This window comes from Oryctolagus cuniculus, chromosome 5 (genome assembly GCF_051225735.1).
Source record: "Oryctolagus cuniculus isolate XC-2025 breed Fujian yellow rabbit chromosome 5, ASM5122573v1, whole genome shotgun sequence".
Lineage (NCBI taxonomy): Eukaryota > Metazoa > Chordata > Mammalia > Lagomorpha > Leporidae > Oryctolagus > Oryctolagus cuniculus.
In genome coordinates, this window is record NC_142871.1 from 78,552,242 (window position 1) to 78,840,599 (window position 288,358).

General features: G+C 35.6%; 1 protein-coding gene across 6 annotated transcripts; it reads left to right on the forward strand.

Moving 5' to 3' along the window:
- The first annotated feature begins 29,169 nt into the window (after window positions 1-29,169).
- On the forward strand, window positions 29,170-223,719 carry EPHA7 (EPH receptor A7). 6 transcript variants are annotated; one of them, XM_008263222.5, is made up of 17 exons: window positions 29,170-29,527; window positions 33,891-33,955; window positions 37,519-38,188; window positions 91,753-91,908; window positions 92,718-93,053; window positions 188,860-188,984; window positions 191,218-191,401; window positions 195,134-195,242; window positions 196,165-196,220; window positions 200,455-200,580; window positions 201,598-201,783; window positions 202,354-202,415; window positions 204,191-204,400; window positions 205,139-205,288; window positions 215,730-215,923; window positions 216,909-217,064; window positions 220,172-223,719. In XM_008263222.5, the coding sequence occupies exons 1-17, from the start codon at window positions 29,431-29,433 to the stop codon at window positions 220,284-220,286; spliced, it is 2,997 nt and encodes a 998-aa protein (XP_008261444.1). In that variant the 5' UTR covers window positions 29,170-29,430; the 3' UTR covers window positions 220,287-223,719. The 6 variants fall into 6 exon arrangements, with proteins under 6 accessions (XP_008261444.1, XP_002714635.1, XP_008261445.1 ...); XM_002714589.6 differs by having other exon boundaries at window positions 200,467-200,580; XM_008263223.5 differs by having other exon boundaries at window positions 191,218-191,386.
- The last annotated feature ends 64,639 nt before the right edge of the window (window positions 223,720-288,358 follow it).

Genomic DNA, 288,358 nt, shown 5'->3' on the forward strand with positions numbered 1-288,358 from the left:
ATTTCATTTTTCCACCAACCTTTTGAAAGTCCCTATATACAGTCAAAATAATGGAAAATGAGAAAGAAGATACAAATAGTCAAAACATTCAAAAAGTGATCTATGTTGAAATTTTTGAAAATTTTAATTCACATGACAGAGTGCATTTTGAAAATTATGTTTAAGAATATTTTCTATCTAAAGGTTGTAAAGCATTATCAGTGTTGGAAATTATAAATTCACCTTTAAACCTGACTTTAAGAAAATGTTGTTTTCAGGTTGCAAATATCAGAATGAGAAAATGGATTGAAGACAACTATGTCCAAACTTGCCTTTAGAATGTTGCTTGAATATGAGGATAGATGCAAGCTTGAAGGAACTCATCTACAAGACTAGGATCTAGCCTTTTTTTTTTTACTTTACCCTAATATTGATTCTTTCTTATTTTAGAAGAATGAGAGAAATATTAATGAAATAATTATTATGTCCAGGAGTTACAGAAATGATTATCTCACCTGATGCCATCCAATATCTTTGTGGAATGGCATTCAGCTCATTCTCAGCCAAAATGACCTGTCCTGAAGCTGGCTTGTATTGGTCAGGTTACGGCAGAAAATCAGACATCCTGGAAAGAGGTTAGGTAATTAAGGAACTCTCATATAAGGCATTATTTTATAGAGGCTTCAAAACAGTTAAAGGAAAAGGATGAAGAATTGTAAAGTATCCAAGGGTCCATGACAGTGAGAAGGTCCAGCCTCAGGCCTGTTCAAGTACAGAGAGTATTTATAGAACCCAAATAAACATTTAACTGTTGGGAAAAGGAGCAGAACAGGAGCTGTGCACTTAAACAGAGCAATAGTTACAACCAATCTGAGGCTGGATACGAAGAAAGCTAGATGCCAAGAAAGAAAAAACAAATCTCAAACTCATTGTCTAGACTGTTTCTCCTTTTTTTGGATATAATCTTATGTGGCCATAACATTCAGGAAAGGAGAGAATGTGCAGAAATATTGCTAGAACACATTCCCTAGGGAGAAATTCAATCTCCATCAGAGAGTTGCCCAGGCCCTACATTAGAAATGAATTGAACATGGAGCTGGTCCTCTAACCCAACACTAGTGATGTCTCATTTCCTCTCCTACTGCTTGGAAGACTCTCACATAAGACAGGTGTTGCCCTGTGGTCGTTGGCTGGTTGGTTTTACAGCATCCAACCTCTTCTTACTTGAGGGAATTCACTGTTGTTTATTGCCTCCTCCAGGGAAAGTGGGGAAAAGTGTTCCTGCCTTTGACTGTGAAAGCCAGAGGAAAAGACCTTCCTTCTTTCTGCCTTCCAGCCATTATGGCAAAGTCTGTGGATCTAACAGCCTGGGATGAGCTTTATCTCTTCCCAGGGTTCTAAATTTGGGGAATGTGAGCAAAAGTTAATGATAGAATACCAACTTGTTCTATAAAGGGGAAACTATGCTCCTTTGCTTAGCAGCAGTGATGGCAACCTAGCCAGGATAACTCTGCTAAAAACACTTCTAGGAATTCCTGTACTTTGACTACTGGGCAGCACTTAATTCAATCCCATTCCTCTAAATCAACCTTTCAGATTCTCTGCAATTACACAAGCTCTGAAAGTTCTCCCCATAAGTGCTCTTCTTGGGACCTGTTACTTGTACCCAAAACATCTACACATGCAGGTTTCTTATTTGCAGCCTTGAGTTGTAAAGCTCCATGACACCATTTTCTCCCAAAGAGCAGATGACCTGGATCTATCCCTTTAGTCCTAGCCTCCCTACTTAGTCACTTAATGCCCTTCTCAGTGCCTTAACTAGTCCTCCCACAGCCCTCTTTCTCTTCCTTTTTCTCCCTATTTTTTTTTTATTAATTGCATTTTAAAACCTCAATCCTATATCTATGGGAATGCTTGAATTAATTCATTTAGTTGTGAGTAACTGATAGCAGCTTGACAGGATAAACAATAGATATTCAAATGTCAGAAGCCAACTGTTACTTGAGGTAATTGTTAAACAGGAAGGGCATCCTGGTCTAAAAAGTTCTGCAGGTATATGACCAACTACTCATCTTACAAATCTTGATGGAAAAGAAGGCAGGAAAATAACATTTTACACTTGCCCACTGTAAGACAGCAACACTATCCCAGCCACTCTTGGAAAACATTATCTCCTCTTATTCACACGTTAAGAGAGCTTAGGCAACATCCTCAAGTCACACCTATTTAGTGATAAAATTGGAAGCTGAACCGGGAAGTCCCACCCTCAGCTCCTGCCACAGCACCACCTGTGTAAAAATGACAGCAACCTCTTTATAAATCTTGACATTCAAATATGAATGTAAGAAAATTGGTGGCAGCAGTCAGTTCGGTGACAAAGGTACAAGGAGTGATATGGCACCTCAATTTCAAGATGAATTTTTGACAGTACATGAGGCACTTTATTTAGAAGGCATGAATGTGATTGGGTTATGCTTAAAACATCTACAGTACTAGAAAACTATTTCTTAACATTACCATTTTATTCTCTGTGGTATTGATGGAAAGGAAATTGCATAATTTCCTCATGTGTCAAAGGTAGTTTGCTTGTTTACTGCTAATGATAATCAAAATATCTGACATTTAATAATGTTCTTGTAACACTTAAATCAAACTGATTAAACTAGAAACCTAATAAACAGCAACCACAGAGTTTTTAATATGCTTCTGGCTGTTGAAGTACTGCCAATCTGTAAAATATTTGAATTCCAGACTGCAAATGGATGTGTATTCGATTGTAAAATCAAAATAGAGGAAATAAAAACATAGCTTTTGATTGAGTAACCTTTTAACATTGAATTAAAGGAAAATAACTGAAAATCATAAAAATATGCTTCAATTTTCACTGTTAATTTTGGGAAATTAATACTGTTTTGTGAACAAGATGCTTTTCTTTAGTGTAATTGAATTCTCTTTGGTAATCGGTTTCATAGGTGTGACTGAAAGCAGCTGCAAAAGCAAATCAAGTTTGCTCAGAAATAATATTAATGGCATTCTGAAATTCCTTATTCCCAAGAGGAGAGTAAAACTTTAAGCTAAATACTTGAAAGAGTACACATTTTACATGTTTCTTTTATTAGTTATGAGAGTTGCTTATTAATCAATGTTTAACAATGTAATTACAGCTGTTTTAGTCTCACCAGATAACACAGATTAATAAATGACCTGCAACTAGTGAAGTGTGTAGAAAGGGTAATGAATTCTTTCCATCAGCACATTAATTTATTAGTAATAAACAAAGACCACGATGAATTAAGAGAATTGTAGGGTTTCTGAATATTGAAATCAAATTTCCAGATGAAAGCATTTAATCATTCAGTTTTCCTTCATTTATTTCTCTTCATGTCTGATAATGGGTTGGGATTTGCCTTTCTGGGTTGCATTAAATAGTTCATCTAAAGCTCATGTCTTCTACTATTTACAAGTTTACATTGATTTTTCTCTTATTGTTATTTATTAGTCTTACTAACACTAAACATAGTATAACTTTGATTTCAGTTAATTAAATTATTTATGTTTAGAAGAGCTCCTTCTTCCAGCTCAACAAAGAACTACTGGATTAGCTTTGTTTCTACAACGCCTACTTTAACTTTAAAGGATTCTATTTGAAAATTTCCACTAAATCAAAGAAGGAAGATAGAAATGTAAAGTCATTATGGTAATTATCACCAAATTTGACAGTCAAGGAAACTTACTTGTCATATGTACACCCAAAATAATATTTTACAATGCTTAAGACACATTTTATAAACATCTTTTTAAATCTAGCTTTCTTTTGAACTTCCATAAACTACATTTGTACCAGGATGAATTTTTATCTGTCATATATATCACAATAAATGCTCTCTAAGTATAACCAATTTGGGGAAAGAGATAGAAGGGGGAACAACCTAAATTATTATACAGGGAATGCAATATTGTTTTAAGAAAATAATGAGAATTAAAAGATACTGAACATTTTGTTTATGTAGACAAATTTTGCTAAAATCCTAGTATGTTGAAAGGAAATTATATTTTAAGTTATGAATTCCAAAGCAGAAAGGTCCCTTTAACAAATAGGATAAAGAATGAGCTAGAGGTGAGAATAGTCAAGGCTAAGAACTGGAAGCAAAATGAAAATTCACACTAACTTCCTGCCCAGAATAGAAATGAGCAGAGCAGGAAAATTACTCTCTCCTGATGAGATAAGGAAAATTACAAAAATTTTCAAAAATCCTTGAGGAGTGAAAGTATTTCCTGTTTCTACTTACATAGAATTGGAGCTATCCTATATCACAGCCTGAGTCTAGCCTAGTGGAGTAGAAAGTGTATCATTTCACATAAAAGAGACAAGTAAACAAGGGGGAACTACTCCTGAGTGATCAGGCAGTAACTTAGTACTTTTTCTCCATGGTAATCTATAAACAGGATGTTAAAACCTTTAAGTTTGAAGAAAGTAGCCTATAAAGGCTTTTAACTACAACATTATCCTGATTTATTTGAGATAGAAGTATGAGACATATTCATACTGAAAAGGTGCTAACTTAAAAAGTATATATACTCCTATGCTGGTGAAAAGTTTTACAAAGCAAAGATTCTTCAGGTTCCCAGGAAGCCCACTGGTGTGTTGTGTCACATGGACCAGCCATGCTTGCAACTTCACCTTCTGGAATGTCCAAGATATTTGGATTTATGATCTTTATATTTTGCTTCATATGAGTTCTTCAATAATGTATTAAAGACTCATTGAACACCTTATATTTTCATACCTGGAGTAACTAAATTAGCAGTTCGCAAACTAATGGAACAAGAGTGGAGAGTCACAGAACCAAATTCACATTGTTGTGTAACTATCCACATAGATGGGACCTGAACTCTCCACAAAAAGGAACTGTAGCTCTTTGAGAAATTTGAAATTTTGAGATGACTATTGAATCATTAGTATTAGAATAAGACAACCAAATTTCAAATCCACAGGCATTTTCTGCTATGGAATACTTTGCATTGTAGCAGAACTATTCTGGGTAGGTAGAAGAATGAAACCAGGAAAGGTATTTAAAAAGTATTTCAGCAGAGAATTGAAGAGTAATAGTGTCAAGCAGGGTGGCAGGCAAGAGTTCATCGAATTCTCTGAAGCACAGTTACATGCAGTGGGGAATGGTTATGAATAAATTTGAAAATAAGTATAAGAGGTAGAGCATACCCACATGCAAAATATAAGGTGTAAAACATACTTATTATTTATTATTACTTTTTTTTTTTTCACAGGCAGAGTTAGACAGTGAGAGAGAGAGACAGAGAAAAAGGTCTTCCTTTCCCTGGTTCACCCCCCAAATGGCCACCACGGCCGGTGCACTGAGCCAATCTGAAGCCAGGAGCCAGGTGCTTCTCCTGGTCTCCCATGCGGGCACAGAGCCCAAGCACTTGGGCCATCCTCCACTGCACTCCCGGGCCACAGCAGAGAGCTGGACTGGAAGAGGAGCAACCGGGACAGAATCCAGCACCCCAACCAAGACTAGAACCCGGGGTGCCAGGGCCGCAGGCTGAGGATTAGCCAAGTGAGCCACGGCACTGGCCTATTATCACTTATTTATTTAGTGCTCCTCTTTTCTTACTTTCTTTCATCTTTCATCAATAATTCTGATCACCTTCAATTCTAAGAGGCAGATTTTTCATGAAAATTATTCACAAAATATTCACACAAAATATAACTTAACAAGAGATAGGCTTAATTGGAAACAAAACGTATTCCATGAAATCCATTGTAAATGCTTCTGGTCATACGATCTCCACATTGACACAACAATCTGAACTAAGAAACTGATAGTGAGACTCAACTATTCATTGCACTCAAATGTAATTTAATGCTTACGTTTAAGAAGTAAGTTATCAAAGAGTGAAAATGTCCCAGAAGAAGTGATTCAGTGGGTAATATCTGATAGTTTCCTTTAAATTGAAGCATGAGGTAAAGTTGGGTCCCAAGTAGAACAAAGAAACAAGGTTTCTCTCTCTCTCTCTTTCTCTCTCTCTCTCTGTGTGTGTGTGTGTGTGCATGTCTCTTCAGACAGAGAACAATACCATCAAACACTTTCATTGTGCTATTTTTAATATGATGTTCAAATCAAATTAATTGCTGATTTTTTAACAGTTAAGTACAATGATTATCTCCACATTATAGGTAGGAAAATCAAGTGACAGAGACATTAAATGATTTAACCACAATCATGGAGCTAGAAGATGAAGTTGACAATACTATCTGACAATGTGGCACCTGGGTTAGCATCAAGGCTTTTTTGATCTACATTATGAAATTGATCCTTGGTGGTAACCAGCTAGAAGCCAGATTAATTGACCCAGATAGAGTGTGTTATATTACTAAATTAGAGAATTGACAGGAGAAAATAAAGGGAGTATGAGACAAAAGTAACTATTAAAAATATAGGGACAAATAAATGCAGTTAGTCTGCTAGCATATGAAATTCTTCAGTCATTTCTGTAAAGAAGGTAGAGATATTATTACCAGAAAGAAAAGCATAAAATTATCAGGAAAGGAGTAATTCAATAAATGAATAAAAAATTAAAGCATTTATCTCACTAGTCTTAAAAAGCTTCAGAATGAATTTATAATATCATAGGAACACACTGACTTGTGGTGCTGGCTCACAGAAAGTCGGGAGTTATTGATCCATTCTGAGATAGTTAGCAGAAACTTTCAAGAAGTTTGGAGGAAAATATGTCAGAAACATCAAAAGGGATCGTTCAGCAAATACAAAAACATTTGAAAAATCTAGTTTAATTACAAAAAGGATAATTTCTATATTACCATAGGACAAAATGAAACTATTCAAGACATGAACATATTTCAGTTTAATATATCAATGTAATAAAAACCACAGTGAGAGCAATAAGCCAACATTATTTATAAATATTGGTTTTAAAGTGGAAATAAAATACTAACAAATTGTCTGAAACAGAATATTAAAACTGTACCAAAAGATTCAAGTGGATTGAGAGTGAGTAAATGGAAATATATTCTATGCAAATAGTAACATAAGGGAAATTACAGTACTATATTAATAATAGACAAAATAGACTTGAAGTCAAAAATTGTTAGAAACACAATAAATTGATAAAGGGACAATGTATAAAGAAGCCACAACATTTCTAAATAAATTCATAGCTAACAGTGAATACAAAATTTAAGAAGCCAATATTAACAGAATTAAAGGGGAAAACTGTTTTATAGCCATATTTGGAGACTTTGATCATCCACTCTCAACAATGAATATATAGAATGTGTAGATAGAATATGAATAATAAAATAGATGATTTGAACAACACTGTAAACCAGCTAAACACAATAGATATGCATAAAGCACTGCATCAAACAAAAGAATACTTCATCTTCTCAAGTGTAAATGGAAAAATCTTTAGGATAAGCCATGTGTTAGGTAACAAAACAAGTCTCAATAAATTTTAAAGACAGATGCCATCCAAAAGTTTCTTCTCCAGATACAATACAATAAATCTAAAAATAAATAACAAAAGGGAAACTGAGAAATTCACAAATATGTGGAAATTCAACCACACACAATACACTATTAATCAATGAATGGATCAAAACCTGAAGGAAACTAGAAGAAATACATCATGATGAAATAGTAGACCTTCTTAAGAAACCAGAAAAAGAAGAAAAAGCTTGCAAAAAAAAAAAAAGGAATAGAAAAAGTTAGGGATAAGTAAGACAAAAGAACCATAGAGAATCAGGAACACAAAAGTCAGTTCTTTGAAAAGGTCAACACAATTTATTTAGATTATGGAAAAGCACAAATAATACAATTAAAACCTTACAGAAATCAAAAGGATTATAAGAGTACTATGAAAAACTTTATACATGTGGATGAAATGGGAAAATTCCAGAAAATGCAAACTACCAAAATTAACACAAGGAGAAATAGAAAAATGGTACAATATATACCAAGTAGATACTAAAACAATAATCAAAAATCTCCCCACAGAAAATGCCCAAGATTAGATGGCTTTACTGGTGAATTCCATCAAACATTCAAAGAAGAATTAAAACAAGTTCTTCTCAAACTCATCTAAAAATTTAAAGAGGAGGGAAGACTTCTCAACTCAATATATAAAAACAGCATTAGCCTGATACTAAAGAAAAAATAAAGATAGGGATCAATCTTTCATACTACATAGAAAATTAATTTGTAAATGGAAAAAAACACTTAAGTTTTGAAAACTATTAGAAGACATCTTAGGAAAGCAACTCATATGCATGGGAATGAAGATATTATCTTGGTGAGATATTAAGTGAGAAAAATGCAGATTCAGATGTTATGAGTTTTGATAAACTATTTTGTAAACCTAAGGAAGGGACCATATTGGAGCAGGGTCTATACAACTTGTGGATAAATACAAACCCACACTCTTAGGATGTTTATGAAATCACACTTCAAGGGTGGGAGCCAATGCCAAAGATGGTAGGAAATTATCATTTTATCTTTATCAATGTTTGCATTATTTCACTGGTTGTAGTGAGTTCTTTTTCAAAATATTATTTGTAAAACAAAATTACAATAAAAGAAAATAACAGAAGGTAATTCTTTCTAAAAAGAAGTGTGTATATCTGTATTACATGAATGATCATTATAAGTTGTAGAAGCCAAATTTAGTCTTTTTTTTTTTTTTTTTTTTTTTTTTTTGACAGGCAGAGTGGACAGTGAAAGAGAGAGACAAAGAGAAAGGTGTTCCTTTACCGTTGGTTCACTCTCCAATGGCCGCTGTGGCCGGCACACTGCGCTGATCTGAAGCCAGGAGCCAGGTGCTTCTCCTGGTCTCCCATGTGAGTGCAGGGCCCAAGCACTTGGGCCATCCTCCACTGCACTCCCGGGCCACAGCAGAGAGCTGGACTGGAAGAGGGGCAACCGGGACAGAATCCAGTGCCCGGACCAGGACTAGAACCTGGGGTGCTGGCACCACAAGGCGGAGGATTAGCCTATTGAGCCGCGGCGCCGGCTCAAATTTAGTCTTATCACATTTTACTAATTAAGGACATCAATTTTATTAAATCTGTGAATTGGGTATTAAAGCATATTTTTGGATTTTATAACATAGCTCTAAGAGTAAAATGATTAAACAAACAAATGAAAGAAGTATGACTTCAGGAACATAATGGCATAAGATTGCAACTGAACAGAAACCAGTAAAAATTTGAACTGAGGAAAGCATTCATTTGGCCCATGCCAAAAACTGTGAATAGGGCACTCTGACCACCCCAGGCCCCAACATCACTTAGCTCAATCTGTAGTACCAGGTGCTCTGGAGATTTAGTCAGAATTACAGAGATCAACCCAGTGTCCATCCCACAGAAGCTTTGGGAGATTGTAGTGTTCAGCTTTACCACAAACACATTGAAGGGTACATTAGAACAAAAATCTATAACTAGTCCCAAGTACGAGAGAGGGGACGTGGGAGAAGATGAGGCATCCAGGAGGGATTGTTGGGCTGCAACTAGAACCTTGGCCTAGGAATATGAACCCACTTTCCAAATTTGTTGTACATTATCATTAGTCTATAAGGTAGTCTACGGTAATAGGCAATATTTATGATTCACAATAATTTGCTAAAAGACTACCGACTTAGTTTTCTGTTAAATGACAGTTTCTGTAAAATTTAAGACCAATAACTTCAAATTACTATGTTAAGTGAGTATATACATAATTTCAAATTATAAAAATTACTCTGGGAGAGACATATTTATATTAGACTGATAAGGAAGCTGATAGTCACTATTAAGAAAGGACTGACCTAAACCACAAAGAAAGTAAGAATGAGAACTGGCATTTAACTCTAGATTTGCATGTAAACGTCATGATGTATCATTCAGCATTGTAGCCCAAGGTAAGATTATAATATACTTTTTTATAGTGCTTCCTGAGTAGTATTTATTTCTGAGATATATGCTAAAACTAAGCTCAACTTATTACAAAACTCATACAATCAGCGAAAAAATGATCATCGATTTTGTTCCTTTCATACAATTTTGCTAATGGTAAAATTAGGCCTGTGATAGTGAAAAAATGATGCATGAAAGCGTTTTAGGGAAATATTTGAAAACATAAATGAGATATACTAGAAAATTAATTATCAACTTCTGCATGATGGCAGTATAGGGAATAGAACAAGTGTCCAGAAAATAAAATGAAGCACTGTTTGAGATCACATGATGACAAACATATACTTGAAGAAGAGACAAAAAAAGAGTGCTATATAAGGGAATACCTTTATTGAGAAAAATTTCCCAAATACACATCACATACAATAAATCATGTTGGGCGACAAAAGTACTTGTTTCTCCATTTGTCCATATAGTATATATTGAAAATCAGGAATTGATGTAATAATCCCTTTTTTCATAAGTCTCTTTGTCTTTGAAGCACATATTATTTACAGTATTTGCAACTGCTTCTCCTACTCAAGTTACTTCACACAAGGATGTGAAAAATGACTCATAAACTGAGTGGGATGTGCAACATGTAAAGAGAAATGGTTTATTGGTAGCTCTCTGAGTGAAAAGAACAGCATAGTCTGTAATACGTGTATGGACAGTGTTTCTGCACACATGAAAGTACTTTCAAAAGTTAATGGAAAATGTCATTAAAAGATACTGAGATTTACATCATGGCACGGAGCTGTAAATGGTCCCCAAGTGGCAGACATGGGACACTGGAAAGGACGACACACTCAGTAGGGATTTGAAATCTGAAAATAATAGTTGTGTTTTTGTTTTTTTGTTTTTTAAAGACAGAGTTACAGAGAGAGGTCTTCCATCCACTGGTTCACTCCGCAGATGGCTGCAATGGCTGGAGCCGTGCAGATCCGAAGCCAGGAGCCAGGAGCCTCCCCCAGGTCTCCCATGTGGGTACAGGGGCCCAAAGACTTGGGCCATCCTCCACCGCTCTCCCAGGCTACAGCAGAGAGCTGGATTGGAAGAGGAGCCACCGGGACTAGAACCAGCGCCCATATGGGATGCTGGTGCCTCAGGCCAGGGCTTTAACCCGCTGCACCACAGCTCTGGCCCCATAATAGGTGTTTTTAAAATTCAGATAAGTCATATGAGGGGGAAAAAAGCCTATGCATTTAATGCATTTAATGCCATATCCCATGAACTCTTTGAAGTTCCCTCATGTGCGTATGTGTGTTTGCATGTTTGTGGTGCAAAATACATATATAAGATGCATAAGAGTACATGATTTCTACCATAGCACAAGGCTCTGTAATAAGCAAAAATACCTTTCTCCGTCAAGCTTTGACAGGGAATTCTATTGGGAACTTCAAGTTCGTATACTTCCTGTTAAGATGTTTTCCTTGCAAGAAACTTCAGCCTTGTCTTAGCAGATGTAAAAGGAGTTTGTCAGTGGCATTTGATGATCTTACATCTCAAGAAGAACTTATTTAGCAGCTACGAAGGAGGTTTAATTCAATTTAAAATAGCAGTGTTTTCACTTTTGTACCCCCTTTTCTTTAATAGGTTATCTTTTGTCCTCTTTGGCTTTTTAATCTGTTCTACTACATGTTGAAAACAGGTATCAAGGAGCACATGCTTAGCACAGTCTATTGTAAGAATAGCTTATACATTAAAGGGTAAAGCCAAATTTGTATCAGAAAGGCATGAATTCTCCTTAAACAAGTCCCTGATTCCATTGTTATGTTCCTGTGATTGCTTTGTATTAAATAATTGCCCAGTCATTTTCAGAGTCACTTGAGCACTTTAATTTGTTAAAAACATAAAAACACACAATATTTAGGATAAAACATCTGTATCTATTTTATAGACACATATTCATATGCTATACCAGAGATGATATAGTCAACACCCTAGGAGCTTTTTCAGTTGATGTAAGGGGTAAAATAGTTGAAAATAAGGTTTTATTGGCCAGCGCCTTGGCTCACTAGGTTAATCCTCTGTCTGCAGCGCCGGCACCCTGGGTTCTAGTCCCGGTCGGAGTGCCAGATTCTGTCCCGGTTGCTCCTCTTCCAGTCCAGCTCTCTGCTGTGGCCCGGGAGTGCAGTGGAGGATGGCCCAAGTGCTTGGGCCCTGCACTCACATGGGAGACCAGGAGAAGCACCTGGCTCCTGGCTTCGGATCAGCGCGGTGTGCCGGCCACAGCGTGCTGGCCCAGAAGTTTTTATTGATTTAATTGCAGCCCATGTTACCCTGATAATTGTCCCCATTGGCAGAACCCCTATCTCCTTGTGGCCACTTCCCCCAGCTGCATACAAGAATCTTCAGAGAATAGAATATTCAGACAATTTCCTTCCAACAAAGCAAGAGGGAATATGAAGACATAGGCAGAGAGGAAGTCTTGAAGTTACCAATTCCCTGTCTCCAGTAAATCCTAAAGCAGACACGCTTCTTAAATTCTTTAGATGACCAATATATTTTCAACTAGTTTACTGTGTGTTGCTATTATTTAGCAACATGTCCCACGGTTTCACAGTACTTACCATTGTGCTAAATTCTTTATCTTCTGCTCTACGCCTCCTTCAGACTTTAGGACTAAAAGCAAAAAGTTTCTGTCCTCATGATTTCCTGCCTATAAAGTGCCTATGTATATAGTCTCTTTCTTCAGTTCCAAAAATCTTCAAAATCAGGAAATAGTGAGGTTCAATTAATAGCTCTGCAATTTACTGTTTATATAACCTTATGGAAGTCACTTGCATTTTTGTACTTTAGTTTCCACTTTGCAGCAGAGAGCTAGTAATACAAATCAGCTTTGCTGATGTGATTAAAAACCATCTCTGTAAATCCCAAGATTACTTCTCTGATTCAAATTCTTTGTGCTTGATGCCTTGTCAGCAGTTGACAAAGCTGACCACTCTTTTGTGCTTCCTGTTTGCCTCCCTCCTCCCAGGCTCCCGTCCTCCTTGACAAACTGTGAATGTTGAGATCCCCATATGCTTCTTTCTGTATCTATATTTTCTTGCTATGTGACTTAATACAGTTCTAATACTTTCAGTACAGTATCACAAATTTGTGTCTTTGTATGTATGTGATCTCACTGTTGACCTACAGACTCGTATCTCCATTTGCCTAGTTAGCAACTCAACTTAAATGTGTTGTGATATTTCAAAATTAAAAAGTCCAAAACAGATACTGGGTATTCATAGCCTTCCCAAATCTATTTTTACATTTTTTTAAACCTTTCTCAGTAAGTTATAATTTTTTTTTTTGACAGGCAAAGTGGACAGTGAGAGAGAGAGACACAGAGAAAGGTCTTCCTTTGCCGTTGGTTCACCCTCCAATAGCCACCGCGGCCAGCACACCACGCTGATCCGAAGCCAGGAGCCAGGTGCTTCTCCAGGTCTCCCATGGGGTGTAGGGCCCAAGCACTTGGGCCATCCTCCACTGCACTCCCGGGCGACAGCAGAGAGCTGGCTTGGAAAAGGGGCAACCAGGACAGAATCTGGAGCCCCGACCGGGACTAGAACCCGTAGTGCCAGCGCTGCAAGGCGGAGGATTAGCCTAGTGAGCCACGGCACCGGCCTAGTAAATTATAAAATTAACCATTCACTTCTCAAAGAGTTTAGCTCTTTCTTAAAATTTTGTATTTATTTATTTGAGAGGCAGAGACAGAGAGAGAAGAGAGAGAGATGGACAATTCCCATTGCTGATTTGCTTCCTAAAATCCTGCCATAGCCAGAGGATAAAGCCAGCAGTGGTGAACTCAATCCAGGTCTCTCAAGTGGGTGGCAGGAATCCAATTAGTTGAGCTATTGCCCTTGTTTCCCAGGATCTACATTATTCGGAACCTGTATTCTGGAGCTAGTCAGGGATCAAACCTGACACTCTGAAATGTGATTTAGGCATCTTAATCCACATCTTAATCACTAGGCTAAATCCTGTCCCTGAAACTGAGCTTTGATGCTTTTATGTTCACTCAAAATACCCAATCCATCCACACATCCTTTGGCTCTACTATTCCAAATTACAGATGGAATCCACATCCTTCTCCCTGTCTCTACTGCTATTGTCCTGGTCCATATCACCATATTATGTCACTGAGATTCCTCCAAAAACTCTCTAACCCTATTTCCATATGCCTTTTTTCCACAAGTAAGGCACTTTTAAAGACACAAGGAAAATCGAATTAAAAGTAAAATTTAGTTTATTGTGAAAAAAGTAAAATCTATGCATAGTTTTCTCATAGTATGCATTTTCCATGAACTTTTTGAAGACCCTTCATTTGCATGGATTTACTAACCATATTTTAATCCCATCTTCTACAAAATGTCCCAATATGAGCCAAAATCATCATTTAAAAATGTGAATTATATTTCTCCCCTACTTAGAAACCACCAGTCTTCCTAGGGAATTAAAAATGAAATGCAATGGAATAAGGGCCTTCAAGAATCAACATATCTGGCTGCTTGCCAGCTAGTCCCAAAACAGAATCACACTATCTTTTCCAAGTTTAACTACATGGACTTCGTATGTATACTTCAAGCATCATTGACTTTAGTGTCAATTTAGGGACTTAGTGTCAATAGTTCCTTCAACCTGAGGCATTCTTTCCTGAGATTTTAACCCAATTGTCTCATTTCATCTCATCATTCAGTATTAGACAGGAATATTTCATCCTCATCCTAAAAAAGGACTGCCTAGGGGCCGGCACTGTGACATAGCAAATCAAGCCATCACTTGTGACTCCAGCATCCCATATGGGTGCCAAATTGAGACTGAGCTACTCCACTTCCAATTTGGCTCCCTTATAATCAGCTTGGGAAAGCAGCAGAAAATGGCCCAAGTGCTTGAGCCCCTGCACCCACATAGGAGACCAGGAAGAAGCTCTTGGTTCTAGACATCAGCCTGGCCCAGTCCTGGCCATTGTGACATTTTGGGGAGTGAACCGGTGGATGAAAGATCTCTCTCTCTCTGTCTCTCCCTCTCATCTCTGTAATTCTAACTCTGCCTTTCAAAAAGAAAAAAAAAAAAGACTTTGTCTGTACTTTGATTTAAACATCTCTTTAATCAAATCTCTTTTATGACTCACATTTAGATTTGGTAGACTCCAAGCACTTATTATGCTGTGAACCTATATTATTCTTACTTGTTCACATGCTTTGTCGCCTTCATGTAGACTATATGCTCCATGAAGAAAAGTATGATTTACTCATTTCTACTACCCCAGTATCTACAGACTTACTCTAAGAAAAAGGAAGAGGAGAAATGGGGATAGAAGAGGAAAACGGGGAAGACAAAGAAGTGGAAAAGAAAATGAAGACATTTATTTGTGTATTGTAACCTCAATACAGAATATTACAAATTTTATGGAAAAATGGAATTCAAAGAAATTTATTTTGGTGCAGATGTTTTAGAAATCCAAACACAGTTCTTTCATAGCATACATTTTCACTGAACTTTTTCAAGAGCGCTTGTGTGAATAGATTTCAAAATTTTGGCACTAAAGTAAACATCTTTTTAATCCATTTTCATTTACTTTTGGAAGTACTGTTGTACAACATATTGACCTATATTTCCTTATATAATATCAAATACTTGTCATCTCCATGTTGCTATTGGGCACTTGAAATGTAGGTAGTGCCCCCTGTTGAAATGTTAAAATTTTAAATATATGTCTAAGTAAAATTCAGTATTAGAATAAATTTCACCTAATTATATTTTAATATGGCTACTACAAGATGTTAAATTACATATGCATTTTATATTGTACAACTATTGAAAAGTGCTGCTCTAAGAGCAGTTATTGTCAGTTTTGTCTAAATAGCAGAATCAATTTAAAAACTTAGAAAAGAAAAATTAATGTCTATTCCTCCCTCTCAGAATAAATAAATCATGTTGTTGAGAGTAGAGTGCTAGTTCTGATAGCTTAAAAAAACTCCTAAAAAAACTCCAACTATAAGAACCACAGATCTAAGGTCAAGTTCTTAATTTTTTCAGCCTGGATTCCTTGGACATTTGGATTTAGGAAACTCTCCCTGAGAAAAATGCACATTCACACATGATTTGCATATATTTTCAAAATATTTCTAAAAAAACCTCTGTTCTGCTCTAGGGCTTTTATATGATTTATTTTAAGAAACTTGAGTTTAAGAGAGTAATTTTTTATGTTCTTAGATCCAGACCTTTATTATCATACTTCATTTCTAAGTAGGCAAGCTAGGGCTGGGGTGAGCTGCCCATTTTGATCCTGCTAGCAGTGATTTTTTAAAATTTACTAAGCATGTATAATGAGAACTTATCCTGCTTAATTCTGCCTATTTCCCTAATAATTATCTGCTATATTTTAATATTTATAGTTCTCTTTAAAAATGAATATATATCCTCTGATATATTTTCCCTCTTTTGAATTTTATATATTAGCTACTCTAATACTCTTCAAAGATTTGAATTGTTATTACTAATGGCACTGCCAAAAATCTTGCCTCCAGATAAATCCAGTCGGCAGGAAAAGTCCTTGTACAACATTTCTCTAGAAATAACCTTATGGACCTAATTATAAAACACACAGTTGAACTAATTGAAAACCATTACTTTATTCAACAACAAGTACCTAGTGTGTATATAAGCACTATTTTTGGCAACAGAAAGAGAATTCAAAAATCCCCTGCCCTCAAGAATCTTATATGCTGGTTTGCAGAGACAATGAACAAGGAAAAATATAATATTTTGAGTTTCTGGGAAATAACAAAGGGAATAATGAAATCCAAGCAAAAGTGTGAGAGAAAACAGTTGAGTAGACCTTAAGGAGGTGAAAAATGATCAATACATAGAAATGTCTACAAGAATTACTTTCCTGACTGAGGTAATTCCAATGTCCTGAGGTAGAACAATCCAGGCCAACTATGAAAGTTCAAAATCAGGATGGTGGGGAAAAGGTAAGAAAGGGGGAAAGGGAGCAATGAATGACAGTTATAGTTTGGTAAAATGATGTGAGTTGTTGCAGAACTTGACTTTCACCATTGAGAGGAGAGCCATTGGAGATGTGTTTTGATATATATTTTAGTTTATCTAATTCTTTTCTTTTTCGTTTCTTTGAGTGGAAGGGCAGAGCGAGGAAAGAGAGTGTGTGTGTGCTCCTACATAATGGTTCATTCCCCAAATGCCTAAAACAGCTGGCATTAAACCAGGACAAAGCAGGAGCCTGGAACTCAGTGTGAATCTTCCATGTGAGCAGCAGGGAGCCATGGACTTGAACCATCACCTGCTGCCTTCAAGGTTGTGCATTAGCAGGAAGCTAGAATCAGAAGCTTAGCCAGGATTCAAACACAGCCAACTGGTATCCCAGCGGGCATTTTAACAACTCTGCAAAGTGCCTACCCCTGATATAAGTTAAAATGATGATTTCAGAGCCAGCTTTGTGGCATAGTGGGTTAAGCTCCTTTCTGGTACACCAGCATCCATTATCAGAGTGCTAGTTCAAGCCCCAGCCGCTGTGTTTCTGATCCTTCTTCCTGATGGCTCAAGTAGCTTAAGATGCAGCAGATGATGCCTCAAGTGCTCGAATGCCTGCTACTCAAATGGGAGACCCAGATGGAGACCCTGGCTCCTGGCTTACTCCTGGCCCAAACTTGACTATTGTGACCCTTTGGTGAGTGATTTAGATCTTTCTGTCTCTGTGTCCCCCTCTTTCTCTATCACTATGCTTTCAAATAAATAAATAAGTAAACAAACAAATAAATCATAAGAAGAAAATCCTCTCTCGGACTCTCTGGCAACCACAGTCTGGACTGTCACCTTGAATGCAACCTTTTTGGAGATTGTGTGCCAGTAGATTCAACTAAATTGCAATAGATACATGATTCACAGAAATTATGTGCGATTAATGGTTGTGTTAAGTCATTAATGACTTCTGGGCTAATTTTCTATGCAGTTATATAACTAAAAACAAAAGAACTTACACAAATTTTTTTAAGGGGGCTGGTATTATGATGTAGCAGGTAAAGCCTCTGCCTGTGATGCTGGCATCACATCTGGTCCCTATTTGAGTCCCATCTGCTCCATTTCTGATTCAGCTCTCTGCTAATGACCTGAGAAAAGCAGGGGTGGATGATCCAGGTGCTTGGGCCCCTGCCACCAATGTGGGAGACCTGGAAGAAGTTCCTGAGTCCTGGTTTCCACCCGGCCTATGCTGGTTGTTGTAACTATCTGAGGAGAGAATCAGCAGATGGAAGCTCTCTCTCTCTCTTTCTCTCTCTCACTCTCTCTCACTCTCTCGCTCTCCCCCTCTCTGTAACTATGACTTTCAAATAAATAAATAAATAAACCTTTTTAAAAAACTTTTATTTAGTAAATATAATTTTCCAAAGTACAGTATAGGGATTACAATGGCTTTCTTCCCCCCATAACTTCTCTCCTACCCGAAAACCTCCCATCTCCCACTCCCTCTCCCATTCCATTCACATCAAGATTCATTTTCAATTCTCTTTATATACAGAAGATCAATTTAGTATATAGTAAGTAAAGATTCCATCAGTTTGCACCCACACAGAGCATAAAGTGTAAAATACTGTTTGAGTACTAGTTATAGCATTACTTCACATTGGAAAACACATTAAGGACAGAGATCCCACATGAGGAGTAAGTACACAGTGACTCCTGTTGTTAACAATTTGACACTCTTGTTTATGGCGTCAGTAATCAACCTAGGCTCTAGTCATGAGTTTCCAACGCTATGGAAACCTCTTGAGTTTGCTGACTTTGATCTTATTTAGACTAGGTCATAGTCAAGTTCTCTCCTCCCTTCAGAGAAAGGTACCTCCTCCTTTGATGGCTTGTTCTTTCTACTGGGATCTCACTTGCAGAGATCTTTCATTTAGTCGGTTTTTTTTTTTGTTTGTTTGTTTTGTTTTGTTTTGTTTTGTTTTGTTTTGCCAGAGTGTCTTGGCTTTCCATGCCTGAAATTCTCTCATGGGCTTTTCAGCCAGATCCGAATGCCTTAAGAGCTGATTCTGAGGCCAGAGTGCTGTTTAGGACATCTGCCATTCTATGAGTCTGCTGTGTATTCCACTTCCCATGTTTTATCGTTCTCTCCCTTTTTGATTCTATCAGTTAGTATTCGCAGACACTAGTCTTCTTTGTGTGATCCCTTTGACTCTTAGACCTATCAGTGCGATCAATTGTGAACTGAAATTGATCACTTGGACTAGTGAGATGGCATTGGTACATGCAATCTTGATGGGATTGTATTGGAATCCCCTGGCACATTTCTAACTCCACCACTTGGGGCAAGTCTGATTGAGCAAGTCCCAAATTGTACATCTCCTCCCTCTCTTATTCCCACTCTTATATTTAACAGGGATCACTTTTCAGTTAAATTTCATCACCTAAGAATAAATGTGTGTTAATTAAATAGTTCAACCAATAGTATTAACTAGAACAAAAACTACTAAAAGGGATAAAGTATTCAGTTGTGCATCAACAATCAGGACAAGGGCTGATCAAGTCACTGTTTCTCATAGTGTCCCTTTCACTTTAACAGGTTTCCTTTTTTGTGGTTGGTTAGTTGTCACCAATCAGGGAGAACATATGATATTTGTCCCTTTGGAAATGGCTTAATTCACTCAGCATGTTGTTTTCCAGATTCCTCTATTTTGTTGCAAATGACCGGATTTCATTGTTTTTGACTGCTATATAGTATTCTATAGAGTACATATCCCATAATTTCTTTATCCAGTCTACTGTTGATGGGCATTTAGGGTGATTCCAGATCTTAGCTATTGTGAATTGAGCTGCAATAAACATTAAGGTGCAGACCACTTTTTTGTTTGCTAATTTAATTTCCTTTGGGTAAATTCCAAGGAGTGGTATTTTGTATGGTAGGGTTATATTCAGGTTTCTGAGAAATCTCCAGACTGACTTCCATAGTGGCTTAACCAGTTTGCATAAATCTTTAAAATTTTTTTGTAAGCATATGATTTCCCAAATTAAATTTCTTCAGCTTAAAATACCTAGGTAGTTTCTGTTTCCTCAACAAAATGTAACTAACGCACTCCCTGCTGTGCCCTTTAAGTAAAATTTTATACTAAAATTCCCTTTTCCCCAACACTTTTGTCATTGGACCACCTATTTGCAACCCAAGATCAGTCTTAACTGCTAGTCTCTTCCAGGACATTTTCCCCTGGTTGGTGTAGTACCTATTTCACTTGAAATGAAATATCTTAATTACATTTCTGTCACATATAAAGCAATCTATTTCTTAGGGTGGATGTTATGGCACAGTTGGTTAAGCCCCAGATTGGGCTGCCCACATCCTGTATCAGAGTGTCTGCTTTGAATTTCAGCAACTCTGCTTCCAATCACTGGATTTCTGTTAATACATACCCTGGGAGCCAGCAGATGATGACTCAAGTACCTGAGACCCTGTGACTCAAATGGGAGACCAGGATGGAATTCCAGGTTCTTGGTTTTGGCCTGGCCCATCTTCGGCTGCTGTTAAGTGCATTTGAGAAGTGAACCAGTGAATGGAAGATCTCTCTGTGCCTCTCTCTCTCTGTGTCACCCTGCCTTTAAAATAAGTTTAAAAACAGTCAAAACTGAATATGAATCAAACTATATTCATGGTTGTATTTCCTAAATAAAAAAGAGAAGTATTTCTTGAGGACAAAAAAAGAGAAATTTCTTACACATTTTTGCATACTAGTACTTGCCCCAAAACTAGGGAACAGAATGTATTTTTGAAGAGTGAGGAATAAGGGAGAGGAATGAATAACAGTAGGAGGAAACAAAAAATGGAGAAAAAAGAAAAGATGACTAACTTAAACCACTCATTTTTCTACTACAGTATGATAACTACTTCATGTTCTAAATTCTGAGTGCTAACATCAGATAAAATCAGAAAAAGTATAGTGGCGATTATCTAATAGGTAGCAGGCCAAGTCAGCACTGAAGACCAGTATGCAGTGTAGCATGTAGTCTTCATTAGTATGGTGTATCAGCAAGTAACAAGGCCTAAAGCATAGGCCTAAAGTTCTGGATAGGGGATCTCTTCAGATGAGTGGGAGTAGTGGGAGTATTCCTAAAGAACTCATACAAAGCCCAAAGATAGGAATTTGAATTTAGAAAAGCATATAATATATATATTTATGTATTCAAAAATAAGTAATCTCTAAAAAACAAATACTATGTTTTCTCTGATATGTGATAGTTAATACAGAATCCAAAAAAAAAAAAAAAACCCAATGTGTAAGAATGAAACTAATTTCTCATGATTTGATTATTGTTTTTGTCCCTTGTCTACATCCCTGTGGAACAGTGGTTGTTCTACTTTTACTTGTTGAACATTATGGTTAGTGGTTAATTAAGCCTATGAATATAAAATAAATTGAAATTGTTATTGCAAAAACTAAAGAAAAGAAAGGAAGGAATAAAGTAGGGGAGATCGAAGGAGGGAGAGAGAGAGGGAAGTATGGTTATCTTAGAATTATATGTAAGAAATACATGAAATCTGTTCTTTTTATTAATAAAAATTTTAAAGAAGAACAAAACAGCACACAGTTAAGCTGCTTCTTGTGACACCTTCATTCGATATCAGAGTGCCTGTCTCTACATCCTGGTCTGTTCTCCTTCCCAGTTTACTGCTAATGTGAATCCTGGGAGGCAGCAGGTTCAGGTATCTGGATCCCTGCACCCACATAGGACACACAGATGGAGCTTTGGGCCATTGGTTTTGGCCTGGTCCAATCCCAGCTGTTGCAGATATTTGGAAAGTGAACCAGCAAATGGACATTCTCTTTCTACTTTTCAAATAAATAATAAATATTCAAAAATAAAAGAATGAAGCAATAATCCTTTGAGTATGTAACCTGTGCTCCCTGCATGCTGCCTTCATAAAACTAGGCTGAGTTTGAATACAGACAAAGAAGGAGGCCATTTGACTTCTACTGCAAAGGAGAAATATGCAAAATATGTGAATATTGCAGATCTTGGAAATTATACAAGATGTATGTATTTAGGTAGGTGAAGGTTTCTGGATCTGTGCTTGTGATTCAAATCAAACATCTTCAAAACAAGAAATGAGACATGAAAAGAATTTACTTTAAAAATTAAGATAAGTGCCTATGATGATGAGCTCTGATACAAGTATTACTAGAGATTATGCTTCATGCTCACCTATAAAATGTAATAAATGCAGAATTATACATTTTATATAATTGTAAAAAATGTACATAATCAAACTCAAATTTCATTTATACCTTTAAAGATCTTATTACAATATAACATATCTCTATAATGAGCATTCCTATAAAATGTATTCTCTAATTTTCTGATCAAAGATGAGTCTCTTTCTTTAAATCGTAAACTTGGTCAAAAATAAAATGGCTGAATACAGAATGTTTGATTTTTATATTCATATTTTGAGATACTTAGAATTCTTATGTTAATTCTAAGCTTGTTACTTCTTTTCATTTGTTATCTTTCTCTATTTTATAATCCTTGGGAATAATGAGTCATAGCTACCAATTTTGTGAATTAACAACTACCATTTCAGTGAAATGGTGTGCATCATAGGACTTTCCCCAAAGTACCTAATGACATGCATTTTTTATAGTTTATCATTATTCAAACTTAGAAAATAATTGTACTCTCAAAAATTTATTTCAAGTGTATATGCAAATATACTGTACATTGTTAAAGACAGAGAAATGTAATAGTATAGAAAAACTAAACACAAGGTAAGACCAGAAAGAACTCTCAGAAGGAATCTTTATTGGAATGCAGGGAAGTTTTTCCTTTCTCCATATTTGTAAGATAGATAAATTAAATTTTGTCTTTTATAGTTTTCATTAGTTCTTAAATGAGGCAACTTTCTGACAGGTTTTTCATGTCTTCTAAGTTTTACAGTCTTTGCCATTAAAGTCTGCCCATTAAAAGACTCCTGAAAGAGTGACTATCAGTTATTAAAATAGTTAATTAAACTGAGAGTGACCTCAGTCATTTCATCAATATAAAACCAACAAGAGGATGTCCCAGGTTAATTCTGTAGCTTTATCTATAGCAATGCATCCTTGAAACCAAACAATGATAATAAGAGCCTACTATAATATGAGATGGAGTGAATTTTTTTTATGATTTTTTGTCTGATCTGAATGCAGGAAGGGAAAGAGAAACAACCTTAGACAAGCCAGATGAAACAATTCTTATTGGGCATTGAACTATCATGCAGTTTATGGTCAATAATGTGATTATGAAGATATCATTACTGTTGATGTGGCTGAAATCAACACTGAGAAAAAACTGGTTGGTTACCTCTTTCTCTGAGCATATGATCTGCTCCCTGTTTCTAAATTAAAATCTAAGATGCGAAGACCTCCTGATGGGTGTTACAGCTCTTCAGTACTGGATTATGATTTATTCATCTGCATTTGCCCCCAGTGCTCTCTAAATATTTAATAAATATTTGAAAATCCTATTTTTAAATTGAGGTTTTGGTCAGTATTCTCTTTCTGCAATATTATGCTACTCATATTGTGAATGTGTAATCAAGTTCACCCACATCATCGGGAAGAAACACAGTCACTGGTCTGTTTTAAGTTGACTTGTTCATATTCAGAAAAAAAATGTATTAACTCTTGTTTGGGGCATCCTCTTCTCTTGTTGTCTGAGAACCTCTGGGTACATTCAGTCAAAGAGATCTGATTTCATTCAAATGATAATGGTTTCAGTCCACTACTGACTTTGTTTTCATCATTGCTATACGGTATAACTTAAAAATTCAGTTAACATAGCATTGCTACAATGCTATCTTGATTTATGCATTCCTTCCCCAAATGGAGACATCCACAGTTGAGCGACAGTGGAATAGTTCTTCTACTTCATACTCACATAATCAGCACGAATACCTGGGTCTCTGGGTTTCCAAGGGTATTTCAGAATCAGGTACATGTCTTTACAAGCATATTTTAGCTCAGAACTTTATTTGCCTCCTAATGAGCATTTATTTGAGGTGCTTGGACTTACATCCTTCTCAGCCAGTGGTGTCTTAATGTTTCAGAGCTTCCAAACTTTTTAAAATTTAAATGTGATAGAGTTGATGTCCTCCCCTCCCAGGAAGTGGCTTGTCTCTTATACAAATTCGCTCATTTCATCCACAAACAGCTGCATGCCAACTTAGGGGAAATAGGAAATCACTACCTCTGGAAATGCATAGAAGTGTTTCCTTCTTCGCTAGGCAGGAACGCCCACCACCTCAAAACTTCGCGACTAGGGGGCGCTATTCACATATTCTCCCCTCCTAACGTAGACTTTATTCTAGTCTACTATCGCATATAGAAACCTTTATTTTTCAGACTTCTTCCTAGACCTCCTTTAGGTTGGACAATCAACTCTTGGCAGACTTTCAATTTTAGTGTTAACCATGGCAGAAGATTAGAATGATGTGTGATCTCGAAAATGCTCCTCAAGCCAGAGTTCTGGGAGCTACTGAGCAGGCTTAGACTCTGGGTACTCTGAGCCATCGAGTCCCAGTGCTCACTGTTTCCAGGGAGAAAGACTTTGGGATAAGGGGCTAGAGAGTAAAGAACAGAATATCTGAGGTCTATGTGGAGACAGACTTCTTCAGATGTTCAGTTAAGAAGAATGAGGAGAGCGCTTTTTTGTAATGTAATTCACCTTCTAAGGTGCCTTTGAGCTTATTCAGTTAACTTGGCCTCTATAGACTGAAATAGGTCAGAATCTCTCACAGATTTTTATGAAAGCTGGTCTAAGTATAGAGAAAATAAGAAACTTGAAAGTATCAATGGGGCAAATGATATGTATTAATAATATGTATGTTGATATGCATGCACATAAAATTTTATAATTAGATCATACTTATTCGGTGTGTATTTGATTGGCCAGGAAACCCGGGAGGTCCTGGTGCCCCCTGGTGGTCGTTGAATCATTACATATCTCTGACACCTAAAAATACATGGGGTGAAGAGCAGAAAAAAATTGCAAGATGAGAAATTATAAAAGTATGTAGAAGTAGTTTGCATAATTTAAGCTAGTGCTTCCTATCAGTGTTAGTGATTTGTGGAAAAATAAATTGTAAGCAATGGGAAAAAAGAGCCTCCCCAGGCAAAAATCAAAAAAAAATCAAATTGAAAAAATAATTCTTTTAAAGAGTATTGGCTGTGTTAAATGATTTCGAGTATCACTTGCCATATTTTCCCAGCTATATTTAGTTTTTTTAAATATTACTCAAATAAGTTATTTAACACTCTTGAATATTTTAAGTGATAAGAAATTTCCAGCAACACCTTAACAGCATTCAACTGGAGTCCTACAATTTTGATATAAACTATATTTTTGTTTGTTAATTGTTAAGCTGTCTTAAATTAGTGATTGCACTTAAAGAATCATAATCTTCTGAATATTACCTATTTGTCTGATTTCACAAAAAGGATGAGATTTTATGAAGGCACAAATACAGCCTGAACTTACACGATGATTTCTAACCTCTGACTTTTGATACTGTCAGCTAAATCTGAAGCATAGAAGAAAAAGTGAAATTATTACTACATTTTATGAGTTTAGCAAATGTATTTCTTAAATTAGATAGCAAATATTTTATATACACTGCATAAATCATGCTAATGTAAATATGTAAATGATTTTGCTGCACACTGGAAAGATTGTTTATATTTTGACTGAAATCACGAATGAAGAACCCAATTTTCTGCAATATCTATTAACTGAGACATAATGCTTCTTTTCTGTTTATAATCAGTTTCTTCTGCACAGTACCTTTCCTAATTCAGTGTAAATTACCACTTTTTTTCTGTGATGAACTTGCATTTTCACATTTACCAGCTGTGAATGCATTTAGACGGTAAGTACAAAAGTAGTAGGTTCAGAAACAGCCCTTTGATTTCATTGTTGTTGTTGTTAACTATTTAGTTTGACAGCCTAGGATTTGTAACACTGAAGTCTCCATTGTTCTTTTACTCTCTAAAGGCCTGATTGCTACACACAGGCACACACACACATACACACACACACAGCTTCTTTTATTTGAAAATGCATGGAATTTATTTTCTGCAGTCATTATAATTTACTCATAAAGAATGATTTATCTCTTCAAATCAGAAGATCCCTTCCAGAGGTAAGAATTGACGTAAAAATTAGTATTGTAGTAAGTTACAAGGAAAGAAAAACTGTATCTTCATTTGTGATGTATTTCTTGAATTTGTCAAAATATGGACATTTAAGTGTGATTTGTAGTAATTATATAAATAAAATAGCACAATGTGCATAAAAGTTGGGTATGTCTTCTTTGCCTCTGAAGACAGTATTTTTCATTCTTCCATTACTCCTTTAAAATAGGTGTTTCCAAAGAAGAGATATAACTAAGAATATCAACGTTTGAATCTCATTTTCTCAGTTTCATATTTATTTAAAATGTTTTAAATATAATCAGTCTAGTCCATCAGTTAATTGCATTATGAATACATAAATTTGGAAAGGCAATTTTCAGAATTTCTCCGGTGGTTCAAGTGTTGGATGTCTACACCATTTGGTACTGCTCAAGAACATGAGTTCTTCTCTAATATCATTTTACACACAGACACACTTTCCTTTTCTAAAATTTGCTCTAGAAATAATATGATAAATCATAGATATCAAGCTAAAACTGTTTTTAAAATGATGTGAGAAAGTTACTATAATGTATTATTTTTGTATGTGAAAGTTTTGTGTTCTGATTATTTCTAATTTCACTGCCTTTATATGCAAATAGATTTGTATGCTTTATAATCAGTCAAATACACTCTGCTTTAATTCTTTGTATTAAAACATACTGTATCTTGAATAATTTCTTCTTGATTGAGTCATTTATTTTTATTTAAATGCATTCTTTATCAATATACCTAGTTACTACAAAAGAAAGAAGATTGGTAAACCTAAAAATGAGTATCATTGTTCAGCTCTGCAGGGAGAACTGTCAGCAGCCTGGCATACATGCATTTAATGTGAAGCTTCTTGTCTCTAAAAATAAAAATGAGGCTGTACACGCCCCTGTGTATGACCCAGAGAGGGGACACAGTAAGTGCACTCCTTAAACCACCTACACTCATCAGAAGAGGGGAGGATGCTACTACTCTGCTTTCCTAGTTTTAATGGCAAAGTATTTGTATTCACATCACTGAGTATTAGTCACTCAACAGATGAAAGGAATATTTTAAACTTGCCTTGGCTGTCTTGGTGTCACTGTAGGAAAGGCGTATGAGACCCTGGGGAAAGGGTTGAAACCCCAGAGAATTGATTTTAACTTTTGTAAGTGTTTAATATGTGTGAGTTTGTGGTTCAATGACTTTTAAAGTCTATGTGTACATATCTTTGTTTTTAATTCTGATGTTTTAGCTTATCGTTTTTACTCTTAAAGCATCTATTTGTGTACATACTGTTTCATCTTCTCTGTAACAAGTGTGTGCTATCTATCTATCTATAGATATATGTATGAATATATTCTATTTTCAAAGTTAATCTATTAAGGAGTTTACATGTTTTGTGTGTTTCCTTTAAAAGGCACTTAAGATATTTTAGATATAATTTCTAAAATATCCAACAGGCATGACAGTTAGGAACATGCACTATTTAAGAAAGAAACTTCAGAATCAAAGTGATTACACGGGAAAATTGATTTGCATCTGCCACAGAATCATATTAGGCAAATAAAAATTACAGAAGATAATTTACAATAAAATAAAATAATCTGAGGACTGTCATCTCTGAGAGGTCTTTACTATAAATAGCAGAATCTAATCTACGTTTTATTTCCGGCTACATTTGATGGGAAAAGTTTGGAATTTTAGACGGAATCAAACTCTGTGCCCATCAGAAATATTCCCAAATTATGACCGATTGGGAATATTTAAAAAGAAGATCTATGGCACAAGGACAAAAAGAAAAGAACTCATCTTAAACCTGTGATCAAGTTACTCTGTGTGACCTTTGAAATTGATGATTTAGCAATTAAGATTTTAAAGTTCCTTCTCTCATTCTATTACCTACCTCTGGACTGTAAAGTGTCCGAAAGTGCCTAATGGAGAACAGATTTCTCTACGAGTCATCCTTGCTGTTCGGATTGTATGAATTCTACTGGAGATGTTGGTTACATTTTTATTCTTACGTTTCCTTTCAACGATAATTATTGGATAATTACTGAAAATAATTCGAGAGAGAGGCATTGTTTTGTGGATTTAATATGTGGTAGCATTCTTAAGAAATTAAGTGCAGTTTATACAGCGAGGTAGGAAACGATCAAAGTGGGGCAACCCAAGGAAAACCTCAGAAAATGCTAAATTTTTAATAAAAAACTACACAAAGTCCTCGGAAGCTTCTTTGCTAACACCCCATTTCACTCAAGACACTGTGGTGAAACGATAGGGCGGGGGTGAAGGGGCGCGCAAGACAAAAGACTTCCTTTCCCCACTCGGTTTTCCTCTGTTTCTTTTTCCAGGGCTTGTTGCAAACTGCTGGAAACATTGTTTAAACATAATACATTTGGTTACTTTTTTTCTTCCAGGGATTGTGGTGGGTGGTGCCCAAAGCTGACTGCCCCTTGAGGAACAGAGAAAGGGACGTAGAAACTTTTTTTTTGGGGGGGGGGTGTTGGGGGGGGGAGGCGAAACCAAAGTTATGGGATCCGCGGAGGTTGTAACAACAACAACAAAAAAAGTGAAAGACACTTTACTTAAAGGCATAGCGTATTGCAATGTCCAGGCTCCCTGCTTCGTAGCTGAGACGGCTTGCTTCACCTCTGGTTTCTAAAAGACCCCAAGGAGAACAGTTAGAGACAGGAGTCTAAGTTGGGAATGTTATTCTCGGATTTATCTCGCTCCACGAAAGCTGCGGTGGCTAAAAGCAGAGAGTCCACAGCCGCACGCCCCTCCGCTGCCATCCTCGTCTTCCCTTTCGAGCATCCAACGCTCCAGCCCGGAGCTCAGAACCTGGAGGGAATCCTGGACCCGCAACCTGACTCCGCTCGGCACCGATTGGCTGGCGCTTTGAGCCCCGCCCCCACAGCTGAGGCGGCCGTTTCGCCGGGGCCCTCCCCTCAGCCCTGGGACTCGCCTCCTGGCAGGCCGGCTGTACCTGCCACTCACCCAGAGTGGCTGAGGCTCTCAGCCTGGAGCCCCGCCCCCTCCCCCCTAATTGATATTATTGGAGTGTGGAGCAAGCGGCCGGTCTGCAGTCGGAGACTTGCAGGCAGCAAACACGGTGCGAACGAACAGGAGGGGGGGCGGGGGATAAAAAAAGCTAAACGTGGAGCAGCCTGCCGGGGACCGAGAAGGGGATCGATGCAAGGAGCGCAATAAAAAATAAAAAAAAATCATAAAAACACTTCGGAGCAAACAGCATTTAAAACGCTACGACTCAAGATAACTGAAACCTAAAATAAAACCTGCTCATGCACCATGGTTTTTCAAACTCGGTACCCTTCATGGATTATTTTATGCTACATCTGGCTGCTCCGTTTTGCACACACGGGGGAGGCGCAGGCTGCGAAGGAAGGTAAGGCGATGGGAAAGCAAAGTTTGTTCTGACTTATTTATTTAGCTGTCTACCTGCACGAGCTGGTTAGTCCGCGGCGCTGCCGGCCGCGCCTCCGGCGCCGGGCGACCCTCCCCCGCCGGCTCCCCGCCCCCTCACCGCTCTGGCTGCTCCCCGGCAGACCGGGAGGCGACGAGCCGGGGCTGTGCCGAGCCGCCTGCAGCCGCGCGCCCGGAGCCGTCCACGGATGGGAGCGGGATTTCTGGCGCGGGCTGTCTGTCGGAGGGCGTGAGCTGCGACGGAGGGCGGTGGAGTGACCGGCGGGGACGGCCGGCGAGCGCTCTCCCTGGGACCCCGGGCGGGTGGTAGCTCTCTGTGTAGCCCTCTTCTCACTTGCTCCACTCGGGTCTCGCCTCCGCTGGGAGCCGCGGCCGTCCGGAGTTGGGTCGGAGACGGGGGGAGCGCAGCCCCTGGCGTCCCCGCCAGTCCGCGGGCCGGAGGCGGGAGCCCGTAGCCTCCCCAGAGGGGCCAGGACTTCTGCGAGCTCGGAACGCTCGGGTTACTAATGAAGTGCTCACTGCGTCGGAGGCGTCGCGGGCCTGCGGTTGGCGCTCGGCCGCCGGCGCGGAACAATAACGCCGCGGAGGTGAAGCAGGACGGGCGGCGCGCTCGCTGCCTGCGCCCGTCTGCCCGCGGGCGGGGATGTCTCCATTCAGCGCGTGCTGCGCGCGGGGCCCAGCCGGCTGGCCCGGGCCAGGGAGGCGGGGGCGTGCTGGGGCTGTGCACTTTGTGAGGCCGCCCGGGCGATTAGGAGGCTCCAATCATTTGGCCCACCGTCCGGCAGTTCAGGAACACGGGTGGTCAAACCCTGCGAAAGACCTGGACCCCGAGGTTGAGTTCTTGCTGGAGGGAGCAGGTTGTATTTGGCCAGCTAGCTACGCCTGTATTTGCTTATTTTTTTTTTTTCCTGCATCCCTTTGAACCATTGACAGAAGGTAAAATACCTTTCAGTGCCTGTAGTTGGAGCTGGGGAAAAATAAATCCTGTCGATGGAATTGTCTTCTGAGCCATGTCACAATCCCCCCCCCCCCCCAACACACACACACACGCACACACACACACCCTCCATGCTGTATATCTAAGGCTGTTTTTCGGATGCTTTAAAATCAGAATGCGAAGACTTGTTCCTGAAGTGTGTGGGGAAGGGAATCTGTTAGCAGATTTAGGTCACGGCGGTGAAGGGGGCGGGGGGCGTTCACATCGGTTCTCGCTCCATCTACTCGTATTCCCCAAAACTTCGTGATACAGTGCTGCTTTTTCTTGATTCCCTCTGTGCACCCCTCTTCGTTCAGGCAATCCCCCGCTCCCTCCCAACTCAGGGCTATATCCTACTCTTTCTCGCGGCCTGACCTTCTGACCCCAGTTTCCACATCTGCACCCCAAGCTGATGTGGAGCGCATTCGGAGCAAACCGTGCCCCCGAGCTGACGGGTCTGTGTGTGCAGATGGGCGGCCGTCTGCTCGAAACGCACACTCCAACACATCCAAAAACCACATGTCGACTCTCGACATGAATTCAGTCCCGGGCCCTTGTCCTGACTCCTTAGGCAGAGCGGGACCTGAGGAAAAGTTTGCGCGGCGGCGGCGGCGGCGGCGAAGCCCGGCGCGCGAGCCCACGCCTGCCCGGGCCGGAGTTGGAGCTATAAATAACTGCAGCACTAGGGGGAGAGGTTCCTGCAGCCAGAGTGGCTCGCTCGCTCGCTCGCTCTGCTCTTCTGGGTGCAGGCTACGTGAGAGGACTCTGATTCAAGGAGCCTGAATTCTTTAAGCGCAGAAGTGAGATGTTAAAAGGCAGCGGGGGGCGGGGGCCTGGCTCTGGGGCGGGCGGGTGGCGAGTGCCCCCCGGCTTCTCCGTGGCGCCGCTCGCCGCGCGCGGGGGCCACCAGGAGCCGGCGTTCTGGGAGCCAGCAAGCCCTGAGGCGGCCCGCGGCGGCGCAGCACCCAGGGGCGAGAGCGCGGGTGAACCGCCCCGAGCAGGTGCCCGGTCCCCCGGGATGGTTGGGGGTGGCCGCCCCAAGATGAGCGCCTCGTTTCTTGCACTTTCCCCTTGTCCGTTCTCTCAGGGACGTCCGTTCCCTCCACTGAGAGCGCGTGTGTCAGAGCCTGACGCTTGGAGGCGAAGTGCAGCCGCCGCTTTGCCTCCCTGGAAACGCCGCCGCCGCTTGCTGTTCTCTCAGAGGACACGCTTCCCGAAAGCCTCTCCCTAGCTCTCAGCTCCTTCAGAGCGAGGGCGCCACCGGCTCCCTGGAGTGCCCAGGTCTGGCGGAGGCGTAATGGATGCTCGGCGCGGCGGGCGGACGCGCCCGTCAGGCAGCCCCCGCCCCGCCCCGCCGCGCCGCGCCGCCGGCCCCGCCCTGGCCCCGGACGCCGGCCGCTGCCCGCGCGGCCCCGGACGGGCTCGGAGGGCGCGCCTCTTACCGCGCCCTTTTGCCCAGCACGCCCGCCGGGGTCGCGTCGGAGCCCCCAGAGCCCCGGGCGCCGTTGCCCCCTTGCATACACACCCCCGGGTTCGGGTCGGCTGCGTGGCTGCGCCTCGGTGGGCGCCCGGGGAGGATGGGCTCGGCGCGGGAAGGAGACGCGCACCCCGGAGGGTTTACCCAGAGAGCGGACGGCGGGGAGACACGCGCCGCTCACTAGAGAGCTGCTTCTGATTAAACGCTCCCCGACCGGTTTCCGTGGTGTTTTCATTTCAGTTCTGTTAGTTTCTCTAAGTTGTTTGCCATCAACACCCTGCTTCGATCTCTGCCCCCCCCCAACCCCAACTAACGGAACTGCCACAGACAAGAATCCCAAGGAACCAAGAAGGTCACCTGGATTAAAAATCCAGTTATCTGTTGTCAGTACCGAAGAGCAAACAACAAAGCGTGTCAAAGGGAGAGTTCTTGGAAACCCACGGTGTGTCCTTGTGCTTCATTTCTATTGTGGAGGGTAAAAATACACTCTAACAATTACTTTTCCTATAAATCCGCTTGTCCGACGATTTACTGACTTTGCAAGTTGAAATACAAATTGGTGTTTTAAAAGTGATATGCCTGTGTGTGTTTCTTGTTTGGAAGGGAGACGACTGGTTGTGTTCTATCATGTTCTCCTTGAAGGTCTTGAGTGAAAACACTGAAAGAAACCGCCCCAATGTCTCTCTCTTTCCAGCTACAGGGAGTAACCTTGACTAGTGTGAAGGAATTGAGCACATCATCAACTGTTCCTTTGTTTTCTTGGCATAGCAAATGTTCATTGCCTCTCAAGTAGTACACATTTTCCCTTAGTGATTGAGGGTTATTCAGTATTTCAAAGTTCGTATAAAATATAAGTATGAATTTTTTAACATTGTGCTGAAGTTGACCTTGCACTTTTGCATGCTTTTAAAAATACTCATATACTTTCTGGACAAATCGATTCAAAATACTAGAGAGTCAGATAAATATTTTTAAAGTGCAAACTCATATAACTCTGAAATCAGTTTGACCAAAAGAGTGAGTGCTTTGGAAGAATAATTTTCCTGAGGAGCATGATGTGAATTACTTAGGTATGGCATCCTAATGCATCCTCCTGTTGATACTATTGGGAGCATTCATTATACTTCATATAAATATTAAGCTAATGATATGTTTTTGATAGCAAAATGTGGATTACACATTAAGAAGTCAAACCAGAGGTCAGATACACAATTTTGAAAATTAGAAGTTAAAATATTTAGATGTTTTAAAGACCATACTGAAAACTGATGTTTGATTAACAGAGAGATGTGTCTTACAAAACAGGTAATTTATTTTCCTCCTGGTAACATTGCTTAACATAGTTTTTAATATTTCTACAGTTATTTTGGCTTAAGAACCTTGTGTGTGTGTGTAAATTGAAAAAAAATTCTAGTTCTGAAAAAGCAATAAGAAATACTGTTAGCAGAATGTTAGAAAGTAATTTCTAGCTGAAAAACAACAGGAATTACACTTTATTGTGTTCATGTTATTATATATGACAAAGTTTTGAAGGTTCAATGGCTTTTAAAACCACCATCAAGAATTAGTATGGAATCAATATGTCACAAAGCAATTTTACCCTAATTTGTTCTATATCATTTCAAGATATATTTTTATGTTTTAAGCAAAGAATATCAAATATAATATTGGTGTTTTTAACATCATTTTCCCTTTAAAAATGAGTATATTTGTATTGGGTGGTTATTCCATTTCATCATTCTACTAAGTAGCCATCTATATATCTTCATTTCTAAGGAGATAACTTTTATTAGAAGTTAGGACCACTTAAAAATGTTCACAAATGTGCTTAAATTTTACATGTAACCTCTGAAATGAACATTTGTTTTTCAGTTCTACTGCTGGATTCTAAAGCACAACAAACAGAATTGGAATGGATTTCTTCTCCACCCAATGGGGTAAGTACTTATCCTTATTTTAAAAAAAATCAACACTTATTTATTTTTTGAAGTATGAAACAAGACCTTCTCATGTCTCCTCCAGAGAAATTTTCACATTCTTCATATTTAAGCTGTTTAATTCCATATATATTGTTCACAATTTTGCTGTATTTGTAATGACCCAATGAGTTCTCTAAGCAGAGAACTTAGGCAAACATTAAAAAAAAAATCCTAATCGTAGACTTTGGAGTTCTTATTGTGAATGGAATCATAGCTCAGGGTCCGTGCTATAAATGCTCACTAATAATAGAGAACATGCTTTTCACAAACTCACTTAAACCTCTTTAGTTTCTTTATACTTCTGTAACATAATCATCAGGTATGTTGTGTGCAATTCTTTAAAACAGTATGTAGTCTATTTTCCTCTTTTAAAAAGTTTTAGCATCATTCAAAATATATTTGAAAAGGTAGCTAAAAATGTAATATGCTCAGTAATTTGGCATAAAGTTTGCTATAAAATGTAATTTAGATTCTCCAAATTTCTATCATGTCCTATCTGCTGTTATTAATCAGAAGTGATGGCAGAGTATGCACATGTTACAGTAAAAATCTGCTGTAATAAATGAGTGAAAGTTGTCCAATAAAAAAACTATCAAAATATAACTAAACCCTAAAAAATAATGACCAATATATTTCACAGTTCTACAAAGATATATTACTTAAATTTAGTTCAATATCCATGTGAGAGATGGCACATTCCTCATCTCTAATTGAGGAAGAGGGCTCTTAGAAAGAATATGCCCCATTGTTACTTAAGTTTATCTTTGGCGCATTAAGAAATCTGGAGTCAAAAGAGCATGAAGTTTAAGTGAGGCTATAAAAACTGAAACAGATTTTGCAAAGAGAAGAATGTAAGTTGCAAAGGGTTTTGAGTATAATATCATAAAATCAGTATGAATATCATGAACTAAAAGTCAGTTTAAAAGTGCAAAATGTGAACACTGCAAAGCCATTTAAAATATTCAGACATTAAATTAATGTTTGACAGATTACCACAGATATTATACAGTATCAGTACTGGTCACAATAAATTATGAAAAAATGACAAATATTTTACAGATTAGATACAAACCATGCTCTGAGTTGTGGTATGAATGTAACACTTTTCTTGAAGCTTAAGTGGTTTTCATGAGTAAAATAATATACATTATAGAAAGACATTCACAATAAAAAATGAAACACCTTTCTTGCCATTGACAGATGTAGTCCATTTTCTACCATCCATCAATTAAAGCAAATAGAGATAGAGGATGATTTTATCTCTGAGGGAGAAGTAAACTGATATAATTGTAGTATTTCATCCATGTAATCCACAAAATGATAAATTATGATTGTCAGTGTTATCTTGGACTCAAATGAGCATTTTATCAGTCCCAAGAATCTTGAGCTAACAGTTAACATATCTGTAGGAATCAATGGATAATATTAGAAAATGATGATCAGCATACTTTTCCATATGAAACAGATTGGCTTTTATATGATTAAATATCTAACTGGAGAGAAAATATTACTAAAACATAAGCTTCAAGAAAATATTTTTATTAGAATACTTTAAAAATGTGGTGTCTGATTTAAGACATTTTCCCCAGTGGTATTATTTGTGGAAATGATTGCAGTCTCTTAGAGTGAGGTAATGAAATAAGAGTTGTGTTATATGCATTTATGTAGCCTCACTATTTGTTATCTGTACCACAGTTTCCTTGGAAATTTTTCCTCAGAAATAAAATTTTTAAATGAAGTTTAAATTAACTGAGTTTCATAGATAGCAAAATTAATTATATGATGATGGAAAATAACTGTTCTTGAAGCTAGGTGAAGGAAGTTTTGTGATATATTCCTTTATAAAAATTAGTCTTGATTTCTTTAAATTGGCTAATTATTAAAAAGTGCAAATTTATCTTTGGAACTTCTCAATATTTTACAAGATAGCATTACTAGCTTTACTTCTGTCAGTAGTTTCAATCTAATTAGGAGACCAAAATCTACCCATCCAAATGTATGATTTTGGATATATTTGGCTGACTGCCATTTAAACAAATATAAACAGCTAACTGAAACAAAGGAAAACTATGAATGCCATTAATTTGTCATAAACAAAAGTAGTTCTGGCTAAAAGCTGAAGATGAAAATGGGTTCTTTGTTGCATTTGAGGGCTTTTGGTAATATTAGGCTATTTTAATAAGAGTGTAGGAGACCCCACATAACTAATAAAAGAAATATCTGAATTGTATTGTATTCTAGTTTGTCAGTTTTGTTAATTTTCTAAGAATTGTTTTTAAAAGTAAATATTAACATTATACAGAATACTTACATATATACTGTGATCAGGGTTTACAAATAAAAGTCATTTCAGCATGCTTATTTGTTATTTTCCCACTACTTTTCTCAAAACTCTAGTTAAATCTTGCATGCTGTGTGACTATAGACATGAATACTGATATATTTTCATGTTTCTCACTACTTATTGAGGAAATCAATACAAGTGGTTGACAGTTTAACTATTAAATAATCATAAACATAAAGTAGGAAATTTTATACTAAAGATGAGAGAGAATATAAAATGCTATTATTTTAGATTTTAAGACTATTAAGTAAAATGAAGTTATTTACCAATGAGTGGTAGGTAATTTTATAAATTGCTTGATAATCTTTGAAGTGCTGCAAATTCTATTAGGCTTTATGTTTTTCCTTTTTCTGTGAAAAATGTAATATGCATTTGCTTGTAGTATATATTGTGTCAGGGTGTGAATAGGTATATTTAAACATCTGACATTTTGTCCCTCATAAAACTGTTTCTAAACATGATTCTAAATACTGATTTGCCAAGTACATTTAATTTTGATCAAAAGCAATTTATTTATGAATATGGGTCATACTTTTAAAGCCATTTATAATTATTTGCCTTTAGTTACAATATTAAATATGCCATTGGAATAAGTAAGCAGCTCCACAAAATGTTATTGCCTCGTATTTCATTTGGAAAAGATTGTAAAATATTCCAAATTCTAGAAATCCACATGTTGGTGCTTTTAGATTCCAGTACTTTTGGCATTTGTTCCCCATGTTTGTAGGTATTTTCTAAGATTAAGTATAATATGGACACTTAAAATGTCAACTGGCTGTCAAAAATTCTGACTTGCTTCCATATATATATATATATATGCCTTAAGTGATAATTTAGATAATGGCGAGTTTTATTCTAAAAAATTTATAATCGCAAGGGGGAATAGACTTAGGCAAACCTGTGAAAAGAAACACTAATACACTAGCAAAAAGATACCAAACAAAATGAAATATTTATTGTATGTATAAACAGTACAAGCAAGGCAAGTGATTTTTCCACCAGCAAGACAAAGCAGAACTGGGAATATCCGATGTTCTTTGGTATACAGTGTTTGCCAGGGAAGGAATCAACCTCATTCTTAAAGATATGTATTTGTGATGAAAATATTCCTCAATTATTCACAAAAGCAAAATGTTATTTTTTTGCTGATAACTGATGCCTTTTTTTAATTTTACAGTGGGAAGAAATTAGTGGTTTGGATGAGAACTATACCCCAATACGAACATACCAGGTGTGCCAGGTCATGGAGCCCAACCAAAACAACTGGCTGCGGACTAACTGGATTTCAAAAGGCAATGCACAAAGGATTTTTGTAGAATTGAAATTTACCCTGAGGGATTGTAACAGTCTTCCTGGAGTACTGGGAACTTGCAAGGAAACCTTTAATTTGTACTATTACGAAACAGACTACGATACTGGCAGGAATATAAGAGAAAATCTTTATGTAAAAATAGACACCATTGCTGCAGATGAAAGTTTTACCCAAGGTGACCTTGGTGAAAGAAAGATGAAGCTTAACACTGAGGTGAGAGAGATTGGACCTTTGTCCAAAAAGGGATTCTATCTTGCCTTTCAGGACGTGGGGGCTTGCATAGCTTTGGTTTCTGTCAAAGTATACTACAAGAAGTGCTGGTCCATTATTGAGAACTTAGCTATCTTTCCAGATACAGTGACTGGTTCAGAATTTTCCTCCCTAGTCGAGGTTCGAGGGACATGTGTCAGCAGTGCAGAAGAGGAGGCAGAAAACTCCCCCAGGATGCACTGCAGTGCAGAAGGAGAATGGTTAGTGCCCATTGGAAAATGTATCTGCAAAGCGGGCTACCAACAAAAAGGGGACACTTGTGAACGTAAGTATTATGCACTATTAAACTTATACTTTGCCTTTTTTATGTTTTAATGTTTGACATTTTAAGTAAGAATAATGATTTTCATTCATGAATCTCTTCTTATGACAGTATTCCAATTCAGGAGATCGTAAAGTTGCTAGCAAACTTAATGATCTCCTATAGTGATATCTGCTTTAAAAGTATACAATAAGTATTAATGATAATAGTATTTGTTACTAAAATTTTACTTGTCCTATGCTTGATGTAGAAGTTGCCAGTTACACATGAGGGTATGGGGTTTAAAAGAGGAGACTGGTAGGTGGACTTTACCCTTAGAAGTCTGAAATGATGTTGATTAGGAATTAATAATGTATGATTCCTCTCATTTTTAAACTCAGATCATCTGGGCCTGTGATTAGCAGAAAACAGGATATTATGGGACTGCTAAAATGAGATCTATTGAGATGCAGTGAATGAATAAATAGATTACAAAGTTTTAGAATTACCTTTTATAAATACTAAAACCATGATGTTAAATTATTAAATTTTAATAAATTCTACAATTACTTTTGTCAAGGGTATAATTTTTGCTGGACTAAATAATAAAGTGAGTGCTATTCTGGTAAGTCATTGTAATAGTGGGCCACTTTTCTTTGTGGAGGTGGAACCAAAGTAAAGTTGTAGTTATTCCTTTATATCAGCTAGATATGTCTATTTGTTTGGGGACAATAATATCATATGGTTTAGATTTTTCTTTGTTTTATAAAACTAGATTTTTCTCTTACATACTCTCATAACAGTACATGGTCAAATAATTGGCCCGTATTTTTTTGTGTTTAAAATGATGTCACACTTTGAGATGCAATGACTTTAAACAGCTCTTGTCTTGACGAGGAACAGTTTTTTCATACTATTTGTTGAACTCTTTACTTAGTACCCAGTTAATCTTACATGTATAAAGTTAATTGAAAAATAGATCTTAGTAAAAAATAAGAATGGGAATAGGAGAGGCAGGGAAGAAGAAGGGTAGAAGCGTAGATGGGCGGGTGGGTAGGGTGGGAAGAATCACTGTGTTCTCGAATTGTATTTATGAAATTCATGAAGTTTGTATACCTTAAATAAAAGGTTTCTGGGTAAAAAATGATGTCACATAGACCTTCAAAATTAATAAGATATTTTCCTGTTTGTGGTATTGTGAAAAATATAATGAAATCATATTACTTATGTTTTATTAATTCAAATTTACAAACCAAAAAGTTCCCATATACCTTTACTCCTTTTTCCCTGTTAACACCTCATATTAGTGTGTCACAATAAATGAACCATGCTCAGCTTAACTTATAACTTAAACAGAGTACTTTTCAAAAATAACTTTTCTGTATTTTTATACTCTTAGACAGGATCATACTTTTAATATTTTCCATTAATGGTTAAGTTGGCATGAACTATAAGTAAGAATAATTATTATAAATCAAATTTTCTTGATAACTTATGTGCAGACACCTTTCTATGTACTTTACATATACTGGCTTACTTAATGAGATAGGTCTCATTATCACTGATACCTAACAGAATAGAAACTTGGGCAATCAGGGATAAATAGCTCACTTGCATATAGTTGACTGGTATATATTTTTGCTTAGATTCAAACATGGGGTATTCAGGGTCTAGTGTCTGAGCTTTGAGTAGCAATGTTGCCCTAGTTTCCATCACCAAGAAAGGAGAATTCTAACAAATATTTCATTTCATTGCTAAATTAATGTCTGTCAGTCAGAGCAGTCTAGTACTCTCAAATATTATATATAAATCAAAGTAATTCCCCATGAAATTCATTCTAGTAGAATGTTTATAAAAAATTAATAAAAAATATTTAGATCTCTGCTGTCCAATGTGGTAGCCAACAGGCACATATGGCTCTTCAGGTTTTGAAAAGTGACTATTCTAAATTGAGATGTGCTATAAATATAAATTACACATTGGATTTCAAAGGCATGGTACAAAAAACAGAGTGTAACATATGTCACTAGTAATTTTTAAATGTTGATTGAATGTTGAACTGGTCGTATTTAAATTTATTAGATTAAATAGAATACAATGTTAAAGTCAATTTAAACTGCTTTTCTTTTAATGAGGCTACTAGAAATTTAAAAATTACATTTGTGGCTCACATTATATTCATATTGGGTACAATTTTAGGTGGAACAACTAAGCAAATATATTTTTTCTATCCCATATAAAGGATTAGATACTTCATGCAGATCGTTGTTAAGATTATAAAATATCTATAGCTCAGCAATTGATTTCATCTGTACCATAACTGACATTGTGTTTCTGTGGAAATCAAATATAGATGTTTTGGGATCAGGTCCCTTAGGCTGGTTTAGCTGCCTCCATTTGCACCCTCTGAAGGAGTCAAATCTGTCTCCCAATGGCTGCTTCCATGTCAAAGTGGCAGTATTTCTAATTGAGTAGAAAATCCTGCAGGTTTTATATATGTGACAGTCAATAACTGAAACAGATTTACCACTACTAGTAAGCAAAATGCTATTTCTTTGGGTAAATATGGAAATATTCCTCGTGAATTTATCATTTCAATTAAAGGCAATGTTCTTATTGACTGGAACTAACAGTTACTTGAAAGTGATAAGCGTCACCAGTTACTCTTTTAAAACAATTTTAAGGACATTATTACATTTTAGCTGTAGAAGCAGCTGGTTTCAAAATTTTGTAGGTTGCGTTGGTGGTATAGTGGTAAGCATAGCTGCCTTCCAAAATTGTGTAGGTCTTGGTTGATGTGAAAGTTAAATCTAAATGTTTTATAGATTCAAAAAAGGGAACAATAAGAAAGCAGAAATATGTAAGAAAGTATGTAATTAAGTTTATCTGAGACAAGCCTAAGAGATAATGTTAAAGGCGTTCTTTCTTGAGATTTAAAGATTTTAAGTAGAGTTATATATTTTGTTTTATTTTGGATAAGTTAACTCAAATGATTTGATTTTTCTCTATACGTGTGTGTGTGCGTGTGCGTGTGCGTGTGCGTGCGTGTGTGTGTGTATACACAAAAATCAAATAGGGGGCCGGCGCCATGGCTCACTTGGTTAATCCTCCACCTGTGGCGCTGGCATCCCATTTGGGAGCCAGATTTTAGTCCCGGTTGCTCCTCTTTTAGTCCAGCTCTCCGCTGTGGCCCGGGAGGGCAGTGGAGGATGGCCCAAGTGTTTGGGCCCCTGCACCCGCATGGGAGACTAAGAAGAAGCACCTGTCTTCTGGCTTTGGATCGGCTTGGTGCTGGCCGTAGCAGCCATTTGAAGGGTGAACCAACGGAAGGAAGACCTTTTTCTCTGTCTCTCTCTCACTGTCTGTAACTCTACCTGTTAAATAAATTAAAAAAAAAAAAAATCCAATAGAAACTATTTGAATCATATACACTTAAATATAGAGCAAAAGATCCTGGTTTCAAATGAGCACAATCATCTCATTCATTGCGATACAATTAAGTTTACTCTTATTTATTTTGATTTCAAAAATTGAAACTATTTTAGAGTACTAAAATATAGTCAACTGTATAATATAGTACAGTACCTGAAAGTAAAACAAAAGTACTCCAATCTCATCTACATTTATTCTGACTTGAAATACATAGAAATAGGTAATAATAGGAAGGGTTGAAAAAAACCATGATGAAAGGAGACAAGATACCTCCTTATGGTTCAGCTAAAGGTGCATGTGCCCATTGCTGTAAGTCAAGTAAATTGTGACATAACTTTCTTAATTTTTAGCCTTGAAGATGTTGACAAAGGAATTAAATATCATATACTTAACTGTGGAACTAGGTTCATTTGCAAAACATTCTCTTCTTGGCATAATTCCAGTACACTGCTACAAGAGTACTTGCCTCTGGAATCAGTCCAGGCCTGCCTCTATGGTACTCCTCCTGTTTCCTGTGAAGTTTGACAACCAATCCTGTCCAATATTGAGGAAAACTAATGTGTTTGAGAAAGGATGCTAGCGAGTGCCTAACCAAATGAGTAGTCAGCTACTAAAGGACAAGTTTACCTGAGCACTTCTGGCAGTGGCAGCTAATTGTGATGTTTGTTAGAGGGTAGTATGAAATACGATAACTGTGAAAACTGTCACAGTTGATGTAAGTGTGGTTTTTTTGTGACTAAAAAAATCACTCAATTTGGAAAAACAAATATATCTTGTCTACTAATATACATAGAACTTCTTTTCAAGTCTTAAGTACAGTGCTTTTATTATTGACAGCTCTTAAATCATTTACAAATATAAACTTTTAGTTAGTACATTTTATTGTCAAAAATCCTTCTTAAAAACTTACCTTATAATTTTTGTCATAACTCATATGTAAAGTAGCCAATGTATGATCTTTGATAAACATGATAAACAGGGCAATAATTTTAAAAATTAAGGTCCGATTGTATTATATTTTACAAATCTAAATCTTTTGGGGAGACAAAACTGTATATTGGAATATGTTTTGTATTATGGTGACCTTTTTGCAATTTTATTCTGTAGTAAAGCAGGATAGTGTTTTTTCAAAGTGTGGAGCTAGGTATTAGAATTGTCATTAGGGAATTTGTGGTTTGTATTGAATAATAGTGTTCATTTGATCATTTAATTCTTTCCCATATTACTAAGCAATGGAAAGCATTATTTTTTCCTTCCTTTCTTTCATCATATGAGGAAACTGAAGCTCAGAAATGTTTAATGTTTGATGAAAATTTCAAATCCTGGTTATCGGTTTTATTTTTTTCTCACTACTCCACACTGCTTCTCTAAAATTCATTTTAGAGTTCAGCCAGGAAATCCTTAGTTATTATGAGAACTAATGAAACTTTATTCTAAATAGGATAAAGATAAACTCAGTTTGCCTAGGATACTTGTTTCACTTATTTAACACTTTCCTTTTGCTTTAAGAGTGTTCTTTCTGATTTCAATGATAAAATACGTGATCATCATAATTGTGAAAATTGAAGAATTTCAATGCGCTTTACACATATCAGAATGTAGAAATGTGATTGACTAGACTTATTTATGTTGCTTAATATAAATTTTATATAAAGATTTTGAAATTTCATTTTTGTTAATTTCACATAAAGGAAAATTCAGTCAGATTTAAAATTTTTATTAAATGGAATTTCTCTTATAGTTTCTTATTATTTTATACTAGCACATTAACTCATTAATCATTTTAATAAAACAATTATATATAAAATAACATTCTTTGAATTATGATATACATTCCATTTTATGACATAAGAATATTTAAAATGTTTCTTGATTAGATTTTTTTGAAAATTATTCTTTGTTTTCACTTACAAGCTATATGAAATTTTGCACCATCAACTTTCAGGGTAACTTTTAGGCCTTAAGATATAAAATATTTATAATTAAATACATGTTGAAATGTAAGAGATGCTACAGGGTTAATAGCTCAGATATTGAAGCCACTGAGTTTTAAAATCCTGACTCCACAACTCACCACATTAATAAAGTAGGACAATCTCCCTAAACCTTAATTTCCTTAAGTATAAAATGGGGCTAATAAAAATAGTACTTCTCTCATAGGGTTCTTATCAAAATTGAATAAAATAATGCATGTAAAAATCTTAAGAATAGTATCTGGGGCATAACAAGTAATCAATGGATGCCTACTATTTTCATATTAATAATACAACAAGGAGTTTGCTAAGGAAAGCAATCTCATGGTAATGAATGAATGAACATTTATCTCATAGGCCACAAATAGTTAAATTTTCTTTCCACCAGTAATCTTACCCCTGGTAATTTACCTACAAAGGCATTTTAATAAAAGAAATTAAATTTTACATAAGCTTTTTTCTCTCCAGCAATGTATGTGAATTGAAATGTTGAAAGTAACCTGAATGTCCAAAGTGAAGGTCTATCCTCTTGATTGAATATTTTTAAAATATAAATGATGCATCGCTTCTCGGCCTTTTGGCTAATATCAAGTGTAATATAAGTGATGCTATATATATATTTCAAGTAGTATCATTAATCATTTTGAATTAAAAATGAAAATATGGTATTAATTTTCAATATTTGGTGTTTATAATTATACAAAATATCCATAGACAAGAATAGATGGGTGCTTCAGTATAATAATTTGTCTTTGTGGTGGTATTGTGCGTGATCTTTTTGTTAGGCTTTTAATATTCCATTTTTATAATATAATTATATTATAAATAACCTGATAGCCCATAGAGAGACACCCTGAATTATATGTTCAGCATACAGATTTTAAATTTGAATTATTAACTTTTTTATGAAATACAAGGCTCTGATAATGCAGGAGTAATAAATGGCAAATATTGTTTGAAGGATATAAAAGAAATGAAATTCAAGGCATTCAATTAAAACAGCTCACTTTTTTATTTTTTAGTTACTAATAGATAGCAAGTCCTATTCTAGGTAGTTATATGTGTTTATTCTTAAAGTGAAGTATCAGTGACTCATTTAGTCTAAGAAGTAGGCACCATTATTATCCAGTTCAAAACAGAAAACAAATACTCTGAAGTTTTAATATGATTCTTCAATAATATATAATAAATGATATGTACGTATATGATACATATATAAATATTTTTTACATTGGGGAACCAGAGCACAAGGAGAATGGATTAAGTACTCACAATCGTATAGAGTGGTAGATGGCCGCTTAATCAAGTGCTAGATTCAGAATCCTTGTCCCTAACAAATACCCTGTGCCATGTCTTTATAAGGGAGCTTCTTATCTACATAAAGTCCTTTTAAAAATAAACTTCGTTTTAGAATATCTTGAAAGGTGATGCAAGTCTGAATATTTTCTTTCATTTATAATAACTTCAAAATACTTTTCTTTGTCTTTCCTAACATCTTCAATATTTCATCTGCTTTGCTATTCTCGTTCCTACTCCAGTGCTTTCTTCAAGTGGAAATCAAAATGCAGTTTGTAAAATATAACATATAGAGTGTCACTTTATTATTCAGAAAGCTTCAAGCTCCTAATTACCTACCAAAATTGCCTATTTACTTTTTGCTGGCATTCAGATCCTTTCCAGTCGTCACAGCGCTTGTCTAACTTTTAGCTATGTATTAGTCCATGTTGAAGCCCCTGCTCCCACTGCCTGGTACAGGTCTCTGTACCTTGTGTATACCCGTAGTATTCACAACATATTTGTATGTTGTCCCATTATTTAACATTTGATCTCACACAGAAAAACAAATTAATCATCAATGCTTTTCGTAATTACTTATTGTACCTTAATCCTACACATCCTTGAAAAATCTTCCCTAACTTATTCAGTTGACTTCTCTTTTCCAGATTCTGTGGTAGTTACTGGTCATGCTGCTGGTTCTTACTGTGACTTGATTTTTTTCTAACATCAGACCTTTACTTCTTGCCACAATGCCAACCAGCTTGTCTTAGATTGTTAAAATTCTGCTTTTTCTTAAAACTTCAAATTTAATGCCATTTGTACTCAGTGATTTCTCCTTTTGAATAATTATACTTTGCCCTTTCCAATGGAGATTATAAGATACCACTTGAATTTATTCACATTTTTTATTTTCCTTTAGAGCTTTTAAGCTTATTAACCATGGAACCTCACAGTTTTCTACCTACCCACTGTACTATCTTGGCACAGTTCCTCACACCACCTTAGTCTTCCAATAAATGTTTAGCAAACTTCTTAAAGATTTACTCATAAACACACACTGCCAAGACAAATATGTTCTTATTTCCAATTCATATCACTATTTAATATCTTGATTTGGATGACTAATCTCTGTGAGTAGTCTTAAACTTCCAATGAGAACCTTTTATTATGTTTCATTTTTCTCATAGCAACAGCAAAGTGATATGCTAATAATTAGCAAACAAGAACAGAATTCTTTTGCAGATTTAAGGAGTTTATTTCCATTAAAATAATTTAGCGGTTTTTATTCATCACATCACTGTCACATTATCATCCTCTGACACTGTCTTCATGAGTCTCTTTCCAGTTCTCAGTCTTCCGCCTCTAATGAAATCAAAGACATTTCACCTTTTTACTATGTTCTGTGCTTTCAGAAAAAGATTCAAGAGACTGACTACATTTTCTCAATTAAGGTACTCTTGAAGTATGCTTATGTTTACCTTATGGGGGAAGAAGTGACTGTGTTTTAGAATCATGGTAGTTTGCTTCCAAATTATATACAGTATTGTAAATATTAGTTTATAATTAGTTTAAAACAAATAAAAAAAACCCAAAATTTGAAAATCAATCACTATTAAGGTAGAAACTGTATTTTATCATGTCAAAATATATTTCTCTAATTTGAGTTCCATTTTTATTTTCTTTATACCCTTTTTGTACTTCTTAAATTATTCACATTTAGACACTCACAGTACTTGTTTTAAGACATTTTTGAATAGTACTGTGCACAGATCTGGAACAAATGTCATCTCTGTATCTAGTCACACAGTTCCTTTCCCTAGTAGAAACTACTAATGTCAGTTTCTTGTGTACTTTCTGGAGATACTTGTTGATAATCTCTTTAAAATATGGAGGAACATCATTGTGATTCTTAAAATTGGACTCATGTTCAAATGTCTTGTTAGAACTTTGTAGGCTTCACTTAAATAATAGCTGCTTTTTTACCACGTTCAGTCATCTTTCTGTGTACCCACAGTGCATTGAACATGCTAATTATTCAATAAATTAAAAAGGACCAAAGGAAGAACTGATGCAAAGGACAAGGAAATATGAAAGTAATGTGTCTGACTTCACAACATTTCCAATTAACCTACTGTTGGCAAATATAGGGTTACTGCTTTATATTTCTAGGGGAAGTTTAAATTGGTATCCGTCTCTGGAAGACAGTGTCATGAAAGCAATGATGCCTTCAAATTTTGTATTTGATTTAATTTTTTTTTATTTTTATTTTTTTTTATTTTTGACAGGCAGAGTGGACAGTGAGAGAGAGAGACAGAGAGAGAAAGGTCTTCCTTTTTGCCGTTGGTTCACCCTCCAATGGCCGCCGCTGCAGCCGGCGCACCACGCTGATCCGATGGCAGGATCCAGGATCCAGGTGCTTTTCCTGGCCTTCCATGGGGTGCAGGGCCCAAGCACCTGGGCCATCCTCCACTGCACTCCCTGGCCATAGCAGAGAGCTGGCCTGGAAGAGGGGCAACCGGGACAGAATCCGGCGCCCCAACCGGGACTAGAACCCGGTGTGCCGGTGCCGCAAGGTGGAGGATTAGCCTATTGAGCCACGGCGCCGGCTCGATTTAATTTTTCTATACAACTCCTAGTCATTTCCTTTAAGACACGTATCAGTAATTTAAGAAACATTTTATTCATGATGGTATTGTGTATAATGTGGTAATTTGTGAAAATGCTATTGGGATAATTTTCACCAGAAAAATTGTACACAATTATATGTTTGGTATTTTTATCTATGAGCATAAAATATGGTACATGAATAAGGGGAAATTTTCAGAAAATTTTTCTCAAGTTTAAATAACTTTAAGTTATCTTGTTCCTTGGAAAATATATAAAATATTTAATTTGTGGCCTGGAGACATTTTTTATCAAGATACGTAAATTTAATATATGAAAAGTAGGTGGTCACATACACATATAATAGAATGTTTTATATTTTACTATGATAGAAAAAAATTCAACTTTGAGTGAAGGTCATGGCAATGATTTACAGAAGTTGTTTGTTTTCTACCTATTATGTTAACTGATTTTAGAAGATTTATTCATTTATTTGAAAGAATTACAGAGAGACAGAGACAGAGACAGACAGAGAGAAAGATCTTCCATCCACTGATTTAATCCCTGATGGCCACAATGACTGTTGCTGGGCTGGACTCAAGTCAAGAGCTAGGAACTTCTTCCAGGTCTCCCATGTGGGTAGTAGAGTCCTAAGCATTTGGGCTTTCTTCTATTGCTTTTCCCAGGCCATTAGCTTAGAGATGAATTGGAAGTGAGCAGACAGGATAAGAAGCGGTGCCCATATGGGATACTGGCATACATTGGTTTTACTTGCAAACCCACAAACAGTGGCTGCATGATGTTAACTTTATAAAAATTATCATCTTGATATGTATGTTATGGTAATAATCCTAAACCAAAATTTAGTTCATTCCCTTAAATTATTCATTGTAGATGATTGTTCTGTCTTGCCTCCAATGTATCAGAAGGTCAGGTTACTTTTAAAGGACGCATGCTGTGTTTCGTATTTTGTTTTATTTTTTCTGTCAATTAACACCTAATTTACCTCCTCACCTATGGTGGGGATAGCCTCAAGGCTTCACTGAAACCATTAACTTTAACTTCCGCTTAACATTAACTTTCTTTTATGGAAAACCCAAATCTGGAGGAAGAAACACCAGGATGCTTGTGTTAATGATATAGTATAATGTCAATTCTATTTAATTATTATATAATTTCACATGGTTTTGCATTTATAATTATTTAAGTTGAATGGCTAAAAATCTATAATTACTGTACTTTTTCAGATCAACATTTGAAAAATACAGTAACAGTGTGTGATGAATTACGGTGAGAATGGATAGGTGTAGAAAGGTAGAATGTATTTAGAAAATGTTTCTGTCACTAGATAGAAAAAAATTTATTCTGAGAAAAATAAATGGAGAAGTATAGAGTTTAAAGGACTGCTCCATTATTATTCTAGTTCCAATGATTTATGTTATATGTTTAATAGTAGGTTAGTATTATTAACTAAGTTACTTCTCAAGAAGACAATGATACCAAAAGACATTAATTTAATGCATGGCATTAATTAATGAAATTAATTTAAACTAAGAGATGGGTTACATAAATAAACCTAATGGATTTTAAAAGTTTCTTTGTATCTTCTAGTGCTAACAAATTGAAATAATTTATACTATATAGTGTTCCTATTCTAGTTGATGTTTCCCTACAAAGTAATTTTGTCCTTGAAAAGAGATGTGAGATCAAATATACTCCTTACTTGATTAAATATAGTACATCCTTAATAACACAATTTTTTAATGGACATTCTTGTACTTCTTGAGGGTATAATCTATTTTAAAATAATTAGAACCATAAATTCTTGGAATGTACTTGAAAGATCATTACATATATGTTAGAGGAGATTTTTGGGCTTTGTTGGAATAATTAAAAGTTATTTAAAGTGCGTTGATGACAGACTCAAAAGTAAATTCACAACTTACTCTTTCTAGTTTCCTTTCTCCTTCAAAATTGCACACACACACAAAGTATATGGATACACAAATACACACATATATGTGTAAGCATTTATGTGTAGGCATACATATACAGGATACATACATGAGTACAGGATACACACACATAGAACACACACCTACCCAGGCAAGAGGAAAAACAATAAAGTCAACATAATTGAAAAAGAAAATAAATAAATTTTATTTTTCTTCTTCACCTATTTTTAGATTGCTAAATTGCTATGCAGTAATTCCTTAACTTAAAATAGTTAGATTTTGTTCTCTCTGATAATCACAACTAAGAATTAGAGACTAAAAACCCTGTAGAATATACTTTCATATTTAAAAAGAAAAGAAAAATAAAAGTTATTTCTTTAAATTGTGCATCACAATAATAAAAAATTTACAAACATACTTTTCTTTATTTTCAAGTACATCTTTAGGTTTCCTCTACTCTGAAGAATCCTTGAAGGCTATTTATGTATACAAAGACAAGAGAAAGTGAATTTCACTTTCTTACAAATTTCTGTAATAGTTTCAATCTAAAGAAGATGACTTGTAGCAGCTAGCACACGTTTTGAATATTGGCACTATCATATGTAAATGTGTTTTAAAATGAGAACAGTGGGTACCTTATGTGATCAGAAAGCCAGGAACATGGGCAGGTGCAGAAGCTCTGTCACTTAACTCTGTGGTTTCCGACTACATCTTCTCTGATAAACCTTCGGACATTAACTCCTCCACCCCTGCAAGAGCGGTCAGGGCTTCTACGAAACCTGTTCCTCAGAACTGAGCTTTAAAATTCTCCCATGTTAAGCTTCTCCATTCAGGCTGTCAGCTGCTACTCAGAAGGCATGCAGCTCTGGGGTTGTGTTGTGGCAGGGTTCTAGTCTGCAAAGCAAATCTGACGGCGTCATTTTAAGTTCGCTATTTAGGCCGTGCTTCTTACTGTGTCTATGTTCATTCTGCATCAAACATTTTATGCAAAAAAGCCCTATGATTTTTAGGGATAACCATAATGATTTAATCATTGTCCCCTTTGTCAATCTTACCAATAAGACAGCATTGCCCCTCCAAACTGAAAAAGCTCTCTCATTGACTTTCAAGATTACCAGGCCATCACTGCAAATGAGCATACTTCAAAAAGTTCTTCAGAAATGACATCAAAAATAAGTTTATTTTGTTGCAAAAAATTTTGAAATTCATGCTTACCTTTTTCAGGAAACATTATTTTCATTAACTTTGAAGACTCTTCATACACATGGGTTTCATTTTATTTGTTTGTTTGTTTGTTTTTTGCTCAAAATACTTATCTTTAAACTCCATCTTACATGAACTTTGTGAGTATATTCATGCTTCTTTCTAATATACCTCAACTTTCATAATGGTGTAGTGGATGTACTTCCTCTGATTTCTTAGTATTTTTCCTCTGCATTTTTTAAGTTGTTTATACTTTGTCAATAGCTTTTAGTTTACCTTTCAGAAAATTCTTTGGCTAAAATCAATTTTAGAGCATACTTTCCCATCAACAAAATGGATTAAAAGAGTGGAAGCATACTTTTCTTCCTAATTCTGTCATTACTTTTTTTTTTAACTTTTATTTAATATGTATAAATTTCCAAAGTACAGTTTATGGATTACAATGGCTTTTCTCCCCCGTAACTTCCCTCCCATTCGCACCCCTCCCATCTCCTGCTCCCTCTCCCATTCCATTCGCATCAAGATTCATTTTCCAATTATCTTTATATACAGAAGATCAATTTAGTATATATTAAGTAAAGATTTCAACAGTTTGCACCCACACAGAAACATAAAGTGAAAAATACTGTTTGAGTACTAGTTATAGCATTAATTCACATTGAACAACACATTAAGGACAGAGATCCTACATGAGGAGTAAGTGCATAGTGACTCCTGTTGTTGACTTAACAAATTGACACTCTTGTTTATGGCGTCAGTAATCTCCCTAGGCTCTTGTCATGAGTTGTCAAGGTTATAGAAGCCTTCTGAGTTCGCCAACTCCGATCTTATTTAGTTTGTCATTACTTTTTGAGATATACGTATATGACTGGCAACATTTTACTCTTTTGCCTCTCCTGCATTACAGCAATTTTGCATATTCTAATTCAATATTATGAATGTTCTTATTGTCATTGTACAGTAATGATATAATGATGACACATCTCTGTTTTGAACTGGAATTCATTGCTTTATGTTTCTGGTAGAATTCTTAATTAATTGTAATAAGAAATTCAGTTTTTATTTTTTCAACTCAATGATAATGTTATTTATAAAAAGCATATTAAATTAAATTTATGGAAGTTTAACAAAGGAAATATGAAATGGAAAATTTCAAAATAAAAATCGCATACCATAATAATTTAAGGCAAAGCCTTCATAATTTGAATTCTGATCTATTTTTATAGAATTAAGAAACTAAACCACACACTGATCAATCTTAAGATTACAATTAGATTATGGTCGCTGTTCATGTTGGAACTGTATAGTTCTGGAATTCCCACTGTTAGCACTGAAAGCAAGTTCAGTCAAGAAGTGTATATGAGTGCATAATCTGTTAAAGTTCTTAATTCTTATTTTTTCAAAAGGTAACAATTCTGTTATGGTTTATTTAAATTTGACAAAGAGCAATGAAGACTAAGGTGGAATAAGAGTGAATAAGAAAGTACAAGGTTAGAATACTGATAGAAAAAAAACTCCTTATGATCTTTAGATTTTAAGGATTTTCTGTCATTATACTCTGTTGCAGAGACAACAAACTCTATGTTAGGTTTGTAAAAGAACATAAAGATTCAGCAGTCTGCAAATACAGCTCATTGTAGCTTATATGATATGAGTTGAGACAATGTTGGCTTGTTGAAAAACAAAACACTGATGTATAGTAGAGTTCACATTAAATACAAATCTTTTATTGTGGCCAATTTTTTCTATTTTTTTACAACTTCCTAGTGTGTCAGATAAAAAATTAAAAGAACAGAAAGTGAAAGACCTTTTGCATATGGATAATCTACACTGAAAATAATATACATTTTACTTATATTATCATAAAGGGCATGGTTATTTATTATTCATTAATGTCAACAGAAAACTGACTTGCCACTTGCCAGTCACACTGAAATCTGATGGAATGTTGACATTGATTGATGGACATACTGATGAGAAAATGCATAGGCAGGCTGCTTAGGTCAGATGAGCATATGAAACCATCCTGGGCCCCAGTTTAAGGACGAAGAATCTTCTTGCTGCTGCTTTTCATTCTTAAAAATGATTTGATGATATCAAGAACTCATTAGATTCTTAGGATTAATTTAGATTTTTTAGCACCATAGTTATCAAATAAGAGTAATTATTTGATTAGAAAAAATACAAATTTTTGTTGCCTTTGGTTTGCGTCTTAGTGAAATAATTTTGATTTCTTATACTGTTTTATAAAAAGAAAATTCACAATAAAATTTGTAATTGTTTTACATATATTTAACTGAAAGAACTGGAATTTTTATTGAGAAAAATACCATTTACTTGAGAGAATAAAAATTGAGTCATTGAAATATAGTGAGTAAGATATTAGGCATTAAAGGGAATTGTGTTCTTGTAGTACTCCTTGAATAACTGTATTTTTAAAAATAAGTCTCTCTATCTCAATAAGTATACTTATTTTGCTTTTTACAAAATATACTTTGCTTTTTATGAACTTATCTTTCATTCAGTTTTTCTAACAAATTTTAAAGTATGTATTTATTTTATTTGAGAGAAAGAGAAATACAGAGACTAAGAGAAATTACTGGAGCAGAGTTTTCAGCCCAAGTCTCTTGTGTGAGTGGGAGTGACTCAAACACATGAACCTTTACTTGCGGCTGCTCTGGGTGCATATTAGCTGAAAGCTGAGACTCTTGAATCCAGGCCAACATGGCTTTCAGGTACCCAAGCTGCTTCTTAACCACTTCACCAAATGCCACTCCTCTTGGAATTATTTTAATGATAAATGCTAATAATATATCTAGAACAAAGCACTTGGCTGCGGAACTTTTAATTGATAGCTATTTTCAACTATAATTTGTTAATTTTTTAAATTGAATGAAATCATTAACACTAAAACTAATATTCAGAATTTTGTAATCCTTTAATATAGGCTTAAGAGTTTTTATTTCAAAATACAGGATAATGATTTATACTTTGCAATCTAACAAAAGTTTTAAGCAAAGTTAGAGTTAGTACTTCTTTATCTTCATTTCTAGTGAAGATATTCTTTACTCCTCACTTTACACAGAAGTTTAGTATCTACTGGGATACTTCCAGGAATTCATGGAAAATGGAGTTAAAAGACAAATTTTAAAAATACATCCATAAGGCCGGCGCCGTGGCTCACTAGGCTAATCCTCCGCCTTGCGGCGCCGGCACACCGGGTTCTAGTCCCGGTCGGGGCGCCGGATTCTGTCCCGGTTGCCCCTCTTCCAGGCCAGCCCTCTGCTGTGGCCAGGGAGTGCAGTGGAGGATGGCCCAGGTGCTTGGGCCCTGCACCCCATGGGAGACCAGGAAAAGCACCTGGCTCCTGGCTCCTGCCATCGGATCAGCGCGGTGCGCCGGCCGCAGCGCGCCGGCCGCGGCGGCCATTGGAGGGTGAACCAACGGCAAAAAGGAAGACCTTTCTCTCTGTCTCTCTCTCTCTCTCACTATCCACTCTGCCTGTCAAAAAAAAAAAAAAAATACATCCATAATTTTTTCTAATATACATTCTGCATGAATATTTTGAAGGTCCCTTGTATATACTTTAATTGGACATCTCTGCAATTCCAAGTGTGCAAATATGTTGAATTATATTTTACATGGAATAAATAATGTTGATAATTATGTATTACCATTTTAGAGCTTCTACTTGATACAGCCATATATATTCAAAAAGTCACCTTTCCTAAAATGTATTACATGTAAACCTGTTTGCAAGAGTGTTTCATTATTTTAGCGAATGAGTTCTTGAACATTGGAATTTGGGATTGTGAAACTTCTTACTAATTATTATATTATCAATACAAAGCCCAAACATATAATAATAGCCTGCAGCCAGTGTCCAATTATTATATTGTTACATCATCTTTGTGAGGTATTAAACATTGTTATGCGTTTTTTATTCATGGAAGACCATATATAACAGGAGCAGCCACTTAGAGAAAGCAAAACTGATTTCAGAAAATTACATAGAATATTTTCATTTACATACATTTTAAAACATGGTTATCAATATCTTTCTATAAAATAACTAGGAAGCATGTTTTTCCCACCTACTGAATAGTTCTGTATTATAGTTATTTATAAATTAGTCAATCATAACAATGGCATGAGATTTTGATTTCCCATTTAGAAGCATCCTATAGGATATCTAAGGGTTAATTTTGACAGATAAATGACATATCAGTTTCATTATGATGACATTGAGAAACTGTGATAAATAGTTTCACATTTTCTGTACTGACATGATGTTTGCTTGTCTGGTTGCATCCTTTCCAATAGAGAACAGAGACACAATTACAAAAAAAGACATCCGTGCCAACGTTTAGCTAGCCAAAAAAGGGCAAGCTCTTGTGTTTAAAAGGTAGAGAATTCAATCGATGAAAATGTCTGGACCTGTTAGCACCAATAAAGCTGAAGGCCACTGGGAAGCTCAGAGAGGGTCTTTTGTTGTTGAGATAGAAAGAAACCCAAACTATGACACTTTGAGGCAAGCAGGGTCAGCAAGGAAGATCATCCATCTTCTTCAGTGGCAGCTTTCTGTCAGATTCTAACCCTGTTCAGTGGAGAAACTAAGCCTTTACTGTTGACACCAACTGATTCTCAGCCAAGTGTAAATGAAGCTAATATTCAGTGACCTTATGCATAGCAAATGAAGCCTTGTGTGTCATTTGAGAAATAATGTTATCTGACACTTCAAAAAGTGAGTGATGGACAGAGAGAGAGAGAGAGAGAGAGAGAGAGAAAGAGAGAGATGAGATGAGAAAAAGAGAGAGAGGGAGGGAGGGAGAGATGGTCAAATGAGTGAAGATATATCGTTTAGGTATTCCATATTTTTAGCTGATTTTCGTAAGAGTCATACTTACCATATTAACACAAATTTATCTTTGTATTACTTTCATTTATATGTCATGACATTTTACATACAGAGCTTGACTGTGCTGCAGAGGCAGCCCTTGTTTTCCTTCCTTCATTTTCTAAATGCAGTGCCTAGTCACAGAAAGAGAGGATTCAGATTCTGCTAATAAGAACTATAAATTTCAAAAATAATTCTGAGTTACTAGTTCACATTCAAAGCATAATGAAGCAGAATATATTTCTTTATGATTGTAAAAAATGGATTGATCTCATTAGAGAGCAACACTGAAAGGCTGTATTTTTAGTGTTGTCTTTAAAACTCCTTTTCTAGTTAGTAGTGTCTTTTGTAATCTAATGATCTTCCTAAATCTATAAATCAAGATTTTTTTCATATTTTGTTAAATGAGGATTATATCTTAAATTGTAGATTGTACATTTCTTTTTCTGAGGGATTTTAACACTATTTATTTTTAATTTTCATCAAATAAGGGTTAAAATATACCCGTGTTCATAAATATCCATTACATCAACAATATTGAGTCACTGCTGCTTTCTGTAAGTAGCATGTTGCCACTGCAAAAAGTGGAAGAATAGTTGTGATAAATATAAAACAGTAATTTTAAAGAATGTGTGGAGTATTAGGATTTTGGGGGAAAATAAGTTAAAGCATAGTTTTGAATTTTCAAAGAATTCCATGGAAAGTGATTATCTGACATGGTGGATTTTGTGAGAATCGCCAGGACAGATCTGCATCTAATTGACATCAATCATGTTTGAACTGAAAATAAACAATTGTAAAATTTTTGAAATCTGTGTATTGATTCTTGTTCACCTCATCAGTCTTGTTTATTTGTACTTATTCAAGGAGTGAACATGTTTTGTTCTACCAAACCTAAAAAGACAACATCTGATCAGTATGGCATTTTCTTCTTAGTTCTTTTTCTGACAAGTAACTGAAATCAGATGAGTTCCTACACAAAGTCTCCTCCTGGCAGTGTTCCTGAGCCTAATCACACAAAGACACTAAACATATGTTTAGTCAATTCTTATTTTTTTCCTCACATTTGTCTGAAACTAAGCACTCTTCCAAGTACAACTATGCTCAAAGACCAAAGAGAAATTATCTGTGTTGATAGTAACTTCACTGAGTTCTGACATCTCTCTCTCTCTCATCTGTTGTTTATACTCTGCAGGGCTTAACAGTGATATATATTTATATGTATGGCGAGTCTTAGAATTGTAGCTTTCTTCATGAAATATATGTGATATCTGCACATAAAAATATAAAATTCAGTGAGTGATGCAGTATTCAGACAAAAATAACAATTTTCAGTGTTAGTGGTGGTGACTGGTGGTCATAGTAGGGAAATAAACTAATTTTCAAATCAATTGAATTGCAATATTCAGTTTGTACGGTCTTTGAGATAAATGCAGTGTACACTATTGCTTAGCAAATACATCCTCTCCAGTGATAATAGAGCCTCCTATCCTGGATATAAGTTTGTATGAATGTTCTACTCAGTGTAGTCTAACTTTCATCAAAAAATCTGTGCAAAAGCTGCCTGGAGTACAAATACATTTTTTTTATTTTTTTGCAAATTTTTTTTACATGACTCTGTCAAGGGTTTTCTTCAGAAATTTTATTGAAAGAATTTCAAGATCAAATGGGAAAAAAAATAAAAATTGGTTAAAAGGCAGTGGATTTTGCTTCATGGAATCAATAGTTAATGGATTTAGCCAGGTGTTTGGATCTAAATTGAAAGGCCAATTGTACTTTATGATCTGTAGAAGTCATATTAGATTAGTAACACTGAGGTTTAAAAACCAAAGTGTCATTTAATGCTGTTGTTAGTAAGTTTCAGCCCCATGGCCCTCAGACCTTAAAGAGTTCAGTCCAGTTCAGTCTTGCTAGCCCACAATAGTTTTGTTTTGTTTTTAATATTTGAAGCTCTGGTTTCATAAAGGCTTCTAGTAACTTTCTGAAATTAACCTTTGTCAATTCATTTGAACCATTTGTGTCCTCTCACAGGATGTCGAGGCTTATTCTTAGAGGCAATGTTTGGTGATTTCTGAGACTTGGAAGATACTAAATATCATTCATGTACTTATTTGACAATCATTGATTGAACTAAGTAGCTCAAAATTATTTAGGTCCTAGGAGAGGTCTCCAAAATGTTCATGCACAATGCTTAAAAAAAAAAAAAAAAACTTCCACACATTATAACAGTTTTGCAGCTGTTTATACAAATCTTATAATTCAGTTTTTTCCAGAAATATTTTGAAGTCTCTTCTTGCATTCACATACAATATTGATCAATAGTTCAGATTTTTAGGAGCCAGACAATACCAGAAATAAGTCAGAAAGTTGTAGTAACTGAGGGCTATGGTTTGAGAACAATTTCCATTAGAAAATTGTTAAAGATGGCTAAACTAATCACACCATTCTAGTAAGGACTGAGTTTTGCTAAAAGCAGGTCTTAGAATTTCAAACACCTTTTCATTCAGTCAAATATAGAATCAAAGCATCCTTATTCAGAATTGATTACTGTTATTGTCATGTATTGTTACCAAATGAAATAATTTGTCCTGACATACCTTAGTTTCATGTTGTATAAATTTACAGAATGCTCTAGTTCACTAATAAAAATGCATGTTAATGTTAAATAATTATTTGCAGTAAAGAATTTTTGTTTCAACTAGTTTTCAAAGAAAATGGCAAAACATCTTAAAGATTTTTAGTTTCTGCTTTGTTTTTAATTTGTGATATCAAAATAAACATTATGCCTGTTAATTTTAAAATAATAAATTGTGCTTTATTATGTAATGGATAGGTTGGAATAGTTATATTGTTAAATAAGAAAGAAATTATTTTGCATTTAGGCAACAAAAATCAGATCTGCTTGGTTTTAGGGGTTTTCTGTATTCTTTTAAGTGATACTAAATGTTATTTTGTAACTGCAATGAAAAATTTATGGGAAAAAGAGTAAATGGATAATGTATGATTTTAAAAGTGTTTTACTTGTTTTTCCTGGGTAAACATAAAGAAAAAACATAGTTTTTACTCTTAGTAGTATAATTAGTCAGAAAATTATCATGTGAATAGTGACATCCCTGAGAGTTATGGACTTTGCTATTTTTTTTCCTTTGTGTCAATCTGAAGGGAAAAATAAACCGGTAGTTGGAATACCTAGTTTGACATTTTCCATCCTTTCCTGTTGAGAAAGTCAGACAAACACACACACAAAAACAACAGAAAAGGTAACCATCCCTTTGAGGGCATGACTGGCTTTACATCTGATTCTTACTGTGCTATGGGGGTCAAAGATTTCCGGAGAAGCTTGACCAATGTTTACTGTCAGGAGAAGTCGGTAACTTTCCCTTTTCATACCTGCAGATATCTGAAGTCACGTACAGATTGGACTTTACTCTGCACTGTTTTGGCAGCATAGCTACGGCATTCTGTGGCAGTTGTAAAAGAATCCTGGGATGGAAGGAATTGAGTGTAAAAATTATTTTATTCTGTACAGCAGATTATTGTATATTATTTTTATAAATTTAAATTATAGTATATAATAATTTAAAAAATTTAGATTATAGCATTTTATATTCCAAGGAATTGAGTCTAACACTTTTGGATGTGCTCCAAAATATAAATATTATAATGAATGCAAACCCCAACTACAGCTCAAACCTAAGAACTTTAGTTTTATGTTTTCTATTTCTTAGACCACAGAGAGTTTAAATTTTATTCTGTTTCTAAGTAGCTGGAAGGTAAGTTAGGCAATAACAGGGTAAAAAAGTGAATTATTCTATTTTGATGTGCTTATCTTTTAGCGACATATATCCAAGTGTATAACCAACTTCTCCGCCCTCTATTTTCCCTTCTCAGCCTTCTGTCATTTTTTATAATCATAAATATAAAATAGGAAGTTCTTAAGTCAATAGATATATATAGATAATTTTCTCAACTGAGTCTTCAGTTAATCCTTTTTCTTATCTATATCTTTTCCTTTGTGAGTTAAAAAAATTTGTTCCTGAGTTTTGCCCTGTTCTGTTCTTACTGCTTCCAAAAGCCCCCCTTTATTCTGTACTCTTCTTTGAAGGCAAAATATTGATTGAAAAGGCCAGGATGCTACAATTATATTCTTCATAATACCATTTAATATGTTTCACCATTTGAATACTGGGAAACATTTTCCTGTTTTCTTTTCCTCTATTGCCATTTTTCTGACTGACTTTCTTAGACAGTGTTAGCATATCAGTAATTTCCCAAGTGAAGACGATTTTGAGTTTCCACTCACACTATGATACCTATGACAACCTTTCTTGGACTCAAGGTAGAGTTATTTCATTCATCTGTATGAATATCTGGAAATCCTGGGCCAGGCAGAAAATTCTGGAAGGATTGCTTGTTAGATGACGCTCATAAAACAGCTACAAGTACTCTTAGCCCGGTTTTAAACATTTGTTGATACTTTAAATTACCAAAATGTGTTGTATTTTACTGAAGGAAAATGATGAAACTGACAGGGATTTATTATATTATGGTGTCGATTCTTTAGTGCTGCTTGGAGAGTAGAAGACTGAATACAACGAAAACACTGGCATTAACAAGAACTTAGAATGAAAAAGACTGTTGGGGAAAGATGTTTGGAATATAAAACCAATTCAATTTAGTTCAACAAACATTCCTTGAGTGTTTTTTGTTTATAGATAACTATGATAAATTTGCGGAGGAGAGATAAACTTCCATGAGTTTATAGATTGCCAAAACACTTAAAATTAATAATGTGAACACTCTAGTAAGGCATTTTAACTCCATTTGAGAAATTAAATTTTACCTTATAAATTTTTTCCTTTTAAAATGTCAAACCAACAGAAAAGTATAAAGAATAGTACAGTGAACACTCTAATGTTTTCAGATTCTCAATTGCCAAAATTCTGCCACTTATTTTCTTGCCCCCACCCTGTGTGTGCATGCGCATGCACATACATGCATACATGATGCATTTATGTGTGTGTGTGTGTATGAATGTTTTGTTCCCAGCTGAACCATTTGAAAGTAAGTTAAAGACATTATAATAGCTAACTATTTTTTAAGATTTATTTATTTGAAAGGCGGAGTTACAGAGAGGCAGAGGCAGAGAGAGTGAGAGAGGTCTTCCATCTGCTGGTTCACTCCACAGATGGCTGCAACGGCCAGGCCAGAGATGTGCTGATCTGAAGCCAGGAGCCAGGAGCTTCTTCAGGGTCTCCCATGTGGGTGCAGGAGCCCAAGCTCTTGGGCCATCTTCTGTTGCTTTGTCAGGCCATAGCAGAGAGCTAGATCGCAAGTTGAGCACCCAGGACTGGAACCAGCTCCCATATGGGATGCCTGCATGGCAGGCCATGGCTTTACTCTCTATGGCACAGCACTGGTCCTGTAGCTAACTGTTTAAGACTCTAGCATACACCTCCCCCCAAAAAAGGTATCCCCCTACATAAACACAATACCATATTTCAAACCCACAAAATTTAACACTGACTAAAAAAATATTTTAAAATGTAGTCCATATGCCAGTGTCTCAAAATCTCCTTTATGTCTTATGTTTTTCACTCTATTATTTAGATAAGTAGCTCATTTTTTTTGTTGCTGTATTTTTCTTCCCTTTTAATCTGAAACTTTCTCTCACATTTTTAAATATTACTGACTTTCCATTTTAAAGAATTAACCCTATTAGAATCTAGCATTTCTAGATTTACCTGGATGTCTTTCTTCATTATTTGATTCAAGTTAAAATTTCCAATTGGGATACATTAAAGATAATGTAGGCTGTTTTGCATTGCGTCACATCGTGCCACTTTGTTTCCTTATTTGTGATGCTAAGTTTGGTAACTTGGTTAAGATTATGTACACCAATTCCAGTATTATAAATTTATCATTTTCAGTGATACTTGGAAAAACTGAAACTTTCCAACTTCTGGTAAATTTTTATCCAATATTTTATCATTAATTGATGACTTAAACTGGCATCACTTATTACATTGACAGGTGCAGAATATTGATCTATTATATTCTTATTTAGTCTACATTTCGTGATTTTTTATTCTATAAGAAAAATGATTTTCCTTTCTTAGCTCTAACTTTTTGTTGCTGTTATTATTAAACTCAAAGATCCTAATAAAAGAATAATTTAAAATGTCAAGTTTGATTTCCACTTGAAGAAAGGTGAAACAGACAATTATATTTTCTTTTATGTTGTCATATTTTTAAGATTGAAACTCTAGCTCATTTATTTCATCTTTTATCCTATTATTACCATGTTGTTTCTCTGAAGAGTAGTTGAATGAAACTTTATTTTATGCAACCTTTATAATCAGTAACCAAGTACTTCATTTTCAGAAGGCTTTTGAAACATCTTTCATGTTGATAACATAAACTTATGAAAGTAAGTCAATAGTAGTTAAAATATTTTTATAGACTAGAAATAGAAGAATCAGTCCATAATCCACCACCTGATTAGCTTTGTAAATGGGCAAACTACTAAATTCTAGACCTTCCTCTCCTATTTTCTTTTTTTTAAATTAAAAACTATTTATTAATTACTTATTTATTTGAAAGGTAGAGTGAAAGGAGTGGAAGTGAGAGGGCAGAGGGGGTGAGGGAGAGAGAGAGTGAGCTTCCATCTTTTGGTTCACTCCCCAAGTGCATGCAATGGCTAGGTCAGGAGCCAAGAACTCTTTCTAGGTATCTCACATGGACCCAACACTTGGGCCATCATCTTTTGTCTTCAAAGGTGCATTAACAGTAAACTGAGTTGGAAATAGAGTATCAGGGACTCCAAATAATACTCTAATATATAATACAGACATCAGAAGCCACGGCTTAACCTGCTGTGGCAAGATACCTGCCAGCTCTCCTAGCTTCAAAGCGGAAAACATTAATAGCATCAATTTCAAGAAGTTGTGTGGGGACCAAATTTCTAAAATTCATAAAACTCTAGCACATAGAAATGGACAATAAATTCATAGAAATGAGATGATGCTTGTAAAACATTTAGTGGACAACCACATAATAAGCAATCAGTAACCTTTAGCTACAGCTATTATTCTAAGAATTGATGTTGTCTTTGTATTTTCGTAATGTGGCTGGAATGATCTAAATACCTTATTGATTTTTACCTTCATAAAATCTGCCCAGTCTAGCCTATTAATTTCTCTTTATTTACTGCCATTATTTTAGTGTAAGTCATTGTTCTGTCTATCTTGGACAGTGACAGTAGCCTCACAATTTATGTTTGTATTTGGACTTGTTCCCTTTCAATATTTTTTTCTACTCACTCATTTTTGAAAACGCAGATTCAATGATGGCTTTCTTTAAAACATATAATTCCCTCACACAATTTTCAAGATCTTCCTTAATGTGTAAAAGAAAAAAAATTTAGATCTACCTCTAACTATCTGTTTTGCCCATCAGCCATTGACAACAAATAATTTTAGATGTCCTAAATCCTTTATTTCCCTTTAACATTGTCTTATATTACAATTTCTTCCTGGGTTTCATCTCTTTGTGGAAATATTTTCTAAGCTCATCATCCTGTAATTTCCCATTTTCTTTCTTACAAGGCCACCGTCATGCTAGCCAGACAGGTTTCCAATATGCATCCGTTTTACTGTAATATGCCCCATTAGATCATAGGTTGCTGCAGAATCATGACACTTCTTTATACCCTTCAGAGTTAGCAGCCTTCCTGCCTTACCTACCAAAAGAGGAATGATTAAACATATAAGTGAAGTTATTTAGTTAACGTCTGTTAGGCAGGAAACAGAGATTACATTTTCTTATCCTAAGTGCAGTTAAGTGCCAAAAGTAATTTGGATGATAATACGAATTCTCTTACAAGACAAGAAAATATACTTTGACTCTTGAAAAGGAAATAACAACTTAAATGTCCAAGAATAGGTGATTGAGACTAATATGAATATGCATATGGTGAGATGTCATTCAGACTCTCAAATCATGTCATTAAATTGTATTTGTTTACACAGGAAAATACTCATAATATTACACTAAGTTAAAAAGCCATATTGTAAATACCATTTTCTTAGGAAAAGACCAGGAAATATATATGCTATTGTACATGTGGAACATAGTAGCTGGTGGACAACTTGCACTACTCTATCTTCTTTATGTATTCTAAATATTGCTATATACATATGTATGTACATATACATATAGATACATACATGTATACACCTGTACATCTATCTTTCTCGTTTGTCTATCTTTAGTTTTTTTTAAAAAAGGATCATGGGAATATAACAGGACAAAATTAATTCACTGTTGCCTTGTTCTTCAATTGTAGTAACATGCGTGGTAGTCGTACTTGCTTTGGTTGTTTAAAAAATAGGATATAATTTTGATTAACAAACATGGCAGTCTTTAATTTCAGGAAGATCTTGTTATATATTAAAAAATATAGAATCTGGGCCAATTTAGTAAATGCACTGCCATACAAAGAGAGGGAAAACAGAAACTTTATATGTGAAGTATAAATAATTTAATTTTTTTGACTGTTGAATGACATGGAAATGGACTAAATACATTGTAATATATAAAATATATAAATATTTCTATATATCTGTATATATGCATAAATAAATTTTATTATTTTATATTACTAGTCGTTGAGTTGTAGCTGGTACTAATAAGCCATTATACATTTGTAACCAATTTCTTTGTGGTAGGGAATATCATTTACAGAATGAACTTCAAATGATAACATGAATTCTAATCATTTCTATATATTAATTCCCCAAAGGCAAATCTGTCTTTTTTGTAAGAAAGAAATTGGCATATAATTGCATCTTAATTCCAAAAAGGAAACCAAATTAATAATATAACTACTACTAAAAGGGAGTGAGTACATTTTTAACTTCTCCATTGACATATCAAATCCTGCAGTATCCTTTATATTGCACATATATCAGTCTATCTAGTACAACTAATTTTTGATGACCTGATATTGCATTCCAAAATCTCTGGGTTTCTTAGGTTGTGGACATTTGGCTTAGGGGTTAAAGTGTTTGAATCTCATATCAAAATAGCTGGGTTCCATTCCAAGCTCTATCTTCTGACTCCAGGTTCTTGCTAATGAAGACCCTGGGAGACACTGTTGATTTCTCAATTGAGTTCCTTCTTTCCACATTAAAGACCTGAATCGCATAACTAGCTCCTAGCACTAGTCCAAGCCAAGCCCTGCCTGTTGCAGGCAATTGCAGAGTGAACCAGAGAATGAGAACTCTCCTTCTCTCTCTCTTGTTGCCCCTCTCATATGAATACTTGAAAATATAAATAGTTTCCCAGTAGCGCCTCGGCTCACTGTGGTGCCGGCACCCCGGGTTCTAGTCCTGGTTTGAGCGCTGGTTCTATCCTGGTTGTTCCTCTTTCAGTCCAGCTCTCTGCTGTGGCCCGGGAAGGCAGTGGAGGATGGCCCAAGTGCTTGGGCCCTGCACCTGCGTGGGAGACCAGGAGGAAGCACCTGGCTCCTGGCTTTGGATCCGCGCAGCGCACTGGCCTTAGTGGCCATTTAGGGGTGAACCAATGAAAGGAAGACCTTTCTCTCTGTCTCCCTTTCTCTCACTGTCTAACTCTGCCTGTAAAAACAAACAAACAAACAAAACAAAACAAAACACAAAAACTACCATGGCATTGTTAAGACAAAAACACTAATATTCCTACTGGACTATAAAAATATTTAGGGAGAAAAATCATCTGTGAATTGTACAGTGGAGTCAAATTTAGAAACTTTTTAAAAAGCATATGAAAACATGGCTTCCAGCCCTGCTTAGTGCTACATTACTTTTGTTACATCAGCTTTCTCTGCTCAAATACTGAGGAGGCAGATATTGTTTCAAGATCTCAGTCTTGTCTTCTGCAGCACCCATAAACTTATGATTAGTAGAAGATTTGAAAAATACTATCCACAGGTTGTGCTTTCCCATCACAGCAAATGTTGCACAGTCTAAGACTTCCATCAGGAAAACTTCTGCTTCGTTTGACAATCTTTTCTCAAATTTATTTCTCCACCCATTAGTTAAAAAACAAACCAAACCCGAAAAGAACAGTCTGTACTGAGCCTGTATTCTGTGTATCCAAAGTAGCCTGTATGTTTTCATCCAAGCATAAATGTTTAACTAACTAGTTTTAAGCTAGGAAATGATAAATTGAATAGGAACTCCAAGTGAGGAAATAAATTCCAACTGAAGAAAAAATAAGGGATTCCAAGAGACAGTATGTACAGATAGGAAATTCTGTGAAGGCACTTCTAGGCAATGGATATTATAAGCAAAGATAGGCGATGAATGAAATTGAAGAGTATATTTGGTGATGAGATGCCTAGAGTTGTGTGAGAGAAATCTGTTTCTTGTAAAAGTACAAGAAAATTTTATTTTTATACTTTTTAATGAAAAAATAATCCATTGTTTAAGATGTTACATTATGGTGATAAAGTGCAAGAGTTCAGGCATAACATTCTTACTCTACCATGATTGTGACCTTGGGCAAGACACCTTCACCTGAGTTACCTTATCTTATATTAGGGTTAAATTAGGAAATCATGATAGAATCTATGCATTGTGAATGATAGTAAACATTGTTATTAATGAATTAATATTATATACACATTGCTGAATAATAGCCCTGGGACAACATGAAGACTTAGTAAATGTTAGTTTAATGAGGTGGTGTGTGAAATGATGTTTGTCTTTCCTTGAAGATTTAAGACAGTGGAATATGAGACTCTCTTGTCAATTTAGGGACCCATGCATTTGAGCTCACTCAACACTAGGCTCTTAAGATACGATAAATGGTTGATTAGATTCAGCGGACAAAGAGGAATGGAATACTTTAAAATATCCACTTTTCCTAAAATCTTGTTATTTTGGGGGTCAGAAAATCCAGCAGCCTCTTCTGCAACAAACAGCAATAGAAAAGGCCTGCGTATTGATGATTCCTCTTGGAAATGACTAGATTATGCTGAGATCTTTTCAAATATGTTTTTGAAAAAGCTAGGAAGTCAGTTTTATTAAATTCTGGTGGGAGAGTTTTTCAGGGAGAAACACATGGTGCAAATAGAATCCAGTCTCTCACCTTATTAACATTTCTGAAGACCAAAAACAAATTCAAGTGAACTAATAAATTCATTGTAAAGAAGGAAAATGGCTGAAATGAGACTACACAGCCGTCCTGAAGAAAGGAGAGAAATGACATAGCAAACTTGTTTACAGAGTGGATACAATGTAATTATTTTTGTTGTCCATATAGCAAGGATTCTATCCTCTTTCAGACATTGTATAATGTGAGACAAAAGCTTTGAGCAATTATATTGGAGAATTTTCCTACCAAAAATTTCCTAAACTTATAAAATTAATAAATGTGGATAGTTAATGTTAGAACAAATGCTTTTCAGTTAATGCTTTAATTGTATTTGGAATAATTTTTGAAAACACATTTGGGGAGATGATCACCTAGGGGCCTTGAAAGAGAAAGCATTGAAAGCAGGGTTAACACGGGAAAGAACTAAGATGTAAGGCTGAGATCAAAGTAGAAATTTTCAGTGTTTGTGATGGGAAATGAAAAAGTTTGATTGCTGATAATGGCTTAGTATGGCTGTGCTTGTTGACAGATGGAGTTACTAACAATTTATTGTCTTCAAAAGACTGAGCAGAGGAATTGTGATGAAACCACCGCAGGTATAACATAATGTAAAGAGTCTTCTGTCATAGAATCCGAGAATGTAATTACCTTTTTTTCAAACTTATTAGTCATTGGCTCTAACAACCATTAATAAAAGGATTCTAAGCTTTGTAATTTGTTATTTAATTTGTTATTTAATTTGTGATTAGTTTGCTAATGTTTATTAATTATCCAGTTGTTAGAATTACTAAGCGTGTGTACTCATAATCAGAATATCAAAAGCAGCAGCTATATGCACTATAAAATAACCCGCAGATCCTAGTTTTTAAGAACATAGTTTGAAAAGAATTTTCTAAAATTGAATTTTTTTCAGAGAAACATATATAACACAATATTACCTTTTAAAGCCATATTGCATTACATTGCAATCACATTCCTCACCATTTCTTGTCAGTTATAAATTTATTAAGTTGAGATATTTCACATATGTATCTAATAACTTAAAATAGTAAATTTTATTGTTTATTTTCCTTTTAAGTTAAAAGTTGTCACATTTGAATTTCCTCAGTTTGTAAGTATGTAGTAAAGGATAGAACATAGAACACCTAAAATAGATGAATTCTGAAATGCCAAATGTATTTCTTTGAAATGAATATAGCTGTAATAACAATAAAAATATTTTAGAAAAGCCTTCTATATAGTTTCCAAAGGGGACTTCACTGCTTTTAATCAGGATCTTTCCTGAAAACATTTAGAAGGCATTTGGATCAAATGGAAATACGGCAGTCACCTTCTACAGAGCTTTTAATAGTTTCAGTGAAAAATTAAGGACCACCTGCCATGTTGAATTTTATGAGTGATGCAGACACTTGCCAATACATTCATGAATAAGTGACAATAAGAGGGATTTTATATAGTAACAGAAACCTTCGAATGTAGTTAATACAGGACAAGGCTCTTCTTTACTGGCTGGAAAATTATCTGCTATATAGAAATGCCTACTGAATGAAACATTTGTTCTCAAATTCCTTTTAATCTGCTGTGAGGTTCTGCCTGTTACCTCACTTAGAATAATGTGCCAATTTTGTAAGGATAAAGAGAATTTTATCCTTTTTTTTTTTGTTCCTCTAGCTTCTTGATGCAGCATTTCCTTGAATTTCACAGTACCTGGCTGTTTTTAGCAGCTCTAATTTCAGACTATCACTTTCCTGGACTAAAGTGTGTAAAAACTGATATTCTCATCTCTTTGATGGAGAATATTCAAGAAATGCAATCCCAGTGAGAATGCTGCTTACTAATGGATATTTCTTTCTTGAGGCATCTTAAAAAATTCTGTTTCTATTTCAATTCTTTAATGCCTCTCATTCTTTATAAAAACGATGAAAATATCTAGTGCACATGGAGGAATGCTTTTGTGGTAACATACTGCTTTTGTATTATGTATTGTAAGTAGTTATTTTTCATACCTCATACCTTTAATAGTTTGAGTTGAACTATTTTCTTTCTCCCTTTCCAAAATATTTGCTTTGTCCTGTGATGGCTTAGAATCAATGTGCAAGAATTAGGAGAGATATAATCGGATTTGATTTGGCATTTACTTTTCACTTAAGATAATTATGTATTGCTCTTGAAGATTAAAAAGGGTTAAATGGAATTAATATTTGATTTTAAAATGTTACTGGAAATGTAAATCTGTTTAAAACCGGGCAGATAACCCAGGTCCTGAGCACTAAACAAGGATGCTTCAGTTAATGTGGCAAAATATTAAAAACAAAAGAAAAGAAGCAAAAAACTAAACTTCACTCTTGAAAATCAGTCTTAAGCAAATTGTTATTGTGAAATACAATAATGCTAACTCTACTACTTATAACATCAGTGGAAAACTGACTAGAAAAATCACACAAAATCTCCACATTGATAATTTTTGAATATGTGTAGATTATTTAGTTATTATAATTCCATGCTGCACTGAATTTAAGAGACCCAGCATTGTAATTTCAAGAGCTCTTTATTTCCCTTTGTTATTATTTCATTGTGCCGAACAAGTTGACACTGTGTTATTAATAGTTCCTCTTTTTTTCTTGAAAGGGTCCAATTTTGGATCATAAACTATACACTCACCTTTCTTATAAACTTTTTGGTTTCTTATCACATTTTATGTTTCCAAACTAACCATTTTTAATTTACATTGGTACATATTTTACCCTTTTAAATATAAAAACATTGTTACCTGCATATGCCAAATTGTTAACATACATATCCAAAATAGTTAAGTTCACATAGAAAAGTAATTATAGTGCCCTAAAATTGGTATTAAACTATTCATGTTTCATGATAGTAAAATGATGAGTTATAATTTTAGAGTGAAATTTAAAACCAAAAATATAAAACATTTATTGAATTATTGTCAAATGCAACTAAATAAAAATTATATTTTGGAGGAAAGGGCAATTCAACATTTTGCTTCTCATTCTACCTTTTAGAATTAATGTGCATTTAGAATGAACTTGTATAAAGGCATATTTCATTTTCCTTTTCATTATATATTTATGTTCTGTTCATACAACCAATAAACTCACGGATGATATAATTTTAGTGTGAATAATGCCAATAATTCCTTTTCCTTTATTATATATATTTATTTATGGCTATAAGCACTTTAGTTATTTTAAGCATATGTTCATGCTTTTATCTCCATTTCTAAATGAAATGACTAATGAATAAGCATGCACATTTAAAAAAAATGACTAGAAAATTACACCTGGCAACAGTCTGGTGCCAGATTATGTAGCATGCTCCAAGCAATGTGGGACTTCGTTAGAGTTCTACAAGCAGAATCCAGAATTCTAGAAGCTGAAGTAAATCACTTCACTAGAAGCAGAGTTGCATTTATAAATGGATAGCTAGATTCTATGTCTATTTTTACTATCTAGCAAGATTTCCAAAATGAGTCAGTAACTTAATCTCTCTGAGCTTCTACTTTTATCATCTGTCTAATGAGGAAAATTTTCTTGTTTTGCCTATCTCATATTTAGTTGTGAGGATCCTATTTGATGGTGTAAATCAAACTATGTTTTCATTTCCAGTATGTAAAATTTAATTTGCTGATGTGTGTGGGATAATTGGAAAGGGTAACTGTAGAGACTGGAAAACATGTAGTCAGACTATCTTGATTTTTACCCTTAAAGAGCTTTTGAATGCCAAGACATTTCTAAACAGACTGATATGTCTTGTCATATTTCTACAAGTCATCCAGTGTTACTCCTAGAGCTTTCCTTTGTAGCTAGAATGACCTTTATTTCTGTAGCTAGAATGATCTTCCAAAATGTGACTCTTATCATAATGCTACATTCATGAAGAAATGAAAACTTATATTTTTTTGTTATTTTCTTTAGAAAAAAGTTTAAATTCATCAGATATGGGTAGAAAGCAGGATACAAAATTGCCCATATATCACTCTTAGCAATAGCAAAAAAAAAAAAAAATGAACTGACTTGAAGTATTAGTTGTAATATCATAGAAATCTGTACATTATTCATTTTATTTTTGGTGAATGTTTTATCTGTAAAAACTGTATACAGGATACTGAAGCTTTCCTTGAACCTTTCATATTTCTTGAGTTTTTAATTAGTCTTGGTTATGGTGTTTATTTTGTTATTATGTAACAGATTACAAATATGGGAACGTGTTTGTCATATTTCTTTTGACTGTATAATAAAGGTAGTCTTTTACTTTTACCAAAATAACACTATAAAGTTTATCTAAACAAAAACAAGAGAAAGGAAAACAGGTTATGAGTATTTTCAAAATTATGCTATTTTAAGCATTCATTATGCATTATTTCTTTTGTTGGAACTATTAAATAAATTTTAAGTTGAAATTTTCAGACATTTAACTACATGATTTATAAAATGAGGCAGTTTGCAGAAATTTTGGAGAATATTCAAGAAATTTTTGTATTTCTTAGAGGATGCATTATTATCTTAATTTTAAAAAATGATATTCACTGACTTGTATTCATTACTTACAGGTTGAGCACTTGAAATAAAATATCTGAAATCCAAAATACTACAAAATCCCAAGCTTTTTTGAGACCAACATGATACGATGTTTCCAGAAGTGGGAAACTCCACTATGACTGGTTTGCAGTCTAAACATAGGTGTGCTAAATATATTGTGTACAATTATATTCAGGCTATGTGTATGAAGTGTATGCAAAACATAAATGAATTTCATATTTAGACTTGAGTTTCATTCCTAAGATCTCTCATTATGTATATGAACATATTCCAAGATCTCAAATCCAAAATACTTCTGCTCCCAAGCATTTCAGATGAGTTATATCTAACCTGTACCATGTGCCAGAAGCTCTTTCAAATTCTTTAAGTTAGACCTCATAGCAATACTATTAGGAAAGCAGTATTATTGTTGTTATATTACACATGAGAAAACCAAGACAGTTTCCTCTTATTGATTTAGTGGTGGGTTTGTGTTTGAAGCTAGGATTTGAATTCCAGGTGGTTAGCCCTATAGTCTGCAGTCTGATGGATTGTATTATCCCATAGACATTTTTCTTATTTTAATATTTACATACATATGTATATATCTAAAAGAATGAAGTCAGGGAGGGAGCGGAGGGAGAGGGAGAGAGAGAGAGAGGAAGAGGGAGAGAGAGGTCTTCCGTTCCGTCTTCTGATTCACTCCCCAGTGGGCGCAATAGCTGAAACTAGTATATGTTGAAGTCAAGAGCCACAGTCTCATTCTTGTCTCTCATGTGGGTGTCAGGAATGCAGATTTTTGAGCCCTCATCAGGTGCTTCCCAAGCACATTAGCAAGGGGCTTGATCAGGATCAAAGTAGCCAGGACTACAATTAGCACTCTGATATGAAATTCAAGTATTCCAAGCAGTAGCTTAAACCTCTCAGCCATGACACCAGCCATATAAATGTTTTCTTAACCATCAATATGTATTCAAAGATACAAGTTCCTTCTATTTTTGACAAAATATGTAAACATCAACATGCTGAAAAGTATCAAAGATTTGCTAGTGAGGCATGGCAATTAGAAGGAAGACTTCAAAGTATTAAACACCTGCGAAATATAAAAGAAATATGCTTGGAACTTTAGTGAGACTTCATATTATTTTGTACTTTTATTATTTTGTACTCACAAAACCTCTTTTGTGACACTACGTATTATTTTGTATTCTCTGTTGGTTAAAAATTTAATATCCTACTATGTTTCTATTAATTTTTCTGACATTTGAAACATTGTTATGGTGATTCTCTCTGAAAATTAATTGGAGGGTTTATAAAACAAAGAGGTATACTTTGAAAGATTTTCTTCCCTCTATGTTAGTCTTATATGTAAAATAGCTTTGTAACACTTTTTTTTACCTTTTGCTAAACATGCAAAATACAAGAATATGAATCCATTTGTAAATGTCATATTTATGTTAACTTGTGATTCTTCATAAGAGGACACTCAAGAAGAAAAGGAAATTGACATATGTAGTGAAGATTTTAGTCATTCTACAGCAATAACTTTGAAAATGTTTGTGAATTCTGAGAGGTAAAATATCACTAATTTTGATACTATCATAAAAGCTTCCTAATTCAGTTATCTTGCATGGTCTTATGTGACCATCCTATTTAGTAAACACATAGAAGATCAGTGAAATATCAGATTCCAGAGAATATGAACATAAACTACTGCAAACTTGAAAATATATCTCATACTATTTCTCCAAATAACAAATTTAAAAATATGATTTAAAAGTGCTTTCCTACATGCATGACTTCCTGCCCTGACAAAGTATTGACTGAAGAAATTTAACCATGGGATTAACTAATTCTAAGAAGTCAGGGCTTCTGTTTTATACTTGACAGAATTCAGATTTTTACTTGACCAAGTTCTTGAATTAACAGCTTAAATGAAGTGTTTGGTTTTAAGAAAATATTGAGAATCATTGTTCCTATAATTTTCTGTTAACAATATTTTTGCTTTCTGATAATGAAGCAATAAAGTAGAATTTTTCTATATTTATAAAATGGAATTTCTATTAGCTTATTATAAAGATATATGAGTACTAACCATATCTCTATATATCTTTTTTTTAACTTTAATTTAATGAATATAAATTTCCAAAGTATGATTTATGGATTACAATGGCTTCCCCCCCATACCGTCCCTCCCACCCACAACCCTCCCCTTTCCCACTCCCTCTCCCCTTCCATTCACATCAAGATTCATTTTCGATTATCTTAATATACAGAAGATCAGCTTAGTATACATTAACTAAGGATTTCAACAGTTTGCTCCCACACAGAAACATAAAGTGAAAAATAATAGATGATTGTTTTAAAATGATGATGAAGCCGGCGCCGTGGCTCAATAGGCTAATCCTCCACCTTGCGGCGCCGGCACACCGGGTTCTAGTCCCGGTTGGGGCACCGGATTCTGTCCCGGTCGCCCCTCTTCCAGGCCAGCTCTCTGCTATGGCCAGGGAGTGCAGTGGAGGATGGCCCAGGTGCTTGGGCCCTGCACCCCATGGGAGACCAGGAAAAGCACCTGGCTCCTGGCTCCTGCCAGGATCAGCGCGGTGCGCCGGCTGCAGCGGCGGCCATTGGAGGGTGAACCAACGGCAAAAGGAAGACCTTTCTCTCTCTGTCTCTCTCTCACTGTCCACTCTGCCTGTCAAAAAAAAAAAAAAAAAAAAAAAAAAAAAAAAAATGATGATGAAATCAGATCAGACCTATTGTCATGTTTAATCCCAGTGAGAGTCAAGTTGGGAGTTGATAATTTCTTTTTTTTTTTTTTTTTTTTACAGAGGACCAGTTTAGTATGCATTAATTAAAGATTTCAACAGTTTGCACCCCCATAGAAACACAAAGTGAAATATATTGTAATTAATACACAGTTATTCTTAAGTGTTGAAAATTAACTGAAATGTGATCCCTGTTAAACATAAGAGTGGGAATAAGAGAGGGAAGAGATGTATAATTTGGGACATGCTCAAGCTGACTTGCCCCAAATGGTAGAGTTAGAAACATACCAGGGGATTCCAATTCAATCCCATCAAGGTGGCATGTACCAATGCCATCTCACTATTCCAAGTGATCAATTTCAGTTCACAATTGATCATAATGAAAGGACTAAGAGTCAAAGGGAGCACATAAACAAGTCTAGTACCTGCTAACACTAACCGATAGAATAAATAAAGGGGAGAGTGATCCAACAAGGGAAGTGAGATACTCAGCAGACTCATAGAATGGCAGATGTCCTAAATAGCACTCTGGCCTCAGAATCAGCCCTAAAGGCATTCGGATCTGGCTGAAAAGCCCATGAGAGTATTTCAGGCATGGAAAGCCAAGACACTCTGGCAAAAGATCTCTGTGAGTGAGATCCCAGTGGAAAGAACAGGTCTTCAAAGAAGGAGGTACCTTTCTCTGAAGGGAGGAGAGAACCTCCACTTTGACTATGACCTTGTCTAAACAAGATAAGAATCAGAGAACTCAGAGGGCTTCCATAGCCTTGGAAACTCATGACTGGAGCATAGGAAGATTACTGATGCCATAAACAGGAGTGTCAATTGGTAAAGTCAACAACAGGAGTCACTGTGCACTTACTCCTCATGTAGGATCTCTGTCCTTAATGTGCTGTGCATTGAGATTTAATGCTATAACGAGTACTCAAACAATATATTTCACTTTGTGTTTCTATATATCTTTTATTGTGTAAATATATATCACAATTAAATATTTTAGTAGAATATATGGATAGCTTAGCTAGACTGCTATTTTAGCAATTGTTTTAAGACATATACACCCTAAATCTTAACTTTATAAGCTGTTATTCAGAAGACACTGGTACATATTTCTGTGCAATATTTAACTTTATTTCAAGGGATAGTGGAAGAAGCAATTTAATTTAAAAATTATGAATTTGTGTTATACATACTAAAGCAATGGCAATATTTGAATTTGATCAACATTTATATTTTCCTTGAAAAATTCAATAATAAATAACACATTGGCAATGAGAGCCACAAGCACAATGTTTTGCAGTTACATATTCTACACATTTCATTAAAACTTGCTATTTAAAAACTTGGACGAACTGCATATCATTTAAGGTTTTAACTTCAATGGAACATTTGTGAAGAGAAGATACAATGAAGGTAAGTAAAGAGCGATGTATCAAAAAAAAAAAAAATGACCTAAATGAAAGATCTCCGCGAGTGAGATCCCAGTGGAAAGTACAGGCCATCAAAGAAGGAGGTACCTTTCTCTGAAGGAAGGAGTGAACTTCCACTTTGACTATGGCCTTGTCTAAATAAGATCAGAGTTGGTGAACTCAAGAGGCTTCCATAGGCTTGGCAACTCATGACAAGAGCCTCAGGTGATTACTGATGTCATTAATAAGAGTGTTAATTGTTAAATCGACAACGGGAGTCACTGTGCACCTACTCCTCATGTAGGACCTCTGTCCTTAATGTGTTGTACTATGCAAATTAACGGTAAAACTACTACTCAAACAGTACCTTATTCTTTGTGTGTCTATGTGGGTGCAAACTGTTGAAATCTTTACTTAGTATATACTAAGTTGATCTTCTGTATATAAAGATAACTGAAAATGAATCTTGATGAAGAATGGGATGGGAGAGGGAGTGGGAGATGGGATGGTTGCAGGTGAGTGGGAGGTAATGGGGGGAAAAGCTGCTATAATTCAAAAGTTGTATTTTGGAAATTTATATTTATTAAATAACAGTTGAAAAAAGAGCAATGTATTAATAGTTATTTCCTCAAAATTATAATTTTGTTAAATATTTTACAGCATTCAATACTATTTGTATGATAAGAGGAGAATTTCAGTCTGGGAAAAATCAAAGAACTTTGAAACCTTTATTGACTCTGTCTAGACATATTCCTTTGACAGCTGTAGCTTGAAAGGATTCACCTTCTAGACTCTTTCTTAAAGGACTACTAATTTAAACTACAAAATAATAATGTTGAAAAATGTCAAAAAGTATAGTCATATTCCTATAAAGTTAGAACACACCTTTTTAATGTTGACATTTGTCAAGGGTTGCCCTTTGTCTTGTTATGCCATAGATACTATCTTCAGGGTGATGAAATGGAATGAAAGTACATTGGAAGTTTTCACTGTGAGATGCTTCATTTCCCATTGGTGTTCATCTACTCACAAAGTGTTTATTTCACAAATACACAATTCTTGATCATCCCTAAAGTACATGCATGCGAGTCAGTCACTCCAAGCTTTTTTAGAATGTTTACTTAGGCACATGTACAACTAGTTTTCATATCAGTCTTTTGTTGAACATTTGCATAAAAAGGGTAATTCAACTTAAAAGTTGAAAAAATATATTCTAAAATATTGTCTGACCCTTTCCACCTGGTATCCATCTGGAGCAGTATGTCTTCACAATCTGTCAACTCCCTTTCTTCTGTATGTTCTTAACCACTTCATTTGGATGCAGTCTTTGAACTTTCTTTTTTCCCTTCTTTCTTTTCTGGGTCCTGGTTAGTATAAGTTGACATTTCCAAATCTTTAGTCAGGGGTTGGAACAATTTGATGCTTATCAATTTAGAGGGATTGATGCATTGTCAGTTCTGTATACATAAGGTTATTTTATAACACCATTAGTGTAGAGATATCAGTCATTAGATTCTAGTTTATCCTTTGCGCTGAGAGATTTTCAACACAGTTTTCATTTGGAAATGTACATATTTGCATTACTATCAATTTCCATGAGAATACAATATTTTAATTTCTCAATTTTTTCAGATGATAATATATGTGCATATGGGTGTTGAGCTAATACTTTGGTGCACTTATCACTACTTTTTCAGAACTAATCCTTAAAGGTAAAGTACTTTATGTTTTTACCCAGTTTCCTTTGTTTCATTTGATAAAAGTGAATAGTATATGTACATATAAATAGGTTTTAACCTTTAGTTTCTTCATAGGTCATATAGATGAAATGAATTCATTGTTCTTAGATATATGAAAATGTACAGGAAAAGCAATATTTAGGGCAGTATGTGTTTATATGTGTTTGTGCTCATAATGAAAGAAAACAAAAGGTATAATAGCCTATTTTATTTAAATTTTTTAAAAGATTTTATTTATATATTTGAGAGGTAGAGTTACAGACAGAGGGAGAGACAGAGAGAAGGGTCTTCCATCCAATAGTTCACTCCCCAAATGACTGCAGTAGCCAGAGCTGGCCCAATCCGAAGCCAGGAACCAGGAGCTTCTTCCTGGTCTCCCACATGAGTGTAGAGGCCCAAGCATTTGGGCCATCTTCTGCTGTCTTCCCAGGCTACAGTAGAGAGCTGGATTGGAAGAGGAGCAGCCAGAACTAGAAATGACGCCCTTATGGGATGCTGGTGCCACAGTGCTGGCCTTTAAATTATTTTTTTTATTTATAATACTTGTTTTACAATTTAAAAGGGTAAGGAATAAAGATAAAATTGTAACGATTTTTTATAACATAAGCATCCATGATATTTTTTCCAATAGAAATGTTAATTATGAGAATTTATTTCAATTATGGCTTGTTCCAAATTAGCAAAAAAAGTAAAATTATTGTATATTTATTACATGGCAATACTAGGTAATTTCATACTGAAATATTCTTTTTTTGCTTTTTAAGTTTTTTATACTTGAAGAATAATGATCTTTTTAAAAAATCCAGAGCAAGAAAAAACTTTATTCTTTAGTTCTTACACTTAGAAAATAATCCTGCACTAATGGTGTTGTTATAATTTCTAATTAACATCTTAGTTGTTTTTCCTTCTCTCTTCTGTGATCAAAGATGTTTCAATCACACTCATAAAATGGTTTCCATCTCATTCATATGCTTATTCATATTACTATGTTAAAGATCCTTTAATCTAAATGTGGTGTGAAGCTGTCCACCTGTATAGTGTAACTGAGAATTCTCTTAAGCAAGAAAGCTCATGAAATATGTCTCCTTACGGATATAGCCAGAGCCACATTGCCTTATACAAAGAATATGCCACATCATTCACATTGACTGAATGCTATGAAAAGTTTACTAAATTGTGCCAGTGAACTAACCATTGGTGTGATGGTAATGCCAAATGCACAGTTCTGCAGGGCAAATGAAGCGTCTGCATTCTTCCGCTCTATAAACATGTGTTAACCTCTTATTTGCTGGATGTTGTGCTTGGTGCCAGGAATCCATGGATACATATACTATTATCTCCACCCCTGAGGAGTTCATAGTGAGCTGGAAGAGACACATGTAAAGAGATGATTATGATAGTGTTAATGCCAGAATTTTGGCTATGTTGTGCAAAATAAAACTGTTCTTCCATGTAGTTATATGAGGTCAGGAAATATGGAGGAAGTAAAACTTTGGAATGTTTCTTGAAGATAAGTTACTCATTTTTTTAAAAAGAGCTAAACTATATGAAACGTCTTCAAAAATGTCAAGGAAAATGCAAATTATGAAAAAACTGGGCATGGATTTCAGGATTTTTAGCACCAGAAAAAGCATTTCTTTTTATTCCATTTTTTGACAAACCTTTTGAAATGTTCTGATATAAGGCGTCACTTTACATATGTAACATACTTATTTGTCTAAAAAGTTTATCTAAAAGTATAATCAAATGATAATCTACTAGTACTTTCATTGACTTTTTTGCAAAATTATATGGATACAAAGTTAGGATGTAGTTGAGCTGTGTAAGACTATTTGTTGATGTGGTGATAAAAATTAGTAAGGAACCATGTTTCTATTATTTGGGAGCAGAAATTATTGGAATCCAGCCACGTAATTCTTACTAATTTTCTACTTGACAACTATGTTTCTGTGTTGTGAGTAGGTGTGTAGGAGAGTTTGAGTGTAAGTTTATGTGTGTATGTGTATATGTGTATTCATGTATCCTTCGTGTGGGGTATTTTTTTTTTTTGTAGCTGGTTGCCTTAATAACAACAACAACAAAGAAGAAATGAGCTCAACAGCATCATTTTTGTAAGGGTTCATCCTGCCTGTTATTTTCTTTTGTGTCTAAAAATTAAGTATTGAAGTGACTCTCCTGATTGTCCTGATGCATCTTTTTAAAATGTCATGCTTCAGGGTAAACTGATTTCTTTATGATCTCCAGAAAATTTTCCACTGACATAACAGAAATGATTATTTATCTCCCCACATGTTCAAACTGCCTTAAACTGCTTTAGGCTTATTTGCTTCACAAGACTTAGTATTGATCCACATTTTATAACAGACTAAATAAGGGAAACTTAGTCTTTACAAATGCTTAGAAAGATTGCTTTAGTTGATTGTTTTGCTTTTATCATTTTTGAAATAATTATAGAAAAATGATGATGAAAAGCCAATGTCTTAGACTGTTTTGAATGAAAGGGCTGTTCTTTAAGAAATTAAAATGAATTTATTTTATTTTTGGCTTGGGATTTTTGCAAGATATTTTTACACAAATATACAGATTATAGCAAATGAGTGTGGGTGGAAAAACAATTATCAATAAGTCACCTAATCCTTTGGATTGAACAGAAAACATTTACTTTATTAAATATAACACATACTTCTTGCTGAGTTGAAGTTTTATGAACTTGAAGTAACCTTCTGCTTTAGAATATTCTATATTGCCAGATCCACCATTAGCCTCCTTGAAAAAGAAGCCAATAACTGCCACAAATAGCTTTCCAGTTTAAATATAATTGGTCAATAATATGTCCCTACACACATTTCCTGCGTGTCTACCTGTGCCGAGTAGTTTTCTCACTTCACATTGATGAAACACTACAGCTTTGGCAGGAAAGGTGACTTTACAGACTATATTCACCATGGAAATGGGGTATAATTAGTTCGTTGTAAACGATACAATTAAGTTACAATGATTATAATTTATGTAAGTTCCTATGAAATACCAAAAATTTAATTAGCTTATACTCATAATGAACTAATTATTCATACCACTTGAAGCTTGTGATCAAAAAGATAATGTAGTATTTAGAGATCATCATTTTCATTTTTTTAGCAGATAGACTTTTTGGATCATTGCCTGCATATTGACAGATATACAGGACACAAGCAATAAGTATTTGAGCAAACAATGAATCCTTTGACTATATTTGTTTAATGATTTATTTGCGTTTCTCTTTTATATACACATCTGGTAATGGGGAAATGACCCAAAGGCTATCAAGGGGAAAAAAAAAAAAACTAGAGTGGTATGAAAACTGCATTTTGAAAGGGCAGGCCTTTGAAGCAGTGGTTAAAAAACCATCAGGGATGCCACACCCACATCAGATACCAGGGTTTGAGTCCTGGCTGTGCTCCTTACTCCAGCATTCCTGCTAATCCAAACCATGGGAGCCAGTAGGTGAAGTCATGAGCAGCTGGGTCCTGGACACTCACATGTGTGACCTAGATTGAGTTCCTGGTTCCAGGCTTCCCAGTTTCTGATTGGCTTATTCCCAGCCCCTGTCGTTGCCAGCCTTTGGGGGAGAGAGGTGGTGAACCAATGCATAAGAGATTTATCTCACTCTCTCCTTTTCAAATAAATAACATTTTAAACTGCATGGAAGTCAACAACTAAAATTACTCAGAGTATTCAACTAGCTGTTGAGTTTATTCTATGGGCAGCACTGCCCTAAATTTGTCACTTGAACTATTTACTCTAATCCACAAACATCCGTGTGGTAGTTTCACTATTATTTTCTCTATTTTAAATATAGGAAAACAAGACAGGGAAATCAAGCAAATACACGAAAGTCAAACAGCAAGTAAATGTCACAGAATAAGCCAAACTTATCATGTATATAAAAGAAAAGCCATACTGTCTATTTTAGGATTGTTGAAGTGAGAATTTATGTGATGAAATTTACAATGTCTGTCACTCAAAATACAAAATTTGTCTTTTGATGAAAGTTGCTTCAAAAATAGTTATGTAAAAACAAAAGTGCTCGTCCAAATGGGAATTTTCACTTATATTTTAGACTTTTGTTTTCTGTATGTTGAGCCTGCATCGTCTGACCTTTCTCAGTATGTTTTCATGAGAATGAATAATAAATCTAAATTTGTGAGACTATTATATTATAATGAGTATCAGAGCATGTTTGAAAATATAGTTGAAAGAGGCATAAATGCTATGATAAATTTTATCTCCTGCCTAAAATCTTCCTCATACAAATTCATTTTTATGAACCTTCTTTATTGAAACTTTTTGTTCATAATGACATGATTTTAAGGAGGCCTTTTATTAGAATAAAATAATTGTTTGTCATAAATACGCCATACTTTTAGGTTACTACCAATAAGTAGGATGTTTAAATTTGCTAAACTAATTTTCCTTTGTTTCACTATTTTTAGTTCATGAGAATTCCATAAAAATATTGCTTAGCTATAGTCTTGAATTAGAATTATGTTATTTTAGTTCTTTTCCCGTGGTGTTGCTAAATCTTGGGATTTAATAGTTAGCTTTTTGTTTTTGTCCATAGGTTGAACTCTCAAAGTAGACCTGTAAGGAAAATAGTGAGATCCAGAACGGCTAGCGTTTATATCTGTTTTAAATCATTCCTTTCACAGGAGTTGGGCTTTTCTTTTTTTTTTTTTTTTGTAATTTACATAATTTAAAAATTCCATTTCTGAATCCTTATCCACAAAATGAATGTGCACATCTCTGGGAACACAGAGTTTGACAATGATGGCACAACAAGGATTGAGATGAATAGCTTAGGTGTAGGGATTCCTGAGCTAGTGGCAAAGACTGTCAGAGATGCCATATAGATGCTGCAGATGAGGACCAGCCTTATAAGAACCTACTGTTCACACTGTAGCTGAAGCACCATTGAGCGACCAAGTAGTTGTGTTGAATGTGTTTGGCTTCAATGAGGGTAGTGGAGATATACATATATATATATATATATATGATTATTTATTATTATTTAAGTTAAAATAATAATAAGTAGTTTAATAGCTAGATAATTGATTACTGTGTTATTGTTACAGCACTCATTTGCAGATAGAAATGTAGAACTAGTGGGTGTGTCTGTAACACTGGTTAATTACAAGGAAATTGAAAAATGAAATCCCTTGTCAAGCGAGAGTGCACCAAATATGCTAGTACTGGTGCAGTGGATTTGAACACAGGTCTTTTGAGTTAAAAATCCAGTTCTGTTTTTTTTTTTTTTTAATTTGTGTTTTATTTGACAAATAGGGTTAGACAGTGAGAGAGAGAGAGACAGAGAGAAAGGTCTTCCTTCCGTTGGTTCACTCCCCAAATGGACACTACAGCCAGAGCTGCTCAGATCCGAAACCAGGAGCCAGGTGCCTCTTCCTGGTTTCCCATGTGGGTGCAGGGCCCAAGCACTTCGGTCATCCTCCACTGCCCTCCTGGGCCACAGCAGAGAGCTGGACTGGAAGCAGAGCAACCGGGGCTAGAACCCAGTGCAAAATCCAATTCTCTTTTTTACATGTTACCTTTTAAACTGATCTTAATATTTGAAAAGTAGAATAAGTAAGAAAACAAAAAAAATCTGAATATTCTAACAACATTGCTTCAGAATCATGCTGTTATTTTGTTTTAGTTCCAGTTGCCAATAACATTCTTAACATATTCTAAACTGATAATTTAATTTGAAGTGCATTTTCATAATATTGATTTGATTTTACATTATAAACCTTAAAAAAAACCTTAAAAACTTATTTCTGAGCTGGTGCTGTGGCTTAGCAGGTAAAGCCGCTGCCTGCAGTGCCGGCATCCCCTATGGGTGTCGGTTCGAGTCCCAGCTGCTCCACTTCCAATCCAGTTCTCTGCTATCTCCTGGGAAAACAGTAGAAGATGGCTCAAGTCCTTGAGCCCCTGCACCCACGGGGGAGACCCAGAAGGAGCTCCTGGCTTCAGATCCACACAAGTCCGGCTGTTGCAGCCAACTAGGGAGTGAACCATCAGATGGAAGGAAGACGTCTCTCTTTCTCTCTCTGCCTTTCCTCTCTCTGTGTAACTCTGACTTTCAAATAAGTAAATATTTTAAACAAAAGTTATTTCATCTGTTTCTTTTCCACTATATATTATTAATAAAATATTTAGTACTCAATCAAATAATACATAATAATTATACATACATATAAGTACTATGCTATGAAATAAATTTGTCTTATTTTACAAATATCCAAATTATTTTCAGACACTTTAGTACCTGCTATCATAAATATTATGTTCTACTTGGAATATTTTTTAAACTCTTACAAGTTAGTTGCAGTGTAATATGAATGGTGCTTCACAATTGTAATATATTCATTACATCATGTTTTTCGTTTTTTTATTATCCCTCCCTGCCCACTGTTCATTCTCAATGTGAAAACTCACAGAATATCAGTGACAGGAGGTCTGGGTTTCAGGCAGACTTCTGTAATTATTCCCACTGAGGCACTGTCAATAGGATGAAAATACAGATTCTGAATCTGTCCATCCTAGATGAGGTCAGCACTTGAAGCAGTGGGAATACTATTTCTACAAGCTTTGTTTTCCCCTTTGCCTTATAGAAGCATAGATATTAATATAACACAAATATTTGAAAGCTCCTATGGAAACAGACTGGCTTTTCTTGAATTAAGTAAAATGTCCATCTGCAATCAATAAAATAAGGACATTCATTAGAGCCCCTAACTATGTATGGATGTATATTCTACAATAATATTAAAGTCCAGAAAGTTTCAATTACAGAACAATCCACTTATAGTTCATAATTAATAAACTCTTTGCAGCTGCATAACTGTGGCCGGAAACATCTGCAAAGCTTCATATTTTACACACAGACACATATAATTCCTTCAGAAAAAGTTCAATTGTGCTTAAAATCACAGGTCTGGAAAGGGAATAAAACCTGAGGAAGCCGAATTTTGTTGTATTCAGTTAACACATGGGGGAAGAGGAGGGAGTATGCGAAGGAAGGCAACCCTTGTCTGGCAATTTCATGTGGGTGAAAAGTAAAAATGGTTAAAGTCTATTCCAATGTTCAGTCATAGCTCACTTTTTTACATACTGCATCAAAAATCTTCCCTTTAATAAGCTTGGTATTAATAACAATTTCTTTAAGTTAAAATGCTACTTCTCAGATAAACTATTATTTGTGAAACTCTTAAATGCACACACCAAATTAACAAATGGGTAAAAACAATATTTGATTTTTAATATTGTTAATAATTTAATTTCTTATAACAAAATGAAACCATGTAAAATAGATGAATACAAGTTGTATGTGTTAGGGAGGAAATTTAATATAGAAAGATAAGGTTTGCTAGTTTTCTTAATCTGACTACTTAAATGTTTAGGTTACATTATTAGTTGATTCTTTTGTAACACACTTATTGAGATAAAATTCACATACTGTACAGCTCACTCGTTAAAGTATACACTCAGTGGGTTTTAATGTAGTCATAGAGTTTACAACCATCACTGCAAATATTGTCATCATCCCCCAAACAATTTCCTCATCCCTTAATACTCACTTGCCATTTCTGCTCACCATCTACTGATCTACTTATGTCCCTATAGTTTTGCCTATTATGGAGTCTTCCAATAGCACACTTTCAAGGTTAATCTATATTATTATACTGTGTGTCAATATTTAATTCCTTTAGATGGGTAAATAATATTGCATTGCATTTACTCATTAATTAGTTGATGGACAATTGATTGTTTCCATGTTTTTGGCTACTATGGATGACCATATTATGAATGTACAAGTTTTTATGTGGATGTTTCCATTTCTCTTTGCCATACACCAGAAAGTGGAATTTTGGAGCTTCTGGTAATGATATTTAACCTCTTGGGAAGGGTCAGATTTTTTTTGTCAAAGTGGCTTGTCCCATTTTACATTTTCACCAGCAGTTTAAGGAAGCTCTAATTCCTCTATATTCTCTTACACCTGTAATTTCTTTTCAATTATTGGTGTCTTACAGGATGTGAGAGATATTTCTTTGTAATTTCATTTTATTCGTGGCTAGTGATGTTGAGCATCTTGTTGTTGTTGCTCTTATTTGTTTAAGAGGCTGAGACAGACTGAAACAGACAGGCAGAGAGCTCCATACATAGATTCACTCCCCAACTGCCCTCAGAGGTCCCTGACTGCATACAAACCTCTCCTGTGGGTGGCAGGAACACAGTCGCACACACCACCACTACTGTCCCCTGAGGTATGAGTAGCTGGAAGCTGGAGTCAGGAGCCAGAGATGGGTATGAAACATAGCTACTCCAATATGGAATGCAGGCTTCTTAATCACTATGCTAAATACTTGCTCCCTTTTGTATATCTTCTATGGAGAAACATTTATTCATATTCTTAGCCTACTTTTGATTGGTTAATAATGATTTTAATTTTCATTCTTCTAAAGCTGTAATTTATTAAATTTCTACATATTATCTCATTTTTTCTCATCAGTCATACAGTGGATATATTTTATTACCAGACATTTTTAAAGCTTTGATAGTCTGAAATGAAAGATGGACCTTCCAAGGTGTTGGTGCTGAGTACCTGGATAATTTTTTAAATATGGAAACATCCAACCTCTATTAATGATTCAATTGTGGTAGAGTCAGGACGTTTGTGTTGTCTCCTCTACTGTACAGCCCTGAAGCTAAAATGTGGATAATCAGTAACTGAATGTCTGGGATGATGTCATATATATTTGGGACAGAGTTGGAACTTAAAATTTTCAAAACAATTAGCCCATAAAGATTTGGAAATTGGGGCCAGTATTGAGGCTCAGCAGATTAAGCCACCAAATGCAAAGCCTGCATCCTAAATTGGAGCGCTGGTTAGACTCTCTGCTGTTCCATTTTTAATCCAACTCCCTGGTAATGTATCTATGAAGGCAGGAGAAAATGGCCCAAGTCCTTGGGCCCCTGCCACCCACATGAGAGACTCCGATGGAGTTCTAGTCTCTTGGCTTCAGCCTGGGGCAAACCTGGCTGTTACAGCCATTTGGGGAATGCACCAGCAGATGGAAGATCTCTTTCTCCCTGTCTCTTCCTCTCTCTTAACTCTGCCTTTCAAAAATAAATAAATACATTTTCTAAAATGCACATTTCAGAAGACTTTTCTCACTGCAAAGAACTATAGAATTTTATGGATTTAATAGAGCAACACGACTGTGGGAATAGGTTCCATAGAAATGTAATCAGATAGGATTACCTTCAAAGTTACCCCTATAGGTCATAAACCTACAGAACTATGGCAAGACTGGGTATCTGTACTCTATTCAGAAGGAAGAGGTATCACATTTAACCTAATTATTTGGCCTAAAGAGGAGTGGAAATTTGTCTGTAGGTCATTTAATAACCTTTAGGATTTGTGTGTGTGTGTGTGTGTGTGTGTGTGTTTATCTGTATGGGAGAATAGAGTTATTTTGCCAGTGCTCTGATTGTTCCATTGACTGAGTTATACAAGTTAGACACAGAGGCCTGATATCTAATTCCTTAAACACTTTACATCCATTGAAGATACTTCTGGAATATGTGATTGCTTAAAGAGTTTAGTAGGAAATCAGAAAACAACATTTTAACAGCAGATCTCTTGTACTTTTAAATTTGGACTCTGAATTTTAGTGCAGTGTTATTATTATTAAGTAGTTAATATATAAAAGGAAACCTCTATTGCATTTTGTGTTTTTTTTGTTAAGGAATCTATCCCACATATTATTTGAATCAAGTTTTGTGTGTTGACAATTTGTTCTTATTTTATTTTTATTTATTTGAAAGACACAGTTACAGAAAGAGGTAGAGGGACAGAGAGAGAGAAACAGAAAGAGAGAGAGAGAGAGAGAGAGAGAGAGAGAGAAAGGTCTTCCATCCGCTGGTTTACTCCCCAAATGGCCGCAACAGCTGGAGCTGAGCGATCCAAAGTCAGGAGCCGGGAGCTTCTTTCAGGTCTCCCATGTAGGTGCAGGGGCCCAAGGACTTGGGCCATCTTCTACTGCTTTCCCAGACCACAGCAGAGAATTGGATCAGAACAAGTGCAGACAGGACTAAAACCAGTGCCCATATGGGATGTCAGCACCTCATGCCTGAGGATTTAACCCATTGTGCCACAGCTCTGGCCCTTATACATAGAGTTTTAAGAGCATAATGAAACTTTCCATCCTGCCATGCCTCTCACACTTAGTCCCATCAAATCTCCTCCCTTTTTATTTAGTGATTTTAATTTCAAAGAACAGTTTGAGCAAAAATTCACTTACCGTATGAAATCTGACAAGATTATTGTTGTTGGCTCTAGAATAATGAATTTATGCTATTTTATTCATTAAGTCCCTAAGGATTGAAAGAACAATCAATAGATTCAATCCTAGGCTTTTGTGGCAATGGTTCAAAATAGTATTATTAAAATAATAGATAAAGACAGGCCGGCGCTGCGGCTCACTTGGCTAATCCTCTGCCTGCGGCGCCAGCCCCTGGGGTTCTAGTCCTGGTCCGGGCGCAGGATTCTGTCCTGGTCGCTTCTCTTCCTGTCCAGCTCTCTGCTGCGGCCAGGGAGTGCAGTGAAGGATGGCCCAAGTGCTTGGGTCCTGCACCCCATGGGAGACCAGGAGAAGCACCTGGCTCTTGGCTTCGGATCAGCGCGGTGTGCTGGCCGCAGCGCGCCGGCCACAGCGGCCATTGGAGGGTGAACCAACGGAATAAAGGAAGACCTTTCTCTCTGTCTCTCTCTCTCTCACTGTCCACTCCTCCTGTAAAAAAAACAAATAGATAAGGAGTGCTCTCATCAATAGAGCTAAACACTTGCAAAACAATATTCATTTAAAAACAAAAACATCAAAATATTGGAAATTAAAATAGTATGTTTATTATTGTAATGAACTTTACCATGGTGCACATTTTATGCCCATTGAAATTTTCTTTGAGTTAAAGTACTATTGAATAAATTGAGATATTAAACAAAGGAGGAAAAGTAAAACTGCTGTTGCACCATTCCTAGAAAGTTTTTCTTGCATACTTCACAGTTATGTACAAAGGGAACTTATCTTTGAAATTTCAGAAGGCATTTACTTCTCAAGACATTTGACTTTCTGGAAAAACGGCTACATTTATAAGAAAAGATAAATTGCCTAGATTTCCATGTGGCTTATTTGGGAATAGTTGAAAGTTCTTATGTCTTATGTGTATGTCAGATTTGGCAATTCACCCCAGTTTATCACAATGAGCATTTCACTCTAGCAATTTCATGTATATCTTATCACAATTTCTAGTTTTAAGAGCATCTGTTAACTTCCTTCCTAAGCTAAAACCTGCCCAACTGCTCATTGTTATCCTAAGAGGTAAAGTTTTTGTCTTCACATGTTCTTGGCTTTACTCTTAACACCATTGCTCCAAAGATCTTCTACTTATTTTTAATAACACTAAATTGATAGTTTCCTTGGAGGTTAAGTGAAAACTGGTTTGTTATAACTTATAATTTGCAATATTAACTGAGCTAAGACAAAATATTACTTCAAAGAAAAAATGTTAAGACTTTTATGACCATATTTTTCCGGTATTGCCACTATCTATTTAATGATAGCTGTACATTTACTCTGTAATTTTGTAGGTTTCATCAGTGCCAAAATTCATGGTGAGATTGAGAATGCCTATTTAATATATCTTCCTAAAGTGTGCTAGGATATTATTTCATAGTTTTCTAAATTAAAGTAATAGCTTTAAATTGGGAAAAGAATATTATAATAGAAGATAATAGACATCCATTGAAAATTAATATTTATAGTTGCTAAAGCCCTTAAGACCCATTAAGCAAGTGCCCAACTTTAGCTCATTCAGCAGTAAAGTCTGTTGGACTAGCATATGGGTGTCAGTGGTCCTGTGTTCTAAATCTGGTTTTGTCCTAGACAAACAGAATAATTTGAAGAATCCAGGTTATGTTGCTTCAAATCTGTTTTCCCATCTGTTAAAATGATAATAAAAGTTAATGTAATTTCAAATCTGGGTGTTGAAGTTTTAGTTTTTTCTATATTAAACATCAAATATTTTCTAAGAGTCATGTAAGCTGAGCAAGAAGATATGCTCTGCCTTAATTGTGAGAAAAATGGGAAAAAGCATTTGTTTAGAAACTTTTGTATGTGACGGGAGAATGGGAATTCTGAGATTTCATTAGTAGGCACTATTTTGCTGCCTAGTAATTGTGGAAGGCTTCCCTAGTAAATGTCAAATTATGTTTTGACTGTGGTCCCTCATCTCCTTGGTGTGTTACCTCCTATCATACACACAAAATGTAATCAAACACTTGTGTCAGCACACACCTTTCCTCTGACTGCCTCTATCTGCTTATCTTTCCTCCTCCCTCCCTCCCTCCCTCCCTCCCTTCTTCCCTTCCTTCCTTCCATTTCATTCTTTCTACTTCTTTGGGCTTCAATTCTTTAATCTGCAGATTGTGTTGTCTCTGTTTCATGGGCTGTTATCTCTGATATTTGAATTTCATTATACATAAGGCAAGATGTATTGAAAGTTTAAAGAAAGGATTTTAATTGTGAGAAATCTAAACTAAATTATTCATGCTACCAGTTAGCCATTTTTTTTTTTTTTTTTTTTGACAGGCAGAGTGGACAGTGAGAGAGAGAGACAGAGAGAGAAAGGTCTTCCTTTGCCGTTGGTTCACCCTCCAATGGCCGCCGCTGCAGCCGGCGCACCGCGCTGATCCGATGGCAGGAGCCAGGATCCAGGTGCTTTTTCCTGGTCTCCCATGGGGTGCAGGGCCCAAGCACCTGGGCCATCCTCCACTGCACTCCCTGGCCATAGCAGAGAGCTGGCCTGGAAGAGGGGTAACCGGGACAGAATCCGGCGCCCCGACCGGGACTAGAACCCGGTGTGCCGGCGCCGCAAGGTGGAGGATTAGCCTATTGAGCCACGGCGCCGGCCAGTTAGCCATTTTTCTATGTGGCAAGATCATATCTTTAGAAATGTTTTAAAGTGTTATATTTTTGTTATTTTTCAATCAATCTTTGTTTTTGCTGTGTACTTTACATTGCTAATAACCATTGCTGAGAACATGTGAGGATGCTTTCTGCTTCTCTGACTATCATGTTTATGACTGTGTTCGTTTTGTATGAACTGAGACGTCAACTCAGGGTGACTTCTGAGACAACATTGGATCCTATATTTACAATGACTGGGTTGTATTTCTGTACAGGTTTCAGTCTGTTTATCACCAGGTATCTAACATTCCTTTAATTGTTTCTTAGTTATATAGAATATCTTACATAAAACAGTCTTAGATTCTTGAAGTCCAAGAAGTGATTTTGTGCTCTGAAATACAGCATAATTATGCATTAAATATTCAACATATGAACAAAATAAAGAATGATTCAATTTTTTTTCTGGAGACCAAGGCATTCTCAGTAGGATAGGTATATTCCCACTTCTCACTCCCCAAGAATGAAGATGTAATTAATTTTCTGAATCATGCTCAATAACAGAATATTAAACAAACCTGCAAATAATAAATTAATGCTAAAATTTGTGTAAAATCTTCACTAGCTTTTCTTTGCAGATATGATTTGTTAATCTCATTAAATTTAAATGTAACTAGTACTTAAATAAATATATACATTTAATAAGCAGGGAGTATACATAGATTTTTCAGTATATTTAATATATAATACTGTTGATTAATTGAAAAAATAATTGGAATAGTTATAAATTAACTTGGTAAAATTTAATTGAAAATAAAGAGATGAAATTTTCTGTGGTATTAGATGGTGCTTGGTTACCTGTTTTACTAGCAAAATCTAAGTGACTTAAAGTTATTTCATTAGAAGGTAAGAGAGATTCTCTTTATATGTCAGTTCATTGCTGAGAGATGTGGCTGTGTTAATGTGACTGAACACTTAACCTCTCTCAACATAGGAGAAACAAGGCAATAACTATTTACAGTGGACAGCTTTCCCCTTGTTTTTGATGGGGCAGTCCTCTCCGTTTTAGAGGATTTCATTATTTTTAGTAACGAAGATGTTCCTTTAGTGGGAGGTGGCCTGCCTTAAAACTTATATTGATTGAAATTATATTTTGAAGTTTCCTGAAAATCTGGGAGCATATGTTTATGTTGTTATTACTAGTCTAATTATTAAAATTATACAAATATTTTTACACATGAATCAAATTAAAACATAAAACTTTAAATTTATATTAGATCAAAAAGATAACTTTGAAGTATGCTGCTGCAAACAAGTTGTGTTGAAATCAAAGCTAAATTGGAATTAAATATCTCAAATAAATATCCTAAGATTTTATCTAAATGAATTATGCTAGTGATTAGTTGGGGACCCTATGCTTTGAAATGATGCTGATTGTGTGTGGAAGTGTGCTATATCATTTTTTAAAGAAATTATTTTGTTTTAAATGTACTCTTTAAGTTGGATTATTGACATACATAAGAGAAATATTTTATTATGAAGGGCTTGTTATAAAATAAATTTAATTTTTTAGTAAATATTACTAATTTTTTTTTTAAAAAAAGGCTGTTTTGTCTCATCTTCCCATTCGTACTTTGTTTTTTCATACCCAGCTTGTGGCCGTGGGTTCTACAAATCTTCCTCACAAGATCTTCAGTGCTCTCGTTGTCCAACTCACAGTTTTTCTGATAAAGAAGGTTCCTCAAGATGTGAATGTGAAGATGGGTATTATAGGGCTCCATCTGACCCGCCTTATGTTGCGTGCACAAGTAAGTTCATACTACCAGAGTAAAGAAGGACTCTTAGATCCTTCTACCCATTTTAGTATTGTGACATCATTAAACTAGATGTATTCAAATATTCTTGTTTATTATTAAATAGATTTATTTTTTCATAAACTGATAAGGTTATGACAACAAAATAAAATAGGTACCTTCAGTTAAAATTTTGTGTATGAATTTTAACATTTTCCAAATGTATTTAACAAATCATAAAATTAAAATTTAATAAAATCTAACATGGATGTGAAATGTGATTAAAATTAATGCTTTCTGAATTACAATTCCATCACTAAATAGAGCAAATATCACATCTTGGTACTTCAATTAATGAATCTTTGAGACTAAATGCAAAGCCAATTCCAGACATTACTGTGAATTGTTCTTGAGTACATTAAGAATGAATAAATGTATTCTCTGTTACATGGTAGAAAGGAGAACTATTTTTAGACAACTGCACAACTGTTTTTTTAGGTGTATTAACCGTTCTTTTTTAATTGCTTGGAAGAAAAATAGCTAAAGACTGTGGCAAAAGTACAAAGACAGTTGTTATCCTGTTTTCATTTTGACATACTACATGGAAAATAAATAAAGTCTTTTGCCAAGTGAATTCAAGGAGGCTTTTATACGGCTTTTCTAGTAAAGGTAATGAAATGTTTATGTGAAAGAAAGCATTTCAGCTAGTTTTCTCTTTGGTAATGGAGCCACTAGCTTAGTGCTCCACACAGATCATTTTATTCATTTGTTTTGTGAAGGTATTTTTCTACTTTTGTTTATTTCTCTATTTTTGGTTTCCAAAGGGCCTCCATCTGCACCACAGAACCTCATTTTTAACATCAACCAAACCACAGTAAGTTTGGAATGGAGTCCTCCTGCAGACAATGGGGGAAGAAACGATGTCACCTATAGAATTTTATGTAAAAGATGCAGTTGGGAACAAGGTGAATGTGTTCCCTGTGGGAGTAACATTGGATACATGCCCCAGCAGACTGGATTAGAGGATAACTATGTCACAGTCATGGACCTGCTAGCCCATGCTAATTATACTTTTGAAGTTGAAGCTGTAAATGGAGTTTCTGACTTAAGCCGATCCCAGAGGCTCTTTGCTGCCGTCAGTATCACCACTGGTCAAGCAGGTACGTTTTGTGTTTGCCTTCACTGAATAAATGATGTGACCGTGCAAGTGAAGTGTCTTGTTTGGACAGTTTGTGTGTTTAGTTATGCTATACAGAGCTTGGTTTTTCCTTCTTGGTGATTATGTACACTTTTAACTTTTCCTTATTAGTTTTCCCATTGCCTAATGGAGTATTATTATATTCACTAACATCTCCAAAGATCTGGCATGAGAAATAAAGGAATAAATTGCAAGCTAGTTAGGACTACTTTAAAATAAACAATTGTGTTGAAAGATATAGACAAAGAAGAGACTAAAAATGTTGACCAAATATGATGTAGTATATTTTTCATATTTTTACCATTTTTGTGTGATGTGCTCATGTTCATAATCTAGCTGATAATTAGGAATAATGAAAAAGTTGACTATACTGCCTCATATAATGTTAATTAATTTTTTTCTGCATAGAATATAATCTTTGTAATATATGTATTACAAGTTAGCATTTAAATTGCATGAAGGAATTTGAAATTCATTAGTAGACCTGTGATTATATTAATGTCCATAAAATTGGAATAAATACTTGGTACACGTCATAAGAAATGGTATAACTATGATAATTTTGAACTTTTAGCTTAGTCTAAAAGCACTTTTCATTTATTTTCTTACTAGCAATTGATATGACTTCCTCTGCTCTTTGTCGTGCTAAGTGTATTTTGGAAAATACAAATTGGGAGAGAGTTTCAGAAATTGTAAACTTTCTAAACCATCAGAAAAATCATATTACTGAAGAAAGTTTCAAAAATTTGGGCTCTTCTCAACCTTCCAAAAATTTTTTTACTGCTCAAGGAAGATGCTATGTTGTAGACGTAGCCAAACGCTGTATTAGCATCATTAGTGAAATTGGACCAACACTATACTACCAAGTTTTGTGAACACTGTAATAGGCTTAGAATAACTTCTATTGCTCTTTGGCTGACTGTCTTAAACCAACCTATATTGCCCCAAATTTCTGGGCACAGCCTAATCTATTTTTCATTTCCATGCAATTTTTACAAATGTTACCTTTTTAAATTATATTTGCATGATGAAAGCTATGCATATGGTCTCATGCTTGCCATTTTGGACAGATTAGTGAGTTCTTATTCTAAAGGTTTCTTTCTGATGTTTATTTAAAAGACTATTTCAAATAAGGCTTTCTATGTAAAATCAGATTTGTAAAGCAAAGCATAGAAATTTAAATCTTTAATAATTACACAAATGAAATAGCTTACTCATTTTATTAGCAATATTTATACTACTAGTATTCTTATTAAATGTAATTATCATTAGACACTTTAACTTGTTGAAATTTGTCATCATAATTATAGAGAATGGGTTTGAAAAATTTACATTTTAGGATTTTTAACATTATTACTGATAGAATTTATATAAACTCTTAGGTCTACTTAGCTAGAATATCTCTTTTTTTATGTTACTGATATCAACAAATGACATTTTTCTGTATTTTTTAGTACAACCTGCAGATGCTAAACTAATACCATAAGTAGAATGACATATTAGCCAGTTTAGGAGTCTATTTTCTTGTTCTTTAAATGTGTATTGCTTAATTTTTAAGGTTATTAGTACATGGGCTAAATAGGTCATAAATTTTTCATAAATTACTGAATTTATCTCACAGTATTTACATAAAACAATACTGAATATTCATTGTCTTCTAAGAAGAAATGCATCTTTTGTTTTCTTTTTTAAGGGAGTGAGTATTGTAAATATGAAAATATTAAATTGTAATGGTTGCACAAGTTTTAAAACTTATGAATTGATTTGTGTACTTATAAATGATTGAGTTTTATGGCATGTAATTTTTAACACAATAAAAAATATAACACATTTATTCCAAGAATAAATATTTTAAAAGCTTAAAAAGCTAGGTTTGGAAGTAGGCATTTAGCTTTGCAGTTAAGATGTTGATTAAGACATCTACGTTCCATATTGGAATATGTAGGTTCGATATCTGGCTAATGCAGACTTGTAAGGTAGCAGTGATGGGTCAGGTTGTGGGATTCCTGCTGTGCATATGGGAGACCACGAGAATTAAATTTTGAGCTTCCAGCTTTGGCCAATCTAGTCCTGACCTTTCAGCCTATTCTCTACTACATATCAAATGCAAAAACCCATTAATTTATGGTTAGCTTTTCTCCTTTCAAAAAGAAAAAAAAATGTTATTTATTGTGTAGACTGCTAAAATTTTATTTTCAACAGAGGAAACTTGAAATGTGTCTGTGATTATTTTTCAATTACATTTTGTATCTGCATTTTCCCCCATAACCAGTCCTTTCTAAAGGTAGGGAGGAATTTGCAGCTTCAAATTACAGTTGTCTGAGTTTATGACCATCCAAAAGAAATCTGCATAATTCTTGAAATTCTCATTGTTCACTAGTCAGACGCCATCACTACCCACTTATTTTATGTTGCAATCACTTGAATAATGACTTTCCACCTGGATATTTGGTTGATGGTCCCACTCATAAACAATCTGTGCATGTCTTAGTATAAAAAAGTGTATTCAAAGAATTTGTATGTTTTTGTGAAAACAGGAGAGTAAGGATGGAAAACAATCAGGCACTGCTGGAAAGGTTGTATGTACACTTCTAGTTGTTTTTCTTTTATGCTTGCAATGTGTAGCTCATGACCCTATACCAGTGTTTGTGTGAGAGGAAGTGCATTGAACACTGTCCCTTGCTCAGAGACGAGTAACAGCATTGAGGGTAGAGAATTTGAGTTTCAGAACATGATCTGTCCTGATGAGGGGCATACTCTTGGGTTGTCATGGAATAAAATGAGGATAAAATAAAAATATTCCTTAATTAGAGAAAACTTAAAAAAAATTCTATTCTCATTAGAAGCCTGTTGCAACACTTAGAAAAATGAATGCTGATTAATTCTTTTTATATAACTCTTTGAGAACGTGTCAAGGCAAAATATACCAAAATCTTTATTTCTTGCAATGTGAAAGGAAATAATGTCTATGCAGAATTGGCAATTACATTACAACATTGGGAGAGGAAGAGATTAGTTTTGTTCAGTCTGTAGAAAATGACTATTGTCTGGTCAGCAATTATCTCAAGACTGAGATTTTTATTTAAGACAGTAATTCTACCTTTGATGTGACTTATTTAGAGAACCATTGTATTTGAATACATATCTATATAATTTCATATGTATTTATTAGGAATATATGACATATCCAAGCTAACTTATTTTTATTAGAAATTATACTCTTGGTGCCGTGGCTCACTAGGCTAATCCTCCGCCTTGCAGCGCTGGCACACCGGGTTCCAGTCCCGGTCGGTAGTCCTGGTCTGGGCGCTGGATTCTGTCCCGGTTGCCCCTCTTCCAGGCCAGCTCTCTGCTGTGGCCAGGGAGTGCAGTGGAGGATGGCCCGAGTACTTGGGCCCTGTACCCCATGGGAGACCAGGATAAGCACCTGGCTCTTGCCATCGGATCAGCGTGGTGTGCTGGCTGCAGCGCGCCAGCAACGGTGGCCATTGGAGGGTGAACCAACTGCAAAAAGGAAGACCTTTCTCTCTGTCTCTCTCTCTCACTGTCCACTCTGACTGTCCAAAAAAAAAAAAAAAAGAAATTATACTCTTGATATCACAGAGATCAGACTTCTGGATATTGGAGATAATTTTAAGTACAATAATACCTATAAATTTCATGAAAAATGAAATTAAAAGATAATTTTGATGCATAAGCAAGTTGAAATCCATTCATAATTCTCATAGTATGCATTTTCATGAAATTTCTGAAAACTCACATGTAAGTGATGGGAAGAATATGTGTTTGGCTTATGTTGTGTTGATTCTTACTCTTCCTAAATTCGAAGATTCTGTTGAACAAATACAGTCTTAACAGTTCATTATCTGTTCTTAAATCCGACTATTTAAATGCTACTTTGTAATTATTAACTTAACCAGCTGTACTAAGTATCTACTGTGTGTCAGGAACACTGGGGGATGCTAAGGATGAGAAGGTAACTGATAGTTCTCTATTCATGAGGAGTACATAGTATATATATATATATGTATATCATATGTATATATATATATTTACCCGTTTAACCATAGGATACTTGACAGTAATGTAATCCAGGCTGTAAAACAGCATTAGCTACAAAACTTTGAAAAAAGAATGATTCGTTTTGTCTGTGGAAAAAAAGTGGAGTTTTACAGGAGAAAAAAATCAATCTATATAGTTTTGCCAGATGGACTCTAGGCCTTCAAAAAGATCACCATTCTTCCTCATTTAAAACTTTGTGATTGCTGCTACTTCTTTCCACAGACCAATTATGATGGCACAAAAATAGTCTGTGGGAGTATGAAAGTTAGAAAAACCAGATCACTGAAAAATTATCTCTTTCTGGAATACCATCATTCACTCTGGGATTATTTATGTAATTAAAAACAGTTTCATCTTTGATAGAAGAGGCAATACAAAACTGTAATATGTGTTCTCTTCCAAAAGGAACTTAGGTGGTATAGCAATCATCTTTCAGATCAGGAATGGTGACATGTTTTTCTGTGTGACTACCATCTAACACAGTTCATTCCACATGCTAGTGTATAAAAGGGTATTGTAGAACTAACGCCAATGGGAAAACTAGTCATACACAGAAAAATTAAATGATTATACAAGAGTCAAAGAATTGTAACCTTAATGGAAAAGACATATGATTTGATATTAAGTAGCATAATTCCATGATTTTGGACAAATCACTTTAACAAATTTGAATTTTCTCCTGAAATTGTATTTGACTCCATGAATTATTAAAATGGAGCTTATAGTTTGACACCAGTTACATATGATAGAATAAAAAAAGCGTGTGTTAAAGTATACTATAGTGCAGAAATAATAACAAAATAATACTTACTATTTAATGGACTCTTACAATGTCCCCAGTACTTTTAAAATGTAAAATTGGAATAAAAAGAGTGTTAAAGTTGAAACAACCCACTTCTTTGGACTCACATAATCTCCCTAGGAGACCATGAACTTTAGAGACATAAGCCTCTAACATGTCATGTTTCATCCATAAATAAATGGACAAAGTAAGAATACAACACAAACTATACCATTGCACAATGTATTATTTGCTACAAATTGTTAGTAGCTGAGTAATATGTGCACTTTTAATTTTTAATAAGATTGATAATTTAGTGCTCTGAAAAGCATTAGGAAGGAATTAAAGTGATACTGAAGCTTCTTGAAAAAGGGTATGGATGGTTTCCCAAGTTTGGCTCCACGAAGCAAAACATTTTGATGCAGATTAGTATGCCTGAGTTTTAATACGGTGTGCACGCTGCATCAACACCCCCAGAAAAGAGAAGGAAACAGTTCTGAGCAGAGGGGAAGTTGAGTTATGATGCATGCTCACTGAACTCTGCAGCCAACTCCATGGGGACTCTCTATCTATAAGGTACTTGCTAGTCGTCCTGAGTTGAGTGTTTTATACTTCTGTGTTGTCCAGACATTGGCTATAGGTTTCCTAAGAAGGAGCAGGGTGTTAGTTTTCAGACAAGTAAATTCCAAAGGTGACAGGGAATTAAGGTGTGTTTCCTGATAGCTCTCTGAGCAGTTGGAGAAATGACTTCTTCAGTCCTTTACCAAAGGGATTGCTGGAAACCTATCAAAATATCCTGTAAAGATAGTTAAATCATGAAGATGGGCAAACTTCAGGGCTTGTTTAGAGAAGAGAGTATAACATGGGTGAATGCAGATTTTAGGGAAAGAAGAGTGGGAACATCAATGTGTGGGAAAATAGACCTTTCTGAAAGACAGTGGGGGGTGGGGAACCAGGATGTTTTTTAAATAGGCAAGTGGCATAATTGACTCTGTTTAACTTGAGATAATAAATATAATAGTTTATCTGAAAACAAACAAACAATCTCTCCTACTAGTCTTAATTCTAGTAGGCAAAATATATGAAGATGACATTTTTTAAAATACAAAGTATCAGAAAAATCTGTCATTATGATGTTGAGATATCTTAATGCATTTCAGATATTTTGTTGAGTCTTTCAAAAAGAAAAATTTTTCCTCATGCCATCAAGTTTGTTGTATATGAACGAATGGTTTATATAACACACATAATTATATCATTAAAATTGAAGCAAATTTGTAAAGTTGGTAAGATTGATTTCATTTTACAACTAAAAATTTAGTTTGTGTAACATTATAAAGGTCACATGGTAGATTACAGTGCAGGCACCCAGTGTATTGCAATCAAGTAAGCACTGACCTCAGAATTATCATGAGTGGTTATGCGATCTTACCATAGACTAATATCTTCAAGAATTTAGCTATATAATCCATTAAATGGGAATTTGCAGATTGATTCGGTGGTCAGTGTTAAGAACTGTTCACTGAGAAAGAGACATTCCCATAAGTGTTATTTCCTGAGTCTATTAGTAACATATAATCTCAGGGGACAGCATTGTTAAGTACGTTATTTGCCTTCTGGGTACATTTTTACTGCCCTTCTTCAAGAAACTTTAAAAGCAGTCCTGTATTTTTAATTTGACTAATTTCCCTATGTTTTTAATTGCCAAGGTCTGAATTCTCAAACTAAAGGTTTGCCTTAGTATTCCGTTTTCTTTGATTTGAAATGTTTTTATAATGCTCCAAATGAAATAGAACCATGGAGCCATAAGACATTATACATAAGCAAAATTATACCAAAGAGACAGCACCAAAAGTCATTTCCTTTATTTGCCAGAAATAGCTTTACTGACATGAATTAATGGAACTCAACTGACTGGTTTTTCTCATAAAATAACATAAGTCATCTCTTTTAAATGATTTTAAAATGCTTACTTTAAATAAAATAAATTAATTCCATTTAAATTTGCATGTTTTATATTTAATAGTAATTTAAAAGACATTTTATTTTAAAGGGGTACAATATTGTGAAAATATATTTCTTGCTCAAAAACATTTACTAATCATATAAGGTAATACTAAATGAGGCAATTTCCACAGAGTAAAACAAAATATAACTGTTTTACCACTAATTAATAAAAGATATAAATGCAAGAATTAAAAATTATTTCATTGAATTAGTGTTAATGTTCAAACATGCACATTGAATCTTACAAGGAAATATAATCAGATGAATTTCTGATTACAGTGAGCTGTTCAAATAAGCACTTCTCTTATGACATCTCTCATTTTGTAAGCCTGAGGTATCTGAAAGAACAGGATTTAGTCATGGCTAACTCATACTACAGGCATAGCAATTAGTAATTCATTTGCCTTGCTTAATAAAGAGAAATTTTACACTGTTATTGAATTTCATTATTTAATAGTTGAGGATTTTTGGGATACCATTAATTTAAAAGTATACATATTAATATATTTACATTTTTCCTTAGTGTTCATCAGTAATTAAAACATACATACATTTAGATACTTTTTTTTAAAGGTTTATTTATTTGAAAGACAGAGTTACAGAGAGAGGTAGAGACAGGGAGAGAGGTCTTCCATCCTCTGGTTCACTCCCCAGATGGCTACAACGGCTGGAGCTGTGCCGACCCGAAGGTCTCCTACGCAGATGCAGGGGCCCAAGGACTCGGGCCATCTTCCACTGCTATCCCAGACCATACCAGAGAGCTGGATCGGAAGAGGAACCGCCGGGACTCGAACTGGCGCCCATAAGGGTTGCTGGCACTTCAGGCCAGGGCTTTAACCTGCTGTGCCATGGTGCCAGCCCCATATTTAGATCCTTTTTAAAGGAATTTTTATCTGTTTAGTTTCATGAGAGGGAGAGAGATGAGATGGAGAGAGAGAGAGAGAGAGAGAGAGAGAGATCCTCTATTACTTGGTTCAATTCCCAAATGCCTGCAACAGGTAGAACTGGACCAGGCCAACTCCATGAACCAGGAACTCATTCCAGCTCTTCCAGATAGGTATCAGTGACCCAAATACTTGAACCATCACCTGCTGCTTTCCATGATGCTGGAAGATGGATTAGAAGTGAATGAGCCAGGACTTGACCCAGACACTCTGGTATGGGGTGCAGACCTCCGAAGCAGCATTTTAACTGCTGTATCCAACTCCTGTCCCCTGATACTATTTAATTGCATGTTAGGCAAATACACCCATGTTTTCATTAGTAATAATAACAAGAGTGAGTGCTTAGTACATACTGATCATTTCACATGTAAAGTAATCTGCTTACCTAATATTTTCACATTTCAAACTTACAATGGAATAATAGGGGAACATAGTATCTTTCAGTATTCTTGTCCTACATAAATATCTCACATACTTATAAAATTCTTTATCTATGAGTCTTAATTGTGAAAATTTTCTTTCCTTTTAGACTTCACATTGTAAGAAAACAGTGGTATGTTTGATCTATGTTCTAGCCCCTTGAATATATTGAGCCCAGAGTAGGTACTTAGAGAGTTTGGTTGAGTGTATACACAAAAGCGTTTGTAAAATGTAAAGTGAAAAGACTTTCTCTGATTATCTAGAATATTATGGAAAATGATATACTATTAGGTAAAATGCAGTGAGTAAATACATAATAATATCAAGGATAGTTATTTTGTGACTTGATTTTAAAATTATCTTTTATTCTTAAATATCTTGGCCAGCGCCATGGCTCACTTGGCTAGTCCTCCACCTGCGGCGCCGGCACCCCGGGTTCTAGTCCGGGTTTGGGCGTGGTTCTGTCCCAGTTGCTCCTCTTCTAGTCCAGCTCTTTTCTGTGGCCCTGGGTGGCAGTGGAGGATGGCCCAAGTGCTTGGGCCTTGCACCCGCATGGGAGACCAGGAGGGGGCACCTGGCTCCTGGCTTCGGATCCACACAGCTCACGGGCCGCATCGCGCTGGCCATGGTGGCCATTTTGGGGGTGAACCAACGGAAAAGGAAGACCTTTCTCTCTGTCTCTCTCTCTCTCACTAACTCTGCCTGTCAAAAAAAAATCTTGAACTTTTTCAGCATAATTTTGTATTTAATTAAATTTTAGAAGAAAATCTTAAAGTCACCTTATTATAAAACATTAAGGATAAAATAAACTTTGATTTTTAGAATGTTTGCAATTCTGTACACATTGAAAACTTGCTGAAAATATAGTTATTTTCTGTTTTCTGTATGACACTGCATAAAATAAAATCACAAACATAGAACAGGTGGAGATCCTTCTATTAGTGTCTAGAACCATTGATACTAGCTTGTTTGTATATAATTTGAAATTTTTTTCACTTTTGAGGCTGTATGGCAGCTTAAGACTGCAATGCAAAACTGTGGTATGCATATTCTCATTGAGAATAAGTACAAGAAAATGCTTCTAAGCAACCTGTGTTCTCACCCCATGTCTTCATCTTGCCATCCAAACTTCCTATTTTCCAATTACAGTAGTCTTTTGCATTGTGAAATCTACTGTTTTGGGGTATTGGGGTTAAGGTGTTAAGTTGATACCTAGGCTGTTCCATGGATGAGCTCCTTGTAGACATTTCAAAGAAACTGAGGATAAGGAATTTGAAGTAATTTCTCAGATCTTAAATGTAGTATCACTATCTTTTTTAAAATTCTCTGATCTCAGAATTGCTGCTTTATGAATAATGATGTTTAAGTGTCTTGAAAGGAAGATATAATTTGTGCAAAAAAATCAGGCATATTGTGACTGAGTCCTCCCAAAATTCCTGTGTTAAAATCTTTAAACCTCTGATCTGACTGTATTTGGAGATAAGGCCTATAAAAATGTAAATAAGGCGAACTTAAGGCATATCGATGGGGCTTTGGTCTGATAGGATTAGTGACCTTGTAAGAAGAGACAACAGAAAGCTGTTCTCTCTCCCCCTCCTCTATCTTCCTATACACAAATTGAGAAAAGGCCACAGTGAGCAGGCAGTCAGCTGCAAGCCAGAAGAGGCCTAGCCAGAAACTAAACCTTGTTGCATCTTGATTTACAAATTTCAGCCTCCAGAATTGTGAGAAATAAATTTTTCTTTAAGCCATCTAGTCTGTTATTATTTTGAAGTTATATTAATTGCCAATTAATATAATTCCTCATCACGAAAGTAATTTATTCTCATCTTGTTATTTCAAGGTTGGTATTTATTTTCCATATGTATGGGACAACTCAGTTGGCATGTACACTTTTGTGTATGGAGCAAGGATTTGGAGTTGTGGAACTTTTATGATTATTTACAATCATTCCTCCTCAAAATACTACTGAATTTGTTTTGTAATGACCAAGAGTAGTGTTTCCTTTTCCTAATCAGGAAAGGTTTCTTACTTCTGCTTTAACAGAGCCAATTCATTATCTAACAAGTTTTAGAAGTTGCAACATTAATGGTTGGAAAACCTTCAATACAAAGTCAGTTAATTTTGTTTCTGAGTTTTCAAACTTGAGCAAGTTTGTCACATTCTTGACAATTTCAATTTAGTAATCTGTACATTATTAAGAAGTGAGTGATGTTTCAGGATTTTCTTGAGAAAAAGTTTTTAAATCTCTGTTATTTGGAGACTTAAACTTTTAAGTTGCTATATTTCAGCCTTTTCTTAAAAAAATAAGATGGCCCATAGAATTATTGTCCTGGTGGTAATTCTTACTAAACAAGTGTGTGACAGAGAGCCTTCATTTTGCTGGTGTCAGTTTATCAGGAAAAATTGCAGTGAATTGACAATGCATCCACTCACATATATTTTCCAAGAAATAACTACGTTAAAGAAATTTGTTCTAGTGAGATATAGGAAATCTGTTTTAGCCAAAATGTGACTAATAATACAACCTGTTCTTTTATTTTATGGGGAACAATACAAAAATAAAGTTAACAGTAGAGTCTTAAATAATATTTTCAATTTTTTTCAAGTAAAACCTTCCTTAGATCAATATACTGTATGTTGACCCAGTCTCTTTCTGGAGTTATTAAATAATTATAAATGAGAAGGATACCAAGTATGTTACATAGCAGGATTACTATGTTAAGATCATAAACCAACACATATATAAAAGGTTTCCAATAAGAATTGAACCAAGAAGTGCTTTTTGGTTTATTCTTTTTAATAGAAACCATTTACCTGAAGTATGATGTTCTTCTACTGTAAAAACAGATTTTGATATGTGAGTCATTAGTTGAATTATAACTGGTTATCCTGCCCATTTGCCTAAGTGATATAAAAGCAATAGTATAGTGGAGACAACTCCAGTTTCAGGAACATTTCATTTAAAAGCAAGAAATCAATAAGCTGCGTTTCAGAGAATGAAAAATTAATGAATGGTATATTTCATCTGTTTTTCATGGCTGTATAAATACATACAATGTGAATTAGTGGCGATGATTATGATGATGATAAAAGTTTGGTTATGTAACTTTGAAGTACATATTTATTGGTTCCCTACTCCTGTTTCATTTCCTACTCTTGGCTACCTCAACCATATGCATCATTTCAGTTGCTGAATCAGCTGAGGGAGATAGCTTTGAGAAAGGCAGGAGATAGTATTTTCATTGATTAGCATTTAGTTGCTGTTCTGTGTGCAGTACCAGCGTAAGAGAGGGTGAATGTGATCATTGTATTCCTTGCTTTGTTGGTGATGAATTGAAGCAAATCTGATTCAGACAAGCAATCTGGTGGAATGATGCAGAGCCATCCAAAAAAACATCTGTACTAATCTACAAATGCAGTAAATTAGAGCTACAAGGAAAGACATTGATCCACGAGGATCATTAACAGTTTTAACCAACTGATCCAAGTAATAGGGTAGAGGAGAGAACACTATCAAGATCTTGCTTTTCAGATCTGTCAATTGCAGTGGCAAAAGCCTGATTGTTAGTTGTTTAAACTATTTTCATGATTTGGATTCTCTTTGTACTATCATAAGCAATGAATAAAGAAAGATCAATTAAGAGGTAAGAACTGGGGGGATTTTTTGTTTCAAATTTCCTGGACTTCATTTACAAAGAGGTCAGTCACAAAGGGAATGATGATTGCTGTAACCTAACAAAATTAATCAGGGACAAGGCAAAATAAATGATGTATATTCTGTGATAAAGCATGTGACAGAGATGCACATACAGGCCTGTAGGTGCTCACTTTGTTTAAGACAAAAGGACTACAAAAGGAGATTGATGTACACCAATTAACATAAATTTAAAGCATGCAGTTCTTAATTATCCATAGCATGTTGACATCAGATAATTAGTATCAAAAATTTTAATAATGTTTATTAACTTCAGCATATACAAAGAAACAGAACATAGTCTGAGTTTAGAATTCATAATGGTAATTATGGACAAAACATGTCTAGTTAAATCATCAATATTGCATTATTCAGTTGTTGCTAACACTCTTACAACATCCTTAATTCTCATTATTTCATGCTATATTTATGTTCAGACATGTATAATGATAACAATATGTATTTTGACTTTATATATTTTATGAGCACATATACATTCCCTACAGATTGACATTAGGAGACAGAACTTAAATGTTATTGATTCAGGAATCTTAAGCCTACAGATGGAGAATTCCTGGGAAAGGAGTTGGAACTGTAATTTAAAATTTTACAGAAAGTATTTGAGAACGCCAACAATTAGAGTAGCAAAAGCACATGAAAAAGCACATGAAAAAGACTAAAAAGTTGTGGCCAGGCCAGTTGGATAAGGACTTATCACAGTAATCAAAGGAAGGGAAATTTTCTGAGCCAGTGTATCATAGAATCAAATGTCACAAGAGGTCAATAGAATGAAGATAGAAGAAAGTCCATTGGATTAGAAATTTGGAGCCATGAGAAAAACAGTTTTGCTAGACCACCTGAGGCAGAAAATATTATAATCACATTTTCCATGGTTGAAAACATAGCCTAACACTATGGAATATGTAGTGTAAGTGCTCAATGTTGGCTGAACTGAATTGTAATAGATTATTTTTATGCTGATTTCATACAACATTTATCAAACTGCTAAAGACTCTAAGACAGAGAATGAGTCTGAATATTGTTCGGAGAAAAGATACTGCCTTTGTTCTTTTCTAATACATTATACTAACCTTGTTTTCTCCTTGTTTTGCTATCTCATCCTATTTTCTCACATCCCTGACATCACCAGGTACCCAAATTTAGCCACATATAAATTTCATTGCTGAGAATCCAATAAGCTCAGAAATAGAGGTCATAAATGGAAAGATGTTAACTCTATAAGGGTAAACTATGCATTTATAATGTATCTCCCTCTACTATATTATCTTTCTTAATAGTAAATACCGTAAAACTAAATGGTTGCACACATCTCATATACCAGGTGTGTTACCAGTTAACTCACCATCTGTGAACCCATATTTCATTTTTGTATATAAATATACATATAGCTATGTGAATAGTTATATAAAATGTTTTATATTACTATTAAATATTTTATATAAATATTCACAAAATATATATTTATATATAGTTATATAGTTAATATCATTTTTTCTATTTTAAGATATTTTCTCTCCCTAGTTTTCCTTCATGTTTTTCTAAGATGATTTAAGTTATGTCCCATGTCATACATTCAACTATAAAAAATGTTTAGTATTTTCAATCTTGCTGCTTATAGTATTAATACTAGTAAATTTTACCTTTTATTTTTAGTCAAATTTCCTTTACATTTAAAAGTTACACAAACAACAGAAAGCTAAGGTGCTATTTAAAGAAATCCTGGATATTCATAGAATTTGTAACTCACTGCTGGTGCACCTGCTGCATTAAATGCTGGTGTTATGTTTGAAAAGATACTACCTGACCTCTTTTCTTCTGCTGCCTGACTACTTTGATGTTTCATTATTTTCTTCAAACCAGGGATGAAATGGATGAATGGATTGTAATTATAGTATCCTGGTGACTCTTTTTTCAGAGCATTTTTCTGGACAAGCTTCAGCTAATCTGACAAATCATGAGCAGTTTACTTTATAGTTTGGTTGGGATTAAGTTACTAACTGGAACCTGCAGGGAACGTAAAGAGCAGTGTCTACTGATAAAAGTCATTGGGTGTTTGTGATGCCTTTTTTTCAATTTTAATCTGTAACCTTTAGGAATGGAGAACTATAAACACATAATTCTCTCACAGGTGTATTTTATACTTTATTTATAGCTCTTCAAACACAAACCCTGTGCATCAAATTTACATATCTAACATCTGCATTGTGTGTTTGCCAATGAATTTTCTTATTACTTCCAGAGTTTTGACCATGTGGAAAGAACTGCTATGCAAAATTAATGTTTATTTAAGATAATTTTAGAAATGTCTCTATTAGTACTAGGTCAAAACATTTATAATTAGCCCTTTAATTTCCCACATGTGATAGTGCAAAATTGGTTTTTATTATATTGATTATCTCTTAATTGAAAGGATTTTCTTGTGGTTCTGGAATAGTTTTTGTTGCTGGAATTTGAATTCCACTTTTGTTTTTTTCAAGTTAAATTGAAAATATACATTTTTTGTGACGTTCACATAATGATTTGAATTTTATAACAGTAAATCAACATTGTGGTTTTCCAAAATACAAAAATATTTCGGTCTTCATGGTAAGGTTATTATTTTTCTGATAGTAATTATATTTTTGGTGAATTCTATATGCCATCTACCAGATGATATGGTTTTCTTCTTCAGCATTTGTTCTTGTATACAAGAAAACTGTTATGCATTTTCTTTATGCAGGTCAGAAAAATAAGATGCATTCATTAGTTAGAGCAGGCAAATGAGTAACATGTTAAACCATATTTTCCAATAACTATCACTTAATTGGACATTTTGTCTCATCTATCTGCTCTTGGGTGTACAATAAACACATGTAAAAGAACTCCACATAGAAATTAGATTTAGTATCCCTCTGGGTAACTGAAATTACCCTGCAGTTGTTATAAAACATTGTTTTTTATTGTTCTTAGACTGTAAATAAATGTATTGACAGTAAAGAATTAACAGCACATCCAGGAAGACTTTATTTAATAATAATGATGTAAAATACTTCTTGTGCCATTTGATTCATCTAATTTATAACTCTGTTTGATTACCCCAGCATGCCTTTCATCTGTAAGAATTGCACCCTGGGGACTAGTCAACTTATTAATTCATCACTTGCCTTCTATTATGGTTGCAATCCCCATTAAAGCATGAGCCTAGAGAGATAGTCTCTTCTGAAAGCTGCCAACCAACTGGTTCCAGTCTAGCTGACTTTTTGTTTGTAACTATGATTCTAATGGTTTTTCTATTGGCTTCTGTTTCTAATAGGTTACATTACAATCTTTTTTTTTTTTTTTTGTCTTATGGTATCATGATGAGGATAGAGCAGCAAGCGTGAGTTCCACACCTGCAATTACAGAGTAAGAGGAAAGACCTGCTTCAGGTTAACCTGTAGGCTTTTAAAAAATGCCTTTTGATTTATCTGTCACCTGATCCATCAGCAATGAATAATTTTCATGGAAGGTGCACTTTAATTACATTCCCATTTGACTTGCATTATCAACCCCTATCTAGGTAATTAATCTCACCAAGTATCCAATTTCGGCCTTTATTGCTGGCAGGCAGACCTCCTGAATTGTGTGTGCTTGAATGGGTCTTGGTTCTTTTTCACCAGGCGGACCCTGAAAGAGATCTGGAGACTAACTTCCAATCCTAGAATTGTGTTTCAGAATTTTTCTCTTAGATAATGTAAATAAGTTATATTTGGCACCACAAGTATCCTGTCATAAATAAACTGGGAGATTATTGACTCATAAAAGTGATCTTAAAATTAGGTCAGCCTTTACTTCTTTCTGTAGCAAAACTGCATGATATTTTGTATGTTGGGGATATAGGATAAATCCTGAAATGTAGTTAATATTCTTTTTTTTGTTGTTGTTGTTGTTTTTTTTTTTTTTTTGTTTGTTTGTTTTTTTGACAGGCAGAGTGGACAGTGAGAGAGAGAGACAGAGAGAAAGGTCTTCCTTTTGCCGTTGGTTCACCCTCCAATGGCCGCCGCGGCCAGCGCGCTGCGGCCGGCGCACCGCGCTGATCCGATGGCAGGAGCCAGGAGCCAGGTGCTTTTCCTGGTCTCCCATGGGGTGCAGAGCCCAAGCACTTGGGCCATCCTCCACTGCACTCCCTGGCCACAGCAGAGGGCTGGCCTGGAAGAGGGGCAACCGGGACAGAATCCGGCGCCCTGACCGGGACTAGAACCCGGTGTGCCGGCGCCGCTAGGCGGAGGATTAGCCTAGTGAGCCGCGGCGCCGGCAAGTTAATATTCTTGTTAGTGTTTTGATATAAGTTTGCCTTATACTAAACATACTAAACTTCAGTATGTTCTAGGTATAGTTAAGGTTTTTAAGAACTGAGGTGAAAAGTTGTTTAGGATGGCTAGATCAAAATTAGAAACAGTTATATTTTTATTCAGTCATATTTTCTGTTTTCTATGCATTATTATGAATTAATAGATACTCCTTTATGTTTTTCCTCTTTGGGTTTTGATAATTTTCACCCATTAATTTCCCCCAGTAGGGCACAAGGTCATTAATGTACCAATTTAGTTTGCATGCTCACTCTCACACACACATAGAGTCCTGAAACATATACTATTTCTTTTATACTCTTGTTTTATAATCTGATGCCAAAATGCATCAGCGTTTTATGATTTTCAAGATTGGAAAATAATATTTTGGTATACACATTTTTTTACTTCTCTACTCAGGACATTTCAAAAACCACTGGGAATTCTTTGAAAATGAAATTAAAATAATAGCATAAATGAATTATCTGTTGGCTTGAAAGTGATCTAAATACTTGACATTATTTTAAGGCACAGATTGTTTGATTTGCATAAGTGAAAGCAGTTCAATTTCTAGTAGACCAAATAGATTATAATCCTCACACAGGATATTTCAGCAAATTTGAAGTTGGGAAAAAGTGCTTTTTTAACTTTTACTATCACCTCTATGTAGATAACTCCAGATAGCTGCCCTTAGCCTTGATGTTTCTCACCAGTTCCTGCCTGTATTTCCACAAGGCTGTCAATTAACATTTCATTATAAATATTCTACCATCAAACCTACTCTACACAGCAAAAATGTAACTATTTGTAAAAAATGTAATTGTGAGTAACATAATTCGATCCTTTTAAATGAAAATACTTGAGGGGCCCGTGCCGTGGTAGGTTAATCCTCTGCCTGCGGCGCAAGCATCCCATGTGGCACTGGTTCTAGTCCCAGCTGCTCCTCTTCTAATCCAGCTCTCTGCTATGGCCTGGCAAACAATAGAAAATGGCCCAAGTCCTTGGTCCCCTGCACCCATGTGGGAGACCAGGAAGGAGCACCTGGCTCCTAGCTTTGGATCGGCGCAGCTCCAGCCATTGTGACCAATTGGGGAGTGAACCAACGGATGGAAGACCTTTCTCTCTGTCTCTCTCCCTCTGTCTGTAACTCTACCTCTCAAATAAAATAAATAAAATCTCAAAAAAAATGAAAATACTTGAATGCGTTTTAATGTGTATGTATGGATTTTAAAATGACTTCTCTTTGTAAAAATCACATAGTATTTCTTTATTAATGTATTAGCTTCTCTTGTCACTTAGAAATGAATCTTCAATTTTTGGCAGTAATTTAAGTGCAAGAATGAAAGTGGGTACGGTGAGAAGAATCACCATCACTATGTTTTTAAGTTGTGTTTATGAAATTTTTACACCTTAAATGTAAGGTTTCTGGGGGAAAAAGAATTAACAGGAACATTTTACTACTCATAATATTCCTAGAATGAAAAGGTGATAAATTAATATCATTTGATTAGATAATTTTATAAGTGCTTACAAGCTACACAATAGGTTAAACCATAATTGAAATTATTAAAGGTTCACTATTGTGAACTCATCATTAAAGTTACATGTGCACATACATTTATACACAAATACAAACAGATCTAAATATGTATATATCATGTTGTGTGAATGTATGGATTCATATTATATATTTTTGAAAATATTACTTTATAAATTAAAATGCTCTTCCTCTAATAATTAGGCACTTAGCAAACAATGAGTTCATGATGGTTCTTAATGATTTACTTATTATTTATTTATCTGAAATACAGAGTAACAGAGAGAGGGAAGGAAGGCGAGAAAGAGAGAGAGAGACAGAGATAGAGATATCTTCTATCTGCTGGTGCACTCCATAGAATGCAGTAATAGCCAGATCTGGATCAGGCTAAAGCCAGGAGCCAGGGGCTCTATCTGGGTCTACCCCATGCTTGGAAGGTATTGTCCAAATAATTAAGCCATCTTCCATTGCTGTCCCAGGTGCATTAGGAAAGAAGGTGGATTGGAAACTGAGTAGCTAGGATTGGAACTAGCGTACCCATTTGGGATGCCAGATTCACAAGCAGCAGCTTAACCCACCGTGCCGCAATGTTGGCCTCAAGTCTATGACTCTTTAACATTTGTCTCCATGTTTTATTTCTTAGGACCTCCAAGTCATGACATTTTATATTTTTAGTAATTTTTACCGTTCTCTTTAACATGATTTTGAATTGGAATATAACATATATAAATCTATTGTGTATAGATAAAAGAATTGAGGCTTAAATAAGACAATTTGTATGCTATCACAGAGTGAATCAATAAAGTCTACCTTAGAATTTTGAGTGATTTGTTAACCAGAATTCTTTCATTTGAGTCATTTTTCTTTTCTTCTATATATTCTTTAGACATGGATTCAGTTTCATGCAAAAATTATGTACTGCTTGGGCTTTTTTATGCCAAAAATATGTATTGTTGACATTGCTAATAGATATACTGAATCAAGTCAATTATATTGCTGAATCAGTGCTCCATCTAGAGAAACACAGAGAGAAAAGATAATCAGAAAAGTTGGACACTGTATTTAGAAACAGAATGACTGGATCCCAGGTTGAACAAGTTGCTTTTTGACCTTGGCAAGTAAAGCAATATGTCTGTCTACACATTGCAATACAAGAGAAACTTACATAGAGTAAAAATGCTTGCATTGTGAGTTGGTAATATGACCTACTGGAATGGATTTGGGCCAGTTACGCCTTAAGTGAAACTGTTTCAAAATTATCTTGGTAAAATTGTCAAAATAATACTCATGATTATCAGTGATTAATGTTGACCTCACTCTCAATTTGTAGCCCTTTTAATAGCCATTATTATAAAATCATAACAAATTATTGAGTGTTCTTTAACCAGATAATAGTGACATTAAAATGAATTTGTATGCAAAACTATCACAATTTACAGAATTCTATGAAGTAATAAATGGGTAGTAGATATAATCAGTTTTTATTTTATTTCATATTTTTAAATTATGCTAAATATTCATGCTATATTTTGTTTCTGCATTTTGAAAAATTACTTTGGGTGAAAAAGTTGGCACTTTGTTACTATATGTGCGTATGTGGGTATATATACATAAAATGTAAATATTTGTAAAGTTTTTATATATATGTAACTTAACATTAATTTAACTAAAATTTTACTATCTCTGTATATGTATACATAAATAATATAATGTACTATGTCTAATATTCTTTAGTTCTCTATCAGAATTCAGGATCTCTCCCACTATTGCAGTCAATTTGTATCTTATTGTGAGGGTTATATAACATAAAGTTGGAAGAAAATGATTTTCTGGAAAGAATGTTTCAATGCTAAAGAGCAATAGCCAGTAGTTTTTAAGAAATATTCTGGAATATTCTCCATTAAATAATACGAGGATACAATTTTGACTTTTCTTTTTTTGCTTTTCATTTTTATTAAGTATTGAGATATAGTTGACAATTTCGAAGAAGTTTTTAGTATTGGGGAACATCTGTATATGGAACTTAAACACACTTATAACCATGCAGGCATATAAGAAACATGATTTGTTGGAATACTGATTTCAGAGAAAGTTGAATTTCAGTTGTTCACTTGTGGCATAGGATTATAGATAGGATATTCCCATTTGTAACTCTATAAATCTAGCTAGATACCTGGAAACTGTTCTCTTCTTTAGTGTATTTGATTGGTTTTTCCTTTTCCATTGACTCCTTCTTCTTTGGCCAGAAAGGAGCCCTTGAATACTCCTAATTATGTACTCTGCTTAGATTATTTCAAATTATTAAATTTTAAAAATCAAAAAGTAGGAAACTAAGGGGTATAAAAACCAAGAACAAAAGAGGAAAGGGAAGGACATGATTTCCACATACATTCTAAGATTGGATGAAATAACAGACAAAATCATGTCCAAACCTTCTCTTGCATAGGGAATGTTTTCTGTCTTTTATGTTTTTACTCCCAAGGGCAGTTGACAGGGATTCTTGGCAATGTGACAAAATTCTTGGCCTTCATGTCCTAGGTGTTTATGCTATTTGATGAATTCTTTCTCTCTCACGTCTTCCCTGCTTCCTTTCTTTCCTCCCTTTTTCCTTCCCTCTCTTTCTCCTTTGATTCCTGTTTGTGTGCTTATAAGCAGCTAAGTACAGAGGGAAAGCATGCTAAAATATGAAACTATTATTCCAATGTCACAAGAGTCATATAAATGGGGAACAAAGAGCAAGCTGTTCCCTGAGAATTCCTTTCTTTGCCTCCAGGAAGCCGTTGCTTTCTCTGTCCTGTGATATTTACTTCTCTGACTGAGGCATATCTAACTGGAGAGCTGCAGGTTTGAGATCAGTGCTGAGAATAACAACAGGCTTCTCTGTGATACTTTTCCGTTTGATATGGAAAGATATTTGAATCTTTTTTTCTATGAGCTCTCTATTAGAGAAATGTCTCAATTATCTACTGAATACATTGATTCAAATATTAATAAGTTTTATTTAAAAAAATAGTTGTTTGAGACTCTGAAAATAAATTGTCTTTTTTTTCAGTTTTTTAAGTAAAATGAAGCTCAGTGCTCAAATTGATTATATATTTCTAAAAAAGTTTTTTCTAAGGGTAGAATTGGTCAGAGAACTGCCCACAATAAAGTAAGTCTCATTTCTAATCTGTGTTCCAAAGAATAAAAAGAGTCTTTTTGTTAAAGCCTTGCTCAACCGGTGTGTAAATACATTCACTTACTAAGGGATCTTGTGATTCTGACCTTTTGGAAATGGTGTGCGGTCACTGGAACCTTGCTTTTGATCACTGGTAATCTTTGACATCATTGAGCAACCTTATCCTTCGGGATCTTTTCCTAGTGTTCTGGGTCAGTCTCCCATGGGAGAAAAGTGTGGCTTGGAATTGTGGATTTGCAAACAAAGCAGCAATACACTCCTCAGTTGTTTAGGGACTTTATGTGAAGAAACTCATTGCAGTGAATGTAACTTCAATGAAATGCAGTAAAACAACGTCATCATTCACTTTTAATTACTCCTTTGTACTTTTCATTTTTGGCTGTTTCATAACCACTCTCAATCCTCACCACATAGATGGCAAACACAAAGAACAGGTTGGCTGACTTAGACATCTTTGTTTTCTCTCTCTCTCTCTCTTTTTTTTTTTTTTTTTTTTTTATGGTGCTTTCTAAAGAGTCCAATTTCTACCACTCTAATCATCCTTCAAATTTAGGGTAAAATTGTGAGATTGGAAGAAGGATGCCATTCAAATTTGGCAAGAAGTGGCTGACTCTTGGCTACTCAGGCAGTAGCTTCTATTGGAGTTGGTGTTGGGAATAAACTGTTCACTTCTGTTCTTATAAGGTGTAAAAGGATTTGAACAGCTGTGTATTTGAGAGCCCTCTAGGCTTTCAAAATGATGTACACACCATAGCCAAGCAATTTGTAGCATATGGCACATGAATAGAATCTGGAGCTTTCATGTATGCCTTGCATTTGCTGGTTTTAGTGATCCTAAACTTGTTGAGGAGAGTGTAAGGAATATTTCTGTGGGCAACCTTAAAAATCAACTGCAATGTGGCACTTAAGTTATGTGAGGGTTGTAAATTATTTTTCTATTGTATTGCAAGGCTTTATAGTAGCTGAAAGGCTTTAAAGTTTTGGTTCTCAATACAATACATGAACTATGTTTTCCGTTAGAGAAGCTCCCTTAAATAAGCTTTTAAATATATGTAAACTATGATTAAACACTATCCAATCTGCACTGGCTACACATGATGGTATCTTTTTTCTTTTCTAGATAGAGCAAGAAAGATACCATATACCTATATCTCTTGTATATTGTGTACACATTCAGATCTCCCACCAACCATCTTTGTAGTTTATCAAGACTTCTAAGGGACTTTTACTATGTAAGATTTGAATAATAGTAAACTCTGCATCATTGTTAAATAGCAAAATTGTTTATAGCTTCATTTAAGTTTTCATCAAACAAAAATAAACAATTAATGATAAGAATTCAGAATGTATAAGTAATTTCCAGGTCTCCATTTCAATTGCTGTGTTTAGAAAGGCATGAAATTACAAAACAAAACAAAACAAAACAAAAAACTGTGGATGACTATTATAAAGCCACCAAATTGCTAGTTAACTTATGGGACCAATTGCTTTTTCCTCTTTTTTTACCTTCTTTTCTTACCATTCTATATCTTTTCTGGTGGTCTCCTTTACAAAACACAGGTGCTGTTTAAAAATATAATTATTTCAGTGCCTTTTCTAAAAGTAATTCCTTATGTTTTTAATGACACCCAGAACTTTAACAAATCCTTTGGAATTATAATGTAAATACCAATGAAATTATAAAATTTTAAGTAGAATTCATGCCCCAGGTTTGATGAGGGTAAAAAGGTTTATATTACAACCCTAGACAGATAATATATCACATATGTTGGTGATTATGCTTTACATTAGATGAAAAGTCTCATTTCATTCTAATACTAAAAACAGAGTGGAGAGAATTTTTATAGTATTTCTTGAATATCCCCATATGTCTTTGGAAACAAAAGAAACAAAACTGGGGTTACGTAAAAGATATGAATGATCTCCCCTGTTGTTAACACTTCAATCACTCCTTAGCAATCAAATGTGCAACAGTTTTGTGCAAAATATATTATTCAAAATACAAGGAGAAGTTAGCAAATTGCCCACGGTAATAAGGCCTAAAAAGTTGCTAGGTGAGACTATACCTAAAGTTCAATAAGCCCATTGCCCATCCTTCCCTAGGTTATTATATCTTCTTGTCCTTGCTCCTATAATCATGCTGCCCTCTTTCCGGGAAAAAAATAAATTCTAATAAACATGTGATGACTACACATACCAGAAAATTTTAAAATACAGTGTATACACCACAGGCTGTACTAGTTTTGGATTAAGTGTAAATAGTGTATTCATGATTATCAGGGAATTAAATTGATTTGTTTGATCTTGATATTATTGAGCTCATTCAAAATACCCTATTATAATGTGTAGAATAGCCACAAGGATACAGATTCTCAAGCAAAGCCGCAGATATAATAACATCTTAATATAATTCTCTGGATAGTTTTGCAAATATTACACATTAAGATTGCTCCATACTGTCTCGGAAGTGTTTCAATTTGTCAGTGTTTATGTAGGCTAGAGACATATCTAATAGTATAAGATTACATAAATAATATATAAAATTAATTTCTTTTGAAATTTTGATGAATCTGAGCTGGCTTTTTATGTTTAAAGTTAACACCTCACACAATTTAATTTTTGTCATATTATATTTGTAGATATCAGTTTATTTGTAAAATTGAAATTCATAGGTGTTCTAAATAATTTTTACTTTATTTACAAATTAAGAGATTTTCTGAAATACATTTTTTTAAATTCAGAATTCAGTATAGTAATAGGATTTGCAAAAAACCAGTGCAGATTCTTTTACAAACTTATTTTTGCCATGTACAAGCATTACAACAAAGCACAAAAATTAAATTTTATTAAAGCTCTGATGTAGTTCCTATGAAGAAATTGCATCAATAAAAACATAAGCCACTTAGCAAAAAAATGGAATTTCAATTCTTATATTAGTTCACATCAGATTAAAGATCAAAAACTTGCAAAGCTTATATTCTGTAGGTAACTATTTATTTTTTATAATGTATTATCTTTATAGCCATAAGCAGAATTAGCAGCAGTATAACTTGCCAGAAAATGTGTATGAGGAGTTATCCTCTCTATTATAGTGCTTATTTTATGAGCATTATTCATTTATTAATTTTCTAAGTTTATTATTTATTATCTTTTGCTTGCTTGATTCACTTCTATTCCTTGGCTCCCACTGGATCCACCAAATCCTGCTTACTACATTTGATTTTAATCAAAAAGTTGAAAAGCGATCAAGTTCCACTGTAAATATAATTTGAATCTATTTGTATGAGAGTATTCTTAAATAAGTAGCCTTATTAAAAGTCTTTTCAAAGTCAAGCATGTGACAATTTCAGATTATTATACCTGTACATTATGTATTTCTTGAGATTAATACATAATTTCTACTGAATTGAACAATGGGAGGTAATGTGACTTAGTGCAGTCTATATTTAGCTTAAGGCAGAGCTACATAATGAAAGCCTGTTCAGTCAATACTGGCTTGTGGATGCTGTGGCACAGATAAAATGACATAGCAGCTTATCCTTGGCAGCTGAAAAATTGAAAAATATGTACCTCTGAAGAAATAATTGATAAACTAAACAAGGCATAATATGATTGAATTGCTGCTTGTTACAGGCAGACAATTACATCTAGAAAGGTGCTGGATGAGAAAGCAACAGTACCTCGATTGTGTATTGCAGCAATTGTTGAAATAGTAATTTTTCCTCAGTTATTCAGGTATCATTAACTTTTCATGATCTGTATTTTTTGCAAAATGTTTAAATGTGTACATGAAATGAATTTAATAAGTGTTCTAGAAGGAATCTCTAAGTACAGTATAAATGAGAAAAGGAAAAAAAAGTGTTTACTTTTGATTTAAGGAAGCATCAGAAATGCATTTTACATTTGTTTTCTGATAAAGATGTAGTCTGCATATTTTGGGAAGGCATGTGTTCAAGAGTCGCAGAATGTGGAAAATGTTTAAGGGTAAAGACAACTGAGAAGAGACCTTTGAATTTAGCTAGGATATCCGCGGAGACCTTGAAAAACATAGCTTTAGTAGAATGGTGCAACTATAGATGTGTAAAATAAAACTAAAAACAATCTGTTGTGCCATCTCTGTTTGCTTCTTTTCCTAAAATACAGTGATATCTTATTTACATTGTTGTGAGTTTCAAATTCTTTGCCAAAGTTTGACCTAAACTCTTACTGCTTTGTTAAATTCTAATAGTGTCAATGCAATATATTTTGCCAAGTACCCATTGCTCTATCAAAATGTTTGATGGTGAACCTGAACAAACAGGCCATCAAAGAAGGAGGTACCTTTCTCTGAAGGGAGGAGAGAACTTCCACTTTGACTATGGCCTTGTCTAAATAAGATTGGAGTTGGTGAACTCAAGAGGCTTCCATAGGCCTTGGCAACTCATGGCAAGAGTCTCGGATGATTACTGACATCATAAATAAGAGTGTCAATTGTTAAATCCACAACAGGAGTCACTTTGCACCTACTCCTCATGTAGGACCTCTGTTCTTAATGTGTTGTATTTTGCGAATTAACAATAAAACTACTACTCAAACAGTACTCTATTCTTTGTGTGTCTGTGTGGGTGCAAACTGTTGAAATCTTTACTTAGTATATACTAAGTTGATCTTCTGTATATAAAGATAATTGAAAATGAATCTTGATGAAGAATGAGATGGGAGAGGGAGTGAAAGATGGAATGGTTACGGGTGAGAGGGAGGTTATGGGAGGAAAAGCCGCTACAATCTAAAAATTGTATTTTGGAAATTTATATTTATTAAATAAAAGTTGAAAAAAAGACAGGGCTTCTAATGAAAATTCACTTAAGAAATGCTGAACATTGTGGGTATGTGTGCATGTTCTCCATATAAATAAGTACGAGGTTCAGTTTCAAAGTAAAGAATCAAAAACCTCACACATTTTGCAATGCCTTCTTAGCTAATACTCAAGTTGACATAGAAGTGAGAGTAATGGTTATGTTGCTCTTGTAGAAAATACTGTGGATTGGGCCGGCGCCACGGCTCACGAGGCTAATTCTCTGCCTGCGGGGCCAGTACCCCAGGTTCTAGTCCTGGTTGGGGCACCGGTTCTGTCCCAGTTGCTCCTCTTCCAGTCCAGCTCTCTGCTGTGGCCTGGGAGTGAAGTGGAGGATGCCCCAAGTGCTTGGGCTTTGTACCCCATGGGAGACCAGGAGGAAGCATCTGCCTGCTGTGGATTGCCTTGGATAAAGGTCCATTTTCATTTTATATTTACTCTTTTGAAAAAAGGTAAAAGCATTGTTCAAAAAATAATTGAAATATTAAGTATAATAATATATAATAAGTATTCGAATTCCCCTTAATTATGCCTTTGCTCATTCCAGTGACTGTGACTTTTTTTTGGACAGGCAGAGTTAGACAGTGAGAGAGAGAGACACACACACAGAGAGAAAGATCTTCCTTCCTTTGGTTTGCCCCCAAAATGGCCTCTACGGCTGGCACATTGTGGTTGGTGCGCTGCACTGATCTGAAACCAGGAGCCAGGTGCTTCCTCCTGGTCTCCCATGCGGGTGCAGGGCCCAAGCACCTGGGCCATCCTCCACTGAACTCCCAGGCCACAGCAGAGAGCTGGACTGAAAGAGGAGCAACCAGGACAGAACCGGTGCCCCAACTGGGACTAGAACCCCGAGTACTGGCACCTCAGGTGGAGGATTAGCCAAGCGAGCCAGGGCGCTGGCCAGACTGTGACATTTTTTATCCATTGCCCCAATAATGTTGGTTTTCTCCTACCTAGAGTGAAAGGATTGATCTGCTTGTACTTTAAATGAGATTTACATTGCAAATAATTTCACACCTTTGCCTAGTAGCTTTTGCTTTCAGCATGTCTGCAATTTCCCTTTTTCATTTTTTTTCAATTTAACTTCAATTTTTGAGTGTGGTGGAAAGAATATGGTCCTTGGGGTAAAAGACCCAGTTTCACTTTCTAGTTCTGCCTCATTCTCATTGTAGGAAGTAAAGCATGCATAGGACAAAATTAATTTATCCATATTAACATCAAACAATTTGAGATGAGAAGCATATCTGAGAAAATTCACAAAGTCACTAAGTTTATCTAAACTAAGTCATATTTTTTAATTGAAGGAAATGTGTCCTTTACAGGATGTACCCCTATTTTCCAAAGTGTACAATGAATATTTATGCTGAGAAAGCATTTGAAAAATAAAGTGTGTTAGCATTGATAGTTCATGCTATAGAACTCACATTCTTTATTAGGTATGAGATAAAATTCTTAGAAGAGCTCTTGGGCTCTTGTGTTGTGGTAGTAAGTCTAATAATTACAACTTTATTTCCATATTTTATTAATATTAATTAAAATCTGACAGATATTAATTGACAAAAAGTTTTTAAACTTTCATGTTTGAAATAAAAACTGAGAAATTTAAAATTTCAGCTATTTCTTCTTTAAAGAAGTGGTGAATTATTATTGGCCTGGGTTTCATTCAGAACTTGTGGGGCACACTCTGCAGTTATTTATACAATTTGTCTTTGTAATACAGATCTGAAAAGCAGAAGGTTTTCATTCACTCTACCTGATACTAAAATGTAAAATTCCTGATGATACAAAAGTGAAAAGTTATCATAATTAAAACAATTCCATAGAGGTAGTTATTCGTGTGTATTATTATGATAAAACTTTCACCATTTATGGTGTCTTCATTGAAAATTTCTATTAAATATGAGAGTGGCTTTTGTATTGCTGTTTTTGCTCATTTATTCTTTGCAGTATGATCTTGATCTGACCATTCTTCACTTTCATTTTTGTGTGTGTGCTTAATGTTTTTAAAGATTTTATTTATTTATTTGAGAGGTAGTAACAGACAGTGAGAGGGAGAGACAGAAAGAAAGGACTTTAATTGCTGGTTCACTTCCCAAATGGCCACAATGGCCAAAGCTGAGTTGATCCGAAAACGGGAGCCAGGACCTTCTTCTGGGTCCATGTCAGTGCAGGGGCCAAGATCTTGGACCACCTTCTACTGCTCTCCCAGGCCATAGCAGAGAGCTGGATCAGAAGAGGAGCAGCCAAGACTAGAACGGCGTCCATGTGGGATGCCACTGCTGCAGGCAGAGGATTGACCTACTGCGCCACAATGCTGGCTTCCACTTTCATTCTCAATATGTGGCTTTTAAAATAGAAAACTGAGAATTTTGACTATTTTGTTTGTTTTATTGTATGGCTAAAGTGTTACATTGCCCATATGGTTTCCTTAAGAAAACGATGTTATCATCCACTCCTCTTTCCCTCATAAATCTTTCTGCGATATTAAAGTTGTCCACTTGGAGCACGTTTATTATGTCAGTCTTACATGGGGATTCTCTAACGATAATATGTTATTACCCAGATTAAATATTGTCCTTCAAGCCTCAAAATTGCTATAATTTAGGAATCAGAGTTCTAGAAGTCTTGGTATCCAAAGATAATAAACTGATTAGATCAGCTTACCTTTATTTTGAGGGGCAAAGATCATTAACATGTGACATACTGCATGCTTCTAAGAAAGTGTGGTTTCTGTCATAGCAAAACATCCTAGATGGCTGATGCATGAGAATTCTCCAGTGAAATGGGTTCTCTTAACACTCTGATTCATTCTTGCGTCATTCATTGTATAAGTATCATACACTGTTGTAGGTGATGGAGACAAAAATGTCAGGATGAAAGTATTGTCCTTCAGAGGACGTGTGTGAGGTAGGGGTGGAATGTCAAAAATAAATGTGGGGCCAGCTCTGTGGCACAGTAGGTTAATCCTCCGCCTGTGGCACCGGCATCCCATATGGGCACTGATTCTAGTCCTGGCTGCTCCTCTTCCAATTCAACTCTCTGCTATGGCCTGGATAAGCAGTGGAGGATGGCCCGGGTCCTTCGGTCCCTGCGCCCATGTGGGAGACCTGGAAGAAGCTCCTGGCAGCTGGCTTTGGATCAGCCCAGCTTCAGCTGATACGGCCATTTGGGGAGTGAACCAGTGGACTGAAGACCTTTCTCTCTGTCTCTCTCACTGTCTGTAACTTTTTATTTTATTTTGTTTTTTGACAGGCAAAGTGGACAGTGAGAGAGAGAGAGACAGAGAGAGAGACAGAGAGAAAGGTCTTCCTTTACCATTGGTTCACCCTCCAATGGCCACTGCAGCCCGCTGCGGCCGGCACACCGCACTGATCCGAAGCTGGAAGCCAGGTGCTTCTCCTGGTCTCCCATGTGGGTGCAGGGCCCAAGGACTTGGGCCATCCTCCACTGCACTCCCTGGCCACAGCAGAGAGTTGGACTGGAAGAGGGGCAACCGTGACAGAATCCAGTGCCCTGACTGGGACTAGAACCCGGTGTGCTGGCGCCGCAAGGTGGAGGATTAACCTATTGTGCCACAGCGCCGGTCTGTAACTCTTCTTGTTAAATGATTTTCTCCAAAGAAATCATGTAGGAAAGATATAAAGGGACAGTTTCAAGGTGTTGGGAAAGTCTTCACTGAGAAGACAACAGGGCAATAAGGGCCTGAATGAAATATGAAAGCAAAGCCAAAAGAAGGTAGAATGCTCAAGGCAGAGAGAACCATCTGTGCAAGAAGTTTGCACAGAAAGTGTGTGCTTAGCATGTTCGGTGGGGAGATGGGCATGGTGAGTGTGGAGGAGGAAATAAGGAGAGTAAAGGAAGGGGGCCCAGGGTGTCAGATTAATTGTATAAGGCCACACAGTTTCTTGTATCCACTGGCTTTAAATAGACCAGGAAAGCCATTAGAGGCTGGAACAGAGGACTACTATGAATCACGCTACTTCCATTTTAACAATGTCACTTACACTGCTGTATAAGTGTAAAAGAGACATTCAGTGGTAGAAGCAGGATGTTTGGTAGGCAACTTCACTAGTCGAGAAGAGGGGTGGAGATGACTTCCACTGGGGTGGTAGCAATGGAATGGTATGGAGTGGTCAATTCTGCATGCATTTTTGAATACAGAATTAACAAGACTAGCTGATGTTTGACAGTGGGTAATGGCTTTAATAAAAGAGACCGAGAGTGTCTTTGAGTACTTTAGTGTGAAAAACTAAGAGAAAATTTCTGGTAACTCAGACACAGAAGTATGTGGGAAAGGAAAGTTTGGAGAAGCTTGGGAATTCAGTTTTGTGCATGTTAAATTTAAGATGCTTACTGTCGGTTGCAGTTGGATACAGAAGTCTAACATTCTTGTGTGAGATCTAGGTTAATGATATAAATCTGGAGTTTTTGGCATAGATGTGGAATTTATAGCGATAAAACTAAATGAGATAAAAAGGAGATCATAAATATAATCAAAAAGTGTGTTGAGATCTGAGTGCTAAGGCACTGAGTGAGGAAGAACAATTGGAAAAAGTCGCAGGGAATAATCAGTCTGTGAGAAGGGGAAAAATTCTGAGTGCTCTAAAAGCAAAGAAAAGATCTCAAGGAGGATGAAGTGGACTTTGGGTATAATCAACTCAGTATGAATCTGCTATTCATCAGAACATCTCTTGTGTCTTAGACTACATGAATCTATAGTCCAATGGTGTGGGTGACATTAAATGGGATTAGTTTTGTGCCCCGTTCTAGACACCATAGGTCAACAGTGATACAGACAACTATATTTTACAGTGATGAACATTCGAGGTGATTTACAATCATAAAATGTGAATTATGACTTGAAGGAATGGGCTTGGCTAACTAGGAGAAAAGGAAGGAAGATGTAACAGTAATCCTCCAAAATAAATCTGCAGGTTTATATGTTACAAAGTTCTTACATCTAGTTACAATTTGCTTTTCTGTTGTTTCTGTCCATTCGTGGGCTTGTTTAATATTAAAATGCCTTTAATAGGTCAAACTCCCTGGTAGCTACTGGAGATGAGGTAGCATGCAGGAAAGACGAGAGTCTTAGCAGAAAATATGCTGGCAAATGTTGATGAAGAAGAAAGAATTAGTGTAGCCTAATCTTAGTGATCCAATGAAAAAATATTTCTTAGTTTTAAAAACTGCTTTCTGTATTTACTTCTACTTGAAAATTTCAGTGAATGATTGGAAATCATCACCCATGAATGATTATTTTACAGTACAATCTAGCCAGCCATTCTTCTAATTGAGTTCTAGTTGTGTTGTACATTAAATATTTAATTCTCATTTAAAGCTATCTTCCTATGTTCTGTATCAATGTCTGAATTCATTTAAAATCACTCTCACATGTTTAAGATGATGCTGAATGGGGCCAGCATCGTGATGCAGATTGTTAAGCCATCATTTGTGGTGCCACGAACCCATATGAGCACTGGTTCAAGCCCTGGCTGCTTTGCTTCTGATCCAGCTCCCTGATAATGTAACTGGAAAGGCAGCAGATGATGGTCCAAGTGCTTGGGCCCCTGCCACCCACATGGGAAACACAGATGAAGTTCCTGGCTCCTGGTTTTGTCCTGGCCCATCCCTGGCTTTTGTAGCCATCTAGGGAGTGAAATAGTAGATGGCAGATCTCTTTTTCTTTTTCTGTCATTCTTCTGTCTCTCCCTCTTTCTCTGTAACTCTGACTTTCAAGTAAGTAAATAAATCTTTAAAAAGGATGACACTGAATGCTGTGCAGTATTATATTTAGATATGGATTATAACTTCACTTATTTGGTTAACAAATAATTACTGAGGACTTACTATATGCCAGGTAATTTTTCAAGGGCTGGAATTCAATGGTGAAATGGATACATCCTCTTATGGATCCTAAAGTGTAGGAGAGAAAAATATCAATCTCTTTTCTTTTTACTTTCACTGTTACCATGACAGGATTCTTGAGTGTTTTTATGAGATTTTCATTACACGAATCTTAGCCCATGAATATAATTATCTGCTGTAGCTAATGTTTGGTAAAAACATTAGGCAGTTTATAAATCTCGAATTATTATACTTGAATCTTTGATAGATCTCACTGATGGCAAAGAGAGGATGTTTTTCATTTTTTTTTTCTACTAAGCGTAGGCATCAGAACTACATCTATCTTGAGCCAGCAAAGAAAACAGATAATTATTTAATCTCATGTGTTTGATGATAACCACTTTTTCTTGGCAAATCATTGAATTAAGCAAGTTTTCTTCATTGGTATTTTCATGATTCAGGGTCCCTTTTTTGAGACAGTTAGACATATTCAGATTCTTCAAAGTGTGCCTGCTAAATAAAAAATATTAACTATTCAAATATAAGTATGTTCCAAACAGTTTTTACTACAATCAAAATTGCTTAAATATACACCTGTTTCCAATATTAAGAAAAGCAGTGGTGCATTTTTTGGGATGATTTAAAGATTCTATTCATTTATCTTATCTCTTCAATATTCTAGATAAATACATATTTTGACAAGGCAAGGGGTAGATGTGGAGGGTGGGAAGCAGTGCAATATTGTTGGATTATATATCCTAACTTTTACAGTTTTAAATAAAATTTTCAATTATAGAAAATTTTAGACAACTCACCCTAGCAGGTGCTTATTTTGAGTAAGTTTTCCATTACAGGCTCACCCCCTGTTGTTGTATAGCTGAATGTGATGGCCTAACTGCTGTGATAAATGGGCACACCATCTTTCTAGAAAATAAGATAGTGAGTTTTTTACTAAAAGAGTTTTGGCTAGGGAGCCAGCATTGTGGCACCCCATCCCATGTGTGTGTTGGTTCAAGTCCTGGCTGCTTCATTTCTGATCCAGCTCCCTACTAATATACCTGGGAAAGCAAAGAAAGATGGCTCAAGTATTTGGGACCCTGCCACCCCCGTGGGATACCCAAATGGAGTTCCAGTCTTCTGGTTTCATCCTGACCAATCTCAGCTGTTACAGTTGTTTGGGGAGTGAACCAGCAGATGAAGGAGCTCTGTCGCTCGCACGTGCGCTCTCTCTCTCTCTCTCTCTCTCTCTGTCTCCTACCCCCTTGATTCTGCTGTTTAAGCAAATAGATAAACCTTTCAAAAGTTTTGGCTTTTAAAAAAGAGTAAGTGAGGTATTGTTGAAAATTTTATGATTAAAAAGTCATTTGTTACTAATTTTTCTAAATTCCGTTGAGCTTCTGCTTTGAATTTAGGTTTCAAATTAAGCTATAGTTTATAACAAGTATTTCACCATGAGGTTATACTATTCCAGGCAACTCCACAATTTTCAGCCAGTAGGATCTTTTTTTTAAATTCATTTTTTTCTTTTATTTATTTGATGGATAGAGTTAGACAGTGAGAGAGAAGGACAGAGAGAAAGGTCTTCCTTCCGTTGGTTCACCCCCCAAATGGCCGCTACATCTGGAGCTACGCCGATCTGAAACCAGGAGCCAGGTGCTTCTTCCTGGTCTCCCACGCAGGTGCAGGCACCCAAGCACTTGGGCCATCCTCCACTGCCTTCCCGGGCCACAGCAGAGAGCTGGACTGGAAGAGGAGCAGCCGGGACTAGAACCGGTGCCCATGTGGGATGCCAGCACTGCAGGTGGAGGATTAACCAAGTGAACCACGGCACCAGTCAGGATATATTTTTTTAATATTTATTTATTTATTTGAAAGACAGAGTTACAGAGAGGCAGTCAGAGAGAGAGAGAGAGAGAGAGAGAGAGAGAGAAATCTTCCATCCACTGGTTCATTCCCCAGATGGCCACAACAGCTGGAGCTGGAGTGACCCAGAGCTGGGAGACAGGAGCTTCTTCCAGGTCTCCAACATGGGTGCAGGGACCCAAGCTCTTGGGCCATCTTCTACTGCTTTCCCAGGCCATAGCAGAGAGCTGGATTAGAAGTGGAGCAGCTGGGACTTGAAATGACACCTATATGGGATGCTGGCACTGCAGATGGTGGCTTTACCCACTACACCATAGTGCTGTAACTGCCAGAGGATCTCAAAAGAAATTTTGGTATATTTCATGGTTATTTGTTTCTATTGTTATTTTGGACATTTTTTGGAGTGTTTGTTTCTGTCTAGGCATAGTGCATATGGAGCCTAATAGGCATTTTTATCATTAGGTAATTATCTGAAAAAAAAAAAAAAAAAAAAACTCTTTCCTCTCTCTCTCTCTCTCTCTCTCTCTCCCTCTCCTTCCATGCACCTTGTGTTTTTCCTACATAACACCTGAGGACTGATATGTTCAATGGAAAATACTTCTTTTTTTCAGGCTTGTTATTAATAAGGAGAGAGTAGAATAGTAAGTGAAAAATCTGTGGGTAAAGGGCTTGCAAATAACCATTTTCCCTCCTACAACATGAACCACTTTTACTTCTTCCTTTGCTTTGAATGAGCATGCGGAAACATTTTCCTGTTTCCTGGCTACGATCTTCATTTGTCACAAATGGTGAAGTTCAAAATGCATTATATTTGCTTGCCCGGGTGATAAGAAGTGAAGGTTTGTTTTTCTCTGCATATACAAGGGGACTTGAAGAATTCATAGGAAATTAATAAAAAGATTAGTTTAGGAGTATTCATTTGGCCTGGCACTTACGATGCTGATTGGGGTGCCTGAGTTCTATGCCTGACTCTGATTCCTAACTGGAGCCACCTGCTAATGTGTGCTCTGAGAGATAGTGATAATTGCTCAAGTGTTTGGGTTCCTGACAGACCTGTATTGAATTCCCAGCTCCTAGCTCAAGCCCCCTAGTCCAGGGCAGTAACACGCATTAAGGAAATAGACCAGTAAATGGGAGCGCTCTCTCCTTCTCTTTCTCATCTCTCTCTCTATTCTTGTTTCTCAGCCTCTCAAATGAATAAATAAAAACTTAAAGAAGAGAGATTATTTTTCTGCAAAAAAAAAAAAAAAAAAAAAAAGAAATCCCTGTGTACCAATGATTTTCAAAAGGTTCATGGAAGTGTATCATAGAAAAACTGCATAGATTTCAAATTTTTTGCACTAAAATAAACTTATTGTTTTTAAAAATTCTATTTATTTTTCTTCTATTTGAAATGCAAAGTGACAGAAAGAGAGAGAGATAGAGAGAGACTCTGAATATCTCTCATCCACTCATTCACTCCTCAAATGCCCACTGCCACAATCAGGGCTGGGCCAGGTCAAAGACAGGAGCATGGAACTCAGCCTAGGTCCCCCACATGCGTGATAGAAGACCAAGCACGTGAGTTATTATCTGCTGCCTCCCAGGATGCATCAGCAAGAAACTGGATCAGAAGCACAGTCGCCAAGGATTAAACCTGTACTCTGACATGGAATGCAGTATCACAAGTAGTAACTTACCCTGTTGACCCACAGTGCCCACCCCTAAGTAAACTTCCTGAACTTTTGAAGTCCCCTTGGATATTGTAGCCAACTTTGATTACTTTTCTGATCATGTTTCTCAGTTCTAAAAGAATGGACACCCATGTATTTGTCCTAAGAGATCTGCACACATATTTTTGAAGTGTGGGCACTGATGTCGCTTAGAGGTACTATATTCAGTGTCGAGAAGATTAGGTTTCTTTCTTCCTGAGTTTCCCTGCCAGTCACTAATGTGTTCTATGAGTTCTGTGATCCCATTTTGCCTCAATGACAATTCTGCTCTATTGTTTTACTTCGGGCTTTTGTCTGCTCTTGGGTTTCCCGAAATCTAATAGTAGTTTGTAGATGATTCTATCCCAACCTACAAAATCTAATAGCCACTGAGGTTTATGGACTATCATATGGCACCACCTTAGATAATTTTGTTTTCAGATAGAAACTTTTTAAAGTTACTTGAAATTTCTTGTTCATTCGGTGTATTTGGGACCAAATTCAAATGATTTTGATATATGTTTCAAAAACTTAACTGTAAGTATATTTCATAATAGCTCATATATTCATATATAGGTCAAGGAAGTGATCCCAGAACAAACTAAATAAAGATTTGAAAAAAATCATTTTCCCCAGCAAATACATCAAACGATATAATAAGGTAAACTTCTGCCTTAGGTGAAAAATCTCAGAAATACTCGTACTCAGAAGAGTCCATCTGCCCCTTTGTGGATAGTTTCAGATAAATTTTGGTAACATAAAATAGACCACCAATATTACGGTGAGGTAGTTTTGTATTCATGATTAAAATACATGTGAAATATATAAGTGGAAGGACTCCTGGAGTTAAGATTTTAATATTTCAGTTGTAGATAACTCTCTTTGAAAACATAGCTTTTTATACAGATTTGGTGTGAAAATGTTTAGTTGAGCAGATGGAGATCCAGCTGGTAGAATATATGTTTGTCAGGGTATCTGGCATTTAGCTACATCCAAAAATGATATCAAACTGAAAGATGCTAAAGAGCAGCACTGTATGGGAGCCAGTATGATCAGTTAGGGGTAGAGTTCTTTCGTTTTTGATTCCCTAACCTTGTAGGAATACATTTTAATCCAGATGGAATTTTTGATTTTAAAAATAAAATCTGAGAAAGTGTAAATAAAATTGTCAAACAGCTGCCTTTCCAAAAAATTTTGATAATAGTAGGCGAGGAAAAACATGCTACTTGTGTGTTGAAATTTGGTACCTAATGAATAGTATTTATCTGTAAGTGTACAATAAACATGCACATTTCCCAGAACTTTATATTCTGTAAATTTAAAAATCATTATTTGGGTTTCTGGAGCTAACCTATAAGAAGTGGTGGATGATAATGACAGGGTAATGGCAGGAAAAAAAGGAAGCATTTTGGAAAGAATGACAAGAGCCCTAAATATATTTTACAACATCTTATCCCATTGGGTGCTAGTATTGAAGCCCTTTCTGAGGTTGATAAGTGGCTACCTTAGTGAGGAATAAAAATAGGCTTACTCTAAATTTTAGAGCATACGCATTTTGTTGGTTAATAAAATCTACTTAATCATTTGTTTCCTAGAGAGATGAATAGTTAGAAGTAAACTTTTAGTTAAATGTTGAAATATATATATTTGGTTAAATGTTGAGGTATATATATATATAGTCAAAAAGTTCTTCAACATGAGCATGCTTCAGATATTTCATGGAAAGATAAATTTAAAAGATCAATTTACTTACGTGCAAAAACTTTTTGGAATCCTTAGTATTTTTATAATACACATTTCCTACGAACTCATTGTGTGCATTTCAACTTTATTTTTAAACCAAAAGAAACTTTTTCCTAATTCTATTGTCTATGTACTTTTTGAAGTCTCTTGTATACTTGAAATTATCTGGATTGAGAGAAATTGGGCAAAAGCTATATCTGTAGTTAATGAAATATTTTCACAATATGACTTTGGTGTCCCCTTTGGATATCGTTTTGGTAAAATCTGAATTCAAAACTGCCTCTTAGGTTCTCTGAAGTTTTTGAACTGCTTTTCTTTTGGAGCCTTAATTAGCTTTAATTCACTTATTCAGAAAACTGGTAGAATACATCGACAGTGAGGGATAAAATGTCCCCTGAATCACTGGAACTGTTAACAAGGTTGAGTAAAATTACCTGTAGGTGACTTATGGAAAGCTTGCCTTACATTATTTGAGTTGAACCCAAAGAGAATTTTTCTGTCCCAATATGTTCCGATGGCTTAATGAGTATCGGTTCTAAAGTTTAAAGTTATAATCAAAATAAGGTCACTGATATGCCTCTCCGTTTTAACCATAGATTCAACCAGAGCTAAGCACTGCTTTAAAATATCCTCTTGCCAAAAATGTAGACTGGATAAGTATGCTTTTTACATGATTTACTGAGTTTAGACTTAAAAATTAATAATGAATTATGCATATGTAAAAATTGAGTTTGTTTGTCAGAAAAAAATCCCTCTAAAAAATATGTGACCTCTCCATGGAGCTTCATATTTTATAAAAATGACCAAAAAATTTCTAGTAAGAGACTATAAAAGATACTTTTATAGCCATGTATATGTTTCTTGGAAATTTATTAATTTTAAAAAGAATGCTAATGTTATAGTTTTTTCAAATATCATCTTAAGCTTAACTTATTTTATATCATATTTCTCCAGAATAAATTATATACAGTGTGTATTGCAGACACGTAATGTAGATGTATGTCTAAATATATTTGTCTATATATATAATGTGCGAGTGTATGCATCTGTGTGGTGTGAAAACCTGTGTACTTAATTTACTGAGCTCTTTATTAGGCTTTTTGCATTCATTATTTCAGTGAATCCTCACAATACCCTACAATGTAGACAATGCTAAAATTCCCCATTTTAGAGATGAAGAAATGAAGATTTAGAGACTGAGTAACCCTAGGTTGTACAGCAATCGAACCCCAAATCATGCTCTTAACTCCAGTGACTTACGACCTCTACGTATAGCCCATTTATTTTAAAAGCCAAACATTAAATTTTAAAAGGTATATAGTTCATACATTTATCTGAATAACCAACTGATTAATTTAACAAATTCTCGAATGACTGGTTAATAGTAGGCCAAGGTAGTGTTGTATGCAGCACAAGGACCCAGAGAGAGAATGATCCCATCAAACCCCTTGCAGTTGCCTCCCAGTTATCACTGAATATCTGTATTTGTTCAATGTGACCAGTTACGTCAATGGCAGGCAGAAACCTAGACTTCTCAGTCAAATTGTCAGATTTTACATATTTTGTCAAATAATTAAACTTAGAAAGCAATGTGTATCAAACAAAACAGATGTATAGAAAGGAAATAAGAAGTACATAAATTTGTGAGTTCAGCCTTAGGCAGGCATCACACTTTGAGACAGAGATATGTATTCAGGAATTTTACTGGGGACTACTCTTGGAATCATTAAAATCAACCATTTTAATTGTTACATATTTCATCGAAAATAGTGTATTACACTTGTTCATTATTTGGTTATTTGATGCTTAATACTTTATGATCCTAAACTTCATGTCAGTTGCTTTGTTACAAATGTAAATTCTGAGACCCATACTCAGGAAGGCTTGATGCTGCATGTAAATGGTGAAAAAATCCAATTATGTACATGCTAATATTAATTCAGGTGATTCTAATGTGTATACCAGAAGCTTATGCAGCAATTTCAAATATACTGATTTAAAACAGATCCAGAAAAATAAAAATCCAAGTGTCTTTTCCGGGGCATGGATGCTATATTGTAAAACTTATGATAAATAAAACTTACCACGATTGTATTCAACAGTTGTCACAGGGAGCAAAAATACATGAATTCTATTCTAAACCATGGTGCATTTTATAAGTAAAATTATACCTTAAATAATCAAAATTATTTTTGAAAATTTCTTACTTGGTAAGCTTCTACAATCGCATATTTCCGCATGTTAATGCTGCCTCAGGACTTGGATAATTGTGTTGGGCCATCTTGTCTCTGAAGCATTAAATGCTAGCAAAGCTGTGTAAGCTTTAAATATGTTTTTACAAATTACATTTTTTTCAATTAAATCCTATACAATATCTTATCAAAAATGTAATAAATTTCTCTATATAAAATGCATCAATTTCTCTCAGCTATAATTTCACATCTGACCTGTGCCTAATAGTATCTTTTTAAAGCCATAAAAGAGAATATTAAATGTTATACTTCTACAGAACTTGGTTTTTCTAGCTGCATTCTTAAATATATTTACTAAATATGAAAGGGAATTGTTTTTCTCCCAAGTCAAGTAAAATTGCACCACAAATCATTTTGTGCTAATGATTATATTCTTTTAAAATAACTGAGCATGTTTGGTCTCTAATCACTTTGCCTATCATTATAATATGATTTTAATTTTTACGAATCCTCTTTCATAATGAGAGAACTAATATACTGAATGTTTTCTCAAATTTACTTATATTTCAAAATGCTTTGTTAAACTTTTGTTAATTCTGCAGAATTTTCCAACATTCCAAAGCATCTGAGTATTAAAATATAACATTTGTTAAAGCACTTCTGAGTAAAATAAAACCAGTCATGAAAATATAATATTAGATATAATTCTACAGTTTCACAAGGAGGTTAATGAATCAGTAATGTGAATCACTGATTTCTCTTCCTTCAAGAGAAACCCATTAATACTAGCACATAGCAAGCAGGAGACTTCACCACTAAGTCACGTGTTTAATTATCTGACACACTTTCTTATTGCAACATTTTATACAATTTCATGCTACATACCTAGTGAATATGTACCAGTAAGAGGGAGCTTCAGCCTTTGAATAATTTTTCAATTTAGTAAAGGCGAAAAAAATTATGAAACAAATTATTTCATGGCTTTATAGGTACTATTTTTCTTTTGAGCTTGTAATGATTAGTATTGGTTACTAAATAAAGATTATTATACCTGATAGTTAATACGTGAATCTTTTTCCATTAATCCTTTTGAATCTACCCTCAAAATATTTATAAAATGCATTCATATACATGTAAACACGGCCCCTTATGGTCAGTTCTCAAACAGTGTCGATATATTCTTTTTAAAGCATAAACCATTTCAGGCCTCTGCTAGAAAGCTGCTGTGACTCCTCATTTCAGAACAAAAGTTGGCCTGGGCTTATTTATGTCATCTGCTTTCTACACCACCTCCTTAACATAGCTGGCCTCTTCTACCACTGCCCCTTCACTCACATGTCCCAACAACACCAGTCTCTTTGCTGGCCCACACTCCAGAAAGGCACCCATCTCTGGGTCTTTGTTCTAGCTATTCCTACTACTTGAAAATTATTTTCACCTGGTTATCTGTTTGGCTAAATTACTCATCTTCATAAAATCATTTTTTAAGCCCTGCATTCTCAATGAGATCTTCCTGACAATATTCTTAATATAGCAACTTGTAACATAACCTTCTTGATCTTTCTATCCTACTCTATTTTTTTAACCTCTGCAGAGTGCTTTCTACTACATTATTCTTAGTTGTTAACTTTATTGAATATCTTTCTTCTTGAGAAGGTATGCTTCATTAGAATATTTTCTTTTTCTTGATTCTATTTCCCAGTACCAAGAAGAGTGATATGAACATGGGGTGCTTAATATGTATTGAAATGAATCGAATGCTAGCTTGTGACATTTGTAAGAACATACATTCTTAAATGAATATTTATAAATAAGTATTTAAATCTGAGTTTAAATGGCAGCAAAGGTTGAAAAGTTGAAACACTAGAAAAAGTAGTTCTGTTTATTAGATAACACTCTGAGCCCTGGCAATAGTTTCCTGACTGAGACTAAGAAAAAAAAAAAAAAAAAAACTTTAAAAGGAAGGGCTAACAAGTGATTCCTGCCTCTATGAAGTTTAATAACTAATATTATGGCATTATTGTCATAAGTTTAATGACATCAGCAACAAATACAAAACCAAAAACAAACAAAATGAGAGTATATGTTTATTTCCATTATTTCTCTTTTTTAAAGATTTATTTATTTATTTGAAAGTCAGAGGTACACAGAGAGAGGAGAGAGAGAGAGAGATAGAGAGACAGAGAGAGAGAGAGGTCTTCCATCCGATGGTTCACTCCCCAATTAGTCACAATGGCTGGAACTGCACTGATCCTACCAGGAGCCAGGAGCTTCTTCCGGGTCTCCCACCAAGGACTTGGGCCATCTTCTACTGTTTCCCAGGCACAGCAGAGAGCTGGATCAGAAGTGGAGCAGCCGGGTTTTGAACTGGCACTCATATGGGATGCCGGCACATCAGACCAGGGTGTTAACCCTCTACACCACAATGCGGGCCTGTCCACTATTTCTTAAAAGCAGTATGTTAAAAATTATATAAGCAGAAAATATAATTGTAAGAATCAGAATGTCCTTTAAATTAAATACATTTACCTTATTAAAAATGCAATAACTTTTAGCCTTATTATCTCTCCACTGGTGAAGACTACATCAAAAAATTGTGCTTGTCTACAAACCTGCTCTTAGTTACCATGAATTAGTGAACTCATTGGCTCCAAAAAGGCTGGTTCCAATTTGCTTCGTTCTGTGCATATCTGTCACTTTCTCACCAAGCAGATGGCAGCATAGTGGCAAGCTATGGAGACATGTAGGCCAATTTATTCTGCCATACACTGAAAACTGTGCTAGAATTTGTGGGCAAAATAAATGCAAGAGAAAGAAACTAACACTTTTTTGAGAGCCATATTATATACTAAGCAGTGTGTTAGTGTTTTCGTATACATTATTTCATTCAATGAATCCTTGAATTAGTGAGGGAAATACAACACATGGGAGCACAGTATGTCTTATAACTACATCTTCCTTTTGAGAAGGGTAATGCCATAATTTGGTTGGTTGTTTGAGTTATGTGCAGTATAATATTTCTATCAGCAAGAAATCATATAACATTATACATACAAAAAATTATTATGAAGAAAGTTTGGAGATGAAAATGCGGACTAGGATTAATGAATTGCTGACTAGGGGGAGGATGAATAGTTTCAACTCATGTGTAACCTCATTAGATAAGCTACCATTGCCTCCATAGCTAATGACTCTCCAACTGATCCTAAACCAGCTGTGATGGCAGCTGGAGCCATGTTCACATATTGTGGGTGCTAGACACAATCAAATATTTCTGTTTTTATAACAGCTAAAAGAATTGAGAACAGGTTAGGTTGATGTAGGGTGGAGGATACAAATTAGCTATGTTTCAATTCTGGTAAAAGGTCTCTTCTCAAGTAGTTAACATTTAAGCATTGTACTATCCATAATTCTGTGACCAAGTTTAAACAGGGATTAAGACAAAATCTTCATATGTCAAAGCATATCAAAATAAAGTTTGTAGTTGAATTGAATGCTTTGCTAATGTTAGAATGAAATGACCTGGGGCCAGCATTGTGGCATAGCAGGTTAAGCGGCTGCCTGTGTTGCCAGCATCTCATATGGCGCCAGTTTGTGTCCCAGCAGCTCCACTTCTGATCTAGCTGACTGCTAATGGCCTGGGAAAGCAGTGGAAGATAGCTAAAATACTTGGACCCTTGCCACCCATGTGGGAGAACCAGATGAAGCTCTTAGCTCCTGGCTTTAGCTTGGCCCAGCCTTGTCTTGCAGCCATTTGGGGAATGAACCACTTGATGGAAGATCTTGCCATCTCTGCATCTGTGTGTGTGTGTGTGTGTGTGTGTTTCCCTCTTGTTCTGTAACTCTGCCTGTCAAGTAAATTAATTAATGTTAAAAAGGGAGGAGGGGTGGTCAGAGCTGTGGCATAGCAGGTAAAGCCACTGGCTGCAGTGCCAACATCCCAAATGGGTGCCGGTTCGAGTCCTGGGTACTCCACTTCCAATCCAGCTCTCTGCCATGGCCTGGGAAAGCAGTAGAAGATGGCCCAAGTGCATGGGACCCTGAACCCACATACAGGAGACTTAGAATAAGCTCCTGGCTCCTGGCATGGATCGGCCCATCTCCAGCCATTTCAGCCATTTGGGGAGTGAACCAGCTGATAGAAGACCTCTCTCTCTGTCTGTAACTCTATCTCTGAAATAAATAAATAAAATCTTTTAAAAAAAAGGCTGAAATGACCTGAAAAAGGTTACTGAGGAACAGCTGTGGCTTTCAATTCACTTATAAAAGTGTCAGAGGGGGCACTCGGCCTACAGGTTCACTCTGGTTAGCATGCCTGCTTCCCATGTTGGGGTACCTCGGTTTGAATCCCGGTCTCAGCTCCTGATTACAGTTTCCTGTCAGTGCAGACCCTGAGAGGCAGCAGGTGATGGTTCAGTGGTTTGATCCCCACCACCCTTTTGGGAGTCCTGGGCTTAGTTCCTGGATCCCTGCTTAAGCCTGCCCAACTGGCATTTGCAGACTTTGCCTGGCTCATGCTGTCTCTCTGCCTCTTATATTAATTCTCTTTTATTAAAGCAAAAGCAAGAAGTACCAAGATGAGCAAAAAATGGATCCCATATAAGTGTGTCCCTGAAATTAGTACATTTACTTTTTGAACAACAGTTTGTTCTAGGCTAGCTTCTATTGCTGGTTTATACTGTGTATTTCTGGGACATGCTTCCACCTGTCCTGTGTGGAGGACGGTGAGTCCATTTTCACATTAGCTTATTTAAAATATAATTAAAGTAGCAAATCTTCTTTAAAGTGCTTATATTAAATTCCAAAGCCATAGCATTTTAGGATTTCTTGAAAAAATCTTCTGTATCTACCCAGGAAAACATTTAGTTTACACTGTAGAGAATAAAGCTCTTGAAAAAGCACCTACTGATAAACTTACCCTCATCCTAGTAGAAAGACACAAAGAATGTCCAGCATGCTACTGTATGTTTGGAAAAGAACAGCCAGGGAGAAATGACCCTTGTAAACACAGCAGGTTGTTTTATAAAATATGCAAAGTGAAATTACCACATTCCATCTTAAGGCTGAGGTTTAGTTTTCCTTTTGTCAAGGCTAATTGTTATTTTCCATCCAGCTTCTAAATGTTTTCAATATTTGTTTAGCTGTATCACTTGCACACTTAGAAGCCATACATACAGGAAATATATCCAGAGACTCTTGAAATGATCAACATTAATTTACCTAATGTAGAAACAATATCAATAGGACATTTCCTGAAAATACATAACCCTTATGAAGCATATTTAGACAGAGCTGGCACTGTGGCTTATGAGTAAAGGTGCCGCCTGCAGTGCCAGCTTCCTATATGGGCGCTGGTTCGAGTCCCAGCTTTCCCACTTCCAATCTAGCTCTCTGCTTTGTCCTGGGAAAGCAGTATAAGACGGCCCAAGTCCTTGGGTCCCTGCACCCACATAGGAGCCCTGGAAAAAGCTCCTGGCTCCTGGCTTCAGTTAGGCTCAGTTTCGGCTGTTGCAGCCATTTGGGGAGTGAACCAATGACTAGAAGACTTGGAAGACTCTCTCTCTCTCTTTCTCTCCCTCTCTGTAACTCTTTCAAATAAGTAAATAAACCTTTAAAAAAAAGAACTTGAGAAATGTAATCAGACGTAGTTAGAGTTTGTGCCTTAGTTTTGCTTAGTCAGTTTTTTGAACTAACATAGTAAGGAATTACTTTGCTTTTTATTTAGAAATGATTAGTTGCATACGAAGTTAGTTAAATGGACATGATATGTAGACATCTATAATTGCTTTAAAAGTGTAAATGTTTGTGCTGAAATTGTGTTACAGAAAATCTACATATTTTATAATTGCAGTATTTAATGAAACGCAAACAATATTAGAAAAATAGCTTTGAAGGTCTCTGAAAATATCTGTGGCTCCACAGGGGGGAAAAACCCTATTTCCAGGTTAATTCTAAAAGAGTAAATCCTAATATTATAAGCTATTTGACATTTCAGTTCAGCAAAATGAAAAACTTATAAGGATTTAATATTCAACATTAACTTATTAGGAAATTGGAAAAGGGACATTTTGCAATTATTCTCAAACATAGATGATAATCTGCTACATATGCATTATTAAATACAAAAGATTTTTTGAAAGTGACTCTTGCTTGCCATAGCAGTTTGAGTTTGAGAGAGAGTAAAGTAGGCTTATTCTAATGATCTGCTGGCTTTACTCTATTATTATCATAACCATGGCAGTGCAGAAACTTCTTATGTTAGCAAAGCTAAACCATTTACTTTCTTTTAAATTGTGTTCTCATTTTTATCTTCATCATTTTCAAACACTGGCTTCACTTTGCCATTTATCTGACTCAGAGGAACTTTAACTTCTCCAACAGGACTAGTGGTACTTAGAGGTACATTTTAGGGCACATATCCACAGAGTCAAGTCATACAGTAAGAATCTTATAATAAAACATAAACAGTGGTTTTCTAAAGACAGGATCAAACATTGAAAGTGAATCTTTAGGCTTTTATTGTAAGTAAAAGAACACATCGTGAGAAGCTTAAATGGCTTCACAGGCATAAAACTGGTAAGACAAAACATGGTACTGGACAGGTAGGAGTTGAACAAGGAAGGATCAGCAGGGAGTTGGAGTGTTGATTTTGGAGTTCAAAGATCTGCAGTTTGAAAAGAATGCAGAACAAGTCAGTCACATCACTTACCTAAAGGGTAAAACTAAAGCTGTACAGATTTCTCAATGGCAAAAAAGAGTTGACCACATTGGTTTTTACAACCAGAACAATCAACTGTGATCAGAACATGTCTTTATTTAAAGGAGTGAGGATTTCTTTATTATTATTATTATTATTATTATTAAGATTGATAACCATTAATTGTTTTATCTTTAAATTTTCCTTAACTTTGCATGATTTAGGCTCTTAAAATACAAAGTCAGACCACACAAATGTTAACTATTCACAGGATTATGTTCTTTATTCTTCAGTCTGATTATATATCTTTGAGACACTTCACACACAGCTTAAAAAATCAATCTAATTTTATTAAGGGAAAGTGCCTAAAGTGATACATATTGTAATCAGACACTTCAGCCCAATGAAAAAAATTAATATTTTGGTTTATTAAATTTTGAAAATATGTGTATCCATTTAATGATTAATACTTAATACTTTTACTTAAGAAAATCCTCTTGTCATCCAATCTTAGTGTTTTTTTTTTTCAAGTTTCTGATAAATGAATATAATAGCAACTCACAAAATTCTAGAGGGAAATTTGCAAGCACTATTCCAGTATTTATTAAATGACTATAATATTTAATAAAAATCCTTACATTAGTTAACATATGCCTAAACATTTTTTTGAGTAAACAATTTTTCTTTTTGGTCCCCAGAAAATATGTTGTATTTTTCAGAGTAATGCCTACTAATATACTTTGCATCTGTTTTTGTTGTTGTTTCAATTTTTGGCCATGACTATAACTCATAGGTGCCAGGTGCACTTTGTTCTCTGTTGGTCGAACAATGCTCACAAGATGAATACTTTATCTATTTATTTGACAGGCACAGTTAGTGAGAGAGAGAGAGAGAGAGAGAGAGAGAGAAAGGTCTTCCTTTTCCATTGGATCACCCCCCAAATGGCTGCCACGGCTGGCCGGTGCACTGCAGAGCCAGGAGCTATGCGATTTCTCCTGATCTCCCATGCAGGTGCAGGACCCAAGCACTTGGGCCATCCTCCACTGCCTTCCCAGGCCACAGCAAAGAGCTGGACTGGAAGAGGAGCAACTGGGACAAAATCCTGCGCCCCAACTGGGACTAGAACCTGGGGTGCTGGCGCCGAAGGTGGAGGATTAGCCAAGTGAGCTGCAGCACAAGCAGAAGATGAATACTTTAATAAGTAAAAGGCAAGTTAGGAGAAATGTGGGGACTGGGCAAATATGATAAAGCGTGGGCCCCTTTGCAATCAGGAACTCTTTATGCTACTTTGTTAAATATTTACCGAGAGCCAAGGCTGTTCATCTATGAAGTAGGAATCACAGTGATTATTTGGATGATTAGTGTGCCAATTAAATAATTATAAACACTATTAGACAACATAATAGGAGCAGTGCTAGTAGATGCACTATGTAGGATTTTCCCCTTTAACACCTTTTAAGAGAAAAAAAAAAGTTTAGCCAAAGAAAATACTCAATGTTTCTTTTCTTATTTAATTTATTCTGGCATATTGTATTTAAAAACTCAGATTACCTGGTGTTTTTTTTCCTTAATGAAAAGGAGCCCTTCTTATGAGATATGCTAGTTTGGCCTCAGGTAAACAAATGTGGACCCAAGAATGTTCTTTCAATATGATGGTTTTTCAAATCACTCTAAATAGCCTGCACCATGCATGTTGAGATGACTATCACTAACTAGATTTTACTTATATGGGAACAAGACAATGGAAGCAAATGGTGAGGAGGTGGTAAAGGAGGTTGATAGGATAGAAAAACAATAGAAAAAAAAGAGTATGAACTTTAGGACATAAGAAGAAGAATGATGAAATGAGTGAAACCACAGGAATGACCACAGCATATAAAAGATAAAGGAAGATGAAGAAGAGAAAGATAATTCCGAAACTAGTCATATTCACTGTTATATTTGCTGCTGTCTTATGTTCAGCTGCAAATTAGCTCTAGGTCCTGCCCTGGTACTATTGCCCCACACTCCTCTTCTTCCCAGAAAAAGATCACCTTCCTTAATGTGTTGTTGTTTCTTAAGCATCACCTCATTACAGGGTAAACAAACATTGGCTTGAGTCGTTATATTGTTGTCATGTCTTTAAGGGATACTTAACCTTAATAAACTGAATTTTTAAAACACTTCTTTACAATAAAAAAACTATATGAAAAGTACTTTGGGTCTAATATAATAATCTTAAAAATTTTATATGTGGGTGCCAATGCTGTGAGGCAGAATGATAAGCCTCCACCTGTGGCGCCAATATCCTGTATGTGCATTGGTTGTGCCTCTTTGAGTCCCCAAAGCTCCACTTCCTATCCAGCTCCCTACTAATGGCTGAGGAAAACAGTGGAAGATGGCCTAAGTGCTTAGATCCCTGCACCCATGTGAGAGACCTAGAAGAAACTACTGGCTCCTCGCTTTGAATAGGACCAATTCTGGCCATTGTGGCCATTTGGGGAGTAAACCTGTGGAGTGACCTCTCTCTCTGTCTCTCTCTCACTCTCTCTCTCTCTCTCTCTCTCTGTAACTCTGCCTCTCAAATAAACAAATACAGCTTAAACATTATATTTGGTAATTTTTTATAAAATACATTTTATTCTGATTAGTTACCTCATAATAAATATTGCTTAAATCTATTATACCAAATAATAATACTTTATGATAATAATACTTTATTATATGAAGTTTTTCTGAAATAATGTTTATTATCTCTGGCTATTTTAGCAATATGTTTGCTACAGAAAATAAAACATAAATAAAGAAGAAAATATGGAATTTAGATATGTAAAATGTAAGAACAAGAAATAAAATAATCAACAACCATTACAACCTTGTCAAATTTTCATCAATAGTATACACTGGATTCAGTATGCTACTTTTCACTGAGTACTACATACTGTTGTTTTCCCATGAAGTGAACGAAATATTGTTTGAAAATGTTACCTACCTCCAATGTATTTTAAATATTGTTAAGATGTGAAGGATATTTAAATTGTTTCAGCTGTCTATCCCTGTTGATAATCCTTCTATTTCTTAAATAAATATATCTTTTACAACATTGGTTAGCTAAATAACATATATTTATAAAAGTTGGACTGTCCATCTAGAAACAGTGCTTATTGTCAAATTGCTTTGTAACAAGCTTCTTTCCATGTATCTAAGCAATTTAATATTGTTTAAAGGAGATAACTTCTTGTAAGTTTTTTCATTTTTTAAACATTTATGAGACTATGAAGTGGACACTGTGTAAAAGAATTGATGCCATTTGTCTGCAGTACTTTTCCTAGAGCTTATTTCATTTTCATTTTCACAGTGAAGCCAAAAACTTATTTTGGGGTGGAGGGTGGTACAACTTTCTCCATTGAAACTATAACCAAACTTTATATGAATTTGATTTGTAATATAGACTATATTCTTTTATTCCAAAAAACATAACCCTCTTATTCTTAATCTTTTTAAATGTAATTTATAGATGCCAAGTAAAGCAATGAAGCTGTCAAAAAATTAAGGACCGTGAACCAAATCTGAAATGACTAAAGTGATTAGAATCTCCCTACTAAAAAACTTTATTCATGCCCTTGACTCCCTTTCTTGGTCTACATTTTTAAAAAGAAAAAATTGAAAACATTGTTTTCTCTTCCCTCTCATTCCCACTCTTATATTTACAGGGATCACTTTTCAGTTAAGTTTCAACACTTAAGAATAACTGTGTATTAATTACAGAATTCAACCAATAGTATTAAGTAGAACAAACAAACAAAAATACTAAGAGGGATAACGTATTAAGTTGTTCATCAATAGTCAGGGCAAGAGCTGACTGAGTCACCATTTCTCATAGTGTTCATTTCACATTAACAGGTTTCCTTTTTGGTGCTCAGTTAGTTGTCACCGATCAGGGCGAACATATGATATTTGTCCATTTGGCACTGGCTTATTTCACTCAGCATAATGTTTTCCAGATTCCTCCATTTTGTTGCAAATGACCGGATTTCATTGTTTTTTTACTGCTGTATAGTATTCTATAGAGTGTACAATTTGGGACATGCTCAAACTGACTTGCCCCAAACAGTAGAGTTAGAAACATACCAGGGGATTCCAATTCAATCCCATCAAGGTTGCATGTACCAATGCCATCTCACTAGTCCAGGTGATCAATTCCTGTTCACAATTGATCATAATGATATGACTAAGAACCAAAGGGATCACATAAACAAGACTAGTGTCTGCAAATACTAACTGATAGAATAAAAAAGGGAGAGAACGATCCAACATGGGAAGCGAGATACACAGCAGACTCATAGAATGGCGGATGTCCTAAACAGCACTCTGGCCTCAGAATCAGCCCTTAAGGCATGCGGACCCTGCTGAAAAGCCCATGAGAGTATTCTAGGCATGGAAAGCCAAGACACTCTGGCAAAAAAAAAAAAAAAAAAAAAAATGACCTATATGAAAGATCTCCGTGAGTGGGATCCCAGTGAAAAGAACAGGTCATCAAAGAAGGAGGTACCTTTCTCTGAAGGGAGGAGAGAACTTCCACTTTGACTACGACCTCGTCTAAATATGATCAGAGTTGGTGAACTCAAAAGGCTTCCATAGCCTTGGCAACTCATGACAAGAGCCTAGGGTGATTACTGATGCCATAAACAAGAGTGTCAATTTGTTAAGTCAACAACAGGAGTCACTGTGCACTTACTCCTCAAGTAGGATCTCTGTCCTTAATGTGCTGTACATTGTGATTTAATGCTATAACTAGTACTCAAACAGTATTTTTCACTTTGTGTTTCTATGTGGGTGCAAACTGTTGAAATCTTTACTTAATATATGCTAAACTGATCTTCTATATATAAAGAGAAACGAAAATGAATCTTGATGTGAATGGAATGGGAGAGGGAGCGGGAAAGGGGAGGATTGTGGGTGGGAGGGAAGTTATGGGGGGGGGAAGCCATTGTAATCAATATTCTGTACTTTGGAAATTTATATTCATTAATTAAAAGGTAAAAAAAGAAAACATTGTTTTCTAATGTTAGTGAAGCTTAAATAGTTATCTTTAGTGTTCATGGACTTTAATATCATATGTTATGTCAATGCTTTTAAATGCTAGTTTCTATATGAATATTGTTCCAGACTTACTTTGATATCAATAATAAAATGTTCTATGAGCAAAATATTTGGATAGCATCATTTGGGTAGGCTAATATTTATTTTCTTATTTAATCATGCACATTTAAAGTACAATAACTTAGGAAATTTAAAATATAGATTTATTTGAATGGCACATAAAAGGGCACTTCAGAAAATTTCTGAAAAATGAAATGAAAATGAAGTTTATTTTACTATTCAAAAAACTTTAAATCATGCAGTTTTTTTAATTTTTTTTTAACTTTTATTTAATGAATATAAATTTCCAAAGTACGACTTATGGATTACAATGGCTTCTCCCCCATACCGTCCTTCCCACCCACAACCCTCCCCTTTCCCACTCCCTCTCCCCTTCCATTCACATCAAGATTCATTTTCGATTATCTTAATATACAGAAGATCAGCTTAGTATACATTAAGTATGGATTTCAACAGTTTGCTCCCACACAGAAACATAAAGTGAAAAATAATAGATGATTTTTTTAAATGATGATGAAATCAGAGCAGACCTATTTTCATGTTTAATCCCAGTGAGAGTCAAGTTGGGAATTGATAATTTCTTTTTTTTTTTTTTACAGAGGATCAGTTTAGTATGCATTAAGTAAGGATTTCAACAGTTTGCACCCCCATAGAAACACAAAGTGAAATATATTGTTTGAGTACTCGTTATAGCATTAAATCTCAATGTACAGCACATTAAGGATAGAGATCCTACATGAGGAATAAGTGCACAGTGACTCCTGTTGTTGACTTTACCAATTGACACTCCTGTCTATGGCATCAGTAATCTCCCTATGCTCCAGTCATGAGTTTCCAAGGCTATGGAAGCCCTCTGAGTTCTCCGACTCTTATCTTGTTTAGACAAGGTCATAGTCAAAGTGGAGGTTCTCACCTCCCTTCAGAGAAAGGTACCTCCTTCTTTGATGACCTGTTCTTTCCACTGGGATCTCACTCGCAGAGATCTTTTGCCAGAGTGTCTTGGCTTTCCATGCCTGAAATACTCTCATGAGCTTTTCAGCAGGGTCTGAATGCCTTTAGGGCTGATTCTTAGGCCAGAGTGCTATTTAGGACATCTGCCATTCTATGAGTCTGCTGAGTATCTCACTTCCCATGTTGGATCACTCTCCCCTTTATTTACTCCATCGGTTAGTGTTAGCAGGTACTAGACTTGTCTATGTGCTCCCTTTGACTCCTAGTCCCTCCACCATGACCAACTGTGAACTGAAATTGATCACCTGGAACAGTGAGATGGCATTGGTACATGCCACCTTGATGGGATTGAATTGGAATCCCCTGGTATGCTTCCAACTCCACCACTTGGGGCAAGTCAGCCTGAGCATCTCCCAAATTATACATCTCTTCCCTCTCCCATTCCCACTCCCATGTTCAACAGGGATCACATTTCTGTTAATTTTCAACACTTAAGAATAACTGTGCATCAATTACAGAACTAAACCAGTCATATTAAGTAGAACAGATAAAAAAAACTACTAAGAGGGATAATGTATTAATTTGTTCATTAACAGTCAGGGCTATGCTGATCAAGCCACCGTTTCCCATAGTGTCCACCTCACTCCAACAGGTTTCCCTCTTGGTGTTCAGTCAGTCATCACCGATCAGGGAGAACATATGGTATTTGTCCCTTTGGGACTGGCTTATTTCACTCAGCATGATGTGTTCCAGACTCCTCCATTTTGTTGCAAATGACTGGATTTCGTTGTTTCTTACTGCGGTATAATATTCTAAAGAGTACATATCCCATAATTTCTTTATCCAGTCTACCGTTGATGGGCATTTAGGTTGGTTCCAGGTCTTAGCTATTGTGAATTGAGCTGCAATAAACATTAGGGTGCAGACCTTTTTTTTGTTTGCCAATTTAAATTCCTTTGGGTAAATTCCAAGGAGTGGGATGGCTTGGTTGAACAGTAGGGTTATCTTCAGGATTCTGAGGAATCTCCAGACTGACTTCCATAGTGGCTTGACCAGTTTGCATTCCCACCAACAGTGGCTTAGTGTCCCTTTTTCCCCACATCCTCGCCAGCATCTGTTGTTGTTAGATTTCTGCATGTGAGCCATTCTAACCGGGGTGAGGTGAAACCTCATTGTGGTTTTGATTTGCATTTCCCTGATTGCTAATGACCTTGAACATTTTTTCATGTGCCTGTTGGCCATTTGGATTTCCTCTTTTGAAAAATGTCTATTGAGGTCCTTGGCCCATCTTTTAAGTGGGTTGTTGGTTTTGTTTTTGTGGAGTTTCTTGATCTCTTTGTAGATTCTGGTTATTAACCCTTTATCTGTTGCATAGTTTGCAAATATTTTTTCCCATTCTGTTGGTTGTCTCTTCACTCTCCTGACTGTTTCTTTTGCAGTACAGAAACTTCTCAATTTGAGGCAATCCCAATAGTTGATTTTGGCTTTGACTGCCTGTGCCTCCTGGGTCTTTTCCAGAAATTCTTTGCCTGTGCCAATATCTTGAAGGGTTTCTCCAATGTTCTCTAGTAACTTGATGGTGTCAGGTCGTAGATTTAGGTCTTTAATCCATGTGGAGTGGATTTTTGTGTAAGGTGTAAGGTAGGGGTCTTGCTTCATGATTCTGCACGTGGAAATCCAATTTTCCCATCACCATTTATTGAATAGACTGTCCTTGCTCCAGGAATTAGTTTTAGATCCTTGATCAAATATAAGTTGGCTGTAGATGTTTGGGTTGATTTCTGGTGTTTCAATTCTGTTCCATTGGTCTATCCATCTAAATCATGCAGTTTTTTCATAAGGTGTGTTCTCCATGAACTTTTTGAAGACCCACTATGTAATAAAGATATTTTGATTAGGGGCACCAGGATTTTTCTGCAATGTTTAAATAAAAGTGGAAATTGTGTTATAAATCATTACTTTAGATTATGTTTTCAATTAAAATCGTCATGATCATGCTGATGAAATCTTTTGCCCAGAAAAAAATTTAGAAATTTGATGAATGCAATAATTTCCTAATATCAACAATTCATGTGGAAAAGTATATATATATATATATATATATAAACTTTTCAAATTTTGTGTTATTTGAGAATAAGCAAAACACACACTCAGAGAGAGAGAGAGAGAGAGAGAGAGAGAGAGAGAGAGAGAAAGCACTCATCTCTGATTCACTCCACAAGTACCTGCAACCTGCAACCCAGGCTGGACTGAAAAACAAAGCCCGGAGCCAGGAACTCAGTCCGCGTATCCCACATGGGGAGCAGGGACCCACCTATCTGAGTTATCACCTGCTGCCTCTCATGGTCTGTATTAGCAGGAAGCTAGAGTAAAGAGTATGAGGTGGGTATCAAACCTGCACAACCGTATTTGGAATATGGACATCTTAACCTCTAAGCCAAATACCCACCTATACAACATTTTAATGTAGCTATCATATCATGATAAATTTCAGAAATTAAGTCCTATATATATAATGTCAATCAAGGAAAAGAGATCAATGAAATTTATTAATAATACTTTTGTATTATTTATGAATAATTACCAAATTGACTTTTATCTACATATAAATACCCACCGATTATGAACTTTGATCTATCAACAAAATTAGTAGTGAATTGACCTGATTATAGCCTGCAAATAATAAAAGTTTTTTTCTTTCTTATGTTGAAATCCATGTCACGGTAATCAGAGCAGGTGTTGAAGCTCCTATGTGCTCTGATCATCAAGTCACAGAAAAAAAGTTCTAATATTCCATTTAAGATGGAAAGGTGATGGTTAGAGCCTGAGCCAGAATCTGAATTATCATGTAGCACATCACTCAACAGAGATTAAACCTCAAAGGATTAAAAATGGTTAGCATTGCATGAGAATCAAATATACTTTGTGCTTGAACAGTGTCAGGTGTCTCTGTTACTGTTAAGTTATTCTGTTCACCCTCATCCCTCCCACTTCATACGTTTTGCCAAGAACCCAGTAATGGAGAGAATAGAGGATCATATCGCTTTACTATGCTAGTGATGACATCTGAACAAAATGAATAACTCCATATTCATAGGAAAGAAGTATTGGTATTAGAATTGAGTAAAAATTGTTTACTGTGTTCATTGTTTGCAAGTAACCATAGAAGATACTTTTGTTATCAGAATGTTCCTGGAGTCATCCAGGCTAAAAGTTGACTAGTGCTTTCTACAAAAGGAAGAGGAGAAGGATGATTCATTCAAATAGTTGTCAGGGGAGAAGTAACACAGTCATTAGGACTGGTCTATATTAATATGCAGCATATGTGCATACATATTTTACCATAATTGTTTCTCCCACTGTTCTCTATCCACTTGATCTGAATACCATGAAATTTAATTTGTATTAATCAGTCTAAGGGGAGTAAAAACACACTTGACTCAAAATTATATACTTTACAGGACAAAATTTAGAAATCTCTTCTAGTTTTTATTGAATAAATTCAGTTCCTTAGAAAATTTCTAATTTGAGAAGGAAAAAAAAAAAAAGGAGTGAGGTTAGATAGACTGCATGATTTTCTATAATTCTTAATGCTAAAATATTGTGGGGGGTATCTTAATCTAGAGCAAGTTTGAAAGTTATTTCATGGCTGGTGCCACGGCTCACCTGGTTAATCCTCCGCCTGCGGCACCGGTACCCTGGGTTCTAGTCCCGGTTGGGGGGCGCCGGATTCTGTCCCGGTTGCTACTCTTCCAGTCCAGCTCTCTGCTGTGGCCCGGGAGTGCAGTGGAGGATGGCCCGAGTGCTTGGGCCCTGCACCCACGTGGGAGACCAGGATGAAGGAAGCACCTGGCTCCTGGCTTCGGATCAGCACAGCGCCGTCCGTAGTGCCCATTTGGAGGGTGAACCAATGGAAAAGGAAGACCTTTCTCTCTGTCTCTCTCTCACTCACTGTCTATCTCTGCCTGTCAAAAAAAAAAAAAAAAGTTATTTCACAAAAATTCCGTATCTGTTTTCAGAGTCAGAGCAACTCAGTTCGTTACTTAAATAGATTTAATGGTTTACTCTCATTCATTTCTGCTAAAAAGTGTATACAACGTCTTCTAAACTAGACATGTCTGTGTTTACCATCGTAGTGATTTTTTTTTGTAACATAGTGAAAAACTTGTTGATTTTCTAGTGGAGAAGATACAGAAAATATAACACTTGGTTGAAGCAGTGTTGCAGTCATTATTTTCTTAAAAAGATATGCAGTTTATGGGAAGATATTTAGCATAAAAGATAAGTTCCTATGTCCCACACTGGCATACCTCTATTGTATTCCCATTACCAACTCCTTACTCCAGCTTCCTGGGGAGGCATGGTGATAGCTCAAGTAATTGGGTTCCTGCCATTCACAAAGGAAACATGGACTGAGTTCTTGCTCTGGATCCCAGTTTATCCCTGTCCAGCCTCAGCCATCAAAGACTTTGGGAAGTGAACCTGTAGATGTGTGTTTGTTTACACTGAGATTTTTGTTAGACATTGAAATTTGTTTCACATAAAAAGACTATATTTAGTTCAGTATAACGTGGGTTGCATGAAATACTACAAATATTTATGCCGTTCTTTTATTATTAAGTCCTCTGGTTTTATAATTTTAAGTCCTTAGTACTGTGCCAGAGACACATTTGTGGAGTTGGCTATTTCAACAGAAATTACTTTAATTATATCCATTTGAATATTTGAGAAATACATTCCTAAAACTTTTTATTATTTTATACAAAGATACTTGACAAAGTATGTAAGAGCATACTTTAAATTTTCACCACCTCGGAAACCAACTTATATCCCTTACTCATTTAATAAGATAAAATGTAAACTTCTCCAGATAATCTTTAGCAAATCAGCAAAATAAAAAGTCATTCATCTGAGATTCCTGGGAAAATTTGTGAAAGGAAAGAAAAATTATAGAGTGCTTCCAAATTCTATAATCTAATTTTATTTTTAATAATTTATTTTAGAGACATGTTTGGAATAATTCAGTTCAAGTAAGTATGGTTCTAATATAAATCATGATTTCCGCACTAGTTTTTCTTATGTGTATAAATGGTATAAGTTCTACTTTTTAGACAAAAGTCGATTCTATCTTTTATTGTAATACTCATTATACAAGTTGAATTTTTTTAAAACAAGAAATTTCTGTGAAATAACTGAATATTGACTAACTAAAATAATAGTTTCTGTCTTAAATGTTGCAATCTCTATGTGAATATTCAGGATATATAATAACTTTTTAAAAAATCTATTTTCTGCTGAAATCTAAGTTTGCCAAGATGGCATTAATGGAAGTATTGACAACAGCAACTCAAAGACTATTCCAGGAATAATAGAATAAATTAATTCTTAGAGCTTTCATCTGCTTAGGACTTTAGTCTATATTATTTTTCACAGTTAACTACAAATGTCTAATGAGTCTAAATTAGCATTAACATTTTTTGAATAATAAGAAAATCCTCTTTTAGAGGTACTCATTATTAGTCACTTGTTTTATGTGTTGTGCTTTTCTGGTTACCAGAGAATTTTTCTTGTCTTACATGGGCACTTCAGATTGAAATTGCTTGTGTAATTTTTAATGTTTGTAGAAGAAATACAAGAGGAATAATTCCTTTGGAGTTATTTGTGGGGCAGGTTTTTGGCACAGCAATTAAGCTACTATCTGAGACGCTGACATTGCATATTAGAGTGTCTGGATTGGAGTCCTGGCTCCACTGTCAATTCCAGTTTCTATTATGTGCACCATGGGAGGCAGTAGATGATGATTCAAATACTTTGGTCCCTGTCACACACAAGGTAGACCCAAGTTGAGTTCCAGACTAAGGATTTTGGTCTGACTCAGCCCTGGCTACTGTTATGGGCATTTGGACAGTGAACTAAAAGATGGTATCTCTCTCTCTCTCTATATATATATGTGTGTGTGTGTGTGTGTGTGTGTGTATCTCCCACCCCCCAACCCCCATATAAAGTGCAATTTTTAACTAATTATAGGGCATCATGATATTATTTGGAAATGTTTATTCATTAAATTCTATGTAACAGAAATGCTTCAGCTTCACATATTGTTCTTTGAAGTTTTACCTGCATAATTCATCCTTTTATCATCATATATTTCATTCAGTTTTTTCCTTATCCTGTTCACCTGCCTAATAAAATACTTCTCCAGTCTTTAAGGTGTAATTCATACTTTGCCTCCATTAACTATTCCAGCTGTGGATTCATTCTACACATATTTTGTACCAAGGAGTAATAGTGAAGTTATAGAAGCACTTGTGGGCAAAAACAGATAAAAATTGCTGCCTTTGTGGAGTTTAAGTTCTAGTGTCAAGGGTGGAGACACAACCAAAATTACTTAAAAACTAAATCATGTTTCAGAAAATAGCAAACAGGAATGGGGTAGGGGGAGGTAGGGTAGTGAGATGTTGATTGACAATTTTGACTAACAATGAGAGGGTGATATTTAATAATATGGAGGAGCAAACAGAGTAAACCATATGCATATCTATAGGAATAATGTCTTAACAGACATTTTCATTAAGCCAAGAGCCTGGAGCTTGCCTATTGAGTTCTGGTCTAGCAAGTAGACCATCACTGCAAAAGCAAGAGGGAGAGTTATAGATAGTGAAGGCATATAACTGACCTATGGACTTTTTTTTTTTTTTTTCTTTAAGTGAGGTAGCTGGGAAGTCGTTAGAGGGTTTGAGTAGAGGAGTGACATAATCTAACTTCGGGTTTGCAAGTATCCTTCTCTAAAAATATGGCATTCATTAAAGCAATCATTTCTATCTTATTTTCTGCACTTCTTACTTTCCTAACCTGATTATGTGCTCCTTTTAGTCAAGGATATAAGATACAATCAATCCTTTTATATCCCCTAAAGCATGTAGAATGAAGTAGGTAGTGTAGTAGAATTCAGTAAAGAATCATTGATTTGGTTTGGGAAGCTGAAGCATAACGGGTAAAATAAGTATTGCTACCAACATTGGCAGCTCTCAAAACCTTTTCTGCACGGATCCATTTGTTTACCTTGTAAATACAAAGAATCTCATTGAAACTGTCAGTTTGTCTTCAGTCTAGAACCAAAAATAAATTACAAACACTCCAGTACCTCTACATACCTTTCAAAACTTATAATTTGAGCAAGTATACAAAATTTTGGACTCATGCGTAGTGGCCTTTCCAGTACACTTGTCATTAGATCCTGTTATTTAATCAGAATTTTCCAATGTTATCTTCATTTGAGTGCAGTGAAGTCTGTCCTAAACAACAGATGCAAAACCATCTTTATCCTGTTCATTTCTCAGACATTTATGTCTTGCTGTATGTGAGAAGCATATTAAGTGGTAGCCAGGTAACAGAAGAAAGGTTTCCACAGATAATGCATGACAATTCAATCAAAGAAAATCAGGGGGGAACAATTCGTGGGAAAGGTGGCTTATAGAAGATAGATGGAGATCCCATGGACATTCACAGAATAAAAAAAGGTGGTCCCTTCCCTTTCTTTGTCGTATTTCAAAAATGTAACTTCACATCTCATTTTTACAGAATTTTAAATCACCTGTCTACCGATTAGATTATAGCATTAAAAATCTTCAGTAAAAGCCTATTTAATTTAATTATTAAATGCAGAGAAGGTGTTGTGCTGATCCAACTGATCATGTTTATGCTTTCATCTTCATTTATTTCCATTTTGTTACTTAAAATGGAATATATGGTAATATATTTTTTACACATTAGGATTTTACCATGTAAGGTGATCTCAATGCCACATTTAAAATTCAAGCCATCACCAGCATTTCCCATCTCTCTACATAGTTTTATTTTTATCTTTACTATTTCTCCATATTAACATATTATATATTTTACTCATCCATCTTATTTCCTGTCCATCTCCCTCTGACAGCTATTTGGGATACAAGCACTTTTGTCTCTGCTGGGAAAACACTGAGGTGGGTAAGTGAAAAGGCAGGGATACAATAAACTATGGTAGGATACGGCTCTGTCCATTAAGATAAAAAAAAGAATTTGATACTGGCTGTATTTTGAAGATTAAGCCAGAAAGATTTGTTGATGAATTCAGTGAGGTGTAGTAGATAAAGAAATGTGCAATATAACTCCAAATTTTCTGATCTGAGCAACTGCAAAGATACAATTTCCGTTCAGAGAGCAGCAACTGTGAGTTAAGCAGTTTTGTGGTAAGCATCAAAATATAACAAAATGGAAGTTACATTTTGCATGTGTTAAGTCTGAGATATTTTGATAGTTCATGGGCTCTGATCCATTCTTCATGTGTTCCTGGTGTCACTTCATCCTCCTTGCTGTGTTCCTGGTGTCACTTCATCCCTACCGAAAATGTTTCCCTCCCAAGCCACTTTGTCAGTTGGTTTATGGCCACACACAGAGCATGATTAGAAATGGTTGGATTTTGGAAGGATAATGAATAAAGGTTGGGTATCTCCCCTTTTTTCTCTGCTTTAGGTGTGGTTTCCGGCAATTACATCTCTGACCTCCAAATCTTACTGTACACTTCCAGTTTCTCCTCATTAATCCCTTCCAAGTTAACTGCCTTACCCTCTTCCCTTCAGTCTAAGAATAGCAAAAACCCCTTCAGTCTAAGAATGGCCTGAGGCTTGTCAGCTCTTCTAAAACCTGTATTAGCAGTTCTGTGAATTAAATTGCTCTTGTTTCAAATACATATTTTTCTGTACGGAATCCAGGTTTATTAACTTTCTAAGTAGAACTATCGGGTAGAGAGTCTATAAGCTACAGAATTCTAAAAGTATGTTCCAATTCAGTTTAAGAATTATGGCAATCAGGGTGCCAGGGGTTATTTTGGGTTGACACGGAGTAATGGAGAGTGAGACCTGGGAACTGTGATTTTGAAAACAGTAATGATGATTTATAGGCTCTGCCATTAAGAGGAGAAAATCATGGGGATATTTGAAAACATGGACACTGCAGAATCAGAAGTCAAGGAACCTGGGAGTCATAGTTTAGTAAGAATTATCTGCCCAAACATTGACATCCATAAATATTATGGCAGGAACAGTATCAACAAAAATATCAATGATTAGGATCCAAAAATCTTCAAGGAGAGAAGTCATGTACTCTATTGTCCGGAGCATCATAGTTGTGGCTTTTTGTGTGGATGAGAAGAGGAGGAATGATTTACAGGCTTTGGAAAAGGAAGGGCAAGGAGCAGAACTGCTCTACTTTCAGGCCTAAGGATAAGAGAATAAACAACCTTGTTTAGGAGGGTTTCTGAAGAAGAAATGTGTGCTAAGAAATAAGCAAGATTCTTTGTGGCGGATTTTAGAACAAAAGAGGATGTGCAACAGGAGGGTGAAGATTTTGCTGATGACAGGGAAAAGACTGAGGCACATAATTATATTGGGGTATATATAGACTTGGGCAAGGGCTCAGAATCTAGATGGTGATAGATGACATAGGGGTAATAGGTACTTGTTGCCACTTTTGTCGCAATGTAAAAGATATTGAGAACTCCTGAAGTTCATTTGATTTCAGGAGTACTGGGATGTTCATCTTATCAAATACATTACCATGGACAAGCCCTGGGTCCTAGCATATACCTTTATTCTAGAAAGGTCTTTTTCAAAATGGATTGTTAGTACAAATAGTTAAAAACTACTTCTAATTATCACCTCTACCAAAAATTAAAATATCATTTCTACCTTCCAATAATAGCAACTCCACCTCATTCTACATCAAGCAAGAGTGATAACCCTAACAATCTATTTTAAATTTATTTTATGAATATTTATAATTAATAACTTTGGAATTGATTTTTACAGACTTTACCCTTTGAATATTCAGTATATATTTCCCAAATTATATATAGTTTTTTCAAATATATTTTAGGCTATGAAGATGTGCTGCTAAATATCTAAATTCTGAGGGTTACTTCATCAATTCAGGAATATATTCATTTTGTGCAACAAAAGAAGCTAAGGGATTTTAAAAAACAAATAAAAGCATTCTTCCTCTGTTTTCTGAAAAATTTATAGTACATTTTTTAATGTTTATGCAATACTTTAAAGGACAATCAAGGAAGTTTTGTATGAATTTGGTTCATAGTTAAAATGGCAGATTATTGCAGTATTCTTAGCAAAATATGACTGAATAGTCAGGATTACATTATTACATTGGTTTATAATGTTTATATCTTGTTATAAAAAGAGTTGTGCCCAAAAATTCATAAAAGTTCAAAAAATGAAGAAAAAAATTAGGTTAAATTCTGCTGTACATATTCCTTAATATATTCTGTGTGTATGTGTCTTGTATTGCTTTCTACTGTGCATATATTTTTTTACAAGTACATAAAAAATAGCAGAAAATTAAATTAAAAGATAAATTTATTTTGTTGTAAAAAATCTTGAAATCTATGCATAGGAGGGATGTCTAAAAAGTTTTGAAAAATTTGTCCTGTGAAAAAAATTATACAGTGCTTTTAAAATTTTTTGCATCAAAAACAAATCTTTTAATTCCATTTTCCAGAAACTTTTTGAAGTACCCTTATATACGTTGACAATTGTTCTTGGTAAAATATTGAATGTGCAGTATTTTCATTCAACAGTCTCACCAGAATTTTCCTTCAAATGCTTCTAATCATTCTGAGAATCTGATCTCACTTGTCACTGGATTCTATACTTAGGATACCAGTGTTTCTCCTGTGAGAACCAGTCTTGTGGTTAAATCACAATATCTAATGTTTATCATACTTTAAGATACATTTTTAGGAATACCTTTATTCAGGTTAGAATTATTCAGATTTTAATGTAGGTTGCCAAATTATCCTCCAGAAAGACTGAACTGCCAAGAACCCTTACCACTCTCAGCATTGTCTGTTGGTTTCCAGTCTTTGCACTGTGATGAGTAAAATAACATCTCATTAAAAATAATTACTAATTACTAGTAAGGCTTAATATTCTTTGTATGTGTATTGGTAGTATATATTTATGTGTGAATATGTATCAATATACTTTTTTAGGCCTTTTGCCTAATTTAAAATTTTGCAATCTTAGTATTCATCAAAAATTAGTGTGAACTCTGTATATTTCAGGTCTTGATCTGTGTCTTTTTTTGCTGAGTTATTTTAATCCTCTTGGAAATTATATGGAGTTTTCATTGTGTTGAAATTTTGGATTATCTATCCAATATTGAGTCTTCCCATTGCATAATATGGTAACACAAATATATACATGTTTGTAGTTTCTTATTTTTTGTCATATATACTACTCTGTCACAGGGAAGTTTAAATTTTTATGACTCTTTAGCGATTTTTGGCTTTGATATATTTTGAAAACCTTATCTGTAGCAAAGCTAGGAAAATAATTATTCATTTATTAATTTATTTATTTCTTGCCTTAAGCTTCATGATAAACTTTTAAGAACATATTTTGTGTGCAGTATCAAGGGGTTTCTGACTATGCTTCCTCTTATCTTTTCAGTCATGTTGATACTATTATTTATTGTAAAATGGAATCTTCTCACAGAATTTTCAAGTGATTTTTTTATGTTCTTAAAGATTTATTTATTTATTTGAAAATCAGAGTTACACAGAGAGAAGAGAGGCAGATAAGAGAGAGAGAGAGAGAGAGAGAGAGAGAGGTCTTCCATCCGATGGTTCACTCCCCAGTTGACCGCAATGGCCGGAGCTGTGCCAATCTGAAGCCAGGAACCAGGAGCCTCCTCCGGGTCTCCTTCACAAGTGCAGGGGCCCAAGCACTTGGGCCATCTTCTACTGCTTTCCCAGGCCACAGCAGAGAGCTGGATCGGAAGTGGAGCAGCTGGGTCCAGTGCCCATATGGGATGCCATCGCTTCAAGCCAGGGCGTTAACCAGCTGCACTACATCGCCGGCTCCTCAAGTGATATTCGTTTTAACAAGTCTACATAGAGATTGAAACCTGTTTCTAGATATTCCAGTCTTGTTAAATTCTTCATTTTTTATTTTGTTTGCTTGTATGATATGGAATTGCTTATCATTGATTTTGATGTTTATATTTTATAATTTGTGCCATTTAGTTACAATTCTTGCTTAATTTTACTCATTTTCCTGAACCACTTACTTTGGGTCTCTCTTTTTTTTCTTAAAAATCTTGTAGCTTAAACTTAATTGTTATTTTCGGAAACTATGGATTGATTTGGATAAAATGGCTATTTGTCCACCAATGAATCTTGCTGTCTCAGGACATCATGTGTTCATCTTTTTTACTATGAATGTCTTGCTGTATTTCAGTTAAGGATGATTATTTTCTATATAAGAGCACTATTGATTTTTATGTTTATTCCAGGATTATTATTCTTAAAGAATGTGTATGTCTGAAGTAAAATAAATTAGCTGATGACTTCCTGAATTGTAAGACTCAGTCTACAATAAGAAAGCATATTTTCAAATGATAAAATTTACAGATAGTGTTTTATTTTAAAGACCATAAAATAGTATATTATGAATAATAGATCCTGCATCCCTTCTCAGCCAAGTCACTCAACTAAGTGTCTTCATAACATGTGAAGTGCTTCATGACATGCTCAGGGACCAGCTCTTTAAACTGCAACAAGAAACCACCTATAAGTAGGAATGTTCTTTGTATATGTTCTTTGTAATTCTAATGCTTGGATTACAAAAATGTTGTTTTATGGTTGCCTGGTTAGGAGCAATTTGCCATAATGGAAAACCCATTGACAGTAATACAAGGAAAACTGAATTCTATTTCACTCTCTTACTTAGTTACCATGTACTTTTGGCAAGTCATTTAACGTTAAGCTATAAAATTCAAAAGATTGGAGAAGATATTTTAATTTACTGACACTGCTCCCACCATATGCCCAATACAATTCTCCCTGCTGGGTATGCAGCAGTGAACAAAAGAAAGTCTCTGGCCTCATGTGAACTAGATTCTAGTCTACAAAGACCCATTCTGATTCTAAAACCCTCTGTGTCTGTTTTAAAACTTATGAGGAAGTCTGGGAGATTGCCAAGCCTTAAGTTATAATCAAGAAAATTATTACAGTCACTGGACCTCAAGCACAGTAAATTCTCTGGTGACTAGTGCCTAAACTGAGAGGTTTAGGTAATAGTATCCTGTAACATGCTAGGCTTTGTGACTTGCACACGTTCATTTAAATTGAGTTCACTGTCCTTCTGTATATGTGCAGGGACTAACATTCTTATTTTGCTGGACCTCACAATTTTCATGAGTAAAATGATTGTAATAATAGCTATACCACTGGTTTATTGGGAGGGAATAAATGTTTTAACACAAAAGTATTTCCAAAAGTTTGTGGAAAACGGAATTAAAAAGAAAATTTTATAAATTGATTCAATGTTTTTATAAATCAATGTGTAGAATATGTTTTCAAAAAGCTCATGGAGGGTATGTATTATGAAAAAACAGTGCCCAGATTTCAAAACTTTTTTGCTTAATCTGCCTCCTGTGATGCTGGCTTCCTACATGGGCTCCAGGTCAAATCCTGGCTGCTCCTCTTCCATTGCATCTCCCTGTTAACACACCTAAAAAAGCAACAGAAGATGGCCTACGTACTGGGTCTTGCCATGCATCTGGCAGACCCAGCTGGAGTTCCAGGCTCCTGACTTTAGCCTGGACCAGCCCTGGCCCTGTGGCCATATGAGGAGTGAGCCAGCAGATGGAGGTTACCTGGGTGTGCATGTGTATCTCCCTCTCTTTCTCCTTTTTTTCCCTTTGTCCTACTTCCACTTCCGTCTCTCCTCTAACTCTGTCACTTTGCATTTCAAATAAGTAAATAAATTAATAAATCCTAAGGGAATATTTTACATTAAAAATTATCCTTTAATTCCATTGTTCCATAAACTTTTTGAAGTGCTCTTATACATGTGAAGATTCTAATATACAGCCTAAGAAAACCTATGCTCAATAAACAATTTTATCTCTGTTAGACATGCCTCTCTTTTTTTAATTCAAATTAGAACTTTTCTTCACCTGTGTATTGTATTAGGCTGAGTTTAATATAAAATTTGCAGTAAATTGAAAACAGGAAACATAAATCCCAGAAGCATTGTCTCTGTTTAACTGGATACTGGCCTACCAATCACCTCCTGGACAGTGAGTCTCTGAAATGCCACATATCTAAAGCTAAAGCATGTTTCATTGAGGGCTAATTTTGTTCACACTCAATATAAGTATAATTCCATCTCTAATCAATGGGGAATTACAATAAAATAGACGTAGCCTAACTTGGATATTGTTGGCAGAGACAGACTGAAGCAGAAACTTCAGTGGCTAAAAAAGCAATTAGCTCAAGCCTTTGCAGTATGTCTTGGTGCAGGCTTGGTGATACAGTATGTAAGGGCTTCAATTACCGAGTTCCTGTTTTTTAGTAAATAGCTGCCCTGTAGGTCACTAAGTGCTATTGCTGACAAGGTTGTATATGAGAAGGCTTTTATTCTAATAACCAGTGGCAACTTGAACTTATAAAGATCCTTCCATTTCTCAAAATCCTTCTTTGGTTCAGAACCGCGGTACAGAATAGCAGTCACCTCTGCAATAGTAGACCTAAACCAGTTATTAACAAAGAACTAAATGAGACATGAAAGAAAAGGAGGTATTGAATAGAGACAGAGAAGCAAAGCTTATTCTTGTGAAATGTTGTTTAGAGTCTTTATGGGTATATTGAACAAGAAGGAATCTGGTTTTACAATATAGTTTATTTTAGATCTGTAAGCAATAACTTGCAAATGTATAAGGTAATTTTCCCCAGAAAGAGAAATAAATTATGTCTTGCTCATGCAGACCCTACTTTGTAGTGGTCAGCTATTTGACTTACAGGTTTAGTGATCTTGGGAAAGATATTTAAATTCTTTTTTTTTATTATTTGGTAGGTAGATAGAGTTATAGACAGTGAGAGAGAGAGAGACCGAGGGAAAGGTCTTCCTTCCATTGGTTCACTCCCCAAATGGCTGCTACAGCTGGCGCTGTGCTGATCCAAAAGCAGGAACCAGGTGCTTCCTCCCGGTCTCCCATGCGAGTGCAGGGACCCAAGCACCTGGGCCATCCTCCACTGCCCCCCGGGCCACAGCAGAGAGCTGGACTGGAAGAGGGGCAACCGGGACTAGAACCCGGTGCCCATATGGGCTGCTGGCACCGCAGGTGGAGGATTAACCAAGTGAGCCACAGCACCGGCCCCTAAATTCTTTTAACTGGTGTCCTATCTATAAAATAATGAGGTTTGTGATTGTAAATTGAAAGCATGTCATGATAAAAGTTAAAAGAAAAATAAGAAAAGAAGGGGGGGTATAGAGGGGGGAGGGAGAGGGGAAGAGTAGCGTGGGAAGTATCATTATAATCTTAAAATGGTATATATGAAATACACAAAATTTTTTCCCTTTATATAAAATAATATTTCTTATAAAAAACTGTTCTGAGTATTACCTTGGACAGGTATTTAGAACACCTTTCTCAGTGTGCAGCAGATGGCAATTGGGAAATGAATGGTGACCAGGGAGATGACATAATTATATTTTAAATAAATTTTCCTTTGTGTCTTTAAGGTATTCAATAGTGTTGTTATAGCGTGCTTATAATGAAATGGTTACTGAAGTGAAGCAATTTAGTATATCGATACATCATCTCACAGCTACCATTCTTGTTACTCTTTTAGTGGTCAGAGCAGGTAAAATCTGCTTCTTTAGCAGATATCCAAAACATAGAACAGTTGTATTAACTACTGTCATCCTATTGTATATTATGTCTCTAGGTTTGTTTATTCTCCATATGTGTTACTTTGTAGGATGTAGTCATTTTCCCCATTTCTTCTCTCCATTTCCTCTGCAATCCACACCCCTGTTAATCTTTGTTTTAACCTCTATCTCTGTATATTTGACATTATTCTCTTAGATTCCACATATAAGTCAGATCATGCAATTTTTATGTGCCTGGCTTATTTCACTTAACAATGTTCTCCAGGTTCTTATGTATTGCGGCAAATGGTAGGATCTCCATTTTTTAAGGTTGAACAATATTCCATTGTACATGTTTGCATGTGCATGTATGTACAATACGGAGATGTAAATTGTTGTTGTACTGAATTGTTTAGGGACTAGTGAGAAGAAAAAAAGTCAGCACATGTACAGAACAGATGCATTTTTTAAAAATATTTTCAGACAAATGTTAAATCTCGGATGCAGAACCAACAGATACAGAGACTAACTGTATAGTATAACCGCTATTTACATAGTGTATACATTGCTTTTGGCATTGCAAGTAATCTAGAGATGTTTTACATTATATAGGAACATAGTGCATCTCATATATAAATACTACATTGCTTGATATAAAGTATTTGTATATCTTAGGTTTTGATATTCATCATAGGCCCTGGATATCAAGGGACAACTGTAGTGTTTGTGTGTGTGCTTGGGTGTGTGTGTGTGTGTGTGTGTGACGTTTGTGACTATGCATTTGTCTGTCTATGGGCACAACTGACTAAGCTTATCAGTTTCCTGACTTGAAAGGAGAAAGCAAAATGACTAGGAATAACTAAAACAGTTAACTTTAATGTTATTGTATTAAGAAAACGTGCTATCTGCAAAACAAAAATCAGTGGCAAAATAGAACAAAAATCTCAAACTTATAAAGAAATATGTATGACCAAAGTAACCCAATCAAGCAATTATAAGATAACAACACTTACTGTACTAAACATGATAAATTCAATAGTATCAGGGTGACAATGAGGCAAAATATAATTTTAATGTTTATGGATCAAGGGCTGGAGCCATGGCACAGTAGGTTAATCCTCTGCCTGTGGTGCCGGCATCCCATATAGGCACCAGTTCTAGTCCAGGCTGCTGCACTTCCAGTCCAGCTCTCTGCTATGGCCTGGGAAAGCAGTAGAAGATGGCCCAAGTCTTTGGGCCCCTGCACCAGCATGGGATACAAGGAAGAAACTCCTGGCTCATGACTTTGGAACGGCACAGCTCTGGCCATTGTGGACATTTGGGGAGTGAACCAACAGAAGGAAGACCTTGCTCTCTGTCTGTCTTTATCTCTCACTGTCTGTAACTCTAACTCTCAAATAAAATAAATAAAATCTTGTAAAAATAGTTATGGATCCAATATAAATGTTATTTCTGTGAACTTTGATTTTAGAACAAATTCCACAAATACAGTCTATGAAGGAAAATATGTTAAGACTGATTATAAATATGAAATTATAGGTTATACAGTGGAAGAAAATGTCTTTTATGTTTGGCAAGAGAAGAGTATCTACTGTATTTCTTAAACAAAAAATTATAAAACTCTAAGACAAAGAAAGATAATCCAATAAGATGTGTGAAATTAAACAACCAGGAATGACTCATATTATTAGAGTTAGGCCACTGTAAATGGGAGGCAAAGAAAGACCTGTTGGCATAATTAAGGAGTCAGCTTATTAAATAAGAGTATAGCAAAGTATCAAATGTTGTCTAGAAGACATGAAAATAGGAAGACAGTTTTAAAGATTTCTGACTGATTTATAAATTTATAAAATGGTGTAGTATATTGTAGCAATAACTATCAAATATAAGATTATCTTGCCAATGAAATTCTGATATACACACACATACAAAGTGTGCACCACACCATTGTGTATAATTTGTTAAAAGTTGAAATTAACCTAAATATCTGTTGGAAAACAATGACTTGGATAATAGTTTTCCTTGTTTTTAAATTATCTGAGATTTTAAGTAATTTCTTAACCAAAATTTGTCCAAGGTTCATGTTATTCAATTCCCCCCCTCCCCCTCTCCTTTTTTTCTTTCTCTCTCTCTCCCTCTGTTCTTCCCTCCTTTCCCCCTTAGTTTCAAAAGGTCATCACACTGTACAATTTGAAGTTTTTTTCGCAAAAAAAGTCAATTCAAACCTTCTAAATCTCGAAGTTTGAATATATGACCATTAAAAAATAAACTGGTCTGACGTTGCACAGCATGTAAAGCTGACACCTGTGATGCTGGCCTCCCATGTGCTGCTTCACTTGCGATCCAGCTCCCTGCTAATCACCTGGGAAAAGCATTTGAAAATGGCCCAAGTGCTTGGGTCCCTGCACCAATAAGGGAGATCTAGATGAATCTTCGGGCTCCTGTCTTCAGCCTGGGCCAGCCGTGGCTGTTGTGACCATGTAGGGAGTGAACTATGTAATGAAAGATTCTCGTTCTCTGTCTCTTTCTCTCTGTCCCATCTCTCTCTCTCTCTCTCTCGCTCTCTCTCTCTCTCTCTCTCTCCCTCCTTCACTCACTTTCTCTGTCTGACTTTCAAATAAATAAATCTTAAAAAAATCAATCTGGATAAATAAACTGTTACATACTTCAGGTGAATTCATTAAGTGATATGCATGCAAAGCAAATATATTGATTAAAGTCTACTCTCTGCAGCCTTCCAACATTTACTACCGATGCTGTATGTGACTATTTACCTATTAACATGTGCATTTAAAAATTTGGATTTAGACTAAGCTTTTGAAATGAACAGTTAACAGATATAAGATAATTTTTGAGCTTATATACTAAATAGTGTAACTATAGTTATTTTCCCATGATAATACATAATATATTCATATATTCTTTGAAACAAAGCAACATTTAGCTATAGATTTATGACATTATAATAGTTTTTACAAATGCGTATATGTTGGAAAACATTCTCCTTAGTAAGAATCAAAGTCCCTATCAGTAAATATATGTTCTTCAGTTTTAGGATATCAGTAGCTTTATATAAGTCAAAATTTTGATATCTGAGAATGGCTATTCTTAGCCAGAATTGTCAGTGGACGTAAATTTACACTACCTGCACACAATATTCCCCAGTACACTGGCCATTTAAGGGGCTAGGTAATCCTTATCAGATGGAAGAAATTTAGTTTATTCCATTCAGAGTTCATAGTTAAAACCAAGGCTTTGTTGCCATCTTCAAATTCAAAATCATAGTATATTAAGACTTTTTCCACAGCTAACATCCTTGAGGTTGACATCTTCTTGTGACTGAGTAGATAGCAGCAAGAAATTCAATTACAGCAAGCCGGCTCTGTCATTGCACCTGTCTGCTTGCACGGGAAATGATTTGTAAATTGGGCTTTATCTTTCCTGTCCCATAAATCTCCTGTCCATAATTGACACTTGTCAGCATAGATGAATAGTGGGAGAGAGAAAACAGAAAGTAAATGAGTAGCCCACCTGGGAAAATGATGTCTTGTTGCCTTTGGGAGTCATTTACAAACAGCAGTACCCACGGGTCAGAGTTTTCTTCCACGAGGAAGTGGGGAACATTTTGCTACTGAAAAATACGATGCCAGAACTGAATCATAACTAAGACAAGACAAAGAAATGATAATTAACATATAACATTTTTCCAGAGAACACAAACATGTCTTCCAAGAAAAATTGAAGCTTTTCTTTCCTTTTTGTGATGCCTGGTTATTGCTGCTGCACATCTGTAAGTATCAGGTTGGTTTCTGACCTGTCAAAATGCATTCATGAAGCAAGCATTTTGGTTGTCTTGGGAGTTGATATTGTCACTTGTTACACAACTCAACATCAGTTCAAAGTTGTTTGATACCCATGTCAACAGATTGGTTTTAAAAGGACATAAGAATAGCAATATTTTCTTTCAAATGTCAAAGAAAGGAACAGGGGATTTCACAAAGATAATCTTGGGAGAAGCACTAACATTCAAAACACGACAGGTAAACTTTCAGATCTGATTTTCCTAATGGGTTTATTTAGCTCTACATTTTTTTCTGAAGCTTATCTCATAATTTTGGAAACATCCACATTGTATAATAAAAAAGGTTTAAGAATGTATTAATAAATTACCTGAGGACTCTAAATTCTTAAATTATCAACAAAATATTTATTGTTTTAAGTAAAAGTAACTACATAAAGATAAATAACAAATAGAATGTTTCATAAATTTAAAAAGTAAGAAAAATAAATTTACTTACATGGGAGGCTTTAAATATTCCTTTCTAAAAATTACTTAACATTTTAATAGTTTAATTCTCAAATATGCATGTTGTCAACATTTTTAAGAATCTTCAAGTAACTAGGGAAAATGAATTTCCAACTTCTTTTTAATTTTATGAGATCCAAAATTATTTTTCATTTGCATGGTTTATAAATATAACTTAAGAGTTATAACTGAAAATAATGTCATTCTGGGTTATTTGACCTACCTATTAAGATGCAACGTTGTTGGGGAGTACTGGTACTGTGGTTCAGTGGCACAGTGGGTTAAAGCTCCAGCCTGCAGCCGGAATCTCATATGGGCACTGGTTCAAGTCCTGGCTGCTTCACCTCCAGTCCAGCTCCCTGATCATGTGCCTGGAAAAGCAGCAGAGGATGGCCCTAGTGTTTGGGCCCCTGCACCCATGTGGGAGACCAGGAAGAAACTCCTGGCTCCTGGCTTCAGCCTGGCCAAACCCTGGTATTTGTGGACTTTTGGGGAGTGAACCTGTGGATGGAAGATCTCTGTCTCTACCTCTCTCTGTAACTTTTCCTTTCAAACAAATAAAAATAAAAATCTTTAAGAAAGATTTCTGGTTGCCTGGAGTCAAGTCTCAGTTCCACTTAAGATTCTCCCTTCTTGCTAATGCTCACCCTGGAAGACAGTAGATGATGTCTCAAGTAGTTGCATCCCTACAGCTCTCATGGGAAACCAGGATTGAGTTCCTGGCTTCCAACTTCATTCAGCCTGACCGAGTTCTGGCTGTTGCAGACATTTGGAAAGTGAACCAATAGAAGAGAGTTCACTCTCTCTCCCTGTCAAATAAATCAAGAGTTAAAAAAAAAAAAAAAAAAAAAAAAAAAAAAAAAAAAAAACAGCTTTCTCAGTCTTTGCTCCCACAGATCAGCATTAGCATAATTATAAAATGTTTATGCTTCCTCCAAAATGAGAACAAAACAGTAGAAATAGAGCATTGGCAGGATGGTAGTTCTCTCGTCAATATTTTCCCATCTCTAATTTCTGCTCCTGTTAACTATGGTGGATGGATAGTTTGCCTATTTATCTAGCATGTACAAAAGTTGTGACTACTCTGTTGTATATCTACTACAAAATGAAAGTTTGAGGATGTTAACTTGCTTCTCTGAAGGTTATTGTTAGTGTGAAATAACTGATTCATTCATCCTTCTGTTAGTATGCTGAACTTGTAAGCACAGCGGGGAATTTCTTGGTTATTGATCTAAAGCAATAGGTATTAATAGCATAATACTGTGGTATTCTACAACCCATATAAGGGTCAGCTTTGTCACATGTCAACTTAACTGAAGAACAAAGACAAAGTTCTTCAGTAAACCTAAAACAGCTACATTTTGGCCCACCTTTATTAAATCAGCAATTTTCCAATCACAGTGTTATCTGTTATTATGTTCTTAACTTGAGTTAACAGCCATTATATAGATTTTAGAATACTAAGGTAAAATAATAAATATTAGAAGCCAGCCCTATGGTATAATTTGTAAAGCCACTGCATGTGACACCAGCATCCCATGTGAGTATGGATTCAAGTCCTAGCTGCTGCACTTCTAATCCATTTCCCTGTTAATGGCCTAGGGAAATCAGAAGATGGTATAACTGTTTGGGCCTCTGAAACTACGTGGGAGGGGCAGGCACTGTGGCATAGTGGGTAAAGCCACCTCCTGCAGTGTTGGCATCCCATGTGGGCATCGGTTCAATTCCCAGCTGCTCCACTTCTGATCTGACTCTCTACTATGGCCTGGGAAAGCAGTAGAAAATGGGCCAAGTCCTTGGGCAGCTGCACTTGTGTGGGATGGCTGTGGACTGGCCTGGCTCCAGACATTGTGGCCATTTGGGGACTGAATAAATGGATAGAACATTTCTTTCTCTCTCTCCCTTTCTCTCTTGCTCTCTCTGCCTCTGCCTCTCTGTGACTCTGCCTTTCAAATAAGCAAATCTTAAAAAAAAGAAAGAAAGAAACTATCTGGGAATGTGGGAGACCTGAATGAAGCTCCTGGCTTCAGCCTTGACCAGCCCTAGCCATTGTGGCCATCTGGGGAGTGAACCAGAGGATGCAAAATATCTCTCTCTCTCCGTTACTCTCTCTCTCTCTCTCCCCTTTACTTGCTTTCTCTGTCTCTCTTCTTTCTGTGTAACCCATAGTAAATAAATAAATCAATTTTAAAGCAATAATAAATATTAGGTATTAGGTATCCTAGAAAATATCATCATAGGGGTCAGCATTGTGGTGCAGCAGGAGCAGCAGGTTAAGCTGATTTTTGTGATGCCGACATCGCATGTTGACTGCGACTCCCTATTGCACTGCTTCCAAATGAAGCTAGTGATCATGAGCCTGGGAAAGCAGCACATGATGAATCAAGTACTTGGGTCCTTGCCACCCATAAAGGATACCTGGATAGAGTTCCTGGCTCTGGGATTTGGCCTTGCCCAGTCTTGGTTCTTGTGAGCATTAGGGAAGTGAACCAGCTGATGGAAGATCTCTGTCTTTTTTGTCTCTACTTCTCTGTCACTCAGCCTTTTGAATGAATAGATAAATCTTTTTTTTAAGAAAAAGAAAATATGGTAGCAGTTACATGTGAAAACTGTTTTTACATCCCTATAAGTAGATATACTGCCCATACAAATGTCAAAGAATGTTTTTATTTATTTCTTGAATGTATGTAAAGTGTCTGCTTTGTGTTTGATGCCATCTGGGGTTGCAAACATAAACCAAATACAGCAAAGTCCCAGTGGAGCTCACACTCTGATAAAGGAGGAGTTGTATAAGAAGCAGGTATTTACCATGTACAGAGTATTTACCAAATACAATGAAGCCAGCGATTTGCCAGCAGACTAGTGTATAAGGATTTTCATATAGAAGTTGGGCAACTCTAACATTGGAGTCTCAAAATGTCATGAACACTAAAGAACACAGGAGACATTTCCCTGTCAAAGGTATTTTGTAATCTTTGCATATATATATGAGTGTGTGAGAAGGAAATAAGTTGTTAATGCTGGAGAAGTAAACGGAGGCCAGCACATACAGATCTGAAAAACTGTGCTGATATCATGACAGAGACCATTAATTGTTATTATGCTGAGGACTTCCTATCTTATATCATTGAATGCTTTTTGGCAACACTTTAATGCTTGGTATTATCTTCATTTGAGAGATGACAAAACTGAGGCCCTATGAAATGAAGCCACATGTCCCTGATTGCACAATTTAGATTTCTCAATATTATAGTTCTTAATTGAGAATGATTAAAGCACTTAAAAGAATCATAATAACCTATCTTACAAAGGTTTGTTTTGGAAAGGGCATGATAGCTCTTATTAATAAATGTTGTCATATTTAACAATACATACAATACAAATCAATTTAAATAATGCTTTTTATTAAAATTATTTTTATTTATTAGCAAAGAAAATTCACTACACTCAGGAAGTGTTATGGCTAAAAAACTATATTCAGAGTTTTCCATGTAATATGTTACATAGTAATAATAATACTTCCTTTAGAATTTAAAATTTTGTGCATCATTTACAAAGTTACTTTCTTTATTAAAAACAAAATAAAGTAAATATGATGTAGTAAGAGAATAAGAATACAATTGGACACCTTCACAGCTCCCTAGAAATACCTTGATTGATGTAATTATACTACTCAGTGTTTCAAAGTATTGCATTTCAGATATTTATGTTAAGTTTGAAAATGCCAGTTTGCATTGGTATAAAATAATGTGAATGAACTTCACATAAATGTTTCTTGACATACTCTTTATGTAAATTCTATCTTACACATTTTTCTTTTACTTTCTTAATATATTTATTGAAAGAATGCTAATTGCTAAGCACTGGGTTGTTATTCAGTTTGCTAGTCTTTTAAATTCTTACAACACCTGGTTATTCCCATTTTGCAAATGAAATGTATGTGTATCAGAGTAGTATAACAACTTGAGCAAGACAGCATCACTGATAAATGACAGCTGGGATTGAACCTATTCTGTGTGACCTCAAAGTTTGTGAAAGGGTATAATATACATTTTCTTTCTGTCAATGGCCTGTGCATATAAGACAACATCCAATTCTTTGTCTTTATTTAATTCCATGTATGAAAAGTAAAATTTAACCTAGACTGGTCCAAACATATTTTTCTTTTATAACTCTGAGATATAATGAAATAGCATTGCATACCCATTATATGGATTGCACATATCGTATGTGTGTGTGTGTGTGTGTTTTCAGCAGCTAATTTTCTTTTGCAACTTATCTGAGGAATAATGAAGTTTTTCCAAATGGGTCAATGGGAAGCAGTTAATAAATAGCCTGTTTATTCAACACTTAATGTCGCTCCCCCATTCACAGAGGAACGACACCAGACCCTGCGCTGTTCTTTTGCCCAGCTCTTCCCGGGTTAACTGCCGGCCCCCTGCCTCCACTGAGGGGCGGCACCCCCTGCCACTTTTCCCGCTTCCGCACACCGCCACCGGCTGGCTCTCTCGGGGGCTGCTCAGATGTTCCTCAGGTGTTCCTGGTGCATGTTGTCTCTCTCCTCCTTTATAGTCCTCTTCCACCAATCCATGCTCTGCTGCCCACACGCCGAGCAGGCTGCTCTCCTCCAATCAGGAGCAGGATCAGCTCCTGCAGCTTATCAGTCAAACTGATGAGGCAGCTGCATAGAGGTTGTTTGCTCCCTCTCAGCGCCATATTGTGGGAGAGCAGATGCATAGAATAAGTCTTAATTCCAGTAACTTAGTCTAGTCTCAGTTGCTCCCCACAACTTAACCTGGTAATCTCCACCAAAAAAAATTCTTTGAGTATTTTTTAGTGGTAGGATATTAATCTGTTTTGTGACTCTCAGCAAATATTTTATTTTAGTGGGGTTAGATATTATTTAATAACAATTTGCTTTTATCTTTAAAAAATAGAAGCAGTAGCACTTTGATGAATTCAGAAGTTATTATTTTTTAAAGTACTGTGTAAGGAAACTTTCATTCAAATGCATTCTTAATAAGTACAAATCCTAGAGAATATGCTTTTCATTTTTTCATTGATTTGTAGCACTTTCTAAACAAAATACGTTATGCAATGGCTTTTGTTTGCCATTTGAGACAGTTTATAACAGAAATGAGCACTTTGTTTATAAGTATGATGGGGTTTTCCAAAGAAGGGTACTATTAGACAAATTTTATCTCTGGACAAAATAGAAAATGTACTCATTTTAAGGAGCAATTGAGCATTTGTTGGTCAGAGAATTGCAAATATTCAATGAACATCTGCAGAATAACATTTGAAACATAAACTTGGAATCTATTTCAATATTTGTGTATAGTTGTTTTTTGGTTGTTATTTTTGTTTTTTTATGATGAAGAAATGAAGAATCAAACTTGTATTAACTATAATGTGGAGTTGCCTTTTAAGGAATCGTTCCTGTGGCTATGTGCCAGGCTGCTAATCTTAAAATGCTAGGAACTGGGCATCCTGGAGAGACTTGCTATGGCATTTAGTGAGATAAGATTGTTATGAGAACATGCAATGGAAGCGAAGCACTCATACCCTGCATGGCTTCACATCTCAGGAAACATATATTACTGCCAAGCCTTGATGGTAGTTCATGGTTAGTTTACTGATCTAAGGGAAGAGAGAAATGAAACTGAGTAATTAACCAAAGGCTAAAACTAAAATCAAGAGGGAATCAGAGAACAGCAGGAAAGAAGGAAGAAATTCTATTTATTCCAGAGGACACTTTTAGGTAATTGAAAGTTAGCAGACATCTGAGCAGAAATTCCTTTAATTCTGGCCCTCAGAATTAGACCTGACAAACTAAGACACACCACTGAGGAAACATTCAATGCTATTTCTCAAGTATTGACTAGTTTTTTAAAAGACAGCTGGAACTTTATCAATCCCACACGTTCATCCTTCATGCCCATTTACAATTTTTTCCTTTCCAATCCCTATACCTAAGCAACCACTCACCTGCATTATCACCCTGTAGTGCCTTTTCTAGACATTTCAAATAAGCAGAATCATATCATGTGACACTAATATATTTACCTTCTTTCACTTACCACAATGTATTTGAGGTACACTTCTGTGGTAACATATAGTGTGTCCATTCATCTTGATAGACAAATTCCGTCCTTCTGTGGGTATTCCGTTTTATATATTCACCAATTGCTGAACCTTTTAATTGTTTCCATTTCTGGGTTATCTGAATAATGTTGCTATGCATATTCACATTGAAGTCTTCATGTGGACCCATATTTTTATTTCTTGTGGGTAGACAACTAAGAATAGAATTTGTGGATCACATGGTAACTTCATATTTAACCTTAAAAATACTTTTTCCAAGTTGCTGCATCATTTCCATCTACAAAGTATAATAATGCCAATTTTTACACATTCTTGTCAACATTTGCTGTTACTTGTCTTTTCTATTATACCCATTCTAGTGCGTGTCAGGTGATAGCTTAAGCAACAAAATCAATTATATAAAAGAAAAAAGTGTTAACAAATAAGCACTTTATCCATTTATATAGCAAATACTAAGTGCCTGAAATTCACGTGGTGGGTGTTCCTTACACTGGATCAATTTGAGGCTTTTTAAAATTTTATTTCTCAAGGATAAGATGATGAAGTTAAACAGTGTTACTGGAAGTTGTTCTCTAAGAAATAATGTATTTAAGTCAGTTAACATATAATCGTGCCATCTAATAAATTGGTTTTCTCACTGGAAATCTCTTTAAATGATACCATTGCCCTTTTCAGGGTTTCCACGACTATCCAGACCTACAGGGGGGAACCTTATACAATAACCCCTAGATGTGGCCAAATAATGAACTTTTTTCCCCATCTAACTTTTAAACAGCTTAGTGGTATCATAAACAGCCCTCTAAGTCCTACTTTAAGAATCATACTTGTTACTCATTATCTGATACCTTCAATTAGAGAATCTGGATGAATTCCATTGGTCCGTTCAGTACCATGTTCAGAGGAGAACATGGTGCAGAGCGGGGAGAATCAAGTTAAACTTAACGCCTTCTCCAAAGCTATTGGGAAGATGAGGTGGCAGAACCTGATAGTTTCTTATTATCAAGTCTTTCTTCCCATGTTTTATAGGGCAACAATATAGCAGCTGAAATTTTAAAACTTCATTTCCTATCCTAGGAAATGAGATGAATGAGATGCATGCAGAAGATTGCCAGAGCTTGCTGGAAAGGTTGAATTAAGTATTTAGCATTCTATATTACCTTTCCTTCTCCATGCCTGCAACATGCATGTGATTGCTGCAGTGACTGGAGGAGCAGCTATTTTGCAACCATGAGGAAAAGGTCATGAGAATTAAGTTTACATCCTTGACTTATTGAAAAAAATGTAGTGGATTAGCCAGTTTTTCGTTACTGTTGTTAAAATACATGGGGGGAGCTAATTTATAAAGAAAAATTTTATTTTGACTTGCAGTTTTTGAGGTTCACAGACCAATATCAGGTAGCCCCAGGGCTTCAGGTGTGCCCAGAGGGTGACAAATTGGCAATCACATGATGAGTCAAGAAGTACAGAGGGAGACAACAAGCATACTCAGCTTTTAGAAGTAATCCTCTTGGGAGAAGGACCTTCTCAGGTCATGCCCCAATGACCTGAAGACCTCGCACTGGGCCCACTTCCTGGAAAATATAATTAGATCAAGTCTCCACCTTTAATCCTTTAATCATGATCATTAATCCATTAACCATAAAATTAAAACGTGCCAGGGGATTCCAAAACAATCCCATCAAGGTGGCATGTACCAATGCCATCTCACTAGTCCAAGTGATCAATTTCAGTTCACAATTGATCACAATGATAGGTCTAAGAGTCAAAGGGATCACACAAAAAAGACTAATGTGTGCTAATACCAACTGATAGAATCAAAAAGGAGAGAACGATCCAACATGGGAAGTGGGATACACAGCAGACTCATAGAATGGCGGATGTCCTAAATAGTACTCTGGCCTCAGAATCAGCCCTTAAGGCATTCGGATCTGGCTGAAGAGCCCAGGAGAGTATTTTAGGCATGGAAAGCCAAGACACTCTGGAAAAAAAAAAAAAAAAAAAAACCTAAATGAAAGATCTCTGCGAGTGAGATCCCAGTGGAAAGAACAGGGCCATCAAAGAAGGAGGTACCTTTCTCTGAAGGGAGGAGAGAACTTCCACTTCCACTATGACCCTGTCGGAATAAGATCGAAGTCGGCGAACTCAAGAGGCTTCCATAGCCTTGGCAACTCATAACTAGAGCCTAGGGAGATTACTGACACCATAAACAAGAGTGTCAAATTGTTAAGTCAACAACAGGAGTCACTGTGTACTTACTTCTCATGTGGGATCTGTCCTTAATGTGTTGTCCAATGTGAAGTAATGCTATAACTAGTACTGAAACAGTATTTTTCACTTTGTGTTTCTGTGTGGGTGCAAACTGATGAAATCTTTACTTAATATATACTAAATTGATCTTCTGTATATAAAGAGAATTGAAAATGAATCTTGATATGAATGGAATGCGAGAGGGAGTGAGAGATGGGAAGGGTGCAAGTGGGAGGGAAATTATGGGGTGGAAAGCCATTGTAATCCATAAACTGTACTTTGGAAATTTATATTTACTAAATAAAAAAGTGAAAAAAATACTTTGGGGAACAAAAACTAGTATATGGGCCTTTGAAAGACACTAAAACTACTATCAGACCCATAACATATAGTAACAACCAATTTGGAATACAGTTTTCTGTTTGCATGTGAAAAAGTAAAAATAACAAAGTGCTATGTATTTGGATTTTTTACTTGCAGTCAAACAACTCTAAGAAGTATAAAATGTTCTGAAAAGGGCCAGATAATAAATGTTTCACCCCCTGCCGGCCATCTTGTTCAGGTTAACAAGTCCTCATCTCTCGTTTTTGTCACTCCCCGTCTTCGTGGAGGAACGACACAGGACCCTGCGTTGTTCTTTCGTCTGCTCGGCCCTTCCCGGGTTTGCTGCTGGTTCTTCCCGGGTTGGCTACCGTCCCTTCCACCTCCGTGGAAGGGCAGTTCCCCCTGCCACCTTCCCCACTTCCGCGGGGGAGCGGCACACCGCCGGCCGGCTCTCTCAGGGGCTGCACAGCTGTTCCCCTTAGATGTTCCCGTTAGATGTTCCTGGTGCATGTTGTCTCTCTCCTCCTTTATAGCCCTCCTCCGCCAATCCCAACTCGGCTGCCCACACGCCGAGTATGCTGCTCTCCTCCAATCAGGAGCAGGATCAGCTCCTGGAGGTCATCACTCAAGTTGGCAAGAGGCAGCTGCGTAGAAGCTGCTTTCTCCTCTCCCAGCGCCATATTGTGGGAGAGCAGATGCATAGAATAAGTCTTAATTCCAGTAACTCAGTCCAGTCCGGGTTGCTCCCCACAGTTTTAGCATGACAGCAGCCTTAAACAACATGTGAACAGAATATTACTGGGTTCAAATGAAGCTTTCTTTACAAAACCAGGTTGCTGGCCAGATTTAGTAGTCCCTGAATCAGAGACTCCTGCACTGACATATAAAATTTGAGACTCTGGATGTTAACTTCCTGGTATTTATGTTTTAGCTGGTTGATAAGGTGGTTGTTTCTTGGTGGGTGGGGACTATTTGGAAATAAAATTAACATTTCCTATGTGTTAAGAGAAAGCAAGGTTTCTAAAGATACCAAGGAAACACTGATTGATTTCTGTCTCTGGCTATGAGAAACCTGGATGTTGGGTAGATTCAGGGCTATCTTAATTCCCATGTTGAAGCAACTGTATTCAATATCAATAACAAGTTATTTAATTCATTGCATTGGTTTTTCTGTTTTGCATAGTTACTACTTTCAAAACAGAATTGATTTCAATACATTTTCTTTGCAAATGTATAATATTTTAACAATATTCTGGGTCAAATACACGTGTGTGTGCTGGCCTGGCAATCTGTTATTTATAATATTGTTTCTGTAGTAAATGAAGTCCAAATGACAATTTAAATTACAAAGAAATTTTTGGAAGCAAACCAATTTTATGTCAGTAACTCTTTCTACATATAACTATTCATTATAAGCCAGATTTTCCCACTGCATGAAAATGACTCCTTGGTATTGATTGACAAATTTAGGAAGCTCTATTAATTTTCTCTTGGTACTAAAATATCATACAGTAAGTTAACACCATATTATAACATTATATCATTCAACTAACTGAGCATCAAAAAGGAAACCTGTTAAAGTGAAATGAACACTAGGAGAAACGATGACTTGATCAGCCCTCACCCTGACTGTTGATGAGCAACTTGATATGTTATCCCTCTTAGTATTTTTTTTGTTTGTTCTACTTAATACTTTTGGTTGAATACTGTAATCAATACACAATTCTTCTTAAGTGCTGAAACTTAACTGAAAAGTGATCACTGTTAAATATAAGAGTGGGAATAAGAGAGGGAAGAGATGTGCAATTCGGGACATGCTCAAGCTGACTTGCCTCAAACGGTAGAATTAGAAACATACCAGGGGATTCGAATTCAATCCCATCGAGGTGGCATGTACCAATGCCATCTCACTAGTCCCAGTGATCAATTTCTGTTCACAATTGATCAGAATGATAGGACTAAGAACCAAAGGGATCGCATAAACAATAGTGTCTGCAAATACTAGCTGATAGAATCAAAAAGGGAGAGAATGACCCAACATGGGAAGTGAGATACACAGCAGACCCATAGAATGGCAAATGTCCTAACAGCACTCTGGCCTCATAATCAGCCCTTAAGGCATGCGGATCTGGCTGAAATGCCCATGAGAGTATTTCAGGCATGGAAAGCCAAGACACTCTGGGGAAAAAAAAAAAAAAAAAAAAAAAAAAAACCTAAATGAAAGATCTCTGCGAGTGAGATCCCAGTGGAAAGAATGGGTCATCAAAGAAGGAGGTACCTTTCTCTGAAGGGAGGAGAGAACTTCCACTTTGACTACAACCTTGTCTAAATATGATCAGAGTCAGTGAACTCAGGGGGCTTCCATAGCCTTGGCAGCTCATGACAAGAGCCTAGGATGATTACTGAGGACATAAACAAGAGTGTCAATTTGTTAAGTCAACAATAGGAGTCACTGTGCACTTACTCCTCATGTAGGATCTTTGTCCTTAGTGTGCTGCACATAGAGATTTAATGCTGTAACTAGTACTCAAACAGTATTTTTCACTTTATGTTTCTGTGTGAGAGCAAACTGTTGAAATCTTTACTGAATGTATGCTAAACTGATCTTCTGTATATAAAGAGAATCAAAAATGAATCTTGATGTGAATGGAAGGGGAGAGGGAGTGGATAAGGGGAGGGTTGCGGGTGGGAGGGACGTTATGGGGGGGAAGCCATTGTAATCAATATTCTGTACTTTGGAAATTTATATTCATTAAATAAAAGTAAAAAAAATAACATTGTATCACACAGTTTTAGGAAATTTAATGCAGCTTTCATTTATCTAGTTTCCCAGATAGTAACTTTTACTTTGTGAGGCAACAACTTTAAAATACTGCTAGAAGCTTCTAAGTTGAGTGAAATGTATCTAGCAGACTGTATTAAAATAAATCCTTATTTTGTAGTAGGTTCTTTCAATAAAGTAATAAATCTTGACAGGGATTGATAACATCTTATTATGTAATATGAATTGCTGAGTTTATGCACTTAGAGATGTGATGTATTTTGAGTATCTGGAACAATTGAGGTGATAACATTTTTTAATTGTCCGTTTTAAGGGAGGTAATATTAGTGAGTCTTGATCTACTTTAGGTTTCTTTCTTTTTCTTCTGTTCTGCCTTATTCCTTTCATGCTCCCTTCTTTCTTTCTTCTCTTTTGCTCCTTCTTCAATAATTAAGTTTCAGAATGGGAAATTAACATCATATTAATTCTGAGGAGCACCAGAATGATGATTTCAGAAAATAAATAAAATGAACAATGGCTGGAAAACAATCCAAACGACAATATTGCTGTATAATATTTAGGAAAGTAGTTTTGCTTGGATACATATGGGTTTCAGGCCTAGAACAAACACAGTCAATAATAATTTATACCAGTTGCGAGCAGGTATTTAGCCTAGTAGTTAAGATACCTGCCTCCCATAGCAGAGTGCCAGAGTTCAATTTCTGGTTCCATCCTCTGAGTCCAGCATCCTGGCATTGCAGACCATGGGATGCAGCAGTGATGGCCAGCTAGCTGGATTCCTGCCAGTCACATGAGAAACCTTGATCGGGTTCCTAACTCCTGGTTTGGCCCAGCTCAGGGACATCTGGTGGCTGAACCAGTGGATGGGATCTCTCTCTCTCTCTCTCCCTCTCTCTCTCTCTCCCCCCTCTCCCATTTCTGAAATTTCAGAAGTTTTAAATAAAATAGAAAGTGTGTGAGATTAATAAAAGCCAAAATAGAATTGGTCACTCTCTTCAGCCATCATCAATAACTTTGGTTTGGAATAAATAAAAGGTATTAAACATTTTGTTATGTTTTATACTATGTCAACTTAAATAAATATGCATCATTCTATAAATGAACCTCCAATCCATATAATGCAGTTGCCACTAATAATTCTAATAATTTGTAGATGCCTGTTGTGCATCTTAAAACAATATTTTAAACATTGCTATATATTTAGAAAAAGTAATCAGTTTACTTAATTACATAATGATGTATGTAAACTCGTGGGTAAATATCACTGTATACATTATTACATAGGAATTCATATTTTTAAAAGATTTATTTATTTTAAAGGCAGAGAAACAGAGGAAGAGAAAGGGAGAGAAAAAGATAGATCTCTCTTCTATCTGTTTATTCCCCAAATTACAATAATTGCCAAGTCTGGGCCAGGCCTATGCCAGGAGCCAAGACCTCCATCTGTGTCTTCCACATAGATGGCTGGGGCCCTAGAACTTGATGCGTGTTCCACCATCTTTTTTGGCTCATTAGCAGGAAGCTGGATCAGAACTAGAGTAGCCAGGACTCAACTTAGCAGTCTTGTTCTCTCAGCATCACAAATGGCAGCTTAAATCCACTATGCCCCAAGGCCCCTTATTCATATGTTTTTATAATTTATTAATAGAATATAAATTAAACCTATCTAAATGAAAGATTACATTTATATTCATTTGGTAAGAAAATTTAGTTACAGTGTGTAAAACACAAAATAACTTAGGCATTCCATGTATAATATAGAAATTCATGTTGTAAAGAAATTAAATAGTGGCAGGCATTTGGTACGTGGCTAAGTCACTACTTGGAATATCTGCATCCCATATTGGAGTGCCAGGGTTAGAGTCCTCCTCTGTTCCAAATTCTGGCTTCTATCTAATACACACACTAGCAGGCAGCAAGCGATGGTCCAGGTCCAAGTACTTGAGTACCTACCACCCACTTAGCAGACTCAATAGGACTACATCCTGGCATAGGCTTGGCCCAACCCGGACAGTTGCAGGCATTTGGGGAATGGATTAGTGGACAACTAGTCTCTCTGTCTGTTCCTGTCTCTCTGCCTCTAAATAAATAAATAAATCAAAGTAAAAATTAAATAAATAGTTATGAAGATTATAATTAAAGATATACATAAGCATTTGGGCTAAATGATCATCTAAAAGCTATTGACTATTGCCACAGTATTTTGTGATTGGAATGCAACACAATTCTCCCTTTATTAAAAATAATATTTCAAGGTTAAAAAATTTGCACAACTAAAAATGCTATTCTGATGGTCTGCCTATAAGGGAATTCATTATTGTGTATGCATGTGTGCATGTGTGTGTGTGTGTGTGTGTTTAAACATATATCCTATTCTACTCAAGTGTTCATTTTAATTATTTAAAAATGATTTGGTTTTGGGCCATAACATCTCCATGCTTCTTGATAAATATTTCTATAAATATTCTACTTTTAAAACAAGGCCAAGGTTATGCAGCTAACTGCATAAATAAGACAACCTTCAGCTATGGATTCATGAAGAATTAGTGAAGAGGCCAGATTACCTGATAAATCAAGTATCAATGTGGTTTAAAGAAAGTCATTAAAGGTATGATGTTTAGCACAGTGGTTTAGGCACTACTTGAGATGTCCCCCTCCCATATGGCAGTGGCTGAGGTTGAGTTATGGCTTTGCATCTGATTCCAGTTTCCTGCTAATTCTGAGCTGGGAAGCCAGTAAGTACGGCTCAAGTAGTTGGGTCCCTGCCACCCATGTGAAAGACTCAGGTTCTGGGCTCCTGAGTTCTGCTTGGCCCAATCTGCATTATTGTAGTCATTTGAAGAGTGACACAGTGGATCACAAATTTCTATATGTCTCTCTCTTTCAGCCTGAGAAATTAAAAAAAGAGTGTAAAAATACTTTTGAAAATTCATTCAAAGTATTAGTTTTCTTTTTTTAAAGATTTATATATTTGAAAGTCAGAGTTACACAGAGAGGAGAAGCAGAGAGAAAGAGGTCTTCCATCTTCTCGTTCACTCCCCAGTTGGCCACAAAGGCCAGAGCTGCGCCAATCCAAAGTGAGGAGCTAGGAGCTTCTTCCGGGTCTCCCACACAGGTGCAGGGGCCCAAGGACTTGGGCTATCTTCTTACTGCCTTCCCAGGCCATAGCAGAGAGCTGGATTGGAAGTGGAGCAGCTGGGACTCAAAACAGCGCCCATATGGGATGCTAGCACTTCCACACCAGGGTGTTACCCACTGTGCCACAGCGACGGCCCCCAAAGTATTAGTTTTCATGAAACTCAAATGAGAAGTTGTTTCATCTGTGTTTTTCTACTAGCTGAAAATAAAACATTTTGAAAAAGATTCGTTCTGTTAACCCTTTTTCCCTATAGTAGTTATTTCATTTTTCTGAAATGATATTGCCTTATAAATGACTTAACATTGATGTTTTAACCTTTCTGTCAAGTTGGTATGTATAAAATAGAGTATGGACTGACACTGCGGCTCAATAGGCTAATCCTCCGCCTGCGGTGCCTGCACACAGGGTTCTAATCCTGGTCAGGGCTTCGGATTCTGTCCCAGTTGCTCCTCTTCTAGTCCAGCTCTCTGCTGTGGCCCAGGAAGGCAGTGGAGGATGGACCAAGTGCTTGGGCCCTGTACCCGCATGGGAGAACAGGAGAAGCACCTGGCTCCTGGCTTCGGATCAGTGCGGTGCTGATCATTTCCTAAAAAGCTTACATACATCAAAATTGTCTGTGATGTATTTAATATCTAACATATCTGGTATTTATTGTGGAGAGTGATATTAATGGTACATCAGCCTCATCTATGTATCATTTGAAAACTGGAGATGTCTGCATATGATCTTATTTGGGACATACTCAATCGGACTTGCCCCAAATGGTGGAGTTAGAAATATCCCAGGGGATTCCAATACAATCCCATCAAGGTAGCATGTACCAATGCCATCTCACTAGTGCAAGTGATCAATTTCAGTTCACAATTGATCACAATGATAGGTCTAAGAGTCAAAGGGATCACACAAAAAAGACTAATGTGTGCTAATACCGACTGATAGAATCAAAAAGGGAGAGAACGATCCAACATGGGAAGTGGGATACACAGCAGACTCATAGAATGGCGGATGTCCTAAATAGTACTCTGGCCTCAGAATCAGCCCTTAAGGCATTCGGATCTGGCTGAAGTGCCCATGAGAGTATTTTAGGCATGGAAAGCCAAGACACTCTAGCAAAAAAAAAAAAAAAAAAAAAAACAAAAAACAAAAAACAAAAAACAAAAAACCAAAACCTAAATGAAAGATCTCTGCGAGTGAGATCCCAGTGGAAAGAACAGGTCCATCAAAGAAAGAGGTACCTTTCTCTGAAGGGAGGAGAGAACTTCCACTTCCACTATGACCCTGTCAGAATAAAATTGAAGTCGGCAAACTCAAGAGGCTTCCATAGCCTTGGCAACTCATGACTAGAGCCTAGGGAGATTACTGACACCATAAACAAGAGTGTCAAATTGTTAAGTCAACAACAGGAGTCACTGTGTACTTACTTCTCATGTGGGATCTGTCCTTAATGTGTTGTCCAATGTGAAGTAATGCTATAACTAGTACTGAAACAGTATTTTACACTTTGTGTTTCTGTGTGGGTGCAAACTGATGAAATCTTTACTTAATATATACTAAATCTATCTTCTGTATATAAAGATAATTGAAAATGAATCTTGATGTGAATGGAATGGGAGAGGGAGCAGGAGACGGGAGGGGTGCGAGTGGGAGGGAAATTATGGGGGGGAAGCCATTGTAATCCATAAATTATACTTTGGAAATTTATATTTACTAAATAAAAAAAAAAGAATCAGAGTATGTTGAATATATCCAAGGCATCAGTAATTTTAATACTGACCAGGTAAATACACAACATAATACATAATATTTTTGAAATAATTACCATGTTCCAGGAATGCTTATAAGAATTAAGCATGAATTTATGCATTTAGTTTCCATAATAATCCTATTTATGAAATGTGCACTTTGATTATCCCTATTATTAATCTGATAAAGCACAGAGAAGTTGATTTCCTTACTCAGGGTCACCATAACAAATAAACAGTGAATTGCAAATGCAAACCCAGAGGAATACTCTTGGATTCAACTCTTTAGCCCACATTCAAGGAGCATCAGAATGGGCAAGGAGATAGACAAGTAGAAAATAATTAAAGACACATGTGTAGTACGGTCAACAGCAACAAAAGAGAATGCTAAATTAGCTGAAGCAGAGGAAACAGGATTCAAGGAGTCAGTATAGAGATAATCGTAAGCCCCGTCTTGACTTGGGTCTGTCTCTATGTAACTGATATGAATTTATCTCTTGTAGATTATAGAAATGTTACCAACATCCTTGATAATGGATTTAAATATATAGTTTCACAAGTCAAACATAGAATTACAAGTGATTTTTTGACAATAGAGAAAATATTTTGAGTTTCGTGCTTTCCTGCCTTCCAAAAATTGCTCACTCGGTTTTTATTTCATCTCTGCTATAATACTTAGTTTTGGATTTAAATTGTGCACATTCACATTATAATTTGTTTTGTGAATTAAAATATCCTGAGAAGTTAAGGATTGAGGCCCTAGCATGTTTGCAGTCCATACCACTCTTTTTTTATTCTATAATCAGTTATGCAAAATTAAATGTTGAAGTCATGAATGAATGCAGTTCTCATAAGAAAGCAAAGAAAAATGTTGTTATTGTTGTCTTACCTTCTGGACATTTTAAGTGTAACAAGGAAGGGTACTCAAGAATAACGTGAGAGTACTTTTAAAATACACGGCTACTCAAAATGCCATAGTATGACAGATAAGTAGCTTGTACCACACAGAAAGTCATCAAAGAGGCTGCAAAGAAAAAGAAATGCTTCTTTCATCAAAAAAGTCTTGCTAAGAAAAAAATGTCAGCTGAGCAATAACAAAAACTGCTTACTGACGTGGTTGATGTACATCTGACATGAGTTTCTCATATTCTCATACATCAACAACTTGCAGCTGCATTTTGAGTAGCCAGAATGTGCTTTGAGTGGCACTGCTCTAGAATACTTTAAATAATAACCATGTTTACTCGCATTTCCTTTTATAACTTTAAATGAGATTTTAAGCGGCTTCATTTTACCTATTCAGTCCATATCGCCTTACCTACCTCTTTTTACCTGAAGGTATTAGACTGTTCTGAAACACAAGCCCTCTTCATAACAATAGTGGGGTAACGGAACTAGAAGATATTTCTTTTGTGCGGGGAAGTTTGTATTTGGGGACATGTTTGGTACAGAGGTTAAGTTGTCACTTGGGACACCTTCGGCCCATATCGGAGTTCCTTGGTTTGAGTTTGGAATCCGCTTCCCATTCCAGCTTGATGCTAATGAGAACCCTGAAGCAGCAGATGACAACTCAAGTATTTGGGTCCCTGACCTCTACAAGAGAGACCGACATTGAATTATTTCCTGGCTTTAGCCTGGCCCAGCCCAGGCTGTTGCTGCATTTGAGCAATGAACCAACCATTACATGGCAGATCACTATCTCTCACTTTCTCTTTATCTCTGTCTCTGCTTTTCAAATGAAAATAAACAAATACATTTTTTAAAGATAAGTTTATTTTGGTATAAAAACTTTTGAAATCTATGTATATGAGAAGCCTTTAAAAAGTCCATGAAAATGCATATTACAAAAAGATTATGCTTATATTTCAAAACACTTTTGGAGTGAAATAAAATTCTTTTTTAATTCCATTATTCATAAACTTTTCGAAGTACCTGCAGAGTCTCTGAAGCATTAATATTAGATACAGTATACTATAAATTTAAATTTTTTGTGCAATGGGAAATGACTATGCTTACTGATATAAGCATAGTCAAATATACATGATATATCTTTATAATGTATTATAATGCAGCTAATAAAAGAGTAATACAGCTCTGTATGTGTAAGCTAATAGAAATTATAAAATACAGAGTAAGTACAGTCAATGTTCTGAACTACGCTATTGTAATAATAACATTAGTGAGGAAATGCTTGTGTTTATATCTATCTAGACTGTCTCTGGGAGGAAACTGGTAAGAGTTGTTGCTTTGGGGAAAGGCACATCTGTGACGTGCAGTCCAGGTTGGGAAGGAGTCTCATTTTTAAGTCATTGCTTTTTTTTTTTTTTTAATTTTGTAGCATATACATGCAGTTGGGATTTTAAAAATGACTAGTCTTTTCTGATATCTGGAGGTTCTACGGGTTGAGTGTAACACTAAGTGTCTTTTAATCATTATATTCCCAAACATAACACCCTGGTGCATCAGAGATTCTCAATAAATATTAAATTAAGGATTAATTGTACAGCTTTCTTCTTTCTGGTGTCTGCTTTTAAGAAGGGCCACAGATAAAATTACTGCATTTTAGTTGAAAAAAGCTGGAAACGAGCACTTAAAAACGTGAATTGATCTCAAAGTCTGACCCTATCTGAGATGATGGTACTTAATTTCTGTAAGTTCAGCTTATCCACCAATGTAATACAAAGAACAGCAATATCTCATAAGGTTGTAGTAGGAAATAAAAGAGCTAATAAATAAACATAGATAATCGGCAGGTACACAGATAGATTTTGAAAACGCAAAGGATCTATAAAAAATCTCCAATGACCTGCATAGAGTAAATTCAAAACAATATTTCTTGCTAGAGCTGAAGTGTAAAAAAGAAATATTCACTGTTAGTTAATATTCAGTAATATAGATGAGTCCATGTCAAGGGTTTTTAGTCTTTCTGAACAGTTTTATCAGTTCATCATTTGATCATTCCCTAGAGAGAAGGACTGGCGTGATTAGCACAGCTAGTTCTGGGAGCTGATGTATGTTGTTGCTTGGGTGTTCTGTGGAAGATCCACTTCCAACATCATTCATGTTGTTGGCAAAATGTTATTCCTTTACATTTATAGGACTGATGTCTCCATTTTTCTGCTTGAGGTTCCATTGTCATCATTACTACCCCTACATTTTCTAGAATTTCAAACATGGCCCCTTCGCAATGGTAGAGATGATAACCTTTTGAGATTCAAATCCCTTTGACTTCTCCTATATCTTCTCTCTGAACCTCACTGGAGAAATTTCTCTGTCTTTTATGGTTCATGTGATTATATTGGATCTACCGGGAAAAATCTAGGAGACTCTATTTAAAGCATAGATCATAACTATATCCTATTTACCATGTAACATGAACATCTTTGGGAGCCATTCTGCTTACAGTGCTTTTTTCAAATTGTCTTCTTTTCCGCTTTGTACTGTGAAATTTTCCCATACATATAGGTTAGCTTAATGTTTTATGGGGGAATGCATGTCATTCTGCAATTTAAATTCATCATTCTAAATTGCATATTTTTGGAAATTAGGATAAAAATTAAATGTAAAGTACTGCAAACAGTTTGTGGGAAATGTGTATTAAAAATATAATATACTTCAAACAGTTGGTGGAAAATGTGTATTAAAAACAGCAACAACAACAACAACAACAACAACAAACACTATGCTGGGGCCGCCACTATGCCATAGGGGTAAAGCCTCCACCTGCAGTGCCGGCATCCCAGATGGGTGCTGGTGTGTGTCCAGGCTGCTTCACTTCCAATCCAGCTCTCTGCTATGGTCTGGAAAGGCTGTAGAAGATGGCCCAAGTGCTTGGGACCCTGCACCCACATAGTAGATTCAGAAGAAGCTCCTGTCTCCCGGCTTCAGATCTGCCCAGCTCTGACCATTTGGGGAGTGAACCAGTGGATGGAAGACCTCCCTCTCTCTCTCTCTCTTTCTCTCCCTCTCTCTCTGTCTCTGTCTCTCTCTCTGCCTCTCTGTAACTATACCTTTCAAATCTTAAAAAGAATCAGCTATGTATGGATTAGAAAAATGTTTTGCACAAAAATAAGCTTCTCTTTTAATTCCATTTTTCTATAATTTTTTAAAGTACCCTTTTATGAGTATTTGATGCTCAAATTCTATGAAATACTCATTGGTTCAAATCTATACATAACTGCAGCATTCTTATCATTGAATATATTCCAGTTTAAAGCCTCCTAATAACAAATGCACTCCACAAATTTAATTTTCTGTCTTTAGACTTTTTATTTCCTATTTAACCAACTTCATCAATTTTGCTTTTATGCTATCAAAATTTACCACTTGGAACAATGGAAATCATTCCTGAATTTTTAAAAATCATCTTTCAATGTCATTTGTGTGGATTCCAAATATGATTAATGATGTGCCTCATGGTTTTTTCTGTTATATATTTTATTTACTTGTTATGTTTTGTGTCCCCACCAAGTCTTAAAAACCTTTAAGAACAAAATCTTCTATAAACTTATATCTTGAAATTGATTTTTATATTTGAATATTTCTAAAAACTTAGGAGGTAAATGAATGTTAATTATGTGTTAGAAACTCTACTTAAAGTTTATGTTGAACGGCTCTTTTAAATGCAATATTTGTTTACTACATTTTCCAATTAGAAACTTTATTTTTGTTGGTTAGTATTTATTAGCTTTATTTCAATTCTAATTACAATATATTTTATTTCATTTTGTTAATTATAAAAATATAATTTAAATACAATAACACCTAATTGGTTCTTAAAAATGCCCATCATTTAGTTGTAACCATTTCTTTTTTCAGAAATGAACTTCAGGCTGTATAATTAATTAAATATTTCAGTGTAAGAACAAACAGATTTTTAGTGAAATTGTTATGACTAATTTAGTAGGCCAAATACATTAATCACAGAAATTATTGTGTTTCAAGAGTAGCAAATCTTATGCCATTTCCATTTTACTTTAATATGTAACTTTATCTGAAAATAATGACCTTATTAGCATTTTATGTAGTTAGAGACATTTTTCAGTTATAGGCTGATACCCTATGAGTTGTAGGTGCTTTCTGCCTAAGATACAGAAACTCAAGGGAAAACATAATCAACTTTTCTATACTGAAACACTGTATTTGAAGAGCATAAGACAAAAGAAGTTTTGGTTTTTTTTCACCCCTGGCATGCAGTTTACTCACTCTTAAGGTCCATGTACTACACCTCAGTTTCTGACCTTCTTAAAACATTTGACTTGTTATAGTAAAGTATTAAAGAAAAACAAATAGATAATAAATCAGAAGTATAGCCAGTTATTTACAGATACAGATCCTTGCGTAAAACATGGAAAACACATTGTAGCATACTGCACTGCTAACGCTGTGATATGAATTTCAAAATATTATCTATTTCAAATTTATTTTTAGGTATCTTTCTTTTCCCCAACTCCCAATTACTATAATTTTGTTGGTAAAATCTCTTTTCAGTATGAAATCATGAACGTAATTTTAGAATGTAACTTACAGAATTCAAGTCTTATTTTATATTCAGATCTTGCTTCAATGTATCATAAACTGAATGTATCAGATTTCTACCCCACATCTCCTCCATATGAAAATTGACTATCTCCTGCCTCCTTCACTATATCCCTGAGGGATAGAAACCCAGCAAAGTGTCTGATGGCTTGACATCTAAGACACTAATCTATGTGTGTTATTTGAGAGAGACCTAGAGAAAATACACATACCACCACGCTAATCTGTTTTCGCCAAACTTATTTTGAAGTGAACACATATGTTGTAAACCCTGGTCAGAGACCAGAAACTCTATTGGATAATTCAGTGTGTTAACCATTGCGGCATTCTTACCTGCCTTGCATTCTGTTTTTCTAATAAAGTTGAAATACATATTTTTCTGAAGGATGTGTAAAGTAAATAGGACTATTGGCGATTATTTGTGAAGTAGAATGTCATCGCGTAATTAGCTGGAGTTTGCATTTCCCATGGCTATGGCCCAAGGCAGCAGCCAATTGAACAGAGTGGTCTGCTGTGAAAGACTAAGCCTGTTCTGGGTGGAGAGATGGAAGTGTGTCACTTTCAAGACAGGTTCTTCACTGCATGTACTCGGGTGTCCAAAGTTGTGACTAAAAATAAGAGGAATTTGCTTCATTGAAAACATATCAGAAATGGATTTAGTCTTTAAATAGTCTGTTGAATGCTTTTCAGCTACATTCCTTTCCAGGGAAAGTTGTCCCACTTAATCTGCCCTAGTTATGCTTTTGTTACTAATCTAGCAGAAAATGGGAGTCATGCATTTTCCCTGTCTTTCCTTCAAAATCACCAAGCCAGAAAGAAGTGAATAATGTGTATTCTGGACATTGGTGCAAGAAAATATTAAGGAGTAGAAGAGACAAAATAAAGCCAAGGGGATAAACATCAGAAGCTTGCTTAAACGGCTCTGGTCCCATATAATTGCTTTTCTGTCAGCAGGATTATTAACAATTTCGGACGTCTGAAAATTAAATTAACAGCCTGAAAATATTTTACAGAATGAGATAGAGCATGATACATGAAACATAATGACCCCACTGAAACTCAGCCAAGCCAGTGCAGCTACTCATTTAGACAGAGAAGACAACTAGTTAATCATCACCAAGCAAATTAGACAGAGCAAATTAGTTTGCTACATTCCACAGTCTTAGCTACCAAAAAGAGGATATCCCACTAATTAGAATGAAAGAACTCTAAGCATATTATTATGTATATAGAATGAAAAGCAAGATTGTAGCTTTAAGTTGTTTCTACCAAAGCTTGAAGCCTATGTTATGTACCTATAACTTACGTGTGCAAAAGGCTATAAATGCATGTATATGTGTTCATCTGCACATTTAAGTTGCAGCAGTTTTAACATTTTCTTGCATCTTGACCTAATGAAGGGTAAAAATTTTTCCCAAGGTCAATTGGAATTCTTTGGAACTATACTCTCTCTCTCTCACACACACACGCACACACACACACACACACATGAAACATATAAAGTTTGATCCCTTAAGTGGAGATTAAAGAGGCCATTTAATATGTTTTTTCCTGTATATTATTAAGTTATTTTTCCTTTTAAAAAGTATATTTCTGGTACATATGAAATAAATATTTGTACTTAGTTTATCACTGGAGATTAATCTGAAATCGTATTTTCTAGCCTTAATTAGCATTCATTTGCTTAATTGTCATTCTCAGCCCCATCATTTCCATTTTTCACTAACTTGAACAATGCTATCTTCTGCTGTTTGCACTTTAATTTAAATTTCTATTAAGGTTTATGAACAGTAATAAGGTCCTGTTTGAATATTCATTAGCTTCTGAATTGTGAGCTATGAAAAGGTGCTTTCTTTTACCTTAATGAAACTGGCACAGCATGGGACTGATCAGTTGTGACATTTGATTTGAGGCATCCAGTGAATTTTCTCATTGTTTATTGACACATCTTGTCCAAACAGCTCCCTCGCAAGTGAGCGGAGTAATGAAGGAGAGAGTGCTGCAGCGGAGTGTTGAGCTTTCCTGGCAGGAACCAGAGCATCCCAATGGAGTCATCACGGAATATGAAATCAAGTATTACGAGAAAGTAAGTGCTGAGAGCAGGTGAAATGTACAATGTATGGTGGATCTTGTGTCATCCTACTATGCTGTAGACTGAAGCTGATCATTATGCCAACTCTTTATAGCTACTTCAAAAAGTCATATTTAATTTGAGCTGTTTTTGATAACCAACTCCCTGAATCTCTTGTTCATTATAGTTATGATTTCTATTTACTAAGTTTCTGTGATATATAAGTGAAAATGTTACATTTGCAATATATTTACTCAATTTTTATATCAAACTAATTAGATGTAGAATGAGTTAAAAACAGGTGGCTGAAAGCCATACGCTGCCTCTTAGTCTCCTTAATATGGCTAAATTTTAGTAAATAGTGACATATCTGAGTGTGTGAGTGTATTCATTTCTGTCTCAGAGAGAGACACTTAAAATTCCCTCACAAATCACTACCAAGGCTACACCTCACAGAAAGACCTGACTCAAGAATTGAACTTGGAAACTATTAGTATTGCTATGGTAAAAGTAATTATAAGTGTTAATAGCACTGACTTGAAGAACATATAGCTATTTTAGCTGTTTAGACAAAATTACAAAATAGAGTCCTAGTCCTAACGTTTTGGAAAGATTGGTTGAGTTGACTTGATGGAATAAATTGAAATGTATATACTGCATTGGTAATAGGTGTATTTTTTTGCTGTTTTAAAACAGTCTAAAATCAGGTTTGTTTAATATTTGCATTAATTTTAAATATTTTTATTATTTAATTTACAGATTCATGAATTCATAGCCAAAGTTTCATTTTATTTGCCTCATTTTTATGAATGGGATACATTTATTGTCCCATCAAGTTATTTAATAGAAAAATCACTGGTTCTGATGCTGTTTTTGTTGTTCTGTATTCCAGTGAACACCAGCAGTTTCAACCTTTCCTGAAATTATATCAAGTTGCAAAAACAATAAAACACATTTTAAAAAATATAAATTAAGTGGAGCTAGTATATTTTCTCATATTATAAACTGGAAATATTTTTTTCTGGAAAAATCCATTCAAATGCCTAATTTTGATTTTGTAAGACAGAAAAAGTGACTATATCACTAAATATATAAATTAGCCAATTATTAGAAAATATTATAGTATTATGTTTTCAGGCATGTGATCTGTATATCATTGTGCCATCTGTTATGACTGCATAATCTTTTTGCAATAAATATATATTACCAATTATCAATTTCATAAATGATTACAGTAGAGATGATCACATTTCTAGTTTTTCTAAATCGATATAATTATATATATATTTACACTTTTGTAATTATTGAGAACTCAAATGAAACAACCAGATTGACATTTCTAGATTTCAATAAATAGTTTCATTTCTGAATAGTTTCATAAAGATGTTTATTATAGGACAAATAAGAAATTGTCCAAAGTGATGTAATTTGAAGTAAAATTTTTATATTTTAATCATAAATCATCAATGAGACTTAAATTCAATTAATCTTTACATTTTTATTCACTTAAGTATTCTGATGGAATTTTCTGAGTGTTTTAATTTTTATATTCATTTATATATGTATATAAAACTATGCTTTATTCTTGGAGGATAAAATATTATGAAAATATAATTTTATTATTTTAATAAACTCTTGTAAACTGTAGTTTTCATATCTGGAAAATAAAGAAATTAAATTGAATTATCTTTAAAATGTTAGCAAACCATAAATCACGTAAAGTTTTTAATTTTTATATTTATAATTTTAGTTAATAAGTTTTCATTCAATGCTATTTTGCATAAATGGTTTCATTCTGTAATAAATGCAGTTTTTATTGAATATTAATGTTATGGTAGTGTGATGGTGGTATTTAATTATTAGCACAAAAAATTAAGAGAACTATGTTATGACATAAAGGCTTCCAGGAAATCAGATTCATAGGTGTATTCCCATGTTAATCATTTTAGCATTTGATTCTATTATGACTAATAGTTCTTATCACTGTGCTGTGTCCCAGTAAAGCGAAAGTTCAAAACAACATTGATATTTTAACCTAATTATTTATATTTGGTATTTATAGTACAAAGTCTTGCATTTCACATTTATATTTTGTATTAGAAACAACTCAGTGTCCTGCATTATAACAATATAATAATGATTAGCCTCTATAAAAACAATGCTGAATATGGGTATGATTGTAAGCATTTGCTGTCATATTATCTGGTTCCTGTCATAGTGAGCTATTCCCTATAAATATCATTTCCAGGATCAAAGGGAAAGGACCTATTCAACAGTAAAAACCAAGTCCACTTCTGCATCCATCAACAATCTGAAACCAGGGACAGTGTATGTTTTCCAGATTCGGGCTTTTACTGCTGCTGGCTATGGGAACTACAGCCCCAGACTTGATGTTGCTACACTAGAGGAAGCTACAGGTAAAATGTTTGAAGGTAATTACCACTTTTGGCTTGAATTCTTACTGTCAATAATTCTGGCATATGTTTTGTTTTTTCAGTGTTGGATATGATAATCCAGATAAATTTGATTTACGAAGATAAATTTATGTGTATCTATATATACATTTTACCAAGGTTATTCAGAAACACAATTTAAAATTTGTGATTTTGTTTACCGATACTGTAGCCACATAGGCAAGTTAGTCTTTTTAACATATACTGGATTTAAATTTAAATAAGGAAGTTAGAAAAGGAAGCAGGACTCATTCAATTGGTGTGTTGAACCCAAGATGTTTTTGTAGACATCAAAATAAACTTACTGTAATTGTGGCCGGCAAAACTCCATTTCCATTAAAACTCCAAATGATGTCAGACTCAGCTGTCCTGTGTGGACAGGAAAATGTAATCTAAGAAATTGCTTATTTTAGCTGTTTGCCTGATTTAGCAACAATTTAAAAAATTAGATTAGTTTTAGCATTAAAGTGTGCTTTAGCAGTTTTCAGTTCAGACTGATCTCAAGATATAACTTTGGGATTTATAATATAAGACAATTCAAATTATTTTCCAAATTCTGACAAATAGTTGCAATTTAAAATAGAAGCATTGATTAGTTATCTCTCATTTGCCTAATTTTTTTCTTATCAGTAAGACACCTATAGGTTTTAAAACTTTCAGGATGAGTTTATGCCTTTTTCTGACATTATAAAGTGAGGATATTGTGCTGAACTATTATTTATTGAGTGCTGAGATATATAGATTATTTTCATTATTTAGGAATGAAGTAGCTGAGACCCAGGGAATAAGTTGAAGTGGTAGATACTGAAGGATTGCATGAAGTGAATATTAAAAATGGATTTTTGTTTTATAAAGAATTCGGTGATTTTTGATATCAGAATATTCTCCTCTACTGGAATGTAAAGTTGGTGAAATGAGGATCGATATCTATGTTTCTTGTTATTGTCTTCCCAGTGTCCACAGTAGTTTCTGGCACATAGACGACCCTCAGTAAATAAGCATTAATGAGTAGATGACACTCATCAACACAGTACAGCTTTTGAGTAGTGATCAGTGATAGAAGCCAGATGCCTGGTTTCAGCTCTCAGCTCTGCCACATCCAGTTATAAAAATGACTTGTGATGAGCTACTTCTCTGTACCCTAATTGTTAAGATAGCAATACTATAGTCACAGGGGGTTCTGAGGATTAAATGAGTTAATATAGACAAAATACCAGATATAATGCCTGACTCAGAATTCTCAAATGAAAGACTTTTATTATGACTAAAACATTTTGAGGACATCCAAACAGTTTTTCTTTACGTAACATCTCGTTATTTACTACACTGGAAATTAAAATTAAAAACTTAAAACACACACACACATTTCATTAACCAGCAAATCTTGATTTTTGGAAACCTCAGCTGTGCTCTTGTGAGCAAATAAGTATAAAAAAGCACAAATAACACTTTTTTATCATATGAAAATTACTTTGGCCTTTCAGATTCCCTGAAAAACTCTCGAGGACACTCAGGGTTTCCCAGACTCCTCTTGGAGAACCACCCTGGTAGCACAAGGTACTGGGCTATGTGCAGATTAACAAAGTTGGTGCTCTCAGTTTCTAGGTTAGTGAAACAGACAGGCACAGAAATTCTGGCCATGTAATTAAGCTCTGGCAGAATACATGACCCAATGTTTGCAGCATATCAGAGGGCAGTGACTCCTGTGCTAGGAAGTAAGGCAAGAGGAAAGATCATGCTGAATCCAAGGAATGACTTGAGCACTATTTGAAAAGAGAAGTTAAATAGACTATTCATCGCACATGCTCAAATCCCCTTCTATGTGGAATTTAAACTATGGGTTTTATAATTTTTAAACCGTAATGTTATAATTGCAACCTTTAAAACTTACTTTTAAACTTTATTACTAGTGAAATAGATGAAAAATATTAAGAACAAATATTAACTATGTAAAAATTAAAAATTGGCACTGATGATAAATAAAACATATAAACAAATATGCACCAATTCTGAGTTCACCTGAGTTCAGTTTTCCTCATTCACCTGAGTTCAGTTTTCTCATTGGAGCTCTATTTCTGAAGGTGAGGGAAAAACTGAGCCTAAGACAAACAGAGAATTAGACCCATGGGATAAATTGATTGAATGGAAAGAACTTCTACAAGTATATTTATAATCTTTTTCATCATCATGGGTAGAGATACTTCATTCTTTTTCCTTTCTTGCTGTACATAAAAAAGCAGATAAACAAAAAGACAACCAAAAGGAGAAAATAAATCAAAATTCTTGAAGTCATCGTTTCTGTGTTATACAATAATAGACTGTAATTCAGAATTGGAATCCTGAAAGCTATTTTCTTTTTCTTTTTATAAACTTAGTTTAGATCCCCTAGGAAGCAAATCAACAGATGATAAATTAGGGCATGTGTGCAATACCTTTGCTCTTAAACCAAAGTTATTTTTACTTATTTTTTTAGCATAGGTGCTATATCTATTGTTAGCATAGATACATATATGAAATTAAGAGATAAGTTGTCAAACGGAGACAGAAAGGCTAGAGAAAGGCAAGTGAAATAAACTTGAGATTGCCTATTGTGGACAGATAACCTCTGCCTGCATGTGATTTACCACTCTTGAGACCCAGTCTCTTGCCACCAACAAGGAGTGGTATTTTCCATTCTGCCTTGACAATTACAGCTGTTAATTGTTTCAGAAGTAAACAAAGTGTATTAGTTTGATACTATGTATTACATGATATTTGCTACCTGGTCATTTATAGAAATGTACATTTTTATTGTTTTATTTGATGATTTTACAAAGTTTAAACTAGTATAAAATATAATAATTTGGCATATTGCCATATTGGAAAAAATGCACTAATTTGGAAAAATTGAAGAGGTAAAGTTCAAATTCCTGTGAAGAATTCTGAATCAGAGGCTGTCTTAAAGGAAATAAAAACAAACTTGTTCCCAAAGAGACTCTCTGGAAAGTTCAGCTGGGCGTGCCTTAATGAGCATAGGAAAATCACCTGGTATACAGCGAGTGTGTACAATTAGGTAATGATAAAATGCTTTTTAGAGTGCTTCTAGAAGGTTTGCTCTTTTATAAATAGACATTTCTCTGTAAGTCTCAAATATGCTTACTGCATACTTTATGAAAACTTATACAAGTAATTTAGTTCGTATCTTTCCTGAAATACAAAAGAATTTAAATTCATGAAATTTCAATATGATTACTTGAAACTTTGTGTTTTATATAAATAATATGAAAACTACAGCATTCAGTGTATTTCAGTACACTTTGAAAAACAATGCACATAGTATGTATTTTGGTTCTCATCTTGCATACCAGAAAATTAGGCAAAGAGGGATCAAATGCTTTGCAAGAAACATATAGGGATTTAAAAGCACTTGCAAATAAAATATTTCTATGTCTTGATAAATAAGTCAGCTTTCCACAACAAAGCAAGAAAATGGCCATTCAATAAGGCTTTTATAGGTTTCTTCTGTAGTTGAAAAAAGTAAAAGAGATGAACATATTGTCCTTAGTACTTCCTTAAAATGCAAAAATAAAATTTATTTAAATTTATATTGTTACAATGTAATACATTTATTTAAAACTAGAAGGGACTTAAAAAGAACAGATATCTCTTATTTAACCTCTTCAGTTCTTGCATGGTTTCAAGTGTTTATAAGCCTTTTTATTCTGTTTGCAGCTACAGCTGTCTCCAGTGAACAGAATCCTGTTATTATAATTGCTGTGGTTGCTGTGGCAGGAACCATCATTCTGGTGTTCATGGTTTTTGGATTCATCATTGGAAGAAGGTAGAACACCAACTTGTTTTAATCTCTAACATAAAACTTATGTATTCTTCATAATTATTTCAATCTATAACTGATTTAGTATATTAGCATTTTAAATAGTAATATTCTTTGATACCAAACTATACAAGCCAATAAATTGCCATTTTCCCAAGATCATAATGCAGCTTGCACTTGATCACTATCATTAGTTTAAGGAGAATGAGTGTTATAATTTCTCTTTAGATATATTTCTATTTTTTTAATGATTTATTTATTTATTTGAAAGGCAAAGTTACAGAGAGGCAGAGTCAAAGAGAGGGAGAAATCTTCTCGCCCCTGGTTCACTCCCCAAATGGCTGCAATAGCCGGAGCCTGACAGATCCAAAGCCAGGAGCCAGGAGCTTCCTCCGGGTCTCCCACATGGGTACAGGGGCCCAAGTACTTGGGCTATCCATTACTGCATTTCCAGGACATAGCAGAGAGCTGCATCAGAAGTGGACCAGCTGTGACTCAAACTGATGGCCATGTGGATGCCGGCACTGCAGGCGGTGGCTTTACCTGCTACACCACAGTGTTCCGATTTCACAATGAATGGAGATCATTGGTGAAATACTTATTGTTTCAGTTATCAAAATAAAAGCTCATGGAAACCACTTAAAATTTCAATTATTTTCAGGAAAAAAAACCAAATACTCATGATAAATCTAAATGCACAAAAATGTTCCTGTTGCACTGTCTCACACAAAGATTTTGCTTTGTGTGCATTTTTTATTCATGTAGGATGCTGTATTGGGCCTAAATTAGCTCGTAACTACAAAAAGGAAGTTTTGTATTTAGTTTATAATTCTAACGAGTATGTTGTTAAATAATTAAGATGCACTGTAGCAAATTTTAAATAGATGAAGAACATTGATTAGAGTATTTCACATTTCTTTTTTTCCAGGCACTGTGGTTACAGCAAAGCTGACCAAGAAGGAGATGAAGAACTTTACTTTCATTGTAAGTGTTTGGTTTTTCTTTATTATTGTATACCCCAACTAATACAGAAATCTGGTTATTAGTATTGGCATGAACAAATAAATACCTAATGCATCATGCTTGAAATTATATGATGAAATCAAAATGTTGCTATAAAGCATTTGAACAAGATATTTAGAATGAAAGTCATAAGATTTGAATCTGAAAAATATGTATATATTCAGAAATGTGACATAACTAGGATAACACACCTTTTACATCACAATTTTCCCTTTTCAAATTCTGCCCAAGTGTTTCTGATATCATAACAATCCATTAAATGTTATGTGTTCCCATGATATGGCAAAGGGGCATCATTTCAAAGTAGCCTGAAAGGCTAAACTAAGAAGCCTCTTTCTCTTCAGCTACTAGAAGTTGTCTGTTACTGATAGATATTTCATGGGATGTCAATATGACAGTCATGGGCTTCAGATACTCTCTGATGTTTTCTCATGCACTGAGATATCCATTAAAAATTTCTCTTAGAAATCTTATTCAGAAAATATGTAGAGTGCCAAAGAAAATAGATGCCCATCTACATTAATCTTCCTGCAATGTGGGCAAGTGAAAATAGGAGTAAATACTATTACTTTATGCAGGCAAAATAAAAAGCTGGTAATCAAATTATTTCAGTTCACGTAATTGATGATGTTCTTACACCTGTTATTATTATTTTTAATAGTTGAAAATATAAAACACTAATTTTACTTAACTTCTTAATAGCTATCACATTCTCTAAATTTTTATGGAGTGATAAATTTCTCATAATTGAGAGAAGAATCATGTCTTTATATTGTATGATTTATCAGATTCTTATGTCAGTAGCAAGAAGTTATTGTCATTTAGCCATCCTAAAGTCTAAGTAGCAATCAATGATGGTTCATCTTTTTAAAGTTCAAATTTCAATGGGTGGTTTAATACACAACTCGTGGGTGGCTTTATTAATACTCCTAAATATCTTTAATATGTTCTCGCTTGAATCAATACTTACTTTGACATTAGTTTTTAAAGGAGAGCCCCAAACTTAGTGTGAAACTCTATAGAATTCCAGCTACTGAAGGTTGGAAAGGCACATGGAATACTAAAATTACTACAAATCAATGTAAAACTTGTTCCCAAAGTGGGTTTTATCATTAAGGGTAACCCTCAAGGTCCTTCAATTCATGAAGCTCTCCCCAGACCCTGCAGGACCCTAGCAGTATTGTGTATATGATTATATATCACTTTTCTTCAAGAGGGTATCCAAAATTGTATGAAATTGTAGTCTCACACAATTTGAATTAAATACATGTGATCCCGCTACCCTGCCTGGAACTATTTGATGGTCTCTCACTATCAAAGCTTCCTTTTTGGGTAATTTGGCAATGATCTTCCTGTGATAAGCTTGGGTGATGAGAGCACCACAGTTTATTCATTAACATATGTACGGAAAAGTGGAGGATACATTTTTTTGTTCCTCTTTCAAGACAAGAAAAAATAATTTTAACACTTTCCCAGACGGGAAGTTGGAAATCAAAACTTGAATGCCTAAATTTATATTTATAGTTTAAATGTATACTGAAAAGTAAAGTAAGAACATAATTCCTGGAATCCTTGATCCTACCCATATGTGAGTAATTTAGTGGCAACATTATTTACTATTACCATCATCAATATGTCACTTTTCTTTCATTTATCAAATGTATCTGAGACATTTCCCAATTATCAAATATGTTTTAGTTTATTTGCTTTTAACTTGAAGGCTAATACAGAAGGTAAATTGAAACATGGCTTAGCTAGAATTTGCTGCACAGCCTCATGCTTAATTGTCATCACTCAGTTTCAGTATTTTGATGCTATCCACTTTTCACATTTCACATCTGATTTGTAGTCATAAAAGATAAAGTCGCATGCCTTACTTGCAAATATAAACAAGATAAGTTTGCTGTATATAAATGGGTTTTCATTGCCATAGCAAAATATCTATTGTGGGTTTAAGATATTTAAGGTTAATGAGAAATGGAAGTGAGATAGTAAAACACACAAAAAAGTTACAGTTGTAAATTGGGATAAGCAACAAAAATTATGAATATTCAGAATATTTATAAATTATCCTTATTTTAAAGTGTTAATTTAAAAATGAATAATGAAAAAGTTAAAGTTCACTTAACATATTCTGTTGTGGGAAATCTTTGATATCACCCTTTTGCAAAGATATCTCTTCTTGTCATTTGATGTGAACCAGCATTTTACTGGATTTTATGACTGTGTATAAATAAGACACTGTCGTCACTAGCTATTTACAAGTCAGTGTCCTTTTATTCCTTTAGTGCTGGGACAATTTTCCTGGGTGCTAAGACACCAGATTGAATTTTTGCAGAAACTTGAAAGCAACCATTTAAGTAGCTTTTAGAGCACTGAATTTAATAAAATGCCCAGTCGTTTGTATCAGGCGCCCTCAACTCTCTGTGGCCCCAAGTGCTACATTTAAAGATGTAAACACAATGGAGGGGTTTAGTGAAGCAATTCCAATTTACATTTTGCTTCCTCCTACCATTTCTTCTAACAATGTCTTGGAATCCAAGCTGGGCAATATTTCATGTTTTTTATGCCAAAATAGCTCTAGCCTGTCAAAATGTTTTATGACAGCTTGAATAAAGAACCATCAGAGACCCGTTTGAGATGCAGAAGGTTACCTCCAATCTAGCTCCCTTATAAAAAAGAAGAAGAAAAAATATTGAAAGAAAGAAAGAGAATAAAAAGGGAGAAGATGGCTCATTATCCATCTGCCTGCCAATCTAGGAGGTTAACCTATTGTTTTCTTCCCTTCTCTCTTTTTCTCTTCCCCCTCCCTCTTCCCTATACTCCTTCTTCTCTCTTTTCTCTTTCTATCCCCTCTCTCTTTTCTTCTTGTGTTGTTTTTTTCATGTTCAGCTTTAGTAACAAATGAGCATCTGTCAGTTTTATAAACTGCAACAATAATTGTTTAAGACAATCACTTTTGGAACTACAGCAGAATAAATCAAGATTTTTAAATCCCATTTTCCTTTATACATTCTGCTTCTTTTTGTTGGTTATGTGTTTATTTTTAAATTATAATTCTAATGTGATGACATAAGCACAGTTAGGCTACAGTGTAATATATAAAGAAATATATTGTTCTCCAAATAGTAAGATTTAATGAAAAGATTGTTCAGTGGCTTTGTTAAAACAATAAAGAATTTTTGAGGATATCCTGTAATCTTTTTCATTGCATTAATATTACCAAATATATGCTTATCTCTCTTATCTTTGTCTTTAACCAAATGATTAAATTTGGTATCCATTATTGTAATTTAATTTTATTTAAAGTTGACATCATTATCTGTTACCTGCATGCTTCTGGGTGCATTTTAAGAAGATTTTAACTTTTTAAGATGATTCTATGTTGTTTAAACTTTGACTACCTTTTGTGAGGCATATTGGCTACCTCCGCATAGCAGTTAAGATCTTCCAAAGCCTTATAATTGAAAGTTCATATAAATCATTCCTCTTTCAAATCGCTGTCATACTTGGTGAACAGATCCCAGGAATATTGTAAATTTTCTAACTTTACTCTGTACTTTGTACATCTGGCTTCTATTGCCTTTCAAGGTGAAGATGAAACTATGTCTTTAGAATATTTCTCTTTGATTCTGTGATAGCAATCCCTCATAATTGTATTAATTTTATGTATATGTCAACAATGGTTGGTCTTTAAAAAAATAAACCAAAAGAATAAGTAAGATGTCTAAATGTTTTTAATATTGCTGTCAGTGTAGTAGCCTACCTGTAAATGAAATGTCTTATTTTCCCACTGTATTAATTTGATTGACTGACTGACTGATACATTTACAAATGTGTTTCCAAGTCCATTACAAACTTCAATATGGCTTGAACTATGCCATGATAGCAGTGAATTTAATTAAGCCAGCAGTCTGATAGGCATGTCAGAAAATTTGGTGGATGTCTTTTGTTGATTTACTGGAAAAGCAATTCAGTTAGTAACCTATGAGCTGGATCCTATGTTACCTATAGAAGCTTGCAGATAATACCTATTCGCCAGCAGACTGAAGTAGTCTGTTAAAACTGCTGTGAATCAGGTGATGTGGAAGCAAGTTCACTGTTCCAAGGAGCACTCTGCATAATGAAATTCCTGGGCTGACTGCACAATAAGTGCTTTGCTTCATCACAGTCATGCTTTCTTACATCATTACAGTTAAATTTCCAGGCACCAAAACCTACATTGACCCTGAAACCTATGAGGACCCAAATAGAGCTGTCCATCAATTCGCCAAGGAGCTAGATGCCTCCTGTATTAAAATTGAGCGTGTGATTGGTGCAGGTAAGGCTGTTGTAGCTTCCTTGTTCGGCTGTTCCATTTAGCCAAGATCGAAAGTCATACATCATAATGACAAGCAAATAATTATACCTCAAGTATAGAACTTTTGCATTTACCTGAACTGTTGGAAGCAATGAGGCTGTACTTGTTTATGAAATCCTACGGGAAAAAGTGAAAAAGAAGCATGGAGCAGAGAATCTGTATATATGTGTTTTTCTGTTGGGATTTTTGAGATATTGTTCTAAACATTTTATGATAGTTCTGGCCTACTATTCAGGAAAATACTTCGTATAGCTTAAAAGTCAAAATTATCCTGAATTTGCTGGGATATTTATTCCCCTTTTGATGTACTATTTTCTTGCCAAACTTTGGCTTTTATCTCTTTTTCTTGGATTTGTAGAGAATTATCTGTTATTTCATTTGAAATCTATGTAGAAAATTAACATGTATGAATTATTTAAATGGAATGTTATTTCCATGTGTACAATGTACTTTCATAATAATTGCACACTTTTAGATTCAAGTCCTTTAAATCTAGCAGACAGAGTGCACATAATTTCTAGACTTTTAAATCTTTAATAAATATTTGATTCTAAAACTTTAAAAGCAGTAGCAACATTTAGAATTTGCTAATGTGCCCTTATGGTTTAGTAAGCAGTATAGGTTATGCAATGTATTTCAAATTTAAATGTTGACTCTGAAAGAGTATTTGTTAATCCAGTTGGAAGATAGTAGCCTGTGTAATAGACAGTTTAGGGAAGCTTAACTTCTACAAAAGAGCTAAAATATATTCTTGGGTGTTCATTTCACTTAACCATTTTTTTCATATTGAATTTCATTCTGTTTCAGAAATAGAATCATTTATCCATAGGAATGTGCTCAAAATAACCTAAAGAATATTTGCAAAGTATTTATGAAAAAAAAATTTATTAGTTTTTTAATACTTAAAAAAATTAACTTACTTTTAAGAAAAGAAGTAGTTGAGAAGTTAACATGTATCTGCTTGTTCCATTAATTCAGGAGAATTTGGAGAAGTCTGCAGTGGGCGTTTGAAACTTCCAGGGAAAAGAGATGTTGCTGTGGCCATAAAAACCCTGAAAGTTGGTTATACAGAAAAACAAAGGAGAGACTTTCTGTGTGAAGCAAGCATCATGGGCCAGTTTGATCACCCAAATGTTGTCCATTTGGAAGGGGTTGTTACAAGAGGTAGATATTGGCTATATCTTTCATTTACCAGAAATTATTATTGTGTATATAATAAGTAAATCAAATTGTGGACATATTGCCTTATCTTAATGAATGTACTTTTTCTTGGTATGTAACTAACTAAAACAATTCTTCTTTTATGCTGCCACCTCAGGGTAAAAATCTTCAGAAATAATGCATGTAGGATTTGGACTGAAAAATGAACCAGATAGACGGAATGACTGACAAATTTTTATATTTAACTTCAAAAATGTTAAAAGTGATACTGCTCACTCTTTATATTTAATATAAGATGTCATTTTCTGTGAGTTTTTTCTCACAAAACACAGCTCAGAAGAACATGTTGACTGTCATGTGAATGGTTTACATTACAAATCATGATGGTGATGCAAGCAGGCTTTGAATGACGCTTTGAACACAGAAGCAGCACTAAAAACATCAGAACACTAATCTCTTCCCCATTCAGCCCTTCAGAACACTGAAATGAGAATGGAAGAGGAAACAACCCTAACATTTAGCTTACAGTTTTGGAAATAACTTTTTGGGTTCTTTTCTTTTTTTTAATTTTAGGGAAACCAGTCATGATTGTAATAGAATTCATGGAAAATGGAGCCCTAGATGCATTTCTCAGGGTAAGTACTAAAATGATTCTCCCTGTCTAAATATACTACACATAATATCAGTACAATTGCATCAACTTTTCTTTTGCAGTGTAAAATGTAAACACTGAAAACTTGAATAAGAGATCAGAAGATTATTTTTGAAAATCAGAATAATAAACAGATTTCAAGACTGTATTACATTAGAATCTATCAGATACTTAAGTGATACAATGTGGCTTAAAAGAAGTTTCCATTAATATTGTTAACTGAAGTACAAAAGATAACGGAAGCCCTGTGATTGGAATGCTTGTTGCAGAACGTCTTATACAATCCTAAGTGAAATATGGAGCTTATATAGAGAAGATTAAAACTGAGAAGGCCATTCAATGTTGGTACTGTGATCCCAACTCTGCTCTTTAGGACTGTTTCTGTTATATTGTTAAATGAACACCATGCCTAAAAAGTACAACTACTGATATTATTTTTTATTAATAGCCTATGATTTTTTTGTAAGTGATCAATCCTACATGTATAAAAAACCTAATCTAACACAGGTTAATATTTTGGAATAAGAGGTCATGCATTTTTTTTTAAAGATTAAGAATGATCTTTTAAGCTAGATTTATGAGCAGTGAGGATTTAAAGAAATTTTTATTGTTGTGATGAAAAGCCATCAGATCTCTGGAATATTATTTAGGAAGCTCACTAATTCGAACCACCATTGGCAGTAAAACATGTTTGTATTCAGGAGGAGTTATCAGTGAGTTAAGAAAATGAGTTAAAAATATGTACTAGCCCATCTCATTGCAAACAGTTCTCTTCCTATTTCTTAGTACATCTATTTTAGAGAATCTTTTTTGCAAGTATTAGTCATACCAAAAGCAAAATAAAGAAAGGAATCAAATGAAAACAGTCACTATAATTATGTTCTACTTCTTAGTTTTCCTTTATTTTGAATCAAATATTTTCCCTTTCCTTTTTTTACTATTTGAAGAAAAAACTTAATGGATGTGTATATATATATATATATATATATATATATATAAAACTCACTTTTATCTAATTTTTTAGCAATAAGTTGAAAATATACTTGCCTGTCAAGGGTATGATTTTGGGGTATTCTTTTCCCTAACTTTGACTTAAAAATTAGTATATACTTTTGAACTTTTATCATTTCAATTCTCAAAAATAACTGTTGTGTCTGTTGATATTTAATGCCAAATTAGGGACAGGAGTTTGGCCTAGCACTTAAGACAGTAGTCAATCTGCCCATGTCATATATCAGAGTGTTTGAGCTCAATACCGGCCTTCAGTTCCTAATTCCAATTTCGTGTAACAGTGATGGGAGACAGCATAATAAGGTGGAACAAAGATAAATTCTGGCCACCCGCATGACAGACCTGGACTGAGTTGTTGGCTCCTGGCTTCAGCCTGACCATGCCATAGACATTGTGGGTATTTGAAGCCTAAACTAGCAAATGGGAGTATTTCTCTCTCTCTCTCTCTCTCTCTCTCTCTCTCTCTCTCTCTCTCAGTCACACACACACACACACACACATTCACACATATGTATATGTTATATAATAAGACATTATAAGTACTAAATTAATGTCTAAATGATTGCTAGAATTCTTATTTTACTTATCAGGTTAAAATGTTATTTGTCCACAAATGTCTGTATTATATAGAAAATAGATTATATGCTGTTTCACAATATTAAAAGACAAATATTCAACCCATCTTCATCTTGACTTTTGTACCTTTAAAAGTACACTCAACTGGACTTTTGTTTTGTCTTCCTGCAGAAACATGATGGTCAATTTACAGTAATTCAGTTAGTAGGAATGCTAAGAGGAATTGCTGCTGGAATGAGATATTTGGCTGATATGGGATATGTTCACAGGGACCTTGCAGCTCGTAATATTCTTGTCAACAGCAATCTTGTTTGTAAAGTGTCAGATTTTGGCCTGTCCCGGGTTATAGAGGATGATCCAGAAGCTGTCTATACAACTACTGTAAGAAAACATCTCTTACTACACTTCATATTCCTAACATTTTCCTCCCAAGGAAACAGGTCTCACTAATGCAAAACTAAACAGGAGAAAAAAATGCAAATGGCTCTTAGCTTTTTGTGGTTGCTGTTTTTTCCCCTTGTTGGAAATATTGTTGTTTTTTCAAGCTATATGCAGTTTTGGAAGGAACTAGTAAGAGTGAGCACATTCCTAGCTTATATTGGGATGTTCAAATAACCAGCAATTCCCTGCTAAGGCACACCCTGGGAGGAAGCCAGTGATGGTTCAAGTTGTTACACATATTTCAAGTTACTACCTTATAATTGTAGCAGGAAAATATAGCCATATTTTAAATATGTTTAAAGAACATTAACTGCACTGGTTCTTCAAAGATTTGAGATATTAGAAAAAGGGAAATATATAAAGTTTCATTTAAATTCCTGCTATTTCATTCAGTAGCTATGACTAATTTGTCATTTTCTTTTCATTAGATTGTAGCCCTAGGACCACAGAGGGCCCATTAAGTTCAGTTGTCTTAAAATGAGAACTTGTAATTATTTGTAAAAAAAAAAAAGTAGATTTGTAACTTAAAATATACTTACGGAGATTTAAGACTGGTAAACCTGGTGCTGATGAATCACTGCCAGATAGACAAATATATCATGGTAGCTTTATGGTGTAGCCATAAATGATTTGTAAGTTATTATACATATTTTAAATGTCAATTTCTTTTTATAACAGGGTGGAAAAATTCCAGTAAGATGGACAGCACCTGAAGCCATCCAATATAGGAAATTCACATCAGCCAGTGATGTATGGAGCTATGGAATAGTCATGTGGGAAGTTATGTCTTATGGAGAACGACCTTATTGGGACATGTCAAATCAAGATGTAGGTGTTACACTACATATTCATTATTATTGGATTATGTAGATAAAGGCTCATTAAGAAGAATTTTTGATAGAGTTAGAAAAATATGGTTACTTAATTAACCACAATTATTACCATAAGTGTCAACAGTAATTACAATAAATTAGTGGTTCTATTAATTTTATTTTGATTTTCATTTTTAAAAAATTACTTTTTTGCCACATAATCAAGCCTATAAAGCATATATTCTCCTTAATAAAAATAGTAATGTGCTTGCCCAATCTTAGTGGTAGAATTACAAAAGTAAAAGATTTATTTGTGGAGAGGAAGGGAATTCCTTTTGTTTTCATTGAAGTTTTCTTTTTTTAATGTTCTAAAAAATCTGTTGAAATTATCTATTGTTGACAGCTTTCATTAAATTTTAATACCACGGGACAGTCTAAACTTCATGATAAACATTGATCAGTAAGTGTTACATGGTGATATTTAGAATAGAATCACAGTGGGTATACCCTAGAGAATTAATAAAAACTATAGGTCATGAGATTGGACCAGGACAAAATATGATGTTACCCTTTGAGAAAAGAAGCTGATGTTAGTTCATATGTGTAACAAGAGACCATCTATAAAACAATGAGACATAAGGTCAAGTGAATATTTCTTTTTATTACATTGAACTTTATAAAATTGCAAATTTCCTAGGTCAAAAACATTCAAATATTGGCAGTTTTAAATAGTTTATTCCCTTAAAAATGTGAGTGAAATTTAGATAATGTAGAACAAGTATAGAACTTAGGAAAGTAGTGGGGTTGAACTTAAAATATGGAGAAGACTTTGGTTCATAACTGATGAAAGAGGTCCCCAAGGGAGCACCTTGGAATGCCAAGAGGAGGTATAATAAGGAGTAGGCAGCTCAACTGAAAGGACTCAGCCTTCTGCAACAGAGATGCAATACAGTGGTGGTGATTAGAAATGAAGATGAGGTCAGGGCGAATGGATGAAAGCCTGTTTTGAAATAGTTTCAGAATGATGAGAATGCAAACTTTTAAGGAGTAGAGTAAAAAATAAGTAGTATTTAAGGAAAAATGAACATTACCATTTAGAAAAAGGATGCGACTAACAATTGGTTGGAAGTAGTTATCTTCTGAAGTATAATAAACAGAAGCTGACTGCAGTTAGAATTCTTTCGAAAAGAGATTAGGAAAATTGTAGTACTAAAATATTCTCTTTGTAATTTTAGAAATGTCTACATCAAGTTCCTCTAGCTCTTAGAACTGGTAAATAGTTATTTTTAGACAACTAAAATGAAACTGTTTAAATGTTGTTGGTAAGGCTATTTTCTGGATGTTTGTCTACATTTATCCTTTTGTTTAAAAGTTCTTGGCCTGAAAGTAGGAAGGTTTTAAATCAAGTAAATCTTTTGATATTTTGGGTTGAGTGGTAAGTGGTAATATGCAACTTTTTTCATTTGTTTTTCTTTTGTTTGTTTGTTTGTTTTTCAAAGATGAAAGTCTAAATGATGAGTCTGTTTGGCAGAGGCAAAGTTGTTAATATTTGACAGGTCTCAGTGTCAAAGATTTCATGGACTGTCAAAATGTGGGCAAACAAATCCTTGGGGCAGAGAAAGAGAAATATTTACATTCCCTAGACACTCCATAGAGTTTCATTTCTTTTGACACCTTCCTTCTGTAGTAGACTCAAATATAAAGGGGGACTGACAAGAATATAAGATGACTTAAATTCAAAGTTCAGTTAACTCCCAAAAATAAATAATATAAATAGTTAAGAGAGAGAAAACATCTCTAATTTTAATTTTTAAAATTCTTTAAATATTATTTCTTGATTTTGTCTTTAAAAATAGACATATAAATGTAGAATTATTATACTAAGAATTGACAAATGTTTTTGTTGATCAGATAAAATTATGTGTATAGTGCTGTTAAATTCTGACCTGGAATATTTAACACTGTCCCTTTTTGTCATTTTGAAGATCTGAAATACTTATTACATTTGGACACAAGTATGTGAAGTTAAAGATTATCCACATAGCTCAATTTGTGTAGTGAAATGAAGAGTAACATTCTTTTCATTGGGTAATATTTATTACATTATAACTATGTTGTTAAACTACTATTTGAATAATTATATGTTTAATTTTCAATAAGCAGTTGGAGAAAAACTATAATTCAAATATTCTGGGATAAAATTTTATAGATGAAAGCTTTTTAAATTTGAGTCAACAGTAGAAATTTATGAAGACTTAGAGATCTGTGAGTCCCTGATATATGTGGCTATTCCTGTGTTTGTATATGAATATATTATATTTTTTAGGTAAGGTTGCTTTTATCAGATTTTTCAGATATATTCAATTTTTTTAAAAAAATTAGCCTAAATGAGTAAATTGAGTGAACCAATTCACTTAATATTTTTTTAAATTTAGTTATGAGAAATTTATTAGGAATTTTTGAAAGCCCTCAGACTCAAATACCTCGGTTTTTGAACTTTTCATAAGATACCTTGAAAACAAGATATAAATTGGTGGTTACATTTCTAAGCAAGTCCACAAAATTCCAGACTGAATGGTGAATAATATGAGGTTTCTGTAATCATAGTAAATAAATAAAAAGTTAGATAGTTGTCACAAGGCTTTAGTTTTATTCTGGGCAAAGTCTAAGAACAAGAAAAACCTGGGAAAAGATAATATATATGTGCGTGACCAGACCCTTATCCAAATAGGTTATCATTTGATTAACACTTGATTGGGCACTTGTTTGTGTTTTCTTATGCACTCTAACTTTCTTGAGTTTTACCTGAAATGATAGTAGTTGAATTTAATTTTTTGCTGGTAAAATCGAGAGGCTAAGCTTTCCAAATAAATATCTAACTTTCATTGTTCTGAAAAATCTAATAAAGCCAACCTTACCTGAAAAATACAATATATTCATATACACACAGAGAAATATCCATGTGTACCAGGAGCTCACAGATCTTTAGCAAATACTTAGCTCTTTCCATTATTTCTCTTTCAATGAAAAATCTTGCTACAAGTAAATGTAGTCAGACATAATAAAAAATGCAAAAATTGAAATTACTCTTTTGTCTTGCATGACAACTATCTTTTAACTGAATTTATAATTTGAAAAGTACAATTAGAGATTTACTCTTAAGTAAGGACATTTTGAAATCTTGGTCATATAGATTTTTTTCTGTTTAAAGTATTCAACAAAAATTGTTTTCTTCTTACTCAAAACAGAACCAATAAATATTGATTTTACTTTTTGTAATAACAAAGATGATAAAAGATTTAAGTTCCCATAAAAAGACAGGACAACAAGATGATTCTTTAAAGTCATTCATGGAAAGTACATTTAAAAACTTTGAAGTGTAATAACTACATTTATCCTCAGCTAAATTGTGGGCTATTTCTCATTTTAGAGGTCATCACTGATTTACAACTACATTTTTTTGTACTGAGATAGAAACAAATTGTGATTTTATTTGATAAAATATTGTCGAAACCATGTAAGTGGAATCAAATGAATTTAATTGTATAAAATGTGAGTAATGCTATTGTGAGGCCAATGAAGTTAAAATGAACTTTGTGCAGAGGATAGACACAAGCATATCCTATTTTAAGTGATTACAGGCCCATTTTCTTTCTCTTTTTTAATAAGTTTTATTTTTTAATTCTATTTCTTTTTTTTAAAAGATTCATTTATTTATTTGAAAGTCAGAGTTACAAAGAGGGAGGAGAGGCAAAGGGAAAGAGAGAGGTCCTCCATCTCTCCATCTGCTGGTCCACTACCCAGATGGCCTCAACGGCCAAAGCTTTGTACAGGCCCTTTTTTTTTTTTTTTTTTTTTTTTTTTTTGACAGGCAGAGTTAGAGAGTGAGAGACAGAGAGAAAGGTCTTCCTTCCATTGGTTCACCCCCCAAATGGCTGCTAAGGCCAGTGTGCTGTGCCGATCTGATCTGAAGCCAGGAACCAGGTACTTTTTCCTGGTCTCCCATGCGGATGCAGGGCCCAAACACTTGGGCCATCCTCTACTGCCTCCCCGGGCCACAGCAGAGAGCTGGACTGGAAGAAGAACAACCTGGACAGAATCTGGCGCCCCAACCGGGACTAGAACCTGGGGTGCCGGTGGCGCAGGGGGAGGATTAGCCTAGTGAGCCACGGCGCCGGCCAACAGGCCCATTTTCATAAGGCCTTCCTGTGTTCCTCTTTTTCTTAACTACATTGGAACAGGGAATATTATGAAAACACCTATCACTAAGTAACTCTTGTCCTCACTGCTAGGTATTTCCTGAAAGCATGTACCAAAAGGCGGTCCCTGTTGCATCCCTGCAGTCTTTTAAATATGTTATGACACCCTACTCTCACCCTGTGCCTTTGAGATCTTGATGTAGAATTGCCTGTGCATGTTTTTCTTTGATATTTATTTATTTATTTATTTATTTTTATTTGTACTAAGACTAGATCTGGGAAGACAATTTCAAGGGTTTCTAATAATTTCCTAGAAAGCTATTTTAAATGAATTCAGTGAGTAATTACATAATCCTCTAAGAAATTGAAATTCAGTGATTTTACCTGTGCACTTTGCTGTTTCCAAGTATTGTAATTGTTTGAAAATAGTGCTTTTTATTTTCCTATCCAAAAGTATAATTCATTCCTAACAGCATGGACTCTGGTAAGATAGTGTGTGTCTGTCACTGAGAGTTGGTTTCTATTCCTGGTGCCAAATCAAAATAAGGAAGACAAGGTTTAGGGGTGCAGGAAAGAGCACATTTAATCTTTCAACAAATGAGAGTCTAGCAGACATTGGAGTCACAAGGACTTCCACTCTGCTGGGTGAGGGGCTACAAGGAAGAGGGTGCTGGTGTGGGGAAATAATGAAACAGCTGTAGGTCTCTGTTCTCTGGTCTCAGGTGCCAAGGTTTGTTTCATAATGGTGGTCCTTGAGGTACATGGTGCTGATATTAGATCTAGCCTGACCCAGTTCCTCCTGCTCTGCAAAAGTGGAGATCAGGACGAAGCAGTTTATGCTTTAGAACATGGGCAAGCAGGGAGCCAGCAGTCCAGCCCTTAAGCATCAGCCTCGAGGCTTTACATCTAAGTAGTAAAAACTGTTCGCTTATGTTATTTTACATTTGCTTGCATGTCAGATCTATCCCCTGTATTGGCAACCATGTGATATTGGCCCTTTCCCTTATGTCTTTTTGCATAGAATTTCATTGTCTCTAGAATCAGTGTAGTAATAATACCTCATAAGGTTTTTGTTAAAGTCAGATGAGATAATTTAAGTATAAATCTGTACCAATCATATAGTAAGTATTCAGTAGATATTTACTGTGATGGTTAGTTTTATCTTTAACAGATATGTTGTGTTTTTTTTTCTTTTTCTGGAAGTCTAAGAAAATTAAAGCTGCATGATTTTGAAGTTTAGTTTGTCCGTAATCAGCTCCTATTGTCCAGTTTATCATCAAAGGATATACCTTGGATGATACCAAACTGCTCTATAAAGACCAAAGAGTTCCCAGCAAGTAATCAGCGCTCCAGTGGGTTTGGGTGTGATTATTAATGGCAGTTTTGGAATTCAAAATTCCATTCTAATTGCGGAATATCTCTTAGTTTATATGTTATATCATTCTGATACTCATTTTACTTATTTATATACTGCTACTGCATTAAAATTTTTTTTAACTTTTATTTAATGAATATAAATTTCCAAAGTACAGCTTATGGATTACAATGGCTTCCCCCCCATAACGTCCCTCCCACCCACAACCCTTCCCTTTCCCACTCCCTCTCCCCTTCCATTCACATCTAGATTCATTTTTGATTCTCTTTATATACAGAAGATCAGTTTAGCATACATTGAGTAAAAATTTCAACAGTTTGCTCCCACACAGAAACATAAAGTGAAAAATACTGTTTGAGCACTAGTTATAGCATTAAATCTCAATGTACAGCACACTAAGGACAAAGATCCTACTGAGGAGTAAGTGCACAGTGACTCCTGTTGTTGACTTAACAAATTGACACTCTTGTTTATGGTGTCAGTAATCATCCTAGGCTCTTGTCATGAGCTGCCAAGGCTATGGAAGCCCCCTGAGTTCACCGACTCTGATCATATTTAGACAAGACCATGGTCAAAGTGGAAGTTCTCTCCTCCCTTCAGAGAAAGGTACCTCCTTTCTTTCCTTTTTTTTTTTTTTTCCCCCAGAGTGTCTTGGCTTTCCATGCCTGAAATATTCTCATGGGCTTTTCAGCCGGATCCGCATGCCTTAAGGGCTGATTCTGAGGCCAGAGTACTATTTAGGACATCCGCCATTCTATGAGTCTGCTGTGTATCCCACTTCCCATGTTGGATCATTCTCGCCCCCTTTTTTTTTATCAGTTAGTATTTGCAGACACTATTCTTGTTTATATGATCCCTTTGGTTCTTAGTCCTATCATTATGATCAATTGTGAACAGAAATTGATCACTGGGACTAGTGAGATGGCATTAGTACATGCCACCTTGATGGGATTGAAGTGGAGTCCCCTGGTATGTTTCTAACTCTACCGTTTGAGGCAAGTCAGCTTGAGCATGTCCCGAATTGCACATCTCTTCCCTCTCTTATTCCCCTCTTATATTTAACAGCGATCACTTTTCAGCTAAGTTTCAGCACTTAAGAAGAATTGTGTATTGATTACAGTATTCAACCAAAAGTATTAAGTAGAACAAACAAAAAAAAATACTAAGAGGGATAACATATTAAGTTGCTCATCAACAGTCAGGGTGAGGGCTGATCAAGTCACTGTTTCTCCTAGTGTTCATTTCACTTTAACAGGTTTCCTTTTTGGTGCTCTGTTAGTTGTCACCTATCAGGGAGAACAAGTGGTATTTGTCCCTTTGGGATTGGCTTATTTCACTCAGCATAATGTTTTCCAAATTCCTAAGAGGGATCACTTTTCAGTTAAAATTTAAACACCTAAGAATAATTGTGTGTTAATTACAGAGTTCAACCAATGGTACTAGAACAAAAAAAAATACTAAAATGGATAAAGTATTACATTGTACATCAACCGTCAGGACAAGAGCTGATCAAGTCACTGTTTCTCATAGTGTCCATTTCACTTCAACAAGTTTCCCCTTTGGTGCTCAGTTAGTTGTCACCGATCAGGGAGAATATATGATATTTGTCCCTTTGGGACTGGCTTAATTCACTCAGCATGATGTTTTCCAAATTCCTCCATCTTGTTGAAAATGACTGGGTTTCGTTGTTTTTGACTGCTGTATAGTATTCTATAGAGTACATGTCCCATAATTTCTTTATCCAGTCTACTGTTGATGGGCATTTGGGTTGGTTCCAAGTTCTTAGCTATTGTGAATTGAGCTGCAATAAACATTAATGTGCAGACAGCTTGTTTGTTTGCCAATTTAATTTCCTTTGGGTAAATTCCAAGGAGTGGGATGGCTGGGTTGAATGGTAGGGTTATATTCAGGTTTCTGAGGAATCTCCAGACTGACTTCCATAGTGGCTACTGCATTAAAATTTTAATGCACCATATAACTAGAATTTTTATCTTGTATTGAGATCAGTATTGCTTCTCAGCTATAAGAGTGAGGATCATCAAACTTCTATAATTCAGTAAGATCACTACAGAGATTCATTAACTCATTCTTAGAGTCATTTAATGATACTATACTTTTTGCATTGGCACAAAAATTTAAGAAATTTAAGAATATATTTTCTTCAGAGCTTGTATCCTAAGTGCTATTATGAAAGTTTAGAGTGCTACTGAAGAGTATTATGTTAGAAGGACCATGATAAAACTCAGATTTACACATTAAATAGCTATATGCAGGGAAAGTAATAGGGAAAGATCACTCTACCTGCATTGTCCCTTTCAGGACACCTGAAATAAGTTAGGGGAAGAAATTAGCAGATGGTGGGAAGTAGGGTTAAACTAACATTATGAGAATTAGAATGGAGTTTTGTCAAATAAGGGAGAAACTGCATATATTGAAGTACAAGCAATCTCAAATACAAAGAAAGCTCTTTCACCAGTGGAAAACTCTTCTTCATTGTCTATTGTGTGGTCATTTTGATTCTATGAAATTTTTAAAAGTTTATTTGTTTCAAATTATTTATTCACAATTTGAATTATTGTTTATTTAACCTTGCTTTCCAAAATTACATTATGGTGTCAGTAATCATCCTAGGCTCTTGTCATGAGCTGCCAAGGCTATGGAAGCCCCCTGAGTTCACCGACTCTGATCATATTTAGACAATTTATCTAAATTGTTTAGCAAATACCACTTTTGAATCCAAGTAGTTATTTTCCTAGAAACCATGTGCACAAAACCACATGAAATTTGTTATATTTAAAACAGATTTTTTGAAATAGACTGTCTTCTATGCATGTATATTTATGATCTTGGTAGGGCTACAATTCATACATATTTGCTTGTGTGACGTACAACTTTTTAAAGGGGATATTTTACAGGAACGTTGACAGTGATAGTCACCATTTGTACTTATGTAGCTATAAATAGGGAAATTCAATCATATGACTTCCATTAGCATTCAGTACCAACACTGATCAAGGCAGAAGGAGCACGCAGAAAGGCCAAAGTTTGAACAGATAGTCAGAGTTCTAGACAAAATTAAGACATTTTCTCTATAATTTTTGAATGTGCTAAAGTATATAAGAAGATTTGTCATGGTGTGAGACTTTGTAAAGACTTCATTTTAAGATAATGATCTCATCAGTTCGCCAAAGACTTTTCCTACTATTTTGCATACATATATTGTGTTGAGAAAGTAGAATCATCAGAAAGTGGTTAGCTTACTGGCTGTGCATATACGGCAAAGAAGGCTGGAATGATTGGACATGCTGATAATTGAAATAGTAAAAGGATGAAGAGAGGATAACAGATTCAAATTAAAATATATAGAATGTGAGATACCTATGGAAAATTAGGTGAAGATATCTAAGAAACTGATGGAAATACAACTTAGTGGTTAGGAGAGAATTCAGGGTAAATGTTTATTACTTAGAAAATTTTAAAGATTTACCTTTTAAACTCATGAATATGCATAAATAAATTTTCTTAGATTAAAGAAAAAAATGGATTCTTATAGTTTTTATTCTTATACAGAATATTTTATGCAAATATTGTTGATGCCAGTTACTTTTTCATTAATCCTACAATCTTTTACTTTTCATTTGGTTATTATTGAATGTCATCTCTAAGTATGTCTCTTTAAAAATATTAAGGTCATCAACATTACTTAAAACTAGCTTTTTGTCTACCTACTTTTGCCCTTATTTTATCCAGAAACTTAAAATTACATCTTTCTAAAAAAATGTTTACAGTTTCTTACATTTCTACTACCATTGTATGGACCACTGTCAAAGGATTTGTTATTTCTCCTTGAATAATATTTTATTTTGCAATTACTCCTTATATATGTTATTTGCCTTCCTGTTATCTTCCCTTTGCTGCTCATATTTGTAACAATTTCTGATTTATAAGATCTATTTTTTATTTTAATATAAATTTAAAAAAAGCAAGTCTGAATAAGTAACTTTCAGACTTTTGGATTTCCATGTACAAACATTTATGGAGACCTGTTTTTCATTTTCATTAACATTCAGAACTTGGTGTAAGCAGGACCTCAGGCTGTTATTAGATATAAATAGGCAGCGGTATGCTGATAAAATTTAAAAACCAGTGCTGTGAGTGAGAAAACCCTAATTAATAACTTTTTCCAATTTCCTGGTGTGACCCTTTCCTTTTCCCCTACCTTTAAGCTAATTTCAATTTGCCAGTTTGAGGTCACTGAACTTGAAATTGGGAAAAGATCCAATCACCTTTCATAAATCAGTTTAAATTGACTGCAGCAGAACATTGTCTCTTATAACACTGGACACTGATCTTTATATTATGTGTAAGATTAGAGTGCTTAGTAATATGTTTTGTCATAGTACATAGGTATATTTTGATAGCGTACTTCAAACCTTTCATTTTAACTCACAAAAAATTGGATTTTTGGTTCATTCTGTGTAATTCAGAATTTCTTTTTTCTAAATACTTACAGAATTTTTAAATTCATGGGCAAATGTATACACTCATAACTATATATAAAATAAAATAAAGTTCCATAACATTTCCCATTTGAGAACCTCTGGGATGACATTAAAAATGTTTCCATCTTCTTCACCCTGGGTGAATTTAATTGCTGTTCCCTATTGTCGAATTAAATAGGAAATGTCATCATGTCCTGCACTTCATGCACCCTTTAATAACATGCTTAGTATTTATGGATGTTTTGGAAAAAGTAAGTTAAGTCTTTTGCAAAGCAGTGTGCCTCCCTCTTATCTGGATAAATCATTTTGCCAACCATGCAATTCGTTTTATTATAATTGAACCTCAGTCAGTAATATTTTTAATGTCCTTTTGGCTATTAGGTTATAAAAGCAATAGAAGAAGGTTATCGCTTACCAGCACCCATGGACTGCCCAGCTGGCCTTCACCAGCTAATGCTGGATTGTTGGCAGAAGGAGCGTGCAGAAAGGCCAAAGTTTGAGCAGATAGTCGGAATTCTAGACAAAATGATTCGAAATCCAAATAGTCTGAAAACACCCCTGGGAACCTGTAGCAGGTAAGGAATACCTACAGGAATAGAGTCTGGAAGAAATCCAAATATTCACGTGCACTGTCTGTTCATCCTCACTACAATGGCTTACTGATCTGTGTTGAAATACAAATCCATATAACAGGTATTATGCTTACATAATTATTTGCTTTTCAAATGGTTTACCTTGATTCTTCTTAACGAAAATATGTTCATTATTATTGTATTGTTTTCTTCAAAATTATGATAGATAGCACCAGATGTATTTCTTAGAAAGATTTCTCAACTGGATTTTCATAAAATGACATTTTACCTTTTTCAGTCTGATAGTATTATTCTTGGGTTTGATACTTGTTGCCTTAAGTTTTTGATGCTGTTATTATTACATATTTATTATCTATTTTATTATTTAGCTTTGATTTATTTAATAAAATGATTATTCTAAGTTGAAATTTAAAAAGCGGTTCAATAGATTATTAAAGAGGTATACCTGTTGAAAAGAGTCCGTTCATTCTTTGCATTTGGCTTACTCCACCGTAATGCATTTTAATAGTAATTTATCTTTAGGTGCCAGGTAAACCTGATGCTTTGGTCTGTATTGGTAGTAAGTTAAGCACTTGTGGAGTTGTATTAATCCCAACTTGCTCACAAGGATTCTATCCGTACAACAGATGCATAGTATTCTCAATAGCATCCTTGTGGCATAATAAGTTAGAACACAGACAAGTGTGTGGAAAATCAAACAAATATGTATTCACAGATTCCAACTACTGCTAATGTGAAAACACTAGGAAGCAACAACCTGATAGTCAACATATCTACATAAAACATAAACTCAAGAGTTTGTATTTACTGGGCAACCAGAATGCTTTAAGTTTTTGTTAACATGTTTACATACTATTGTATATATCAATTCAAATATTTAATTCTATTTTATACCCTTGGCCAAGGTAATTTTTTTTTCTTACAGAGTTCATGAAAATATTTACTTTTCTGTTTTATTCTTATCAAGGCCAATAAGCCCTCTTCTGGATCAAAATACTCCTGACTTCACTACCTTTTGTTCAGTTGGAGAATGGCTACAAGCTATTAAGATGGAAAGATATAAAGATAACTTCACAGCAGCTGGCTACAACTCCCTTGAATCGGTGGCCAGGATGACAATTGAGTAAGCTTAAACTTCTGAGGTTATTTCCCCCCCGCAAAGAAACCTTTTATTTAAGGAATACAGATCTCATGCATTTCATAAGTAGAACTTTAGGAATATAGTGATTCTTCTCACCATACCTGCCCTCCCACCCACTCTCCCACCCCCTCTTCCACTTCCCTCTCCCATTCCCAGTACAATTCTCCACTAAGATCCGCTTCTGATTAACTTTATACACAGAAGACCAACCCTATACTAAGTAAAGAGTTCAATAATTTGCACGGAAAAAAATCCAAAAACCAAAAAACAAAAAAAAGCTGTTCCTCAACAGTTGCAACAAATACTCCTATCCTTGCATCTTGAAGTTAATTTCACTTTTTTTTTTTTTATTTAAAAAGTTAATTAACTTTAGAGGCGCAGGCAAGAATGATACATCTTTTGTGAGCACTTAGACATAGTTACAATACAATTTTTTGAAGACAGAGGTCCTGCATGGGAAGTTAGTGCACAGTGACTCTTACTGTTAATTTAACAATTAGCACTCTTATGTATGATGTTGGTGATCACCCTAGGCCCTTGACATGAGCTGCCTAAACTATGGAAGTCTTTTGAATCCACAAATTCATCAGTATTTAGACAAGGCCATAAGCAACGTGGAAGTTCTTGCCTCCCCTGAGGTTATTTTTAAGAATTCATTATACAATATATGTTATACATTAGGTGTCTTCCTTAAATTAAAGGAGAGACAAATAACAAAATCAGGCAGAAAGTATTTCTTTAATGAATGCTTATTATGTGCTGAGTTTTATGCTAAATAGGATAGGCTGCCTTGCACACACATTTTAAACCCCCCATAACAACAATTTTATTAAGCTAATGATTGTATACCCATTTTACAAACTCTGAGGCTAAGGCTCAAAGAACTTAAATGTCTTCCTAAGCTAACTCAACTAGTGACAATATGGCTCAAAATCGCTATTCTAAACACTACTCAGTGTTGCTTTTCTCTTTCACTAACCATTCTATCATATAACTTCCTGTTTGCTGAAGATACTTCTTTCATTTTAAAGGACAATTACTTGCACCATGTTTTTATTAGGCATTTAAATCTCAAAATTTTATACATAATGCCAAAATCCATTAGGACATCCAATATGTTTACTTAGAAAGGTAAGTACACTTAAGAAACTAAGGAATTAAAGCTTAAGGAAACATAAATCTGTAGCTAAGAGTTTGACTTACTTTTGGAAGGTATGTGATGGACAGCTTCACTTTTTTTAATCTGCCAAGTGATCTAATAAAACAACTTTTAAATTTGCTATGAGATTTAAGTTAAAAGAACTAAATTTTCCTTTCTGGTTCCATCATTGACTTTGTGGTGTCAGTAAATTTCTATTTAATATGTCTGAACCTCATTTTCTTTGGTTACAGCAAAAATCTCATGGGTGATGCAGTCCCTCCTAGCCAGTGTATGTGAAAATGAGAAACAATTGTCAAGGTTCTATTTATGGAATCCTATTTATGTACTGTTATGATAAGGATTTTACATTTTTCAGATGAGAACAAACCAGCTATCAAATATTCTTTTCTGGATTTCATCAGCAAATGGCGTGTGCCTGAACTTGAGAATGTACATGCTGTCTTAATCAGTTTTCTTGTAGTTACCACATGGGCGGAGTTGGCATATTTACACTTGGATCTCCAAAGAAATATATCTTTACCTCGAAAAACTATTTTTCTCAAGCAACTGTTATTAAGTACTGCAGTGCAATAATACTGTATTTTTTAGCCATCTGTAAATATGTAGCTTTTGATTATCAGGAAGAGCAAAAAACATAACCAGATATAGTTAACTTATCTTGAATATCTTCTATTAACATAAGTATTCCACATTTTATTTTATTTAATTTTTAAGATTTAGTTTTATTTATTTGAAAGACAGAGTTACAGAAAGAGGTAGAGACACACAAAGAGAGAGGCCTCTATCCACTGGTTCACTCCCCAAATGGCCGCAACGGCAGGAGCTGGGTAGATCCAAAGTCAGGAGCCAGGAGCTTCTTCTGAATCTACCTCATAGGTGCAGGGGCCCAAAGACTTGGGCCATCTTCTACTGCTTTCCCAGGCCATAGCAGAGAGCTGGATTTGAAGAGGAGCATCAAGAACTAGAACCAGTTCCCATATGTGATGCTGGCACTTCAAACTGGGGCTTTAACCTTCTATGCCACAAAGCTGGCCCCCAATATTCCACATTTTAAAAACAGTTTTTTTTTGTATATGTAGCCAAATGATTAAAATAAACTAGAGTAAATACTGGTGTATAACCAATAATATGGTCAAAATTACTGCATGATAATACACTCATAACATTTTGTGTGATTATTAATTATTTCCAAGTCTTTCCACTAGGTCCCAGAAAAATGTTTCTATTTGTACTATGTCCTGTTTTTCAACTTTAAAAAATGTAAACCCTGGGCCGGCACCGTGGCTCACTTGGTTAATCCTCCACCTGCAGTGCCAGCATCCCCTATGGGCACCGGGTTCTAGTCCCGGTTGCTCCTCTTCCAGTCCAGCTCTCTGCTGTGGCTCGGGAAGGCAGTAGAGGATGGCCCAAGTGCTTGGGCCCTGCACCCACATGGGAGACCAGGAGAAAGCACCTGGCTCCTGGCTTTGGACTGGCACAGCACACTGGCCGTAGCGGCCATTTGGGGGGTGAACCAACGGAAGGAAGACCTTTCTGGCTCTCTCTCTCACTGTCTAACTCTGCCTGTCAAATTAAAAAAAAAAAAAAAAAGTAAACCCCAATTAGTCCCAGGAGTACAGCATTTTGAATAACATTTTCGAAACTTAGACTAAGTATGACTTTTAAGACTTTAACAACTTCTTCTAATCAGCTCAAAAATAACTATTGTGACAAATTGAAAGTCTATGAAGTTAGCTTTTTAGAAAGAAATCAGGTTGATAATGTTACCAGCGTGACCTAATGTAGAACATGATCACGTCTTAGGCTAACAACACAAAGAGCTGTTAGCTTAAGATAAACAGATTACTTGATTGGATACTTGGTGACAATTTGACATATATAAATTCTTGCTAAGTTATCTAATAAAAAATGCATTTGTCTCTTTCAGGGATGTGATGAGTTTAGGGATCACACTCGTTGGCCATCAAAAGAAAATCATGAGCAGCATTCAGACTATGAGGGCACAAATGCTGCATTTACATGGAACTGGCATTCAAGTGTGATAAGCATTTCTCCCCTAGAAGGGAGATTACAGACTGGGAGAGAACAGTGCTGGCCTTCAGTGTATTCATAGAATGCTGCTAGAAGACAGTTGATGTCCTGGGTCCTTCCTACAGTGAAGAGAAGATTGAAGAAGCACCTATAGACTTGAACTCCTAAGTGCCACCAGAATATATAAAAAGGGAATTTAGGATCCACCACTGGTGGCCAGGAAAACAGCAGTGACAATAAACAAAGTACTACCTGAAAAACATCCAAACACCTTGAGCTCTCTAACCTCCTTTTTATCTTATAGACTTTTTAAAATGTACATAAAGAATTTAAGAAAGAATATATTTGTCAAATAAAATCATGATCTTATTGTTAAAATCAATGAAATATTTTCCTTAAATATGTGATTTCAGACTATTCCTTTTTAAAATCATTTGTGTTTATTCTTCATAAGGACTTTGTTTTAGAAAGTTGTTTATAGCTTTGGACCTTTTTAGTGTTAAATCTATGAAATATTATATTACTACACTGGGTACCTTTGAAAGAATCTCAAATTAAAAAACAAACAAACAATAGCATGGTTGAAGATATATCTCTGTCAGAACATGGGTATCCTTTTTGTGCCATTTTATTCTGTTTAATCAGTGCTGTTTTGATATTGTTTGCTAATTGGCAGGTAGTCAAGAAAATGCAAGTTGCCAAGAGCTCTGATATTTTTTAAAAAGAAATTTTTTTGTAAAGATCAGACAACACACTATCTTTTCAATGAAAAAAGCAATAATGATCCATAAATACTATAAGGCACTTTTAACAGATTGTTTATAGAGTGATTTTATTAGACAGAATTTAATAAAAATAAAACTCAAATTTTAGGTTTAAGACTATATATAAAGAGATACAGCACTTCATGTAGAGTGTTGGTGAAGGCAAGTCTCTGAAAGCAAGAACTATCCAGTGTTAACTAAAATTTAATCTGAGCACAGCAAGATTTTTCCGTGTTGTAACATTAGGAAATTTAGCAAAAATAGTTGGCATATATTTTATATCCTTTTCTGTTGAATGCAGTCCAAATATGAAAGGAAATAATTTTTATATTAGAACTCCAACACATGATACAAAGGGCAGTTCACAATTTTCACAACCCCCCCCAAAAGTTTTTGCTGCATAGAATATCACTATTGCAGAATATTACTATTGTAGTTCAAAACTAAACAAAAAATGTCTTTTATTTGTGAACACAGATGCAAGAAACTTGTTAAATGAAAGAACTATTTTTACCCTAGAAGGAAAAGGTGGTCTGACTTTTTTTTTGAGTTTTATTTATTGAACCATATTATTTGATTACTGTGTTAGAATTTCATAAGCAATAATTAAATGTGTCTTTATAGCTATTTCAGGAATGTATACATATTCTGAGTAATGCTTTTAAGAAAATCATGAACTACCCCAGAATCGAACTGTTGTACTTCCAAAGAAAATTGGGCTGTTTATAATGATTTTAATAGAGAAAGATCCCAGGGATCGGTCATAATTGGTCTTGTTTGATCATGTGGACATCCACAAACAAGCAAACAAATAACAGAAACAAAAATCTGTAAATGTTCCTTTGTAAAACTTGTAAATTTTATTTATACTGTCTTGTTTTGTACACACATTTCTCTGTAGTGAGCTCTGAATACATTGAAAATGCACTATATTTTTCTATTTTACTTACAGAGCATCACAAAAGAACAGGTATTTTCAGTGCTACATAATGTGTTTTCCCACATTTAGGACCAAAGATGGCTATAGAAAAACTCAAATGGATTGCTTCCCAAACCCCTCCCCACCCTTTTTTTTCTTTTAAATCACTGTACAGTGTTATTTGATATTTTAATTTATTTTTGATTGACTAAAAATCATTTTAATTTCACTAAAATGTTTTTGTCCCTATGGAAAAAATAATCTGTATAATAATTTTAATTAGCATAATACAGTCACCTAGACACTTCCATTTGTAATCTTTGTAATAGACTGTAAATATATTTTTGGAACTATAACACAATGTGCTTGAGGGTTATTTTTCAGTGTCTGCAGTGTATACAAGTGTTTATACTAAGTACAGCACTTTACAATTCTAATCAGTAGCATTGGCCTTTGTGAGAATGAATGAAAGAGTTTGAGTGAGTGTTCTTAATTCCGTTTGGATTCTAGACTCACTAATAATGAAGTTCTTTTCTTGTTCATAGCTTAAGGTGCTTATTTTTTCTATTAAAATTAAATTAACAAAAAGCCATTCTAGAAATAGAAGACATAGTATGGTACACGCAAACGGTGTCTTTCCTGCTTTTTCTAGCACTAGATTTATAGTTGAGTAGTCTTTCTTGAGTAGAAGGGCAGAATAAAAGTTTTTTTGAGTTTTTTTCAAAAATAACTTTTTCCTTCAGCAATATACCTCATCTGCCTTAAATTTTTTACAGCTCTTTACAGGGAAAGGGGAGAAGGGATGGGAAAGACACACAGCACAATAGGAAGTGTATGATGACATCACTCGTTTGTAGGTTTGCTTTCTCAGTCAACTTTATGATTTTGAAATACATGTATGTGAAACAAATTTAATTAAGAGAAAAGAATTAACATTGTAATGCTGATTGTAATGCTCTTTTCCAGAAAGAGATGAGATGGTATAATGATAAGAATGTACAACTTGCACCTTGAAATCTTTTTTTTTTTTTTTTTTATAAATTAGTGCTCAGGGGAGGAAAAGTAGAAAAAACAGACATTAAAAATAGTACTCCAAAATTATAAAATCGCAAATGGAAATGGCCTCCTTGCTTTAATAGAGCCACCTTTTTTAGAACGCTGTCTTCACACTTGACTTGTGTTTTGCATTCAATACTGAAATAAAAGTAACTTTTGTTACATCGAATCTAACATTTTCTCAGCAAATAATCTGGGCCTTGTTTACTAGAACTGGTGGTTTATGCTTGTCAGAGCACTATTAGTTGAATCATATTGTATACTTATGTAATCTACATTAGCTAGTACTATTTAGGACTATATTTTAATTGCTCCTCTTATCCGTGTTTTTAAGAAAATTAAAACGGTGTAATCACCTCTCTTTTTTATTTAGGTAATGCTGATATTCTCCCTTTTGTTTCCTGAGTAGCCTAGATCTGTGCTACTCACTGATGTGCATGTTCAAATAAATTACTGATGTGTATTTTTTTGCTATATGTGAAGAAATCATGGGGAACTCGGGGCGAGATGTGCATTTTGTTGGTTGAATTTGTCCCTCCTTGCCTAAGAATTACTACAGGGGTCATCCTTTTATAAGGACAAACTGCTTTTGAACAGTGTCTTCAATGTATCAAGCACAAATAACTCTTTCTTCAACACGAATCATAAGTCTCTTTTTACCAGCTTAAAATAATAAACGAATCTATTAGACAATGTAAAGAAAAATCCTGTCTGCAATCATTGGTGAATTCCTTTATGTCCCTTATGCATTCTTTATTTCCTTGCACAGTATCATATGAAAAGATAAGTTTTATTGAAATGCTTCAATTGAACCAATTAGAAATCAAAGCAAAATTAATATTCTTTACTTTTTCCATCCTCTTGCTGTATACTGACATAATCCTACTCGAATTGCTGCAGAAAAATAAGACTATGTGTTCAGAGATCCGGACCATCATACATTTTAGTCAAAATTTTTGTTGTATCATTCCGTCCTGAAACAGCTACCACATTGTACTTACAAGAATGCTGATGTGAAAAAGAAAATATTTTGTCATTGGGCCTGGGAAAAGATCTTAAGCATTTGATATCATAGAGCAACATGGAGAACTTTTGCATTTAGGATGCTAGATTCTGTGTGAACTTAGACTCCAGAGCAAATGAGGAAAGTTTTAAGTCTGGTCTGAATTGTTTAACATTGGCTCAGTGATCATTCCAACCTGCACCTGAAAGGAAGAGAACCAAGTACTCCCTATTCCACACCGCTTATTTTGTTTTAATTTTAAAATTTATTTATTTATTTGAAAGGCAGAGAGAGAGAGAGAGAGAGAGAGAGGAGATTGAAATTATACTACTATTCAGCCTCCAGAAGCAGGACTTAGTCAGGTTGAAGCCAAGAGCCAGGAACTCCCTCCTGGGTCCCACATGGGTATCAAGGACACATGTATTTGAGCCACAATCTGCTGCTCCCCACGTGCATCAGAAGGAAGCTGGATCAGAAAGAAGCAGAATAGCAGGGACATGAACTCGCCTTCCCATCTGGGATGCGAGTGTCCTAAGTCACATCTTAACCCAATGTGCCACAATCCCAGTCCCCAGAATCACCATCTTAATATCTAAAAACGCTTAACAAATAAGTAAACATGTTTCAAGAAAATGAAACCTTCGACAAATGCCTGATGAGGTGTGATCCCTGCCTATCTCGTGCTTGTCTGACCTGAAATTCAAAGAAAATCTTGAAATCCTGGCTTGTTACTGTCTGTTGCTGACATAGATTCTAATGAATAACGTGGTGTCCAAACATGGAAGACATGAAGGAGGACAAGAAAAGTAACATGCAACATCTGTTTAATGTCATACAGTGGTAATTATAGCCTGTAACACTGAGGGAAATACTTGAAATTACCAAATTATTTCTTAACACTCTTGATTTGCAAGTAGTAAAGAATGTATCATCCTATCAGAAGTCATTATGTCTCCAAATTATAAAGCCATTATTAAAGACATACATGTTCCAACATTATATAAAATTGTATTGTAAAATGTCAGTAACATTTGTTTCATGAAGTCTTTATCTCCTACCTTAATGTTGCTAGCTGCAATGAAAATTCAGTAACAGTTCTGAAGAAAGCTGCTGAAAGGGAGAGTCTCAAATGAAAGAGGTGGTCAAACTCCTAAGTGCAAAAATCAGAACTGTAGGTATTAAATGGTAAAACAACAATGCAGGTGACTGGCAATCTTCAAACTGCCATAAAAGGAACCACATCCTCACAGCCTGTGTCACTGTCCCTGAAGTAGCCCTCAACTAACTGCTGTCACTCTTCGACCTAATGCTTCTTAGCATAGCTTGAAGAATATACGCAGGAGAACAAAATGTTTCGGTGGGAATGCTTTGTGAGCCTCATTAGAATTAAGCACTGAAAGGGTATTTTTTTCAAGTTGAGTGATTGAATATAATTAAATCTGTAATTAAATAATGAAAGACTGCTTCTGATTGACCTTGAGGTTAAAATAAATGTAATTAATTGATTCAACTTAATTGGAACTATTGTAAAAAGTTTAGTAAGTGGCAATAAGTAGCACTAGTCTAGTGTTTTATAATTTTAAACAGAAGTAGGGATTCCTAAATTTCATAACTTAGTGGTGCTAACAATTGAGGCATTAGTATTCTAAACCTCCATAAATAGCAAATAGAGCTCCATCAGATATAACTCACAACTTACAGTTCATTATTTGAAATAGCTCAGGTTTCTTTGTTGATTTTTTATGTCTCTATTGAAATTCTGTAACTAGGTATATTCATAGATTATATATAAGTAATGAACGTGCATTGTGTTTTTCAATGTGTGGATAATCATAGATCTAACTCAAAGATGTCCAGAGGGAGAAATGGGCACATTTAAGTAACGCTGATTTTAGTTTCTCAAAGGACAAATACAGTGCCCAAGGCCCAACATTTCACTGCATAGCCCAAATTTTAGTAAAGTGAATGACTAGACAGCCAACTCTAGAAAAACAAATAGATAAAATTAAACTACATAGAAGTAGTGTTTGTATAAATCTTAGGCTTTTAAAATACTTCACAATTCATTGAAATGAGGCAAACAACTCAAGAAGACTTTTTAAATGTGACATGAATTTGAAGACACTTAGAGACTTATGTGCTGATAACATAGCCTCCAGAGCAAATTACAACAGAGAATTCTAAGTTAAACCTGATATGCTTCTGTCAATTTGCCAGAGATACATACAGTTTACATTAAAAAAAAAAAAAAAAGACAGAATCTGAGGCTAAAATGTACTGCTTCCAAATGAAAGAAACTCACACCTTTCTTCAGCTCTGACATTTGCAGGAGGTTTTTCAGGGATCTGCTGGGCTAGAGCTCTGCGGGCCATGCCCTATTGGAATTCCATGTTTTCACTTAGATCCTTTACAGTTGCACACTGAGCTCCACATATATCCACCAGAACCCGATTGAGAAACAACAGGAACTGACCTCTGAACAGACATGCTTAGCTTGACCTGAGAAATGAGCATGGGCTAATGCATGAGTTACTGCTGTTATGTCAATTGCTCCCTCGTAGCACAGGGGTACCTGTTAGGTTAGGTTCAGTGTGGAGTCAAAAGAACAAAGTGCAATTATATCTCTTCTGTAGTCTTGCTGAACAGTGGTCTTTACTTCCTACTTGTTGAATTCTTTATTTAGTGGAGCGTTAAGCCAGTGATTATAAAGTAAATTAAAAGATGTTACCACAAAATTTTAAAAACAGACAGGGAGGAATGAGAAGAGAAGAGAGAGAGATGGGTATATCTTTAGAATTGTATCTATGAACTAACTTGAAATCTGTTTCCTTATTTAAAAATTAATTAAAAATAAAATAAATAATATCCTTTAAAATAACTCTTCTGATCTACTTACAAAACAAACCCAGCAAGTGCCCAGTGATAATATATTTAATAACTTGAAAAGGAACAAGAATTATTGTACATAAAATTGTGTATAAAAGGCAGAGATGAGTTACAGGAAATTTTTAAAAAATATTTAATTATCTAAAGGTAGAGTTACGGAAAGAGAGAGGAGAGACATAAAGAGATCTTGCATCCCCTGGTTCGCTCCCCAAATAGCTGCAACAGCCAGGGCTGAGCCAGATCGAAGCCAGGAGTCAGGAGCCAGGAGAGTCATCCAGGTCTCCCACATGGATGTAGGGGTCCAAGAACTTGGCCCATCATCTGTTGCTTTCACAGGTGCATTAACAGGAAACTGGAGTGGCAATGGAGCAGCTGGGACTAGAAAAGGTGCCCATGTGGGATGCTGGTTCTGCACCGGCCCTGAGTTACAGAAAATCTTAAAGTCAGATAGTAGAAATTCTATTTAAGTGAGGGACACTGCAAAGCTATTGGTATTTTTGATCCAAAAAAGGATATGGTAAAAATGTTAAATAAAAGTCTGCTAATGCTTTCTGAAATTGAAATGAACTGTTTTTATTTATGGATCAGAGCAATAGAATTCATTTCTAGGCGTCCATATTTTTGCTCTTCACTCTCACATTTCCTGTCACTTTTCTTCTTCAAGACACAACTCAAAAGTTATTCCTCGCTTCTTCACTGGTGCCCGGAAGCTGGAATTAATTCTCGTTTCATGCTTTGCTTACACTGCTGGTGCTGCGATTATCCCACCATGTTCTATCAGATTATTTGTGTGCGTCTCTCTCCCACTAGATCAAGTGCTCTTGGAGGGCAGAAGCCAAATGGAATTCTGTGCTTTGTGTCCTTTGGGACTTAGCAGTTTCTGGCACACAGTAGACACTCTATAAATATTTTAGAATCCTTGAAGTGTAAATTAATTCAAATTGTTTTTCTTTTAAGAGGTAGCAAGGATCAGGTGCTCTGAAGGCTGAATGGGGTGCAGTGAGGGTGGTAACAAAGAATACGTTGAGAAAACTAATTTCAGAGCATAGATGAATTGCTTCTGTGAGAGGCTGGAGCAGCAGGAATGCCACAGGACTGAAAAAGGTGCAGAGACTATGGAAGGTGGAAGTAGCTGATTAGCAAACAAGATGAGGGTATGAGGATGTGCCAACAAGTAGTATCTTGCAGATGTTGAAAAGGAATCTAAGACAGCCCTGGTTGTAAGTAGCAGGGCAAGATTACGGAAGCTGAAATAGAAAGAAACTGGACTGGATGAGGGAAACCATCAAGGGTTGCTTACCAGCACCTCACTTAGTGAGGCAAAGATTGGTAAGAATGATTTACTTTTATTTGAATGGAGTGGGTGAAAGAGACAAAGAGAGAGAAAGAGAGAGAGGCAGACAGATAAGAGAGAGACCTTCCATCTTTTGGTTCACTTCCCAAATGTCTGTTGAATCAGACCAATGCCAGCAGCCTGGAACTTCACCCAGGTCTACCATATATGTGCAGAAACCCAACTACTTGCTGCTCCCCAAAGTGCTCAACAGCAGGAAGATGGAATCAGAAGCAGAGCTGAGACTCAAACCTAGTGGGAATCCCAAGCAGTCTTAGCCACTCTGCCAAGTGTTTCCCCAGAAAATGATTTTTAAGGAACAGTAAATGCAGAAGTATGTAAAAATTGATTTTAGCTATTTTAAAATTAAGCATAGAGTAGGAAATATATTTTTCTTCTTCTATAATAAAAATCCCCTTATTCAAAGTTCTCAAACTCAAGATAATACCAGTAATTTTATAGTTAAGTAAAAATATAAGTGGAATTTGTGGGCTAGCTTGTAAGTACGCATACCATTTATAAAACCTTTAAAAGGCAGCATCAGAGGCAGGCATTGTGGCACTGCAGGTTAAGCCACTCCTTGGGACACCGGCATCCTCTGTCAGAGTGCTGATGAGAGTCTGGGTTGCTGCACTTGTGATCCATCACCTTACTACTGCTCCAGGGGAAGCAAATGTTGTTGGCCAAATACTTAAGTCTGTGACCCCCAACAGGAGACCCAAATGGACCTCCTGGGATGAATTTGGGCTGGCTGGGCCCCAAGTGTTGCTGCCATTTAAGGACTGAAACTATGGACAGAAGATCTCTCTCTCTTCATACTATCACTCTGCCTTTCAAACAAATGAGTAGATGAGAAAATAAATCTTTTAAAAACGAAAAGGCAACCTCAACTGGTAGCTGATTATAGAGGATATTAAGCCATATCATGTGGGTTTCTTTCTGTTACTACATCCGTAACATAGAAAAAATAATGCAATTCGATCATATCATTCCACTTACCTGTAAAACAGGTGAAAAGAGTATCAACTTCAAGGGTTGTTAAAATTGTTAATTGATACTCAGAAAGTACTTAATAGCAATACTGAGTGCTCAAATACAGGTTAGCTCTTATTTCTTTGGGAAACAATTTTGCGTTTTTTCTTTCTAACATTCACTTATTAGCACATTTGTGAGTTCTGAACAATTAATTTATTCACAAATGAATTAGAATATAAATTCCTTGTTTCTGTTCCATACTTTATCCTTATCCTTTACTCAGATTTCCTGCTTGAGTTTATTTTTAATCAATACCAAGCACACCTTTCAAATGAGAGCCTAATGAGTCAAACGTCACTCATCTGGCTGTAAGCAATTGTTCACTGTATCCAGCTGATTTAGTATTCTAGTATCTCTTTCATCTACCAGCATTCCCATAGACATTGTCTTATATCAGATTTGCATCATCTCAACTAATGTCTGTCCTATAGTGCTGTTTCTCTCCTTGGAATCCATTTTGCATGTGCCTTCCTAAATAAATTCTCTTCCACCTATCTTGTGATGCTACTCCCCAGTTCAAAAGACTTTAATGGCCCACACTGATCAGAAAGTCATAGTACCAACAACATGCCTATCTGTGATGTTCAACTACTCTCTCCTACCACCCACACTCCACCTGGGCTGAACTACTTGCATCTCCCAAGAAAACATAGTCCTTCAATATTCGTTTGTCATTATGGGTTCTCTGAGAGGAACAGTAAATCATCTCACTCTTCGCACTATCTACTAAGAACAACACAGTGTCCAACACAAAAGTAAAGACTAATGATGACTCTTTTTATTTCTGTGGTGCCTGTTGTTACATTCCCTTTTTCATCTCTGATTTTATTGATTTGGGTCTCCTCTCTCCTTTTTTTTTTTTTAGTTAGTTGGCCAATGGTGTGTCAATTTTGTTGATTTTTTTAAAAAAAAAAAAAAAGCCCTTTGTTTTGCTGATCTTTTGTAAATTTTTTTGGATTCAATTCTGTTGATTTCTTATCTAATTTTAATTATTTCTCTTCTCCTACTAGTATTGGGTTTGGTTTGCTGTAGTTTTTCTAGATCCTTGAGATGCATTGATGGCTCATTTATTTGGTGCCTTTCCAATTTCTTTATGTAGGCACATATTGCTATAAACTTTCCTCTTAACACTGCTTTTGCTGTATCTCACAAGTTTTGATATGTTGTTGTTATCTTCATATAAAGATAGTTAAAAATTAATCTTAATGAGGGGTGGGATGGGAGAGACAGTGGGAGATGGGATGGTTGCAGGTGGGAAGGAGGTTTTTTTTTGGTGGGGGGGAAACTGCTATAATCCAAAAGTTGTACTTTCGAAATTTATATTTCTTAAATAAAAGTTTAAAAAAATCAGGGTTAAAAAACAAAACAAAAGACTAATGATGGCTTCTATTCCTATACCTCAAAATAAGACTATGTAATTATATTCAGCATGATTCATAAACTTTCTACTGGACAAAAAGGCTTAATTTGAGGAAAAATGCAACTCTTCTTTAATTTACAATTATTTCCACAATGTAATTTTTTGCACATTTAAAAAAAAAGATTTGTTTATTTTTGTTTGAAAGGCAGAGCTTCAGAGAGAGAGAGAAAGAGAGAGAGACAGTGAGTTCTTCCATCTGCTGATTCACTCGCCAAATGGCCACAATGGTGGGAGCTGGTCCCATCCAAATTCAGGAGCCTCTTCTGGGTTTCCCACATGAATGCAAGCCCAAGCACTTGGGCCATCTTCCACTGCTTTCCCAGGTGCATTAGCAGGGAGCTGTATCATAAACTGGAGCAGCTGGAACTTGAACCAGTGCCCATTTGGATGCTAGAACTGCAGGCAGTGGCTTTACCCACTAGGCACAGCGCTTCCCCCATCCTTTTTTTGAACTTTCTCTACATCTACTTCAGTGACTTGATACGCCTCTGGAAACCATAAGACAAAACAAATTGTTTTATTAATAAACATTGTTTTTGTTTTTGATTTGTAATAGAAAATTTTATATGTGGATTAATATGCTATTTTGTATTTTCTTTCATTCAATTTCTTTCAATTCCCCTTACCCAATTATACAATAGTCTACATTGTTACTTTATCTGTTGATTGTGTTGCCTCAATGATAAGGAGTCAAATTTTTGACCAAATTATATGTCTGTTCTGAAGCAAGTTATCTAGTACATTTCTAATAGGTGTGTACTAACTGATAATCATATGCTCCTCCTACTCAGGAACTTTCTGATAGCAGTGGGTCCTAACTTATTGCCTAAAGACTAGATTCTGGAAGCACTCTCCTGAAGGCTTTCTCTTTTCAAAGACACACAGGATGCCCACAGGCTGTCACTTTTCACTCATCCCTCATCTTTGTGAAGCTAAGAGATAGGCATGTCCCTCTTAAACCTCAAGGCCACAGTATCACAATGACTAACACATCTCTTAGAAAAACAAACCAAGTGATATCAGCCCTCAGGGTCACATCTTCATGTCTAGTAGGGCAAGTATATCTAAATAATGCTCAGTATTCTACTTATAAACTTTTTGATTGGGAAGCAGATATGCAATTATAACTCGATTGTTCCAAAATATCATTCTGACTATTATTGTCATAACATCTATATATTTTTCTCCTCTTTTCCAACTCTCCAAGTTAAATGTTTTATGTATTTTCCTGGCCTTGAAGCTACTTCTCTCTTTAGCAAAAGGTCTTTATGGCCGTAAGACAGGGCAATATCACATTCAGCATTTACTCTCTTTTCTTTCATTTAGAATTCTTTAAACACACACTGCCTGCTCTATCATTTATTTATTTGTGCATGTTGATTTAAATAGGCTAATTATATGCTATGGCAATTCTCAGTCTCTCCCCATACTCTGCTCCCAAAACAGTAAACTCTGCTATCTACCTCAGCCACGTGTTTTGGAAAAGGGACAGTTTTGCATATACTGCCTTTTTATACTCAGTGTGTTCGTGATAAGAATCAAAACCTACTACTAGAGGCATGAATTTAATGGCACGCTTTTATCTTTGTTCAGGAATAAATATATCACCATATTTCTTACTTTTTGATGTTTTACATAAAGAGTCATCTTTCATGATAGAAGTACAAGTTTCTCTACATGAGCTAGAGTTTGGAGGAACTGCCAGGAACCTTCAGTTCCATATATTCACCCAGCACTGCTTATAGGATGAATAAACAGTGTTTTTTGTGTGGCAGGCACATAATAATTTTGATGCAACAGTTATGTAACTCTTTTGTCTGCTAAATCAATACATTTCAAGGCTAATACTTACGATTTTCCACTTACTTGGTAGCACCTCAATTTTGACTATTAATTTATTATTACCAAAAAAATTTGATACCAAAAAGAAGATTCACATTTAGAAAAGAAAAAGAACAAACAAGATGGAGGGAAAAGTGAGACAGTCTCATTAGTAGAAAGAAATATAACTTCTGGTTCTGCTGCTCACTGATTCCTTGACATCTCATAGAGAAATTTATCTAGTTTCCTCATCCATTAGAATGGAGTCATCTATTGGACATTTTTTTCTCCAGCAGCTTTATGTATATGAAATTATAGAGACAAATGAGTTTCAAATAATATAAAACAAATTTAAAATAACATGATGATTTTATCTCTTTGAAAAGAAGATGTTATCTTCAAGTTAATTTTTTTCTCATTCTTCCTTTTATCCTGATTAATTCCAATATATCTGTGCAGGAAAATTGGCATTTTGTTACTTATTTTTGATTTTGGTATATATATATGTGTGTGTGTGTGTGTGTATATATATATATATATATATGTAGTTTCTAACTTCATGGTGGCTTTTCAAGCTTGATGATTTAAATGTTACAACTACTCCAAGGCCATAGCTCCAAGAATTCCCTCTGTATCTCCTGCTTTGCTTTTGCTTCAGTGGCTTCCAGTCAAGCACAAACTCAAGTTCAACATTTTTCTTTTTAGCTTCTAAAGCTTCCAGTGATCTTGTAGCATGTAACCTGCAAGGTCTCTTAATCCCATAAACTCTAAATCATGTCCCCTACTCTCCAAACAGCATATCATTTATCTGTTCTTACAGCCCACCTGGCGTTTCTTGGCCATCATGAATTCTGTGTTTTGGCCCCTAGGTTACAGGACGCAGGTATTACTCAGCACTTGTGTAAGCTGTCTGAACTTAACAACTGTAACTTCTGCATGAATAAATGATGTCTGCTTGTTCAGTAGTGCTCCAGGGTACAGTAAATTTTGATTTCTCTGTTTTAATCTTGTTTATATGCATATCTAATTATGCTTGTTTGGTTTAACGCTGTGCACAGAGTGTTAGGTAATGATATTATCGATGGTTTGCTCATCTTGGAAATGTCAGCCACAAGACTAGAGCAAAACATCTAGAGTTGAAACAACATAAGCAAGGGTGGGTCAGTATTGCTTTTTGGCTCTGTGTAAGTTTAGAAGTATATAACTTGGATGTGAACGTTCACATCATACTCAACCATGAGCAGGCCTTTTCTGAGCCATCTCACCACATCTCAGAACATGTGAAAATCATGTACATGACTGGCGTTTTGAGACCTGTTTCTTTGGTTACACTTGCATCTTCAAATGGCTCACTCCATTTAAAGTAAACTAGAATTGCTTATTACTTTTTGATTTTCATATATTTCAGACAGTTTGAAGTTTGTATATATATATGTAAATAGCAAGGCTTTAAAACTAACCAGTTCAAAACTACTTTGAATGAATAAATAAATACATAAATGATATTGAGCTTAAAGAAATACATTTCAAAGAGTATTGAAATAAACCCTTCAACTTACTTCATAGTCTTCCTGACTTTGACTTTGAAAGTATAATTACTGTCATTTGTAAATACATATAATTTCTTCAGATATGTGGTATATTGTCTTGATTTGCATTTTACTATTTCGTTTGGAGTCTGCAATTCTTATTCTTAAACCTCTCACTTTGGATGATCAAGTTAGCAGGATTTTTTCTCAATTTAATTTTTAAAAATATAGTGGCAGAATAAATGGGTAGTTCCTGTTTTCATTGCATACCTTCATGGGAGTCCAAGAGATGATTATCAAGTTTCCTATATGCTCAGTCAGTTGATAAATTTGAGCAAGCTAGGTATTCTCAAAAACTCGAGTTTGGGGCGGGGGGAGGGGCAGCTAGAATTGTTTGTATATGGAGAACGTAGGAAACATTTTGTCTCTACTTTCCCTGTTCTAACAATTGCTACCTACCTGACCTTAGACTAGTTACATAATCACGTATTACGTGTTACTTCATTTTCTCTGCTGTAAAATGAGAATGATACCTGTTTCATGAGGTTAATGTCAGAATTAAATAATTGAACGTATGTAATTTCCTAAGAAGAGTGACTGACTATTGTTGTTTAAATCATTAATTTTTGTGGCTAAAGACTTCTCAGTATTTGTAAATAAAGGAGGCAAAACTCTCCCTGAGAATGGTGTGTTACATTTTAAGCAATCAAAAGGGTTCTTGGAAAGCAACTTACTTGTCAAACATTTGGCTTGGCCTCAGAGTCTTGTGATTATGGAAGAGCAAATGAAAGGAAATGTAGAGGACTCACAAATAGTTTGCACAACACTTCTGAAAGAAGATGGCTATCTATCTAAATACACAAATTCCAGAATATGCATTGATTCCAGAGAGTGGGGAAGAAAACCAGTTTAGGCACCAATTTAAGGCACAGATAGGAACTGTGGATTTCTCAAATTCCCTCCTAATCAGATTCTGATAACACAACCACACAGGTACTGGAGGAAGACAAACTTTGATCACAGCGAAGACTTGGTCACAAACTAAATGTTACTTTGAGGAAACTCTTCACATTTTTTAAACTTGTTTCATCACCAGCCAAGTGGGGCTAAAGTACTCGCTTTGAAGTGCTGCTTCGAGAGGGAAAAAAAAAAAAAGATGGTTCACCGTCTGCTAATAGAACAAAATGTTTGCTCTCCTCTCCTTGGCTGAACCAAGGACTTGACTGGACACACAAACATAGAGAATTTGTCTGTCATTGTTGTCTACCATGATCTGTTCCCAAGGACAGAGGTGCTGGCAGCTGAGGCAGTTAGAGTAGCAGCCTGTCTCCACAGTATAGAAGAAAATCCAAGCTACTCTCTTTTTTTTTTCCCCAAAGAAGCTGAGAAAGCAGATCTTTTCATTCTATAAACCCACCCCAAATAGCTTTACTAGTGAGGATCAGCTAGGATATGACACAGCCAATGTCCCTTATTATTATCATCTAATTTTTGTTATGACTCACAGACATCTTTCTGAAGGGAAGAGAAATGAAGCATTCAGTCTCTACCAATGGCACCCAAATCCAAGATATAATTAGGATGTCAAACATTTTAACATGTAACAAAATGTTAGAATCACTCAGAATTAACAGCAGCTATATTCTGAAAATCCACTGACATCAAAAATGCACAGAATCTAAGTAGAGAAAAATATTGAGGTAAAGGAGACAAAAATTTAGTTATTGAGGAAGAAGTGCAATGAGAGTAATCAAAAATAAACTAAGAAGAGCGGGGGTCGTTGTTCAGATGGCTATGCTACCCAGTGGGTCACCCACATGCCATGTTGGAGTGTCTGGATTCAAGCCCACCTCTGCTCCGGATTCAGCTTCCTGCTAATGTACAACCTGTGAGGCAACTGATGATGACTCAAATACTTGGGACTCTGCTGCCTACATGGGAGATTTGGGTGGAGTTCTTGGCTTCCAATTCTGATCTGTCCTAGCCATAGCTATTGCGGGCATCTTGCGGGGGAGGTGAACCAGCAGTTAGAAGATCTCTCTCCTTCCCTCTCTCTCTCTTTGTGTGTGTGTGTGTGTGTGTGTGTGTGTGTGACTCTGGCTTTCAAATAAATAAAAGTAAGTAAAACTTTTGGGAAAAAAAAAAAAGAATTGATTCAATAGACACACACAAGAAATATATTCCTTGAATGAGGTATTTGTGAGTATCGATGATAGCCTGGAATTTATAACCATAAAGCAAAACAAAACCAGAGACATTCTAATTAACTGTGTATCAAAATAGTGAAGAAACATGAGGCAAAGATAGGGAAATACCTAATTATTTTTAAAAACTTAATCTCTCTTTTAAATGTCCTTTACTTTCACAACCGTGACCTACAGAAAGTAAATTTTCAAGAAGTATTCCAACAGACTACTTTTCTCAAACTGCAAAGGTTTAAAAAATCCATTTCTTTCCTATTTTCTAAATAGCTGTAGGCAGAATCATGAAAATTATAGAAAAATACAATCTTCTTCTACTTTATCTTGATATGCATCCCATATTGTGTCACTGTTAAGAAAAATAATATCTTACCTTTATGCACAGTGCAGTATAGAAATAGTAGTCTATTTTGGCAAAACAAAACACAAGTCAGGAAACTATCTATGCTCCATCCTTATGTAATGTTTTTAAATGGGAGCATAAAAACATAGCTAGATAGCAGGCAGTTGTTGAACTTACAATGTTAGCCAGCCTGATGTTGTGTTGGGTAAAATCCAAATTTGAAATGTTCTGAAAAGCTTAAAAATTGCCTTTCAACCTCCAGCAAGTGGAATTCTCTTCTTTCACTGAGGAATTTGAAGCCAAATGTATATAATGACTTCTGTATTGTAGAATTCCAGTGGTGTTTCTATTTATAAGGAAGTATTTCCACTAATCTGTCAGACTATCAGTACTGAATGTTTACTAATTTCTTTCTTTTATTTGGATAATAATAGTTAAGGTTTGCTTGACATTTATATATATATATATATTTATAAATAAATATATAAATTCATATATAAAGATTTCTTTAATTATTTGAAATGCAGAGTTACAGAGAGGGGGAGATCTTCCATCACTCTTCAAATGGCCGCAATGACTGGGGCTGGGCCAGACATAAGCATGAACCAGGGGCTTCTTCCAGGTCTCCAATGTGGGTATAGGAGCCCAGGGACCTAAGTCATCTTCTGCTGCTTTCCCAGGTGTGTTAGCAGGGAGCTGGAAAGGAAGTGGAGCATCTGGGACTTGAACCAGTGCCTATATGAGATGCCAGTACTGCAAGCAACAGCTTTAGCAACTATTCCACTACGGCGGCCCCAAAGATATAGTTTTTCAAACTTTTGTCTTCAACTATTTTTTCAGAAAAAATCCATGTTAATTTATTTGTAAGGATAATAAAGATAGAAAAGTAGCCCTTTGTTTTAAATACATTGATTATAGGAATAATCCCAGATTTCAATTATTCTCCTTCAAAATAAACTTATTTTTAAATTTTATTTTCTATTAATTTTATGAAGTATTCTCTTACAAATGAATAAACGTATTAGATAACCCAAGGTCATTTTGAGAGAAGCACAGTTTCCACTTTTACTTCACATAATTTTGATGGCACAATGAAGCATTGGCAAATTGTTTATCAGTCTACAAATAAATGGAAGTACATTTGATCAAAATTTACAACTTACACTTTTTCACACCATCATCATACTAGAAATCATTTGTCTAAAACTTTTAGAGTCTTTGGAATTTAAAACAAGAGACAATTTCACTTCAATTAAATCTAAGTAGAGAAGCTTCCTAGTTTATATTTCAAAACAAATTTCCTATTGCTCAATAAGTTATAAGCTAAATATTTTCTGACTATTAATAGAAAAGCCACTGTTCTTGGGAGCAATCTAAGCCCACACATTCTACTTCTCTTGCTAGTTTCATAACCGCTAGCACCACATGCTCTCTGTATTAACTCTAATCATGTTGCTCACATAGTTTGATATCTTGCCAAATATAGTATCTTGTTTTATTATTATTTCCCACTTGACTTGAGAACCATTTTTTTCAAAAACCAAACTTCCTGGAAAGGAGTCAACTCAAAATTATTTTCCCTGACTCTTTTCTTTATGGTAAAAATCTCTAGTTTGCAAATTATTATTCTATAAATTAGAAGAGAAGAGAACTAAGTCCAAGGCTGAGGTCTCCAAGCCAACATTTCATAGCAGCTGATTCCCAACTTTGGCACACATTAAAATCAATTGAGGGAGTCTTTAAAAAATACTGATGCCTTGCTCCCACCTTAGAGCATTTTGATATAATTGGTACGAGGTGCAACACACACATGGGATTTTTTTTAATTCAGGAGATTTTATTGTGCAATGAAGTTTGGAAAAACTTGGACTATAAATTTATAGGCTTTAACCCAGGCCTGAATAACACTCTTCCAGGTCTTTCCTCTTTTAGAGGAAATTTTATAAATGATGATTGCTTGCAAATCTCCTTTCTCACCCCACCCTTCATAACCTCAGGAAAAATGAAGCATTTGCCTCTGTCTCGAGATTTTTCATAAGGCTTTAAATGTGTCTGCAATGAGAGAATGTTCAGGGAAGGATATTCATCTTAATTATGTTAATCCTCCTTAGTCAAGAAATGAGAAGTTGAGATCATCCCTCTGGATCAACAGAGATATGTTTATCATTGCCATAAAATTGTTCTCAGGTAATCAGAATATATCCTTTGGGTTTGTAAAAAAATTCAAGATATAATAGTATATTTCTCTGTGGGTCACTTTATGCTATGTAGAATACGAAAAACTAAGGCATTTAAACAAATGTAAGCATTCATTTGAAAGGCAAAGTGACACAAAGAGAGAGAGAAAGAGAGAGAGAAAGAGAGAGAGAGAGTGTTCAATCCTCTATCTGCTGGCTTATGATTTATTCCTCAAATACGTGGTAACAGTTAGGACTGGGCCAGGCCAAGCCAGTAGACAGGAATTAACACCCGAATCTACCATGTGGGCGGCAGGGATCCAAGCACTTGAACTGTCATCTGTTGTTTCCTAGGAGGCTAAGATTTATTCATTTCTTCCAAATATTATTAGTTCAAAATCTAGTGATTCTGTATTAATGCCCCAATTTAACCCTGTAATATTTATTGTGATTTTACTTCTACATAGAATATATGTTTGGATGTTTGTCTTTAGCAAGATTTTCAAATACATGGCTATTTTCAGATATGTAATAATAATAAATTAACATCTTTATAAGACAACATACAGAAAATTCTTACAAAATGTTATTGAATACTTGACAGGTAAGTAAATATGTCTAGGTTCATTTTAAATGAGCTAAAAACAGGAAAAATATTAATTATTTTCATCGATGTCATGGTACTAAAATTGGTTTTCAATAGGAAACATTTCAAATATGAAGTATTTTTTATGTTTATAATATGTACTGAATACACAGTATATTCTACAGTGCAAATTTAACCAACAATACAAATTTAATTTGCTGATATATCAGGAGCTACTGGCATTATATTTTCCTTCTTTCATTAATGAGAATGACATATTGGGTTAAATATACTAAATATATAATTATAAAAGTAATAACGGTTAATACTCTATTAATAAAATGCTGTTATTATTGATAAACATAAACACAATTATGATTCTGTTTTACCAGAAATATAGTAACCATGGTATGTGAATTATTACAATTTATCTCCTAAATTCAAAGGTAAGGATTCTTGTAACCTCTACTGCTGGATGTGGAAATAGGATCAGAGAGGTTAAGTTAATTGCCCATGTTATATAAACTATGAAATCCAGCATTCAAATTAAGGTAAATTATTTCTGGAACTTATGTGTGACATAAAGTAATGAAATTAGCACTAGACCTTAGTTAGGTGTATAACATCTAAACAACTTGAAGAAAAATTTAACATCCAGTCATTCTTTATTGGTGAATGTTATATATAATCTGTGTATTTGGAATATTAACATATATTGATTTTATTTTACTGTTAACCAAATACTTGGTGTCATTTATATGAAGTATTTGTTTATATGTAATTTAACCTTACAACTAGTAAAATCCAAAATTTTTCAGAATCAACTCACATTTTTTTAAAGATATTTATTTATTTGAAAGTCATAGTTATACAGAGAGGAAAGGCAGAGAGAGAGAGGTCTTCCATCCGCTGATTCACTCCCCAAGTGGCCAAAAGGGCTGCAGCTGTGCCAATACTAAGCCAGGAGCCAGGAGCTTCCTCCAGGTCTCCCGAGTAGGTGCAGTGGCCCAAGAACTTGAGCCATCTTCCACTGCTTTCCCAGGCCATAACAGAGAGCTGGATTGGAAGTGGAACAGCCTGGACTCAAAAAGGTGTTCATATGGGATGCTGGCACTGCAGGCCCTTACCTGCTACGCCACAGTGCCAGCCCCACAAACATTTTAAAAACTAAATACCTTTTGAATTAACCATCTGGCTATTAATTAATGATTTTTTAAGATGTGAATTTGGGGCGGGCGCTGTGACACAGCCGGTTAACGCCCTGGCCTGAAGCGCCAGCATCCCATATAGGCACCAGTTGGAAACTTGGATGCTCCATTTCTGATCCAGCTCTCTGGTATAGCTTGAGAAAGCAGTAGAAGATGGCCCAAGTCCTTGGGTCCTCTCACCCACGTGAGAGACCAGGAAGAAGCTCCTGGCTCGTGGCTTTGCATCAGCGCAGCTCTGGCCATTGCGGCCAACTGGGGAGTGAACCAGCAGATGGAAGACTTCTCTCTCTCCCTCTCTCTCTCTCTCTGCCTCTCCTCTATCTGTGTAACTCTGACTTTAAAACAAATAAATGAATCTTAAAATTTTTTTAAAAGATGTGAATTTATAAATTTTGTAAAGGGGAGGAGTGAGTGTTTATCCTAGTGATGAAGATGTTTACATCCCATATCACAGTGCCTGATTTGAGTCCTGCTTGCTGTCCTGATTCCAGCTCCATGCTTACGTGTTACCATGTGAGGCAGCAAGTGGTTGCATAAATAACACAATTCCTGACACCTACATTGGAGCCCTGGATTTCATTTCCTGCTTCAGGCTTTAGCCTGGCCCAGTCCCAGCCCTTGCATACATTTGGAGAGTGAAGGAGCAGATGGGAATTCTTTCTTTTTCATTAACAAAGTGATAGATAGATAGATAGATAGATAGATTATAAAAAAATAAGTTAAAAATTTTAAAGAGGCTATGATTTGCCCATTTAGAGAATAAACCTCACAGTCCTCTTTCATCCTCCTGTTGTTTAACAATCACACTAGTGTCAGGAGCCAAGATCTTCTTTAAAAAAATAATCAAATGAAAAGATGGGTATCTCACTCACATACAGTGAATTTTACAGTAATAGTTTATCATTCTTAATATTTTTATTTTTATAAGTGTATAATGACTTAACCCATAGCTGTTTCTTTGTAGGGCCCCATAAATACCCCCAAACAACCTTAAGAGTTTTAAGCAGCTGCAGTCACAGGGTGATATGTGCTCTGATGAGTTAAGACAATGCCTATAACTCAGCAGTTCCTCCTGTAAATCACTGTCATTCCCTAAGGGTAGATACAAATTGGCATATTTTTTACATGAAATGCTTAACAAGCTAATTGTCCATAAATTCTAGGAGTTACCCTTTAAAAGTGAACGCACTACATTTTTGGTACCCATTGCAAAACCATATTAGAGATATTGCGAAAGTGAAACAACATTATAAGGATAAGAACTGCCTCTGCTTCAGAGAAGATGCTGGGAGAGTTGAGGATTCACAGACTACACACATGCACACACAAGCACACACACACATTCATCAATGTTAGGAACACATAACATGGATTATATATATTTTTGGTGAAAGAATGAAGAACTATATAAACCCAATCCTTTGATGGATGTTTACTTCTGACACCATTGCCTCACAACCTTCATAAGGGGGTGTTACTGGCTAGACTCAGCCTGTGCTTTGTTTTTATGTAGCAGATTGATTCTATCAGGTGGGTATCACTCATAGTCCACAGATGAGAAAGTCAAGAGCTAGAGAAATTAAGTAACATTCCCACAGTTATACAGCAATGCTGGCTTATGTTTGACTCTGAAACATCACACCCTTTCCTGCATACAACAGTAACTAAAACTATTCACTATTCCTGAGAATGTAGGTGTATATTCCTAGCATCTTGTCATAAAAGCTGCCCTTGATGGAACATGAATGTCTCATATTCTCTACTCTATTCAAAACAATCATTATCTCACACTTGTCTGATTATCAGTTTATTTTAAAGATTATTTTCACTTAGAAAAAATAAAAGAAAGTTATTAATTTATCTTAGATTTCACAAATTATAACTTTAAAATATTTTTAAAAAGTACTTTGAGAAAACTTGATGAACACCATGAAACATTTAAAATGTGAATAATCAATAAAAGTAACTCCACCTTGCAGGTATTTATATTATAGAAATCTGCTAAAATAGATTGCAAGTACTGATTCTGTTTTCAAAAAAAGAGTATAAAATTTAAAAAAAAATGCAAGCAAGTAAAGATTATAGTCATTTTACTGTCACAAGGTTAAGCACCAAAAATGCATCTTTTTAGTGCCCTAAAGTGCCCTGTGGTATGCCTGGGTCTGTAAGACTGTCTGATAATGATCAAAGACTGAAATGCTCAAGCAACATATAATCCTGAAGCTCTATGACTGCTTCTGTACTTCCACGCTACAGACTTGGCACAGCGTTAAGTTCTCACTCTTAGTCATTAAATCACACTACACAATTCATGACTTAAGTTGAGAAGGTAAGTGCTTAGATGCCAAAAGAGCACCAGCTAAAGAGACTTGATTTCTAATCTTACATCAGTTCCCTAAGAATGCACCCTGTAAATGCGCTGAACCTCAGCTTCCTCCTGTGTCAAATAAGGCAGTGCCTTCCAAACCCTAGTGGCCACCACAATCACCAGGAGGCCCTTCTCGAGTGCACACTGCTAGCTCCACCCCAGAGTTTCTGCTTCAGAGAATTTTCAGCCACGGAGGGGGATTTAAATGCCCAACAAGTTCCTAAATGGGGCTCTATTGCTGGTCTAGGGAAATGCACTGAGAATCACTGAGTTAAACAATCTCTAAGCTCTCTATTATGTCTAGCATTCTGATGTTTCCATGTAAAGGTTTCAATTTATTTCCCAAATTTTCCTTCAACAATATACTGACACTTACAGATTTTTTACAGAAAGAATAATTATATCCTTTCACTCAGAGAATATGAGGACACTCATAGAGAGATTTCTTTCTTTTCTAACACCTTTTTGTGATGAATAAAATCAATGTCTAAATCATTGTCTTTTGTCTGTTTTCTTATAATTAACAGAAATGGAGACAATACATATAATTCCTCAAATACCTACTAGTGATGTAAACCAAAAATTTAACTCAATTCCCTTTCTTCTGGATTCACTCAATTGTACCTTGGTTCAGTGTCCCTTTAGAGGTTTTTTTGATACTGCATCTTGTACTGAGGAAGCATTGTGAAATTATTTTGGTATCTGTCATAAACATGAACAGATTCAAATCCGAGTCATCACAACAATCTCAAGGTGCAATTTTTCTGGGTAATAGCGAGAACACAATGATACCAAGAGTCAGAATAATTATTATCACAGTCCAGCATAGTCGTTTGAATGTGTATCTGATGTGTCAGCTTTGAAAGGAGTTCTGGGTATACGTATCAGTTCCATAATGATTTTTTTTCCTTTCAAAGAGACAAGTTCAACAAGAGCTCTTTAGCAGTCATGAGCCTGGGACAAGGTTATAGAGTTGCCTGATATCGCAGGCGCTCTCCTGTCACCCAGCTCTTACTACAATACTTAGCAAATAATTGTCAGCCAAGAGCCAGAAGAGGAATCCAAGGGCAGACTTATAACGCGGAAGGTTTTTCCTCTCTCAAGAGCCATAAGACTCAGGATGCTGTGGCTTGTTTCCTCATGGCATATCCAAAATTAGTCTCTCTACACATATAGCTTGATATGAAAACATCACATCCCCTTTCCCTCTTTATAATCAATCAACACAAAGATTGGTAACTGAATTTAAACCATGTCTTTCCTACACAGGGAACACAGGAGAAATTTAAAACACCCTTTGATCAGAGAAATGCTCTTTTTATTCCTTTATATCCTGAGGCAGATGTGAGACTTTTGCTGGTCTCCAAGGAAGTTAGAAAGTAAGAAAGCCTTGTTCACTCAACGCAGTCTTTAACTTGTTCTTGTGCTTGACTCAACATTTCAGTACTCTACTCTGGCTCCTGAATACTGGCTTGGATCTTTATTCATACAGTTTGGCATCTGTGTGTTTCATTTAGTCCTTGAAATAAAATTGTCTACATCTAGGCACTTAGTTGAATTACTTTATTATAACTAATGGTATAATGAATAATGAACAAATAAAAGTGGAAATATGATTGTGGCCCAATGTGTTAAGGTGCTGCTTGGGATGCTGCCATCCATTTCTGTCCCCACTCCTCCACTTCTGATCCAGTTCCCTACTAATTTGCCTGAGAAGGCAGCAAAAGATGGTCCAAGTGCTTTAGCCCCTGCCATCCATATGGGGGACCTGGACAGGGTTCCTTGCTCCTGGCTTTCATCTGGCCAAGTCCTGGTTGCAGCCATTTGAAGAGTGAACCAGTAAGTAGAACACATTTCTCTCTCCCTCACTCTCTCTCTTTCTCTCTCTCTCTTATGATCTGTCTTTCAAATGAATTAATCTTTCGGTAAAAAAACAAAAGTGAGAATTATTGGACTACTGGCAATTTCAGAAACTATAGTTTTGGAGAGGAAAGTACTTAAGTTTTTAAAAGTCTTCCAATTACCAATATGTTCTGACCTCTGTGGGATAGCAAGAATACTAAGGAGTCAAGGGTGAAAACAGTGCTACTCTTGTTCAAGACCAGGATGCATTCCCATTAGGATTGCCATTGCAGGGGTAGACACACAGTAAGCCTTCTTTGTAGTCTCACTATAAGGCCCACATTTACTAAGCAAAGTAGAAACATTGGAGACTTAAAACCTTCTGCAGATTTCCCTTAATGTGTGGATTAGACAAGTTTGGGAATTGCCACGTATTTTGATCAGTCATATATATCAAAGGGTAAATCTGGCCATGTGCTTGAACTTGTCCATATACACATATTTTATTGTGGTACCTATGCTATGAAAAAAATCCACGTATGAAAAATCCCCTTTTCACATTTTTGTGAATATGCTCACATGTAATTTAAAAGGCTGTAGACATTCAGTCTACAACGTCTAACACTGTGTATGATTCAATGCCCTTTTGGGAAAGTAAAACATTGAGGTAACAGGCACAAACGTTTACATGGCTCATTATGTAGAGCTCCCTCTTCAACTGTTTTCATAAAGATCATAGAGACTGAGAACACAGTGATGAAGAGAACATTGGCTTGGAAGAAGGGAAAACAATCCCATAGGAAGAGATGCCAAATGTTAGCGAACTCTACGCTTTGTTCACAAAGATCCAGTTTTCCTAGTGAGAAATCCTTGGCAATATCCTGCCATGTTACATGTTTTTCAATTACCTGTACAACCTCTATTGACTCATCCAACTGGCTAAAATATTCTTAATTTTAAGCAAGTATACACCTATGACATCTATGCTTTACTCCATATCTAAGAGGAAAGCTCTATTTACTTGAACTTTTAAATTAAATTTTATGATTTGAATTTTAGGTACATGAGTTTGTATTACTCATCATCCTTGATTTTGATGCACATATTTCATAGTGCAAGGATAGCTCATGTTTATATACTTAGATTTTTAGTTAAATCATTATTATGGTATAATTCTGTAATAAAAGCTTTGAAGCCAACAACTCAAACTTCTAACTATGAATTATTTCTTTTTCTGGTCATTATATTTATGTTGGTTTCTCTTAGTTCAAATAAATACAAGCCTTACACTCTGAACACATGGCAAAATAGTTAGAGTGGACAAACAGCTTTTATTTTCTTTCTGTTCACTGTCCCTACATTGAAGAGATATTCCAGATCTGCCTTGTGTGATACTGGTAGCCTAAGATTCTGTGCAACTAACCACAGGGCTGGGTACGTGGCCCACGCCTAACCAATCATGATAGAATCACTCACCTTGATGTTGTGAGTGGACCAAGGATAGACATCTTAGCAAAAAGGAGCAATCATAATGTTATATACTAATATTGAGATATAGTAACTCTCTCTATTAGGAATTGCTACACGGGAGTTTTATGATGTTTAAATTGTTGCCAAACTCCTCTTCTTACCTGTGGCTGTATTGTGAAAACAATTTACCTACAGAAAACACAAGCAAGTATGTACAGAAAAGCAGAGATCATGAAAGGAATGCGCTCTGAAAATAAAATTTGAGTCTTTTAAATTATTCAGGACAAGACAGGTATATCCCCATTAAATGTAATAATAAGTTCCTTTTATTAAAAAGACCATAATTCAGCAGGAATATAGGCAAATGTTCTAAACAATAATTAAATTAAAAGATGTCAATTTAACATACACAGTAAATTTTAAAATAATCACAAATCATGAAAACCACAATAATACATCATTCTTTTTTTTCTTTTTTTTTTTTTCAAAACTTATTCTGTGATTTTATTTGTGTAGCACAAAATACATTATCACAGTACATTCTCAGTACACATCTTTTGTATGGATAATTACTGATATTTTATTCCCAAGAGTGCTTTAGGAGCTTTTCTGTATTTCAGTCTTATAAACTAAACATGGAAAGTAGGTAGGATTTCACTCACTATAGTTTTATCATCATCAGAATAGACAGCTGGTGGTATTAATTATACCTAAGACTTGGATTCTGTATCCAGGGTCATAGTCTGTCATCCTGTAACTTTGAAACCTCAGAAAACCTCTTGTGGTGATAGCCTCGTGGGATTCTTTCACTTTTTTAGAGAAGTTTGTCTTTTTGTGTGTGTGTGTGTGTGTGTTTTTAACTTTTATTTAATGAATATAAATTTCCAAAGTACAGCTTATGGATTACAATGGCTTCCCCCCCATAACGTCCCTCCCACCCGCATCCCTCCCCTTTCCCACTCCCTCTCCCCTTCCATTCACATGAGGATTCATTTTCGATTCTCTTTATATACAGAAGATCAATTTAGCATACATTAAGTAAATATTTCAAGAGTTTGCTCCCACACAAACATAAAGTGAAAAATAATAGATGATTTTTTAAATGATGATGAAATCAGATCAGACCTATTGTCATGTTTAATCCCAGTGAGAGTCAAGTTGGGAATTGATAATTTCTTCTTTTTTTTTTTTTTTCACAGAAGATCAGTTTAGTATACATTAAGTAAAGATTTCAACAGTTTGCACCCCCATAGAAACACAAAGTGAAATATACTGTTTGAGTACTCGTTATAGCATTAAGTCTCAATGTGCAGCACATTAAGGACAGAGATCCTACATGAGGAGTAAGTGCACAGTGACTCCTGTTGTTGACTTTACAAATTGACACTCCTGTTTATGGCATCAGTAATCTCCCTATGCACCAGTCATGAGTTTCCAAGGCTATGGAAGCCCTCTGAGTTCTCCGACTCTTATCTTGTTTAGACAAGGTCATAGTCAAAGTGGAGGTTCTCTCCTCCCTTCAGAGAAAGGTACCTCCTTCTTTGAAGACCTGTTCTTTCCACTGGGATCTCACTCACAGAGATCTTTCATTTAATACATCATTCTTAACCATTTGTTCAACAAACATAGAACAAAGTTTGACAAATGTGTGTTTGCAGCAATACTGATACATACATATTGTTTTTATTTTCTTGACCTTTTTTTCTTTTTAAATCTTGGCTCCCACATGTACTTTCATGATATTTACTTCTAAATTATTGCCTTCAGAAATTCTTATAAGGCTGGTCAAGAATTTTTTCAGTTTTTGCTTATCTAGGAAATACTTTATTTCTGCTTCATTTCTAAAATATTGCTTCAGTGGATATAATATTATTGGTTGGAATATTTTTTATTTCTTGCTTTTAAGACCTTGAATATATCATCTCACTCTCCTCTGGCTTGTAGGGTTGCTACTAAGAAGTCTACAGTTGGTCTAATTAGTTTTCCTTTATATGTAACTTGATGCTTTTCACTTACTGTCTTTAGGAATCTTTCTTTGCCCTTCTCTGTTGACAATTTCCCTATAATATGCCTTGGATAAGATCTTTGATTGGGTCTGCTTTGCGTCCTTTGAGCTTTTTGCATCTGGGTGACCATGTCTTTTTCAAAACTTGGGAGTTTTCAACTGTTATTTCACTTGGTAGATTCTCAATGTATTTTTTCTGCTCCTCTATTTCAGGAATCCCAATAATACAAACATTTGATCACTTAATGATGTCCTACATTTTGCATAGACTTTCTTCATTATTTATAATTCTTTTCTATTTACTTTTGTCTGATTGCATTACTTTAGAAGTCTTGCCCTCCATATCAGAAGTTCTTTCCTCCACTTGATCTATTCTGTTGTCAAAGCTCTCAAACATATTTTTTATTTCATTGATTGACATTTTATCTCCTAAATTTTGTGTGGTTCTTCTTAATGACTTGTATCTCCTTAGTGAATTTTTCATTCCTACCACCTATTCTTTTTCTTTTTTTGTTTTTTTTCTTCTTTTATTTTAAGATATGTTTTATTTATTAGAAATGCAGAGTTACAGCAAGAGAGAGGGAGAGATAGAGACAGAGAGATCATCCATCCACTTGTTCACTCCCCTAGATAGCCGCAACAACAAAATTGCCAGGCTGAAGCCAGGATCCAGGAGCTTTATCTGGGTCTCCCATGTGGGTACAGTGGCCCAAAAACTTGGGTCATCTTCCACTGATTTCCCACACACATTATCAGGGAGCTAAATTTGAAGGAAGTAGGGCAGCTAGGGGCTGAATCGGCACCCATATGGGATGTTGGCATTGCAGGAAGCAGCTTAACCCATTATAGCACAATGCCGGCTCTTATTTTTATCATTTATTTAAGCTATCTGTATTTTTGTTTGTTTGTTTTGAAACTAGCTTGTTTCACTAAGTATCATGGTCTCCAGTTGCATCCATTTTGTTGCAAAAGACAGGATTCCTTTCCTTCTTATGGCTGAGTAGTATTCCACCATGTATTCTCTTGTATCACATTGAGTTTCCTGACAATCATTATTTTAAATTTTATTTCTAGCATTTCATAGATTTCTTTCGGATCAGAATCCCTTTCTGGAAAGCTATAGTGTGTTTTTTGGGAATGTCATGCTGTCTTTCTTTATCATATTTCCTGTGTCCCTACATTGACATCTGAACATATATGTTGTAATAGTTCTTTATTGATTAGGTTTTATTGGAAAAGCATTCATGGTTTAGGTGGAAAGCAGTGCATCAATTGCCTTATTGGTTCTAGTAAGGCCAGAAGTGTAACTGTGAGTGATTTATGTCACTTTAATCAGTGTCAATTGTGTCTTTAAGTAACACAGCAGTCTATTCATATGGATAGACATGTGACTTTGAGGAAAATATGGGCTTCTTAGGTTGTGTATCTTCAGTCTCCACAGAGTTGGTGCCAATTACACTAGGAATTGTAATAGCCATAGCCCCATTCTAACTTTTGAGGGAAACAAAAGGGGCTGTCTCATTGACCCACTGGCAAGTCTGAGAGATTTGGAGACTGGTGGCACCAATAACTGTGGCTTTAAGATGTTGTGATGGGGCCGGCACTGTGGCACATGGGACCCTGACAGCAGCAGGGACCGTAGAGGGGTGAGATGAAATATTTATTGGCGTAGGTTCAAGAGAGAATGGGAGGAGAGAAATTGGAGATAGCAAGTTCTGAGCCTAGGCTGCCTCCTTGAGGTTTATATCTTAACTTTGAGAAAGATTTATTTAGTATTAGACATTTTACTAAATATATAATTTACTGGGCAATCTTATTATTTTATCTATTTACCGATTTATTTGTGATGAAGAAAGAGAGAGTAGGGGAGAGAGAGAGAGAGAGAGAGAGAAAGAGAGAGAAAAAAACTCTTATTTGCTGCTTTATTACCCAAATGGCCACAATGGCTACGAGCAGGCCAAAGCTGAAGCCATGAGCTAAGCACCAAGAATAAAATTCAGGCTTCCCATGTGGGTGACAAGAATTCAATTACTTGAGCCCTCAACACTGCCTCCCAGAATCTGCGTTAGAAGAAAGTTGGAGTCAGGAGACTTAGCTGGGAACTGAAGCAAAGTATTTCAGTGTGGAATGTAGACATCTTAACTTGTGTCTTAACCAGTAGGCCAAATGCCCACCCCATAGCAATTAACTTAATAAATTCCTTTTTAACATCTAATGAACATCTGTGCCTTTCTGTCCACTGTGATGTTTGAGATGTATGGCTTGTAATAAAATTATTAATAATGTTATCCTTTTGAATGAGAATCTACTCTTTGATTTGCACTATTAAAAAACCTTCAAATCTGTGAGCCAAAAGGTCACTCAATACTTTGGACTGGATTCTAAGACTATTGGTGTATAAAAAGAAACATTCCTTAGCTGGTTTATTTTTCTTTGATATTAGGGCTAACTTGGTTCATCTCAATGTCTGTGGTATATTGCTTTTCACCTAGGAATTTGCACATGATTTAACTGGAGTATTTCTAACCATATGTATACTATACAGTCATATGTATAATTAAATTCTATGTAGACTCCATCAATTCTGGGTCTGTATTGTTTTACAGATTTTGCAACTGGTTTGTCACAGAAAGTAGGATGAAATCCAATCTTTTTCTTTGTTTCTGAGTATTAGTTTCATTTGGCAATGCTAGCTTTTCAATAGCATCTACAAAATGTCTGATGTTGGGTTGTGGCTGAGATTGAGCTATTGTTGAGTATTTTTGGTAATACTCATTCATAATCCTCAGTCCAGCATATCCCCAGACAGATGAATAAAGGTCGGCTATTTATTCTGAGCAATGTGTCCCTAGCAATCCACTTGGTTTTAACTTCAACACAAGCAGATGGATTTCAATAACATACACAAAACAAGCCCTACAATTTGGGGAGGAATATTTACTTTTTTCCTAAACTGTTCCATTTAAGCTTTGAATTTTCCACTTACAGAAATTAGTAAGGGTAGACAAATTTATCATTATACTGGATACAAGAATTTGAGCAGATATTTAAAATATAAATGGTGATCTCAAATTTATATGATCAGTAGGTTATTTATTTCTGGAATATCCAGATGCAAACATAGTTAATTCCAATAGACATATCCTTATTATGGTATAATAAATTTAAAATATCAGTTTTTCAAATATGTATAACTTAATTGTAGTTATATAAAAATAAGTCACTGAATATTATGGGAATATAAGGACAAATTTATATATAATCTTACAAAAATATGTACAGTCTTCAAATTAGCTTTCTAGGACTGTCATGACAAATACCATTGACTGATTGGCTTAAACAACAGAGATTTATTTTCGCCAGTCCTGGAGACTAGATGTTCTAGGACACATTGAAGTAGCATTGGTTTCTTCTGTGCCTTCTCTCCCTGGCTTGTGGAAAGTTGTCTTCTCCTCTTTTTTCACAGGTTTCTCTCTGTGTGTCTGGCTGTGTTCAGAATTCTTGTAAACACACAAATTATATCAAATATGAGTCCATACTGATAATCTTATTTTAACTTGATTGCATTGCAAAAATCCTGTTTCCATATACAGTCACATTCTGAGATATTTACTGGAGGTAGGGACTTCAACATGCTAGTAGGAGAGGGGTATAAAAATTTGGCTTATAATGTCTTAAGCAATTTAAAACCCAAAAACCAATGAATTCATAAGGAAATTGTGGCTTACATATACCTAATGAAATGCTATTCAGACTTAAGAAGAGGGAAATCTGTTTTTTGCAACAACATGGGGGAATCTGGAAGGCAGTATGCTAAGTGAAATGAGCTGGGTGCAGAAAGACAACTACAGTTTATCTTACATATATGTGAAATCTAAAAAACAAAACTGAACACATGAAACAGAATGGTCGTTACCAAAGAGTGAGTGGCGGGAATATTGAGGAGGTGTTGGTTAAAGTTTAGAATGTTTGTTAGGAGGAACAAATGATGAGTATTTGAGATGACATACTGGTTAATTGATTTGATTCTATCATTTTGCATGATCTATGATATAAGCAATAGATACATATATCTCAATATCACTGTGTACCCTACAAATATAAATAATGATAATTTATCAAAATGCAAATAAAGAAAACCTGTGACCTTGGTTTTTGAACGTTTCTGAATAATCTATTGGGGAAATTATTTTAACAAACATCCACAACATATGTCCATTTATTTAAAGTTGGGATCTCTGAAAAGTACACAAATATAGGCAGACTATCAGAGAGGATAATCTGAAGACGAAATATACTGTTTTCTTTTTGTTATGGTTTCATGTTACTGTTTTCTAGTTCCTCAAGACATAATATGCATTTATGGAGAGATCCATCATATTAGCAGTGAATACAATTTGTTTCAATAAGATATCAGGCTAACTGTGGGTACCATAGTACCTTTTCTGGGGCTTGGTTCAGAGTAAAAACTCAATGTATATTTTATTACTTTTAAAATATTTATATTTATTAGGTTGTATAAGTAAGGGAAAATTATAATAACCCAATGTATAAGTATATGAATAATAAGTATGCCAAGATTATTTGAACATTGATGTGAAAACAAGTCCAATGAGCATAAACAGTGGGAAATATGCTTCAAAATTATAAGTGGAATTCGGATTATTAAAGATGAAGGAACCAATAAGCAGAAAACTAAATAAACAAAAGAAAAGAGAAATCCTACCAAACTCAGTTTCTGTGGAAACCCAACTTCCAGGTCTCAAGTTTCCACCCTTAAACAAATTTTATAGACTCACTATGCTATGTGGACTTTGTGGGAAACTGATAGCGAAATGCAGTTATGGTTTCCGTAGTTTGATTGGAGGATTATGCCTGTGAAAGAAAGAAAGAAAAAAAAAAAAAAAAAACAAGAATGAAGCTAGACAGCACATAAAGCTTTTTTTTTTTTTCCTTTTTCTTTTCTTTTTATTTTTATTTTTTGACAGGCAGAGTGGACAGTGAGAGACAGAGAAAGATCTTCCTTTGCTCTTGGTTCACCCTCCAATGGCTGCCGCGGCCGGCGCACGGCACTGATCCGAAGGCAGGATCCAGGTGCTTCTCCTGGTCTCCCATGGGGTGCAGGGCACAAGCACTTGGGCCATCCTCCACTGCACTCCTGGGCCACAGCAGAGAGCTGGCCTGGAAGAGGGGCAACCGGGACAGAATCCGGCGCCCCGACTGGGACTAGAACCCGGTGTGCCGGCACCGCTAGGCGGAGGATTAGCCTAGTGAGCTGCGGTGCCAGCCACATAAAGCTTTTAGACCTCAGTGCACTGCAATGCTGACACGTGTGAAATGGAAGGCAGCCATGAGGGAGAGAAGTGAGGAGAAGCTGAGCTGAGCAGGAGCACCTCGGACTTTTCTCTTACGGGTGAGAAAAGGCCAGACTTTTTGCTCCTTCCCCTTTGCTTAGCACTCTGCAGATGATGTGGCAGTTACACCTGGGGGCTGTCAGCGAACTCCCTCACCTGCAAGCTCCTCCTCGGAGTGAGAGAAGAGAGGTAAAACTTCAGGGCTGCCACATTTACAGAAAAAGAAAGGACCACAATGTCAAATTCTATTCCTTACAGGGAACTCCGTTACAGGTCCCATCCCCACAATTCTCCTTAGCTTTTTCAACATTCAAATTTGTTTTGCAAAAACCTTTTTAAGCACTCTGTGAATGTTGATTTTATATTATAATGTACAATTTAGTGCCATTGTTGACTGCATGTAACTGCAAACATTGCAAGGTGTTTGAAATATTCAGAGCAAGCCTAGGTGGGAGGGAGGGTTTGGTAGAAAGTATCACTATGTTCCTAAATCTGTATGTATGAAATACATGAAACTTGAATACCTTAAATAAAATTAATACAGAATATTCAGAGCAATGAGGGTGTCCCGTGCCACTCTTTTTTTCAAATTTTCCCTCAAATCCCCATATGTATTCCACACTAGTGAAATGAAGGTGCTAGTTCAAGTTTCTATTAAAATTAGCAAATTCTAACATATTTTTCTTTATCATATTTATTAAGCAATACATCCATGCAACTGGAACTCAAACATTTCCTTCTGGCACCCACTCAGAGAGTGGTAATAGTCTGTGACGTGTAATGAGGAACTGCACAAAAGTGCAAACAGGTCTGCACACCTTTGGATAGCAGAATTCCATGGGGATGCTGCTCACCACACCTGCCAACTACTGATATCAGGTGGAATACCTGCAGTAGGGAAAGTGGAAAGTGCTGTCTACTTGTAGCACAGGTGGCTCTTAATATAGGAATAAAACTAGCATTTATTGAGGGCATTATTTATATCCAAATCTTTGTATAATTAGTTTTTGCCCTAATAATAGGGCTAGTAATTCCTACACTGTTTGTTATACTAAAATAGATTATAAAACACTGATTAAATAGCTTGATTAGAGATTATGTGCTCAAAATCACAAGCTGCCATGTGGCAAAGCTGAGATTCAAATTCAGATCAGATTCCAAATTTCAAATTATAACCATTAAATATTTCTTAAGATGAGAATTTACATGGAATGATAAAATATGTTTCAAAAAAACAGAGTATCTTTTCTTCTATAAATAGCATATGAGGATGTATACAGTCATTTTTCTTCGTTTCACATTTTTTTACTACCTCATTACTTTATAACCTGCTTGCTATGGGCAGCTACTCATTCCATGCCCTATTCATATGTGAAAAACTTTCTTTGTTGTGATACTGAGAACAGGTTTCTCATTAGCATTCAGGTGACAAGGAGAGGAAGCTACCAAACAATGCACATGAAGGAGGCTTGGCTGTTATCACAACTGAGCTTATGAGAAATGCAGATCAAGGCTTGCTGCTCATAGCATTCTCTTCCTTTTTGCTTCTTCACTTCCCACCCCTTTCCCTACCCCCTTTCCTCCTTTTTTCCTTCTTGCCTAAAGCAAAGGAATTCTTTTTAATTATTTTATTATTGATAGATTGATTGGAAAGAGTTACAAAGAGAGAGACAGACAGATAGAACTTCAATTCCTAAATGGCGTCAATGGCCAGGGCTGGGACAGGCTGAAGCCAGGAGCCAGGAGCTTCTTCCAGGTGTCCCATGTGATCTGAATACTCAGGCCATCTTCTGCTGCTTTCTCAGGCGCATCAACAGGGAGCTGGATTAGAAGTAGAGCATCTGGGGTGCCAGAGTCCTAGGCAATGGCTTTACCTAACAAACCACAATGCTGGCACTGCAAAGAAATTCTCCAGAAGCAGCCTCTGCTTACATAGTAACACAGAGAGTGATAGCAGAGTCTGGTGGATCAGAAACCTGGTACAGAGACTGAAGAACATTTAGAGAGCACACTAAGCACCCAGAATGAGCCTCTGAATCAGGTGGGTGCTTAACTGACTTTTGTAGGGGGAACACACTCTGCTGTCTTCATTCTTGTCACAATCACTCATCATCTCCATGCTGATACTCTTGCTCCCTGTCCAAAAATTCCTAGAGGAAATTCTGCTTTGACACCCTGATCAGAACAACCATCTACAGGTGGTGCAGATCGCCTTGTACAGAAATACGTGGTTTCCCAGCGTTGTCTGGGAGAGCCCTTCCACTAGTTCCTCAGTTTGCACCCACCAAAAACAATGAGGATTGCAGTCCAACTCATCTGAAAATCTACTAAGCAATCATGTCTAAATTGGCCCAACGAAGATGGAATGGCCACTGAATGGTGGGCGACTCTATTACCTGATAGAACTCTCTTTGGCCACCCTTGAGAAGCTCTATAACCCCTGTGCCATTAGTGGTATGCATTCAACTCATAGTACACAAGTTCTGAGAAAGGAATAATTGGGTTGATCTAGCTATGTCTATATCCTCAGAGTTACTGTTCTGAAATAATCAGAGGTAACTGATAAATGCCGGTTGATACGTGTACACAAGCTGAAGGAAGATCTTATTTGTGTTGGTTGGGTAATTGACACTACTCATGTGGCACCCTGCCTCGGGGCCTCTCATGGAATTTCTGCAGAGAGATATGAGGCTCCTCACCTTTATTATTTGGTTTGTTTTCATTTAGATTTAATTTAATGTCTGACAAATTATAATCATATAATTCTAGGGTACACAGTAATGGCACTGTATATGCATACAGTGTGAGTGATTGATTTGGAACCATGTACGTTAGTAGCCTCTTGCTTCGCCCTTGTCCACCTCTTACCAGTTCTCTCTGCCTCTACTAACATCTCTGGCGCTGGCTGAGCCTCCAGGCTTTTGCTTCTTGTTTTTTTAAGATCTCTCATTCCTGCCCGTTACTTAACACTCTGACCTGTGCTTCCAGGTTCTTTGCTTCTCAGAGCCTCTCAGGCCTTTTTATTGCAAGTGTGATTTTTAAGCTCAGTGACCACACCAATCTTTGCTTTAAGCAACCACCTTCCTGTCACTTCTCCTTCCCTAACCTTCATTCGTGTTCTTTAGGTGGAACTATGTTGTGAGCACTGGGGATTTTCTTTGAAAGTAATGATGCTTGCTAATGTGAAATGCTTCTCTGGGAACAGAGACTGACAGGTAGAGCACAACCAAAGAACCCTCGCCCAAGGTAGAAATGAAATGCAGTGTAGCTTTCCATTCTCTGGACTTTGAAGATAGGCTGCCGTTCAGCAGCCGTCTGAGCAGCTATTCTGAGCATATCACTAGGTGCGGTTCTGTGAGGAATACAAAAAAGCAGGTTTCTCACCACTCAGTGGCCTGCAGGAACAGCGATGTAGTTGGGCATACCGGACGAATACAGGGAAAGATAACAGGACGCAAGGTGTATGTGAACGCTGCCAATGCAGCAGGAGTTTTACGAGCAAGAGGACTGCTAAGAATCTCAAAGATCCCAAATAAATGTTTTACCCTGAGCTGGTTTGGTGTCATTCTCTTTTTTTTCTTGCTTTCTTTTCTACAAGGAGCATATATTCTTTTTAATTTGAATTAATTTTAACAGATTCAATATGATTTACAGATACAAGACTAAGAACATAATGATACTCTCCTCCTCCTCCCCCCCCCACTGACCTTCCTCACTTCTACCTTTCTTTTCTTTTCTTGTTGTTTTTGAGATAATATATTTTAAATTGGCATTGCAGTACAAAAGCTTAATATGTCACCTAGTAAGAAGTTTAACAAGCAAAAAGACCCTAGTTTAGTGGAATATAAACAATGGCTATAAACAATAATTGAATGGAAATTGACCATTTCACCCATACTGGTCAATATTGGTCCATTAGTCATTTGTCATTTCTTTTGGTGAAATACAACCAAGGACAATGTAACATCTATTGCCATCATCTTGGTAGAGTTTTCATATGCTGAATACACTCAGTGGAACAGATTCTAAAACCTTTTGTCTATCACATCTCAAAAACAAGTGTTTCTTCTAAAATGTATATATTCAACAATTTGCTTTTCCAACAACTTAACACTGCAAAATATTTTTACCATGTGTTTTTAATGCATTAAAATAAAAATCAAGGATGGTGACCTTAATATATAATATAGTGACTATATTTAGGAATATTGAATATGCAAGCATACCACTGGTCATGTGAATAATTCACAATATTTCCTCTTTTTTTGTAGTTGGAGAGAGTTTTATCTTCTGCACTACAGAGCTTGGCTCCTTAGTCAATGATGTTTAGCAAAGGGAGTGGAAGACTACAGGATAATCTCCAGGGTCTGTTATAATTGGAAATGTAGACATGTTTTAACTGCCACGTCTCTGAGGTAATAATTCCTTTCTTCTGACTAAACACAAAATGTTTTATGTTATCTACTGTTATCTGGAAAACAATCCTAAACTTTGGTAGTTTAATCACCACTTTGTTCTTGTCTGTCATGGTCCCTGGGCTGAGTGAGTAGTTCCTGCTCACAGTCTCTCTCTCCTGTTACAGGAAGACGGAGGCTGAGGCCAGACTGGGCTGGATGCCCAAGACGCCGCACGCCCTTGCTGGCAGTTCAGGCTGACTACTGATTGAGAGCTCACCTAGGACTGGTGAGTGAAACACAGAGATGCTGACTTGTCCTATAGACAGCTTGGCTCAGGGGTTTCAAAAGGAATTGTCCCAAGAATAAAGATTCTAAAGGGCCCCAGGAGAACCGAATACTTCTTACGATAGAGCCTGCGAAGTCCCCAAATGACATTTCTGTCATATTCTTTGAGGCACATACACTGCCAGGATCAGTCTGTGTTAACAGAGAAGAGCATCCATCGCCTCCTCCTAATCTGAGAAGCAGTATTATGCAGAAAGCAGGATGATCAGCCTTTGGCAATGACAGCTCATGTTTCTCTCACATGCAGAATAATTTATCTCCATCTCAGGATCCACATTGTGCTAGCTCTAAACTTGAAGAACTTACCATCTAGATTAAGCTAATGTGTGCTAGAGATTTCTGAAGGGTAGTTACTCTTTGTTTTTTAAAGATGTATTTATTTTATTTTGAAAGGCAAAGTTAGAGGGAGAGAGCGAGAGAGAGAGAGAGCGAGAGAGCGCTTCCATCTGCTGGTTCACTCCCCAAATGGCCACAATGGCCAGAGCTGGGCTGATCTCAAACCAGGATCCAGGAACTTCTTCCAGGTCTCCTATGAGGGTACAGGGGCCCAAGCACTTGGGCCATCTTCTACTGCTTTCCCAGGACTTAGCAGAGAGATGGAGCAGCCAGGACTCAAACTATCACCCATATGGGATGCCAGCACCATCGGCAGTGGCTTTACCTGCTACTTCACAGGTAGTTATTCTTTAACAGAGTTAAAAACTAAGGAGACAAATTATCTGCCTCCCTGACATCAACCATATGATATGATACAAGAATATGATAAATGAAATAATAAGATAAGGTCAAAATATGGGAGAGTATGGAAAACAGTGTATGTAGCAGTCGTTGGTATAAAGTATTTATGAAATCCAGCTAAGCACTGAATTTCTTTGCCTTGAATGAGGTCAGGATTCTGTTTCCTAGGAATGATGCTATGTTCTAGACTCTGCCCACTGGACTTTGTTTCATTTTGTAGCTTTTTTGCCCTGGATTTTAAAAAATTCATTTCATTTTATGAACAGAGGGTTTTTTTTTTTTTTTTTTTTTTTTTTGACAGTCAGAGTGGACAGTGAGAGAAAGAGACAGAGAGAAAAGTCTTCCTTTACTGTTGGTTCACCCTCCAATGACTGCTGAGGCCAGCGTGCTGCGGACGGCGCACCGTGCTGATCAGAAGCCAGGAGCCAGGTTCTTCTCCTGGTCTCCCATGTGGGTGCAGGGCCCAAGCACTTGGGCCATCCTCCACTGCACTCCCGGGCCACAGCAGAGAACTGGATTGGAAGAGGAGCAACCAGGACAGAATTCGGCACCCCGACCAGGACTAGAACATGGTGTGCTGGGGTCACAGGCGGAGGATTAGCCTATTGAGCTGCGGTGCCGGCCTGTTTTGTTTTTCTAATTGAACCTAGTAAGTAAAATGCCCTTCCAAATTTTCTGTTTGTACATCACATCCAGGATTATTTATTAGGCAAAAGCCAGGTCTGTAGATCTCTTTTATACAGTTTCCACTTTACCCTGAAAGTCCAGGTGCTATGGACCAACACCTGTAGGTGACATATCCTCCAGCTCCTTGGAAGCCTCTTTGTTTATTACCTAGAATGAAATAATATCCTTAACTCTTTCTAAATTTTCAGTAAAGCATCTTAGAGTTGTAATTACACTTGAATTTCTTTTACCTTGTCCATTTCTGATTTTTTTGATTTATTTTATTTACTTTAAAGTCAGAATTACACAGAGAGGAAAGGCAGAAAGAGAGAGAAAGAGAAAGAAAGAGAGAGAGGTCTTCCATCTGATGGTTAACTTTCCAATTGCCGCATGGCCGGAGCTTCGCTGATCTGAAGACAGGAGCCAGGAGCTTCTTCCAGGTCTCCCATGAGGGAGCTAGGGCCCAAGGACTTGAACCATCTTCTACTGCTTTCCCAGGCAACAGCAGAGAGCTGGATTGGAAGTGAAGCAGCCAAGTCTCAAACCGGCACCCATATGGGATGCCAACGCCTCAGGCCAGGGCATTAACCCGCTGTACCACAGCGCCGGCCCCTTCCATTTCTGATTTAAGAGAACTTTAACTGATGGGAAAAATTATCTTGGTCCCTCTGAATTCAATTTTAAACTCCATTTTCTCTCTTTCCTTATCATTTCCCACTTTAAAAAAAATCAGTTGTTATTTTAATCATCCTGCCTAGAAATCCTCTTAACTAAACATACCAGGCAGCTGTACTCTATTTTCCACATTGTCATGGTGGACAGTGTTCACAAGTTTTCTTCCATTATTTAATAGAGGGCATCTCTTCTCCAGATATGACAAAAATGCCCCTTCTTCCTTACTGCTGGATTTCTCAAAGCTCTTTTGTCTTCTCCCTGTCTTCTAATCCTTCTCAAACAATATTTTGTTCCCTATTTTTGAAAGGGTAGAACTTCATTTTGAGACATAATCTCTATTTTAGTTATTAACTTCTGGTAAAAGTGATCACACCTTATGACTTCTAAGATCCAGTTTGCTTTACTCAGAGAACTTTGTATAAAGAACTATGGAAGAGCTTGCTCAGGGGGTTTCTTGCTGACACATGGTATTGTCTAGAACAGCTAGCTAAACAAGGAGATACACTTCCAAGCACCTATGGGTTTGGTATCTCAATGTTTCTTAGTCACTTTCTCTCTTTCTACATGGGATTTTCACCAACTAGGCTCTTCTGTAGGCCTTGAGCATTTTACAACACGGTGCACTTACTATACTGCACATGGCATCCAAGAGGAAAGAAGCAGAAGTTCCAGGGCAGAAAACTCAATTTCCAGAAAGATCACAGTGATACCTGCTGCATGAGTAATTAAAGAAGTCACAAAGTCCACCATAATCAACGAAGTGGAGAAGTAGACTCCATTTATTTGATGGGGGAATTCTAAGGTGTCATTGAAGAAGAGCAGGTGAATTGGTGGATAAAACTGTAGACCTCTACCACTTTCTCATTGGTGTCCCTGCCAAAACTTTCACTCAATAGTACCTGATAACCATATCCTACCACCTATCCATCCCGTTCAATGCTGTACCAGAAAATTGATATTTTATCCCAATGAACATAGAATTTACTTTTAATGTTACACTGATATTCTATTATACTGAGAATCTTTTTTTTTTTTTTTTTTTTTTTTTTTGACAGGCAGAGTAGACAGTGAGAGAGAGAGAGACAGAGAGAAAGGTCTTCCTTTTGCCGTTGGTTCACCCTCCAATGGCCACTGCGGCCGGCGCACTGCACTGATTGGATGGCAGGAGCCAGGTACTTCTCCTGGTCTCCCATGGGGTGCAGGGCCCAAGCACTTGGGCCATCCTCCACTGCACTCCCGGGCCACAGCAGAGAGCTGGCCTGGAAGAGGAGCCACCGGGACAGAATCCGGCACCCCGACCGGGACTAGAACCTGGTGTGCTGGCGCCACAAGGCGGAGGATTAGCCAAGTGAGCCGCGGCACCGAGAATCTTATTTTTAAGAGTAACATCTAAATGTTAAAACAAACCAAACCAAACCAAAACTCACTTGATCATCTGCAATTTCTCTCCAATGTGATAAAACAGGAAAGTGTAGGATTATAGGTTAAAGGACATGATTCAAAGTTATTCCATGACCTAAAATGTATACAGTTATTCTGAGATGTAAAACAATATTTACAAGCTTCTGTATCCACAAGTCTTTGGATACAATTTTGCCATCTGCATTTATTTCTGAAGAAACTTTAACAATCAGAAGACTGCCAAGTAATCTGTGAAATGCACAGTATTCAGCATCTATCTACATATATTATTGTAACTTTGCATTGTGATTTTTAATTTTTCTCAGCTTGTGGTTTTAAAAATTTATTTAAACAATGGCATAAACTTGTCATAGAAACAAAACACAATTTTTGGTTTATGGAGGATGGAACTCTGAAGTGGACACAAACAAGTTAACATTTCTTTCTGTTTAAGCTGTAATATTTTGATAACATTTTATACCAACAAAGTCTCCACTGTTGAGGAATAGAGTATTTTTCTTCATACTGTTTGTTGATGTCTTTACTTAGTGTAGGGTTAGTCTTAGGAGAAGGAGGAGGAAATGTGGGAGTAGGAGTAGGAGTGAGGGGAGGGTGGGTAGTATCACTATGCCCTAAATCTGTAAATATGCAATACATGGAATCTGTGTATCTTAAATCATTTTTTAAAAAGGAAAAAGAAGATAAATTGTTCTAAAGTTTTGTTTTTTCATCCCATTGATAAAGATTCATTGATATTGATTCTTGCTCCAATATCTACATAGCATGTGCTATTTCCATTATTTTACAGTAACCTCTTTTAAGTCTAACACCTTTTTGGGCCACTTTCTCCTGAAAACTGTATTTTTTGTGTTATTTAAAGAACATCATAATGTGTAAAGTTATTGATAGGCATTTTATCTATACCTGGCCTCCATTAGTAAAAACAATGAATAAAATTTTGTATAAAAGTATGCTAGACAAAATGCAAGCTATTTAGAAGCAGGCTTAATTTAAACTTAATCAAGTAAAACATCAGAGTATAGTCATTGAAGAGAATAAAACCTCATATAGGATTCAGTGAATTATGAGACCCACTACCACAATAGGAATAAAAGATCAAACAATTTTTTGTGCACTGCAAGGGGAAGAAATCTGTGATTGGGAAAGTACAATTCCAGAAATTCTATCATTTATCTTAATGACTTGAAAACATTAATTTTCTAAGCCTCCTTTCTCTTTCTGCTTCTCCTCCTCCTCTAATTCTTTCATCCTTTTAACTTTGCAAAGCTTTCTAAAAATTTTACTAATTTAAAACACACAATGCATTGTTGCCATGCATAGTATTTCATGAATTTTGACATTTGACATGTGACTTACATCCATGAAATTATCACCGCAGTACAAATAATGAACATCACATTACCCCAAAAGTTATCTCACGTGCCTTTGAAATTCCCCAAAACCTATCTATTTTCCCATCCGTATATAACCACTTATCTTTTGTCACTACAAATTAAGTTGTACTTTCTAACATTTCATAACAAACTGGAAACACACAGGACATATTCCTTTCTGCCTGGCTTCTATTATTCAGCATAATAATTTTGAGTTTTGTCTGTACTTTTGAATATGTCAGTAGTTGATTCCTTTTTATTGTTTATAGTATTCCATTGTGTTGTTATACCACAACTTGTTTATTCATTCACCTGCTTGAAGATATTTTAGTTGACCAGGTTTTGGCTATCATAAACAAAACTGCCATGCATAATTGTGTATGAATATTTATATGAACATAAGCCTGCATTTCTTTTGAGTAAATACTCAGGAGTGGATTGGCAGGATCCTATGATCAGATCATGTTTAACTTTTTCAGAAAGTGCCAAACTCTCTTTCACAGTATTTGTACCATGCCAAGTTCCCACTATTAATGTGTCAGAGTTTTAGATACTTCACATTCTCACCAGTATTTCACATGATCAGAGTTTTTAATTTTATGCATAATAATACATATATAACAGTAATAGTTGATTTTGGTTTCCTCCAGTGACTAACAATGTTGAGTGGCTTTTTTGTGCTTATTTGCCATCCATATGTCTTTTTGATGAAGTGTCTATTCAAATATTTGGTCTATTGTATTTATTGAGGATATCCTTATCATTTTGAAAGATCATTATGGACAGAAGTCTTTAATCAGCTGTGTATTTTTGAAATATTTTCTCCCACTGTGTAATTTGTCTTATCCTTCTCTTTTTCTTTAAGATTTATTTATTTATTTACTTGACTTATTTTACTTACAGAGAGAGGGAGAAACAGAAAAGAAATTTCTTCCATCCACTGTTCCACTCCCCAAATGGCTCCAATGGCCAGAACTGGGCTGATCTTAAGCCAGAAGCCAGGAGCTTCTTCAGGTCTCCCATGTTGATACAGGGGCTCAAGCACTTGGACCATCTTCTAATGCTTCCCCGGGCCATAGCACAGAGCTGGATTGGAAAAGGAGCAGCCAGGACTCGAACTGGTGCCCATATGGGATGCTGGCATTACAGGTGGAGACTTAGCCCACTGCACCATGGCACTGTCCCCTTATCTTTCTCTTGATAGACTTTTTAAGCACAAACATATTTAATTTTAATGAATTTCAATCTATTACACTTTCTTATATGTGAGTTGGTTTTGGCGTTATAGCTAAGAGATTGTTGCCTGGAGGTCATCATTGGGCAGTTAAGCAGCCTCTTGGGAGGCTCAGATCCCAAGCACCTGAGTTCAGCTCCCACATGGCTCTGTTCTTCATTCCAATTTTCTGCCGATGTGCATGCTGGGAGTCAGCAGCAATATCAAGTAGTTCGATACTTGCCTTTCATGTGGGAGACTGGGACTGAATTTCTAGCTCCTGGTTTCAGCCTGACTCACCCCTAGGTACTGTGGTCATTGAGGGAGTGAATCAGTATATAGGAGATGTCTCTGTTTCTCTCTGTCTCTCAGAAAAAATAGAAAGATGATAGCTGCCTAGTTAGCAAGATAGATAGATAAACAGGAAATTTTTTTTTAAAAAAATTGTTAATGCAAGGTCAATTAGGTTTTCCTTTATGTTATCTTCTAGAAGTTCAGTTTCTGTATTTAGGTAAGTGATAAAGTATGAATTAATTTTTTGTATGTTACACCTTGTGTCTCAATTTTTTGTGAATATCCCAATTATTTAAACATTATTTCTTGAGAAGACTATATTTTCCTCAATCAACTTGAATATTTGTAAAAAATTAATTCTGTGTGCATGAGTACATGCATCCAGAAAAATTATACAGTTCTGTTGATCTATTTGTTCATCTTTATGCCAAGGCAATATACTTCCTTGATTGCTGTAGCTAGATAGTGCTAATACTCCAACTGCTGCTTTGCCTGTTCAAATTTGTTGTGAATCTTCAAAGTCAGTTTGATTTTCAGTGAATTTCAGGATCAGCTTGTAAATTTCTTTCTCCTATATAGTAGAACTGTACATTAGTTTACTTTGTCAATTTTGATGCTATTGTCAATCTTTTATTTTAAATATTATTAGAGCTCTTGAAGAGTCAGGAGCTTCTTCTGGATCCCCCACATGGGTGCAGGGGGCCAAAGCACTTGGCCATCTTGCACTACTTTCCCAAGATCTTTAGCAGAGAGTTGGACTTGAAGTGGAGCAGCTAGGTCTTGAAGCAGTGACCATGCTGCAAACCATACTGCATACATGCAGACAGTAGTTTTCCCTGCTATGCCACAGTGCCAGCTCCAATAGTTAATGTTATAAAAACATTGAAATTAAATTTCAGGCCTCTTCATGGCTTGGAAGAGCCACATTCCCTTCTGGTATCATTTTCTGCCTGCAGGATATGCTTTAACTTTTTTTGGATAGTAGGTCTGTTGGTGATGAGCTTTTGCTGCTTTGTATAAAGGAAAATGTCGTTATTTTGCCTTCATTTGTGAAATGTATTTTCACTGGATGTTAAGTTGTAAGCTAACAAGCTTGCATCTTCCTTAAAGTGGGTCCTCCATTTTCCTCTCACTTGCCTTCAATCATCTTTCTTACTTAGTCTCTGTAATGTCTTTTCTTCTAAAATTGCTTCTAAGAGACTCTCATTTATCACTGATTTTGAGCAATTTCATTATGGTTAACTTGGTGAAGTTTTCTTTCCTTTTCTTGTCCTTGGTATTGAGTGTGAGTTAGTAGTTTCTATTAAATTTGGAAAAAAATTGGTGATTATTACTTCAAATATTTTGACCTCAACTCATATAGTAAACTGCTTGAAATTGCTCTTGGCTCACTGAAGCCCCATTAATGTTTTAAGGAATGTTCTGTCTGTTTTTCACTTTGCATATGTTCTACTGTTGTGCCTCCTGATCACTATTTTTTTCTGCAATGTTTAATCTGCCCTTAATCTGATCCAATGTATTTTTCAGTTCAGATACTGCATTTCTCATATCTTAAATTTTGATGATTTTTAAATTGTCTACATGTCTATTCAACTTTTTGAGCAGTTAGACTGTAATTACAGTAGCTAATATCTTTTGTAATATTAATACACTTGCCTCTTAATTCTAATATCTCTACCAGGTTAGGCAGTTTTCAAGTGATTAATTTTTCTCCTCATTACAATCTTTTCTGTTTGCAATTTCATACTGAATATTAAACACGTGAACTTCATTTTGTAGGGTTATAAATATCTGTGTGTGTATGTAATCTTTGCATTTTTTGTTGTTATTGCTGTTCTGGAACACTACCGACCCACACTGGCACTGACTTTGTTTAATATGTGCCTAATTGTCCCCCACTATTGAAGCAAAAGTTTCTCAGCACTGTACCCGATGCTCAATGGATTATGAGGATTTCAAGTTTCATTGATAAGAACAAGTACTTTTCTTGAGGTGAATGATGATCAAGCATTGTTCTATCTCATCTTTTGGGTATCTCTCCCTGCACTTTGATAAATTCCTGACTCAAAAATACTAAGCAATACTAAGCAATTGAGAAATGTGCTCTCTCCCTCTTCAGTGCTGTCTGTTCAAGTCCATTCTGTAAAGTCTACTACCTTGCTCTCTCAGGCTCTCAGCTTTGTCTTCTTTACTTATGTTTATTCATTTGTATTTATTTGAAAGGGGGGGGGGAGAGAAAAAGAGAGAAAAAGAGAAAGGAGAGAGAGAGAGAGAAATTCATATGCTGGTTCACTACCCAGATACTCAAAGCAACAAAGCAGCCAAGCAGCCAAGGTTGGGCCAGGTCAAAGCCAGGAACCAGAAACTCCATTCTTGTCTTGCACATGAATGACAGAGACTTAGGTACTTGAACCATCATCTGCTCACTTGCTTGAATCTGGAATGGAAGGCAGAGGCAGCACTGAATCCCATGCACTCCAACATGGAATGCAGGTATCCCAAATAGGAGATCATGTAGTGAATATGTGCAAACTGTTTTATTGTCATTGTTTACTTAAAAATATGGTACAGTAACCATAAAGCATTTATACTTCACTAGGTATTACAAATAATCTAGAGGTGATTTAAAGTATATGGAGGGGGTATATGTGTATTTATATGCAAATATTACTCCATTTTATATAAGGGGCTTGAATATTCTTGAGTTTTGAAATTTGTGGGGAGGAGGGTCCTGGAACCAATTCCAGTTTTTTGAGGAATGACTGCACTCTAATATTTCTTTTATATTTGCCAGCTGCCATGAACCTAGAAGAGATAAAAGAATTATTTAATGATCTCATAATCAGAACAATAATATATCTCTCTGGTCCTGGTGTCTAGCTTTAAGAATCTCTAAGGCTTATTTTGGTTTTACAACTTGTAATTCTTCTACGTGGCTCTAATGGCATATTTAGTAGACTGGAATCCTGTAGTAACAAGAAGGCAAGGACCCTGAAGAACCACTGCTTACTTCCCTCTAGGATCATCTACCTGGGAGAGGGTAAGCTGTTCGAGTCCCCAGAACCATGTGGTTTAAAGTTTAGGCAAGAGTTGGCTGGGAAAGTTTATCTTTGCACCCTCCTGACAGTCTGTGAAATAAATGGCCATGGTCTGTTCTCTGACACTGCACTAAGTAGGGATAAAAACATCCTCGGAATATCCAGTCAGATGTGGAAACAGGGCAGAGAAACCTTTACTAAGAGCAGTACCTGGAAGGCAAACAAGCTTGTCTTCCTAAAAGCTCCCTCATAGGGATTCATTTTGCCATAATATCATCTAAGTTATGTCTTTCTACAAAATAAAGTCTTCAAACTAGGAATAGTAAAACAGTATTAAAAGTGAATTTACATTCAGACTAGGAGAGAAAATATTATTCATGATGATAACACTTAAATATTTTAAACAGTTTTCTAAGGCAGAAACAAGTTAAATTCCAGTTTCATGCAAGCATTCACCCAGCACATATTTATTGAGTCTCTATCAAGTGCCAGCACTGTTCTAAATGTTTTTTCATGCAGTAGAGAATAAAATAGATAAAGATTCTGCCCTCAAAGTGATTTTATTTGTAATTGTGATTGTAAAAGAATTATCTTTACTCTTGAAAATGTCATATGGAATGGGAAACTGCCAGATGACTTGAAATTGCCAAATTCCTACTTATTATTCAAAAGGAAATGGCAGCACAGAATTCAGAAACTCTCCTCCTTGAGAGGCAACCCTGGGTAAAATTAAAGAATAGATTTCAGTCATAAAAATCACAAAAAGAAGCTACTTACTGTATGTCCAATTAGAATAGCCACATTGACAGCCTTGCTTCAGTTATGTCTTTGAGTTATTAGCAGGCAAATCAAAATTTTACGTGCAAAGAACAACTTGATTTCAGCATGATATTTCATAACATATTACTTCGAGACTAGATTAGAATGTATGTAGACTAACTGAGTAAACACGCTCTGAAAATCTAGATTTAATGGATTGATGAAATTGGAAGGATGATATTGAAAATCCTCAGCTGATATACATATAGTCTTCTAATCTAACAGGCACTTTATATTAAAATATACTTAATAGAGAAGCATAAGCATAAGCACAGATATGGAGTGGACTAGGAGTACCTACTTCACAGAGTTTATATGAGAATCAAGAGTTTGTGTGTGCTTGCTTTATAGTAGAACTTCCATAAATGTCACTCTGATGGCTCACTCATTGGCTCAAAACAAAAAATTTACACTCAGTCTGTTCTGGAATATATTAAACCATATATTATTTAATATTATTAATATTATTTAAAGTACACTACATATATATACATTATATAAAATTTCATGTATTAATATTTAATATGTTAAATATTAAATTATTATAATAAACTATTAATTAAATATGTTAAATATCATTAATATTATTTAAACCAGATATATACATGCTATGTGTTCTATCAGACTTTAAAATGATCTAGAGGTAGGCAAGCATTACACCTAGTGGTTAAGATGCTTGCATCCCACAAAGAAATGCCTGTATTTGACTCCTGCCCCCAGTTTCTGATTCTGGATTCCTACCTATGTAGAACCTGGGAGGCAGTGAATGATGGCTGAAGTAACTGGTTCCTTGCCACCCACCCAAGAGACCTGGATTGAATTCTTCACTCCAAACTTTGGCCCAGCCCTGCCCAGATGTTGCAAGACCTTGGGGAGTAAACCGAGGGGTGAGAGCAATTCTTCTGCCTCTCAGTCATCTCTCAAATAAATGTATTCTTAAAAAAGTAATCTAGGACCTCTCACCAAGTATTATAGAAATTATTTAAATTTTAAGTGATGAATATGCACTTATTTTAACCACCAATGACTTATTAACATTTAGTAATATTCATGTATATTAATAAAATTTCAACATATATAAATAACTCACTCTTTTAAATATTTATATTTTTCCTAAAATTAATTTTGGAAACATACTTAACCATGTTCTCATAATCTACATCATTGGTTTTGTATTTCTGTGAATTTTAAAAGCTGAATGGTATCCTTGTAAAGATAACACATCTGTCTATCTACGGTTTGTTGGATTGTTTGAAATAGAAAAAAAAACAAAAATTTCACCTTAGAGTAGTGATTATATAAATTATCATGCATCCATATAATGGGACACAAACTGGCTCACATATGGGATCCAGCACCGCCGGCAGAAGCTCAGCCCACTAAGCCACAGCACCGCCCAGTATTGGTAACCTTTGATAATGGAAAGGGAGTCAGGAAGGAAGACAAGAATGGGACATTGACATCTGGCTCTTAATCAGTATCAATCACCTGGTTTTATTTTTTTTTAATTATTTATCTGTTCGAAAAGGCAGAGTTACAGAAAGCCAGAGGCAGAGAGAGAGAACGGTCTTCCATTCACTGGTTCACTCTCCAGATAGCTGCGATGGCCAGAGCTGGGCTGATCAGAAGCCAGGAACCAGGAGCTTCTTCCACGCCTCCCACATGCATGCGATGGCCCAAGGACATGGGCCATTTTCCACTACTTTCCCAGGCTATGGCAGAGAGCTGGACTGGAAGAGGAGCTGCCAGGACCCTAACGGGTGCCCATATGGGTAGCCAGCATTGCAGGTGGCGGCTTTACCCGCTATGTCCCAGTGCGAGCACCTCAAGCAATTGTTAGCTTTGTTGATTTCTCATATAAAAGTAATGAATAATGAAAATAGCATTGCTGTTGGTTACAAAAAGTTAAAGTAAAAAATTGACCAGTACTAAGAAATGTTGGTCAAGTAAAAACTTCTTTTTTAAGCCATGACTTGCAGCATACATGCTACCTGGACAAATATCAGAAACTGAAAGCCAAACAGGGAATTATTTGTTTAAAAGAATAATGAAATAATATTCTCAAGATTAAATTTTTCTTCAAAAGTCTAATTTGCTTATACAAAGAAGCAATTTTGCCATTTGTAATTAGTCTACTTTAAACAATGAGGGCAAATATAATTACCATAGTTTCACTTTTTTGCAATCATTTCACAAGAAAAGATCTAAAGCAACAATATGAAAGAGGAAGATTCATTAAATTTATTTTATATTATAATTTAAATTAATTGGTCTAGATTGATTCTCAATACAGAATAAGAACTCTACTCTAATTTTAATATTTATGGAAGATATCAGGCACTAGTATTTACTGGGGTCATGGTACTCTCCTCTACTGCCTCCAATTTCTTTTTCCCTTTTATCCACTTTTTCTTGCTGCCCATTCTCTTCCTTCTGCACGTGGCATTCATTTCTTACCAAAATGGAAGATGTGGAATCAATTTCCCTGTTACCTATATTAAGTGAATCAGCATTCACGAAAAAAAAAAAAGCTTTCTTTTCAAGGAAATCTTTGGAGATTTCAGTGTCCCTGGCAATACGCTAACCATTTTTGATCCATAAGATATCAAAGGCTAATTAAAAGTTCTGATGCTGATTCATCACTCCACTTAAGTTTAGACATATTTCAGAAAACTAATTGGTCATTTCTTAGAACAAATTCTGATGTTTCTCAAGTCAAAAAATGTTTTTCTCTCCAGTTACAAAACCCTGTATCCTTCTGAACAAGTTATCAATTTTGTATCTATGTTGGCAAGTTATATCATCTTTTAGAAGGGTATCAATTTGGTCATAGGTTACTTGAAACATTTATTTTGTAAATTGTAAATATTTTATTCTCTCAAAGGCTAGAGCGCTATGCTCTTATTCATTTGTACACTTGGAAATGAAAATAGCTTATAAGTAAATCATAACTCACGTTCTTTAATTTTTATTTGATCAGGCTGTATCTTACAACTTCAAGAAAATGTTAATTACCATACAAGTTTCTTTGCCCATTACAAAGAAGCAGGTACATATTCAAAATAATATGTGACCCTCTTGTGATAACCACATTTCTGTTATATTGGTTATGCAGTCGTCAGTAGCACTTAAAAGAGTGTCTTTCTGTCCCATTCATTGGGTGTAGAAATAAATCACAATTTTTAAGATTCCATTGATCCCCGTCTTTTCTAAACTTCTTAGTCTGCAGTAGTCTTCCCAAGAACTCAAAATTAGAAAGGAGGGAGAGTCTTTTTATGTTTGGACTTGAGAAATATCCAGCTTCTGTTGAGTCATACTGTGATCATGTGCTTGTCCGAAAAAATTTATTAATTTAGAAAAAAAAGTATGCAGACATTGTAGTCTCCTGCCCCTTGACACAAATCCTGGGGTGGAGAAGCACTAAGCATGATCAAAGTTTCATTTTCAGCTACCTTAATTAAAAACTCAATTTAAATGGAATCAAAGAAAAAAAAGTGATGATTTAATCACTAAACAAGTATTTCCTGAGTGTTCTAGGCATTGTTCTAGATTCTGAGAATAAAGTTGAAGGAAAAACTGCCAAGGATTTTGATCATTTGTAGCATTCATTCAGGCTCACACCTATGAGAACCCACCAGTTGTATTTCAGAATTACCTGGAGTTTCCTAACAATTCCCCTTCATCACATGTCTCTGATAATGTCCAGTTACCACTTCTGACACTGTGCAGTCATACGCATACATTGAAAGAATTAACTATGGATTTTTCAAGCATAGTTATTGTAAGTATAGATGTAAATGCGTAAGTGAATAAAACAGTTTAAAACACTTAGACAAATACAGTCTAAGGCATTATAAAGCCTTCTTAGAGTTTTCCTACAGTAAATTTTCCTGGTATTCTTGAAGTAAAACCAGAAACTGGGTAGTACAAAAACCAACAAATCTAGACTCCAAGTCTGTTTTAAAAAAATGAACCTCTGGAATGTTATGTGACATTGCCAGAGTTGTGTGAAATATGATGATCCCTATTGCCTGGACACAGCATCTGAGGCTTTTGCCTGAGCTGCATTTTTGGCATAGGCTAATACTATGATGGAAATGATGATCACTTGGAAATAGATGTGCAATTTGGCAATATAGAATAAACTGAAAAAATGAAGCTTCTGCCACAAAGGAAAGATATTTGAAAGTTGGTAAGCGTTCTAGGGGTGCCGTTGCAAAACCAAGTACGTAACTTGATCTTATCTAATGGGATATGAAGGTGAGCAGCTCAGTGTTAGTGAATGGCTCCCAAAGTAAATCTTAACTTAGCAATTGTGGATGTATGGTTGATCAATTTAAAGAGATTTATGAGCATATCCTGAAAGAAAGGAATTTTCCACGGAGTGGGGAACGGGGAATGGGAAACAGTACTAACCACTTACCAGAAGGCTAGTTAAGAAGGGAATGAAAGTATCAAGGTGCCTACATACTTACTGAGGTTAAAATTTTGATTCAAAGCCCATAGTCCAATATAATATAATCTGGTTCTAGTTGATTTATAACAGTTTTGACAGGGTCTGGGTAAAGTCTTACCGTCTGTCCAAGCTTTCTTTGAACTAAATACAAGGACTCCACCCTCAGCTTTTGACCACTAAAACCATTAAAGGAAAGAGAAGAGATGAAAATATTCATGCGTACAAGCCAGCAGATGTAGGCTAAGGTTCTTTGAGAAGTAGCAACTCAGGCCATGCCAGATAGGTCAGACACTATTGTTCACGGCAAAGAAAATTTCTTCTTGATACTTCAAAAGCTTTTGAGAAAGCAGATAAAAGCACTTTTGCATGGTTCCTGAGAACTAGCTGCCAAAAGAAAGGAATTCCAATATCTTAAAAATGGGCTTGCTCCTTCATATGCCATTTATTTGTTGGCCAAAGACCAGGTAGGATAACACTAGTGGAACATTAGCTCACAACCAGGAATCATCAGCCTCACAAGGGTCAATATTGTGAAAAGCACATTAAAAATTTCATGCAATTCCTCTTGAAGCATATTAAATATGCTAAGCACCTCATAAAACAGACTTAATGGACAAAATATTGAACTAAAAGGATAAATAAACTTAGATTAAGTATATATATAAAATTCTAAAGGATATCATGTACAGTTGTGTGTCAATAAACTTGAAGATATAAGTAAATTTGAGGAAAATAATAAATTGCTTAAATTGGCACAAGAAGAAATAATGAATTTGAATAGATTAATAATGAATAAAGAGACTTGAAAGTAACAAAAATATATTCTATTCAAATAGAACTCGGCTTAGGGTGTATTACAGGTAAATACGATCAAAATGCCAAGGAACAGGTTCTAGTTCTCGTTTCTAACATGCTTCTGAAAATTAAATTCATATGTTGAAAGGGCAAAATGTAAAGCACAACTAAGATATAAGTGTTACCCTGATCTGCAAATCATCTAAGAAAACAAAAATATGCAAATTTCAGAATAATACTGATTTTTTAAATTTTTAACTAAGATGAAGTGATCAAAGTGTATTTACAAGATAATTCCTTATAACTGAGTAAAATTTGCCTTGTAAATGCAAGGATAGTTAACAGTAGAAAAGCTTTCAGTGTTTTCCACCACAGTAGTGGAGAAAAAAGATCATAAACTATTTTATTTATAAAGAAAAGTTATTTGAAAAGAGTTAACGTTGATTATGACCAAGGCTCAGAAAGCACAAAGAGAAAGTTACTTAATCTGATAAAAGTTTTCTTTCCAAACTCATAGCAAAATCGCAAGTAAGCTGAGAAAGATTATCTTTAAATTTTTGAAGAACACGCAGATTCTTGGAGTTTCTGGTGTTGTACAATACGTCATGAAAGGTCCCACTAAAGGAAACATAAGTTCCATGGAACAGAGACGATAACATTGCCATTATTTCCAAATATTTGATTATTAATCTAGAAAACAAGATGGTTTGATTGAAAAAAAGTGGTCAGAAGTCAACATTTAAGGGACCTGCATTGTGGCCTGGTGGGTTAAGCCACCACTTGCAACACTGGCATCCTACATCAGGGCGCTGGTTCAAATCTTGGCAGTTCTGTTTCCTAACCAGCTCCCTGCTAATGTGCTAAATACTTGGGCCCCTTCCATGCATGGGAGACCAGATGAAGTTCCCTGATCCTGGCTTCAGTCTGGTCTAGACTTGGCTGTTGAGACCATTTGGGGAGTGAATCAACAGACAGAAAATGTTTCTCACTTGAAGGTATGCTCTCTGTTGCTCTGCTTTTCAAATAAAAAAAAAAAGAATAAATCTTTTTTGAAAGTCAACATTTATCGCTTTATCAACAGACAACAATCAAAGATAGTATCATAGAAAAAGTACCATATATTTTGGGGGAGTGAATCTAATATTCTGGTAATGAATATGATATAAAACAGAATAAATTACACATAGAGTTATACTATCTTCATAAATTGGTCAACAATATCATTAAGAAAGGAATTTTTGGGAAGTAAGGATGGATTTTTAAAACAAGCCACAAGAGAACCAGAAATGAAAAGAAAATCTCAATTTATTTCACAATATTAAAGTGCTTCATTTACAATAAAAATATAAAGATAATTAATGGTTAAACATATTTGCAACACGGATAATACAAAAAGTCAATACCAATAAAATTTAAAAGTTCCAGTAAACAAATAAGTAAACACTGTAGAACTGATTGAGGGCCGGGGCCGCAGCTCACTAGGCTAACCCTCCTCCTGCGGCACCAGCACCCCAGGTTCTAGTCCCGGTTGGGGCGCCAGATTCTGTCCAGGTTGCTCCTCTTCCAGTCCAGCTCCTTGTTGTGGCCTGGGAGTGCAGTGGAGGATGGCCCAAGTCCTTGGGCCCTGCACCCCATGGGAGACCAGGAGAAGCACCTGGCTCCTGGCTTCAGATCGGCACAGCATGCCAGCCGCAACACGCTGGTCGTTGCGGCCAGTTAGGGGGTGAACCGATGGAAAAAGGAAGACCTTTCTCTCTGTCTCTCTCTCTCTCTCACTGTCTAACTCTGCCTGTCCAAAAAAAAAAAAAAAAAAAAGAACTATAATAAGAGGCAATCTCAAAATGTAACCATAGGATGGCAATATGCATTTGAAAATTTTTTAAATTAAAACTAATTATAAATGAATGTCTAACTATCTTTTAATTGGGATATTATTTAGAGATACTAATGTATAATTGACATTAGCTAGAGACATTCATTTTAAAACAGTAATGGAGCACCATTTTTCACATACCGGATTAATAAGAACACAAAATCTAATGTTATTATTTGTTGGCAAAGTTACAAAATGCTGATTCTTAGATATTTTTGCATATTGGAATCACCTGGAAAGCTTTTTTTTTTTTTAAACTTTTATTTAATGCATATAAATTTCCAAAGTATGACTTATGGACTACAATGGCTTCCCCCCCATACCGTCCCTCCCACCCACAACCCTCCCCTTTCCCACTCCCTCTCCCCTTCCATTCACATCAAGATTCATTTTCGATTATCTTAATATACAGAAGATCAGCTTAGTATACATTAAGTATGGATTTCAACAGTTTGCTCCCACACAGAAACATAAAGTGAAAAATAATAGATGATTTTTTTAAATGATGATGAAATCAGAGCAGACCTATTGTCATGTTTAATCCCAGTGAAAGTCAAGTTGGGAATTGATAATTTCTTTTTTTTTTTTTTTTTTTTTTTTACAGAGGATCAGTTTAGTATGCATTAAGTAAGGATTTCAACAGTTTGCACCCCCATAGAAACACAAAGTGAAATATATTGTTTGAGTACTCGTTATAGCATTAAATCTCAATGTACAGCACATTAAGGATAGAGATCCTACATGAGGAGTAAGTGCACAGTGACTCCTGTTGTTGACTTTACCAATTGACACTCGTGTCTATGGCATCAGTAATCTCCCTATGCTCCAGTCATGAGTTTCCAAGGCTATGGAAGCCCTCTGAGTTCTCCGACTCTTATCTTGTTTAGACAAGGTCATAGTCTTTAAGAACTAGTAATAGCTGGCTCCATCCTTGCCCTCTGATTTAATTGGCATAGATTTTCAAAACTATGCCTATGATTTAGCTGTGAGCGGAAAAATACTATGTGAGATGTGCTACATAATTTCAAATATTGAAAGAAATGTTAAATAGATTAGATTGTGAATATAATGGAGGTTCAGTTGTAAATGTAATGGGAAGACAAGTACTAATAAATAGAAATTGCGAAAAATTAGAAAACAACGTTTTGAAATAGTGCACAAAGAGAAGGTCTTGCTTTACTTGACTGAAAGCTATTCATCATTGGTAGCATTTAATCATATGTTGGATAGTAATGCAGTAGAGTTTACAGAGAAAAATTCAGGCTATTAAGTTGATAGTTGGAATAAGTGACCTTAAAATAACACTATGAATGTACTACCTGAAAAATCTGGTTGTAGTCCATGCAAAATCTTCCTTTTTGAAAACCTTTTAAAAAAACTATTTGCTTCCAAGAATTCCTGACTTAAGCCTTTTTCTTTGAAAAAAAAAAAAAAAGACATAATTCAGAGCTGTTTTGTATTCTCAACCCGTGTTCTTACCTGATTATATTGGTCTCTAATTAAGGAGTTAGATGGAGAATATGATCAGGGTACATTTAAGCAAGTACTTCTCATCTTGAAATAGAGTGGGTTTTTCACCACTTTTGTGAATGACATTGGTGTCACTCCATATATGTTAATACAGTAAGCTGTTTTATAAATAACAGAAATTGATTTTTCCAAGTGCTTGAGTATGGGAAGTGCAAGATCCAGCTACCAACAGATTAGTTGTTGGGCAAGGGCACTCTGCTGCATAGGCAGTGCTTCTTTGTGTCCTCACATGTCCAAAGAGGTGCACTGCTCCTGTGGGCATCCTTACCAAGGGCATGAGTCCCATCCAGGCACCTGGAGCTTCACAACATAATTGTTTCCCAGCAACCCCAACATTTAGTACTATTGTGTCAGGTTTTACATTTCAGCACAGGAATTTTGGACAAATATTCAGACTATGATACCATCGCATTGGGGTTAACATTTCAACACATGAATTTTGAGGGAACATAAACATCATTCTGCAACTGGCTTTCTGTTGCAAAGATGAGACCTCTCCTTTATACTGATTGCTTTGCTTTTCACACTCTTTGGGACCTTAAGCACGATTCTTACAGACATAAGGTTTGGCATTGTGTACCTAAAAGGCCTTAGATTTATCATCTTCCAGTTGATCACTGAGAACAAAGATCTCTAACTTGTTCTGTTACATATTGAAGCTCATAGTTGAGTAGGGCAGGAATGGAGTTTTCTGGCAGATAATTGAATACTACCACTCAAACAACCACTTTGTGAATCTATGTGATATCTGAATATACATGAAATCTCAATATTCTATTACTTAAACAATAGGTTTCTTACTAAGGGCATGGACAATTCTTTATAATAGCCAGGAAAGCAGGTCATACTGTGGTTTGAATATATGCATCTATATTAATATGCATTATACACTGTACATTTAAGTTTCCTTTGCATAATTCACTAAAAAGTTTTCAAATGTAGTTATTGGCATGATAGATAAGGTATCTGTGACCAAGAAGGCAAAAATCCTCCAGTTCTTGAAATTGTTCATTAAACAGCAGAATAGATTGTGAAGTTGAATTAATTTGTTACTTTTGACTACTGCCTTCTTTTTAAAGACTTCTTTTTAATTTTATTCAAGGTATACACATTTTACATATTTCCTGTATACAGATTCAGGAACATAGTGATACTTCCCATCCTACCCTCCCTCCTGCCCAAATTCTCACCCTTCTTCCTCCTCCCTCTCCTATTGCCATTCTTATTTTTTATAAAGCTCTATTTTCAGTTATTTTCACAAGATTAACCCTACACTAAGGAAAGAGTTCAACAAGTAGAATGAAGAAAAAAACACTGTTCCTCAACAACTGTCTTGACCTTCTCTCTTTGCAATTAGTTTTTATATCAAAATTCCCCAAATTCCTATTATCCTCCTTTTAAAATAAATTAATATCATATTCTTAGCTAGATGAAGATGAGAAGGAGCTAGAGGAGGCAATGGATGAGTCTAAGATTTAACATTTGTTGTGAATTAATATGTGAGAGCCGTTATACAAAATATGCAAGAGTTTTTGTTTTGTTTGTTTTTACCGAAGCTTCACAGTACCTTCCTCTTACAGAGGAAGTTGAAGCTTTGTATAGGGAAGACAGTTTTTTTCCCAAAGTCATATGGTTACAAAATTGTGATTTGAATCCAGAACAACTGACTTTTGGATCTATTGGTCTAGCAGGGATGGAGAACCATTTTTCAGTCAAGAGCCATTTGGATATTCATAGCATCATTTGCAGATCATGCAAAATTATCAACTTAAAAATTAGCTGACTAGACATTTACTGAATTTCATATCCTGCTTGTGTTTGGCTTGGCAAGGCCAACCCAAATGGTTCTATGGGCCTTATGTGGCACACAGGCCAGATGCTCCCTGAAGGAACTTGTCGAACACTGGTATAAGAGAATTTTTTTAATTCCATATTTCATATAAAGAGTGAGTGGATCAAGAATCTGTCAAAATCAACTTAGTTTTATGTGAAATTCTTCATAAAAGAGTTTACCTTCATCCCACAAAATAATCAAAAGTGATAAAACCTGAAATAATTGCTAAATTACATGATGTGCGTATAATATCTTAATTCAGAATTTGTAATTAATTATACCTAGCCTAAGATACAGCTTACTTGTGCACCTTTTTAAAAAGAATCTTGAGCTGGCGCCACAGCTCAATAGGCTAATCCTCTGCCTGCAGCGCCAGCACCCCCGGTTCTAGTCCCAGTCAGGGTGCCGGATTCTGTCCCAGTTGCCCCTCTTCCAGGCCAGCTCTCTGCTATAGCCTGGGAAGGCAATGGAGGATGGCCCAAGTCCTTGGGCCCTGCACCCGCATGGGAGACCAGAAGCACCTGGCTCCTGGCTTCGGATCAGCGCGGTACACCAGCCGCAGCACGCTGGCCGCAGAGGCCATTGGGGAGTGAACCAATGGAAAAAGGAAGACCTTTCTCTCTGTCTCTCTCACTGTTCACTCTGCCTGTCAAAAAAAAAAAAAATCTTGTACATAAAATACCATAAACATGTATGTTAAACAATTAATATGTGTTTTAACATATTTTTTATTTGCTACCAACTGTCACTGCCAAATCCAATCACATATCATTAAATTTAGATGTGATATGACCTCCTTTTAAAAATAAATAATAACTAGTTAAAATTGTATAAGTACTTTAAAGTAATTAGATATGATCATTTCAAATATTAAAAGTTCATATATCTCAGTATCAAATGATACTTCCATCCAATAATTCCACCTTAATGAAGTTTCATCATAGCTATTTCAGTGGATGCCTATGGTTTCTCTTGCTTTTGAAGAGATACTGGCATTTGTTAAGATGTTGCAACTGTAGGATACAATAAATATTCATTTACCATTAATAAGCACCTGTTTTTACTAAGTGAAAGTAATGTAGGAATGGTTCTGCACTTTCAGTTTTGTATTCAAATGGGTTTTAAGGCCAGGCACTTACGGCCAAAGCTACCTAGTATTCTTAAACTCTAAATTATAGAGAAGTTTCTAAATTTGGAACATGTTGTTCTTCCTACCGTTTGGGAGATTCTGTATTATACATAAGTAATAACTTACAACAGCACTTGAGCAAAATTACTAATGCTATTTCCAATGATGTTCTTATTATGTTATACCCATGACACCAAAAGCAATAGTTAGGGCTAAAGCACAGCATAGGTGCTTGTTCTCAGCCTGATCAAACAAGCTTAATTATGACCTCCAGATAAAGGTACTGCCATTAAGCCATTGAATTACCGAAGATAAGGCTGAGTCTCCCTTACTGTCTGATGATAAATCACAGCTAACAACAGCAAACGAGTCAGAGCTCACACAGCTAATCCTTTGGAGGTTTTGAATGGGCTGGTTTTCCTACTGTTTTGCATCTATTTATATTGCACTCAAAACCCCCAAATGGCCTCTGCTTATCTCTAGCTTTAGATAATTTATGCTTTTTGGTGTGTCACCTCACGGCTGGCTGAAGCTGTTATCAGGAATGAGGAGGTTTAGGAAATCGGATCCACTGAAATGCTAATCCTCCTGCCAATTACTACACAAAAACAAGTTTTCTTCACTGATTTGCTTTTGTTTATTTGATACTGCAAATGTGGATTTTATGATTACAGTTTAGGACAATTGTTTAGCTCCAAAAACAAAATAAGCATTTAATTTGACTAGCTTTCTCTTTTCACAAGAGCGGTTGGGCAATTTACACTGATTCAAATGGCCAGATGGTTTCCTCTCTGTTTGTCACTGACTAAATAGATGTGTAAATATTTTTATTTTCATAGAGGGCTGGTCTTGAGAAGAGAATTTGTTGAAGCCCCTCTCGGTGGTGGGCTTCTGCTTAAAGATGCACTCGTCCTAATTTACATTCTTCAATCTGAAGTATCTTCAATGTGGAACTATTTCACACAGAAATATGATGCCTGCCTTGGAATTTCATTAAGATGATTTTTTTTTCAACCGTTACTGCTGTCCAAGTTTTATGAAATCTTATCTCTGAGAATTTTATGAGGTTGTTTGACTAGTAGTTAAATGTATTACTTTTCAGTGATATGAAGCATTCCTAAATGAGTAACTACCAAGCCCATAAAATTCTCATGTGCTTATTAGCATAGTATAATGAAAAATGCAAGGTTACGTGGTGCTTCTAAACAAGCGAATTACACTCAAGTCTAGCTATGTTTTTCTATTTACTTCTTCTCAATAAGATCTGTAAGGTTTTAAAGTTTCGAAAGGATGAGGTCATCCAACTACTGTGATTGATCACCAGTTGTTCATGCTTCTCCTGTTGACTCTTGGTGCCAGCTATTGAGATAGTAATCTTCAGAGTGATAAGGGAAGCTACAAAATTAATTCAACCTTGAGATTCCATTACACTTAATGTCACGTAATAGAACAATTGATATTTTTAATCCTAGTTAAAGGCTTTTTCCCTAAAATATTGCTGATGGCAGAAATGATGGAAAAGAAAAAATATCTGACTTTATAACTTCTGCAATTCTTTTTCCTCTGGGTATATTTCAGGGTAAAGCACTTATGTAGGTGGCTTCTCAAATGGTTCTTCAGTTCTTCTATAGAAATGTAAGCTAGGTATCTCTATTTTAACTTGAAAATGAGATGCTCATAAGACTGATTTGTTATATGTGAAACCTTCTTTTTTTAAATGATTTGTTTCGGAATTTTAAATGTGAGTTTAGGAAACTTTCTTAACTTTTCTTCCTAAGGTATCATAAATTTTTGAAAGTATGGCATAGAATAATCATGCCATTCCAGGAAATACTTAAATTTTATGTGAAATAAAATTTGTTAGCATATACCTTGAAGATAAATATTAAATCACTAGTCAAGTAATGTCTTTCATTTTTATTTTCTATTTATCACTAGGCAGATTTCTTTTGAAATAACAGATTTTGTTTTCTTTTTATTTTGTTTATTTATTTCCTATTTAACATCATACTTTTGCATATCAATTTCAAATTTCTTAGTTGCCAGCAATCTTTTACTATATACATTCATGTAGTTGTATTGGTATACAGATCTAAGGTAATACATTTCATTGTTCATAATGTAAACGTACAGCAGTAACTGAACAGAGCTGAAAAATTTTTTGCTTCTCTATACCTGGGATGAAGTTTTCAAAGAGAAAAGTGTTCTTCATTTCAAGGCACAAATAAGTCATGGTGTGAACACAAAGTAAATATCACTTCCATTTTTGAAGTAACGATATCTGGTACACTATATGGCTTTGCTGTACAAGGATTTGAAACTGACATTAGGGTATCAAATAGAAAGTACCTATGTAGTTATTCATCTCGCTCTATTCATTCAGTTCTTCACTAACATTACAAAACCCAGTAATATCATGTATTAGAGATCTTAACCAATTGTTCTATACCAGAATCCTGGTGGATAACATTCCCTTCACTGAGCATAAAAACAGAGCAAAGCACAAACAGAATACAAAACAAGCAAATGAATGATCTACCTTCTTCCTGGTGATAAAAATTATGTTTTCCAAGAATAGAGAACAAATTTGATAAAATGAATAAGCATCATAGAGTTAGGAAGTCCCAATTTGTACAACTTGAGAGAGTGTCCTTATTTTTGTATTTGCTTGTGATAGATTTCCTGTATCACCTCTATTCTCAATCACCACCTTCTCTCTGCTTATCTCTCTGTCTTATCTAACAGTGTGTTTCCTCTGACACTTGTCTTCTGCCTTTCTATTCCCAGACGTCTGCCTATTCAAACTGCCCTGCTTGGTCAACATTCTATACATGGACCTCATTGTAGTGACATTGCAAAATACATTATTATAAAATTTGTCTTCCATGTGATAATGAAATCTTAAATAAATGAAACAAAAATTGATGGTAATATGAGAAAAATTAAGTATTTAAAGTTTCAAAATTGTTTTTCTTGAATGAACATAATTTCTTTATGACCAAATCTAAGAAAGGTCACTGTGGTTTCCTTAAACAAATCTCTGCTAGCTAAGAGAGAGGAGTGGTTAAAGAAAGACCAGGAAAGGGAGGAGGAGAGAGAGAGATGACAAGAAAAGAGAAGACTGAGCAAAAGAGTGAGGTGTGTTTGCAAGACGGGTCTAACAGAAATGAAAATACAAATCATATGGTGCTGGAACTGTGGTGTATCGGGTAAAGCTGCTGCCCACGGTGCCGGCATCCCATATGGCCACTGGTGTGAGTCCTGATTGCTAAACTTCCAATCTAGCTTCCTGCTAATGCACCTGAGAAAGCCGCAGAGGGGCTGCCCAAGTGTTTGGGCCCCCACATCCATTACCTGGAGAGCCAGGTCTGGCCCAGCCCTGGCATTAGCTGGCATTTGGAGAGCAAACCAGAGGATAGAAGATATCTATCAGTCTCTCTCTCTTTGTAACTCTGCCTTTCAAATAAAAATGATACATCTTTACAAGAACAAGAAGCATAAATTTTGACTTTTATTTTTTACTGAAAGATCAAGTGACTAGCTTTGCAGCTTGGTCAGTCATTATAGAATTGTTTAGACTACGTAATTACTTTGGTAACATGTACAAATTAAAATGACCTCCATAGGTAATTGGGAAAATATGGTACTTCTTGGATACTTGGGAAAAAATATAAATACTTCTTGGATACTTTTTAAAAAGTATTTCGCTACAGAGATTGAAATAATTGAAGCTAGAGGTGTTTGTGCAATGCAGAAGTTTATAACTGTTAGGGGTAGTTACCTTTAAATATAAAACTATACTTAGACCAAGAGATACAAGGGCAACATTTTTGACATTGGGCACAGAGAGTGAGAATTTATATCAGAACTGTTTGCCCAGTTCTTTAGAGTTGCAATAATCATAAAGTCATACAAAATCAAAGATCAAATGTTGTGGTTTGAGTTAAACAAACAACTAAGGAAAACATGGAAATCACAGGTATCTCTGTAAACTTACAGCTTGTACCCTGGTTTATGCATGTGTATTCATATGAGGCATGGACTCTTTTTTATGAAAGCTTGCTGAGAAAAAAAAATATATAGGCTTTGGGATTTTATTAGACTTTTTCTTAGGGGAGAGAAGTCCAAATCTCTTATAAATCTTGCCAATCTCTCCAAATCTGTGAAAAATATTAGAATACTCCAGAGCAAAGGTGAAAGCACTTGTGTTTATTTTTTCTCCTACTTTTCAACGCGGAAATCTCAAAGGCAAAGACCTTTTTTTTTTGTATCTCACTTTAGTGTGTGGTACATTAGTATGGAGACAGGGCAATTTCTCTGGAGATTATTTCCCTTATAATCTCTCCCACATTTATCTGCAGGAGATACCAAGTTAGAGAGCAATCTGGAATAGAGAAAAGGACAAAAAAGACACTAAAGCTAAAGAGGCAACCTGGGAAAAACAGAAACAGGAAGATGCAGCTGCTTTGGGTGAAGATCAGAGTTGAAAAGGACATTAGATATCCTCAGTACACAATTTAAAAACTGAAAGCTCAGAACCTTTAAGTAATTTAAACAGATGCACAAAAGTAATTAATTAGTGGCCAATATGGAATTAGATCTCCTTTTCCTAGGTCCCAATTCTTTAAAAATCTATTTGAAGAAGACAAAGGGAGAGAGACATGCACACACACATACACACACACAACGAGCAAGAAATGCTCCTATGTAATGATTCAGAGTGGAGTTTGGAGCTGGGAACATAATCCAGGTCTCCCACTTGGTTGGCAGGAACCCAGTTGAGCCACCACTGCTGCCTCCCAGAGTCTTTAGTGGCAGGAAGCTGGACTCAAGGGCCAAAGCAAGGACTGGATGTGGTTGTTGTAACCAGAGGGCAAAAGACTGCTCTCCTTGCTCTTACTTCTAGGCCCTTCCCCTTAGTCAAATTGTTGTTCATATTATAAATGATGTGTAAAGATGAGAAATCATATAGTTCAGACATTTTCTAAGCTTTTAAACTGCTCATATAAACCTGAGCTTTACCTATTCTTGTTCCTTCTGAGATCAAGTCTGCAAACTAATGTTGATGTCCTAAAATTCATTAAGAAAGTTTGAGCCACAGGCTACAAAGCTAAATATGGAATATTGGTAACTAATCGAGTGACTACAGATTGGCTGGGAAAGTTAAACCAATTCTACTTCATCCCTAAAGAAACAGGAAACAGACTGTTGCATGTTGTGCAAATAGCTCTGTCATGGGCCTGTATGTTATTCATGGCTGGGGAGTGGGGGTTTAGACCTGTTTTTGAGGAAGGCGTTGGCATGGGAGAAGGGAGTGCACAATGGGGTTGGCAGTGGAGGTCTGCCTAGGAGCAAGAGCATGGCAAGGCAAATCAGCACTTCTATCTGCTTTTGTGTTCCAAAAGCTTGTGGCAGTGAACTAAGATCCAAGATAGAGAGCAAGGGGAACGTGTGGAAAATTGCTGTGACAAGGCTGTGAGGCAGCTTAGAGAGGAGAGCCTGTAGTGAAACCTTTGCACAGTGTGTCTAGTCGGTGTTCGAGGAGACGGGATGTGATAATGAGCATCCATCCCCTTCTGCACTGAGTAAAGAGGAGCTGACCGAGTCACCAGTGTTTTAAACATTCAGTACCTTAGGTTCAGGTTCTCAAAGGCAAGAGCAAACCAAAACCTCATAATCACTCATCTTTGTGCCATTAATATATGATGCTGCTGCGTGCTTCTTTTTGATCTTTAGAGCAACTGGAGAGGGCTGCGCACAACTCTCCACATTCCTTGCTTGCCTGGCTCGCCTCTGTGAGAGCTCAGACAGCAAGTGCCTGCTTCCTGCTGTGCAGCTTAGTTAGCTGTGCCTGCAAGTGCTGGCTGGAACATAACCAGAGAAAGCCACAGACAGGAGAAGGAAACTCCAGTGCTCTTAATATGCTGCTTGACTTTGGTTTTAACTTCACCAAATATTTTGGTTAACTGTTAAAATGAAGGAAGCCTACACAGTTTGTAAAGGAAAGAACGCTATGAAAAAGAAAGTTTCCCTTTAACATCCACTCAGTAAAAATTTTCAGAATGATGTATATTAAACATGGAAACAATATAGGAACAACAGGGAAGCATTCACTTATTTATTAATTTATCCACCTATTATCCATTTGATGGTTCACACATCAATTTTTAATTCTAATGTGAGATTTGACAGGAGCATCTGTATTAAGAGATATGCAAAAATATGAGTCCATATATTTTATTCCTTTTGTAAAAAGTCATGTACAATGATAATGATGTAGACTATTTTTCATTTGAAAATTGCGTTTTCCTCTATCACTCTAACAAAAGCCCTGGTCATTATTTCATGAAGCATCAGTGAAAATGCAGTTGAGAGAAAAGGGACCTACACTGAGGGCCTACAGGACCGTCTGACTCCTTCTCGGATGCGTGGGCACTGTCAGCTTTGTTGACCCACTTGGTACTCCTTCATCATCCCAGTCGTAGGTAAACCCCAGATGAAGAATAGACTTCATGTGATGGCTCTTACCCCAAAGCTGTGCTTTACAGAGAGTGATATTAAATTGTTTTTCGTTTCACATCTCAGAAGGCCCACAGTGTTCAAACAATGACTTAGAAAAGTTACAGAAGGACAGAAGCAACATAGGTCAATTCAGGAAACAGCTGCAGCAGGTGCATTTCCCATCATGTAACAATTTTTATCAATGAGGAAATGTTTTCCAGAATCCACCAAACAGATTTTCTGTTCCAGGACTGAAGTCATAGTCATATTTATAAACCTCAGCAAGACACTGGTAAAGATTAACATCAGCTTGAATGGTTTATATTAGCCGTGATCCAACCTGGGAGAAAGAGGGCTCCTTTACATTGGGTGAATGGAATCACGTGAAAAACATAGGGGCTTTGGTAGCAAGAGAGAGAGGTGTTTGGGATGTGTGGACTCTTGCACAAAAGAAGGGATATGATCACACCTTTTAACTGACTTAAGTCGGTGTGATAGATTACGGCCAAATATACCCTCATCCTGAGGCTGTGAGAATGCTGGGAAAAGAGGCAAGAGAGTGATCGTTTTGTTATCTTGGGAAGAGTCTGATAGCCTGCCATGAGACACGGGAGGTCAGGGCGAGATATCTTTTTCCTGTCATCCTCTAGAGAATCCCTTTTCTAAATAAATTCTAGCCTACAGACTGACTCCAGTATGTTGATTGAGAAAATAACTACCTGATTAAGGGGCCATTGCAGCCGCAGAGGGAGGAATCAGATTGCATTTCCAGTGATGTATGAGCAAATGAACAACTGAATTTAAAAAATAAATAATAAAGAAGAAGTGAGAAATGGAGGGAGGAAGGAAAGTAGGGAGAAAACATTGAAAGATCTTCAAATGCCATACATGAGACCCTCACACATCCCAAATGCCTGATCTGAGTACTTCTAAATTAAGTAGATGCTAGAAGGGGAAGAACAGTTATTTTTGAGACTGGAACTTCTGACTGGATGATTTAAGGACAAGAAATGTCCCAAAGCACAGACAGGAAATACAGAGAAATCATTAAGAAAAAAGAAGCTATAAGAATAGTTCTGAAAGAAGAGCCAGAAGGTGATTTAAAGGGATAAAAGGAGTAAAACGGGAGAGAAGTATTACTAAACAACTTTCATAAATATATTTTCCTGCACTAAGACTTGAATTCAGCAATTAAAAGGGCTGACTATGTTTCAGGCTGATTAGAAAAGGAGATAGATTCAACCAAATGTATTACTTGGAGGGTAAAGAAAAAATTTACTCTCAATTTAAAAGAAAGGATTATCAATAAAGAAAAAAAAAATCCAGGCACACACCTTATTACTCAGCATGGAAAGATAGTAGACAAAAAGGGATCATTTAATACCCTTGAGAAAAATAAACAGCAAAAAATCCTATAAACATTTTCTTGTTAAATTGTCATTTTCTCTTTAGTGAAATTATATCAAATTGATTCCTTAAAAAAGAAAAAAATATGGATGCAGACAAACAAACAGGGAACTCACATGATTTGTGCAGCACGTAGGATGGGTCTTCCAAAAGTTCTTGCACGATGTGTGGTATGGAAAATCTATAGGGGTGGGCATTGGCATATTGTTTAGGATGGCCACATCCCCTATCAGAGTGTGTAGGTTTAATTCTCAACTC

What these genes read in the sequence shown, in the direction of transcription:
- EPHA7 (XM_008263222.5), top strand. Translation starts at nt 29,431, where the DNA reads ATGGTTTTTCAAACTCGGTACCCTTCATGGATTATTTTATGCTACATC. An exon ending in GGCGCAGGCTGCGAAGGAAG is followed by an intron (nt 29,528 to 33,890) that starts GTAAGGCGATGG and finishes TTTGTTTTTCAG; the next exon opens with TTCTACTGCTGGATTCTAAA. An exon ending in CCCTAGATGCATTTCTCAGG is followed by an intron (nt 202,416 to 204,190) that starts GTAAGTACTAAA and finishes GTCTTCCTGCAG; the next exon opens with AAACATGATGGTCAATTTAC.